This window comes from Apodemus sylvaticus, chromosome 10, assembly GCF_947179515.1.
Source record: "Apodemus sylvaticus chromosome 10, mApoSyl1.1, whole genome shotgun sequence".
Classification (NCBI taxonomy): Eukaryota; Metazoa; Chordata; class Mammalia; order Rodentia; family Muridae; genus Apodemus; species Apodemus sylvaticus.
The window spans coordinates 53,254,710-53,541,044 of record NC_067481.1 but is presented as its reverse complement, the minus strand read 5'-3'; the positions used below and the strand labels follow the sequence as shown (position 1 = coordinate 53,541,044).

Genomic DNA, 286,335 nt, shown 5'->3' with positions numbered 1-286,335 from the left:
AATTTTAAAGTAAATATGAAGTATGGAAATAGTGCTAAAAGCTTGCCAATGCATGGAAAAATTAATTGGCTTATAGTGCTACTTGGTTTAAAAGGAGTATCCTCATTGAGTTAAAGGAATTTTTATTAATTATAATGTGATTAAATTAGATTTAAGACTAGTCCCTGGGCCCCAAGCTAGTTTGTTTGGATCACCATTGGCTACAGTGAATGGATAATTCATAATCATACTGAACTGTGTCACTTCCAGTGAACTGTTCTGCTAAAACCAAGTATCTTACAGATCTTTTTTCCTGAAGTTGGGGATTGGGCAGTAAAAGCATCATGATTAGGGTACTGTTTACAGAATCTGTAACTTGTGGCAAGTGGTAACTGCTGGGACCCACTCAGTTGAGAAACACATTCTAGAGGAAGAGAAACGGAAATGCTAGGCTGAATGAAGTAAACTAATGCTACACTACCAGGTAAGAAGCAGTTCTTTAAATTAAAGGAAGTTTTCTGCATAGTAAAGATCTGGTGTAGGAGGTGACTTCACCGTGAGAGGAAAGGTTGGTCTAGTTTCACACACCTTCCTGTTTGCATTCAGTCTGTGTAGACCTGTTCTCTTGCATGTCTGACCTGGCTTAACTCTAAACTGTAACATAACTTATTCTGTAGCTTTTAATTGGCAGTCACTTGGTCATTTCTAGGCAGGTACCATACTTACCTTTCATAACTCAGATTGGCAGATATGAAAAGATGATGACCTAAAGCCAAGGATAAACTGTATGCAACAGGCCACAATGTTCTTTTTCTTTTAAGGTGCTAGAATTTGCACCTCCTACCCACAAGTAGACACAGATATAGCCAAACTGAGCTCTGGAAGGTATTGGTGCCTGTGAGGAAATGAGCCAGCAGAGGTCACTGCAGCTGTAGCCCTTCAGTTCTGCTCTGAGTAGCCTGCAGCTGCATCTGTGTTGACTACAGAAGGCATGCCCTTAACAAAGTGTTCAAATTAAAAGAGCTGCTGCTGAGTAGAGTGTGGCCTTTTCCTTTGCACCCTAGGGCTCTGGTTCCCTGCAGAGGCAGTTTCGGTACTGCTACTTAAGATGAAGATGGACCTGGAAGTGCGTAGCAGGAGCTTGTGTCCCAGAATTAAAACAAACCAACCAACCCATTAGACTTTAAAGCAAAGTCAAAATTTTGAATAAAAATTTATTCGTTTTATTTGAATAAATAAAATTTATTTAACGAAATGAATAACAAAAAGGAATAACAAAAGAATAACCACACCAAAGTTTATCCAAATGCTTCTTTATAAATTAGACAGTGCTACCTGTTTGTTTTACAGCACGGGGTTGTAAGCCTTCAGTTGTGTTAACTTCAGGTGGTGTCAGAAGTTGACATGATTTCGGATATCATTGATTTGCTTCACCATTTCCCTTATGTGTTCACCCCTGCAAAATCATCAAATGACTCACTTATAAAAATGAATTCAGATGAGCTGTTAGTACTGAGTTGTAAGGACCCCCACCATCCTAGATAGCCCTGGCTGTCCTGGAACTTGCTCTATAGATTAGGCTGGCCTCAAACTAGGCTGCCTTGCTTCCCGAATGCTGGGGTTAAAGGTGTGCGCCACCATGTCCAGTGAGTTCTAAGACTTCAAACTTACTCAAGTGTTGCAATAGACCTAAGAATGGATTTGCTAATACTATTTAACCTGAAAAAGTTTCAGGTGGACAGCAACGGTGTTCTGTGTGGTGTTGGGGATTAAACCCAGGATATCAGCCACTGAGGTTAAAACCACAGCCCCAGGAATATTGCCAACCATAGCTGGGATGATCTTTTGATTATACAACAAAATTATAGGAGAGCCACTACTTTCCATCCCATCATATGCATTTAAGCCTCTGTCTTTTGTGCCCCCATTCCTCAAGCAAATGCCTATACTCAGGATTCTTACCCAGGCAGACAGACAGCTTTTGGTATACTACCAAGGGAAACCTGTCTCACGACATGAGCTGATTGGAAAGCATCAACTTACTCTTCTTTCAGGATGGACTGAATGCACTTTCGCTGGTAGGCACTAAGAGTAATGGTGGGTTTCTGAGGACTCAGCACTTTTTCCATCTTTCGCTGTTGATAATCTTTTTTCATAGTAACCTCAAGTATCAAACAGAACACATATTTTGACTGGTTTACCACACATTGCAAAAATAATCGTAAAAAATACCTATCTTACTGTTCATATTGTTTTTTTTTTTTTTTTTTTTTTTTTTGGATTTGTTTTTTTTTCGAGACAGGGTTTCTCTGTATAGCCCTGGCTGTCCTGGAACTCACTCTGTAGACCAGGCTGGCCTTGAACTCAGAAATTCACCTGCCTCTCCCTCCCAGAGTGCTGGGATTACAGGCGTGTGCCACCACAGCTGTTCACAATTTTTTTTAAATGAATCTCTCCTCCGCCCCCACCCCACGCCCTTTTTTAAAAGATTTATTTTATGTATGAGTACACTGTTGCTGTCTTCAGACACACCAGAAGAGGGCATCAGATCTCATTACAGAAGGTTATGAGACACCATGTAGTTGCTGGGAATTGAACTCAGGACCTCTAAAAGAGCAGTCTTAACTGCTGAGGCATCTTTCCAGCCCTACTGTTCACATTTTATAAAACCATTTCCCAGATTAGCCAGTCTGCACCCATTCTTACCTGTTTGATGGCATTGCCTAGATGTCGAAGTTGATCAGGTATCAGCTGTAACTCTTTCTTCATGTCTCTCTCACTGTCAGAGAGCACTGGGAGCTGAGTATGAAAACTGTGAAGCACTTTTTTCATCCTTAAGAAAAGGAAGGAAATGTGAGTGAAGTGTTAATTATAAGTTTGTAGTTCAAGAATTTGGTGTGAGGAGAAGGGGTTAGGGGATAATATGGTGTTTTATACTTCACAGGGTTGGAGGATCCATTGTAATCTACAGGTGGCCCAAATGGCAGTGCCCAAATACTTGTCACATCATTAACCCTGTGTGGGCAGGGAACTAGATGCTTCATGGCCCCTGACCTGTTCATGATATCTTCTTGTTTTTCTTTGGCTTCCTCATATTTGTCAGCTAAGCGCTCAGCCATTTCCCGGAGACTTTTCCTGAAGAAATGAGAAACTCTTGGGGTCCATATGAGGTGGCACAGCACCCTGAGTGAGAGGCAGTCCACTAGTCCCCATTGTTTTCTCCTCTCCGGTTTTGATGCCTACCTCTCCTCTCGACAGTAATTGAGATCTTCTAGTTGTTTCCTCTTTTGGTCACATAATAATTTGACCCTTCAAAAAGAAGCAGTAGTCAAGTTGTAAGGAAGACCAGGCTTCTATAGACAATTACTGAGCCAACCCCTAGCAAAGACTAGGCTGTCAACATAGGACTCTACCTCCGCTGAATCTCCTCCTTGGCCAGGTCCTGCTTGAGAATGTACTGTTCTCGGAACACCTGGGTGGCTCTGCTGATGAGCTGAAGACATTCCTCGGGAGGGGGAGCCAAATCCTTTTCAGATGATCTTGCAGAACAGTTTCTGCCATTATTCTCGTTAGTCAGGTAAAACAACCAAATAGACAAGTCCTAGACTAGCTAAAGAGATGTGTCAAGTCCCCTACTATTGCACCACAGTAAGGACAGAAAGGACCAAAAGTTATGATAAACACTTGCTAGTAAGCACAAAGCTGTTAAGTTCAATCCCCATTTTAACCAAAAAGCCCATTCTTTAAAATTCATATACCCTAAATCCCATACTTGAGAAATGCTGGGTTGGCGGCACTACGTTGCAGGATTCTTTTAATATGCTTCTCAAAGGAGTCTGGAGTTTCAGCCAGAATGCGCAGTGGAGACTCTGCCACTTCAGCATCTTCTTGGGTACAGAGCAGGGGAGGAGATGCTGGGTGGACTATACTTCTGCAAAAGAAACAAAAGTCAGGTCCACTACGGAGTTATTAGCCATACTTATCCAAAACCTGAGGACCCTAAGAACCTAAAAGACACACTGTTTTTGGAAAATTACAAGAATGTGTGTTCTGTCCTGAAAGGTCTTCTGGGGAAACTCTGATCTTCTTATTTGAATGTTTTGACTCAAAATGCATTTTGGACTTAAACATCTTTTTGAAAAGATCAAGGCAACTCAAACATCCCTTTTCTTGCAAAGGACTAGAGTCAGCACAACACTAACCACTCCTTTTCTCGACATAATTTAGATTTGAGACAAGCTGATGTGCAGCCAGATGACTGCCGAGTACTACATTTGCTTCTACATAATTTGCTTTCTAAAATATCACACTCAAGAGCAAACATTTCCAAAGGCAATTTCCGAGAAAGCTCAAAGGTCTGTGGTCTTTGGCAGCATGTAAGTAACATACTTTGAAGAAACCAATTCATATTTGGAAGAGTTTTGTAAATAACAGTGTTACTGTGTAGACCACTGGTATTTCAGGCAGTTGGCAGAAATATGATTAAAAATTATCCAGATAATTAAGAGTTTTCTCTTTGAAATTGATGCTTTTATTATCCAAATAGTGTAACTGGCTTTTTAAAAAACATTAATATAATGGACTTTAAAAAAAAGTTAATTCCTGGAAGATTTATTTTTACATATTGTAAAAGCATGGCACAGCACACGCATGATAGAGGAGAGTTTTCTCTACATCACATGGGTTCTGACCTTAGGTTGTCAGAGTCAGTGACAAGCACTCTTACCTGCTGAGGTAAAAAGAGAGACATGAAAACACTGGCAAATGTTTTCCTAGTATTTCTTTTGCTTAAAGTTCCTAGAATTTTAATGTCTCTCTTTTTATAAAGCAACATAAAATTTATACTTGTAATATAACTGGTCAATTTTTAAAACGTATGTAAGGATAGTAACTGAATGCAAACACTTGACACTTCTGTCAGTATGTTCTGAATGGACACCAAGATACTGGAGGGTCTCATGTTTGACACCCCAGTCAGTGACTTGGTTTTCATGTCTATTCCTATGTTTATAATGTACAAATACGTTTATTCCAAGGCTGTTGGAAAAGGAAAATATTGATTATAACTCAATACATAAAAATTATACTGTTTCCTCAGAGTTTACATAGTCTGATGTCCCTCTGAGGCTAGCAGAGAGAGGGACCAGGCAGAACCTCACATGCACCAGAGCTATGTGTAACCCATGACTTGTTTAAGCCTTCTTCTATTACACAGAGATCACAGATTCCTTGGGGCTTCTCTAATGTGTCCAGGAGGGCATACAGAAGAATACCCGAGCCTGACATGGAATAGTCAATTAAATCCAATCACAGCAATGTAGTCCAGTGTCTCAATCCTCTGTACTTGGGAGAAAATCTCTAGCTGGGTGCAGGAAATCACAATAGTAATCTCAGATGAGGTAAAGCCTGTTCTAGGCCAGCATGACTGCAGACTGAGATCCTATCTCAGAAACAGGACAGAAAAGCTATGATTCTCAGTTATGAGTAGGCAATACAAGCCAAAAAAATCCCACTGTCTAAAATGCAACTTTTTCAGAGATCAGAACAGAAATACTGACTGAATTCAGAAGCCAAAGCTTACATCACACAGCCTTAAACTAGTTATTAAGGGCATTTCTCTAGCTTTGATTTGACATAAAGAGAGTTATGTTGCAAAAACAGAATGGGACTTACAACAAAGGCCTTATGAGACATTCATAAGTACTGGTGATGCAGATCATTGTGGGACCCAGGATGTCTGGGACGATCCAGAATCCTCTAATTGGAGCTGGCTGCCTGGAGAGAGATAGTCACAGTTAAGTTACAAAGACCAAATGCAACAGAACCAAATGCAACTATATGACTGATCCATGGCCTTTTGGGGGCCTTTGACATCCTGTCAGTGTTAGTAACCACCACAAACATGGTTATTTGGAAACAAAATGTACTTTGATCAGTTTAAACAAAGCTGCCACTTAGTAGCAATCTATAAGCTATTTACCAATTACCTAGGGATACAAAGCTTATATGTCTCTCTCCCCACTAACATATAAGGCCCATCTATCTCAGTGAACCTAGTCCAGTGTTTACAAACTGCTCAGAGACTTAAAGGAACAGGGCTTTGGAATCTTACACACCCAGTGATCCAATACCTGCCACAGGACTTCATCTAGCGTGCACAGCATTGTTTTCTTCCTATTTCTTTCACCAGAGGTGGGGGGAAAACAAGGGTCTCAAATGGGAACTGTCTTCTCCACCAATGTGCTTTATTAACTGGTCTACATGCCTGTTCTACCTGTGCCTAACAACATGTCTGCACCTTGTGCCATCAACTGTATAGTTTCAAAGTGCCCAGTCTGGCTCCCTTGTTTAACAGCAACCATATATGAATGTATAATGTATATACAAGTGCTTGCTTGCACACCTGTGTGTAGGCACAATTTCAGTTTGGTCCCTTAAGTCAGGGTTTCACTAAGCTAGACTGACAACCAGCAAGTCCCAGTTATCTTCCTGTTTATGCTCCTATTAGAGAGGGAGAAACAGGACTTGGCTATACCTAGCTTTTTATATCTGTTTAGAAGTTTGAGCTCAGATCTTAAAGCTTGCTCAGCAAGTGCTGTTACCCACAGACACACCTCCCCATCCCTTTTTTCTTTTTAAAATAAACTTTATCTAAAAAGAAAAAAACCTTGTAAATAAGCATAACACACTAAAATTAACCAAAGTCTGTACTTCTCAATAATCACTGTCTATACAGTTGTCAGTATGTAATCCATATATAAAACTGCATATATAACATGTAACCAGTATAGGTCAGTAACTAAAAAGAAAACCAAGGCTATAGCTCAGCGATAAAATGCCTGCCTAGCAAGGCCCTAGGTTCAATTTTAGTACCTTGAAGAACAAAGGGGAGGAGGCAGCAGCAGCCATAGAAGCCTACATGTCAGTCCTCATAAGGTAAACTACTAGGCCCACCTCATACTGCCCTGTTGCTGCCTTGCTTTCATTGTACATAATTATTCCTGTGTATGGGTGTTTTGCCTGCATGACTGTATACCAAGTGTGTCTGGTGCTGATAGAGGCCAGAAGAAGGCATCAGATTCCCCGTTACTGGAGTTACAGGTGGGTGTGAGCTGTAGTTGGTTGGAAATGAAGCTGGGTCTTCTGCTCTTAACAGTAGAGCCATCTCTCCAGCCAAGTAAGGCTATCATTCCCTGTGCACTTTTTAACCTGGTACACTGTGCTGTCATTCCTCAATCCCTGCAGTACAGTGCCGAGTCTCTACTCCATGGCCTGGCAGTGCTTATCCAGTACTACTTCGTCTTCTTGTCAATAGCTTCTCCTTGGTGTTCATTACACCCCTGCTCTGGGTTCTCCTCCATTCTCTGAACCTTTTTCTCAAGTTTCCTTCCTGGGCTCTGCTGCTCCACTAAATTATGTGTTGTTTGTTTATTTCAAGTCCCTTTTTCTGACTCCAGATCTTTTCCTAGTCAACATGTCAGAAGCACAGCTCTAATGTTAACATTTTTATTATTCCAGACCATTCCAAACTTTAGACCCATACACATAAATGTGTATTAGGCTCTTCTACTTTAAATGTTCTAGAGGGACATCACTATCTTCCCAAATCTGCTCTTCTGCATCCTGTTTTTTTCAAAGGGTACCGTACACATCTGTTCATTTACCCAGACAAGAAACCTGGGAACCATTGTATGCACCTTTCTTTAGTCATCAACAATAACTGAATATCCACTGGGCACTCTTATACTCTGAGTAAGTAGGCACAAAGCCAACAGAGAATCCCAATAAAAAGGTAAGAGACTGCCTTCATTATGCGCACACCCACACATAAGGGGCGGGAGGTAGGGGGGATATGCTACGAAGAAAGCCCAAATTAGTCTGGAGAATTAAGGGATCCTTCTCGGAAGAAGTAATTTAAGACAAGAAAGTAAAAGTTATCTAAGAGATGATGGCAAACTGCAGTTGGGGACACAGGAAAATGGAGTGGCTCTGAAGCACAAGAAAGCTTTAGATAAATACTTGATAACCATGATACTCTTACAAGTAAAGGAAGTCCTTACCTGCATGGCAATGGCTTTGTACAAAGAATGTGCTCCACAAAGCATTTCTGCTCAGCAGTGAGTTCCTGTAAACTATCCTTATCTTCTTCATCTACGAAAGAATGCATTATAGAAATTAATGTACTTAGACAAAGCTTCAAGTTAAAAGTGCTGCCCTGTGTTAATGTACTTAAATTCTTGTCTCAGCCACTGCTCTTCAGAGGATGCCCTTCTCAGACAAAGCCCAGCTGAGCAGTCATTGAGAGGGTGAGCCAGTTTTCTAGGGTGTGGCTCCAGGAGGTGAGCATGTTCTAGTGCTTGGTTCCACATACAAGAGAATACAGGCAGCACAATTTGGACTTAGGCTATTTAAAAAAAAGACATGAAGTTGGGAGGGGGCTTAGGGCTTGAGAATGGATCTGAGAAGAGTTAGGGAGGATGTGTGTGTGAGGGAGTGAATATGATCAAAATATGCCTGTGTGGATGAGTCTCAAAAAATAAATATATTCAAAAAGGAAAACATTTCAGTTTGCCATTCAGCATGGCATGTCAAGTTTGCATAGGTACCCTTTACTATCTTGACAAAATTCCTTTCTAAAACTCGTTTGTTGTTTGCTTGAGTCGTGTGGAGGATCAGAATCAGTCCTACACGGTAGGCAGATGTCCACCACTGAGCAATACTCCAGCTCATTGACTGTTTTTTACATGAAAAGATATTAAATATTCTTAATATTTCATATATGAAAAAGTCATACAGCTTTTCCCTTGCATTCTATTTTTATGTTATCACATTATGGAGCTGGATGCTTAAGCAAGCCTGAATTTCTGGAATAAATACCAGTCTATTTTTTATGTCTATATTTGTCAAACACATTTCACTCTAGTTTGTATATTTTGCTTTGACTTTGGTATCATAGGTTGAGGTAAAAAGTACTGTTTTTTTTTTGGGAGAAACTCATGGAGTAAAGTCACTTGGTCTTGGGTGAGTGGTATCTCCTTCTCACATTCCAGTCAGCTCTGAAGTCTGTCCATTTATTTCATGTAGGCCTTCTAACAACCATGTTCAGTTTTCCTTTACAATTTTAAATTTCTATAGGCTTAACAGTAATCTACCTTTGTTTTCTGACTATAGTAATTTTAGTTTTTCTGTTCTAGTATTTGGTCTGTCTAGCAAAAGATTCATCAGCTCTAATGATGATCTTTCTAAAGAACGTTTGGTTTTACTGATTCTATTGTTTTCTTCTCCAAACTTACTGGGAAATACAGAAACTTAGTAACTCACCTGATCCAAGAAATTTGTGCAGTTTGTGAATCCAAGTCAGCCCCACACTGTGCACACCAGCTGCATGACTACAGTGGTATCTTGAAGGACACTTGGGGTCTGCAAGGGAGAGCATCAAAGGTACAAAGGTAGCAGCTAGGAAACCTGAAGAACTGACCCTAGTCGCTTACAAGCACATGGTGATGGAACCAACTGTCTACAGGATTTTCACAGTTATACACTGTTGTCAGGGACTTGAAAGTTTTTTATCTGAACTCCATTTTCAAATTAAAAACAACAGACATGGGCTGGAGAGGTTAAGAGCACTGACTACTCTTCTAGAGGTCCTAAGTTCAATTCCCAGCAACCACATGATGGCTTATAACAATCTATAATGAGATATGGTGCCCTCTTCTGGCCTGAAGCCATACCTGTAAGTAGAATATTGTATACATAGTAAGTCTTTAAAAAAAAAACAAACTACTATTACCACCAACAGACACAATGTAAATATTATTTTCTTTTTTACTTCTTCTGAGACAGTATCTTAAGAAGCCCTGGCTTGTCTGACTGAGTATGTCAACCAAGTTGGCTTCCAATTCCTAGTGATCTACCTTCCTCTTGGGTGTGCTAGTAGGTCTAAAGTTGTACGCCATCATGTCTGGTCTGAAATGTAATTTTCTAAACATATTTACTGTAAGGTAAAACATTCAAACATTTCATATTTATTTCTAGGTGTTCAAAGTAAAGGTTTAAGAATACACATTGTATTAAGATTCTACAGCTTAGGACTCAGCAGAGAAAGAGGGCCATTATCCCATTGGGGCCCTCTGATGTCTGGCATTGACTTTCTTGGATATAATCCTGTATGGCTAAGGATTTTTGTTTTAATCTCTGAGAATGAGACCTTCTAAAAGACAATCATGAACTAAAAGCTGTATACTGATGACAACTTTACAAAATCATAAACTTGGAATTTTGTTAAATGAAACTAATTACACATTGGGAACAATACCCAGAACAGTCTTATAGAAATCATCATAAGCCGGGCAGTGGTGGCACACACCTTTAATCCCAGCACTTGGGAGGCAGAGGCAGGCGGATTTCTGAGTTCGAGGCCAGCCTGGTCTACAGAGTGAGTTCCAGGACAGTCAGGGCTATACAGAGAAACCCTGTCTCGAAAAACCAAAAAGAAAAAAGAAAAAAAAAAAAAAAAGAAATCATAAATATGGAGCAAAGGTAGAAAACATGATAAAGAACAGAGGTAGAGGAAAGAGGACAGACAGAAACTAAAGGAGATACCAAAGAAACAAGCAAAGCAAGAAAAGGTGGAGCCATGGCCCAAGAAAACATCAGCCAGCAAATCCCTGTCAACCCTGTCTGGCAAAGTTCAAGTTAGGAAAGCTCCCCAATGTGCAAGACTGAATTTAGTATCAGAGGAATGGATATGCCAATGGCTTTGTAAAAAGATAGATATGCAATAGAGAAGTGTCCACGTGGAAGTGGAGATGAACATACGAGAGGGCTGTGTGGGGTGGTGCAAGCCTGTTATGCCAACACCCCATAAAGAAAATGGAAGCCATGAACTGACCTCAGAAAGGATTTACCAATAAACTTACTTAGAAGACATTAAGTCACACCAAAAGTAAAACTTACTGCCTCTACGAGGCAGTTTGGAGAACACAGCCTTGGTTAACAGCTGCCTGGGCAAAGTGGGCCTGGTCTTTGTGGGGAGAACTTTTGACAGTATTTTATGTTGTAGAGCTCTCCATTTGTCTAAAACCAAATCTTGGAATTTCTGTTTCTGCAAAACACGTTTAACTGTTCCAAGTAGAATCTGGTATTGTGAATTTATGAAGGTTGAGGGGGATTTTCTGTTTGAGGTCAGTTCCCACTTGTACATTAGCCAGAACTATTAGATGTTATTACTAAAGTATGTTGCCTTTGTTTACAACAAAACAAAACAACAACAACAACAAAGCTAGGCAGTAGTGGCACATCTCTTTAATCCCAGCACTTTGGAGGCAGAGGCAGGCAGATCTCTGTAAATTCAAGGCCAGCTTGGTCGATAAAGTGAGGTCCAGGACAGCCAGGGCTACACAAAGAAACTCTGCCTTGAAAAACAAAAACAAAATCAAAACAACAACAAAAACAAAAGGGGTAGCCATGAGGCTGGCTACACGGCTCAGCAGGTAAAGTGTAAAGGGACTTGACATGCTAACCTGGCAAGAAGCTCATTCCCTAGAACCCATGTAAAGGTGGAAGAACTGACTGACTCCACAAAGTCCACCTCCACACATGTATTGTGACCTTTTTGGCCCCACACCATGCACCTCCTGTATCACAGTAATATATTTCTAAAGATTAAAAAACTAGAAAATCTATGCTTGCATATATTGACTGGGCATATAACTAGTCAAGTACATGCACTACTACATACGGTACAGGTAATGCAAAAGACATCAGCACAGTGCTCAGTACATAGTCCTATCATGAAACAATAAGCAGTTGCCTTTATGCCTAGAACCTATGTTACTTTAGCCCCAAGTGACTGTGACTACAACTACATACATATTACTATGATCAGCTCTCTCGAATTCCTATTGTTACTTATAATTGCTTATCTCTATGGCTAAGATCTCTTTGAAAGTTATATTTACAGCGTATGCATCCGTGTGTGTGTGTGTGTGTGTGTGTGTGTGTGTGTGTGTGTAAGTACCAGGGCATGCATGTTAAGTTAGAGAACACCTTTCAGAAAGAGACGGCCAGGGCACCTAATCTTCTCAGCCACTTTGCTGTTCTCCCTTTTTTCTTTTTAAGACAGGGTCTCATGTAGCCCATGCTGGCCACAAACTTAGTTGAAAATGGCCTTTAACTTCTGATCCTCCCAAGTGCTGGGATTATAGACATGAGCTACTTCTCTAATTTATGTGGTGCTAGGGATTGAACCCAAAGCCTTGTACATGTTAGGCAAGTACTTACTGTTAGCCATATCTTCAGTACTGAGTTAAGATTTTCTAAAAGGGGCTAGAGAAATGGCTCAGAGGTTGAGCATCAGCTGCTCTTCCACAGGTCCTGGTTCAATTCTCAGCACCTACATGGTGTTTCAAAACCATATGAACTACAGTTCTAAGGGATCTGACACCCTCTTCAGGTCTCCATGTACATGGTGAACAGGCATCTATGCAGGCTAAACACCCATACACATAAATAAAATGGTTAAATCTAATTTTGTTTTTGTTTTTTTTGGATTTGGTTTTTTTTTTGAGACAGGGTTTCTCTGTATAGCCCTGGCTGTCCTGGAACTCACTCTGTAGACCAGGCTGGCCTTGAACTCAGAAATCTGCCTGCCTCTGCCTCCCAGAGTGCTTATAGGCGTGCGCCACCACCGTCTGGCACTAAATCTAATTTTAAAAAAAAGTTTCCTAGAAGATTAAAGTGGACTAGAAATATGGGTTATCAGTTGTACAGGCCCTTAACCCAGGCCAGCTTGGTCTACAAAGTGAGTTCCAGGACAGCCACAGGAAAACCAACAATGACCCAACCAAACAAACCAAAAGATAGCAATAACAATTCATAACCACTTATGTTAAAATTTTCTATTAATAGTCTCTCACTTTTAAAATTTTTATATCATAGTTAATATTGTAAATTGATGTTATATTTTTATTGGGTTATATATATTGGAGTTCTGATAACATTTTTATTTCTTTTTTGTTTTTGTTTTTTTTGAAAGAGGGTGTCTCAGCAGTCCTGGAACTCACTTTGTAGATCAGACTGGCTCAAACTGGATCCATCTGCCTCTGTCTCCTGAGTGCTGGGATTAAAGGTGTGTACCACCAGAGCTTGGATGGAGTTCTGATAACTTTTAAAAGCAGTAATCTACTATAAAACTTTTCAAAGATGTTGGGTCTAGTCGTCATACATGCATGTAATCCCAGCACTTAGGAGGCTACAGTAGGAGGATCTTGATCTCATTTGAAGTCAACTGCACACTAAGACTTCAAAAGACAGAACAAATCAGTAAACACAAGGGCAAGTGTGGTAATGGGAAAGGTAAGTGTAAGTAATCCGAACACTGGCAGATGCAGGCAGGCAGGACTGTGAGTTGCATACCAGCCTGGGCTACACAGTGAGTTCTAGCCCAGCCTGGGTTACACAAGATTTTGGGTCAGCCAAGTCAAGCCAAGCCAAATATAACAAAACACTGTCTATCAAATCATCACTCTGAACAACAATACTGAAAATTTTTATTTGTACAAATTTGATACTTAAGACACAAACCAGCTCATCTACTGTTGTTTAAAAATATTTTTTCAAACCATTTAGGATGTTAAAGTCTCCATGAAAAAACTTAAAAATTGTGATATAACAGAAAAATTATTTCTGAAAAAGGCCAACATTTAAGCCATTTTAAAAGTTTAGTTCAGTAACTGTATTATGCCTTAAGCACAGATAAGAACAAGTCAGAAACGAGTTTCACAAGAAGACGTTACTTTCAATTAGAAGAACCAAGAAAAAAATGTTTGCACTTGAGATTTCCAAAAAGACAAGCTGTGATGGCTACTGTTGGCTGTCAACTTGACTATATCTGATTACCTAAAATTGAGGCAACTTGGTATACTTTCCTGACTGAATTATTTGAAGTGGGAAGATTCACCTTAAATCTGGGCCATACCTTTTTGTGGCAGCCTGTGTAAAGGGAAAGGAAGAGAGAGGTTTCTTTGCTCTCCCTGCTTGCTGTAACTCTTGCTTCTCAGACATGAGAGCCTATTTCTTTGAGATGTACACTGAAGGCCAGCTGAGACATCCAGCTTCATGGACTGAACAGCTACTGGATTTTGGTCTTTCCATTGGGATACAACAATTGTTGGACTACAGTAAGACATGCTAATAAATGTCCTCTTTATGTAGTAAGTGCCATGCCTGTCTGTTTCCTGCCATTATGATAATGGACTAAACCTCTAGAACTTTAAGCAAGCCTGCAATTGGATGGGTTTTTTGTTTGTTTATTTGTTTGTTTTTTGTAAGAGTTGCCTTGGTCATGGTGTCTCTTCACAGCAATACAACAGTAACTAAGACACATGTATATCGTTATATCTTCATAAGGAAACGAAATACTTATATTACTTCACCTCACTGTGTACTCATACATCAAGTTCTCACACTTAATGTTTATATTGCTCAAAACACTAACTAGACATGCTTAGTGACTTGTCTTTGCAGTTTTATTATATAAGGAATATTGCTTTGATATATAATCTGAGATGGCCTTGAATCTTCTGATTTGGCCTTGTATTGAGATTAAAGATATGACCACTATACCAACTTTTGTTAGGATCAGGAAAAAGTCATCAAACACACATGAGTGGCACCAGTGGGTAAAGTGCCCACCATACAGGCCTGATCCTCAGAATCCATGTAAAATGGAAAGAATCAGAAAGCTGTCCTCTGATTCTCAAACTTTACACACACACACACACACACACACACACACACTAATAAATAAAATTAAGAATGCGAGTGAAGTCACAATGAGCTTGTTAAAAGGAGTTTGCCAAGGCAAGACTGTACTGTGTAGTAACTAAAAGTCCAAAAAGAATCCAATTAACTTTTCAAAATTTGAGAGCACAGAAATAAAACCACATGGTAATAAACTACAATGCTAAGTTAGTATAAATACATTGTATATTTAACCTTACCTCTGTGCAGTTTAATTGGACAGGAGAAGTCAGAGGCAAAGGGATCATCCTCTCCAGACGCCAATTTCAGCGCAAGCTCTAACTCAACACATTCAAACACGTACAGAGAAGGGATGAGGTCAGCCCTGGGATCCCAGGACTTTTCTAACTGTTAAAAACACAAAGGGGAAAGAAAGACTGAAATTTTGACCTCTCATGAATTTAAAAATGTACACAAATACAGAAACTAAAAAGATGGGTCAGACAGTTCTTTCAAATGTTTGGTCAGATAGTCCTACCCCATCCTTAAACATCTGTCTCGGGACTGGCGAGATGGCTCAGTGGTTAAGAGCACTGACTGCTCTTCCAAAGGTCCTGAGTTCAAATCCCAGCAACCACATGGTGGCTCACAACCATCTGTAATGAGATCTGATGCCCTCTTCTGGAATCTCTGAAGACAGCTACAGTGTACTTACATATAATAAATAAATAAATCTTAAAAAAACAAAACAAAACAAATCATCTGTCTCCCCTGTTAACCTTAAACAGCAATAACAAAACATCAGAAGCCAGGGGAAAAGCCAGCCTAGTGATCCAAAGATCAAAGCCTTGTTACCATGAACTAGACTATAGAAATCAAGCTGGGTGTGGTGCGTGCCTTTAATAAGCAGGAGGCAGAGGCAGACTGATCTCTGTTGACTTCCAGGCTAGCTTGGTCTATGTAGCAAGTTCCAAAACAGATAGGGCAACATAGAGAGACGCTATCTCAAGAAACCAAAAAGACAATAGAGGCCTAGAATCACCATCAACAGTGGTGTGAATAAATGAACAGGAAATCGGGCACACACCTGTAATCCCAGCACTGAGTGGAAACGTTAAAGAAGGAGGATTTCAGTCACAGACTACCTTGGCCTATAGCAAGGCTAAGGCCAGTCTTAAACACATAGTGAAACACTGTCTCAAAAAGCAAAGGACAGGCATTAGAGAAATGGCTCAGGTTAAGTGCACTGTCTGCTCTTGCAGAACAACCACTTTCAGTTCCCAGCACCCACATGACAACTAACAACCACATGAAATTCCAGTTCCAGCACAGATACCCTTTTTCTGAATATGTATTTTTTTAAGTAAATTAAAAAACAAAAAACAAAAAAACAAAACAAAAAAACCACCTTAAAAGCTTACAACAAGCATGGTCTAACCTTTTATTTATCATGTATCCATATACACAATAACCTACTCATGTATTTTATCTGCAAGTATGTCTGTGTACCACCACTTGCATACCAGGTACCCACAGAGGCCTGAAGAGTGTATTAAGATGTCCTGGTACTGGGATTACAAACAGCTGTGAGTTGTAGGTGTTAGGAATTGAACCTGGGTCTTCTTAGAGAGTGGCCAGTGTTCTTATCCCCTGAGCCCTCTCTCCAGTCCAAGAGCAATCTTCTGTTTAGAGGACTTAACTTACTGGTGCAGGGTATAAACCCTTAATACAAAGGTCAGAAACAAATACAGTTCCATGGACTCTAAATTAGGCAATCTTCTTCTTTCTACTTGGACTCTCAATTATTCTTATATAAAATATATAATTACCAAATATCAGAAGTGCCATGTGTAAGCTAGAATTCCTCATATTAAGCAGTCAAACTGGCTCATGAGCTATACCTGCTATTAAAGATATGAAATATGGCAACACTAGCCTGTCACTTACTGTTTGGTCATCTTCTTCTTCTCCCTCTAGTACAACACAGTGGTACAGCATTCCTGACTCAGTCGCAATTACTAAGATATTGGGAATACAGGGCAAACAGAGTATTGCACAGGCATCGTAACCATAGTTATCTTCAGCTGCAGGATGCATAGGCAGTGGGCCCAACAGCTTCCCAATATTTCCTGGGCTAAAGGAAGAATAAACACATTATCAGGAAAATGCTCACAGAAGGTGACTGTCCCTACTCTTCTTTCCCAATCACATTCCAACAGTGGTGACTCTTGGTCTGAGATCATCTTCCTTGAAAAAACTGCAGTGCCTGAAGAGATTCCAGGTTTTTGTTTTGTTTAGTTTCTTTTCCTTTCAGACAAAGTCCTATATAATCGAGAATGCCTTAAATCCTGATCCCCTGCCATAGCTTCCAGAGCTAGGACTCTAGGAGAATGTTATTATGCCTTCGAGGACACTGTAGATTGTCACACTGTGAAGTTCAGGGGGCATGACTAGCATCTATTGGTAGTGATAAGATGGCGGTTCCACCCCCCAGTTCCAGGGGATCTGATGTCTACTTCTGGCCTCTGCCTGCACTCCATGTGTGTGATAGACATACATATATGTAGGCAAAACACTCATATACATTAAATACAGATCAATCTGAAAAAGAAATAAAGATAAAAAAAGACAAGATCCCATTACACAGTCCAGGCTAGCCTTAAACTCAGGACTGCTGTGTCTGTCTCTGGTGGGATGGAATTACTGGCAGGTACCAGCACATCCAGTCTAGTTCCCATTTTTAGCACTACACTAGTAGTACTTACTCTAGCAAAGATCATCTATGATTTTAGTTGCTGAATCCAAAATTTTAACCTGACCTGCTGTATTATCACTGGCTAACTGTTGCTGACTGATATTACTGTTGTTGCCTGATTTTATTTATTTACTTATTTATTGAGACAGGGTCTCTCTACATAGCCTTGGCTATCCTGCAAGGTTTAACCTAACCTGCTGTGTCATAAGTGGTTAACTGTTGTGGCCTGATTTTATTTATTTATTTATTTATTATTTATTTGTTTGTTTATTTATTTATTAATTCATTCATTCATTTATCAAGACAGGGTCTCTGTACATAGCCTTGGCTATCCTGCAACCCACTCTATAAACCTGTATAGACTAGGCTAGACTCAAACTCACAAGAGATCTGCCTGTCTCTGCCTCCCACTTGCTGGGGTGAACCAGTCCTGCCTAACCCTGTTAATGCTCCTGACAACTGTTTCTTTCAACACCTCCTTCCAGAGTGTTGTCTCACTTTTCTCTCGTTTTCTGGGCTCAATGAATAAACCTGAGACCCACGGCAAAAAACAAAACAAAACAAAAAACCCCAACAACAAAAGCAAAACTCATAACAACAACAACAACACGATGCTAACTACCACCACCACCACCACCACCACCACCACCACCACCACCACCACCATCATCCATCCTTCTGCTCTGCTCAGAAACTGCTCTCCTCTCTAAGAACAGACCTCAGCATCTTCCTTACTGAGGAATGCAACTCCATCATTTTTTATGAACTTCAGTATTTGTCGTTTTTTACCTGAATTCACTGCTCAAGATCAAGATGTGAAGTCAGTGAACCTTGCCCGGCACACACTAGCCTAGGACGCCTTTGTGACCAAAACGGTCTAACTGTTCCTTGATGCTTCTTTCGCTCTGCTTGAGACTTGTTAAGTCCCATACTACAAAACCCCCCTAACTCCTATACTCAAAATAATGTCTGAAATGGCGCCTTCCTTTGAACACTTACTGCATGCGTCCCACTAGGGAGTGAATCCTTATGTCTGTGTGTATACATGCCTGTTCCTCCACAGGGTCACCGTCAGAGTATGTAACTGTGCCCAGCCATGCTGCTTGTTTACACAAGAAAACGCCTTTTCCGTTAACCAGACTTTGTGAGCCAAGTTCAGTCTTATCCTACACTATACAGCTTCCTTAAATAAATAAACAAGTAGATAATCACAGGAAGTGTACCATTTCTCATCTATATCTCAGACACAGAGACACAAGAGAGGTGGATCTTAGTTCAGCAGTGGTGATGCAGATAGCAAGAGTGGCTGTTACTTTTCCTTACCTGTATAACAGGCTGACGTAGGTTAGGAAGGTCTCCCCATTCTCATACAGGATGTACAGTGGATACGCCACTACTTCTCTGTCTTTCTGTTCAAATATATTCTTTGAGACGGTTACCAGTGGCCCAAAGTCAAATGCCACTGCAGTCTCTCCTAGAGATGCTGTATATGCTCTTCTGTAAGTAGAGTTGAAAAAAATATTGTTGAAAACAAAAATTATTATGAATAAACAAATTCTTATAGAAATTCGTGAAAAAATTTAATTTTGAAATAGTTTAAATATGGAGGCACAAACAACACATATATAGAAATATAAGAAATGGAAGAAAACATGAAAACCAGATGAATACAAATTTATTCATTCCACAAACATTTACCACTTACTATGTTCCATGTACTGTTCTAGGTTCATAAAATATAGCAGCAAATTAAAGAAAGGCTCTGCTCTCTTGTGAGGGAAAAAAAAAATACATTCAGAAAATGATTTTTTTTTGTTATTGTTGCTACTTTTGTTTTTAAGATTTATTTATTATATGTAAGTACACTGTAGCTGTCTTTAGACACACCAGAAGAGGGCATCAGATCTCATTATAGATGGTTGTGAGCCACCATGTGGTTGCTGGGATTTGAACTCAGGAGCTTTGGAAGAGCAGTCAGTGCCCTTAACCGCTAAGCCATCTCTCTTTTGGTTTTATTGAGACAAGTCACACACTTTAACACAGACTGACTTAACCTGTAACAATCTTTCTTCCTTGGCCTTCTGAGTGCTGAGATTACAGACCTGTGTCATTTTTCCTGAAACAAAGTGGTGTTAGAGAAAGGAGGGCCAAAGGGTGTTGGTGGGAACATTATTTAAAATAACCCGTGTCTCAGAGGAGCTACGGTGAGAACCTGTCTCAAAAATCAGAGCAGGAACTCAGTGGGGAAAGGTACTTGACTCTAAGACTGATGGTCTGTGTTTCATTTTTGAGATACTCAGGGCAGAACTGGAGAACTGACTCCTTGAAGGAGGCATGAGCACACACATGTATACAACATGAGCTTAAGTACACACACACAATAAATAAACAAACATAAAGAGACAGACAGACCAACTGACAGGAAATAGGCATGAATGCTTACTCTGTGCTTATACAAATGCTAAGCAATCTCCTTTTTTGCTGGTCCTAGTGCTGGAATGATGTTTTTGTACCCTGTGTGAAGATGTGACTCTGTCCTTCCTTGCCTGCCCATGGCACCTTCTGACTGGTTAAATAAAAAGCCTATGGCCTATAGCAAAAGGCAGAATAGTAAGGTGGGACTTCTGGACAGAGAGAAGTCACGTGGACTCAGAAAAAGTCGGACTATGAAACCGAGAGGAGGTAACAAACCAGACACACGGCAGAACTTAGTATTAACGGGTAATTCACTTACAAGCCAGGGGGAAACAAGGAGTCTGGCATAAGGCCTAGGCAGTCATCAATAAATAAATATAAGCCTCTGTGTCATTACTTGGGGGTTGAACCCAGGGCCCAGTGCTTGTTAGGTAGGTACTCTACCTAAATATATCCTATAACTACGTATATTAAGCTATATTCAAGGTTGCTGAAGTTTCTTTTTTTTTTTTTTAAGATTTATTTATGTATATAAACACTGTGGCTCTCTTCAGACACACCAGAAGAGAGAATCAGAACCCATTACAGATGGTTGTGAGCCACCATGTGGTTGCTGGGAATTGAACTCAGGACCTCTGGAAGAGTAGCCAGTGCTCTTAATCCCTGAGTCGTCCCTCCAGGCTCCACTGAGCACTTTCTAATGAATGATTCATTTTACTCTGTGCAATAATCCTAAGAAATCAGCTCTGCCAATTTTTTATACTCATGGGATAGTTACAGAAATGAAGCTTAGTACAACTAAAACCTTTCCGAGATGTTAAAGCAGGCGGGTATAAGGGCTTGATTGGAACCAGTTGGGGTGACTGATACCAGAACAGAGATTCAGAGATTTTTTTTTTTTTTGAGGCAGCATTTCTCTGTGTAACAGAGACCAGCTGTCCTCAGAGATCTGCCTGCCTCTCTCTCCAGAATGCTGGCAACAAAGGCATGCACCACCACCATCACTGTTAAAAGAGGAATTCTTACTATATTTGCTTCTACTGCCTCTTATATACATAACTGTACCTATCAAAAACAAACAAAACCACCTATCACCTAACTAGGTTAGCTCCAGAAACATATTACTGGACAGAAAATGCCCTGACTCAAGAACAATATGACCTCTGGCTAGGACCTGCTCCATTATGGAAATGATGCATTGGAATTGAAGCTGGCGCCCTATTTCTTCACATTGTTTAAGTGAACTTTCAGTGCTGGGACAACCAGGGAATAAACAGTTCCAGGCTACAGCAACCCCTAGCTCCCAGCAGCAGAAGAGATAAATGCATTCAGGGAATTATATCCACAATTCAGGCTCTCAATATCCCCACATTTGAAGATCAAGTAAATATAAGTTTATGGTAAGCGATCATCAATGATGAGAAAAGCAACAGGACTGTAGGACAGGAAGAAGCCAACACAGATTTAACTATATTACCATCATCCTACTGGGACTTCCATGGACTGAAACTATCAAAAACAATAAAGATGCATAAAACACTCAAGAATTATATTTAGAACAAAAACTAAACATGAAGATAACTAAATGAAAATTCCAGAAGTATTGGCACCAGCCTTCATCCTAACCATGGATAGTACATGTGATCATGTGTTGTGCTCATCAGAAGGACTGAGCAGGAGGCCAGAGGATTTGGTTTTGCAGTTCAAAGGATGATTCCATTTCTGGTAAGAGTAAGCCAGGATGTGTAGTAGATAAGAAAAAAAAAAGAAGCCAGACGCACAAGATAATCAGAAAAGTCAAGCATAGAGGTACACACCCTTAATCCCAACACTTGGGGAGCAGAGACAGGTGTATCTCTGTGAGTTTGAGGCTAGCTTGGTCTACATGGTGAGTTTCAGGACAGCCAAAGCTATGTAGAGAGACCTTGTCTCAAAAAAATGAAACAAAACAAAACAAAACAAAACAAAACACCTGTTAATCAGAAGAATTGAGTCTACTCTATCAGAGCCGGGAGTCTGGCAGTGAGCTGTATCCACATGGAGCACACTGGTAAGTCTCCAGCCCAACAATTTGCCATTTTTAGATCTGTTCAAGTTTTATTATGTATTGTTCCTGCCAATCATGCTTTTTTTTTTTTTCTTTTTTTTTTCCGAGACAGGGTTTCTCTGTATAGCCCTGGCTGTCCAGGAACTCACTCTGTAGACCAGGCTGGCCTCGAACTCAGAAATCCGCCTGCCTCTGCCTCCCAGAGTGCTGGGATTACAGGCATCTGTCACCTCTGCCCGGTGCCAAACATGTTTTAATTCTGGTAGTTACTGGTAAAACTGCATTTATAGTCTCTATAAGCTCAGTATTTTGTGATACAAGTAAAAACTTACCCTTTATTGAGTATTAAACTTTCCTCTTCTGCTTCTGAAAGTATAATCACCTTAGTGGGTGTCTGAGGCTCACGGAGAGAGTAAATTCTAGAAAAGAAAAAAAAAGATCTCTTTGAAGCCAGGCAGGGAAATTCACACTAATTCTTCACTTGGGAGGCTGAGGCAAGAGGACCACCCAAGTTACACACACACACACACACACACACACACACACACACACACACAAGCACACACACACACACACACAGAGAGAGAGAGAGAGAGAGAGAGAGAGAGAGAGAGAGAGAGAGAGAGAGAAGACAGTGGAATACAGAGGTCCTCAATGACAAGGGAGTTGGACAGTTAAACAATGTTCCCTAACACACCATCTATGCACAGACACCACATTAATAGAGATCACAAGCAAGGGTGGAACTGGATCAAGGTCAGGTGTCAAACTCATTGCTAACTGGCAAGGTCTCTGCCTCACTTGTCTGCCACCCCTGCTCATCGGGAAGGAGCTAAGAGGAAGAGAGCAGCCCCAGTGCACACACTTTACCAGGCACCTCGGAATGTACTTACTCTACATTACTGTGCTGTACAGTACTTCCTGAAGGAAGATGAAAACTTCAGCTTGCCTCTCCACTCTTCAGTTCCCTGAAGACCCAGTTTTGACCCATGAAAGGGTCATATATATAATTCTGAAAGTATCTTCAGATCAGAGTTCTAAACTAGATACACTATAGTTTTTTTGTTTTGTTTGAGATAGAGTCTCAGTATGTAGCCCAGGCTAGGGGAGAACTCAGCAAAAATCTGCCTGCCTCTATCTTGTGAGTACTGGGATTAAAGGCTTGTACCATCCTGCTGCACTCCAGACAATGTAAGTTTTTTATTTTATTTTGAGACACAGTTTCTCTGTGTAGCCCTGGGTGTCCTGGAACTCTCACAGATCTGCCTGCCTCTACCTCCCAAGTGCTGGGATTAAAGGCATGTGCCATCACTGCCACCCATCAACAACACTAGTTTTAAATAAAAGTAAACCGAAAGCTATGAAATCTGTTTAAGATGTCATTAAGAGTTCAACAATCAGCTGTCAATTATTCAGCAGGAAGAGAAGTATTATTAATGGCTGTAATCCCAGCACTAGGGAGGCAGAGGCAGGTGGATCTCTATAAGGTGAAGGCCAGCCTGGTCTACAGTGAAACACTAACTCAAGGGGAGTAGGGGAAGAGTGGTTTACAATAGGCAAGGAGATAAAACCATCACAATATTCAGTGACTTAATTGTGCTCCCTGAGCACTGATTCAGCGAATAAGCAGTAGGGAACAAAGCCTTTCCATTCAGAGGTATACCTAGGTAAGGAAAAGGTTACCTTATCACATTGTCTGATGTCAACAGCACTATGTGGGGATCCAGCATCTCACTTGGATACCACGCGGCATGCTTCAGAGTCAGAGAGGTAGAACTGGTGAAAAATCTCTCAGCAATCGGGGTGGTGCTAAAATAAAAACAATTTTCAAGAACATTTGTTTGTAGAACTTGGATGAAACACGTTCTAACCTATTTTAATACTTCCTTTCCTTTTTTTAAGACATTCTGAGAACATTCTAAGAACCTATCCAAGAAATCAAAGTGCAAATATTTTCTATACTATAGCAATATATTATACATTTTGGTTTTGCTGCTTCAGACAGTATCTTGTTATATTGCCTAGCCGAGGCTGGCCTTGAACTCACAGTGCTCCTTCTGGCTCACCATCCTGAGGGCTGGGATTGCATTTGTGTATTACCACACCCAGTTTACACAATTACAAATGTTTTGATAGTGCCTCTTGTTTGGTCCTTTTACTAATTAATAAAGTAAGGAAACTATAAGTGCAGATTCTATTATTATTCTAAAAATTAAGAAATAGTGCTCTGAATGCTAGTAAACAATTTAAGTAGACTCTTCTTAAGATACAGAGATAAAGTTAAGTCTAGGTTTCTACCCTATATCCTTTCCAGTAGACTTTTTAGATTCCCACTTTCCTGGATTTACTTTATCTTTTAATATTTGTGTGTGTGTGTGTGCGTGTGCGCGTGCGCGTGTGTGAATAAAAATAACACTGAAAGCTGGGCTAAGTATGCACTTGTGCAGTCCCAGCACTCTCAGCCTGCGAGTCACAGGCTTGCCCCTGTGCCAGGGAAGCAGGGAGGCTGTTAGTTGTCACACTTTGTTACACTAAGTATTGAGACCCACACTTTTTTTTTTAAACTTTGAAGTAGCATAGGCCTTAATGTAGATATGTGTCTTCTTTCTGTGATTAAATACCTGTCTAACCGCTATCTATACCTTTTAGGGCATGAATAGTTCATGGTATATTTATGATGTCATAGAACAAATCGCAATGACCAGAAAATGGCCCAACATATATAAATGATGTCTTGGAAGGCAGATGTTAACCAGTAGACAGTTCCGTTAGTCCACGTTTCGGTTCGTTTACACAGTTCTTAAGCTCCTGAGTGAACCTAACTACAAACTTGCAGCTATTTTTGTAAAAATAAGGGACTAATTAATTAAAAATATTAACACAGTATTCTTCAAAAAATAACAACAGCAGGGGCTGGGAAGGTGGCTTAGTGGTTTTGAGCACCTGCTGCTTTTGCAGAGGATCCAGAATTGGCTCCTAGCAGCTCACAACCATCTACCTCCAGCTCCAGGACACTTGACACTCTTCTTGCAGTCCAGGCACACAAGCATTGCACTTACTAAATGAAGGCAAAACACTCATACACATTTAAAAAAGAATGGACAACATAGTACCACAGGAAACCAGTGCAGGACCACAGGAATGCTCCAATGTTTCAATAGTAGCCCCTAAATACATTCGCAACTTACACAGATGAACAGTAAGTGAAGAAAATACAACTTACCTACAATTCACAGTTGCTTTTCCACCTTCAAATTCAGAATCCTTCCCCCATCTCTGAGGTAATTCTAATGCCATAAGTCCTTTTGTTCCTATAAGTGCTACATGATGTTGTGTTGGACTTAACAAGACTTGATGAATTTCAAACAGGGGTGGATTAATGCAAAGTAATCTCTGAAAGGTAAAGCCATTTAGTAAAAATAGTTAATTCTAATAAAAATATATTTTATAGTTGCTTGAAACCATAATCATGTTTTAATTTTCTAAAGTTATAAAGTAATAGCATTCTGGACATGTACTGATTTTGTCATTAACTGATTATTCCCCAAGAAATTATCTCTAGGTACTTGATAGATGACTTAACCCTTAAAAGCATTTGCTCCTCTTGCAGAGGACCTGAATTTGGTTCCCAGCACCCATATTCTTCTCTCTCTTTCTCTCTCTGTGTCTCTTTCTCAGTCTCTCTCTCTCTCTCTCTTACACACACACACACACACACACACACCTGAAAATAAAACCATGGGGCTGCTCTTCCAGAGGACCTGGGTTCAATTCCCAGCACCCACATGGTGTAACATCTGGCTTCTGTACGTATCAGGCACACAGATGTTATATGCACTCATTTGCAGGAAAATGCATACCCATAAAAATTTAAAACCAAACCAAACAAAACAAAAAAACCCAAAATCTTTTAAAAAATGAGAGAAATTACCCCTGATCTTGCGGCCAGGGAACAAAGGCATGTTTTCTGTAGTTCCATAACACAAGTCTGGGTAATACCATACATAGGTTTCAAACATTCTAAGTGCTCTTTTAAACTTTCCTCTGACATTACCTAGCAGGTACTACTTGTCTTCTCTGTGTTCCTGGCATCAAGCAGACTCTTGATACCTAGTAAATAAATAAACTCAGAAGTATTAAAAGATAACCGTCTTATAAACAGTATTGTAAAGGAGAGCTTCAGGCCAAGTGTATGGTTCACACCTTTATTCCCAGCACTGGAGAAGAAGCAGGTGGCTCTGCTTGCATTCCAGGCCACCCAAGGCTACAAGTAAGGCCTAGATTAGCTTCAAGAGCTTTGCAGCAAGCAGTGCTGCTTCATCTATGTGGACTTAATATAAAAGAGTGATATTTAAGGGGAGTTTCAATAATTTGTCGTAGCATTATATATCCCCAAATATACCCACTCTCACACTGGTACTTCCTATTTCTTTTCTTATAACCATTTTGGATTTCTAATTTCTTTTTGTTCTTAGTAAATAATGATGAGACTGTCAATATATTATTTACCTTAGTATGGAGAATTATGCTAAGCCAAAAATCCTTTTAAATAAGGCTTTCTTTTGACTATAATAGTATTTCTAATTGCTTTGAAGTCTGTAGAACCATGTGTCTTTAAAGGCCTGTTGTAGAGCTGGGCAGTGGCAGCACATGGCTTAATCCTAGCTCTGATCAGGACCCTCCAGATCTCTGTCAGTGAGGTCAGCCTGCTCTACAGAGTGAGTGCCAGAACAATCAGGGCTGTTAATCCTGTCTCAACATACCAGCCTCCCCCGCCCCCATCAAAGCCAGTCAAATATTACAGAGCTCTTGCATGCTCTAGGTTTATGTCACATGTTGGACATAAAAAGTAATTATTACTGCATCAAATGCTATAGAGCAATGAGATTGCTATTAACTGAAACTGAACCCAGCATGCTGGATCCAGGTATCCACCTGGACTCAGCTTAAGATCAGGAGCGTGTGGCCAGTCTGCTAACATAGGATTGTCACATATAGGCACGTTCTCATTCTCTCTCTCTCTCTCTCTCTCTCTCTCTCTCTCTCACACACACACACACACACACACACACAGGCTGGACTGACTTGGATTTGTAATCTCAACACTTAAGAGACTGGGGCAGGAGTTCCTGGCTAGTGATTCGAGACCAGTTTGAAATACATAGTGGGACCATTCTCTAAAAATCAAAAGAAAAGAAACAATTAGCTGAAATAATCTGTGAGTTTCTGATACTTAGTGGAAATTTTACAGTAGGTAGATGTGTAAATGTTGACCTAGCTTCTCAACAGCACCTTGCACCAAATCTAACAAGAACAAGGGCACATTGCAGATCTCATACATTATAGAATGAATGCCACATTTTTGTTTTTCCGTTTACTTGCTTCTCTTTTCTTTTTTTTCTTTCTTTCTTTCCTTCCTTTTTTTTTTTTTAAAATGAGACAGGGTCTAAGTAGTCCTTGAACTATCTAGACCAGGCTGGCCTCAAACTCAAAAAGATCTTCCTGCCTCTGCTACCGGAGTGCTGGGATTAAAGACCTGTGTCACCAGTCCTGGCTTATTTGTCTTTACGAGAGAACAACAAACGAACACTTCAATAAAGCAATGATTGGTCACAGCAAGTCTAGAATACATTCTGACTACATCCACTTACACACACCCTTCATTTGTCAATATCAAGAAGGTTTGAGGACCTAGATCAGCGTTCGAACTCTGGTGCTTCCTCGGGGAAGCTAAAGGTTTGTGTTTGTGTTTAGTTCCCGGCAGGGCAACAAACGAACCAGTTAGAGAGAACCCAAAGGTGCAAAAAGCAGAAACAAAAACAGGACTCTCTTTTTCACGTCAGGCAGGTAATCCGGTCCTTTTAAATCTGTCTTAAAGCTCACAATAAACCAAAAGGTTGGGTCACATCTTTAAACGGGGTGCTTTTGGCCAAACCAGTAAAAACATCTCCGCCAAACTTTTATCCTGCTGATTCCTTCAGAACGCCGATCATTTATCACCTCACGGCCCTCTCTTTTCTCCCAGACACTCAGAACACCAGCACCCTTGAGTGTCTGACAGTGACCGAGACAATAAACCTGGTTCAGAGGAATAAAAATATCAAAGATGTTCCTTTCCACTCGAAGCGGGGCGTTCCCGAAAGACGCCTGCCCAAGTCCGCTACCCCGTCCACGACAAACAGCCGAGAGGGGAAGAGAACCAAAGGGTTGAGTGCTTTCAAGATGGGCTGTCGCACCTGATACTGAGAGAGAGGGGGCTCCACGCCGCCACCGCTGGGGCTTCGAAGGCGAACCACCAAGAAGGCGCTGCCTTCTGCGTCCCACAGGAACAGTTCTCCTCCGAGGCCGAAGACCAGGTTTCTCGTCGGCAAATGCGGCGGCAGAGGCGGACACGAGGGTGAAGTCGAAGCCTCTGGTTTCTCCGCTTCGGCTGGCCTCTGGTTCTTCAGGCCCTCGCGGAGCCGCAAGAACACGACGTGGTTAGGAAGCCAGCTCTGCCACAGCTCCCCGTCGCCCACAGACCCCGCGGCAGCCGCCATCTTCAACTAACAGCCTCTCGATTGAGGGGCGGAGAGAAACTCAGCCCGCTGCTGTGTGTAGCCAATCCGCGGCCAGCACTACACACTACTCCACAGATTCAGCCTATCAGAGAGTAGGAATCTCGAGGGTTGGCCCAATAGGAAAGCATCGCTAGAGGAAAGACCGGGCGGCAGGTTGACGACAAACTGGGCTGGGCGGGGCGGAGCGGAGTCAACCACTTCGCTGGTTTAGGGACGGCTTTGGTGCCGCTGCTGTGTAGGAGCGTTAAGAATGGGAGATGTCCATCCGATTGTCTACCGGACACCTTCCTCTGGGTAAACTCAGAACTTTCTCTAAGATTCACCTCCTTCAGCCCAGGTGGTGTTTACTTCTCAACTGTCACTGCCTCACCTATCCTCGGATTTCCCTAAATCTGTCATTGTGAGGGGATAGAGACAGTTCCAAGAAAGCCCTACGGCCTGAAGTACAGTCTGCGCTAAGAAACTAGAACTTCCAGAATTCTTTGCGCGCGGCTAAGGGGCGGGGATTTAGGCGCCGTCCCTGGTTAAGGGATGAGATGGCAGAGTCCTCGGGGTCTCCGCACCGTTTGTTGTACAAGCAGGTGGGCTCGCCCCCCTGGAAAGAAACGTTCAGGCAGGTGAGTGTGAGGTTTGGGTTGTAATCACTTCCCTAATCTGTCCCAAGGGCCTCTGTCCTCTGCTCGCTTCAGCATTGGTCGTGGAGCAGTTGCCCGGTGTGCCTGGCCAGCGAGGTGGATCTTGAACTCAAGTCTTTTGCTATAGGACGGGGTCCTGGCCGCCGCCCGCTGCCTCCCCGGCTGTTGGCCGGAGTAGGTGTTATTCTATCCCAGGATTCGACTTTGTTTCATATTTTAAGTGCCATGACAGCAGTAGCAACACTCCCACCTAACGTTGGGTTACGGAGGGAAGCACTCCGTATGTATACCTCATGTGAGATAGAAGTTATTTTTGTTCTGAAGAGTCAGAAGAGCATCAGTTGTTGTTAGGAGAGTTATACTTAAGCTCTGGCTTCTTCTAAACTCAAGTAGTTCCTTCTAAGAAGCAGCTTATCTCCCTGTTCAGCAGTCTCTAAAGGGTGGGTGTATTACAGAAGAACAACCCAGAAAAACAATCTTAATGCTGAAAATGTTGTGTATAGTAGTGTTTCTTAACAGTGAATGCTGCTTAAAAAAAAAAAAAAACAGTGAATGCTGACATTTTGAAGGAGAGAGTTCTATTATGGGAGGTGGTTCTGTACAATGTAGAACACTTAGAGGCAGCATCCATGGTCTCACCCTACTATCTGGCACGAGTCGATAACAGTTCTTCAAGCAGCGCTGTGACAACCACTTGGGAACAAAAACTGTTCTGAGTTGGAAAAGGAGAATTGACTCATGAGTACTTAACACTTTCTCAACAGACCTGATGGCTGTGACTTCAGTTCCAAGTGGTCTGTTACCATCTCCTGGCCCTCGTGTGCACCAGCACTGGTGTGATGCACATAAACTTGTAGAGGCACACACATATACACAGAAATCCCCCTACCAGGGTTGTAAAGTACTATTGTATAAGAAGACCATTACTATAGCCTTTTGTACAATTGAAAGAATTTAGAAGCCATATAAATGTCTGAAGTTAGTCTGTGGATACAGTCACTATGTGTCCAACTGCCTTCATTCAAGATAAAATATGAAATATAGGAATCTGTAATTTTACCCATCTGTGTGTAGAGGAGGACTTGAGGATATGAAATTTTGCATCTTGAATTTTCTTATGTTTTTACCAACTAATTCGAGGGTTTTCTTTTTTTAGTGGAATTAACCTTTTTCTTAAACAATATTGCCCTCCCCTACCTACCCAGGGATGTCTCCAGAGAATGAGAAACAGCCGGCACAGGCTCCTGAACAAATACCGCCAGGCTGCAGGTAGCACGCTGGGCACAGCCTCAGACAGACTTCTCGTGCAAGAAGTAATGGAGGAAGAGTGGAATTCTTTGCAGTCTGTAGAGAATGGTCCAGAGGCCTTGCTTCAGGTCAGTCAAGGATCTCTGTAGCTAGAGGACTACTCCATGAAGAGCTTGTGGTGACCTCTTTGGATCTGTTTGTCCAGGCCCTTTCAGTCTACTCACTCCCCAGACCCCAGGCATAGTTCTGACAGTCATTTGGCTCAGGGTTTTCTACTTTATCCGAAATATATTGATGGTTCTGCAATACTAGATGCATGCTAGGCATGATACAACCTTGTAATATAATAACTTAGGAAACTAAAGGGAAAGAAAATTTCATTATTGCTTTTCCCATTGGAAATTTTGACTCACTAAGAACAGGTTAGTGACCCCTCTTTATAAAGGACGTCTGCATTCTGATTCTAGTAGATCAGAGTTTGGAGCTGTGTGTCAGTAGAAAACCCTTTACAGTGTATCAGGAAGGGTTATGGGTTGGCATCAGGGTTTAGGAATTCTATGTTTAGTTTTACTGACTCACAACTTTTACTGTGTTTCTGTGAGCCTTAGTTTTTACATTGACATAAAATAGAGAAGCTAGCACATGCATTTTGAGAATTGTGTAACAAAACATGAAAACCTCTGAAGCCATCAGAGCACTGTATATAATAAGGATTCATTTTCCATAGCATCTGTGTGCCCTACAGTATGCTAACTGGTTAGCTTAACATTACCACAGTTAATGGTTACAGTAGGCCTCTCAGGTCTTATTCCAGCTTTACAAAAGCTAAAACAGTTTTTCAAAGCCCAGCCTTTACCACAGGGTCAGTCTTAGAAGGACATTTACTTAACTGCTGCCTGATTGTCTCCTTTAAATTTGGTACTGTTCTACTTTGATCATTTGTCGTTAGTTTAGCTTGGCCAAATTACCAAACTGTCAGCAAATTCAGCCTGTGGACTAGGCCCATTTTGTCCAGTAAATTGAGGGTCTTTGAGACAGCTTCCAGTTACAAATCCCCATGGGACATGGTGGCCAATTAATACTGCATATGGAATGGGAAAGCACCACTTTCTCTCTGCTCTGTCTGTTTATATCTTGCTCAGGGACTAAACCCAGGCTCTTACATGCTAGGCAAGCACTGCTCCGCTGAGCCACACCCCCCGCCTTCCACTCTCTTGTAGCTGGAATTGCCTTTGGACCTAGCGGTGCTGCAGGACATCGAGCAGGAGCTGTGTGAGGAAGGTAATCCCGGGCATACATAGGCTTTCCTAACTGTGACACCTACCCTAATGCTGGCCGCTGCCTGACTCGGGAGTAGTTTTGCTGTTTTGGGTTGTTTTGGTTTTAGGAATTAAAGTCTGAGCCTTGGCTATGGAGGCAAACACTGAAACTATATCCTAATAAATAGAATTATGAGTTGTTGTTGTTTTTTTTTTTTTTTGAGACAAGGTTTCTCTTTGTAATAGTTCTGGCTGTTCCGGATCTTGTTCTATAGACCAGGCTGGCCTTGAACTCAGAGATCTACCTGTCTTTGCCTCTGCATGCTGGGATTAAAGGAGTGAGCCACCAACTACCTGGCAGAATTCTTATTTCCTCTTCCTGTTCTTCTTTCTGTCTCCATCATCAGTTAAGCATCCAGGAATCTCTGTTGAACTCTTAATTTTTGGGCTGCCTCTTCCCCAACAGTAAGAGATTCTAGGGTTGTAGGTTCTGTGCCAGGAACTACTTATTCTATGATACCATTTCCTCCATTCTGACTACTGTGAAAGACGGGATCAGACAGACTAGAAACTGTATCCTCACAGGTCAGGTAGCTAGTCAGCGGTCGGGTTGGGAAGCAGTTTTAGTTTATCCTGCCTTTTGCTGCTGTTAAGCAGAACACTGTGGCTCAGCTTGTAGACAAGCTACCTGTGACTTGATGGAGGAAGGCGGCTTTCGGGAAGACGCTTGAGCCCTGTAGTTTCAGGCTAGCCAGGGTAGCATAGAGAGACCTGCCTCTTTGGAAAGAAAAGTTTATAGTAAACTTGTCACTTTGCGTACATGGGCTGATCTTTACATATATATATCCATTCTTTATCGATTGCCTGAAATCTTGTGAGCATCTGCTTCTTGAGGTTCCCACAGCCCTGTATGGAGCACAGTTTTGCATCTTATGTCACAGTGACTTAGTTCACTTTTTATCTTGACTTGGTTTCACATTTATCTGTAAAATAGAAATAATAGACCTGCCCCATGGATACAAGACAACCTCGGGCTTTTTGCCTTGCAGAAAAGTCCATCATAAGCGAGTACGAACAGGGCTTACAGTTTGATGAAAGTTGTCTCAACAGCATGCTGGCTGAGTGGGAAGCAAACCCCCTCATCTGTCCCGTGTGCATAAAGTAAGAATTTTAAAAATCTTTTTAGCATTATCAGTTCTCATCCCCTACTCCAAAGTGTGTGTGACGACCCCCCCTGTAGTTTATTGACTGGAAAATAGAGGGAGTCGGGTCTTGTTAATGATCTGGGAATTCTGTTTCTAGGTACAACCTGAGAATAATGAGCAGTGTGGTCACGTGTCCATGTGGGCTGCACATCCCATTTCACGTAAGTGCCACACCGACTCCCCACATACAGACTGCATTAAAGGCCCTCTAGTGGGTGGTTGCAGTCAGCTGTGCACATGTGTAGCAGTTATGTTTCTTGTCACTGACAAGAAAGCCAGCACAGTAACTGGAGAGGGGACAGTCCATCATGGCAGAGAAAACATGGCAGTGACTCCATGGAGATGAAAGCCGGGACTCAGTATCTTGGACAACAGGGAACAATACCTGTTCCTAGTAGCCTGTGTCCACCAGAAAGACCTTATGTGTTTTGCCTGCATATGTCTGTGCATCATGTGTGTGTTTGGAGCCCTGGAGGTAAGAAGAACATGTCCTATCACATAGACCTGGAGTTGCAGGCGGTCGAGAGCTGCCATGTGGGTGCTGTCACCCAGGGTCCTCTGCAGGAGCAGCAAGTGCTCTTAACCACTGAGTCGTCTCTCCAGATGCACTTTTTTGGTTTGAGGCCGAGTCTAGTAGTGGTCAGGCTGAGCTCAGCCGAGCAGCTCAGCTTCTGACCCTCTGACCTCACCTTCCAGGTGCTGGGGTTGTAGGCTGCACCGCTCCATCTGTGCTTTATACTGCGCTGGGAAGGGAGCACAGCGCTTGACTCTTGTCAGGCACTTGACCACCTAAGTGAGCTATATCCCCAGTCCCCAGCAGTTTAAAGCTCCGAAGAATCCAGCTGAGGTAGTGGATTGGTATGAGGAGTCAACTTTTCTTTTTCTTTCTTTCTTTCTTTTTTTTTCTTTTTTTGAGACAGGGTTTCTCTGTGTTGCCCTGGCTGTCCTGGTACTCACTCTGTAGACCAGACTGGCCTCGAACTCAGAAATCCACCTGCCTCTGCTTCCCCAGTGCTGGGATTAAAGACCACTGCCACTACCACTGCCCAGCAGGATCCAGCTTTTCAACCTGTTGGTTATCCAGTATTTAAGGTTAGTTGTGGTTGCATTTTCTTAGTCAACAGACTTGACAGAACAGAAGCTTCGTGCCTGTTTGGAAGAAAATGTGAATGAGCACAGTGCACACTGTCCGCACACCCCTGAATTCTCAGTCACTGGTGGAACGGAAGAGAAGCCCAGTCTTCTGATGAGCTGCCTGGTAAGCCTCCATGGGACCCAGGCAGTTGCTAGAGCCCATCAGCAGTTGGTTCTGTTCTCTTGGTGGCGGCAATGGCTTAGAAACAGGGAATAATGCATTTTTTGAGGCATTTACTTCACAAAAAGTATCAGTTGGGTGTGGTAGTACTTGTCTGTAATCCCAGACAGGGAAGCTGAGGCAGGAAGTCCAGTCTAGCCTACATAGTGAGAACCTGTCTCAGAAACAGATGCTGGGCAGGCAGGATGGCTCAACAGGTGTAGAGCACTTGCTGCCAAGTCTGGGTTCATCCCTTGGATCTTCTGTGGTGGGAGTCGAGAACTGACTCCTGCAAGTTGTCTGTTGTCTTCCACAACATATGGTGTGCTTGTGCATACGCGAACTAGAATTAAAACATAGGAAATGAGTAGCTTCCGTCAAACAGCCTGGTAAGAGGAGGAGGAACAGGCTTAGACCCATGCCCAACATTGGTCTGGGGACTGGAGACTGACTGAACTGCATGCATTTGTTAGGTCAGCAGCAATAGCTGGATCTCTATGCCTCAGGTCATGGTCACAAGTGCCAGATCGCCACCGTGGCACTGCTTTTTTAGATAGACACAGGACCTGAAGCAGGGTTGAGCAACACCAGTTTTGTCTCTCAGTAAACTTGCAGAGGTCTAAGTCTGGCCAAATGGTAACTCAGGTATGAGGGGCAGGACCACACATGAGCCACCGGTCTAAGAAATCTCAAGTCTGCTGTGGGAACCAGTCCTAATATATATGTCATATTAGCGTAGCTCACAGGTCCCAAGCAGGAGCAACTAAGGTGTTGTGGACTGCTGTAATATGCCAGATATGTACTAATAACCTGACCCTACAATTTCATGTAAAGGATACATGAAATTGTCCAGTATTTTTGGGCTTCAACTGTACCTGACTCCATGTTTTTCTTAACACTGCTGGAGCTACCTGTTCATGTCTTTGTTTCTGAGGGCAAGGACACTTTTTCTCCCGCTTGTTTACTTTTTACCTCCACTGTATATTTTCTCTCCAGTGAGTTAGTACATAAGTAGATATGTAACATGTTTTTGTGACTGCACTGAAGCAGGAGAGTTAAAGAGGTGCAGGCCAAATGGCCTCCGCCTCTGCCTTCCTAGAACATACGTGAGACACATGCCTGGAGAGCATGAGGGCCTGAGTGTGGATTCCCAGAACCCTTATAAAAAGCCATATAGGCATGGTGGCCACCTTTAATCCCCGAATTCATAAGGCTAGGGGCAGGGAGATGCTTGAGAAAAGCTGGTTATGGACTAACCAAACAAGGAATTCCAGGTTCAGCTAGAGTCCTTATGTCAATAGAGCAATTAATGGAGACACCTGTCAACCTGAGGCCTGCATACTTACACGCATGCATGCATATGCACATGAAGAGAAGTAAGCACACCAGCCATGCAGAACTTCAAATGTAGCCAATGTTAAAACTGTTTTTGAAATAAAAGTGTCACTAGCTCTCAAAGGCACATCAAGGAAAACAGTTAAGATCCAGTGAGTCTTTCAGAAATAAGGATGAGGCAGAGTATAGGTGTGGATCACTTAAGAGGCCACTGTGAAGCAGACTTAGAATACTTGGTAAATCCAAATCCAAAGAGTCTCACTGTCAGGCTAGACAACTCCCATGCTGTCAGGTTTTGCCTGCTGGTCTCTGAGGGTACTTGGTCTTAGCTTATAAGCTACATTGCTGGTGGCTTCAGTTTGGCAGAACAGGTCCATGAAAGCTGTGGCTTCCTTGATAAAGTATTGCAGTGAATTAACTCATAGTGATGCTACCTGTAGTACACATGCCATGACTGATGTAATTTACACTAACTTGTTTTCTGTTTAATCAGGCTTGTGACACTTGGGCTGTGATCCTCTAGTCATCCTGACCTCACACTTCACTACTGGGCTGAGAACAACTCATTTCCTGAGAGGGCCCCTGCATGCACAAGCCTTTTGTATATAACTAATTTTATATTAAAACTTTTCAAACATCTCTGCGCTTGGTGTTCTGACAGAGGGCAAAAGAAAAGTCTGAACTTTCTTGGAGGAGATAAAGTAAGATTTATTTTCCATCATCATGTTATACAAAAATCTACAAATAATAAATTTGTACAGGAAAAATAGGCCAAAGGAATAGTGAATGGGTGTGTAACAGCAGTAATTTAAACTTGCTTTCCCCTCCCTATATTAGGATGACAGCCATTTCAAAGCATAATTCTGATGCCAAGGTAGCTTTTGTCCACTGGCCAAAGCTTGCCATTTAAATTAAGGCCTTCAGTCTCTGACAGTTCTACTGGCTCTTGACAAAACTTTTGAGGTCCTCAAGAAAGGTGATATATTCCTGGTGCTCCAGGGCTGTGCTCAGCTCCACCAACTCATCTGCAAAAGTGTTGTCTACCCCTCGGTCTGCGAGGAAATCCATCAGGTGGTCATACAAGGCCTGTGGGAAGAGATTTACCAGCTTGAAAAACAACAGAATAAAACCAAAAGTGGTCTGGCAAGGTCTGCTGACCTTCCCACGTGGTCCACCGTATCCATGGAAACCCATTTTCTTTCCCTCCTTCCTCTTCTTGAACTAGGACCCCCTCCAGCTCAGCTGGCACTCACCCAGTCCAGGGAGTCGGTGTTGAGTGTGTAGTTTGTATCCCTCCACTCAGCGTCACCAGTGGCCTGAAAGCTAACTTCCTTGATAGAGAAAATATCACTCTCTGCCTCATCTTCGTGTCCAATCTGAGAGAGAGAGAGCAGAGGTGAGGAAGTGCAAAGAGGCTCTGCAGTTCTAACCCTGTTCCCACCCCGCTCTCACCTGTCTTCCCCCCACTGTCTGATAGATTACCACATCTTTCCTGTGTATGCTACATGAGGTCAGAAGACTCCACCCTACCAACCTCATCCTCAGGATAGTGGCAGTCCAGAACAAGGGTCTTCTTGCCATCAGTCTTTGTAACTTCAACCACAAAATTGGGAGTTGATGTCAGTTCCGGCTGGAGAGACAGGAATACGTCAGCTATGGCAGTGCTGGTAGGCATATGGACCAACGGCCTCGGAGTTCAGAATGCCTGACAGCCACGGCCATTAGGTTATTGTTAGCCATGTTTTAGTCCTAGGCTGTGGACAAGGCACTCAAATCTCCCAACAGAGCACTACACAGTTTACCAATCACATGGATTTAGAATGATATCTGCCGTCAGGCACAGCTATTCAGGGCTGTCTGCTCCCACCCACAGAGCACACGCCTGCAGTACAGACCTGACCTCCTTCCCCTGACTGTTTTGGTGCAGGATCGGAGCCTGGAACTTACGGGCTTTAGCTAAGTGGCCGTCTTAACCAGAAATAGCAGCCACTTCCTTTTACTGTGACCCAAGGGATGGGCCCAGGAAGAAGGTAAGGAGTTGGCTATAGGCTAGGACAGAAGCACAGCAGGGGACTCAGCTCTTCACACACAAGACTGACAGATATCTGCTTAGTCAGACGGCCTGGGTACCCTGTGGCCCTCTCCGTGGGCTATCTAGACCCAGCCACGTGGGCCAGCAACTTAGGGGGAAAAGATCTCAACTGGTCAAATGTTAAAAATCTGTAAGGCTAAGGTGGCAAGATGGCTCACCCAGTCAGTAAGGGTGTTTGCTGCCAAAGCCTGCTGACCTCCGCTCCACCCCGAGACCCACAAGGTGGAAGGATGGAACTGACTTCTACAAGCCCACACATAAGCCCCAAACATACAAATAAACAGAATTTAAAGTCTCTAAGCCCCACTCCCGGCCTTCCTATTTTGGTCACATGACTTGTGTTGCCTATCCACTTGTCATCTTTCACACCGAGAACACTCCAGATGATAGTGTCTGGATACTAAGTACCCACACCCTCCAACACGGGCAGGGGTGCGACAGTCATAGCTCCTTTGCACTAAGAGGACACAGGCCAATAATAAAGCCTTAGCTCTCCAGGGTGCACACTTTAAGAGCATGGTCTGCGTACAACTCTGGCTAAAACTCACTCCCAACTACTGCATTACAAGTCTCAGGGCAGGCATCCTTCACCTCCCCCTAGCGGGAGAAGAATTTTAAAAAGCAAAAATGAAAGTTGTTCTTAGGACAGAGAAATTGGCTGTAGTGTCACTAGCTTACCTCCTGTTCTTCAGCCTTCTGACCTTGTGAGGGCTCCTCCTCGCCATCGAATGTCGGAGGGATGCTGTTGTTAATGTTGAAGGTGACGGTGATCCTAGAAAGGCAAGTAGAAACACACTGAGGTACAGTATTAGCCTAGCGCTAACGCGAGAAGGAGGCCTGCAGCATAAGGCAGCAAAGGCACGCTGAACACTGTCTCCATCCTAGCTGGCCGCACCAGAATTAAACAGAATTTAAAAACAGCCTGGGTGTCTACACCACCACATCCACTAAACACCTTCTGATGCTTTCATACAAAGTGCTACAAGCTAAATGACTGTGGATGTAGCTGCCAGGCTGGTGTCCTGGGGCCTTTGTACCGAAGCTGGTGGAGGTGGATAGCCCTCAGCCCCAGGAAGCCTCACACCTGCTGCAGAGCAGAATCACTTTGCACAATCACAAACTGGGAACTGAAACACCTAGTGGCTTCTCCCGCTTTGGGGGATTCTGGAGCTCAAGCAAGTACCCTGTGTATGCTTGGCGGAAGTTCACAGCTGCACCCTGGCCCTTTTGTGATTGTAAGAATTCTTATGTGATAGCACATGTTCTAAAAACAGATAAAATTCCTTTGCCTCAACTCCTGGAAGCAGAAGTTCTGGACCACATTGATCGAGCAGGGCCAACCAACCCAAGCTGGAGTGTACTGGGTGCTGCTCCCACGGGTCCAACTGGGTGAAAACTTGCTGTGCTGTGGCACCAAAAAATGGCAAGATGAACCAGGAAGCATGTACAACCTGCGGCAGCCCAGACTAAGCTGAGCTCCTCCCCCAACCCCCTTTATATGTTTTGTTTTTTTTGACAGGGTTTCTTCTTCTTCTTTTTTTTTTTTTTGAGACAGGTTTCTCTTTGTAGCCATGGCTGTCCTGGAACTCACTCTGTAGACCAGGCTGGCCTCGAACTCAGAAATCCACCTGCCTCTGTCTCCCAGAGTGCTGGGATTACAGGCGTGCACCACCACTGCCCAGCAAGACAGGGTTTCTTTGTGTAGCCTTGGCTGTTCTGGTAGACCAGGCTAGCTTAAACTCACAGAAATACACCTGCCTCTGCCTCCCAGGGTGTTGGAATTATAGGTGAGCGCACCACTGCTCAGCCTGGCCTTAAACTAATGCCCACGCACATCTGCTGCTAGACTAACAGGCCCCCACTGGATAAACTGCTCTCTTGTACACTGCGCTCCTGAAGCACTGGGGCGGACCTGGGGCCTCACACATGCTAGAGAAGCACTCAAGTCCAAGGAGACTTCTCAAAGGAAGAATGTGTTCTCAACACAGAACAGCACAAGCAAGGGCTTAACGGTCTTAGGGGTGCCAGGTGTGGTGGCACATGCCTATAACCTCAGCACAGGGGTGTCTGACGCAGCTGAGCCAGCCAAGAGTCTACGGCCAGCCTGGGCTCTACAGCAGCAGGGCCGTCTCACAACAGGAACTTGTTTAAGACGGGAGGCTAAGCTTGGCTAAGAACCTTTGTCTGATGGCCTTTCTACACTGTAACTTCTTCCTGTTACTCAGAAGTTACACGCATTTTCAACTACCATAAACACAGTCAGATCAGAGTTCTAAACAAATGAATTTATCAGTACTATTAAACATTAAAAAAAAAAAAGTCCCAGTGCTTAAGTCCAGACTGGGCACAGCCTCCCTCACTGGTAACCCAATGACTGCCTTGCTTGCAGCTCCGACAGGCTTCCCTCATACTCTGGAGCTGCTTCAGGTCTCTTTAATAACCAAGCCATAGAAGTTTGTATTCATTCAGTGAATGCACTCCCTGGAACCTAAGAAAGTAAATGCTTTCTTAAAAGCCATTTTATCAAAGCACTGGGCCGAAGCTCATGCTCTTCTGGGGATGGCCAGGACAAGGTGCCGTGGTCAGCGACTGCTGACTGGAGAAGCCAGCATACAAGCCCTGGGCCAGTACTTACTTTTCTCCAGCAACTTTGCGCAATAATTTAGCCTCTGTGCCGTTCACTTCCAGCTCCCAGTCTCCAGACATCTTGGGCAGGGACTTATGCTTTTGGATCTTCTTTTCTTCCTTAATTTCATCAGTCAAAAACTCAACAAAAGCCTTGTCTCCTAAAAGAAAAGCCAAGATTGTCTCAAAGAGACAGGTGCTTCAACCGATAGACCCGGACTGTGACTAATCTATTCTTATGGCTGTTCTAAGACTCTAGCCCAAATCACGCCTTAAAATGTCCATTTCCCACTCTATAAAAACACCAGGATAAATTTACTGCGCTGAACTGGTATTTCTTATCAGAAGATGGTTATTTCTCATCATGGACTCATTACTATTACTTTCCGTATAAAATAAAAGAATTCCCAGCTATCCTCTTCCGGGTCCCAAATCACCTAACACTTTGAAACCTCGACCCTCAGGGCTTTGCTAAGCTACATTTCTAAGACGCGAGAAGGGGAGCCTGCGGTCACGAGGGTCTATTCCAAGCTGGGTCCCCGCACTCCGACTAGGGTGTGTGAACCCTACCTTCCGTGTGCAGAGCGCCACAGCCGCACGCGCAGGGAACCGGGGGCTGCAGGAGACCAGAGCGCCGAGCGGAGCCGGCTCGTACGCTGAGCAAACCGAAGGGCCGGAGGCATGGCCGGGGCGCGGGCTGCAGTAGATGCCGAAGCGGCGGGACCGGGATGGCGGTTCGGAGGCCCGTGGCGGCGGCGCCCAGGGCGCGGGGCACGCAGCGCAGCAGAGGGAGCATCGCGGGGCGGACACGTGCAGAGGGAAGGACGACCGGGCCAAGACACCGTGTGACCTCGCGCGCCGCCGGAAGCCCCGCCCTCGCCCGGGAAGCGCTTCCCACGCCAGAGGACTGCAGGCACCGGGCGGGATCGCGCCCTCTGCTGGGAGCCGCCAGTGCAGCCGGGGAGGCCTTGACTCTCAGCTGTGTTCTACCTTGGCCATCAAGTCTCCCTTTGCTGCCCACTCTCCCCAATTCACCTGCTTTCCTGAACCCATGCCAAGCTTTGTTACTTTGAGGAATACGTTCAGGTTTCACCCCAACTCACGCAAAAAAAAAAAAAAAAAAAAAAAGAAAAAAACTCAAAGATCACGAAACGATCTTCTGAAACCACCTAGTTCTGGAAAGCTCAGGCTGACCTGCAGGCAGCTGCCGTGGAGCGGACATCCTAGCCTCACATTAGACCCTGAATCCCAAAAACAGGATGAAGGATTTATGTTGGAAGCCTTTGCACCCCCTAACAATTCATGGGCCATCATTTTCCTGGGAGGAGGCTTACATCATCACATTTAGGTTAAGAATCGAGGATAACAGGCTGGAGATATGGCTCAGTGGTTAGGAGCATTGCTGCTCTTGCAGAAGACCTGAGTTCTATTTCCAGCATCCACATGCCTGCTCACAACTATCTAACTCCAGTTCCAGGGCAGCAGACACCCTCTTTTGATTTTCATGAACACCGGCACCACTGTGGTGCAGACATGCAGGCAAAACACTCAATGGTATTTAAAAAAAAAAATCAATCACTCACACACACCCAAAAACAAACAACAAAAACCCTGCTCACTCATTACAGTCCCAGCACCTGGGACGTAGGGGCAAACAGCTAAGTTTAAGGTCAGCCTGGTACACAGCAGGTTCCAGAATAGCCAGGGTTGCACAGAAATACCTTCTCTCAAAAAAACCAAAGTAAATGCTAGCTACCAAGACTTACTGAATGAATGACCATAAGACTAATGCTTAATATTCTAAATAGCATTCTTTAAATAAGGGGAAGGAGGTAAACAAGAGGCCACACAGATCATTATACAAGATTCAGTTTATATGGATTTGATAGTCAAAGGTCAATTTTGAGCATTATATACTAGAACTGTTCTTTTATGTTTGAGACCAAAGAGAATAGAGCACAAGTCCAAATCTGCTTGTTATTTTTCTACACTACAGCAATCAATATAAAATTGTTTCCCCACAGGTACAGTCTAGCTTATGTGCTCATGTGGCATCTTAGATGCGTGGCCACAGTTCAAAACAGATTCTAGTAGCTGGAGTACAAAGGATTCCTGTCATAGTAAATACTTTGCTCTGTTTTGGAATCTTGTTACAAGAGGTGCAAAGGTTCTCACAGGGGACTGGTAATGAAGCCGCTGTCCTGGGTGTCGCATGCCATGGTTACAGGGAAGATAAACACCTGCAGTATGCAGGGCTGTAGTGGAAGTTCATCTGTCTGTTGGAGGCTGTTCTGTCCAGGCTGGAGTCTTCAGGTTGGAGAGAGTTTGCCAACTGGAAAAGTAGCTCAGGTTGTACTGCAGTAAAATCACAAAACATTTCACTTTCTTAAGAAAGCTTGAAGAGTGTGGTCCCTTTGGCTTAAGGTAAGCATTAGCTTCTTGTGGTGATCCATGGAGTCAGAATGGGGCTCCCACCTCATGTAATCCCTGAGCAGCTGTGTTGAATAGTAATTTTTAAAAATTTTTTAATAAAAAACTAAATACTCTATTAAAATTCTTCCACAATGTTAGAGTGATAAATATATTTCTGTACAGAAACATTAGGTATTTAGGAACTGTACCCATCACCCCCTTTTCTGGGAGCCCCAGTCCTCTGCAGCAGTTAAGGTCCTAGGCCTCACTCTGGAGCCAGCCACTGCAAGCTACTCTACCCTTGACCCAGAAAGCAGCTCATTAGTTTACTGTTAGTTTACTAAGGATCAGAAACTGTTCATTGCTGAGGAATATTTGCCTCTTCGTTTTCTTTAGCATAATGTTGTTTTAAAAATACAAAAGTTCCTCCTACCAAGCAAGGCTAAATAAACCTTGCATAAATACAAAAAATACACTTAAAAAGAAAGCACATTCTCGAGAACAGTTCAGAAAGTTGATAATGTGACCATTTTGTCAAAATAGTCACAAGTGCCCAGGCAACCCGAAGCACTGACTAAAAGCTTGATTGTCCATGGCTAGGGTTATAGTAAAGCCCAGACCAGACTCAACACTGCTGTGAACCAATGAGATCCTGGCAATGAAGTGCTAGTCAGGCCTTGCTCTCTGGAAAGAGCTTTTTGGACTCAAAAGGGCTAAAATTCTTCCCCCTATGTTCAAACATTCTCCCTGAAGGTGTGGCCCCCTTCCTTCACTTAGATCCCAGGCCTCGCCCAGGCTGGCCTAGACCTTGCACCCCTCCCATCTCAGCTGGGATTGATTACAGGTATATACTACCAGCCCGGGGAATGTCTGCTCCTAGAGCTAAGATGAATCTTTTCCAATTGGGAAGAGGATATGGAGGCTTCTCTAATTCCCTCTAACAAATGCAAATAATGAAGGTTTGAGACTGGTTAGGAAGTAGCAAAGCTATTTGTCTCCAGATCTCTGCAAAGACAGACCACTGAAAATTAGTAACAAAATAAAAATACTGGCCAGGTGGTGGAGCACACCTTTAATCCCAGCACTTGGGAGGGAAAGGCAGGCTGATCTCTGGGTTTGAGGCCAGTGTGGTCTATAGAGCAAATTTCAGGACAGGCAGGGCTACACAAAGAAACTCTGTCTCAAGTGTTTACCCCTTAAGAAACAAAGAACCCAAACTAAGACTAGGTATAGGAGAAAGGACAAACTGACACTCTGGCTTCTGAGCCATTAAGCCTGTCTCCTTCCTCCTTCCCATCTAGCAGCTCTGACTTGAACAGACACTTGAAATAGGTGTGACTCTTCCCTCATGTGCACACTTTTGTAGGTGCTCAGTCAAAAGTCATGGGGCTTCAGAAGGCCACTGCACTGAAAGGTTGGCTTTCTAGTTTCAGGCAACTTGCTAGTCTCCTGAAAGCATTGTTGGGGAGATGCAACCACAGAGGCACTGGGGACCAACCAAGGAACTCCTTGCTGGTCTCTGCTTGGAGACAGACAAGGCAATGTGCTATACCCAGAGCCATAAGGGGCAGCAGGTCAGCATACACCTTACTCTGGAAGCATCTGTGGGAGTCCATTTTTCCATTTTCTAGTTAAAAGATGTACAGGTAACATTAAAGCAGAAGTGAGGGCTGGGGACCGGCTCAGTGGCAAAGTGCTTTGCATAGCATGCACGGGGCCCAGGGACTCACGGGAGAGGAGTAAGAAGGGGGAGAACACTTCAGCAAATTGGATCTGTAGTCTCCTCTGGCTCCTCTCCCAGTCACAGGAGCTCAAGGGACTGTGCTGAACCTAATTAGTATCACAAAGCACAATGGCGTACAAGTAACTGACTGTCTTATCTTGTACCAGGCAAATCTCTGTGTAACGCTCTGTTTATTTTCTCTAAACTTCATTACTCTGAACTTGTAAGTCTTAGCCCTCTCTGACATATGAGGAAATGGAGGCTCAGAAGTTAATTCAGTCACCCAAAACTGCCTAGTCAAACCCAAAGCCTCAGTTTCTCATGATCTAAGTATGATCATGTCTGCCTGGTTTAGTCTGAGAAGTTTCATCAATACTTTTTTAAGCTCTTGGAGTCTGGAAGTCTGGCTGCAAGCTTCTGAGTCTGTTTGGAAGACAGCTGTGATCTAAGCTCCAGGCCCAGCCATGCTGGCAGCATCTGGGATGGCTCAGCTTCTGGCCGTTCTGAGCTTCCTCCTGAAGTAGTCAGGGGCAGCCTCGTAGAGCCACTCGGCATCCACGACACAGAGGTCACGCATGTAGCATTTGTTGGTGTAGAGCAGTGAAGTGTAGACCACACAGGCAGGCTTGCAGTGGAAGAGGACAGATGACGGGTGGATGGCCACTGGCTGATGTGTGTCCGTGGTGGCATAGCTGCCATCTGTCTGGAGTTCAGCAGTACTCATAAAGAGGCTGTGAGCCAGGCAACGGCGGACACTCTCCATGTCCCCTCGAGATGACACGATTGGCATTGACATCTGTTTTAGAAGACAGAAAAGGCCTCAAACATTAATTCTCCCCAGCACTGCACACTGCAACACCTCACTGCACACTGCACCCAATACAAAGTGAAATTTGAATTGTCATCCAAAGGTGTCACTTCAAATGCCTTAGGCAGCAACTGGGGTAAAGGATGAGGATAGACTGAAATAAAAACAAAACAAACAAAACAAAACAGGAAAAAAATCAGCCTAGGGCAGGTGGGAATGGGAGAGAGGCATCCACATAGGCTCCACACTATGTACAGGTTGGGTGTGCTGAGGAGCAGTCTCCTCTGAGATAAAACCACCCAGCTGGCCCACTGGGTGGATCAAGCTGGGAGCCACTCACCCGCCTCTGACAGGTGACAGGCCCACTGACAGGCTCTGACAGTCCCTCACACACAGCTGCAGCCCTCCCCCAGGCAGTTGACGACTTGGTGGGATTCGAGAGCAAAGACTGAGCCTCCTGAAGATCACTGTGCAGAGGCCCCTCCCCACAACACACTCCAGACAGGATCCCTCGATAGGAAAAGCAGCCATCCTTGGGTGTAGGACTAGGGAGTCTGGAGGGTAGAGGTTGCCTACCCCTCCTCACAACATGCTGCAGACAAACTCCCTAGCTAGAAAAGCAGCAATCGGTGGAGAGCTGCTGGGCCCAGACACTGCAAAGCTGAGTGCAGCCGGCAGAGGCATCTGGACCATCAAAGAGGGGAGCCACTGACAAGTAGACAGTGTCAGCAGACACGGGACACTTGTTCAACACAGGCTGCCACCACCTCAGGAAAGAGACGGGGCAGAGATTCCTTTCCCCTCACCCCACACACACTGGGCAGCCTCCAAGTTTCAAGTACACAGTGAAGTTATTACATACATAAGACCCTGGTTTAAAAAAATGCTTCCCTGCTGTTTTCCAATTGTTCATTTGACCTTTTTTTTTTTTTTTTTTTTTGCTTGTTTGGTTTTTTTTTTTTTGGTTTTTTCGAGACAGGGTTTCTCTGTGTAGCCCTGGCTGTCCTGGTACTCACTCTGTAGACCAGGCTGGCCTTGAACTCAGAAATCTGCCTGCCTCTGCCTCCCAGAGTGCTGGGATTACAGGCATGCACCTCCACCCCCCACCCCCACTCATTTTACCTTTTAGTAGTTCTTCTTTCTCCTCCACCCCTCTCCTTTATTTTTTACAGACAAGGTTTCTTTGTGTAGCCCTGAATAGCCTAGAACTGGCTTGGTAGACCAGGATGGTCTTGAACTCAGAGATCTGCCTGCCTCTGCTTCCCAAATGCTAGGATTAAAGGTATGTACCATTATCACCTGGCAATTTTTTTTTAAAATCAGAAAATAGTTATAAAGTTTCTAAAACTTATACATGAGATCCAGGGTTCCATGCCCAGTACTACCCCACAAAACAATCTAAGTCACTGATACAATGTAAATTATGTAAAAGACAAGCTAATTGCCACAAGCCTTTAATCCCAGCACTTGGGAGGCAGGCAGATTTCTGAGTTCAAGGCCAGCCTGGTCTACAGAGTGAATTCCAGGACAGGGTTATACAGAGAAACCCTCTCTCGAAAAACCAAAAAAAAAAAAAAAAAAAAAAAAAAAAAAAAAAACCAAAAAAAAACCACCACCACCACCGCCAAAAAACAAAAAAAGCATTGCATAGTGGGTTCAATCAACAGTACTAGGGTGGGATGGGAATTGAGAAGGGGGAGGGGAAAAGACCAAACCACCATGGATTTCTATGAAAAAAACCATAACTGTGAGGGAGAGAAAGTAGAATTATGACTAACTTTTATATTCTGTGTATTTAAAGTTTTTCTACAACTAGAATTGTTTTCATACCACTGATGACAACCAAACTTTTCCCTGAAAGGGAGGTACTACCTTTAAGCAGATTTCCCTCAGCTGTGCTCTGACTTCAGCTACTAGCAGCATATTCTTGCTGTTGACAAAATTCTCTTTGCACCAGTCCTGAAAAGAAAAGGAGATATGTTAATCCTCTCATTTCTGTGCAGAGGAAATATGCACATACCCAAACTTGGATGGCACAGCTGAATTCAGAGGGGTCTACAGGTGTCAAAAGGAATATACCTTTATGTTGAAAAATATGAACTAGGAGAAATATGAATTATTTAAACTAAAATAAAACAAAGATTCCTGTCCTAGGGTCATCATGAAAAAGCTATGGGCTGGGATGCATGTACCACCATACCCATAAGGGACACGTACCTCTAGATTATTATTAAAGATCTGTAAGATAAAGACCAGGAAACCAGAGAAAAATGGACAAAACATACAGAAATGCCCAATACATTTACGTAAGGATGCCTGTCTTGTGTGGGATGGAGGCAATGTTGAGAACAATACAAACAGGTCACACAAGTGATTTCAACTATCATCTGGAGAGACAGTAGGGATGGGAATTCTCCCACACTCCGGCAGGGTCTGGCAAATGCATGCATGCTAGCTAGGTGAAGTTGAGCCACAGAGCACAGACCCACAAGTTTATGCTCACTGCCCTGCAGAATAATATTCCCTCTTGAGCACAAGGAGAGCTGAGCAAGAGACACTGTGGTGATGGAAACAGATGCAGCTGAAAGGGCAGACTGGATGCAGGCAAAGACAATGCTGCCTTTCTGTTTGTTTTGAGACAGTCTTACTATGTAATGTAGTCAACCAACCATGTCCCATTGAAAGCATGCCATTAGTGCTGGGTGTGTCCCACATCCCTGTCTGTGGTCTAGCTCTTGGAAGGCTGAAGATTACAAGTCTGAGGTCAACTTGGGTTATATACGTAAGCAAACCATAATTGTGAGGGAGAGAAAGACAAACGGATGGCATCCTGTTGATGGCACACACACACACACACCAAAGGCAGAACAGTTCAGTAAGGAAGGACTCACAACTTTTTACTGCATCTGCACCTTTTTTATTCATTTAAATATAAATTGAGGGCCATCAAGAAATGACTCAGCTGGTAAAGATGCTTGTTGCCAAGTCTGAATACCTGAATGGGTGTGCACACACCTATACACACTTTAACACACACACACACTGCAAACATAAATAAAGGTAAACATAGCAAAATTAACAAATGCTAAAATTGCTAAATGCTAAAACTGTAGGGTACCTGGTTTTTTTCAAAGCACACAAAGGCACAATTACAGATTTATTAGCATAGAGAGAATATACTCCCATTTTCCATTTTAGTATAAAGAACTCAAATGTCTTATCAAAAACAAGTATAAAATCTGAGCAGGTAGGCAAGAAAACATCTTGTATGGCTTGAATATTCGCCAAAGCTTCAGTGAATCCCTACTGCAGAACATTGAGTGGAAATTTAATCCAATTATGATACTTGTGGGCCAGTAAGATGGTTTTGTAAATAAGGTGCTTGCCACCAAGTTTGATGACCCGGGTTCAAGCCATGGAACACACATAGCAGAGAGCAAGACTGGGAATTGCCCCTGACCTCCACACTTAACGCTCCTCCTCCCTCACAGCTTGACTCTCAGCACTTCAGGCAGAGCTCTTGAGTTTGAGGCCAGCTTGGTCTACATAGTGAATTCAGGACAGCCACAGCCAAGCTGGGTGGTAGATCTTTGTGAGTTTGAGGCCAATTTGGTTTACAAAGAAGACAGCCAGGGCTACCCAGAGAAACCCTGTCTCACCAAACCAAGCCGAACCAAACCAAACCAAACCAAACCAACCTCCCTTAAAATAAATAGCTAGGCATAGTAGCACATGCCTTTAATCCTAGCAGTTGATAGGAATAAGCAGGAATACATTGGAAATTCAGCCTATATAGGAAATTCCATGAATTATGTAGTGAGAACCTGTTTCAAAAACAAAACAAATTTGAAAACCTGAGGGGCTGGAGAGACAGGTGCAGAGTTAATTTTGCCCACTTTTTCAGAGGACCAGGCCCAATTTCTAGCACTCATATTGTAGCTTACAACCATCCCTGGGAATCTGACACCTTCTTCCGGCCTCCACAAGAACAGCAAGCATGTGGTGCCTAGATATTCAAAAGGGCAAACACACAGACACAGATACAGACACACACACACACACACACACACACACACACACACAGAGACACAGACACACACCAATTTTAAAATGACATCTGGAAAATGACTAGGTTTAAATAAGGCCAGAAGATAAGGCCCCATGACTGAATCCCCACTGGTCCCTAAAGAGCCCAGACACACAGATACACACACTGCCTTTCTCTTGCTGTGTGATGCTCTGTTCTATCTTGAAGCATCAGATAAGACCTCTAAGTCTTACCAGTCTATAACGTGAGACAAAAGAAATCTCTTTTCTTTATAAAATAGCCTTTCTCAAGTATGTCTTTACAGTAATGAAATATGGGCTGGAGCTGGGTGTAGCAGCACCTGCCTTTAATCACAGTACTGGGGAGGCAGGGGCAGGTGGTTGTCGGTTTATTCAAGGCCAGCCTCCAGGCTAGCCAGGGACACAGAGCCCTTGTACCCTCCCTCCCTTCCAAAAAAAGGGGGTAAGATAGTCTAAGATAGTCTTTAATTACTCAACTAACCTGTCCATAGTTATGAGACACATGCAGAACGAACACCTGAAATAACATTTCTAGCGATGTCCCAGCACTTATACACATCTGTGTGTGTGTGTGTGTGTGTGTGAGAGAGAGAGAGAGAGAGAGAGAGAGAGAGAGAATGAGAAAGAGAGAGAGACAGAGACAGACTTTTTAAGATGATTTGGCCAAAAAAAAGATTACTTGAAAGCACAAGCCTGAGAGCAAGAGGGAACTCACCTTATTCCCACCTATGTTTTTGAAGGTCCGATAGATATTGAGCAGGGTGATGTGATCCCCCTCACTGGATATGAATTTCTTCCGGACACTCTGCACTTCATCTCTCCGGGCAGGAGGGTTGTAAAGGACACTGTCCACAGACAGCAGGGAGACTATGGTCAGAATCTCTTCTGTACAGTGGAATTTGGAGGACAGGAGGATTGTCTGGAAAAGTCAAATTTAAAATGCATGTGTCAAATTTCTTACCTTCTGAACAGCGTTTCTGTACACTCTCTTGCAGCTTCCATTAAAGGAATATGATGGCTTTAAGACCAGAATACTATGTTAATGCCATTCACGTCTTTGTAAAACAGAGATGCCATCCCCACAGGACTCCAAATCTTTGTGGGTAGGCTTGCGACTGATGTCTGAGTCTCATACATGACAATTTACTATTGGGTCAGCACTGCACACAGAGGAGGGGTGACGTGCAGTTTTTGAGAGAGCAAGTAAGGTTCAGAAGCACTGTGCTTAGGCATGTCCTAACCTGAGGTAGAGACAAAGCAATGAGGAGGAGGGGTCATTTACTTTGGCAAATTTGGGCTCTAAAGGAAATGCTGCCATCTTTCTTCCAATTGGAGTCAGGGTAAGCTGGTCATCCTTATGTTCAAGAGCACCTAACAGGTCCAGTTGGGCAATGGCCGCCTCAATGTGATCTACAGAAACAGAGACATAAAAGGGAGCCAGTAGTCCAAAACAGGAAGAAGATGTAGCTCGTTGAGTGTGTCTGGGTGCTGCTGACTCTACAAACACCAGGACCACCCACCACTGTCCTCACACTGTTCTAAGCCGAGTGACACACTAAATAGCAAAAGATGTATAAAGCAGTCCTGGGAGAGCAGTTACACGGGGGTGGGGTAAGGGTAGGGGGTGGCAAATGGCCAGGCAGAGGTCCAGGGGTCTGGCTTCCATGGTGTGGGTAGTATCACACAGATGTTGGCTACGTTACCATTATATTTTATATTTATTATTCCTTTCTAGGAATTTCCAAATGAAAAAAAATGGAGTAGAACAGTGTATCCTATGTGCAGTTTGTGTTCTCAAAGATTTACACATTCCCACATGCACAGACTTTTGTGTAAAAAAGAGCCAGAAAATGTCTCTTTGAAAAAAGAACTGACTTGAGGTTCAGAGTGGGATCCAGGGCACCTATTGACGGTTTACCCTCTTGATTAACAACTGCATTTCCTTAAAGAAGAGGGAAATGGTACAGAGATCAAGATCCAGGTGCAAAAGATTACCAGCGAAGGGCAGGGATCGGTCAAAGCCCAGTGTAATGCAGAGATCTGACCTCTTTGCCCTTTTGTTGGGCTTCAGGGGCGTCCATGGATACCCGATGAGGGTCCCTGCTTCCTGCACAATGGCGCTATAACACGGAACCCACAATGCATGACAAATGAAATCAAATCAGCAAAACAACAGGACCAAATTTTCTGATAAGAACTTCTTTGCACTGTCTGTCTTGCCTGTCTGCCTATCTGCCCGCCTGCCCGCCTGCCTGCCAGTTTACCTGGAGAAGGTTTGGACATGAAGTCAAAGGTGAGCACATTTGGGACTTTCATTGCTAGGAGCTGAAGAATCACACTTGCCAGGTTACACCTGTGAGGGAAGAAATGAGGGTCATTTTCTCCCTGACTCCAGTGTCAAAGCCGCTTCCCCAAAAGCATCAGTGAAAGCTGCAGCCCGACAACAGAGCAGGCGGGGGCGGGGGTGTGGGGGCGGGGGTGTGGGTGGGTGGGCAGGGGTGTGGGTCGGTGGGCAGGGGTGTGGGTAGGTGGGCAGGGGTGGGGGTATGAGGGAGTGGGGGAGAGCAGATGCACGGCAGTGCAGGAGCAACCTGGACCTACCTCTGGATCTCTGGGACCGTCATCTTCTCGAACTTCTCAAACTCATCCTCAGTGTAGAGTCGGTAGCAGATGCCACTGTCCTCTCGCCCAGCCCTGCCCGTGCGCTGCCAGGCCTGGGTCTTTGATACTCTCTGGACGGCTAGGACCTCAAGACCACTGTCTGCAGGGAGAAAGGGCCATGAGTGCCTTGCCTCATCACATAAGCAAACTGCTTCTAGAATGCTGGCAAGAAGAAATGATGCTGAGTACCACTGAGTGTTTCTGCAACACAGAGGTCAGGGAAAACTCAAGGCTAAACAAGAAAGCACAAAGCCAGGTTGCTCGGTCACTTTAAACCTCATGGTGAAATTGAACTCAGCAATGAGCCATGTGTGAAATGTTAAGAAACACATCACAACACCCTCTGCAAGCAAGGGAGCAGGAGAATGGCTTTAGAAGTTTGGGCTTATATCATGGGATGGCCAACTATCCCTGCTGCCTGGCACAGAGGGTTTCTTGGGCATTTTGGTGCTGGAGTTTCTAGCTAAATGAAAAAACTGGTCATATATCAATATGTTTCTATAAGAAAACAGATCATGTGGCATTTATTTCCCTGAAGTAAAAGGTTATTCTCTCTCAAGAACAGGAATATTTTGAACTAGAGACTTATACTTTGTCACCAGGACATGTGTGAAAGTTTACCCCTCCAGTGTTTAGGAGATGCCAATTTACTATTGGGTCGCTATAACTGCAGCAGCCCTAGTTCCTCTGTGGACTAAAGCAAGGTAAGAATCAGAAATGTGTAAATTTGACTTCGAGCCAGTCTGACCCTTGCAGGACACAGTCAGTGCTTCCCCTCTGTGCTTGCCACTCCAGAGTGCCTGTCTCCTTCCTGGGAAACCTCAAAGTCCACAGCAGCCACATTCCAATGGCCCTGCGAGAGTCTGTGACTGGTGCCAGGCTGTCCCTGGGCTTCTCCCACCATTCTCAGCCAGTTTCCCGTAGGCTTTCAGACCTCAGAACAGGCCTGATCTGTTCTCAGGTTCTCTACAACTGAGTTCTTCCTTTTCTTGACTTCCTGCCTCATCAGGTCTTCTTTGTGGTCATGGGTGGGAACTGTTCCTGTCATTCGAATCTCAGCTCCACACAAATGTTTACTTGGGAGGAAATGGTGGGATTACAGTTCTAATCACTGCTCGCTATGTACAGGAGGCATTCACGAGCTCCAGTTTCTCACCAGGGTTATACTTCTTTGCTTTGACCATGCCCGTGTCAACGACATATTTTATCCCTGTAATGGTTATGGAGGTTTCAGCAATGTTGGTTGAAATGATCACTTTGCGATAGCCCTAAAAGGAGGAAGAGAACCAAAAAGCCATATGACACACACACACACGATTCAGAAGTTGAATACATTCTCACCATGTATTTCCACAACTTGCTTATGATCAAGAAAAGGTGATTTCATTGTTAATAGTCATACTAATTTCAGTTCTTATACTTGGTAAAGGACAAAGAGAAAGGGAGGACACTGGTCCTTTAACTGAGGTCCTGAAGGTTAATTTGAGGCGTTAATGAAGTGTACAAGAACAAGCTAAAGATTCAAGGCAAGTACACAGATAGGAGTTGGAATCCTGGCCCTACTGTGTGCCTTAAGCAATCCCCACCTCTCTTCTTGGGGGCCTCAGCGTCCCTCATGGCATTCCAAGAGAATGACAAGTGGTCTGTGTGTCAGCACTGTGTCTGGCACACAACAAATGGTTTATGGGCAATAAGTTTATGCTAGCGCTTGGAGGAGCCACTCCTTCACCTTTCAGCCTCTACACCTTTATGCCTTCCGTCATCAGGACAACTGTTCCCCTCCTCACAGGCCAGCTCTCCGTCAGCTGACCTGGTCTCTGAGTACTCCTCCTTCCACCTTCTCTGGATCATGGTACACATGGACACGTGACGTGATGCCCAGTGATGTGGTGGCACGCTCACCTTTGGGGCCCCTTGAAAGACTCGAAGCTGCTGTGAATAGGGCAGGGAGGCATAGAGAGGAAGGACGAGCATTGACGGGCAGCCGTCTGGGAGGTGCTTGGCAATGTCTCGGCAGGTCTTGCTCATTGCTTCAATCTCCTCCTGACCAGTGAGGAACACCAGGATATCTTGAGAAGAGGGAGCTTCCTAGAGAGAGAACATTCATGATGGTGGTATCTCCAGGGTTTTTATTTTCTGTTTCACTTTTTAATATGAAGATGAAGCAAGACCGACAGTGGTATCTCCCTGGGAAAGATTCTCACCAGCAGTGCCCAGAGCTGCTAATGTGAGAGCCAGCCAACTATGATCGGAAACCATAGGAAGTTTTGAGAGGAACTGTTTTTGTAAGACAATACCATGAAAAAGCCCAATCAGAGGTAAAGGAGTTCTGTATAAAACTACTTTTAGGCTGGTGAGATGGCTCAGGGGGAAAAGAAAAGGCACTTGCTGCCAAGGCTGCTGGCCTGAGCCTGTTCCCAAGACCCATGTGGTGGGGGGACGGACCTGACTCCCTCAGGCTCTTCTCTGACCTCCACACAGGCACTGTGACTTGAGCACCACACCCTACCATACACACAATGAATAAATAAGTGCAAAAAATAATTTTTATTTTCAGTTCACAGCTTACAAATGTGGAACACTTTATAAATTTGCTGTCATTCTTGTGCAGGGGCTGTGCTGATCTTCTCAAATTTTCGTGTACGTGCTGCTGAAGCAAGCACGCAAAAAATAACTTTTAAGAGTTTCGTTCCCTTCCTTTTCTTATGCGTGTAGTGTGTACATGGAGTGTGTGTGCCTGTGCTCATGGGTGGCCAGAAACATAGCAGGTGACTTCCTTCACCTGCTGGCCCAAGAGGGGGGACCTTACTCAGCTGGAAGCTCACTGTGAGCTGGCACCAGGGTAAAGGCACTTGCTGGTCACCTGAACTTGAGCCCAAGGACCCACGTAAAGGTGGAAATAGAAAACTAACTCTATAAAGTTGTTTTTTGATCTCTACAGTGTGCTTTGCCCTTCCTCCAACACATATCATGCACACATGTGCATGTACAGTCCCCCTCCACAATAATTTTTAAAATAAAATTCTAAAAAAATTTTCTTCTAAAGTTGGCTTTTGGCAGTTCGAAGAGGCAGACTGGCTTTTTCTTCTTTTTCAAACATTACCAAGTTGACAGTAAAAATAACTGTTTCCATCCCTTAGAAGAGGAAAAAAAAATCACTGCCCTAAAATGACAAAGACGAGACACAAGTGGGTTCAACTCATTTTTGGAAGGTGGAAGACATGGGGGAGGGGCTCGTTAGGGGAGCTGCTTAGGAGAGAAGTGACAAGAATCGTGGGTGGAGGCTGCGGCTCAGTGTGGAGCACTGTTCTAGCATGAGCACAGGGCACAGCAGCGGGAGGACTTTGGGCAGAGCACCTGCTCCAGCCTCAAACTCAGAGATCTACCTGCCTTTGCTCCCAAGTGCTGGGATTGAAGGCTCAACTGCTGCTTTAAACTGAGATTGGTTTTTTTTTTTTTTGGTTGTTTGTGACAGGGTTTCTCTGTGTAGCCCTGGCTGTCCTGGAACTCACTCTGTAGACCAGGCTGGCCTCGAACTCAGAAATCCGCCTGCCTCTGCCTCCCAAGTGCTGGGATTAAAGGTGTGTGCACCACCACCAGCCAGCTCCAGGGATCCACTGGTCTCCATCCCTCCCTCCCTCCCTCCCAGACAATCACTGAGCTTCCGATGCATGTCGATGCATGTCGACATGTGGCTGTTACGTGAGTGCTAGCGGTCTAAACTGAGATTGTTAAACTAAATGTGTTTTTGAGTTGAGTTCTCCAATAGGCCAGACTGAGCTTGAGCTCCCTAAGTAGGGTAGGATGGCCCTGGACTCTTCTATCAGTGCTGCCAGGCCGTGCTGGGGATCAAACTCAGTGCTTCAAGCCTGATCGGCATCATTTTAGACTGAGCTACATTCCCAGACCAACTGTCTGCTTTCTAAAACTGTGAACTACAAAAGCAATACTAGGTTAAAATACAAAGTGTTTGCCTCTACATATTCTCAGGAAATTAATATACAAATTAAAAATATATATATAAATCAAACTAAAACAAGAGATTAATCATCCACAATCTTTTTTATATACGTATGTTCATGTGTATCATGCATGGAGGCCAAATACCAAATCTTCATCTACCACTCTCCATCTTACTTTTGAGACAGGAGTTCTCACTGAATCTAGAGCTCACAGACTGTCTAGGCCAGCCAGGGAGCCAGCTCCAGGGATCCACTGGTCTCCATCCCTCCCTCCCAGACAATTACTGAGCTTCCGATGCACGTCGACATGTGGCTGTTACGTGAGTGCTAGCGGTCTGAACTCAGGGCCTCACACTTCTCTGGTAAGCCCCTTACCTACTGAATCATTCCCCAACCTTTGATCATTCCCATGTAAATGTCAATTTTTAATAAAATCAAAAGGCATTTTGCAATATCTAAAAGTTTTGAAACACCTCAGGACAACATGTTTGGCAGTAAATATCTGTAAATGCAGCAAACAGGAAACCTAGGCAGGAAGACAACAAGTTGGAGGCTAGCCTGGGTTACATGACAAGACAAAATATACTTGTATAGCATGTAAGTTGCAACATAATCTATACTTCCCCATAGGTTCCGATTTTAAAGAAAGGCACATGAACTACTCTTGGAAGCCATGAGAGCTTTCTGGCTCAGAGGTGGATGGCTGCTGATTAGAGTTGATTTATTTATTAATTTTTTTCAGAGAAATTAAGAAATATCATTTAAAGAGGCAAATGATATAGAAAATGAACTTTTTTAAGGGGTCATTTTATTATGTATTTATTTGTGTGTGTGGCACATGTGTGGAGGTCGGAGGAAAATTGCCTGTTGCATCTTTCTTTTGGCCATGTGGATCCCTGGGGTTGAAATCAGGTCTCAGGCTCAGCACGAAGCACCTTACTTGCTAGACATCTCACTGGCCCTCAAATGAGCCTATTCTTGATACAATTCACAGAGCTGTCAGATTCTGTGGCTTTTCTTTCAGAGGCTACCTATTCTCACTATCAATTGTAAGGGGAAACAGCATTTGCCAGGGATTTTCATCCCTCTCCATACCTGATGGATCTGGAAGACTGAGACAAGAGCTGCATGTAGGTAATCCTGCTGAGGCTGCTTGGTGTAGAAGATCTGGATTGGATGCTGTCGACCCTCAAGGTAGAGGACAGGGGCTCCATTGAAGTACTGAGAAAACAGGTCGACATCCATGGTGGCTGACATCACAATCACCTACAGGAAATGAGGAGGGTGGGAAGCAGGCACTGGACAGCCTGTCTATAAATGCTCAAACAGGGCTGAGGCCCGCTCTGCTCCCACCATGGGGAACTTTCTCCCACGTGCCTGAAGCAGAATTGGCAGGAGATACACCCTGCGAAGAAAGGCCTGGTCCTTAAACACTGCCCACATACTTTGAGAGGCAGTTTCCCTAGCTCCTTTCGCCTCTTCTGTGCAGTCTTCACCACTCCAAAGAGCACATCTGTGTGGATAGTCCGCTCATGGGCCTCATCCAAAATGACACAGCTGTACTTCCGAAGCAAGGAGTCTGAAATTGCTTCACGCAGAAGCATGCCGTCTGTCAGGAACTTGATCCTGGTGTCTTCTGAGGTGACATCTTCAAAACGCACTGTATAGCCAACCTGTGAGAAAATATAACTCCTTTATTCATTAAACATTTACTGAATACCTATTGACTGTATATCCAGAACTGTCCTCAGCAGTGTGGCAAACTGAGACCTATAGCACCCTGGCTCCTCCCTCAGGAGTGTAGTCTATCTGTAGAGAAACAGCAATGAAACATCACCAAGAACTAAAATCCAGGGCAAGCAATATGGAGCAGAAGGTAAAAGCACTGGCCTTGCAGGCCTGACAATCTAAATTCAATCTCCAGAGCCCAGAGAGATGAGAGATCTAACTCCCAAATTGTCCTCTGACCCCCATAGGTGACATGCCCATATATAATACAAATATGAATCTGTCGCCTACATAGCTCCAAGACTCATTCTATATACCTACATATAGTAAAAAAGTTACAAGACTTTTACAGAAATTATATACATAGTTTATGTAAAATTATATAACTTATATAAAATATATGTATATATATAAATAGATACACACATATACATATATACACATACATACATATATATGTAATATAGTTTCTGGACAGACATGATAACTGCATGCCTGTAATCCCAGCACTCTGTAGGCAGAGGCAGGAGGACTGCTATAAGTTCAAGGCCATCCTAGTCTATAGGTCTATATATTAAGTCCCATGCTAGCTGGGTATACAAGTGAGACCCTATCTAAGAAAAAACTCAAAACAAACCAACAAACAAAAAAATGACATTCTTGAAGTCTTAACCAGGTAAGTTAGGGGTAAAGGGTCCAGCTTACTAGCAGGGCACTTGCCTAGCACATGAGAGAACCCGAGTTCAACCTCCAGCACCATGCAATGTTTACATGCACACCTAAATCAGAGTCCAAATCTAACTTACCAAACTTTCCAATATCTATGAAATCAAAGCTAATAGTCAGTGATCTCTTGAAAACTGAGATTTGCCTAAATAACAGTGGCTATTTGTTTATTTATTTACTTAAAAGAAGCAAGCTGCTTGACTGGGTATTGTGGCACACCCCTGCCATCAGGAGGCTAAGGCAGAAGGACTGAGGATTCAGGGTACCAGTTTGTGCTACATATTGGACTTCTGCATCAACAACGTGGGTGGGAAGTGGAGACAGAGAAAGGACTTGTTCAGAAAAATAAAAGGCTGGAGCACAGAGGGTGCTCGTCACTTAAGTAGCACTCATAGTAAGTAACACAGTGAGGTACCAGCTTCCCGAGCTCAGTCCTCTTCTCATCTGAGACTCTGGTGGCAAGAGAGATGGCGGCCACTCGACGGGGCTGGGTCACAGCAATGATGCCCTGGCGGCTAATTCCCCCTTCGTAGAGGTACTGTGGGATCTGAGTTGTCTTCCCAGAGCCAGTTTCCCCTAGGAGAGAAAAGAAACTCTTCTTATTCAAAGGAGACTAAGGGAAACTCACCAAACAAACAGCTCCAAGTCAGGAAAAACAGAACAAAACCACAAAAGAAAATACTGAGTTCCTAAGTCTCAGGCAAATGGGCACCCAGGAGGCCCAATTACAGTTCAAAAACTTTTAGAATGGGCTGGGAATGGAGGTGTGTGCAGTTAATCGAAGCAGACAGAGATTGGTGGATCTTTTTGAGTTCTAGGCCAGCTTGGTCTACACAGTCAGTTCCAGGACAGCCAGGCTACATAATAGACAGACTGTCAAACAAGCAAGCAAACACACTTACAAACAATAAAAACACACTAAACATTTAGGATGTTTATATGGTTTGGCTCAAAATTCCACTTGCAGAAATTTAGTCTAAGAAAACAAAGGTATTTTAATTTAATTTGTCCCATGATGCCAAAAACAAAATGAAAAACAAAGCAACCCCAAACAAAACTGGAAACATACAATAGTAGGTAACTGGTATACTTACAACACAAAGTGAGATATGGCAGTCATATAGCTTAATAAAAAACTGATATGACGAGATGTCCATTCATATATTGCTCGCCCTTTGCTCTGGCTGCTGCTTGCTGCTCTCCTCACACCTTCTGACTGTCTGCCCTCTGTATTATGGGTACAGTACCTATCTGTCCTCACTGATTGGCAAGTTAAAGGATGAGTCAGCCTGCAAGTTCCCACCCCCAGGCTGCACTAGGGCCCCTCCCCTGCGGGATCCTTAGTGCCTAGCACTGATCATTCCAAACAGTACAGAACTACTTAAATGTTTCTGCCCTAATTGCAGAGGCAGAGGTCTCTTCATAGGCTTGAACACTGCCTAGAAGCAAGCACTCAATGAAGGTTGCTTCCCATGTCTGTCTGCTGGAACCCCTAAAAGCACCTGATTAGAAGAACTCAGGAAACTTGCACATCCATTTTTGCTACTTAAGTCCTCCAGGTCCACAAGTCTTGCATTTTCTTCCAGCTCCCAGCCTGCCTCTGACGGCTCAGCTGTCCAGACTCAGCTAAGGATCTCAGACTAAGAATTTGATTATCCTGCATTTTCCTGCTGAATCCTCCACACGACCTCAGATGTAGATCGATGTCTCTCGGGCATTTTCCCCACTCCTATTCCAAGGCAACTGACTATTGCCAAAATAAAATATGCCAGCCATACAAATGCAGGGACAAAATTCACCTGGGCATCAGCTCTACAGTCCATCTTGTTCCTGTTTTTTGCAGCCTATCTTCTGACTCCATCTCCCCAAGAGCCTCCTCAAGGCTCTGGAACTTTATTTTCCTCAGAACTCTTGGATCTTCTCAAATGTGACTTCCCTCTGCTTCTCTGCTATAAGCACTTTTGCCTCCTCTGTGCCAGCCTTTCTCCTGTGCCAGGTGGGCTCTCCGTAACTCCTGATGCCTGGGACCCCCCCCCCCTTAAATTTCCTGACCTTTGATCCATTAGTTCTATCTTCAGTGTCCTCTCTGCTCAGTTCACCAAAATCTGTAAATATTTCCAAGTTCTTCAGCTTCCCTTGGTTGGCCAAAGCAGAAACCTGTTTCCACTGCCTTCATTCTTTCGCCTCCTAATTACTCCTCAGTCCAATGCCAGCTCTGTTCCTAAAGTTCTTTTGAAAAAATTCTTAATAGGAGCTGTAATCAATACTACATATCCAACGTGCATTCCGCCCCGCCCCCTCCTCCCGCCATGTTTACACATATTACTATGGGACTTGACTGGCGCATCTATTCACTCCCTTCCTAGAACCCTGTTCCACCGACTGGCAGGACTCCGCCTCTTTCTCGATTATGACTTTCTTTCAGGAACTCCTATCTTAAACACTGTAGCAAAGCCACTAGAAATCAGTCCCTGTCCTCGAACACTGCCAAGCTCTTCTAGTACACAAGAAGTTGGTTCTCGCCGGGCGGTGGTGGCACACGCCTGTGATCCCAGCACTCTGGGAGGCAGAGGCAGGCGGATTTCTGAGTTCGAGGTCAGCCTGGTCTACAGAGTGAGTTCCAGGACAGTCAGAGCTACACAGAGCAACCCTGTCTCGAAAAAACCAAATCCAAAACAAACAAACCAACAAACAAAAAAAAGTTGGTTCTCGGTAACTGAATTCTTTCAGACAGCCGGTTTCTCCATCGCTGAACAGAATGACAGTCCCCAGGGACCCGCTCCGCAGCTGCTTTCTCAAAAGCCTCGGTGAGGCCCATCCTGCAAAGCTCTCAGTGTCTCCAATACGCTCCCCACACCCCGTCACGGAAGGTGAGTATCCTCAAACTCGCACAGTGCGGTCCACGCCAGCAGGATAGATACCTCTGTCCGCCTCTTTCCAGAGGTCCCGGTTCACACCCGGCACTGAAACCCTTTCAAGTTTGTTGAAGAAACCAACGCAAGAAACCAACGCAAAGAAAGTGAGAAGCACCTAAGAAAAACTGCCCTCGCAGAGCCAGGGATCTAGAGCAAGGAAGGTCCACCAAAGTGGCCACTCACCGATGAGGACCGCGTTGTCCAGGTTTCGGAGCTGAGCCAACAGTTGCCCCCGCGCCCGGAAGATGGGCAGACTCCGGCGCTGCAGCTCCAGGGCCTCACGGTAGGGACTGGCCGAAGGCTGGGCCAGCGGCGGCGTCTGCCTCCGGCCTCCTCCGGCTCCGCCGCCGCCGCCAGCCGTCAACAGCATCACTACTCGCCTCCCGGGAGGGCAGGAGCCCGGCCGGAATCTCTTGGCGGGCGGGAGGCCCGCCTCCTCCGGCATGTCGGGAGGACCGCGGCAGGAGGCAGGGACGCGGGCAGCTCCGCTCAGCAGTAGACAGCAAGCGCGCACCGCCCCTTTCTCGCCACGTGCAGGCGTGTCGGGCGACCACCGATGACCTCACAGCCGCCTCCTGCCTTGAGGAAGGGAACTGCAATTCCCAGCATGCATTGTAGGTTTGTGTAGCGTTTAGCATTTGCATCCTGTGAGAGCAAGGCCGGAGGTGCGACCTTAAAAACGGCCCGCATAACTACATGGAACGATAGCTGTGCGGTTCCATAGGTCTTTGTTGCATAATGACGTTTTCCTCCTAGACTCACTCTCTGGCTACACCAAAGCTATTTCTTTCCAATGAGTGCCCCATCTGGGCCTCCAACAGTAATCATGTGTTAAGGAAGTTACTTATTTCTGTAAATTCAGCGAGGAACACAAACATTTACTCTTTGAAACAATGTAGGTTTTAAGGTACTCACTGATAGTTCCGATTTACAAATGCAGAAAGTGAAATTTTCTGAGATTAAAATCATTCGGATGCTGCAAAGGATTTTGAAAATGTTACTAGTGAGTATCTTAAGTTATGGAAAAGTGAATTCTATGATTCTGATATCATGTAATTTCCTCACAACGTGATAGGCTTAAAGAATACAAGAAGAAAAAAAAATTGAGTGGAACTAGACTTTCCCTTAACTCATATCCGAGTCATTCCTACCAGATTCTCATTCTTTACATAGCTTTTCAGCCCGATTGTACACACTTTCATCAGTGGGAATTATTCACTACTCTCGCAGAAAACTTGTATATAATCAGCTCTTCCTTCCTGTTCCAATTACAAGCTCTTCGATGCTTTGCTAATTCAACACCGAAAGACAGGCACGAAATGAATGGTTAGCGTTGCTTTTTCCTTTTTGGAGGGTGTGGGCATTTTATTTGTGTTTCTGCACTACTTGCATGCAATGCTTACATGGAGGCCAAAGAGGGTGTTGGATTCCTTGGAATTGGAGTTACAGCCAGTTGTGAGCCTCTATGTGAGTTCCTGGAACCCACAGGGGACCTGGGTTAAGTCCTCTTAACTGCTGAGCTTGTTAATTTGCAGGGCCCCCACCTCCCCACCCCTCGCCCTATTGCTTTCTTATACAGAATGTGGCCTCTGGGCTGGAGAGATGGCTCAGGAGTTAAGAGCACTGACTGCTCTTCCAGAGGATCTGAGTTCAATTCCCAGCATCCACATGATGACTCACAACCATCTGTAATGAGATATGCTGCCCACTTCTGTACAGTGTGCTCACAGAATGGGGCCTCCTATACTTCTCATGTGAAAGATATCCATCAAATTTGGTATGTGGACCTGTTTTTTTTTTTTTTTTTTAAGACCCCCAGATGTGGACCTTTCTGTTTGTTGGGGAATCTGGCGTGGCCTGTGGCTTTGGTCCTGTTGAGATGTCTTCAACCCTTTTAAAGAATGTCTGAGCCTCCCATGAAACTTTACTACGCCAGGTTTACCAGGAAATTTGGGTAGAAATGGGGTCAGTGACCCTCATCTTTTATAAAATCACGGAGTTTTGATAAAAGCTTTGAAAGCTCCAGTCCTGCACCTGCTCACTGCCATCATTAATCACTCCGAGACCATTCAAGATGCATCATGTGAGCTAAACTTCAGCTCTGTCAGACAGACGGGAACGTGGACCATCTCTGTGGACTTACCTGAACACCGTTTACAATAGGACTTTAATAAATGTATCTGAGAAGCAAAAAACATCCCCCCAAAAACTTTTTATTTAGCTTCTGACAGTTAACTAGGGGTTACTTAAAAACTGTCCATGTTGGGTGTGTTTAGGATGTATATGAAGACTATATTGGTTTGGGAATGCAGACAGGGTTTGGGGTTAAGAACGCTTACTGCTCTTTGAGAGAACTCAAATTCGTTCCCAACACCCGTATCAGGCAGCTCACAGTGCTTGAAACCCCAGTGCTAGAAGATCCTGTACCTCTATCATCAAGGTAACCCAAACTTTTGGGCACACACCTATATAAAGACACATATAAGTACATGTAATTTTAAATAGTAAAAATAAATCTTACAAAGACGAGTAAGGTGACATGTTTTCCATGTTCCCCCCCCCCCCCTTGTGTTGATTTAGGAAGGCAATCAAACCCCTACATAGAAAACTAACTTATGGACCTTGAGTATATAAAATAATAGGCAGTTGCACATTCCAAGCAACCTAACATGAAGTATTATATTCCTAAATTACAAGAGTCCAAATGGGTCATTCAAGTGAGTAAGTAAAACACCAGTTAAAAAAATACGTTGATTGTGTGTGTGTGTGTATGAGACAGAGAGAGAAGAGAGAGGAAGAGAGAGACAGAGACAGAGAGAGAGAGAAGAGAGAGGGAGAGAGAGACAGAGAGGAGAGGGAGAGACAGAGAGAGAAAGAGAGAGGAGAGAGAGGGAGAGGAGAGGGAGAGAGAGAGAGAAGAGAGAGGGAGAGAGAGGGAGAGAGAGAAGAGAGAGGGGGAGAGAGACACAGAGAGAGAGAGAGAGAGAGAGAGAGAGAGAGAGAGAGAGAGAGAGAGAGAAAGAGAGAAAAGGGGGGGAAGAGGTCAGAGAACAAATTATGGCAGTTGCCTCTCTCTCTGCTATGTGGTGGGCTAGGGACTGAACTCTGGTCTTTAGGCTTGGTGGTGTTATTACCTCTGGAACTATCACCCCGCCCCAACAACCCACTTATCTAAGAGCACCCACTAATCACATGCAACAGTTACCATGCAAGCCATTCTTTTCTTTTTCTGAGAACAAGAATCTTGGTGTTTTTAAAATACTGACTCAGAGATGTTTTAAGGTGAAGGTAAAACGTAACACTTCTGTAAGGAACTCATTCCTGGTAACCCATTTATTCAGCATCCTCAACAATAAAGTAATCAGAGTTGAAAACTTCAGTCTTTCATTACATGTTGCTCACCTATCTTTCAGTGGCAGTCTGACATCTGCTGCCCCTCCAAAAAACCCTCTTCTTCAGTCGCTTTCATATTGACAAGTGAAAGCATTGAAAAGAATATCCCGATTATTCCTCCAAAAAATGATCTGTCAGACACATTGCACTCTTTTCTGAGGTGGTCGTCTGTACAAGTGACTCCCTGGTCTGACCATGACTATACCAGCTCACGGTCACCTTGCATTGCAAGGCCACCAAACCATTGATTGCTCTCAATCATGGTCAGTTTTGTTCCATTCTGTTTTCAGAAATTATATAGAAATATATAAATTTGGTTTTTCAAGACAGGGGTTCTCTGTAGCCCTGGGTGTCCTGGAACTCACTCTGTAGACCATAGACCAGGCTGGTCTTGAACTCAGACATCTGCCTGTCTCTGCCTCCCAAGCGCTGGGATTAAAGGTGTGCACCACCACTGCCCAACTCCAGAAAGACTATTAAACCTCAGCAACCAGGTACAAATTTGGATTCGTACACATTGATTCTTTCATAATTAAAAATACAAGATAATAGTTTGCTGATCAATAAACAAAGTATTTATTCAGCACCCATGTGCCAAGCACAGTGCTAGGCACTGTGGTGGATACAAAAGTTAAGACGTAGTCCCTGCCCTTAAGGAGCTTACATTCTCATGAGGGAAACAAAACTAACATACATGTAGCAGCTAAGAACAGCACAAGACAATATATGATTTGGTATAAGAACTTTAGTATGGATTTGAAGCTTCATAAGGATTTAAAGAAGACAGTGAAATAGACCTCAGTTTTAAGATTTTAGTGTCAGGGTCTTCAAAGACTGAAGAAACTTAAATCGACCTCCCTGCCAGGGAGATGTAGGAGCAAGGTTCAGAGGAAGACACAAAATATGCATTTGATAAGGGCTAAGAGGTGACTGCTGACTTCGGAGTAGGGTGGCTTAAGGAGACAGGCAAGGTTCAAGAGCTTTACTGCAAACTCAAAATCATTAAGTAGCTTAGTCATCCCAAAGAGGATGGACCGGCAGGATCTTAGCTAACACAGACAACTCGCCTGTGAAAGGAAAATATAGCCACAAAATAAAACAGTGGCCAAGGGCATGACAGTTCTAGGAAGCATGTTACCCAACATGCCAATAGCTCCAATGTTTCCTAATTCCCAGAGGACCCTAGAGACAGTGTTATGGTTCCATTTCAAGATCCAGGATGGGGACGCTTGGCCTCGTGCAAGTACAAAAGAAATAGAAAAGACAGGAGGACACCGAATGACAGAAAAAGAAGTGGAAGAAACAAGTAAAAATTCATAGTGAAATAAACACACCAAAGTATATAAAATCTATCTCCATGGAGATGCAATTGGCATGTCCATTCGTTTTTTAAATGAACATATACTGTATTCCTGAAACAACAAAACAAAACGCCCTATGCTTGGGGTGTGCTTTTCGGTTATTTCTGGTACAATCAACCCAGGAAATGGCTCAAACTATACTCATGTAAGCTTAAGTGGTCACAGAATCCCATAATCCAATCTCACTCTTCTGTTGACTCGGTTCACGAAAAGGAAGTATGTTTTGGAAGAATCAGAATCAAGAGGTTTGCTGGGGAAATGAGGACTTTTTCTTGTGTCCCAGTGAGCACAGGGATCCGGTCAAACAACACAGGGCCAGGGACATGCCAAACTACCGAGAGGCCAGTGACGGAAGTCGACATTGTCAGGAGACAGTGCGGCACACAGCACGGCATTCTGCCACTAGGAATTCACATCCTGAACACCAGAAATTGCTTTAGGCTATACAACTAAAACACATTTTCTGTTTTCAATCATTAATGTGTACGGGTACTCACTGTTTAAAATGAATAGCTGGTGAAGATTTTAGAATTAAAAATCGGTCACAATAATGCCATTAATTAGCTAAATCTAAAATTAACTAAGGGAAAATAAATAAAACCTTAAAAAAACATTTCTGGCTTAAAAGCAAACAATAATAAAAATATATTCCCAAAAGCTACTGATAAAGCCTTCTTGAACAAAAACAATAATCAAACTTAAGAATCCCATAAGGCCATACAATCTAAGATTGTCATTAAACTTTAAAGATTTTTAAACAAGACAAAAGCAGTCCCATTGACGCGTGTCCCATAAAATTACAATGGTCTTCAGTTATTTACTAGTGTCATACTCATTCCATTCCTTATATTCCACTTAGTTGTTAAAATGCTTTCCACTTCAAATGTATCTGAAACTTTCCACCTAAGATGTTTACTAGAGCTTACTTAAGCCTATGTCAACATTTGAGAAAAATCTCATCTGAAAAGCAACTCAGCCTAAATAGGATGATCTGATCTGGGGAGTCCTGTGCCTCTTTAATGTTTATAAAAATGATCTTAGATCATCTTTCTGAGTTCTGATAAAGCAGCATGAATGGGAAACTGTTGAGTCAGACAAAATGTACCATCTTTGACAAGTATTCACTGAGCCATCAGTGTGGCTGCTTCCAAAGACCCTGATTTCTACCCGACTGGGAAGGTAAACCAGGCACTTGGCCCTGGAAAGTTTTTGAGCTTTTCTTGAAGTGAATGACAAGAGGAACACATGCCCAACTGCTGCCCATTCGTATTCCTGTGCTTTGACAAAGGGAGGCCATTACTAATCTGGGTATCTCTTCGTAGGGAAACTCCAGCTCAAAGAGATGCCACAGTTGCTTTTTGTTTACAGCTGGCTTCTCTATAGTCAGATTCCTTAGCTACAAGAAATTACCCTCCCTTCTCCCTCCTTCTGTGGTCTAAAGTTGAAGCTTTGTGGTTTTCAGATTGAGAACTATCTGAATGGCAGAAACCAATCTTCCTTCTATGAGGCTAGCACGCTGAACTAGAATTAGTCAGATGTACACAACGGCTGTGTATTTCCAATCTTGAAATGAAATCCAGTTGAAAGCCGTAGAGACATGAGGGCCGGCACGGAAACTGCTGTGCTCAAACATACGCAGGAGAGCAAGAACACATTACCATGATTTAAAAGATCACACGAAAGCTTAAATACAGTGTGAGAGAGATGGAATTCAGTTTTATTTTGTCCTCTCTGTAACTTCCATTACACCACGGCCTTGTCTATCAAAGAAGAGGAGGAGGAAACCCTGCCTTATGCTGCTGAGCTCCAGCGTACGTTAACAACCCATGTACTTGTTAGAGGCAGCAGGCAGGGTATCTGTTTCTCCAGTTTTTGGCTCCAAGAGGTTATACTTTTAGTACCAGCATAGTGAGGAACCCCTGGCAAACTGCTGGAAATGTCTTCTGTGTTAGTCAATGTACCATCCCGTAAAGTGCTTCTGGAGTTAAAAATCTGTCAAGCTGTCAAAACTGTCCACGCTTTTGCAACAAGGGATAAAAGATCCCAATGGACATTTCACTGAGTCTTTCTCAGATGGGTCTCGTAATTGGCACAGCTGCTTTACCCTCCAAGGCGCTGGCCCTCACCCCAGGCGAAGCCTCCCGGCCGCTCTTCAGGTAGTGGGTTGTAATTGGGATCCTCATCTGGCGTATCAAAAATAGTCCTCCTAAAACACAGAGACCATTCAGTGACAGAGCCACCTTATATTGGAAGTACTATAAAGCAGTCCCCAGAGGGCTTCCACAAATAGGTTAGTATTGTCCCTGCCTGCCAACTAAAGAAGTATTAAAGGCTCTATACTTATTTAACATTTACATTAATATTTACCTCTTATACTAATTTTTACTATGGAAGCAATAAATGCTGATGGGGCACCTGGACTGTCAAATTCACAGGCACATAAAAAGAATGGTGGTTGCTGGATGACAGAAATAGGGAGCTACTTAGTGGGCAGAGTTTTAGGATTACAAGATAAAACCTTCTAAGGACAGTGGCCATCGTAGCACATCATAAATGTACATACCACCACTGAACTGTTCATTTAACAACCACTAGGACAGTGAATTCCATGTTGGAGTGTGTGGACTCAAGTTACCAGGACATCCGCCACTCCAGACACAGAAGGAAAAGCAATAATTGATGTTGATGTCTATTAGTAAGGGAGTAATATAATTATGTTAAATATGAACTACAGAGTATATCATGTAGCCACTAAAATTCTCTAGGCCATTTATAATGGAAAAGTAGTTTTTTTTCCTTTTTTTCTTTTTCAAGACAGGGTTTCTCTGTGTAGCCCTGGCTTTCCTGGAACTGGATCTATAAACCAGGCTGGCATCAAACTCAGAAATCTACCTGCCTCTGCCTCCTGAGTTCTGGAATTTTAAGTGTGCACTACCATACCCACCTAGAAAAAGTAATTATTGCACACTAAGAAATGACATTTTAAGAAAATACATAGACGGGGGCTGGAGAGATGGCTCAGCAATGAGGAGTACTTACAACACCTGCAGAGGACCCAGGTTTGGTTTCCAGCACCCACATCAGAGGATTACAAGCACCTGTAAGTCTAGTTTCAGGGGATACATCGTTCTCTGGCCTTTCTAGACATATGCATCCTTGCATACTGTGCACATAAAATGTAGGCATACAGTGTCACAAACACATTTATGAAATAAATCTTTGAAAAATTAAAATTATATAGCTATTAAAAAAGTGTATACAGCCGGGCGGTGGCGGCACACGCCTGTAATCCCAGCACTCTGGGAGGCAGAGGCAGGCGGATTTATGAGTTCGAGGCCAGCCTGGTCTACAGAGTGAGTTCCAGGACAGCCAGGGCTACATACAGAAACCCTGTCTCGACAAAACCAAATCCAAAAAGCCAAAATAAATAAATAAATAAATAAATAAATAAATAAACAAATAAATAAATAAATAAATAAATAAAGTGTATACAATTACCTAGACCCAAGTGGTCAGCTCTAAACACATCTATGTACAAGCAACATTAGATGGACTAAATAGGTAAATAGATTTTCTGTATGTCTGTATAATAATGAAAGAGGTCATGACTTGAAGAGGGAGTGGGGGAGACACAGAATGAGTTGAAGGGGAGAAAGGGGGAAGTAGAGATGATGCCAATACAGTAATCACGTAGGAAATTACCAAGAAAATATCTAGACAGTGAAAGACGCAAGACTGCTTATTGCAAACCCAGCCCAGGGAAACCGCTATGTATAAGTAGAATTACAGAAGATTTATTTCCTTCCTTTTTTTAAAAATGTTTGATGTTGTTGTTATTGTTAATTAAAAAAATTTTTTTCCCTAAGATGGCCTCTTGCTATGGTACCTAGGTTGGCGTCAAACTTTGAATTCATCTGCCTCAGCCTTCAGAGTAGGTGGGGCAAAGGTACTAGCATACCTCATTAGCTCATTCTTTTTCTTTTTAAGATCAATTTTCCATTTTAGTTCTTTTTTTTAAGATTTATTTGTGTATTTTATGTATACGGGTATTTTGTCTGCATGTGTATCTGTACACCAAAAGAGGGCATAAAATCCATGGGACTATAGTTATGGACAGTTGTTAGCAGTCAGTGCGTGCTAGGAACTGAACCTGGGTCTTCTGGAGGGGCAGCTGGTCCTGTAACCACTGAACCACATTCATTCTTTTGCGCTTAACTATTCCACGACAGACAGCTTCTATCAAATCATTTTGTTGCCTCAGTAGAGCTCCTCTTTCATGTAATAGTTCCCAAGAACACAAAATTCTAGAGCAGAATATGGTCTTAAAAATCTAAACTGTAGCTCTAGAAACTGCAGTATAAAAATGAAGAGATGTGTTCTGAGTCACACTGCTTGTTGGTGGATCAGCCAGTGCAGCTTCAGGTCCAAAGCCGCGTCAGTCCTGTTTCCCCGTGTCTCCACCACCGCTTTGCTGGTCAGAACACCATCAGCTTGTCCTCTGGACTGTGCTGCTCACTCTGCTGTTCACGACTCTCTATTTGGACCGCAGCTTTCACAAAACCTGCAGGCGCCCCTCTGGGTCACAAGTCCTAGTGGTCATTCAGGACAGTGACTGCAAAGTCACCCCATGATGTCAAGCGCTCAGTAATCATAACCCTGGTCCAATCTGTTTCTGGCCAATCCAAACGCTCCCCATTGCAGTCATGTTGCTCAATCTGTAAACACTTACTGATATGAACCAGGCACGGAGGGGGCCCAAAATAAATTGAGATCATGGTTTGTCTGCATGAAACATGAGACATGGAGTTAAATACTCACAAAATAGATGGTGTTTTCAGAATTCTTATTCCACCAGGCTGATTGGGAAATATATCTTCTAAGAAAAAATATATGTGCCCAACTGCAATACCTATAATCAACCAGAAATAAAGGATAAAAAAGATTAAAATTTCAAGTTTAAGTTCCCTGTCATCATATACTTTATTTAGGATAATTGTTAAAAAAAAAAAACAATGAGTTAATATCATTCAGATATAATTATTAAACAATCATGTAACAGCTATATATGAAGAATAAACAAAACAAAAATGAAAGACAGTGACAGATTACATTATCAGGTAAAATAGGAGGAAAAGCAGTGATAAGACACTCACCCAAAAGGTCCACTATGATTGAGTTCCCCAGCAACAGGGAAAACCCCATGAGCACCCAGGGTAGAAAGGGCGCCTGGAAGTTTAGAAGACCAAAGAAGTTCATGCGGACATACGGGTTCCTTCGGCTCCACACGTAGACCAGCATTATTGTAAAGGCCTGGCCTAAAAAAACTAAGCTCACAAACAAACCAAAAAGCTAGCAGATGGAATTAAGGAAAATATCAACCTGAAAGCTTACTAGGGAAGGCTAAGCAAAAGAGCAAAGGTTGCCCTTTAGCTAATATCTCAGTTAGAGAAGCTGAGCAGTGACATTTTTAAATCAAAAGAAGAAAAGTCTGAAATTAATTACCCAAGGCATCTGGGCAGAAACTGGCTTGGGCTGAATTATCTGGATTATAGCTACTATACACTAAAATTCTGCTTTTTTAGAAAAATTCCCCAAAATATGTATATGAGTGCTCTGTCTATATGCACATCAAAAGAGAGCATCAGATCACAGATGGTTGTGAGCCACCATGTGGTTGCTGGGAATTGAACCCTGGTTCTCTGGAAGAGCAGGGTGCTTGACCACTGAGCCATCTCTCTGGCCCTGTTTTTGTGATGCTCTTGCCTTTTTGAGAAACATTAATTCCTTCGACAGTAAGTACAGTGAAGCACACTCACCGCCAACACCTCACAGCAGCTGAGGCGGGCAGGCGGGAGCAAAGCCTTCATGGCACTCGGCAGTGCACTGTGTATGTGCACTGCACTCGGCACTGCACATACACAGAACAGATTCTCTTCTTTTTTTAAAAAAAGATTTGTTTATTTTATATATATGAGTATACTGTAGCTATCTTCAGACACATCAGAAGAGGGCTTCAGATCTCATTACGGATGGTTGTGAGCCACCATGTGGTTGCTGCTGGGTTTTGAACTCAGGACCTTCGGAAGAACAGTCAGTGCTCTTACCTGCTGAGCCATCTCACCAGCCCAGATTCTCTTCTTTTTAAAACCATTTGTAGGCTGGAGAGATGGCTCAGTGGTTAGGAGCACTGACTGCTTTTCCAAAGGTCGCCCAGCAACCACATGGTGGCTCACAACCACCTGCAATGGGGTCTGATGCCCTCTTCTGGTGTGTCTGAAGAGAGCAATGATGTACTCATATACATAAAATAAATAAATCATTAAAAAAAAAAGAAATTGTAAAACCATTTGTATTAGTCTTGACAGTGACTTAATACACATCTTCTTACTAACCGAGTTTAAAAGTGAAGTTACTGAGATGTAACTTCACTTTTTCAAGATAACACACCTGGGTTGAATCTTCTTGCCCAGCGGAGCCTCTTGTGCAACCTCTGGGCTTGGAAGCTGTCAAGGGGGCTGTGAAATAAATGGTAGGTCCTGAGGCTGCAATCTGGAGATCTATGTTTGTGTTTGTTCAAAATATCTAGTGAATCACGGGAGACAGATGAAAAGCTTGAGGAACAGATGACAGTCTGTTCTTTAATATTTTCCTGTATGCTATTTGTTGAAGGATACAGTCATTAAAAATCCACCAAAAAGGAACATAAATACAAAGTCTGCTGTCCGACCTCGGAAAGAGCCTTCTTCTAGCATTCGACAATAACGATATCTTAAGTTTCAAGTTAAGAAAATATTAGGCATATACATATAAAGAAGATAAAATGTAACGAACCATTGAAACATACTTAGGCTTTATACAATTTTTAAGTATTTAAGCTGCATTTCTCTAAGAATGTTTGAAGAGTAATCTGGTTTCTCTTTTTTCACATCAAGCATTTTAGGCAATGTCAAAACTAGCACCATATTTTCCAAAGCCTGTCTCGCTGGGATGCTAATTCAAATACTGCATGAACACCGGTCCAGCCGCCCTCACGTCTCTTCAGATTCGGAGTGTTGTCTTTCCCATGCTCAACGGCATGTTAGTTTGCACCATCCTTGGTTTGCTGATTTGGAAGCAACCTGGCAAAGCAGCCTTGGGCGACAGTTCCTTTTCCAGGCTGCGCAGACTAAGTTTCTCTGCTTCCTAGTCAATACAAACTGTAATGAAAAGCTTTTCATTACAAACTTATCAGAATGATATTCTTGGCAGGAAACACAGGAAACCATTTTAGGACAAAGTTCCCGGCACCCCTAAAGGCCTCTGCCCCCTAGCTGAGCAGGAGCACTAGGTATAGGAGGGAGGATGGGCTCAGCACACCCAGCTACCAACTGGCTCTCCAACCACGGCTCTTCCAGTCTTTATTCAAAGCTAAACAGGTCAAGCCAGCCGATATTCTGACATTGTCATTTTTAGCCTTGCAATCAAAATCTCCACTCTCAGAAACCCATTCCAAAACCTGGGAAAATTCTGTTGAGTTACCAATCTTTCGGGCTGCTTTACTACTGTGCCAGCTGCTGCTGATGTTAGTTTACAAATATGCCTACAATAAATCACAACTTCAGGACACTAATATCTTTTAACAGTTGGAACCTCCTTCAAAACATTATGATCTGATTACAAACTACAGGCCCAGAAGCTATAACTAAAAGGTTATAAAAATAAACAAGAGTAATAGTTTCAACTTATAGTATATACTAAGTTTTATATGTATAACATGTTTATATTACATACATACTATATAACCTAAAGTTTTTATGTTGACTCTATGTAATAAAGGATACAGAAAAATCATGTTAAACAAAAAATTGAATCCAACTGGACCAAAAAATAAGAAATTGGTGATTAGCCTCCAGATCTGCAGGGGAGTTGTAGGGGTAGGGGAGAGATCAAGAGAAAGACACATTAAGTAAAATACATGACCAGGAAACATTTCTATACTAAGATCAAAACAATATCTTATGACTCTGAGGCTCCAAAGTCCTAGGTGGGATACATTCAAACAAGGTACCCAATCTGATTCTGGATTTCTTCTGTGCTGCACAAGTTTGGGTGTGTGCACTCATATGCGTATGCATGTGCACGATGCTAATTTGACTATGAAATTTATATGGATGGTAGGACAAAAAACCTCAAAATCATGATTATCTTGTCTTAAACACAACACAAAAATCCACACTATGCCACTGGGTAAAAGCTAGGTTAGTGTGCAGAACAGAGTGCTTTTATATGTGTAGTCACCATAATCTAAATGAGTTTATAGGTACTAAAAATTTCAGTGATTCAGTATGTAAAGCTGCCAAGAAATGTTTTTGTATTAGCTATAGCATACTGGTAGAAAAATTCTAGTATAAACAGCCAGGTTCTGGTTTCAAGTCAACTTCCTTATAAGACAGAATTAATGTTCCTAGAGACAAGGAAAGATGCAGGTCCAGTCTCACCTACTCAACATACAACTACTCAGAAAGCTTTACATAATTTACTATCATAAGAGAGATAGGCAAGCCGGCAAGCCGGTGTGACTAACCGCACTTCATGCATAAGGAATTGCCGGAGGACAAGCAGATGGGTGGAGACTGTGACTGCAAACCTAGAACTCCCAATTCCAACCAGAACACAAGAATTTAACCTTGGATAGGGATGGTTGCTCATGTCTATAATCCTAGCACCAAGGAGGCCAGGCAGGAAGATCACAGAAGAATTGTTAAGTGCAAGAGTTGCCCAGGCTACATAAGAGACCTTGTCTTTAAAAAAAAAAAAGCTCAGTGAGGCACACCAAGAGGCTGAGAGGCAGGAGGACACCAAGAGTCATGCCACCACAGCTATAAGAGAAATAGACAGAAACAAAACAAAGAACCTAACCCTAGGCAGTTAAGCCAAACAGGCCAGAAAGAAGCAATCCTAGCAAAGGCCACAGGCATCCAGACTTGGCAAAGTCAAGGTTATCAGAGGACCGCTACATACACCCTTAAGCCCTTGATCACTGGTAATTTACTTGTGATAATACAGACAGAACTAGTCACTCAAGACAAACTCAGGGCATCTGTGAGGGAGTTTCTAGACTCAGACAGTCAAGGTGGAAAGGATGACACAGGTGAGCACCACTCCATGGGCTGGAGTCTTAGGAAAACGAAATAGGAGGACATGAGGGGAGCACTGCTACTCATAGCTCTTCAGCTGCAATGGGATCAACAGCCTGAAGCTCAGGATGCCACAATTTCCCAACCACAATGGTCGTTACCAACAAACTGTTAGCCCAAACAAACCCTTTCTTTCTTAAGTTGCTCTGTCACGTATTCTGGCACAGCCCAGAGAAAGGGAGCCAGCATTCTATTCACATGCAAACAATCCAGAGTTATAGCATTCTCATGCTAGTGAAGACACTACACAGAAAGAATAAGGTTGAGAGAGGCTCTCACAAGAAATACAACTTATCTGAGGGCACACAAAAGCCAATCTTGAAAGGCAAGCTAGAGTTCACTGGGTACAAGCCAGGGGAAAGCATCAACAAAGCGGAATTACAGCCACTTGAGGTCCTGCCTGCACTTCATCTAGAGTGTGAACGAACACCCTGCCATGAAAACATACTTCTCTTTAGCATTTTAACCACTGGAAAAAGACTTCTTCAAACTGTAGTTTAGAAAGTTTTAGATAATGGTATAAGACTTTTGTTAGTATAAGCTGACTTCTAGAAGACAGATCAATGTTAAAAGTTTTACCAGAACTGAGTTTATGAGCTGGACCATGAGGATTAATTAGCAACAGTGATAGGCCGGGTGGTGGAGGAGCACACCTGTAATCCCAGCACTCTGGGAGGCAGAGGCAGGTGAATTTCTGAGTTCGAGGCCAGCCTGGTCTACAGAGTGAGTTCCAGGACAGTCAGGGCTACACAGAGAAACCCTATCTCGAAAAAAATTAAATCCCCCCCTCCAAAAAAAACCCAAAACAACAGTGATAGATGTGTCTGGTGGTAAAATAAAGCTATCCTCCTGTGAGACTCCCTGAGCAGCTAGCTCAAAAGTTTATTCTCAAATCATATTATTATTGCTGTTGTTGTTGGTTGTTGTTACTGTTGTGTGTTAAGGCAATTCCTTGCTGTGTAGTTCAAGGTGGGCTCAGGTTCCTGACTGCTGGGATTATGGCCACAACTAGTTCTTAACTAGTTGTAGTCAAATATAAAATCTCAACACATCAAAAACACACTAAAAGCTATTTTCTTAAGACAGCGTCTCTCTATATAGCCCAAGCTTATCCAGCACTTGCCATCCTCCTGCTTACCGGCCTGCACCTGGCGCCATCCCTGGCAATTCTAATTTGGTATATGATGAGGAGTTCACAAATGCCTAGCAGCTCTTAAATGATTCTGGAGTTTGTTAGGCTGTGGAATTCCCTCTTTACATCTCAACAAGATTTGTGATCAGAGCTTCCCCTGGGCTATTTTTTGAGACTGTATTGACAGGATTTACTACTTACTAAACGATATGAAAAAAAGATAGTGAAAACATTAATTATAGTTGCTATAGACCACTTACTTGAAAGTGTTTAAAAATTAATTCAGGATTGAAGTATAACTGAAAAGGTGTGATCAATTCCAACTGCTGAAATGGAAAAAGAGCTTCTTGAAACAGATCAAACACAAAACGAAATTTCATCATGAACAACAAAGGATTAGTAGATCTAATAGTTTCTGTCCCTTGAAATAAATTTCTGACTTGCTTGTGACAGCTGGTAAGAGATTCTTTAGAATTTGCACAACTGTTTTGTATCAACACACACTGTAAGTTTTATGTTGCAATATTTGAGGATGCTACAAGGCAAGAGGGTGGAAATATTTTAGAGACAAGCCAATAGCATCTTTTACAAATCTGTGTGCCATGTGGTCACCACCTCAAACAGCTGGGTGAGACAACTTGAAATAAGAGATTTAAGACCCTGCTACTATTAGGACTAAGTACAGATGGTCAGACACTTATATACATAGGCCGCCTTTTGAAAGATGTTTCCAGATCACTCGAGATTTCTATACTCAATATAATAGTCTGTGAACCTAGCGGACCTTACTCCCACTAGTGACCAGGACATTGCTAGACCTCTTAGACACATTTTTGGGTGGGCGGCTCCCGCACTTCTGATTCACTACAGGTCTGGATTTCATCTGTCTGAAACTGACCTGGCCCTTCATGAAGGAGTACACCCTTCTCAGGTTACTGGCTTGGCACCCTTGGGAATATCCCAAACCCTAGAGTCCCTAGAGTCAGCTCCGGATGTCTCCACCCACCCCTAGGACCAGACCCACTGGGCTTCTCCGCGGCCCAAACCCGTTTTCTGAAGACGCAGTCATAGCTAGCCTGGAAAAGGAGAATGTGGCGCCACAGTTGCTCACCACGGCCGCGGTGGTGAGGACGCAGGCGGTAGTGTAGGCGCGGCTGACCGGCGGGATCTGCAGGTACTCCAGCCGGAGGCTCTGGTACGCCATCTTTCCCACCGCGCCTGCCCCCCTTCCCCTTCCGCCAGTATGCCAGGCGGCGGGGCGGACTCAAAGCTGGCCTTCAGCCTACCCAATACTGTCCAATCAGCGCTGCGTACTCGGACAGTCACCAATCGCTGGCGCCTTGGGGCCGCGCACCCACCAATCAAGAGTTGCGCCTCTGCGTCGGCCCATCCTTACTTCTCCGCCTACCAACGCAGAGAGAAAGTACCAGTTCCTTCCGCCAATCCCTGCCGGCCACAGCTAGCTTTCCCTCCTAGTCTCTTTCCTTTTACCAATCGCAGTGCCTCCTTTTGACCCACGGCTAGCCAATCAGGAGTGCGATCCATCCCGCCTTTGCGTTCGTTCGCAGAGGCAGGTCTCAGTCGAGTCTGTGGAGCCGGTGTCGCCGCCTTTTTCCAGCAGCTCTGTATAGTTTGAAGGAAGTGGCGGGAAGCCGGTGTGTGGCGGAATCCATCACTCCCGGGATCGCTTCGGTAAGGGCTGAGTGCGCTCTGAGGAGGAGCGGAAAGGACAGGACCGGAGGACTGGCGTCGGGGCGGCGGAGCGTTCTGTAGGGAATCCCTCGGGTCTGTCCTGGCTGGGCGCGGAGACCTAGAGTTCCCGACATGCATCGCGGCCGCGGGGTGGGACGGGAGGGAGCGGGAGCTGGAGGAAGCGCTTCCCGTTCTTCGGTTTCTGGGCCTTGTCAGTGGTGGTCGTAGGCTCTGAAGTCCATTACATTCGTCGAGACGGTGTGGAACCTCCCGTGCTTATCTCCAGCCGCAGGAACTCTAATCTAGCAGAGAAGAGACGGTAGATGAAATAATAGCACTGAAGGGAAAGCGGAGGCGGTTCTTCAGGGGTGTGTATTCGATCGAACTGGCTCTTGAATCTGCGCCTAATGCGTGCCTACTTGAAGGAAAGAAAATAGAATTAGGTTGGGTTGGAGCAAAGACTGTCCTGGTCGTGGCAGACGTATTCAGTAAGTTATAAAGAAGCATTAAAAATTGTGGGGCAGAAATGTGACTGTCGAGACTGGTAGGACCCAAGTAAAAAGTTGGAGAGAATGGCATTTAGAAGTAAGACTATAAGACGTAGTTGAACCGGCCTGTGTCTCCTAGCCACTTTGAAGGCTGAAGCCAGAGGATTTGTTGCATCCTGAAGTTCTAGGCCAGTGTGGACAACGCTGAGGAGAGTGGGAGCAAACATTGAAGGAGTGAGTTTAGCAACTTGTTGGTAAAACTGCATCTTTATAGCTACTGCCTCATCACAACATTGGTAGTGTCCAACAGAGAAAAGGCAAAATTGGAACTTTTCTCAGAACTGGAAGTTTGGACGTAGGAATTTGGTTATATAATCAATGGTACATCAATCCAGGAATGTCGAGAACTTTGAGGCAAAGTTAGAGTGCAAACGTAAGAGAATTATAGGGTGCAGGTTGTCAGCAGATTGACCCATCTGGGTAATTTGTAACGGATGATTGTCCTACTCGGATAATGAAAATAGAATCTTTTAGGAAAGTCATCTCAATATAAACAACATATGTAAAGGTGGAAGGGGGAAAGTAGTTTCAATGTCCAAACAGCATGTGAAGCCAGATGGCCCTAGTTTCTAAAATACCGTGTGGGGCTGGGGATCTAGTGCTAGAGTGCTTACCTAGTATGTAAAAGGCCCTGGGCAGACTCCTTAGCTATATGCAAATAAAGTAACAAGTCTCCCCAGAAGATAGCATAGGAAGCTCTCCATCATCAGCTGACTTCTTCTGTTATGATTAGAAGGTCAATTAATACCTCTAAGGCTCCTAGCAATTAAAGTGAAAATGAAGAACTGTTTTGAGACCCAGTTTTGAAATACAAAGGATGTTTGTCTTCCTGTACTAGTTATACATATGCAAAACCAATTTTCTAACCCATCAGTTATTGTGTTAGAGTAGTGAGGAATGAATCCGTCTCATTACCAAGCTAGAGTGAAGACACAGACACAAAGTACACATGCTCCACTTAAAAGAATTCAGTCTTGAGTCGCAGAATATTGTGCCTTGATGTGGACTGTCGTCAATCTTATCATTGTGGCTTGCCAGCGAAGCATATCCTTAGCTGCACCTGCAGAATCTTATGCAGTATCAAGGACCAAATCAGAAAAACCTCATTAATCTATTTCGATGTCATAGCCTGACTTTTATCTGGTTCCTCACTATCTTTTTATTTATTTTTTTTAAATGTAGGTATTTTTTTTCTCTCTTTTCTTTGCCTGCATGTAAATATTCACCATGTATGTGCCTGGTTTACTTGGTGGCCAGGAGACATTGGATTCCTTGAGACTGGAGACAGTTGAGAGTCAGCACATGGGTGCTGGGAACTGAACCTGGGTCTTACACAAGAACAGCTGGAGCTCTTAACCACTGAGTCATTTCCCCATCCTCACTATTGTTTGTTTGTTGTTTAATAATTTTATTTTTATATTTTGAAATGTATGTGTATGAATGTTTTGTTTACATGTATGTATATGCACTATGTGTGTGTGCCTGGTCTCCTAAAGAGGTTAGGACAGGACTTTAGATGCCCCTAACTAGAGTTATGGATGGTTATAAGCCACTATGTAGGTGTTGGGAACTGAACCCAGGTCTTCTGCAACAAGTGTTATTAACCTCTAGCCCAATTTCTCACTATCTTAAGACATTTTAAAAATTTATTTTTGTTTTTTGTGTTTTGAATGTTTGCCCACGTGTATGTGTGTCGCACTGTGTACCGTGCCTGAGGTGATCAAAGGAGGGTGTCAGATCCCCTGAAACTGGAATGATGGATAGTAGCTGTAGGAAGAGAGTAGTAGGATTGGAGAGTGCATAGACGTGGGCCCAGGGCACGGAAGAGTAGGGTCAGAGAAGACAGTTGGTTGTGGAGGAGAGAAGATTGAGTGGGGGCCAGAGAAGAGAGGGATTGAGCAGAGACAAGAGGAGACAGTTGGAAGTGACCTGGGCTAGCGGACTGAGAAGAGAAGACAGTGACAGATGATCCAGGGATGCTGAGCTGAGCCAGAGAAGGCACTGTTAGGAGACAGGAGAAGAACTCACAAACAAAATAGCTAAAAAAGAAAAAAAAAAAGAATAAAAGCTACAATTGTGAGGTTTTATGTGGATTCTGGAAACCAAATCTGGGTCCTCTGCAAGAGCAGCAGGTGGACTTAACTGCTGAGCCATCCTTTCAGCTTAGCTCTTCATCGCCTGATGTGTGCTCACAAGTCTGACCAGGTCTCTTGATTATGTGGTTGGTGGGGAAGGATTGTCTTATTTTACACTGTATCAGTGCTCCTGACACTGCAGTTGCAGATGGCACAGGTCTAAGGAGAATGGGTTTACTTCCCATGTACAGTTGACTGTGTGCCACCCTTTCTCTTCTCCGTTTTGGAACAGCACCTTCCTACTAAATTGGCCACAAGTTAGGTAGGGCATGGATGTGGGCCATGGGTGGAGAGGGAGGATAGATGAACCCTTAAAAGAAGTATTTTTTAAATAACATTTCTGATAGTAAGATGCCTGAACCAGCCGGGCAGTGGTGGTGCACACCTTTTAATCCCAGCACTTGGAAGGCAGGGGCAGGTGGATTTCTGAGTTCAAGGCCAGTCTGATCTACAGAGTGAGTTCCAGGACAGCCAGGGCTACACAGAGAAACCTTGTCTCTGGGGAAAAAAAAAGATGTTTGAACCAGGGTCTGGAATATATGTAGTTGATTGATAGGATTTTACCTAACATGTATGATGCCCTAGTTCAGATCCCAGTATTTAAAAAAAAAAAAAAAGTGCTAGAACCCAATGAAGTGTTTGTCACAAAGAGCATGGGCACTTTATCTGGGATATGTGTATATGGTAGAACTGCTATACTACTGTGGTCAGAGTCAGTCAAGCAAATGAGCACAATGATATGAAATGACAAGGACATTAAAATGTAATATGTGTATATGAGGCTGTTTGCAGGGGCTGGAGAGGTGGCTCTATAGTTAAGGGCTCTTTTGCTGCCTTTGCAGAGGACCTGAGTGGGATTCCTAGCACTCATATCTGTTTGTAACTCCAGCTCCAGCAGACCTAACTAACACCTGTTTTTTGTGGGCATCTTCATGTATGTGTACATACACATAAAAAGTGACTTCTAGGTCAACCAAACCTACTTGTCCAAAAACAACAACACAAATTTTAAGAGTATAGTTCTAGCATTCTGCTTCTTGGGAGGCTAAGGTAGAAAAATTGAAAATTTGAGGCTAGCCTATGCAACGTAGTGGTGCTCTGTGTCAACAAAACAAAACCCTAGAGGAACATAATCTATGAGAAATGTTTAGGAAGGAAAACTCTTTCCAGTCCAGAGATAATCTATGAATAACACTACAAAAACAAATTCTATTTATATAGCTGTATTGTTATTACCCCTGTTTTAAAACCAATACATGTATAAATTTTCAAGGGTGGTTGTACCCAGACTTCTCATAAGTTGTCTATACCACTGGCTATATATTTTAAACAGTTAATTCTTTAAAAAGTTTATCTGGTAGTTGATGCAGCTTGTAGATTATATTGAGTGCCCTTATCCGGGAATGCCAAGATTAAGCTCCTGTGTCCATAAGGAAATCGATGGCGTGGTTGTAGATGCTTACACTGGAAAGGAATGCCACTCAGGACCTTAAAACAAGTGAGGGTATAGGCTCGGTCATTTCATTGGATTTTTATCAGATGGTTAGCGTAGAAGACAAGGGAACTGAGGACATTTATAATGAGGTAATTAAAATGGCAGATCATGGGGCCTAAAAGGAAGCGGGGAGGAAGTTAATTGGAAGGACTGGGAGCAAGAAAGCAAAGGTTGGGGGCAGGGGTGGAGGAAGATTGTGGGAGGTGCAATGTGAGTGACAGTTGGACTAGCAGGAGGGGTTGAAGATGTAGCTAAGTCAATAGAGTGCTTACCTGGGCCCTGGGTTCTAAACCTAGCACCACATAAAAAGTTGGGCTTGCTTATGATCTTAGGATCCCAGCATTCTGGTGGTAGAGGTAGAAGGATCAAGAGTTCAAGACCATCTTCAGCTGTATCTCAGGTTTGAGGCCAGCTTCATCCACATGAGACCCTGTTACAAATGAAAGAGTTTGAGGCCAACCCATAGGCTCCACAGCAAGAAATTGTCTTGAGAGGTGGGTATATAGGGGATGGGATGGGGTGGGGAGGGAAGAGCCACAAGTAGATGATTGAAGCTCAGAAGACCAGGCCTCTAGGATGTTGAGGCCGTCTGTTAAACTTTTAAAGTTACCCAGGATAACAGAATTGAGGTTGGGTTTGTGCCTAAGGTTTCAGTTAGAATAATTGAAAGAAATGAATAATGAAGAGGATATAGTTTTCCTATATTTGACTCAGATAGGCAAGGGCTGCTTCTGTCTTTCTGGACAGTTAAGGCTAGAAGAGACTTCAGGTATCTAAGGAGCACTCCTTAGTTTTTAATTTCTTTCTTTGTTTATTTACTTATCAGTAATGAGGTTTGTTACTTTCTGCTGGTGATGATGTCCAAATGAACATTTTTTTTCTTTTTGTACTTGCAGGTTTTCAGAGCTGAGAGTGAAAGTGAAGCAGGATGTCTGTGGATCCGATGGCCTACGAGGCCCAGTTCTTTGGCTTCACACCACAGACTTGTCTGCTGAGGATCTACGTAGCGTTTCAAGACCACCTGTTTGAAGTGATGCAGGCTGTTGAGCAGGTTATCCTAAAGAAGCTGGAGGGCATTCCAGACTGTGAGATTAGCCCTGTCCAGACTCGTAAATGCACAGAGAAGTTTCTTTGCTTCATGAAAGGACGCTTCGATAACCTTTTCAGCAAAATGGAGCAACTGATTTTGCAGTCGATTTTGTGTATTCCCCCAAACATCCTGCTTCCTGAAGACAAGTGTCAGGAGACAAATCCTTTCAGTGAAGAAAAATTCCAGCTTCTCAAACAGGAGATCAAAGAGTTACAGGAGAAATACAAAGTTGAATTATGTACTGAGCAAGCCCTTCTTGCAGAATTAGAGGAGCAAAAAACTGTTAAAGCCAAACTCAGAGAGACTTTGACTTTCTTTGATGAGCTTGAAAACATTGGCAGATATCAAGGAACTAGTAACTTTAGGGAGAGTTTGGTATCCCTGACCCAGAACTGCAGAAAACTCCAGAACATTATAGACAACGTAGAAAAAGAAAGCAAAAAACTGGAAACACAGTAATTTCTCAGTAGTGAAGAGAGAGAGCATATAAATAGGTAGCTTTTCTTTGTTTACTCTCTGTTTAAGGCCTTTGGGGGCCACATTCCCCTCCTTTCCTAGGTTACACAAAGCAAATCAGCAGATCTAAATTGCAGGCTGCAGTTCAGACCTCTAAAACAGCTTGTGTTCGTTTGCTTTTCTCCCTCTGGAACTTAGGTCGACCAACATGTGGGTGTCTCAGGATTTAACATGCCGCACTGGAGAGAAGCAGAAAGAGGAGCTCGAAGAAGGAAAAGGAAATCAAAGGGCAGCAGGGCACAGCAGAGGGGGGTCAGGGATATGGGATGACGTATAGTGCAATATTAAAGGGACATGTCCCATTGATAATGTAAGATTCAAGTCGAGCTTAGAAGGTGTTAGCCTCGCGCCTATGAGATCATTTTAGGCAAAGAAAATAGAAAACCCATGAAGTAGAGCATATTAATTAATTCACACAGCTGGAACAGATATGGCTGGTTTAGGATACACCTGTCATGTTCCATTCTATTTTTTGTAAGACAAGAGCTGGTGAGATGGGTGGGCAGGGAAAAGTACTTGTAGTACAAGCCTGGTGACCTGAGTAGGATTCCTAGAACCTACTTAAAGATGGAAAGAAAGCTTGGCTCCACAAAATTGTCCTCTGACTTCTAAAGGTACACTATAACATGTACTCTGCTGTCCTCCACATCGTGTATGCACACACAGTGTATGTGTGAGTGTGTGCTATTAAAAACTGACTTCTAAGCCGGGCGGTGGTGGCGCACACCTGTAATCCCAGCACTCTGGGAGGCAGAGGCAGGTGGTCGAGGCCAGCCTGGTCTAAAGAGTGAGTTCCAGGACAGCTAGGGCTATACAGAGAAACCCTGTCTCAAAAAAAAAAAAAAAAGAAAAAAACCCAAAAACTGACTTCTAGCTGGGTTTTATGCCATTGATCCCAGTACTCAGGAGGCAGAGGCAGGTGGACCTCTTAGGAGTTTAGCCTGGCTTACATAGAGTTCAGGGCAGCCAGGACTAAAGAGACCCCATCTCACAAAACAAAAACGCAACCTAAATGTGATTAATGATGCTTGTTATATTGGTAAAGCAGACTTTATTCAGGACCCTTAAGTTAGATATTGGAACCATTGCAGCAGAATTTTGTGTTGAGAAAGAGGTTAGATTCTGAATGTAAGAAAAAGAAGTTGGGAATGTGCAGCTAAAGGACAGAATGGGATTTGTTGGGACAAAGTGGGTATCATTGGATGGAAAATTACTAAAAGGGTTGGTGTAAGGGGTTTGAATGTATCCCACAAAATTCATGTTAAAACTCTGACTTCTTAGTGGTACACTGTTGAAGTTTATACTTTGATTAATGCCATTACTGTGGGAACAGGAGTGTTCTTTAGGGAGTAGATTTCCAACAAAAGTATGAGTTCAGGTCCTATCCTACTCTGGCATGATCTCACCATGTAACACCTCTACCATGGAAGAGACAGCAGGAAGGCATTTACCTTAACTTTGGACTCTACCTATAATAAATAATCTCTATATGTGTGATAAATAAATACTTCACTATTTACCTATTACCTTGTTGCTTAATATATGGGAAGAGACTTAATTCAACACTGGCTTTTGTGGGGGCAGTGCTTAAATAATGATGCCATAAGCCAAAGCTACTTCTGCTTTGGTCATGAGCCCTTTGTGATCTCAGTCCTTTTGACTGGCTGAAGGCAATGTGAGAGGATTAAACACTCATCTACAGGGCAAGTGGAACTGTGTCACCAGAGGAAAAACTGGTAAGGTCAAGCAGTAATTGAGAATGGTAGGTGTTTGAATCTCTTCTGGACCAGATTACTGTCCTGGAGTGACTGGAGGACTGGGACAACTGGTTGTGTAGCATAGAAACCTGGAGTTCTCTATGCTGATGTCTAAATGGGTCCTGGAGGGTTTAAGCTAATAAGTTTCCCTTCAAAAGGTATTTAATCTCTGGTCCATCTAGAGTAAGTCATGTGCATCATTTTTCACCATGAATAAATAGTTTGGGAAAGCAAGGACTGTTTCCTCCCTAAGGACCGCCTTTGGGGAGATCCTTCCTCATAATGAGCAGTGCCTAAATTTCCTACAGAAAGCCCCTCCCTCATTCCTGACACCCTGAGCTAAGTCTGATTCCTCCAGCCTTGGACTTATTTCAGGCCCACCCGCCTCGTGATTCCCTGTGTCATCTGGGTGCCCAAGAGTTTGAGAACCGCAGCTTCTCTCTCAGCCCCTACCATTTCCTGCCCAGAGAAACATGGGCCTGGGTCCCACAGGAGCCTGGCATCCCAACAGAGAATGGAATGTAGCCTAGTGCCCCTGTTTCACACTGGTGTAGGTCTGACAGCCCAGCAGTGAAGGGAAACGCAGAACCACAGTCATCATCTTGGCCCAGCCAGTACAGCACTTTTATCAGTAACAGCTTGCACTGGGAACTTGCTAACTGGGATAAGGAAGTAGCAAAAATGCAACTTTTGGCTTTGGTACTTTATATTTCCAGAACAGATTCTTTGCAAGAACAAGAACCTGGTGGTAGTAAGCAGTTATCCCTGGAGTTCAGCAAGAGACCTTAGAGAAAAGCTAACCCTCTCTAACTTTGTTGTTTGGCTTTTTGTTTTGATTTGTTGAGGCAAGGTTTCATGTGATCAGATTGGTCTCTACATCCAAAATGCTGGGTTTACTACACCTGGCTTACTGTTTTTACTTAGATAAAAATCACATTCATTTCCAGTTTAGCACATTGGAAAACTAGTTGAATGGGGATCCCTCAAAGATACATTTGTATTTTAATTTCTGGGACTTAAGTGTTGCCTTAAAGAGTCTCTGTAAATATAATTAAGTATGAAAAGATCATTTTGAATTTTCTTGGGCCCTAATCCAGTGATAATAAATATACCTTCAAATGAAAGATTTAAGATGAAAGACATCTCTTGGAGTGCTACAGCCACAAGGTGGAAGAGGCTGGGCACAGATCCTTAGAGTTTCCAGCAGTGACCCTGTGGACACACTGTAGATTTCTGGTCTTCCACAGCTGTGAGAATACATTTTTGGTGTTCTGGGTCGCTGAGGTTTTTTTTTTTTTTTTTTAATAGCTGTAGATCTAGTGAGATCAGAGTAAGATAACTGATAAGGGTATAAGATACCTGTTAGGAAAGTGAAATCTGAGACCTTTTGTATTGTCTCAGCAAAGTTCTAACATCTCTCTCAAGCATAATATTGTTTCATAGTCAGAAAGGCTTCATGTGTGATGGCTTCTGCACATCACTGACAACTTAGAACACTGGCCCCAAACAACTGGCACTGGGTCAATTTTGATCTGCTGGAAGTAGATATCTGATATTTTACCTGCCTACAGTATAAATAGCACTTCAGTTTTTATTTGAGAAGTTATTTTCATGTTGTCTGTTAAATTGTCCCTTTTGGCCAAAAGTAAATATGTGATCCCAGCTAGGTCAATAAGGATATGGAATTTTGAAAATACATGTTTTTGGTATTAGGGACTGAACCTAGCTAGAGTGTTCACACTAAGCTATACCACTCAACTATACTCCTGCATTCCTGGAATTTGAACAACATAAACCAAAAGGACGGGTATGCTTGATTTTTATTTTATGAGTGTTTTGTCTACATGTGCATGGTGTCCCTGCAGAGGCCAGAAGAGAGTGCTGGATCTGTAGAACTGGAGTTGGGGAAGCCCAAACCCTGTCCTCTAAGAACCATGAGTGCTTTTAGCTGCCAAGTCCTTTCTCCGTCTCACAGGTAATTTTTTTTTTTAATGGTGAAACCCTAAAAGGCTATTATTAGACAAGAAAAGACCTGAGAATTTGGACAAGACAACCTCAAAATTAATATATTGTTGTAGAATCAGTATAGGGAAGCGGTCACCTATGAAATAGTGGAGGGATGCATGGTCACTGTGGGAAAACCTAACAGGAAAGTGGGCCAGACATATGATGATCCTGAGGCAACATGTGGATGATGGGAGAACAGGTTAGAAGATACAGGCCACCCAGCATTGGGAGACAGGTGGGAGGGTCTCAAAAGTTCAAGGCCAGGCTGGTCACAGAGGAATGAGCAACTGTATGGAAAGAAAAGTAATTGAATCTTGGGTATGAGTGGGCTTGATGTATGGTAGGTGGTCGGAGAATGCTAAAGGCTGGAGTACAACAGGAGAGAGAATATTTGTGGGACAGTAGTGCATCCTGAAATAAGGGACAATATAGGTTAGTTTTTGCTGTACTGGGTATGGGACCTAGGGTTCAAAACATTGAACCACACCCCAACTGGGGCTGGATATTTGAGAGTTTAAGTTTTATCTTTGTGTATGCCATATGTTTGCTAGTGCTTGTGAAGGCCAGAAGAGGGTATCAGACCCCTTGGAGCTGGGGTTAACGGGTGATTGGGAGCTGACCAACATAGGTACTAGGAACTTTACTCCAGTCCTCTGGAAGAGCTGCAAGCATTCTTTTGTTATTTCATTGATTGGGTTGGGTTGGGTTGGGGGTCGGGGCAGATGGCTGGGTGTTATTTTCTCTTATATTTCAAGGTAACATCCATTACTGAGGGAAGTCAGGGAAGTCTCAAGCCAGGAATCAGAAACTGAAGCAGAGACCACTGAAAGGTGCTACGTACCCTCTATGACTTGCTCATCCAGCTTTTAAAATTAAAATACAGTTGTAATTTCCCTTTCCTTCCTCTCCCATGTCCCTCTTTTCAAATTCATGGTCCTTTTGTTACATTGTACCATGGTACCGAGTATCTGGCGCAGGCCTGGGGGATTAAAAAACACAGACACAGGTCATTCTGCAAAGAGAATGCCAAAACCTTACTGAGAGACCAGCAATATATATACTAGAGGCCAGGGAAGAGAACAGGAAAAATCAATTATAGTCATAGGTCAGGCACCTGGGAAGTCCATACCACACCAGGCAGGAAGGCAGGAATCAAGCTAAGCCACGGGATGTTTTGCTCTCAAGAAACCTGTGCAAACAGCTCAGCTGGGGGGCATTGAGCCAAGCTCTCTGGTTCCCAACACTTAGATATCTGGAAAGTCTCATGATAACAGAATAATAGCGAATGTTGAGAAGTGGGTAATTTGGTTTGGGGACTAGAGGAAGGAATTTACTGTCAGGATTAGATGATACAGTCATACCTAGGAGGACACCTACTTCACACCCACTGTGAAGTGAGAGACAATAGGGGATGTGTGCTTGGAAGGCATTAGCCCATACACAGGGATTCAGGGCACCTGGGCATTCTTATACTGAGCCATGAGCGATGGCACCATGTGGCAAAGTCAGACTGCTGTTACGGGGTTGTGGGAACAGGAATCTGGACATGGCGGCAGATGCCACAGTGGGGCCTGTATAACTATTTGGTGTGGAGAGATTCTGTACCTAGAAATGCTGTGTAATCAAGTCAGCTTTACAGGGACAGTGGGGGATGTTTTAAAGAAAAGGGAGTGAAACTAGAGCAGAACAGGAAATCTGTCAGGGCCATCATACAGTTGGAAGTTAATGGACAACTGAATACAGATGAGACTGGAAATATGATTTATTTCATCAGACATACTGCAATTATAGACATTTCCAGAGTATAGCAGTATTAAAGTAATGCATTTGGACATCTGACATGAATAAACACTAGGTGGGTGAATAACCTGCAAAAGTGAGCTCTGGTATTCATTTTTTTGAGTCTGAGATGACAAATTTCAGCAGGAACTATGTTACTGACAGTCCTTAGTCCCAGAACCTTCATCTTGGTACCACAGTTCTAGAGGCCTCCATGCTGAAATGAAGTCACCAGAGAATTCTCTAGCACAGTCCTCCTATGGACCGCGGCAAAGGAAAGCCTCCAGTCTTAAGGAATACACGAATTCTAGGCATCCATCTCTGAAGAACTGTGGTCTCCTGTTCCACACAATTCAAAAACCCCGTCTTGAGTGTTGGCTTTCTGGTGGTCAGTTCTGCTTATTACAGGCTGTGGATCCTTCTGGTAGCCACAAAACCTAAAACGGGGAAAAATGCACAGCCCACGTCAGCCCCAACTCGTGAAGGGGCGGAATCATCTTGACAAACGCCACTCACCTCCTCCAGCATCCAGCCATATCAGCTGCTCTCCCAGGTCTGCCAGTTTGGTGCTCTCAGAATCCTGAAGGAAAGAACTAGGCACAACTGGCTCATCCCGGGGTGACGCAGCATCATGAGGCTCCAGCACTCCCCCGAGTCAGGGTGCTGACTCCTTGCCATACCTTCTCAGGGAGGCTGCAGGCTTGGGCCTGGTTCATCCTTTAAACAACAGGGGGTGGGACTCTGCGCTCTACAAACACAACAATGCTGGGCCCTTACGTCACAAAGTGGAAGGATACAGAGACATCTAATTACAAACGGGGTTCAATTCAATCCAGGATTATACTAAATGCACTCAATGTACGGGTGCAAGCAGCATAGCTATTTCATTGCCTGCAGCGACTCTGGACCGTCTGATGAACAGTTAGACAAAGCGACAACAAAGAAAAGAAGCATCGAACGCTAGATGAAGGGGGTGCAGCGCGTCTCCGAAACAAAAGGCTACGTTTCTCTTTCCCCTCCCCCCTTTCCCCCCGACTGTGCGCCCACCCCGTCCGGCCCTGGCCGCTTAGGCAAGCTGCAAATGGATATAGGTGAAGATGCAGGAGGTGATGGAGAAGGCGATGGCCGCGTAGATGAAGATGGAGAGGTGTGGGAAGTGGTCAAGGTAGCAGCCCTCGTCCACCGGAGGCTCTTCTTCCTTGGGCTCTGGACGCACGGCGGCCTTTCGGGACAACCCAGCGCGGGTCCCCGAAGCCCTCCCGCTCCAACGCCGACCAGATTTCCTGCCAGCCGAGGACGCAGACTTAGGTGCACGCGCAGTGTGGCCCTCCTCCTGGGGAGGCTTATCGAACAGGCCCTCGTACTCAGGGTCAGAGTCGAAATACATCTGCTCTGGTCCCCAGGGCTTGCGCGAAAAGGGACCTTTAGCCATGGGCGCAGAGCACGGGCAGATAAGCTGCAGAGATGTAAGAGGCGAAGTCCCTACAGGGTCGCAGTGCAGTGGGCGGTGGCCCGGACTGCAGCAGTATTTCTATGCCCTGGGTGGGTGGGGGTGATAGGGGCGGAGCCAGAAGAGCAGGGGGCCTCTACGGGGTCCGGGGCCTCTCTGCCTGGACCGCACTTTCTCTGGCTCCTCCTTTCCGCCCACAGCCTGTTGCAGAGGTTGGCCAGCCAGTTTCTAGCACCTCGTAAGTCTTGGCGCAGCAAAGTCTATCTCCATGGCAACGAGACTGCCTGCGGTGCGGGGGAGGTGGCGAGAGACGTTGGGATCTCCCTGCTATGTAAAGGGGACTTGGCAGTCTGGAAGCAGAAATGCAGGGGGCAGAGCTCCAAGCTGTGTGGGGAGCTTCCCCAGGGTTTTGCTTCTTTTCTTCAAAGACATAAATAATGTAAGATCTTAAAATTTGATAGACACACAAACACATTTAATGAGATGATGTACAAATGCGCAGTTTTATAACCGAAGGACATTGCATTGTTGCGTGAGAGCCGCGTACATGAAAGTCAGCGAAGAAAGGCTGACAGCCACTTACTCTGATCAGTCCATATAATGCCTTTCCCTCACTCTTTTCTGATTCCTTCCTGGTTCCTTTCTGGCTCCAGCAGAGGTGTATGATTGTGTAATGAATGCATGAAAAAACTGACACAGTCTTGTAGGGAATAAGGGGGGAGGGCGGGGGCGGGAAACTTAGCTATGTGCAAACCCTGGAGACCGATGAAGAAGAGGTTCATGAGTTCCCATCCAGCCTGGATGTACAATGAGGCTCTGACTCAAAAGACAAACCCAAACCAAACAATCTAACAAAAACAACATCACAACAAAACTCTCACAAACCAAGGGTCCAGAAGTAACACAGGCCGTCTTACCTTTGCCTCTCTCCTCTCACTATTACATGTATAGCCTATTTTCACATTCTTCATCTGCTCCCAACCTTGGGTGCATTTCAGGCGTGATTGGAAACAAATCTCAAGGAGCAGTAAGGTGGCTCAGTAGGTTAAAGGCTCTTGCCACCAAGCCCCGAGGACCTGAATTTGACCTGAATCACATGATAGGAGAAAACTGATGCCTACAAATTATCTCCTGAACTTCTCCTATACTCTTTGATGGGCGTGAGTGCATGCTCACATTAAACGTACATGTACACACTGAGTATTTTTTAAAGTGTTGAAAAAAAAAAGTGTCCTTTCAGGGAAAAAAAAATATATTTCAGAAAAAAAATCTATTCCAAAGGAAAAAATAGAAATAAAAAGGAGCCCGTTTCTCACCTTCCTTCCGTCAGACTCTTTGGTACCTTCGGTACTTGATGGGTATCATTACCTCTGTGGTGCCTGAGATTCCAAGGCTGGTTGTTTGTCCCTTGTAGGATTTGGGGAGAGCAATCTCATGATTCATTGGGCCCTCGTTGCGTTGGAGGAATCCATTGGCAAGTCTGTCAGTATCAATAGAACTGGCTCCTGTCAGACAATTTATTCTAGTTCAACTGAACCCAGGATCGAGGCGTTGAAGTCATGTGGCCAGAGTGCTCTGTCTCAATCTCAAAGCATTCAGGACTCCTCGAAGCAGGAGTAAATCCCACCTGATCCCAGGTCTTGGTTATCATTCGGATGTTTGTTGACTAAGTGATAGGGTGAACGGTGACTGGCTGTTGGCAATGAGGCTACATTTTCTGAATTTAGATAAGAACATCCCCTAGGACAAAGAGAACGTGGGATCTTCAGTTATGCTGTTGGATAGAAGGGTGGAGAGTTTTAGAAAACAGTCTGACAGTTTTAAAAAATATGTTAAGCTTATACTTAAAACATAACCCAGGGGGCTGGAGAGATGGCTCAGCAGTTAAGAGCACTGTCTGCTCTTTCAGATGACCCACATTCTATTCCCAGCACCACATGATGGCCTGCATGGGAGTGTAAATCCAGTTCCAGGAAACCCAACACCCTCTTCTGATCTCCATGGGCACCAGGCATGCACACAGGAAACACAGAGACATACATGCAGGAAAAACATCTATATGCATTAAATGTTTTTGAAAGTTAAAAAAAAAGAGATAGGACCCAAGTCTCACCCAGCTGCGTGGCAAGTCACCTGCTGCAGCCTTTCCTTCTCTCTCTCATCCTCACAAGATCACAGATCTTCTTCACCGCTCATCCTTTTGTCCCAGCTGCCAAAATCCAGGAGGCACTCACTCCCTGGCAACAGGCTGGCCAGGAGGGCTAAGGAATCAGGTCAGTACCTCGCCCAGTCTTCATTAGATGCTTCCTCCTTCAGTAAATGGGAACATATACAGAGACCCAGAGGCATGAGAGAGCGCGGGAACACCCTGTCTTAATAGGGATATCTCCGTCGGTCCCTCCCCTCAGGGCTCAGGAAACCCTGTAGAAGAGTAGATGGAAAGATTGCAAGAGTCAGAGAGGATGGAGGTTGCCAAGGAAACACGGCCCTCTAAATACAACAGGAGCCACACACATATGCACTCACGGAGACAGTGGCAGCATGCACAGGGCAGCATGGGTCTGTGCCAGACGGGGTCCCAGCACTGGGAGGAGTGAGAAGTGGACACCTCCCCCAGTCCCTATCACAGACTCTACCTACCATTGATTATTACTCCCAAATGAAAACTCCTATGGAGTCTCACTGGGGAAACAAACCACGCTCTTTTTTTTTTTTTTTTTTCAAGACAGGGTTTCTCTGTATAGCCCTGGCTGTCCTGGAACTCTGTAGACCAGGCTGGCCTCGAAATCAGAAATACGCCAGCCTCTGCCTCCCAAGTGCTGGGATTAAAGCATGGGCCACCACTGCCTGGCTTTTTTTTTTTTTTAATTTCCATTTTATGTTCGTTTGCCCGTATGCATGTCTGTGGGAAGGTGCCAGAAACCCTGGAACTGGAGTTACAGATGGCTATGGTATGCCATGTAGGTGCTGAGAATTCAGGTCCTCTGGAAGCACACAGCCACTTAACCACTCTTAACCACTGAGTTATCTCTCCAGCCCTGAAACAAACCACTCTTTTTTTTTTTTTTTAAAGATTTATTTATTATATGTAAGTACACTGTAGATGTCTTCAGACACACCAGAGGGCATTGGATCTCATTACAGATGGTTGTGAACCACCATGTGGTTGCTGGGAATTGAACTCAGGACTTTCGGAAAAGCAGTCAATGCTCTTAACCGCTGAGCCATCTCTCCAGCCCTGAAACAAACCACTCTTAAGGGCAGACCCCATGCCCAGCTGTAGACGGTCAACCGAAAATGAGGGCTCAAAGCATCTTTGGAGGTCTTTTGTCTCATAATATTTTGTCAAGGCTTCTCTACGCCACCCCCTCATTACAGGTCCTTTGTGTATATATTATGACTTCCAGTTTGTGTTTTTATGATTTCTGTGTGTATGAGCATGTCGGTCATATTCTGGGTTGCTCATTTTTGCTTTATTGTATTATTATTATTTAGATGCCTGTTTTCTAACTAAAAACAGGGTAAGTGTGGATTCAGATGGGAGGAGTGGTGGGGAGGATTTTGGAAGAGTTGGGAGAGGGGAAACCATGGCAGACTATATTGTAAAAAATTATCTATTTCAAAGAGGAAAATAGAAATAAGAAAAGATAGGATCCAGTAATTCCACTCCTAGATTCTAAGAAAAATAACAGCTCTTTATGGAGACTAATGTTTAAACATCTATACCAACACTATTGGTAATAGCCAGAATTGAGACTAATTCAAATGGCCATCAAATGGTGAGTGGATGTGGTTCATCTAAACAACTGGAATATTACCCAGCAGTGTAAAGGAGTGAGTTACTGGTACCTGATGAACTAGGATGGGTCTAAACAGCATGCTAAGCAAAAAAGAAAAGCCAAATGATAGAATAGATATGAAATGTCCAGAAAGGACAGATGTATAGAGGTAGACAAGGGATTTGCTGCCTGTGGCTATGGGAGAAATAAAAATGCTGGCTGTAAACGGGCTCCAGGCAACTTTCTGATAACAGGAATGTGCTTGATGCTCAATTGTGGTATAACCTTATATAGCTTCTTTTCTTTTCTTTTCTTTTCTTTTCTTTTCTTTTCTTTTCTTTCTTTCTGGCTGTCCTGGAACTCACTCTGTAGACCAGGCTGGCCTCGAATTCAGAAATCTGCCTGCCTCTGCCTCCCAGAGTGCTGGGATTATAGGTGTGCGCCCGGCAATATTTTATTTTTAAAAAATCCTTTTTTTTTTTTAGGGCTGGAGAGATGGTTCATCAGTTAAGAGCACCAACTGCTCGTCTAGAGGTCCTGAGTTTAATTCCCACAACCATCTGTAATGGAATCCGATGCTGTGTCTGAAGACAGCAATGGTGTACTCATGTACATAAAAGAAATAAATAGATCTCTAAAAAATCCTTTTACATTTTATGTGTGTGGGTGTTTTGCCTCCGCATATGTCTGTGTACCCTGTGTGTGTAGCCTGAAGAGGCCAGAAGAGGCTGTCAGATTCCCAGAAGCTGGAGTTAGGGATGTTTATGGGACACATTTGGATGCTGAGAATTGGACCTGCTTGCTCTGGAAGAGCAGAGAGTGTTCTTAACTGGTGAGACATCTCTCCAGCTCCTTCTAATTAAAATAAAAAAGGTTTTATTTTACTTGTGTGTGTGTGTGTATGTGTGTGTGTGTGTGTGTATGCATATGTGTGCACATGCATGCAGGTGTCTGTGAATATCAGAAGACAGCATCTTTATTCTTAGATTTATTCTTATTATTTTAGTGTATGTGTAATGTCAGTGTGGAAGTGCTTCACATGTAGGGGTACCCAGGGAGTCCAGCTGAGGGTGCTGGATCCCCTGGATCTGGAGTTACAGGCTTTGAGGTGCTCAGTGTGGGTGCTAGGAATGAAGATCAGTTCTTTGGCAGAGTGACACATGTTCCTAAGCACTGAGCCATCTCTCCAGCCAGAGTCTCACCTTGTAGCTTAGACTGTCCTAGAACTCACTATATAGCCCAGGGAACCATCCAATACATGGGTGACCCTCTTGCCTCAGCCTGTTGCATGCTCACATTACAGATGCGGGCCACCGTATCAGGCTGGAAGAACTCTTCTACATTTTAACACAAACACACTTTCAAAATGGGTGAATGAAGAAATGTGTTATAGCCTGTGGACTGGTAAAGAAGAGCCAGCAGATTTTGAATTCACTAACAGAATTATTGTGGTGATATAATAGATCAGAGAATCATGGCTGGATTATAGAGCCCAGGGTTGATGCTGGCTATGGTGTTATTCAGATGATCTCTTCCCCAAGCAACACATGAAGAGGTAACAGTACCAAAGCCAGTGTGGGAAAATCAACGCCTTTGTTGGTCCTGAGAAAACTTCCATCACTTATGATGGATGCATTTGGGCGAAGTATGACAGTCATAGACTATTTGTGTCTTTTGGTGCAATTGTCTTGTCCCTGGGGGTGGACCCCAAGGCAGGCTCTTTTCAGGAGGATATGTATTTCAGTGCTCTTGATCAGGGCAAGAAATTGGAAGCAAATTCATTTTCAGAATGAGAGGAGCCTAGTTAATACAATGAGGCTGCATTTGAGACTGCGGGCGTGTAGTTCAGCGGCAGGGTGTTTGCCTCGCATGCACAGGGGTTGGGTGTGGGCTGATGCTGCTACCAGAGAGGAGTATCCTGGGGAAGTCTAACAGGTTTTTGTGGTTATCTAAACCAGAATGAAATGGTTTAAGATCATGTGGATTAAAATGATGAGGAAACGTGAAACGCCTTTCCATAGAGGAAGCCTGGGATCGAAAGAGTGAAGATGGTAATTTTCATCTTGTTTGATGGTAAGATCATGTGGTGTCCTCATTCTCAATTTTCCAGGTCTTGTGCGTCATTGTCATGCTGTTTTTTGTATGTGACAAAGGCAATTAGGAGGTGAGAAAAATACAAGCAATAGGCCTAATGGCTGTTGTCAGGAGTAACAATACCATGTGATGTTCTGATCAGAGCCCACACACTTTAAGGTCTAGATGGCCCTATATTGTCTAGCAACCACTTGCTCAACGACAGTTGCTAGGCAACTAGGGACAGGCCTGGACTTCTGAATATCATCCTTAGCATCAATGCTTCTGCCTGCCTCTTCCCATTGGTGTCTTTCCAGCTGTGTCATGCTCTTGTCTGCCCAGTCCCTTTCTTTCATTATCCTACTCCAGGCTCCTGCCTGTCTGTGGCTAACCTACCAATAGCTCCCAATGGATCCCCACCACCGTAGAGCCCACCACCGCACAGTCACAGGATCTATAAATCTCCTTCCCTATGGACTTCTCACGATTGTGGGAAATGACCCTTAGTACTCTGCACGTCTCCCTCCCTCACCGCCATGTCACTCCATCACTACTTTTGTCTAGAGAAGGTTATCTGAGACCTCCACTGACTCCCCCAGTGACTGCTCAGTTCAGGACATGACTGTAATCACACCACTTGGGAAATGGAGGCAGAAGAACCAGAAGTTCAGGATCATATCCAGCTACCCATGCATTCAAGATCAGCCTTGGCTACATATGACCTGGTTTCAAACAACAAAAACAATAACACAAAGAGAGAGAGAAAACAGAAGTTTTCTTGAATTAGCATGAAATGCAGCCATAGAACCCCCTAGACAGGCACAGCAGTGGGTCTCCTCGGTAAGTGGGATCCTTGGTGTGAGCAAATGATTCTGTGCTATGAGTACATGCATTGGCTCCTTGCCCAGAGGTCTCCCTGCGATGTGTCTTCATCACTGGGGCTTAGTTTTTTTTCCTTCGTTTGGGGTAGCAGATAATTATAGAATATGATCATATTTAGGAGAGATTAATGCTCATTTCTTCAGAGAGGGCTAGAGTAGATTTGTTCCCAAGAGTGAACTGTTAAAAGCATTCAGGCCTTGCTGTCACTTTCATCTTCACAGCTGGCCTTTCATATCAACTCCCTCTGTGGTATTGTAACTGGCCTAGCAGAAGCCATCTTCAATAAAAGCAGCGCCTCTAGCCTCCAGAACTATATGCCAAACTAAGGTACCTAGCCTCAGGGATTCTGTTATAGCAACTGAGAAACGGATGGTGTCACCATGGGAAAGCCACTGTGAGTCTCAGGCACTTGGGCAATACGGTCAGTTAATGGGAGGACAAAATCTTCTAGTATAATTAGGCTCTTCCTGGTGATATCAGTCTTCCAGGGAATCTTGGTAGTGCTGTCTTATGCGTGAGTCATCACACACAGTGTTAGTGCTGAGCAAGCTGACTGTAGCACGAGCTGGCCCTGGGATATCCTTGTACATGTGGTTCCAATCCCTCCCACGGAGGTCATGCCCCACTGCAGAACACTCGGAGTCAAAGCTGGACAGAAATGTGATGTACTGCCTCAGATGTGGCAAGTTTCCCATTTTAAAATGTTCAGGAAAGAATTCCCCCTTCTTTCTCTCTCCGCCAGCGGAGCAAGATGTCTAAAGGAAAGTGTCCAAGGGAAAGAAGCTGGCCCCAGCCCCCGCCATCGTCAAGAAACAGGAGGCCAAAAAGGTGGTCAATCCTCTGTTTGAGAAAAGGCCCAAGAACTTAGGCATTGAGCAGGACAGCCAGCCCAAAAGAGACCTAACACGCTTCACCAAATGGCCCCGCTACATCAGGCTGCAGCGGCAAAGAGTCATCCTCTATAAGCTGCTCAAAGCACCTCCTGCCATTAACCAGCTCACCCAGGCCCTGGACAGGCAAACAGCGACACAGCTGCTTAAGCTTGCCCACAAGAACAGGCCGGAGACAAAGCAGGAGAAGCAGCAAAGGCTCCTGGCCCATGCTGAGAAGAAAGCCGCTGGCAAAGGGGACGAACCAACTAAGAGACCACCCGTCCTCTGAGCAGGAGTCAACACAGTCACCACCTTGGTGGAGAACAAGAAGGCTCGGTTGGTGGTGATTGCCCATGATGTAGATCCCGTTGAGCTGGTGGTTTTCCTGCCTGCCCTGGGTTGAAAGATGGGGGTGCCCTACTGCATCAACAAAGGAAAGGCCAGGCTCCGGTGCCTGGCCCCCAGGAAGACATGCACTACTGTTGCCTTCACACAGATTAACTTGGAAGAAATGGGAAGCAGGTGGAAGCTATTAGGACCAATTATTATGACAGATATGATGAGATCTGCTGCCACTGGGGAGGCAACATCCTGGGTCCTAAGTCTGTGGCTTGCATTGCCAAGTTGGAAAAGGCAAAGGCTAAAGAACTCATCTCTAAATTGGGTTAACTGTACACTATGTTTTCTGTACATAAATATAATTACAAAGCCGGGCGGTTGTGACACATGCCTGTAATCCCAGCACTCTGGGAGGCAGAGGCAGGCGGATTTCTGAGTTTGAGGCCAGCCTGGTCTACAGAGTGAGTTCCAGGACAGCCAGGGCTATACAAAGAAACCCTGTCTCAAAAAAACCAAAGCCAAAAAGCCAAAAAGCCAAAAAACCAAACCAACCAACCAACCAAACAAACAAAAAACTAAATAAAAAAGCATGTGAGTGCCTGCCATGTGATTCCAGTTATACAAAATCCTATGTGTAGAATTCTCTGGAGAGGGGTAGCTCATAGACTACTGTGTAAGTTCCTGGGAGTGAGTCGTAATAAGCATCTGGCCCCCTCTGTTGCTTTTCCGTCCCTCACCCTGCTGGCCTTTCATTCAGACTCCCTCCTTCTAACTGGCTTAGCAGAAGCCATTATCAGATAAAGCTATCTAACTAGACTCCAGAACTACATAATAATACTATATAAAAATATAATGAAGCTGATTTAAAAAAAAAAAACCCACCATGAAAGGTGTTTTTCCTGAACATTTTTTAAATTTTGTAATTATATATATATTTGGGATTTTGGTGTTTGTTTGTTTGCTTGTTTTCCGAGACAGGCACCACCACCGCCTGGCACTCACTCACATTCTTTCTAGCCTTTTACATTTAATATTTTCTTTTCAAAAATTTTATGCTTTTAAAAATGATTTATTTTTATTTCATGTGCATTGGTGTTTTGTCTGCATGTTCGTCTGTGTGAGGGTGTTAGCTCTCTTGGAACTTGAGTTATATAGATAGTTATGAGCTGCCATATGGGTGCTGGGAATTGAACCCGAGTCCTCTGGAAGAGCAGCCAGTGTGCTGAGCCACTGAGCCGTCTTCCTAGTCCATTTATGCCAGTTTTCAGTAGTTTATTATTTTCTCCCCAACACTTTTTTTAATATTTTTATTTTCTATATTCATTGTTTATATTCCAAATGGTTTCCCCTTTCCCGGATCCCCCCTCCCCATATGTCCCATAAACCTTCTTCTCTCCATCCCTTCTCCAATCACCTCCCTCCTTTTTCTCTGTCCTTATATTCCCTTCCAATGCTAGATCGATCCTTTCCAGGATCAGGACCCTCCATACTTCTTCATGGGTGTCATTTGTTATGCAATTTGTGCCTTGGGTATTCAGGGCTTCTGGGCTAATTAATATCCACTTATCAGAGATTGCATTCCATGTGTATTCTTTTGTGATTGGATTACCTCACTTAGGATAATATTTTCCAGTTCAAACCATTTGCCTAAAATTTTTGTGAATTCATTGTTTCTAATTGCTGAGTAGTATTCCATTGTGTAAATATACAACATTTTCTGAATCCATTCCTCCTTTGAGGGGCATCTGGGTTCTTTCCAGCTTCTGGCTATTATAAATAAATAAGGCTGCTATGAACATAATGGAGCATGTGTCTTTATTGCATGCCGGGGAATCCTTTGGGTATATGCCCAGGAGAGGTATAGCAGGGTCCTCTGGAAGTCTCATGTCCAGTTTTCTGAGGAACCTACAGACTGATTTCCACAGTGGTTGTACCATCTTACAGCCCCACCAGCAATGGAGGAGTGTTCCTCTTTCTCCACATCCTCGCCAACACCTGCTGTCTCCTGAGTTTTTGACCTTAGCCATTCTGACTGGTGTAAGGTGAAATCTCAGGGTTGTTTTGATCTGCATTTCCCTAATGACTAATGACGCTGAGCACTTCTTAAGGTGCCTCTCGGCCATCCGAATTTCTTCAGGTGAAAATTCTTTGTTAAGATCTGTACCTCATTTTTTAATAGGGTTATTTGGTTCCCTGGGGTCTAACTTCTTGAGTTCTTTGTATATATTGGATATTAGCCCTCTATCAGATGTGGGGTTGGTGAATATCCTTTCCAAATTTGATGGTTGCCATTTTGTCCTTTTAACAGTATCCTTTGCCTTACAGAAACTTTGTAATTTTATGAGGTCCCATTTGTCAATTCTTGATCTTAAAGCATAAGCTATTGGTGATCTATTCAGGAACTATTCCCCTGTGCCCATGTCCTCAAGGGTCTTCCCCAGTTTCTTTTCTATTAGTTTCAGTGTGTCTGGTTTTACATGGAGGTCCTTGATCCACTTGGAGTGAAGTTTAGTACATGGAGATAAGAATGGATCAATTCGAATTCTTCTGTATGCTGACCTCCAATTGATCCAACACCATTTGTTGAAAAGGCTATCTTTTTTCCACTGGATGTTTTTGGCTCCTTTGTCAAAGATCAAGTGACCATAGGTGTGTGGATTCATTTCTGGATCTTCAATTCTATTCCATTGGTCCACTTGTCTGTCACTGTGCCAATACCATGCAGTTTTTAACACTATTGCTCTGTAGTATTGCTTGAAGTCAGGGATACTGATTCCCCCAGAATTTCTTTTGTTGTTGAGAATAGTTTTAGCTATCCTGGGTTTCTTGTTATTCCAGATGAATTTGAGAATTGCTTTTTCTAACTCTGTGAAGAACTGAGTTGGGATTTTGATGGGGATTGCGTTGAATCTGTAGATCGCTTTTGGCAAGATGGCCATTTTAACTATATTAATCCTGCCAATCCACGAGCATGGCAGATTTTTCCATTTTCTGAGGTCTTCTTCAATTTCCTTCTTCAGAGACCTGAAGTTCTTGTCATATAGATCTTTCACTTATCCCCAACACTTTCTAAAATTAATTATTTGGGAATTTCACCCCAATCACACTTGCTTCCCAGTCCATACTCCCACGTTTGTGCCCTCAGAGGTCTATTTTTTTGTTGCTAATTTTAGTGTGGTGTTCTGCCATATGCACACCACCACAATGGTTTTTCTATTTAACTGTTAGCGAGTTTTGGGTTGGTTGTTCCTAGAGTTAAAAAAATGATTTACTTATTTTTATTCCATGTGTATTGGTATTTTGCCTGCATGTACGTCTGTGTGGGGTGTGATTTACAGTTTTGAGCTGCAATGTGGGGTGCTGGGAATTGAACCTGGTTCCTCTGGACCATCTCTCCAGTTGTGTGTGTGTGTGAATGTGTGAGCGTGTTTATGAGTGTGTGTGTGTGTGTTTGTCTATGAGTGACATTAGCTGTTGGGAGGATGTTGATTCTCAGTGACACCCTCACTCTTCCCAACACAAAACCTCACTCTAGGTCTCTCTTTGGGCTGATGCTCCTCTCCTGGACTCCAGTACCTCCTCAGTGACAACCCTGCATTCAGCCTCCTTCAGAGTTAAGGGTGCAGTGGCAGCTTCCTCCTGCAGGTGGCAGGAGCGGGCAAGATCTGAAGGCCCAACTAGTTGCCCCTAACTGAAACTTTGAGCAGACCCTGAGGCTTCCTTTATGCCAATGTGTGTGTGTGGGGGGGACACACCTTTGGGTTCCCCTCCCTTTCCAGGTTCTGTCGAGAAGATCGACAGACCTAGCTAGAACTGCAGGCAGGCTCCAGTTCAGACTTCTAACGCTGAACTTATGTTCATTAACATGCTTTTCCACTAAGATGTGGACGTGTTCGATGCTGTTTATGGAAGACAAGGCCTCATTTTAGTGAATGAGCGTGAATGAGAGTGGCTGAAACGAGTCTGGGCCAGCTAGGGAGCAGGGCGAGGAAGCAGTTGTACTCTTTATGTCTGTCTATGTTTGAAAACATTCACTACTAAGCTTACTTTTCCATTATCAAAGGCACACACCCAGTATCTCAGTCCGGTCCCTGCCCCCCAACCTTGGTAAGGAGGGGGAACATACAGGAGACTGGGGTGGATGCTGCTGTTGTTGGAATCCTTTGTGGGGAGCAGAATGGAGAAGGCTAGCTCACTCACTGGTACAGGTTTCTTTGCCAATCGCCTCAGTAGCTACAGGTCCTGTGCAGCCCCGGAAGCCATCTCTAGTCCCCAGAGACACTATGGGCCTGTATCTGAGAGAGGAAGAGTAAGGTGAGTGGAAGTTTCCTTCTCTGGCATAGGCAGGACAGGGCCACTCTATATTGTCTGGGCATGTCTCCCCAGCCCTCTCCTGCTAGGCTGGAGGCTAGGCTTTTCCCCGAGGCCTGGCTACAGCAGGGAGTCTGACTGCCATCTCTGTTCCTGCTTTGGGGATTTCTTTTCATTGCTCCCCATTCCTTCCTCCTTCCCTCTCTCACCTCCCTCCTTTTCCTCGTTTTCACCGCTTGCCTTCTGAGTGCTGCCCCTGGCATCTGCTTCTATGCCCCTGCCATCTTTTCCCCTACTGGTCCAGAAGTGTCCGTCTTCCCAGCATCTCTCCAGTTGAGAGAAGAACCTCGCTCAAAAGATGGATGAGCCGGGAAATGGAGGTGATTTCCAGGTTTTAGCACCTGACAGTGGGACATGATATAGATTCTGAAGCATGCTCTAGGATAGCACTGAACCCCAATCCTGCGAAAGAAGAAAGCAGAGTACCCCTCCCCTAGATGCTGAGCATGAAGATTTTCTAAGGTCATTGCTCCTTCCAGCAGGGAACCTTCTTTGCCACATCTCAGAGATGGGATAGAAATGATGGCCCTGTTATGATGCTTCAAGTCTGCCCCCTTCACATACCTGACTGTAGTCTGTGCTCCTTGAGTGAGGCTGGGCTATCACTCACTTTTCCTCCATCCAGACCTGAAGTAGAGACTGTCACACATAACCATCCTACATACACAGAGATGTTCTTTTCCTCAAATGTTTGGGAAAACTAGGGCTGTCGATAAGATATCCTTACCTACAGTCTAACTCATCTGAATTTGAACTAAGGCCCCATGGTTCTTTCTCTTGGACATGTTGCTATGATCTCCCTCACTCCCAGATCTACTTAGGCACCCATGTTACAACAGAGATCATCTTGGCCTATAGGACCATGAAAGGCAGCCTGGTTCCTGGTTGAGTTAAGGGTGGAAATCCTGGTGACCCTGAGGGATGGTAGGCGTTTTGCCTGGTTCCAGGACACTAGGCTCCTGACACAAGGCCATAGCCCTCCATAGATTTGTGGCCATTAGTCACATAAGGGCAATGCCTCAAGCCCCTCCACAGGTAGAGGACGTGACCTGTGGTCGTGGTCATGTAGCTTCAAGACAGATCTCCATTTTAATGAGGTACCTAAAGGCCTGGAGGCTTAGCTAATAAACTCTCCTCCCCAGACACTCCTCCCTGAAAAAGGTATTTAACACAAGGCCTGCCATTGAGAAGTGGGGTATGGTTTTTACTCATCTACTTTCCTCCATGACAATAAATGTCTTAAAACCACAGAATGTCTCTTTCCATCGGGATCTGCTGTGGGGAGCAATGAAACAGGACTCCTCCTAAAGAGCTGACCGTTTAATCTCCAACAGAAGGCCTCTCAGCGCTCCCAGCCATGGCCTCCACCAAGCCAAGCTGGAACAAACCAGACTCTACCTCCACCCCCTGGGACCCAGCTGGAGCGCCCCCTTTCCTCTTCAGGCCCAGGCTAGATCCAGCCCGTGGTCCTCCAGTCCAGTCTCTTCCCCGGTTCCCAGCAGCGCCTGGGTGCCCAAGAGCACTATACTATGCCCAGAGGACTGGGCCTATTTACTTTAAAAAACCATCTCTTTCCCACAAAGGGATTTAAGCACATTATTTGATTCTATTCTCACTAATAACAACCAAATGAAGAAAACCAAAACAAATAAGACCAAAGCAACCTACCTCATGCTGGTTGCTATGGTTCCCCAGTTTCTTCCTGTCTTGAATTCTCTCCTGCCATCCCAGGACCATCTCCCCATCCCTGAGCTCTGAACCAGCCTAGGGTCTCATTTTGGGCCACTCCTTACCATAGTCTCTGAATGAGCAAGTTGGGATTCTTTTCCTTCAGAGCCTTCAGCTTCCCCATCACCTGGTCACTCAGAGGGCCCTGGCCCAAGACAAGGGAAGCCACATTCTCCTGGGATACCCTGAGGAACAAGGACTCAGTCACAGTTAGGCTCCCCAGAATTAGGCTCTGAGATAAAGCCAGTGAGGGAACTTATTGGGATGTGTCTTTTGGCCAACACTAGGACAGAGCAGGGAGGGCAGTAGCCATGGAGAGAGGCAGATGTAGCTGTGAAGTCTTGGGCAGATTATAGGCAGATCTGAACTGGAATGAGGCCAGGGGTGTACACCTGCATGTCAGAAGAGGGCATCAGATCCCATTACAGATGGTTGTGAGCCACCATTAGGTTTCTGGGAATCAAACTCAGGACCTCTGGAAGAGCAGCCAATGCTCTTAACCTTTGAGCCATCTCTCCAGTCGAGATGAGATGATTCTTATTGACAGAGAGCATCCTTGCAGCCATCCACATCTCAGTGATGTGTGTGTGTGTGTGTGTGTGTGTGTTAGCTTTGTCACAGAAGGGACTCTGGACAGTTGTTTAAAGAGAACACAGAATGTCTGTGTTTTAGGATTTCACTGCCCCCCCCCCCCCCATGCTGGAGATGGAAGGTGTGTTCTCACACGCATGCTCTCTATTGAGCCCCAACCCAGTCCTGGATTCCATTCTCACAGGCTTCAAGTCACAGAACTGGTTTAGGAAGTGGCCATCTTCCCTGGGCCTCCATGTCCATAACAAGGGGTACTATCACTTCCTGTAAGGCTGCGGTGAAGCAAGGACAAGGCCGGAGGAGAGAGAGAGTCCTGCACTTCAGAGAGGCTGTGCAGTGTCACCGTTCCTAACCCCCTGGGCTGTTCTCCGTGTGGAGGGAGAGGAGCCTTTGGAGCCGAAGCTTGCTCCTATCTCTAGGAGAGAAGGAGGCAATAATGGAGATGTGTCCTGAAGGCAGACCCGTGGCAGAGGCCAGCACTGGACAAGCTTGTCAGCGTGTGGGAGACAGTCATGGGCTGGGCCAATTTCCACAACCAGAGAGGTCAAAATCAGACTCTTCGTTGCCATATCCTACTCTGCCTATTCCTTTAGGTTTGAGAGTTGGAGTGGTGGTCCTGATGGGGAAAGTTGTGGGCTATAGGTTTCCTGAACTCTCTCTGCCAAATGGAAGACCAGGAGGGCTCTGGACACAGGAGTCTAGAGCCTTCTGTGGTTCTCTGAGCCATAGCAGGAGGGCTCTGTCCAGGAGCTGCAGGGGTGTGTTCTTCTAGGCTCATGCTGGGGAGCTAGAAGGGAGAGAGGAAGGGGGAAGCATGGAAGCAGAGAAGGGCAAGGGGAGGGAGGCTTTCCTGGTCTGCATGCCAATCAAGGGCATGGAGATTATTCCATTTTGGCCTCACAAGGCCAACTCAAGGCTCTTTTAAGGTCCTATGTCTGCCCAGGTCTTTGGCTCCCGTTGTCTCAGGCCTTCCCCAACTCTGCCTTTGTTGGGACTGCTGTTCCTAGGTTGGCCTCGGAGAAGCCCTCATGGGTCCTGCAGTACAGTCTCCTCCATCTCAGTGTCACATTCTTGCAATGCTATTGACATCACAGCATTCAGCAGAGTCTGTCAATACAGAGTCATGGGCTGATGGGTGATCTATGCCTGTGTCTTCCCACACAGATTCAGGAGGACAGAGCCCATATGTGTTTATATACTTAGTGTCTGCAGCCAGCAGCTGGCACATAGGGGTCTGATATGAAGGAGCGAATGAGTGAGTGAGTATAGAGCTACTTTGGAGTGAAATGGAATAGATCCTTCACAACCTCACTAATAAATAGGATTCCACTATACCCGGCTGCCCACTAGGTATTATATCTGTGGTTTACATGTGTACATTTCATGTTATTACAATCCACAAGGGATGTATGACATCCCATTAAATAGGTGAGAAAACTGAGTTCAGAGAAGACAGTGACTTGCCTAAGCCATAGACATAGTGGCACAAGCTGGTCAGGAGCCAGACTGACTGCCAGTCTGTCCCCTTTTATTTTCCTTTTTATGTGCCACTCTTGGGTACTCCACTCCACAGACGCCTGACAGAAGGGGCTCCCAGAGTCTGTCTTACCGCAGGAGTCTGAACTCCTGAACAGCACCCCTTGCACAGCAGCCTCGCTCCACGGTCGACCCGGTCATTCAGCTGCACATTGCTCTTCTCAGCTGTGCTAAGCATAGAGGTCAGATCCTGGCAGCAGATGGACGTCATGCCGCCGTGGATGAGGCTGCATGGGGGATGCATCCTGCCATTTCCTGAGAGTTCACTCCTCTGGGTAGTGGGGATTGGGTCTCCCTGTCTGGTATCTGCAAGTCCTCATTAAGGGAAGAGCAGGGCTTCCGTGGCTTGTAGTGACTTTCAAAGTTTTAGTTTTCCTTTTGCACCTAAGTTGCCCCTGAGGATCCAGGCCACCTCTGCCTCTCACTCTCAGTAGGATTCACACCAGTCCTTCTCTCCACCACATCAACTTTTTTATGTGTAACTTATTGAATGTCCAATTTGTATTCCTGACTTTAACTCTAGATACCAGTAAACTAGTAATTTAGTACTGCCACATGGGACCTGAGAAGATGCCCAGGAGGTCATCAAGGTGACAGAGGCCAGGAGACGTCCTTGTCCCACTGGTAGGGGACTGGATCCCACTTGTTTCTTTGAAAACATAGCAGGTTGAGCCTGCCACGTGGTAATTAGCCGTCTCTCACCTTTGCTCTTGATATTGTGCACAGATCAACATTAGGGTATCTTTGTTTCTTTAATTTGCTTTATTGTATTTCATTTTTATTTTTGAACTTAGTTTAATGGGACAGACCCGGATGACCTCTTTAACTTCCTTTTTTTTGGGACTGATTTAGGGACTTTAAAAACAGGGCTAGAGACTTAGGGCTAACAGTTAAGAAGGGCAGATTAGGCTGGGATGGCCAGCTTTCCATGTCAGATGGCCATCTGAGGGGACCTGCAACCCCTTCCTGGTATGGAAAGACAAACATATCATCTATAGTTGGCCTGGCCACCCAGACAAAATCCCCTATATCATCGACAGGCAAGACTTTTTAGACAACCCACCAGACTGGGTGAAAACACTACTCCCTCCAAGACACATCCTTAAAGTAAAAGAAGGCAAGACAGAGAAACCTAAAGAAACTGGCCCTGCTTACTCTGTTTTGCAGGATAGCAGGGATACAGATTTCTTTCTCTCCCCTCTTTCCCCCACCAGAACTGGCCACTGGCTACATATGGCCCATAGCCAGTGCTGCTGGGGGCTGGAGTGATGGCAATACCAGGAGAAATAGAAAGGACAACTGCTCCCTTATTAACCCTCCAAATACCAGGGGTCATGTCCAAAACACCTGATGCCATAGTGTCTCTCCATTTTATGGCCACAGGAACCCCCAGATGACCAGGAGAACCAACTATACAATATTGGCCTTTTTCTACCAGTGCTTAATATAATTGGAAGATGCAGAACCCTACATTTTTGGAGAGGCCAGGGGCCGCTATAGATCTTTTAGATTCAGTAATCTTTACCCACCAACCTACTTGGGATAATTGTCAGCAACTGCAACAGATTCTCTTCACCACAGAAGAAAGAGAAAGAATAATTAATAAGGCTCAGAAATTAGTTCTGGGCAAGAACAGGGCCCCTACTACTAACCAGTTGATTATTGACAGCTCTTCTCCTTTAGCTAGACCCAACTGGGATTACAACATGGCTAAAGGTAAGGAGAGACTCTGGGTCTACTGCCAAACTCTAATGGGGTGGGGGGTGGGGTAGGGGCTCTGGATGGCTTTTTGACACCCCACTAATTTGGTTAAGATAGGAAATGTTAGATAAGAAGATAGGGAGTCCCGGGCAGCCTTTCTAAAGAAAACTGTGACAACCTTCTGGATTTACACCCTGTTAGACCAGAAGTCACCAGAGAACAAGTCAGCGATGATGATTGGCCTTTGCCAATCAAACAGCCACAGACATAATAGAGTAAGTCACAAAGAGTAGATAAGATACAAGAAAAGTCCCTACAAAGATGTTGGGAAGAAAATATTAACCGAGAGTCTCCTGAAGACAAAATAGGCCTGATCCAATGCCAAACAAATCTCAGGATTAGGCTAAAATCTTTCTGGCCACCACAGGCTGATTGAATGTGGAAAAACAATGACAACTCTGACATCTAGTGGACGACATGGGTAACAGACCATCAGTGGCCCCTGGTTCTGGAAAGACTCAGTGTAGGCAAAACCAGAACAGGGAAGTGGGAAGGGGTGGATGGGAGAACAGGGGGAGGGAAGGGGGCTTATGTGACTTTCGGGGAGTGGGGGAGCAGAAAAGGGGAAATAATTTGAAATGTAAATAAAAAATATATCGGGGGGGGGTGGGGGGGGGAAGAACAGATAAGCCCGGACTCCAAAAAACAAACAAACGACAATGTACATATTGTAAAAGATAGGACAGTAGGTTAAAGATTTCCCTAGGAACCCTCCCAGAAAGTCAGAAGGGGGTCAAGCAAAAGTGCTGAAAATAGAACTCAGTGACTAGGGGAGCAGATGATGGGGTTCCAGTCTCCTACCCAAACTTAGGCTAACTATCAAAGTGAAGGGAAGTCTATCAAGTTGAGCCTAAAAAGAGCTCAACATTCTGTCTTCACAGAGACACATGAAAAATTGTCAAACAAAAGGTCATGGGTAAAAGGGGCTACAAGCATGGACCAGTACACACAGATTGCCCCAAAAATGTAGACCTTGGAGCGGGTTGGTTATCCCATTCCTTTTTAATCATGCCTAAATGTCCCTATCCCTTATTAGGAAGACACTTGCTAACCAAAATTGAGTCTCAAATTACTTTTGACCCTGAGGGGATTTCCATTATGGGTAGAGATGGATAGCTAATACAGGTCCTCGTTTTATCTTCAGAAGATAAAAATAGACTACACTAAAGAACTGAGCCAGAGGGCTAGAGAGATGGCTCAGCGGTTAAGAGCACTGACTGCTCTTCCAAAGGTCCTGAGTTCAAATTCCAGCAACCACATGGTGGCTCACAACCATCCGTAATGAAATCTGATGCCTTCTTCTGGGGTGTCTGAAGTCAGCTATGGTGTACTTACATAATAAATAAATAATTTAAAAAAAAGAAAAAAAGGGGGCTGGAGAGATGGCTCAGCAGGTTAAGAGCACTGACTGCTCTACCTGAGGTCCTGAGTTCAATTCCCAGCAACCACATGGTGGCTCACAACCATCTGTAATGGTATCTGACATGTTCTTCTGGTGTGTCTGAAGACAGCTACAGTGTAGAGTATACATAAAATAAATAAAAAAAAAAGAAAGAATTGAGCCCATCTGAGAAGAAATCTCCACATGGCTACAATGCTTGATAGACAAAGGTGTACAGAGATGGTCTGATTCTGGGATGGTCTGGGCCTCAGCCCTATCTGTGGACACCTCAGCCCAAATGAGCAGAGTTGACTACTCTAACAAAGGACCTCAACTTGGACAAAGAAGAGCAGGTTAACATTTATACTGATATTGGCAAAGGGAAAGACTATCAAAAATAAATAATAAATTTTGGCCTTATTATAAGCCATTTGGTTACCCAAAAAGTTGGCAATTATTAATTTCCTGGCCACCAAAGGAAACTCTGGAGGAGGTCAAAGACAATCAAAAGGCAGATGCAGCCACCCTTAACCCTATGCCAACCCTGACCCTTAGATTGCCAAATCCTGGGCCACCCACTGTAGCAGAAAAACATTCTAAGGAGAACATTGCTTACATAAAAAAACAAACTGCCTATGTCTCTTACACCTAAAGATTGGTGGCTTACTAGAGATGGTGAGTTGATCCTGCCTAAATACCTCACTAAGAAATTGCTCCAACATATCCACCAGACTACCCACCTGGGTACAAGGAAAATGGAGGATCTTATTCAACATGTGGACTTGAAGATTATTCATCTAAAATCTTTAGTGGAACAAATTGCCTCCAAATCCCTAACCTACAAACTCACAGATATAGACCATCAAAGAAAGGGGCTCCCAACAAAGAGGAATTGGACCAGGTGCCCATTAAGAAATAGACTTCACTAAGGTAAAACCAGGCAAACATGGTAACTCCTGTTACTCACTTTTGGGACCTGCATTCTTAATAGACCGGTTAACTTTGTCAAAGACCAAGTCAATACTGTACAACTCTTGGTCCTTAAGTCTCAATATCAACTATTAAAATTTAAGACCATAGATACTGAGGTCCTACTTAGGTATAAGAGGAATACCTTAGGTAAAGGGAAATAAAGAGCCCAACTTAAATGAAGATCCAAGCTTAACATTACAGATTCTATTTTACTTTCGGACTCCATTTTATAATTAACACACTCTAAATGAACTCAGCTAATAGAAAAAACCCAATTTGTTCCAAAAACCATGTCACCTTGACAACAATCACAATCATCCTGAGCAAATAGCCACTCTACTACTAGCAACAACCAATCAGCACTTAAGGAAAAAGTACCTAATGTCTTAAAGTAGGTTAATTAAGCTAGCAACCATTGTTATACCAAGCTAAAATCATTACTAGCCAACAAAAGTGCACCAAACAAATGTCAACTAATCATATAACTGCCAAATTGAAAAGTCCCTCACCCTACAAAAGGATAAAAAAGCAAGGCTTGTACCATCTCAAGACCTTCCACACCTTTCACTGTGCTAGAGAGGTTAGAAGGTCCAAAGACTCTACTTTTACATACAAGTTAGACTCCTGATGTCTCTAGTGGTCTATCGAGACCTTAAGATCTAGACATAGCATCTTTGTGGATCATCTTTTCCTGCCTGTTGTGAAACCTGCAGGGAATCACCACAAAACTACACAGTGATAACACTCAGTATCAATGGTCTTAATTCCTCAATAAAAAGACACAGACTAATAGATTGGATTAGAAAACAGAATCCACCTTTCTGCTGCTCCCAAGAAACACATCAACATTACTTTGGCACAAACTAGAATTATCTTGGAGGAGGAACCTCAATTGGGAAAAGGCCTCCATCATATAGATTGTAGGTAAGTCTGCAGAATACTTTTTGATTAATTAATGACTGATGTAGGAGAACCCAGCTTACTGTGGGCAGTGTCACTCCCGGGCTGTGGGTGCTGTGCTGTACAAGAAATCAGGATGAACAAGTCACGAAGAGCAATGCAGTAAACCGTGTTTCTCCGTGTCCTCTGCTTAAGTTCCTGCCTCCAGGTTCCTGACTTAAGTTCCTTTATTGATTTCCCTTCATGATGGACTGTGATGTGCAAATTTAAGCTAAAGTAAATCCTTTCCTCTCCAAGTTGCATTTAGTCTTGGTGCTTCATCACAGCAAAAGAAACCCTTACTGAGACCCATGATAATCTTATAAAATGAGAGTCTCTTTCATTGAGCCATCTTTATGCATGCATATATGTATGTATGTATGTATGTATGCATGTATGTATGTGTGTATGTATGTATGTATATCATCTCTCTCTATATATATATCTCTGTCATCTATCTACATCTATATCATACTCTAATTGATTTATTCTCTTTAACCCATTTTTCCTTCTTTACTCCTTATTTACTTCCTGTTCTCTAATAGTCACTGTGGTAGTATGAATGAAAATGGCCCTCATAGATTCATGTTTGAATGCTTGGTTCATAGGGAGTGGCACTATTAGGAGGTGTGGCCTTGTTGGAGTAGGTGTGGTCTTATTGGAGAAAGTGTGTCACTGTGGGAGCAGGCTTTGAGGTTTTATAAGCTCAAGTCTGGCCAGTGTGACACAGTCTCCTTCTACTGCCTGTGAATCAAGATGTAGAACTCTCGGCTATGTTTTCAGTGCCTGTCTGCCTGCACACTGCTATGATTCCTGCCGTGATGATAATGGACTGAGCTTCTGAAACTGTAAGCCAGCCCCAATGAAATGTTTTCCTTTATAAGAGCTGCCATGGTCATGGTGTTTCTTCACAACAATAAAGTCCTATCTAAGACAGCAACTATATTACTTTTAAATCGTTTTTAAAGGCTTTTTTCTGTTTATTGCTCAGAGTATTCTTAAACTATTTTGAAATCCAGTGATTTGCCTGCTTTGGCCTCTGAAATAATGACCTGATAATCTTCTGCCAGAAAGTCCAGTTAAAATGTAAGTTCTATCATGAAAAAAAAAGCTTGAGAATGGGAAAATAGAAGACTCTTAAAAAAATCCAAAAAATTTCTTTCCTGAGAATTTTTCCCTTTCTGGTCCACTGTGTCAACATTCTCTTCTGTGGTACCTTGTATGTGGTTGACTATTTTAAGTGTTACTCCATATGGTAATTAAAGTAGAAGACTCTCTTTTCTCCCAAGTCATGAGGTCCACAGGGCGGCAACTGTATTTTCTGTTTCGTGATTAGTAGGGCTTATCATAAAGTCAGTGCTTAGTGAATGTTTATGGAATGACACAAGGGGAGACTGAGGCTGAGTGACCACTGATACTGAGTACTGATATTGAGTAACCACTGCAGCACAGAGTTATGGGCCTTGGGAAGGAACATCCACCATGCTGCTAGGACTAGAGGGTTGGCAGGGACTATTTTAGGCTGAGTACTAAGGGACATAGTGGTATCATTGACTCAAGGAAATCAGCTTTGTAGAGAAAGATAAGAACTCTAATACAAATATATCCATATACATTCTGAGGTGATGGGGGAAGACCGGGCTAAGGTCATTGTAATGGGGAGGGGTATTGTGGTGGTTTGGCCCACATAGATTCATGTGGTGAATGCTTAGACATAGGGAGTAGTACTATCAGGAGGTGCAGCCTTTTAAGTGTGGCCTTGTTGGAGGAAATGCACCACTGTGTAGATGGGCTTTGAGGCTTCCTATGCCTAAGGTCTTCCAGTGTGGAATCAGAGCTTCCTCCTAGCTGCCTGTGGAAGACAGTCTCCTTATGGCTGTCCTTAGATCAAGATGCAGAGCTCTCAGTTTCTTCTCTAGCACCATATCTACCTGGCCACTGTTATACTTGTTGCCATGATGATAGTGGATTGACCCTCTGACATGGTAAGCCAGCACCAATGAAATGCTTCGCTTTGGTCATAGTGTCTCCTCACAGCAGTAAGAGCCTTACCAAGACAGATGTTGGTGCCAGGCACTGGGGTATTGCTGGGATAGGTCTGACCATGCTTTTGTTTGGATAAATGTATTTTGGGACTTCAGATAAGTAAAGCAGTGGAATGCTTTAAGTGGGACTTAATGGGCCATACTAATAGGAAAATGGAAGACAGTGGTGCTTAGAGTGATCTGAACTTTGGAAGCCTGGATCAAGAGATTTCAGATAAGACTCTTAGTATGTTGCCTAGAGATCATTTTTGTGATATTTTGCTGAAGTGTGTGGCTGGTTTTTGCCCTTGTCTGAAGAGTCTGCCTGAGGTTAAGGTGAAGAGATTCAGATTAATCTAGACATAAGGAGGTATGCTTGTGTGTCAAATTGACAAGGGATGAATTATGATGGTTATTTCTGGTTGTTGACTTGACTATATCTGGAATGAACTTCAATTTAGAACCTATAAAGATCTTCTGAAGAGGAATTAAAGAAAAGCTTACGTCCAGGAGTAATGGTACACACCTCTAGTCACAGGAAACAGGTAAGCAGATCTCCAAGTTCAAGGCCAACCTGGTACAGAGTAAGTTCCAGGTAAAGAAAAAGCTTAGGTACAGGCATGGTGGCACACACCTTTGATACCAGCACTCAAGAGACAGAGGCATGCAGGTCTCTGAGTTCAATGTCAGCCTAGTCTACAGAGCAAGTTCCAGAACAGCTGATCTTAGACAGTGAAGGAAAGCATTGAAAACAGAAAGCTGGTGAAAATATAATAGAATAAGGGAGGCAGGCTCCAGCACCAGAAAGCCATAGAACTTGGCAGCTTTGGCCATGTGACTCTGACTCTAGAGTCAAGAATAGAAAGAGTTATTGGGACTATTGATGCTGGTTACCTGGAGCTAATAAATTAGCAGTGATTAAGAAAAGACAGCATCACTGAAATGAAATCTTCTGGGAAGTGTTTCCTGAGAGCATAAAGAAGCTGTGTTCTAGAGATACACCTCATGCTGGCAGCCAGGCTTGGTAAAGTGTAAGACTCACCCAGGTAGTACTGGTTTTGAAGGCATGAAGGGTTCATGGAGGGTAGCTAAGGCTTGGCATTGTGAGAGGCTAGGAAAGGCCATTGGTGAAGGTGTAGTCTTAGTGGTGGTTGAAGGCCCAGGACTGAAAGGGTGGTGCAAAGAAGTTGAGGCTTGATACCATGAAGAGAGCCTATGAGAGGCTATTGATGAAAGCGCAGCTCAGTTGCTGTAGAAGACCCTAGCATACTGTAGATGCCATTACCATGGGATGACTATCAAGAATAGAAGCAGCAGTGGAGCAGATTCAGCCAGATTCTACAGGGCTTAATAGGGCAGAGCTGGACAAGTGACCACAGCCCTTTGGGGGAATTTCAGAAGATCCTGTGTGGATCTCAGACATGGAACAGAAACTATGAAGTGGAAGTTTCCTTGGAGATCCCAAGATGTTAGAGATGCCAGAGCCATAGAACACCTGCAGAGGAAATCTGCTAATGGAGTGGATAACAGCCCAAGAGAAAGAAGAGTATTGTTAACAAAGTAGAAAGGAGTTGACATTAGACATGTAGATGCAGAGATTGGAGTTTGCCCAGCTGATTTTCTATCTTGCTTTTGGTCCAATATTCCTTCACGATGATATTTTGGAATGGTAATGTATATCCTGTGGTCAGAAGCTGTTTTCTTTGAATGTGTGTGTGTGTGTGTGTGTGTGTGTGTGTGTGTGTGAGAGAGAGAGAGAGAGAGAGAGCGTGTGTGTGTGTGTGTGTGTGTGTGTGTGTGAGGGGTGGGTGGGTGGAGAGAGAGAGAGAGAGAGAGAGAGAGAGAGAGAGAGAGAGAGAGAGAGAGAGAGAGAGATCTGCTTACAGTCAGAGTCAAGGCAGGTCAGGGTCTGTAGACAGATTTCCTGGCCTGCTGAGGTATGGAACGATAACAGGAGGAGCACTTGAGGCTCAAGGTGAGGGGCTGAATGTGCTATTGACTTTGGTGGAAGGAACAGGGAGTCTTCTGGATGAGAACAGATATCTTATGTGTATACTTCAGCAATTGCTTCTGTTAGCTTGTGGCTTTGTTTCCCATGGTACTGTGTAATACAAAAAGGCTAAGAAAAACAGACTGGAGAATGGCATGGTATTGATCTCCAGCCCTCCAATATCTGTTCCTTGTATCTTCTTTCTGCTTTTCCTACTTTTAATCCTTGCTCTCTCTCAGAGTCTGTTTGACCCTGTGCCAGCAGGTCTGGTACAATCCTGTGATGTTGGAAGTATGTGATCTGCTTTTTGATTTTTATTTTATAGGGAATTACAGTAAAGAAAGTGCATGAAGCTCAGAAGAGAGTTTGAACTCTTCAACCAAAGTTACATCCTTTAGCTCTGGGTATCCCACAATCAATGTAAACTTTGGTTCATAGCACCACCCAGTGTGGAAAAAGCAGAGGTGACTCCAGGCTCACACAGCTGGTTCTGCTTTCATGTATAATCTGTCCTTGTCCTTATCAGGAGCTCCGGTTTTGACAAATACTGTCCATCTTGGGAAGGTTTACTTGTTTCTCTGCAGTCTGATATGTCGAACAGTTAAATTCAGGCTTGCTGCAAAAGTCTACACAGGTCCCAGTCTTCTCTCTCTCTCTCTCTCTCTCTCTCTCTCTCTCTCTCTCTCTGCCATGCTCCTAGCCATGATGGTCAAGAACTCCAACTACAAGCCCCAAATTACAAATGAAGGTGAGGAGAATTCAGAGGTCTGGTCTCATTTACCATTGATACCCAGCCCAGACCAAACATGGCTGCCACACCTTGAGGGAAGCCCCGCTCACTGGTTGGCCAATAGTGGCAAACACAACCACAGACTCGTTGAGCTCCTGACACTAGACCTTATGGATAAGTATAAAAGATTGAGAACTCACATCGTGATGGGGAGTGATAAAGAAATTGTTGACATACTGCTAGGGTTTGATGATTTTGCCACTATGATGTTGGAAGATGCCACAGACTGAAATTACACCAGAAGGAAAAAAGATAGAAAATTAGTTCTGAATTTTCTAAATGGAAAAAATATAACAATACTGGTTTCTGGGGCAGAAAGGCTTGGAGTATGACTGGATTTCCTTGACTTTTGCTAGACTTCTTTCAAATCTTTAATGTTTAGATTATATAAAACAAAGTTTCCATTAAAAGGAAATACTTTGAAGATATACACTCATTTTATGCTAATCATGATTATTTTGGAATAAGATTTTTTTTGATAGACTACAAAAAGATATTTTTGGTTTAAAAAAAAAGTAAAACATTTGAGGTGTCAGGAGTCAAAAGCTTTTGGTTTTTGATTTTGTAATGCTTCTCCTGGAAGACAAAAAAAAAGTTAAATAAAAAATTCTAACATCATAAGGAAAGGACAAGCCTTGGAAACACAGATATGCCCTCACCCTAGACTTCTCCTGCACCTGCCTTGGCAAAGAAACTGGATCATTCTACTCTCTGTTGTGAATAGTGATATCAGGTCACACAGATAAACACATTTTGACAGCTAAGCCATAGCTGGTAACTTGCTTCACAAAATAGTTTCCATTAATGGGCATTTACAGTTAAAAAAAACTTTTTTCCATCAGAGCACTACTTAAGAAGATAGTTGCCATTTTATATTCTTTAATAGGTTTTTCTTATGTAGGACATTTAAAAATTATGAACCATTAATCATCTTAAAGATCAATTTTAAGAAAATTACTGTTGTAATTGAGTTTAATTATCATTAACAAAAAATGTAAACACATCAACAGACTGTTTTTTTATTGTATAAAGTATATTTCTCTCAAATCACTGGCTTATGTTAGATGAATGTGTACTTTAAATCCTCTGTTTATAAGTACTTATTTTATCTCTGAATGCTTTAAAGAATCTCACACTTCCTGCAGTTTCAGGTGTCTCTTGCTGTCACTACATCATGTTTGTATTATGGGAACACCAGCTGTGCAGGCTGCAGATCACAGCCTTAGACACAGAGCCCAGAGGAGGAATAATAACACTTCTTGGAAGAATACTTAATACTGATATATTTTATTCACTAATACTGTTTTTCCTGCAAACGTGCCATTTCTGACTGAAGCACCCAGTTCTGACCGCTGTCCCAGCGGCTTGTCCTCTGGAGGAGCCAAGTGGAGAGCCTCGGCTATGGAGGCTGTCAGTGCAGATTTGCTGTTGGCCACAGAAAGTCTGTTCTGTCAGGGCTTGTGTCTCAGCCCATCCTAGCCAAGTCAGTATGGAGGCATGGGTCAGACAAAGCATTTGGTGACTTTTCATTGCAGGAGACAAGAAAAAGTAAAGTGACCATGTTTATAAAACAATGATTATATAAAATTATTTATAAAAACTGATTTTATAAAAATCAATAATTCATGAAATCACATTTAGTAGACATGAATATATTCCCTTTTTGTAGACGTTAGAAATCTCAGACTAGAAAATTTGTATTTAGTGATATTTCTGCATTTTTACTTATTTACAAATAAGCTCTGTGAGTCTTATCTGCCATACACATTTAAGAATCTTGATTGACAGCTCAGTGTGTTCTATCTGCCACACACATCTAAGAACCTTTATTGATAGCCAAGTGTGTCATATCTGCCCTACACATTAAAGAACCTGACTCGATATGTAATTATCTTATTTGTTTAATTTTAAGTTATTTCTAAATTCCTGATGAAGTCAATATTGCAAAAAGAGAATATGAAACTTGGAATTATCTCTTGTCCACTAAAAATCCTAGATAATTTTTGGATAATAAGTCTGGACCAAACTACCTGCCTGTGACCCAGTAAAGGGAATGATTTAGAACTAGGAAAATACTGTGTTTGGAAAGAGAAACAGGTGCAGAGATGCACACAGCAGAGCTGGCCCACCTGCAGAGTCATGAGGAAAGATGGGAGACACTGGGAAGCTAGCTAACTGCTCTGTCCATGGGTCTGCCAGCGAGGGATGCAGAGTGTGATCCAGAGGTAAAGCCTTGTAGTCGTGAGTCCCACCTTCATAGGGGATGATGTAACCAATGTGAGGCTTGCAAATTCATCACAAGGACAGAAGGCTTGTGCAAATGCAGCTGCCCAAGATTAATTCACAATGTGCACTGAATCTGAGGTGTTTCTGGCAGTGAGTCCCATGTTGTACCCTGTGACTTCCCTACATCTCTGTTTGACCAGATAACATGCATTTTAAAAGCCCTGTTCCTTTCCTATCCATAAGACATTCACTTCCCAGGGAGAACCATCACCTCTTTGCTTCCATTCTCAGGATCTCCATCCTGCTTGTATTGTGGAGGGTCAGGTTGGCTTGAGGCTGGTCACTCTGACCATCAGAGCAGGTTGGACAAGGCCTGGATAGACTTGCTGGCTCCAATGGATGTTTTCTGAGATGCTCACCTCACATGAACACATGGCTGGGGAAGGTTGAAAGGGATCATATGGATCACCAATAAATGCTATGGAAGCACTGCCACAAGAAAGGTAACTCAGATGGCCATTGGTTGCAGATGGAGAAACTGAGGACCAAAGGAAGGCCAGGCAGAGCCAGAACTCTAATGAGAGTGCTCACCCTTCAGCAACTAGGATGTGTGGGTTTAACAGAGACCCCACCTGACTTCTCAAGGAGGTCCATGACCAGGTGAGGATGGGTCTCCTTCAGAGCTTGGTAAAATTGGTCTTTGCAATCCCAGTTCCAGGATCGACTGAGGCTGAAGAGCTTCCTCATCTTGTCTTGATTTGTGGTCTCAGCCCGCACTGCCTCATAGGAATCTTCACTCAGCACCTGACTATGCAGCTTGTCCAACAGAGGGTCCACTGATGTCACTCGGGCCACCAGCTGCTCCCGATGCTGGTCCGTGAAGTGTAGCAAGGAAGGAGCAGCTAAGGGTAAGGATGAGAAAGGCACTGAGCAAAGAAATGCTCCTTGGGGGTCTCTGACTGGCTGTGCACTTCTTGCTCTCTTCCTGTAACTGCTCTTTTCTTCTGCACCCCTGGCTCCCTTCTTTCTCTGGAAGGCCACTGGGAAAATATTTTTACCTTTTTGGGGGCCAGTTATTAGTTTGAAATTTTATCTGACTAGTGGGAAGGGTTCATGGTTGGGCATTAAGTTTAGGAATTGGTGGAGATATTGTTGGCATGGAAAGCAGCAAGAGGCATGAGAGGAATCCCGCTCTAGGAGTTCCTTTCCTACATTCTGGAGAAGTTTTCAAACTGAGGCTCCCTACTTACACTCTGCCCTCCTTTGAAGAATCAGATGATGTATCAGCAGAATACTATTGCCTTATCTGGCCTCTTAGAGTTTTTACTAACCTTTGGGGGCTGGAGCAATCCTGGGCAGTGTGGGTCTGAGGTCCCCTGGAAGAAAGGAGAGATGAAACATCTGTAATGATGTCCATACCAACACTCAGTGCATTCTGGGAAACTCCTATTCATGCCTAGGATACTGAGAACTAACTATAGAAATTCTGATATAATCTGGAATGTGAACAGTTCCTCAGTTATCCATGGCATCTTATTCCCTGAGCCTGTCATCATAGATTGTGAAGACCTGGGAGTAAGCAATAGATACTTCTCCCACATGATCACAGCCTTAAATTTCATCCTCAACTGAATTCCTTGCAGGTTACCAATCAAGACTCTTGCTAGATGACTTAAACTATTTGTCATTTAATTATTGGTTAAAAAAACCTTTTTGTTGTTGTTGTATTTTGTGCAATCACATACAACGAACTTGTGTTCTGTATTTGATGATAGAATTGAGGTGAAACAAGACTGAGCACATGGGAGTAGTGAGTGAATTTCGGGCACAAGTGAAGGAGTTTAATCAACTGCAGCTCATGAATAAGTCTCAAGGGTTTGAGAGGTTCCTTCGTTCACTGTGTTCTGAAGTCAGCCCAAGGACCCAGTCTGTAGTATTCGAAGTCTCATTTGATTAGGGGAATTTGGCTTTGGGAGTTGTACTAGGACTCTACTGTTACTGCACTCAAGACATTTTAGCATATTCAATGTCTATGTTATCTTGAAAATACAGATGAATTAAAATAGCTAATAAATAAATAAGTAAATAGATAGTTAAATAAATATGTAAATCAATCAATCAATCAATCAATCAATCAGTCAGTCAGTCAGTCAGCCAGTTAGTGAAAATGCTGGACAGAAAGCCTAACCATAGGAATGAAACACCTCTGCAACAAAAACTTTAAGACACAATTATGAATAAATTGTGGAAGGCTCTCCAAGATGGAAAGACACCTTCAACATGCTCGTTGTTTGGAAAAATTAATATTGTAAAAATAGCCACCCTATTAAAAGCACTCTACAGACTCAGTGCAGTCCTAGCTAAGATTCCAGGGACATTTTTAATAGATAGTAGGAAAACTTCCTGAAATAAACATGGAACCACAAGAGCTATGGATAGCCATGGTAATCTTGAACAACAGCAGTATAATGGGAAGCATCAGCTCATGTGAGTTCAAACTAATGCTAAAGTCATAGTAATTAAAAGAGCACAGCATGGACACAGACACCCAGGTCAATGGATTAGAATAGAGGGTCAGGAAAAATCCACACAAACATAGCTACTCAGCCTTTGATGAAGAAGTCAAAAATAAACTCTGGGAAAAGACAGCCTGTTCAACAAACGGTACTGGAAAACCTAGATGGCAACATGTGGAATAATTAAACTAGATGTCTGTATCTTACCATCAACATTTCAACACGAAATGTTCAAAGACCTAAATGTAAGATCCAGTCCCAAAACTGGCAGAGGAAAACATAGGGAGTGCATTTGCACTTGGTAGTATAAGTTAGTATTGTCTGAGTGAGACTCTGGTAGCACAGGAAACAAAACCAGTAGTAGATAAATTGAATTTCACGATGCTAAGAATGTCTGTATAGTAAAGGAAACTTAAATGAGCAAAGATTCACGCAAGAAGGAAACAAACTGTTTCCAAGTTAATATCTAGCAGTAGATCAGTAGTAATCAGAATTACTAATTAGTAAACCAAAAACCTGAATTCCAAGGAAATAACCCAGTTATAAGATGGGTCAGAGGAGTAACCAGAGAATTCTCAAAGGAGAAAATACACATGGATAGGAAACACTTTGATATTAGGAAAATTAGGATATTATGGGTCCATCTCAACTTTTGAGAATATTCAGAATCAAGGAACAGGAGAGTGTAGAAGTAGTGAGTTTCAGAATAAAAACTCTGATCTAGGCATGGGATACAGCCATAGGAGTTGTTGGGAATGGAGACTCCAGAGTTCCTCATGACAATACAGTTTCAGAAGGGCGGTGGTGGCGCACGCCTTTAATCCCAGCACTTGGGAGGCAGAGGTAGATGGATCTCTGAGTTTGAGGCCAGCCTGGTCTACAGAGTGAGTTCCAGAACATCCAGGGCTAAACAGAGAAACCCTGTCTTTGATTTTGAGAAATCAAAAAACAAAACAAAAATACCCAAAACAAAAAACCCCAACCAAACAAACGAAAAACCCCAAGGCAATACAGTTTCACATAATTCTTGTTTGTTGACCATCAGAAACAGCAGATAAGACCTATCTTGGATAAGGTAGTATAGAGAACCCAAACATCTTAGAAATGTGATCTTGAGAATTCGAGCTGGAATTGAGTTGGAAGCATCCTTCCTGTTGCTAGGGTTTCATAGTGCGATGCAGGCCGCAGAGGAAGAAAAGGCATCACCCACAATCTAACCCAGATGTGTTCTCTATGATCCTAAAACCAACCTGCCAGGCCAGAGAGTCCCACCACTGCAATATTGGCACAGCCATGATGGGAGCAACCAGTAGCTTCCTTATTACACTTCAGGTCCGCTCCATAAGATAGAATCCACCATGCATACTATACTGCTGGTAAAACAAAGAAACCCTGATCTGAGGATGTCTTAGGGCCTTGGGAGAAGCTTCTACTGCTGCTTAGCTAACTGGACATAGTATTAAAGCCCTTCTGAATATCTGCGCTTATAACCCAGACGGAAGCTACTTTCAGCAGCCATCAGAAAAGCTTCCCTTTTCAGTGGAGAGGTGACTGCAGATACTTATGGCTGTACAGGATGCTGAAAATAAAAGGATGGGTGAGTACTCACCCTGTAATTAAGACATTTATAATACCCCTTCAGGCCCAACTAACATTGTCGAAGGGGAATTAGAAAGATTAGAGCAACATACTATATAGAGAAGGTTTGTGAAATGCTGTCTTGTAAGGATGGCATGGTCATGGCCATCATGAAGTCATAGCATCTGCAACTCCTGTCTCTGTACCCTCACTAACTGGGCCTGCCAGTCAGTCAGCTATTCATGGGAAAGCAGCTCACAGGGACAGTGCCACTTACAGCTAAATTACTGGTAAATAAATTATTTACCAGTAAGTAAATGAGTCAAGGAGGTAAACACCACATCTATATACCTGCTGGTGAGCTCACTGTATTCTATAGAATAGTTCAAAAACCTTGTTCACACAGATGGTCCCAGTTAAACTCTGTGAGATGAAGAAAAAAATTTGAATGTGGCAAAGAGATTCATAGAAAAGAAGCAGCGCTGGCAGGAGTAGGAGGGAGAGAGAAGATGGTTTTTCCCTTTTCTTTTTTCTATTTTTCTTTTTAGGGTGTAGTGACTAGAATGTATCGTGTGCATGTATAAAATTGTTACAATAACATTTATTAATTTAAATTCTGTACGGTATCTCACATTGGCAAAATCCCTTCTCATTACGTGAAGCTGTTATGTGAACTGGAGCCAGATCGTTGGGCACTGCAATCTGTCACTTACAGGGCATTAGGAGTAGAAAGAGAATACAGGATTGAGAAAACGAGGCTTAGGGCATGTGGTGCTCTGCATATGATGTTTTCCCTGAAAAATGATCATGTGTTGAAGGACTGGTCCTGCTGCAGTATTCAAAGGTGACTGTCCTGAGGGTTGTGAGTCTGTGAATGAACCCACACAGCAGTGCTCTCTGAGTACTGAGAATGGAAAGGGATCACATGGGAGTGTACAGTTGGAGGGGGACAGTCACTGCGCATGTCCGGGAGAGAACATGCTGCATGGGCTTTCTCCTCCTCCTCTTCTCACCTCCACTTCCTCCCCTTCTCTCCACTCCTCTCTCTCTCCCTTTCCCTTTCTCTTCTTTGGTGACAGCACATGAACAGCCTTTCTGTCACATGGAAGCTCCCACTTCCCCACTTTCACATCAGGGTCAGAGACAGGTAGCTGAGAATGGATGGGAACTTGGTTCTAAAACCTTGAATAAAAGGAAACCTTTTTTCTTTGTATTTTATCTCATATATTTGCCACCATTGTGAAGAGCTGACTAACACAGTGTCATAGTTTAAACTGTGCTCCTACCACCTTTTATTGGTCTAGAAAACCACATGACTCATATGACAATTTTATGGCAACAAGAAATAATGACAATATACCTTTCCTTAATCATCGTTGTTCTTCAATTCTTAGGGTCTCTGGTATTAAACTAATTTTACCTGGTTTCAGCAAGGCCTCCCATATGAGATTCATGTGCCTCTTGTCTCTGATTTGCAGCTTAATCTCTGAATCCATGTGTCCAACGTAGATCTCAGAGAAGAGCTGGGACTCCCCGGGGCTTCGGTAGCACAGCTCCAGTTCCTGGGGGTGGGGGAGGACAGAGGGAGAGATTGCATGAGAAGCCTATACTCGTGTGAATGAGGACTTTCCACAACCTCATGACTCTTGATCTTGCACAGCACATTAGACACTGACTGTCTTTTGCACTGAGGTGAGTCACAGCCTGTGAACGTGCATCTTTACTCAGAAGGCTGAGGACCCAGCTGGCACCCAGCTGGTTCTTTTCTCATTTTTTCTGACAAAAACTGACAGGATGCACCTTAAGGAAAGGTTTATGTTGTTTAATTTCATGGCGGGGAATGCATCGAAGCTGGGCCTCCATTGTTAGCAGGAAAATCTTGTGGCATAGCTTGTTATATCCCAGAGGATGAGGGATGAGCATGACATGACTATCACATATATGATAGTGATATATCCCACATATGGCTTGCCACATATGGCTTGTTCTTGACAGATTTGATTCCATGAATTCCCCAAATACAACTACTCTCTGGAGACCAACATTTACTGTTTAAGCATTTACAATTGTAGAAGGCATTTCAGATTCAACCATAACAGCCACAGATGAGTGAGAACTCATCCTGAAAAATCCCATTTACAAATCTTCAGCCTGGGCTACTTCTCTCCATGTTTAGCTGGAAACTTCCCTGTGGTATATTGACTCAACTTCCTCAAGTCCCCAGGCCTTATCTGTATTCTTCTTGGGTTCCTTTAACTAATTTCCACCTAGTTTTCATGTATTCTTGCTCATCCCAAATCCTAATTGCTTTCTCCCTAATCCCATTTTTCTACAAAGCCTTGTAACCAGCCCCACAGGTTTTCCAAGCCTGGAATCAGAAACACTTGGCTGCTCACCTTAGGGATAATTTCCACCGTTTCAGAGCCAGACACAACATAGCGGGAACCAACATAAAGAGCATCTACCGGGGGTGGCTTGTTTATTCTCACAAACTGAAATGTCATTTCTTCTTCATCAATGGCCTAGGGAACGTTATAGACAGTGATTTACTTAGATTTTTGGGTTACAACATCTGATCTAAATAAAGTGAGGCAGTTGATCTGTACATTTTGTGGGATAGATAGGGTGATGACACCTCATGAGCTCCCTTCTCCCTTGTGTTCTGACACACTGATATTTGGATTATTGGCCCCACCCATGTTCATTTTGGGAGCAGGGTAACTGCCACAGAAGAAGGGAGTTGCTACAGGTTGTGCATAGATAGAACATTTTTATCCTTATGGTGGGCAGAAAGATGCTATAGAAGCTGTTCGGGGATTAGGAAATTGGCATCAAAGACAGTTGAGTGCAAGAAGAAGGCAGGATTGTATAGGCACACCAGGTTCCCCATATAGAAATGTATCCCAACCCTCAGTTCAGAATCTCTCCAAGGAGTTCAGTAGGTATAACTCAAATTTTCTGTTTTCCCACCATGGCCCCACATTTGTGGTCCTCAGTGTCACCTTCCGAATAGTGCAGTCATTGGGGACCAGGTAAAGGTGAAAGGTGACGTCCTCGAGATAGAGGTGATAGTAGATCAGTGTGATGGAAGTGATGGGGATGAAGTGTCCAACAGCAGGAATCAGTCTCAGAAGAATTCCCACTGGGGAGAAGCTTGGGTTTTCCAGTACTGCATAATGCTGTTCCACCCTGGCTGGCGTTTCTAGGACCATCCCATGTTCTTGAAAGTGGGCAACACGGAACAAGGAGATGTCCACTGTTTCCTCTGTGAGAGAAGAGATTCAAGTGATGTAGATTTAGTATTTCCATCGATCCATGCTGGGATGGGAAACTAGTACCCCATGGTTTAGAATGATTGTGAATTTGTTGAGTGAGAATGGGATGCTCAATTTGTTGGAACTGCTTGGGAAGGAACTATTCCCTTGTTGGAGGAGCTGTGTCACTGGTGGGCTTTGAAGTTTGAAAAGCTCATACCATTATGTTTTCTTTCTCTCCCATCAGAACACAAGCTCTCAGCAGCTGCTGTATGCTCCAATGCCATGTCTGCTTGCTTGCTGCCAAGCTCCTTCCAACTGAGGTCTTTGAATCATCCCCTGAAACTGTAAGCTCCAATAACAATTTTCTTCTGTATCCTGCCTTGATTACAATTTCTATTTAGTTTGTATTTATTTTTTAATGTTTATGAGAAAAACTAAAATTTAAGATCTACTAGTTAACTTCCTGTGACAACACTGCAGAATTATCAACTGTTTTATCACTACTAAATCATGATGCCAGGGAGGGTAAATGTGACTTGCTTCCAGAGGTGACTCATGCAGAATGCCTCTCATTGGGAGAGAGTTTTGACTTTGTCCCTGAATAGCTGTTGCGTGAATATTCACAGTGGAGTGGAGGTTCATGATGGTCTCCACCATGAATGCTATGAAGAATGCAGTCTCAGAGACTACTGACAGAAATGTGACAATCTGCAGGCTCACCAAGGGGCTACCATCACCAACTTCATTGTTTTGGGATTTTGAAGTGTCCACTAAAGTCTTTGTTGTAAGACAGAGTTTTGCTTTTATGAATGAGACCCAGGGTATCTTTCTTTGTCTACTGATGACAAAGCTATATGGATCCATGAAATGATTAATCTTAAATTTGAAAATCTAGAATCACCTTGGATCTAGGCCTGGGGGCGTAATGGAAGATTATCTTGATTGGGGTAATTGATTTGGGAAGATCTATCCCTGGTGAGTAACACCATCCCACGGACTAGGATCCAGGCCTGCATTAAATGGAGAAGGTCACATGGGCACAATCACTCACTGTTCTCTGTTCCCGATCTGGTGATGCAAGTTTACCAGGTGTCAGAGTTCCGGGTTCTTAGACTTCCATGTCATAATGAACTGACTTTACCTTTGAACAGTGAGCAAAATAAATCTATCCTCTCCCGAGTTTCTTTGGTTAGGTGGTTTTGTTTTTTTTTGTTTTTTGTTTTTGGTTTTGGTTTTTTTTTTTTTTTTTTTTTTTGAGTTATAAGTAAAGTAACCTGGACAGAGAGTTGATACCACGAGTTGTATTATTGCTATAAAAAGCCAGATCAAATGGCCTTTGGAACTGTTTTGTGTATAGAATATTGAAGAATTTGATACTTAGGACTGGACATACTGTGATATCCTGAGAGCAGAGCTTATGGTGACATTCTGGTGAATGCAGGAAAGACAAGAATGCTGAGAGAGGCAGTGGAGGTGCTCATGAGGGTCCAGAGAGTAGAAAGGTTTTAAATTTAAAGAAATTTAAATGGAAAGAATCTATTCATGCCACAGTTTGGTCAGGCATATAGATCTATTGTATTAATCTCCTGAATGTGAGTGAAGATGAATTCAGGTATAGGGGACTAATTTGTCAGGAAAAGTTTCTTGACAACCATTCTGAATGATTCTTCAAAATCATCTGTAGTTGTTGGAGAGATCATCATCTCAGAAGGGAAAGATGTATTGTACTGCGGCAATAGGAAAGGTGTCCTGAGGGCGCACTCTCACTCTATAGGCTTCAACTGTAAAGAGTCAAATTTATTTAAAGACAGAAAGCCTTAACTGATGGTTTTTTCTGTTCCAAAAACACTCAAGCAAGTGTTTCCCTATGGTCAGCACATCATACAGCTATTGGTGTGGCCACAGCTCAAAGCTGTCAGCAGAACTTGACAGTATCATCCCTATAGTTTTTTTTCTTTTTTTTAATGCTTGAGAGTTGCTACACTGAGGGGGTTCATTGAGTCAGGATGCACAGCTTCAAAGAGCAGCTGAGGCTGGGTAGTGTGTTTGAGTCAAAGATCCCATGAGGCGGTCCTGAAAGGTCATTTTATGAACCTTTGAAAGGGAAGCTTAGGAGGGAATGTAAATCCTAGGATGTTGGAGATGCCAGAACCACATTTTTTCTGCTAAATAAAGTTTTAGGCAAGGAGTAGAGACATGGTCCAAAAGAGAGGCTATGTGTGCTTCATTTGTAGATCTGGAGAGGTGGAGCTATCCAAGTCCTTTGGAGTCCAGTGAGTGATACCACGAGCTCCATGGCTGGACATGAAGTTGCAGAATTTGTGATGATGGAGTTTGTCTTGCTGTGGTGTGAGCATTTCTTGCTATGCCCTGGTACTTCTATGTTGGAATGTCAGTGTTTATTCTTTGTCATTGAATATTGGAAGCATGTAACTTGTTTTTTATTTCATAGGAGAGCTCATGGTTAAGACATTGCCTTGCATCCCTGTTTAGATGCAGATTTTAAACTCTTTGAGTTATTAAGGTCTAATGGTACCTTTGAAAGCAGATTGTATTTTTCATGATGAGATGAAACTGAAACTTTAGAGACAGAGATTAGATAGTCATGATTTAAAGTGATGTGCTTGGGTATGAAGTTGACAATAGTTAGAACTGTGAAGATGAATGTCACTTGTCAATTTGATGTGGTTCCTACTAATGGGCCCACTCTCATGACTTTGGGGCTAGATTTCCGGACTGCCTTAGGTGGTGAGGGGCAAGAGGGTAGAGGGCATTTCTTCTGCTGCTGGTTCATATTACCTCATTGCAGGTGAGTGGTGAGGCCAGCTCACTGCACTGGCTCATTCATTTCCTCTTGACCACGGCCAGCACTTCTGTGTTGTCCAGGCAAGCTGCAGGGTTGGCTCTCCCGAAAGTGCTGTGGTTAATCAGGGGCTGAGCCAGCTCACCCACTGTGATGACCCTAGGGCTAGTTCTCCCAACTGCTGCAGGTGGTGAGGGGCAAATATGTGTATGCATGTGTGCATGTGTGTTGTGTCAGCCCTACTTCTTACCCCACCTACTCATCATCTTCATACTATGAGCAAACAACTTTTTCTCTGCTGTGAATTGGATTCTACTGGTGTCTTGGCGATCCTATTGTGTTCCTTGAAGCAGGAGAGGAAGTAACCCTCACTAGCTACTTGTACTACTCCCGGTGGTCTTGTTATTACTTTTTTGGGTAGAATCTGGCTGTGTGGGCTAGAATGCTCTTGAATTCTAATTTCTTCTGCCTTAGACCCCAGAGTGCTAGAATTACAGGCTGTAGTGTTGGCCTTCTTTATGTGAGCATTCATTGGGAACCTTTTATTTATCAGACCATTTTCTGAAGGAATCTTTGGAGATCACTGCATTTGGAACACTTTATGAGCTTTCTCTCTTCTTAGAATACTCCTCTTTTGTGTCTCTAGTTCTCATATGGTGATATCATTTTCTCCCTGACTTTAGGAGTGTAATGGCTTACAGTGTTGGTTGACCATGGGTAGCAAATGTTGCTTGTAGTTTCCAAGATTCACTTGCAAAAACCTCTTCAAAACAGTGTCAGGCCTCTCCTTCCTGCCCCAGCCTATGGCTGCTGCAGTAAAATGTCCCACGGGAGCTGTCCAAAATGGCGGCTCCTATTACAATTGTGGCACCAGGATGGTTTAGAATACATGCTGCCCCGAGGAGCTGTCCACTGTAGATACACCTTCTCTCCTGCCTTAACTTGTAGTCTTGGTGAAACTTCAGGATCTGTCCCACAGGAGCTGTGCACTGTGGCAGCACCTCCTCTCCAGCCTCCCCAGAAGCCCTGCAGAGATGGTGGCTCTGCAAAAGGCTGGAGAGATGGCTCAGCAATTAAGAACACTGACTGCTCTTCTGAAGGTCCTGAGTTCAAATCCCAGCAACCACATAGTGGCTCTCAACCATCTGTAATGAGATCTTCTGGTGTGTCTGAAGACAGCTGCAGTGTACTTATTTATAATAATAAATAAAAATCTTTGGGCCTGGGTGAGCAAGGTTAACCAGAGTGAGCGGGGACAACTAGAACAAGCAACCAGAGGAGTGAGCAGAGGTCCTAAATTCAATTCCCAGCAGCCACATAAAGGCTCACAACCATCTGTACAGCTACAGTGTACTCATATACATAAAAATAAAATAAATAGGGGCTGGAGAGATGGCTCAGCGGTTAAGAGCACTGACTGCTCTTCTGAAGGTCCTGAGTTCAAATCCCAGCAACCACATGGTGGCTCACAACAATCTGAAATGAGATCTGATGCCCTCTTCTGGTGTGTCTGAAGATAACTACAGTGTACTTATATATAACAAATAAATCTTTAAAAAAATAAATAAATCTTTAAAAAACAATCAAGCTGCAGTTAGGAAGGACTTCCCACCCTAACCCACAAGTCTGATTATACAGGGAAAAGGAAGTGAAAAAAAGTCACCAATTTCTGAGTAGGAAACCCTACCATTCCATGAGCTTCCTTCCCTCAAGCCCCCACCAATCCCTTAGCATAAAACTTGAACAGGAAAACTCAAAAATCCCTGAGCTCCCCAAGTTCAGGACTTAAAATCCCATCAATACTCAATGTGGAAATCTCTGCCCTAAAAAGATACACCCCTCAGAAATCCAATGTAAACCCTGTCTATAGTCCAATTCCTTGCTGTCCACCCCTGGGAGCAGAGGGCAACCATCTCTCAATTTGTCCCTCCAAGTTTTGGACCCTCCAATAAATGTCTTCATGAGATTTTCTGTCTGGTGTGATTCTCTGGTTGGAAGTAGCCGAGAAGACAAGAAGCAATGAAGAGAAGAGAAGAAGAGAAGAGAAGGAGCAGGAGCTCAGGTTCCTGAGCTCAGCTGGGGAGACCCTCCCTGGGAGCTGCAGTGCCTCTGCCGAGGATGCTTCCTCTCAGAGCTGTGTGGTTCCTGGGACTCCAAGTCCCAGGATGTCCTCCCATCTGAGCAGAAGCAGTACACCTTGAGGGACATAGTTTGTAAAGAGTACTTGATAATCACCAGTTAATCTTGCTACTGAGGGCATCACTCTCTAATTAGCGATGCCTTCTGGAAAACATAAATAAAGTTATAAGCCTGGGATTCATGTTCTTCAGAGAAGATACATCCATCAGACAAGAAGGGATGGCAAACATTTCATTGTCTACCTATGTAAACTGCTCTGTCTCATTAAGGAAACCTTGGAACACTCATTTATCAGCCACTATCCTGCAGTTCCTAAGTGGCCTGTCAAGTCCATCCATTATTCCCACCCTCCTTAAGCTTCCCTTGGTTACCTTGGTTGCCTTTGAGTGACACAAAATGAGGGAGGTAGACTGCAGTCACAGTTCCTTGCTCAGCCTTGATGTCAAACAGAGGTCCAGCCACCATGAGACTCTGTTGCAAGGGAGTCTTCTCCAGGTATTGGCTCCAGGCACAGAATTCAATCTCGATTGTCACTGCCCTTGTCACCACAAAGTGGAGTCCTGTGCTGGGACAGTGGTAGGAACCAGCCTTGGGCAACTGCACTCTGGAAGAGGGAGAGGCAGACTCCAGTTCAAACCAGTACTACTCATCTGATGTGTGCAGACCCAGTGCAGAGCTTGGCACACAGCAGACTTCAGGCAGTTGACTCTGAGTTTTATTCCTCTGCTGTCCTATGTTGATCTCTGATTAGTCATTGAACCTCCCAATCTGTTTCCTCCTCTGTACATAGGGTTAATGACAACACCATCTTAGAGAACTGTGAGTGCTGAGTGATCTAATGCAAACCTCCATGTAACACATATAGGGAGCAGTCAGCTCTTCATGTGATGGTGATGAGGGTGATGAAATAGGTGTGTGTGTGTGTGTGTGTGTGTACGAAGTTTCGGGGATAAACCCAAGATCTTGTGCACACTAGACAAGGGCTCAAATAATCAGATACATCTTCAGTTTTTAGTATTTATATTCTTAAGCATACATTTCCCAAAACTGAGATTCTATCTGATGAAAATAGTGGTAAATCAGCCGGGTGGTGGTGGCACATGCCTTTAATCCCAGCACTTGGGGGGCAGAGGCAGGCAGATTTCTGAGTTCAAGTCCATCTTGGTCTATAGAGTGAGTTCCAGGATAACTGGAGCTACATGAAGAAACCCTGTCTCAAAAAAACAAAACAAAAAAAAACCAAACAAAAAAACAAAACAACAAACAAACAAACAAACAAACAAAAAAAAACAGTGGTAAATCATTGGTCCTGAAAGAATGCTTTACCAAGACCTTCAGGTATTTTCTCAACACTTTCTGTTTGGCAGTTGTTGGGTAGACAGGTGCCAGTTTCTGTGGGAGGAAATGAGAAGTGACAGTTTCTTTAGCTGAGACAATGACTGTGACAGTGTTGGAGGAGCTTAACAGGTTGTGGCAGACACCATGTTGTGTATTTAGTCAGTCATTTTTTTGTGAGACTAGAATTCTAGGACAGGGCTGCTGTACACAATTCTAGGACAGTTGCTGTACAACTATTGTGGGCTTCTTGGCCCACAATAGTTGTTAGTGAAGTAGGAATGCAGAGAGTACAGAGATTTAAGGTGAAGCTAAGGACAGGAGAACCTGAATGTAATGAGGGGAGGAAGCTATGTACACCAGGGACAAAACAACCATCAGAAAGTCCACATTTCAGACAATGAGCAAAGCTGAGCACAGTTTAGATGGAATGAAGGACTTGGGTCAGCACAGGTGATGTGGCAGTGCTGTGCTGGTTGCGGAAGATGAAGTCCTACCTTAATCATGGGGGATGTATAGTGAAATTATTGTGGGTGAAACCATGTGATGTCTTAGCCATATAATACTGTGACAGCTGTACTGTCACAATACTGTGATAGTTTGACAAGGAAAGAGTGAGCATAGTTGAAACAAATTGGAAATGGTTGATGGATCTGAGAAACTGGACAGAAAAGTGCTTGTGGTCTCCTGTTATATAAAGTTTTTGAAAAAAAATTGAAGAAATCCCCTAATTTTATATCAGCCCCAAATTCTTTTTTTTTGTTTTTTTGTTTTTTGTTTTTTGGATTTGTTTTTTTCTGAGACAGGGTTTCTCTGTATAGCCCTGGCTGTCCTGGAACTCACTCTGTAGACCAGGTTGGCCTCAAACTCAGAAATCCACCTGCCTCTGCCTCCCAGAGTGCTGGGATTACAGGCATGTGCCACCACTGCCTGGCTCCAAATTCTTATTTTAGTCCTGGCCTAGTCTCCTGCATTGGCAAAGGGAGGAAAAGTTACAGTAGAGACTGGGTGGGGGGGGGGATTTTAGCTGTGCAGATCCCGAAAGGAAAGTAGACTGGAAAAAGCCAGCCTCTGCCAAGAAGAGCTCACTCACCGGTACAGGTTCCTCTCTATGTCAACCACTTCAGTAGCCACAGGTCCTGTAGGGCCCCAGAAGTCATCATCAGTCCCCAGAGGTTCCATGTGTTTGTCTCCTGGAGAGACAGGAGAGCATGTATGAAAGGTCTTTAATGGTACAAGTTATGAGTACTACTCCTGTAGAAGAGGCCAGGCAGTGCAGTGGTTACTTTGTAATGTACCATGGCTGAACACTTTTCTAGATTGACCAGCCTAGGCCTTATCAGGAAGTGCATCTTCAGTCTGTATCATTAGTCTTTGGGCTACTTGTATATATACACGTGTGTGTGTGTGTGTGTGTATGATTTTGTTTTATTTCTTTACATTATGGTTTTTGAGCATATATCCAACATACCTGCTCCTAAGCTAGCTTCTGTGTTTTTTTTTTCTTCCTAGCACATCTCAGGTGGGTATGCTGGGAACAGAACCCAACTCAAAGGGTGGATGAGCAGGGATACAGAGGTGAGCACTAGGCCATAGCAGATCAGAATGAGACATGGAGCCCTGGTACAGAGCCTGATATGAGCCACAGGCTTGAGAGAGGGGCAGCAGTGTCCTCCAAGGCTGGGGGAGAAGGAAGTAATGCTCCCTCTTGGTTCTAGGTGTGGACGGTCTTGCAAGGGGTGGGGCTCTTGTTTACGGAGATCTTGTACTGTTCCATGTCAGAGACAGGGGGATAGAAATGATGACCATTTCCAGGACATTTATTGCAGATAATGTTTTCTGTATGGGACAGGGAATTTGCACCCATAAAACCTCACCAATATCACTGCTTCAACAAGATCTTCCCAATGACAACACTAGTTGACATGCTAATGTGGATGAGGAAAATCTCATAATGTCCCATGCCAAAATAAAGAGCTATAGGCACTTAACAGATGGTAGGAGAGAGGTCGCAGTTTTCCCCAGGCAAGGTTTACCATATAGGTTTTACAATCCTAAATGGCCACCCTCAAACACGTATACATAAACATCACATTTTATTTATATATACACGTATGTACAGATAAGCGTATATACACATATATTTAACAACAACAATATTAAATAAGAGTCCAGGAATTTGAGAGTTCATGGATGGAACACAGGAGGAGTTGGAGTGAATAGATGGAGGGGCAGGAATAATGTAAATATAGTACTAGCTCTTGTGTATGAAATAAAAAATTCAAACAAGAAAAACAAATGATGTCTTTCCCCTACAGACGCTCTTGCATCCAATACTTACAGGCTCTGGGTTGATCTCTTTACATACCTGACTGCTGTCTCTGCTGCTTCAGTAAGGCTGGGCTATCACTCACTTCTTTATCCATGTTTGTAGAAGGGACCATCATATGTGGCTCCCTAGATATAGAGACATTCTTTCTCTCAGATGCCAGGAAAAGCACAGAAGACCAGGGCTGTGTGCACAATATCCCTGCACAAAACCAACCCATCTGGGTTTTCACTCTGTCTCATGCTTCTTCTTTGAGCCAGAACTGTATGAACTCCCCATCCTCCTGTGCACACATGGTGCAGAACCAGGATAATCTCAACCCCTCCTTTGCTTTTAATGAATGTGTTCCCCAGTGTTCACACATTAGAATGCTAATCCCCAATGCAATGCCACAGTGCTCATAGCATGAAGGGTCAGACAGAATGAGATCACGAGGGCTCTGCCATCATAAAGGGGTCAACACCATCATCACCGAGGTAGAATCCTGTGTCCTGACTGGATTGACACTAAAGCCCGCCTAACTTCTTGCTCTCACCATTCCCTGTTGTGAAATCAGATGGAAGAGCAAGAGGGGCTTTTTGATGCAGAGCCCATGCCCTTGCCCTTCCTTATATGCAGAGCTGCGAGAAAGAATTTCTGTTCTTTATATGTGGTGCCCAGTGTCAGACATTGTGTTATAGCCAGAAAACAAACTAATAATCACTCACTGTGGATGCCAATCACCTAGTCATTACCTTCTAAATCTCCCCTCCTTTCTGTTCTCTACTCTACATTCACAAAGCCTTCATGCTAGTCCTGGGATGGAGTGAGCAGTGTCCTGAGCCACTGCCCCTATCCTCTGACAGGTATCCCTGCTTCTGACATCGTCCCTTTCAGCACATTTTCGGCACAGGAGCTGACCATAAAACATGGGAGGAGATGACACTTCATGACTGAAGCCACGGAATGCCTCTCATTGCCTCTGGGTAGAAACAAAAGTTTCTTGGCATGGTCCACTATTCTTGCTGTTGTCTCTGTCTCCTCCAGAGCCTCCTGTGTCACCCTTTCCTGCTCACTGACTTTTAGAACAGTGACTCTCAAATTAACATGTTCAAATGTCACCTGGATAGCTTGCTAAATCAGAAATCTCTTTGAAGGAAGCTGTCCTACCTCAAAGTCTAAGTCAGCACAAATGGACAGGGGCCTGAGAATCTGCATTTCCGTGGCTCTCTCAGATGATGGTGAGGCAGAGCTGAAGGTCTCCACACGTGGTTTCCTCTCCCTCCAAGGAACTTGCTCTCTCTGCTTCCTTATGCTCTGTGCCTGGTGTTTTCTTCTTGGATCTTCCCAGATTTACCAGCTTTGAGAGGTCACCACAGCTCACCTCAGCTTTGGATGAGGTCAGAGAGACCACCTCTGCACTCACAGAATCTCCAGTTACAGTTATGTGGACAGTTGGGGAGCAAGTGTTCTCTCCTAGCCGGATGGAGGTAATAAATGTTGGGCCATGTCTGCCTCCTTATACTCTGTGCTTGGTGTTTTCTTCTTGGCTCTTCCCAGATTTACCATCTTTGAGAGGTCACCACAGCTTTGGATGAGGTCTGAGAGACCACCACTGCACTCACAGAATCTCTGGGTACAATTATGTGGATAGTTGGGGACCAAGCATTCCCTCTTTCCTGGACTGGGGTAATAAATGTTGGGTCATGTCTGCTTTGTTCATGAATGTGCCCAAATAGTGTTTGATGTACAGTGTTTTTTTCAGGAATGTTTGTTTAATGGATAAATAACCCTCCTACGTCTAGAGGCCCCTCCATTTCACATGCAGCACAGAAGCTAGGAACTCAGGAACAGATGTAATTCATGGTCATGAACTGAAGTGTGCCAAAAATCAGGCTTTAGCACAGTCCCTGGGGGGTGGAAACAAACTTTTTCTTCCCTGAGGCTTCATATTTCATAGTAGAGTGCATATACGGGTATATGCATGTTTGCATGTGTGTGTGTGTGTGTCTGTGTGTGTGTGTCTTGGTGCATGCACGTTCTCTTTTATGTATGTGTCTGTCCGAGCATTAGTGTTTAAACAGTGATACTCAGAGTGTGTTTCATCTTTTAGCATTTCTCTGTCTTTCTTCACTGTGGCTTTACTTTCATTGTTCCAGTAGCCTGGCTTTACTTGTGGCTACTGTCATCACGCTTGCTGTTCCCAGAGGACTCTCCACTAACTCACCTTTTCATATTTTTTTCTGAGGGAAGAGCTTAAGTGGGCATGTTGTATGATCCTATTGTTTTTCTAAAAACAAAACACAACTTCTGTACATACAGACCTTCCTTACTTCAATTGCCATGGTTTCCTGGTTTTCTTCAGGCTCTCTGTGTCTTTCCTACCTCAGGTCCTTTTTCTTTCTTTCTTGGTTTTTTTTTTTTTTTTTTTTTGGAGGCAAGGTTTCTCTGTGTAGCCCTGGCTGTCCTGGAACTCACTCTGTAGACCAGGCTGGCCTCAAAGTCACAAGTCCATCTGCCTCTGCCTCCCAAGTGCTGGCATTAAAGGTATGTGCCACCACTACCCAGCCCCACCTCAGGTCCTATTCCCCATTTCTCAGCTTCTAACCAGCCACATAGGGCCAGGAGTGACCAGAGGGGATTCTTTGTCCCCTTCCCCCTCTTACCGTATGCTGACAATGAACAGCTTTGGATTCTTTGCCTCCAAGGTCCTGAGCTCTGTAGTCACCTGGTCACTGAGAGAGGCCTTGTCCAGCCTGCAAGCACAAGAGGAGGCTGTTTCTTCTGGCATCTACCACAGGATCTTGAGACGTCAGAGTCCAGGATCATGGACTCTGTTGTCTATGGATGGACATTCAGTCTTATCCTTAATAAAAAATCAGGACAAGGGAGGGAGACAGAGAGAACAGCAGCAGGCTGAGAGAAAGGAGATTTGCCAATGAGGCAGTCTCAGTGGGACTTTGTTAGTGTTTAGTGAGATCTGAATACAAGTAAACCTTTGAAACATTCCAGAGCCGAGATGTGGGGCTGGCCGTATACTTGCTTTCCACAGATCAGTCATTGGAAATAGATTGTCCCAGGGAGGGGAACATGGCCATAGATATAGGGACTCTTGTTGGCAAAGGCATCTGTATCTATCAGCATTCCTAAAGGCTGATAGTCATGTTCATATCCCTAAAGGGATTCTGGGCAGCTCTTCAGATGAACACATAGTGCCAGGATACAAGGTCTCATGGGCATTCATCTTGAAGGAAAGAGCCTTGGTTCCATTCTCACCCCCTTCCATTCCTTTAGTGCTAAGGAGGGAAACCTTGTCCTTACATAGAAGCCACTACCAAGGTCCTCTGGTCCATTCGTATGACCTTCAAGTTGCAGGGTTGCTGATGGTGTTAGAGTAGTGCCTGACTTCTCTATGTTTTAGAGTCTTCAGTTCTAAGCATGGATACATCACTCCCACTCTGCCTGCTGGGAGGCACAGACAAGGCAGGAGGGGAAAGGCTCCTCCTGCTCTGAGAGGCTGTGCAATGACACTAAGATGCTTCATGGGGAGGGCGACAGAGCCTTTGAGTTCAAGATTGCTCTGTCTCTAGGAGGAAAGGAGACAGCTCAGAATTCACACGAAACTGAGTTGTGTGGAAGGCAAATGTGCAGCAGAGGCCAGTCCTGGACATTTTCTTCAGTGTGTGAGGAGTAATCACGGCTGAAAATGTGCTGGGCGGAAAGGTGCCAAACAGCTGGGCCTGTTTGAGCTACCAGGGATGTGAAAATAAGAATCCCCACTGCAAAACTGCTCCTTTAGGTTTGGGAGTTGCGGCAGAAGGCCAGACAGAGGGAAGAAGTCTCAGGGCTTGCCTGACTCTTCCTGTTGGCTGGAAGAACCAGCAGGCTCCAGAGCCTCTGCGGTTCTCTGAGCTCATGAAGGGCACTGGTCAGGAACCTCTGGGAAGTGTTCTTTAAGAAACTCACATACATGAAATAAATATTTTTTAAAAGATTTACTTATTTTATTTATATGAGCATACTGCCACTGTCTTTAGACACACCAGAAGAGGGTATCAGATCCCATTACAGATGGTTGTGAGCCACCATGTGGTTACTGGGATTTGAACTCAGAACTTCTAGAAGAGCAGTCAGTACTCTTAACTGCTGAGTCATCTCTCTAGGCCCCAATAAATAAATATTAAAAAAAGAAACTGCCTATGGACGTGTGCTGGGAGACAGGACAGGGAGTCGTTTAGAGACAGGAGGAAGGGCTGTGTGGAGAAGGACACACATCTCCAGGGCTGTAGTTCAAATGCTTTCTTAGTCTGCATGGAACTCTAGGCCAGGAAGAATGGTACAGCTCCAGGTACTGAAAACTATCTTAGGCTTCTGTAGTCAACCCCTGAGACTCTCTGTGGTTCCAGGTCCTATTGGTTCCACAGCCTTCTCCAATTCTGCCTTTGCCTGGACTGCTGGCTTCATGTTTGCTGACAAGGCAGATTTTTCCTTCAGGCCTCAGAGAGCCCTCTTGGGCCATTTAATAAAATTAAGCCACTCACAGAATTATACTCTCATAATATTGTTGACTGAACAGCATTTGGCAGTTTGTCAATACAGAGTCACAGACTGATGGGTGATCAATGTCTGATTTTTTCCATATTACTCAGAGGACAGAGCCATATGTGTTGGTGTTTATTTTGCTAGGGCTTGCACCAATGCTCGGCATACAGAGAAGCTGATATGAATGCATACACATATGAATTAATGAATGAATAAATGATTGAGGCACTCTCCTGGAATAAAGCAAACCCAGGAGTCCCTTACTATGTATATCCATGCTAATGCATGTGATTCCACCATGCCCAGCTACTTTACCTAGTATTACCTAGTATTATCTTTGTTTTTACACACACACACACACACACACACACACACACACACACACACACACAGAGATGTGTATATATATTGTATGTCATTTCGTAGGTAATATGTAATATACAATTTATGTCCATGGGATGGGTATCACATTCCACTTAAACCATGAGGACACTGAGTTTTTGAGAAGACAGTGACTTGCCCAATCACAGGGTATAAGTAGCATAGCTGGTCAGGAGCCAGACTGACTATGAATTATCTATCCATTTTCTTTTCTATGGTTTGCCATCTGGGAACTCTCCTATGTCCCTTCCCCTCTTTTCATTCAGAAAGGAATTGCAGGGCTTGCTTACCACAGGATGAGGAGGTTGCAGGCACGATTCCTGAGCCCCTCACACAGCACCATCACACCATCGTCACCCAGGTCATTCAGCTGCAGGTTTAGCTCAGTCAGGCTGGAGCGGGCACTGAGCACTGAGGCCAAGAGTGAGCAGTATGTGGATGTGAGGCCACAGTCAACAAGCCTGTGAGGGAGATGTTCACCGTCAGCTTCTCTGGGGCTCATTGCTTTTGAAAATTTCTCTCATGTCTCCACTTGTGAGCCTTGGCATGGTGAGCTGCTAGTGGTTAGTTCTCTGCACCTGAACTTCAGGAGCAATGGATATAGGTCAGGACCAATGTTCTGCTGCCATTGGCCATGGCAGAGCTCTGTAGGCCCAGGATAGTTCACTGGTACCTTTCAAGAGTCATATGACATGAAATTCTCCAGACATAGGATAGAGCATGATCTCCCCTTTTCCTCTGTATCCTTCACTTCTGCTCTAGCCATGTCCTCAGGACATGCTCCACTGAAGCCCTCATGAGACCAGTGTCATCATTAACTAGTGGGGTTCCTTGATGATCCCCAAGAACAGAATCCCATTTGTTTATCACAAGAAGTTTGGCATGTGTCATAGGTGTGGTAAAGGGAGTTCAGCGAATACTTGATAAATATTAAGCCTCACCCTAGAGTCATCCTTTGCCTTTAGTCTCCTCCCATCCACCCCTACTTCAGGGGAGAACCCAGGTTAGGCTCACCACAAGGTCATCAGTTGGCAGTTAGGATGTCTAAGGGTTGTACAGAGACTTTGTACTGCAGAGTAGCTCAGTAGATTTCCACTTAGGTCTAGATTCACCAGGTTTCTTGTGAATTTAAGATTGGAGAAGAAAATGTTCCAATTGGTATTAGTGATCGGGGTCCGTTTATATCTGAGGGGAGAGAGAGGTAGTAGAGAGATGTGCCTTATGTGTACATAGTCTGTACACAGTTCCACATAGTAGATTGGGTTTCTATATGCCTGAGCTCCAGGCACCTGTATGCCATCCCTAGAATAATTTTTTTTAAAAAAAGAGTTATATATATTTTTTACTTTGTGTATATGATACTTGCCTGCTTGTCTGTGCCCTATATGAATGTAAGAGCTGGCAGAGGCTAGAAGCTGGGCCTGGTATTTTCTGGAACTTTCAGTTAAGGTAAGTTAAGGATGTGGATACAATGTTGGTGCTTGGATCCACATCTTTTGGAAGAATAGCAAGTGTTTTCTTGATGACCCATTCTTCAGCTCTCAGAGGATGGCAGTTTTGATGCATGGTTAGTATTTACACTGAATGAACATGGAAGTCCAGAATATATTATTTAAAAATCATGAGGTGCCGTTATGAGCCACACACAGAGAAATTGCTCACCTTGCCATCTTTGATGCCTTAATTTTCTGAGCTGGTCCTTTCTCTTGTTTTCCTTGTGTGAAATGGACTTCTGTTTTTTCCAGCCTTTTCTGGCTGACTTTTCCTCTCAACTTTTCTATCTTCCTAGCAGCTGACGACTTCCATTTTCCCATGGTATCACCCCATAATCCTAATGGCACTGTCCTGTTCAAGTAGGCTGGTATTCCTGGTTTCTCCTGTCATATCTTGCCTCCATCTCTACATACTCAGATTTCTTCTGAATCTTCACATCAGACCTCTTCTACTTGAAACATCTGTATCAAGCCCTTCAAAAGTAAGTTTAATAACCATAGACTTAGAAACAACCTAAGATAGCCAAGAATAGGAACATGATCCATTTCATCATGTTATTCTCTGTAGGCATTATTCTCTGTAGCCTATTCAGAATGATACTGTTCCAGACATTTAGTTCCAGGAGAAGACAGCCTTGATTCATTAAGAAAACATGAATATAAAACAATAGGTAAAGTGTGACTCAGTTTTCCCATAGGCAAGTATACAGAGAATAGACTAAAGTGTATAACACAATTTTTCTTTCTGCTGTGGATCAAAGCCAGGGTCTCAAGCTTGCTAGATGTGGTGTTTTGAATGAGATGTCATCCTGAGTTATGGGCATTTAAGTGGTTTGTTCAATTCATGGTACTCTTTGGGGAGGCTTAGGAGGGGTGGTTTTGTCGTAGCAAGTACGTGATTGGGGATAGACTTTAAGATTCCAAAGCCTTGCCCCTGTATGTCCCTGTGCTTCATTTTTCCAGCACACCACTCTGCTTGTATTCACAGAAGCCTGCAGGCACCAGGGGCAACCAAGCCCTGCAAAATCACCAGCTTGCCAAATCCCCTAAAGCATATCCAAGAATGTTAACCTTCACCCTGTTCCCTGTGCCCCATTTCAGGCCCACCACTCTGCATCTATTTTCAGAAGCTTGCAGGCAGCATAGATAACCTACTCCAAGCCCTTGCCTGTCAAGGTCCCTTAAAATATACCTAACACCCTTGAACTATATCCACCCCCTGGATTCCATTTCATGGCCCATAATTCTTCCTGTCTTCCCAAAGGCCCTTGTGTTACCAGGGATCTTGGACACTGGTACTATGGATCTCAGATGCAAGGTGAGTGAGTACCTGAAACCCTAGATGCTATGCAGGCCACAAATACTCCAGGGGAGACACCATACTGGGGCTGAAGAGTCACTAGTCACCAGAACCCCAGGCCACTCAGGTTGAAGACAAGAGGAAACATAAACCAAGGGAAAAATTGATCCAAAAATATCCATCCAACAATGATAAAGTCAGAAATCAGCACCTAAGGCTATATTAATAACAAAAGTCAGAAGGGTAATGGCCAGTATAAGAAAACAGTCAACAAGAGTTGGGGCAATTTTGTTGCAGGAAACAATAAAAAAACAAACCTGCATGTTCCCATGCTTGAGCCAGCAACTCTTTGCCCCGGTGGGGCCCGTCATGCACTGGCAGCCAACCTGTTTTTATCTTGTGGAGACTCTCTGGCCCAGAGCTCCCAAAACATCTCCACCCAGGTCACTATGTTCCCACTGCAGGTTGCTATATGCCAACCCCGTGCTTCAAATCTCCCATGGCCTTTGTGGTACACTCAGGTAAACCCACGCTTTGCTGCTGTATCTTTTTCTCTTGAACCCAGATGAGCTGCTGTGTGAAGGGAAACACAACACAAACTTAGTTCAGAAATGACAGAAACTCAATCATTGGGTGCAGCAACTAAAATCCTAATTTTTTAAGCCATCTTAAATTTAAATCCTCTGGTGGTGAGTCCTAATGCATCCACCATTGAAACCAGGAGACACTTGTAACTACATCTTGTCCTCATGCTATCCCCATCCAAAAAGGGCCTAACTCACCCCTGCTTCCTCTTTTCCTCTCCCCAACCCAGAAGTCCCGCCTACTTGCCCTGTGATCGGCTCCTTTATTCATTAGGGGATTGGTTCATAAGAAGTCACCTGAGTATGACTCACTCCTTGTCCTCAGCCCCTCCCAGGAGAGCAGAGTTAGCATCAAAATACAAATAGCACCAGACCCATCCACAACACAATATGACCCCACCAGAGCTCAGCTATCCAACTACATCAAGTCCTGAATACCCTAACATAGTTGAAGCACAAGACAATGACTTTGAATCCAATCTTATGAAGATGATAGGATCCCTTAAAGAGGAAGTGAATAAATCTGTTAAAGAAATATGGAAATTGCAAGCAAACAAGGAAAGAAAATGAATAAGAAATGAAAATGGAAATAGAAGCAATAAAGAAAACACAAACTGAATGAATCCTGGAGATGGAAAAAAAAAAACTAGGTAAGAGAACAGAAAGCATAACATGTAAGCACCACCAACAGAATACAAGACATAGAAGAGAGACTTCCAGAAGTAGAATATACCAAAAAAATGACACATCGATAAAAAAGTTAAATGAACAATATTTCTGACACAAAACATACAGGAAATTTGGGATGCTATGAAAAGACCAAAGCAGAATAATAGGAGTAGAAGAAGAAGATTCCCATCTCAAATGCCCAGAAATAATTTTCACCAAAGTCATAGAAGAATAATTTTCTTTTTTTAAAGATTTATTTATTTATTATATGTAAGTACATTGTAGCGTCTTTAGATATACCAGAAGATGGAGTCAGATCTTGTTACAGATGGTTGTGAGCCACCATATGGTTGCTGGGATTTGAACTCAGGACCTTCGGCAGAGCAGTCAGTGCTCTTAACCACTGAGCCATCTCTTCAGTCTTGAAGAATAATTTTCTAACCTAAAGAAAAAAATGCCTGTACACATAGAAGAAGCTTATGGAACACTAAATAGATTAGAGCAAAAGAGAAAACCCTCCTGCCACATAATAATCAAAACAGTAAATATACAGAACAAAGAAAGAATATTAAAAGCTGCAAGAGAAAAAGCCATGTAACATATGACGGCAGAAGGATCTATTATAATAAATCAAACTTCTCAACAGAGAGTGTAAAAACCAGAAGAACTTGGGCAGATGTCTTGCAGAGTCTAAGGGACTAGAATGCCAGCCCAGACTACTAAACTGAGTCAAAATTTCAATTATCGTTAGTGGAGAAAACAGGACATTCCACAACAAAACCAAATTTACACACTATCTATTCACAAATCCAGCCCTACAGAAGATAGTTGAAGAAAAACTATAACTTAAGGAGGTTAACTACACCCAAGAAAAAACAAGTAATAAATAATTTCACACCAGCAAAACCACGACAATGGAAACAGACATATATACACACCACACACACACACACACACACACACACACACACACACACACCCATCACCAACAACAAAATAAAAGGAATTAAAAACCACTAGTCTTTAAAATCTCTCCACATCAATAGACTCAATTTCTCAATGAAAAGATACACACACACACACACACACACACACACACACTATCAGAATGGATGTGAAAACATGATCCATCATTACACTGCATGAAAGAAACACACTTCAAGATCATTATCTTAGATTTAAGGACTGGAACAAGATTTCCAAGCAAACGGACCCAAGAAGAAATAGCCTTGTAGTAGCCATTCTAATAAAATAGACTTCTAACCAAAATTAATAAAAAAGACAGAAAAAAAAAATAAAAAAAGACAGAGAAGGACACTTCACACTCATCAAAAAAATCCACCAAGATGACATCTCAATTATAAATATCTACCCCTCAAATCCAAGGGCACCCTCATTTATAAAGGAAACATTGCTAAAGCCTAAATCACATATTAAACTCCACATGTTAATAGTGAAAGTCGTCAACACCAATGGACAAGTTATCCAAATAAATATTAAACAGAGTAACAATGGAACTGAGAGATGTTTCGACTCAAATGGGCCTAACATAAAAAAATTCTCCACAACACGCAACACCTCACTGAGTCTTCTAAATTGACCATATTCTTGGTCACAAAGTCGTAAGTCTCAACAGATATAAGAAAAGCAAAATGACCCTCTGAATCATATCTGCCTAGCATGGATTAACCAAACAACAGAAAACTTACAAATTCATGGAAATACTCAATATCTACTCGAAGACTGGGTCAAGGAAAAAATACAGAAATTAAAGACTTTCTAGAATTCAATGAAAATGAAGGCATAACATATCCAAACTCAGGGGACACAATAAACACAGTGGTAAGAGAAAGCTCATAGCACTAAATGTCTTCATTAAGAAATTAGTGAGATCTCATACTAGTGACTTAACAGCACAGCTGAAAGTCCTAGAACAAAAAGAAGCAAACACACCCAAGAGTAGTAGATGGCAGGAAATAATCAAACTCAGGCCTGAAATCAATAAAAGTAAAAACAAAGTGGATGATATAAAGAATCAATGAAACTAAGGGTTGGTTCTTTGAGAAAATTAACAAGATACACAAACCCAACCAAATAAAAGGCAGAAAGAATATCCAAATTAACAAAATCAGAAATGAAAAGGGAGATATAACAACAGACACTGAAGAAATTCAAAGAATCCTTTGCTCTTACTTCAAAAACCTGTACTCTACAAATGTGGAAAATCTAAACTAAATGGGCTATTTCTTTGATTGATAACACTTACCAATACTAAATCAAGATCAGGTAAACAATCTGTATAAACGAACATTTCCTAAGAAAATAAGAGCAGTCATTACAAGTCTCTGAACCAAACCAAACCAAAGTAAACAAAATCCCCCCAGGGTCAAATAGTTCACTGTTGAATTCTTCCAGACTTTCAGCGAAGATCTAATACCAATACTCCTTAAATTATTCCACAAATAGAAACAGAAGAAACACTGCCAAATTAATTTTTTATGAGGCTACAGGCATTCTGATACCTAAATCAGACAAAGATTCTACCAAGAATATTATTTCAGTCCAGTCTCCCTTATGAATAGTGAAGGAAAAATACTCAATAAAATATTTGCAAACCAAGAACACATCAAAAACATTATCCACCATGATCAAGCAGGCTTCATCCCAGGCATATATGGAAATTCAACAATGTAATGTATAAACAAGCTGAAAAAAACCCATGGTTATTTCATTAGATACCAAAAAATTATTTAAAAAAAATTCAACACAGCTTCATATTAAAAGTCTTGGGAGAGATCAGGGATACAAGGTACATACACAAGATACAGCAAGCCAATAGCCAACATCAAACCAAATGGAGAGAAACTTAAAGCAAGTCCACCAAAATCAGGAACATGACAAGGCTATCTACTCTCTCTATAGTTATTCAGTATAGAACTTGACATTTTAGCTACAGTGATGATACAAGCAAAGGGGAACAAATGGAAAAGGAAGAAATAAAACTATTGCTATTTGCAGATGATATGGTAGTATAGATATGTCACCATAAAAGTTCTACCAGAGAACTCATACAGCTGATAAACACCTTCAGCAAGTGACTGGATACAAAATTAACTAAAATAAAACCCAGTAGTTCTCCTATATAAAACAACAAATGGGCTAAGAAAGAAATTATGAAACAACACCTTTCACAATAGCCATAAATAATATAAAATATCCTGAAGTAATTCTAACCAAGCAAATGAAAGACCTGTTTGATAAGCACTTTAAATTTTTGAAGAAAGAAATTGAAGAAGACATCAGAAGATGTAAAAATCTCCTGTGCTCATGGATTGGTAGGATTGTAAAAATGGCCACACTACCAAAAGCAATCTGTAGATTAATGAAACTCCCATCAAAATACGAATACAATTCTTTTAGACACTCAAAGAACAATACTCAAATTCATAGCAAAAAACCAAAAACCCAGGATAGCTAAAACAATCCTGTACAAATGTAAAAAACCAACCAACCAACAAACAAAATTGCCGTATCACCCTCCCTGATTTCAAGCTGTACTACAGAGCAATAGTAATAAAAACTACATGGTACTGGCATGAAAACAGACAGACAATTCAATAATTGGAATCGAATCAAGGAACCAGAGATAAGTCCAGACACTTATACATGCTTGAGTTTTGACAAAGAAGCTAAAATTAGACAATGGAATAAAAAGCATCTTCAACAAATGTTGCTGGTCTAACTGGATGTCTCCATGTAGAAGAATGCAAGAAGAGTCATTGTATTACCCTGCACATATCTTAAGTCCAAGTGAGCAAAAAAATCTCAATATAAAATCATATACACTAAATCCAATAGAAGAAAAAACAGAAAGTATCTTTGAACACATTGATACAAAAGACTACTTCCTGAACTGAACACCAAGAGTTGAAGGCACAAATATCAACAATAAATACGACCTCATGAAACTGCAAAACTTTTGTAAGGTAAAGGACTCTGTTAAAGGGACAAATGGCAGCCTTTGGAATGGGAAAGATTTTCACCAGCTCTACATCTGACAGATGGCTGATATCCAAATGTAGAAAGAACTTCAGAAACCATGAGGGGCAATGTTATGAGAGAAAGCCCACCACAACACTATTAAATGATATTCTGCTATACTTGCAGACAGTCGCCTAGCATTATGGTCATTGGAGAGGCTTCATCCAGCAGGTGATGGAAACAGATGCGGACACCCATAGCCAAACCTTAGGTCCATCTTGGGAAATCTTGTGGAAGAAGGGAATGAGGGAATGAAGGAGCAGGAGAGGTCAAGAAATGTACAGAATCAACTAACCTGGGTCAATCCAGTCTCACAGTGTCTGAACTGGAGATCATACATGGGATGGATCTAGTCCCCCTACACATATGTAACAAATGTGCAGCTTGTTCTCCATGTGGGATCCCTAGCCACAGGAGCTGGAGCTGTCTCTGACTCTGCTGTCTGCTTTTGATTCCATTTCCTATAACTGGGCTGCCTTATCTAGCTTCAATAGAAGATGCACCTGCAACTTGAAATGCCAAGGTGGGTTGATGATCATGGGAGGCCTCCTCTTCTCTGAACTTAAAGGGCAAGGGATGGGGAGGTGAGGTGAAAGGGTGGAACTATAGTGCTAGGGAAGTTTAGAGATCCCTCCAAAAAATAGATAGGAGCCAATTTGATGCAACTCAGAGCAGGGTCTTTATTTTATTCGAGCAAACTTGGGCCCCTCAGCTCACCACCAACGGGCAGGATGGTTTTGGTGGAGAGAGGAGTCCCGAATGTCTATCAGGGCAAGGCTTTATAGTAAGCAACAAGAAGGGAGTACGTGTGCAAGCATCTAATTAGAAAGCTCCTGTGGCCTTCAATGTAATTGGCTGGTTCTGGGAATCATATCATAAACTTAATTTTTGTTGTCCTCTGCATTGGTGGTCGTTAGGCAGTGAGTGGGCTCGTAACCTGGGGGATGCAGGTTTGTTGGGGCAATAACCTGGAGACACTGGTCTTGTTGGGGGTGTAACCTGGAGACAGGAGCTAGGCCCAGATTTTGTTGGGAGGCAACTTGGAAACTAATGCTAGGTACCAGCCTGTTAGTTTACCTGAGTTCAAATTTAGGTCAGGTTCTCTAAAATGGAGTCTGAATTTAAAAGATTTGGCTTCTCAGAACTGGAAAGAAAGGAGGGGGAAGCTACAATTGGGATGTAAATCAATCAGTCAATTAATGAATAAAATGGAGTACAGATTTAAACAGAGAATTCTTGACAGAGGCATCTCTAAAGGCTATGAAGCACTTAAAGAAATATTCACCATCCTTAGTCATCAGGGAAATGCAAATCAAAGAAACTCTGAGATTCCATCTTACACCTGTGAGAATGGCTAAGATAAAAATTTCAAGGAACAGTTTATGCTGGTGAGAATGTGGAACAAGGGAAACACTCTTCCATTGCTGGTGGGGGTGCACACTTGTACAACCATTTTGAAAATCAATTTGTCAGTTTCTCAGAAAATTGGGAATAGACATCTAGACACAGCTTTATCACTCCTGGACATATATCTAAAAGTAGCTCCATCATACCACAAAGGCACTTGTTCAACTGTGTTTATAACAGCTTTATTTATAAATAAATAAACTCCCAGGTTACAAGCCTACTCACTGCCTAACAACCACCAATGCAGAGGACAACAAAAATTAAGTTTATGATATGATTCTCAGAACCAGCCAATTACGTTGAAGGCCACAGAAGCTGGAAGCAATCTAGATGTCCCTTAATTGAGGAATGGATAAAGAAAATATGGTACACTCACACTCTGGACTTAACTATTAAAAACAATAGTATCATGAAATTTGCAAGCAAATGGATGGAACTAGAAAAAGATCATCTTGAGTGAGATAACACAGATCCAGAAATACAAACATGTTAGCTACACATTGAGGCATAAACACAGCCAAAAAACCTCAGACCCACAATTTGTCCTGTGTACAAGAAAGACGGAGCAGATTTTGAGGGAAGGCCAATCAATGGCTGGCCCAACTTGAGACCTATGCCGTGAGAGGGAGCTCACCCCTGACACTATTAATGATATTCTTTTATACTTGAGCTCAGGAGCCTAGCCAATGGTCCTCTGAAAGGCTTCTCTCAGCAATTGATGAAAACTGATGCAGAGACATACAGCCAAACATTGCATGGAGCTTGGGGAATCCTGAGGAAAGGGAGAGGAAGAACTGATAGAGCCAGAGGCGTCAAAAGACACCACAAGAAACAACAACAACAACAACAACAGCAACAACAACAACAAAATGCCTTACAGACTCAACTAACCTGGGCTCGTGGGGGCTTATAGAGACTGTACTGCCGACAGAGAGTGCATGTGACTGATCTGAACCCTCTGCACATATGTAACATTTGTACATCCGAGTCTTCATGAGAGGCTCTTAAAGTGGGATCTCGTAAAGTGGGTTTTCTTAAAATATATTGTCTGCTTTGGAGCCCTTTCACCTAACTGGCCTGCCTCGTCTAGCCTCAATAGAAGAAGATGGACTTACTACAACTTGATATGCCAAGGCTAGTTGATATCTATGGGGGGCCTCCCATTTTATGAGAAGTGGATGATGGGTGAATGTGGAAGAGAAAAGGTGAAAGGGAGGGAGTGGGAGGAGAGGATTGAGGGGAAGCCATGATTCAGATATAAAGCAAATATCCAATTAATAATAAAAATAAAAATATTTCAAAACCTTGAGCCATTCCCAGGACATAGTTTCTGCCTCCTGCTTGTGGTATAAGACATGAGCTTTCAGCTGCTACTCCAGCCATGCTCTCCCCGTGCCATGATGGACCCTGATATCTCCTCGAACCATGAGCCCAAATCAACTCTTCTATAAGTTGCATTGCTCATGGTGTTTTATCAGAGCAAAGGAAAAATTATCCAACATAATAAGCAGTCTTTCTACTAATAAGTTCCATCCTTAGCTCACAATATTTTGAGACAGCATCACACTATGTAGCCCAGGTTGGACTGGGACTTTTGGCCTTGCCTCTGCTTTCTGAATTTTAGATGACAGGTGTGCACAGTCAAGCTCAGTTTCTCCAATTCTTAACGCTGTACTCTATGAGAAATGGAGTTCTGGTTCATACTAACTTTTTTTTTTGTTTTGATAATTGATATATACTCACTTTTCTACAAGCATTTATTGGTCAATCCTAATAATATAAAATAACCATTGACACCTTCCTACATGTATGCAACATGGTTTGAACACATGTGCTCTTTGCCCTACTTCCCCCTTCTCCTCACCCCTCCTGTTCTCTCACAGTCATTCCATTACTTTCAAGTCATTTGGTTTTCACACGAGCTTTTTCTTTCCTGTTAAAACTGGTGTCAAAGTCCTGAAATCAAGGAGTCTTTCCACTTTAGCCTTCTGAATGATAGAATTTCAGGCTTATGCCAGCAATTCCAGTTCAGATTATTAGGAGAAAAAGTTTCAACACATGAAAACAGTAGACTTTAAATAAAAATGTTACTATGATACTTTGTATATGCTTGGGCCAGGGAATGGCACTATTAGGAGGTGTAGCCTTGTTGGAGTAAGTGTGTCATTGTGGCTGTGGGCTTCAGACTCTCATTCTAGCTGCTGGGAAGTCAGTATTCTACCAGCAGTCTTCAGATGATGATGTTGAACTCTCAGCTCCACATGCACCATGCCTTCCTGGATGCTGCCATGCTCTTGCCTTGATGATAATGGACTGAACCTCTGAACCTATAAGCCAGCCCCAATTAAATGTTGTCTGTATAAGAGTTGCCTTGGTCATGGTGTCTGTTCACAGCAGTAAAACCTTAACTCAGACAATTACTTACCTCAAGAACCTCTCCACTTAAGTAAACACTCCCTTCCCTGATACCCGGTATGGGCTTGGTCATGGTAAGAATCACTTCTTATGTAATTAGAGTAGTTGGCTGTTTTCTTACACAGTTTCTCTGGTCCTTGGACAGCAATTGTATTTCTCCTCTTGTGATTGATTGGTAGGTCATTGTATAAATAATTACTAAATGAATATTTGTGGGGCACATCATGTAGAGGTAGGTGAGACACATACTGATACTAAGTAACCACTACTGCACAGGGGTAGCAAACTGTGGAAGAAGTCTACCTTGCTGCTGGGACTGGCGGAAATTTAGGGAGCTTTTCAGGTGAGTGCCAGGGCCAGGCTGCCTTCACTGACATATATAGATATTATCTGGGCAGTGAAAACATAGGGACTCTAATATGTATGCATTCTGAGGTGATGGGAAAAGAGTTCAGGGCCAAGGTTACTTTCATGGAGATAGGGGATGGTGCCTGCAGGAATGAGCTGTTTCTCAGAGAGAAATCTTGTTAAGAGCAAGGATCAGTAACTGTGGCCATTGGAACCCCAAGAAGGATGAAGATGATTTGAATCAGAGAAACTGGGTGTTTCTCACTGAAGCATAGGTAGAGACAAGTTCATAGTCCCATCCCATGATCAAGAACACTGAAATGGATAGAGAAATGTTCAGAACATGTGTGTTCATGGGATCCACAGGGAATCTGGAGAGAGGGCTATTTCTGAATACTCACAGAACCATACTTGGGGCAGTCAGTGCATATCCTTGTTGTCTTCCCATATTCACCCGAAGACTCCTTACATGAGAGCAGAACCTAATGCAGAAAGTAACTACCATGAGATCCATGTCTGTCTGTATCACGAGGTGATTCATGTTTGTCTGTAACACTGTGTGTGCCTTATCATCTGGGCCAGGCACTATTGTTCCTTGAAAATTATGCATCACGTGTGTCAGGAGCTCCTTTTCCTGATTTTCATACAGACAGTAGAGCAAACCCAGACAAGGTGGTTGATGGGGTTGGGTTTTTGCTAGGATGTGCCATAGCAGCTTCAACTTTGTCTTCCTAGAAAAGTTGGAGTAAAAGTACTTTTTCACTTTTTTCCATCCCTTTTTACTCAAAAGGCCAAACAAAAAGCGCATAGTGGGTGCCTCAAATAGGTTTTGTTTTCCATAATGTTCTATCAGTGTTTCCACAATTCTTTCATTGTCCTTATTACCATGTCTTTCCTCACTATCCTCCAAAATGTAGGATATGGCTGCAAAGAACTCCTGGAGATACAAATGGACAAAGCTGTAGCTCAAAGAGCTGGGCTTCTTTTGAAGGACACCAATCTTCAGGAAAGTGTCAATGGCATCCTCTGCTAACCCTTGCTTACAGAGGTCTCTTTTACTGAACAGGGTACTTCTTTGGCAGATCCCCTCAGCAGCCAGTTTGCAGAGGGCTCTGAGTTGGGTCTTCAGGTGCTGACCTGAAATTGTTTGGGAAATGTATTTCAGGAAGAGTGTTGTGGTGGTCTGTGAGGTCAATGAAAGGTCTCTCCTTTGCACTGCCTTCCTTTTCAGGCAGGTGCAGACCAGCCAGCACACCCAGGGAACCTCACAGAGGGTCAAGAGCACTGGGTTAGATTTAACAAATCTAAAAGCAGTAACTGCATCTGTTGTATTTGCAAAATATTGGTGGAAGTAGTTCTCACGTTCAAACTCAGTAAAACCTAGGACTTCCACCCAACATGGCTGCTCCAAGGAAGGAATGAGCTTCTGTAGATCTGTGGTCCGAGCTGTGAGCAGGAAGGAGGCCCCAGGAAGAATAGATTTCCCTAGTAAACTGCCCAGCAGTGTGTTCACAGGCTGTGTTTGACTCCAGTCAAGACATAGCTCTGGATTCTGCTTCTCCAAGACCCATGCTGGCTCATCTATGCCATCCAAGATGAAGAGCAGCTTCTCAGGGTGAGACAAGATCTGCTTGATGCGAGCCGTGGGTATTTCTTGGCCTTGTGCTATGAGCTCAGTCAGACTCAGCTGCTTGTGCTGGGCCAACTCTCTGCAGCTGAAGAAGAAGACACACCAGAAGCGATACCCGTAGAGCTCACCTTTGGTCCAGGCTCTCTTCACCTGCCTGGCCAGTGTTGACTTCCCAATACCAGCAGCCCCCTCTATTATGACCAACTGAGGCTTTTTCTGTATATCTAAGTTTGGTCCAAATAAGTCTTGGATCTCAATAACATGTCCTCCTTCTTCTGGTACACATGGATGCCAGCTTTTCCTGTCCAAGTTCTCTGAGCCTCTTGGGCACAATTTTTGGAAGAGTAGTAGCCTTGTGAAATTTTGGAACAAATTCTCCTCTTTCAATGACTGTACAGAGTAAAGAGCCTCTTCTACTTCCTTCATAGATAATTCTAGAAATGTTTCTAAGTGGAAGAGAAAGTTTGAGCAGAAGTGTATATATTAGTGTTGGGTCATCATTCAATCAATCCCTCCTCCCTTCCTTTTCTCTTTCCTTCCCTCCTACCCTCCTTAACCCATATATTCCTTGATTCCTTTTTATTGATCCTTTATCATCTGGATGCATTTAGGCATATAGGCTGTGGGCATTGGAATATTCTGAACAGTATAGTGCAGGAAATGTGAATTTAGAGTAGAAGATTCTACTTCAAGTGATCATGTGACTAATAGTAGTGCTGTCTGACTTTCATTCATGCTTCAGACATTGATCGACTTCTTACCCTGTGCCAGACCTGCTCTTGAGGCTGAGAGTAAAGTGTGACTTCACAGACATAATTCTGTCTTCATTCAGCCAATGAGATGATGCAGTAGCTCCACTGAGCTCTGCTTTCCCATCTGTACTTTGGTAGCTCTGGTCTCTCCCTGTAGGAGACCGTGGAGTAGTGTAGGAGATTACAGACAGTGGAGTAGATGTCTGCTCCTGAGAGATCCTATTGGATCTACCATTGCAATCCTGAAGTTCTGAGATTGTGGGTCTGACAGGAAGGTCTAGGAATGCCATAGAGTTCACGTTTCAGGACATAGTCTTGGTCCCCTCTCCCCGATCTTGGGTGTATTTTGTACTGGATTCCAGATAACTTTGGTAACAACAATCCTTGCTTCTGGCTACTGTTTGGATCTTTTTGCACCCTCTGAAACCGAGGTTGAAACTCAGTGGCCAGTGTAGGAGTAAGGGATACTCAGGAGTAAGGGATGCAGGTCTAGTGTGGGTGTTTGGCGTCATGGTGACAGGCCCCTTAATAACTGAGCAATATTTTTCTTCTTGGAATAGGCAAGATGTTGTGGGAAGAGATACCTTTCCTTTCCTGCAGGCACCTGTCCATCTTTGTATGCCCTTTTTGATGCTGAGTAGTCAAAGAGCTCAGTTTTAGACATCCAGCTCCCAGAACTATAATTAGCATGCATGTTTGAAAAAAAATCACTGACCGTGTTTCTGTAGCTCTATAATTTATCACTTAGAAGACACAGACAAGAGAATCAGGAGGTCAGGCTTAGCTTTTCCATATGGGGAATTTGAAACCATCCTAGGCTACCAATCTATCAATCTATCAATCAATCAGTCAGTCAATCAGTAACTCAATCAACCAACCAAAAACAAGGATAAAAAAGGTGGAAGGTGGAAGAAAATAATCATGGGAAGGAGAGGGAGTGAGGAATCTTGGTGGGAGAGGAAAGAGGGAGGGGAATGGGGAACAGGATCAGGTATGTAGGGGGTAGAGGAGAGAATCCCAGAGGACCAGGACAATGGCTGGAATAAGAAGCTTTGGAAGGTGGGAGGTTGGGGGACCCTTTAGAAAGTACCAGAGACCCAGGAGGTGAGGGACTCTTCAGATTCAATGGGGGTAACTTTAGCCAAAATGTCCAACATTGGGGAGAAAGAATTGAAGAGTCCACCTCCAATAGATAGACAGGACCTCAGATGGAGGGACTGGGTTACTTATCCACAGTCAAAATTCCTGGCCCAGAATTGTTCTTGCCTAAAAGAACAGCAGGGACAAAAATGGAGAAGAGACAGAAGGAAAGGTGGTCCAATGACCAGCCCAGCCTGGGATCCATCTCATGGTGGGGCAACAGGGCCTAACACTGTTACTGATGCTTTGGTGTGTTTACAGACAGGAGCCTGGCAGGGCTGTCCTCTGAGAGGCCCTACCAGCAGCTGACTGAGACAGAGGTAGATACTTATATCCAACCATTGGACTGATGTTGGGGACCCCTATGGTTGAATTAGGGGAAGGATTGGAAAAGCTAAAGGGAAGGGCGACCCCATAGGAAGAGGAGCAGTCTCAACTAACTCAGACCCCAGGGAGCTCCCAGAGACTGAGCCACAACCCAGGAGCATAAATAGGCTGCTCTGAGGTCCCTGGCACATATATAGCTGAAGTTGGCCTGGTCTGAACTCAGTGGGAGAAGATTTGCTTAATCCTCAAGAGACTTGAGGCCCCAGGGAAGAGGGAGGTCTGGTGGGGCAGCACTCTCTTGCAGGCAATGGGGAGGAGGAATGGGATGAGGAACTGTGGGAGGGGGAATGGGGGGGGGACAATGACTGGAATGTATATAAATACAATAATTTTAAGCAACTTGGCCAGTCTTTGCTTTCTGCATGCAATGGAAACCAAACTCAGATATTTGTTCTCCATTTAACCTACTCCACAGTTTACCACTGTGCACTCTGTAGAACTTCACCTGTCCTGCCCTACTCGTGCTTTCTCCAACCAGCACATCTGAGGATTCATCCTCCAGATTGTGACCAGAACACAAATCTCATCTCAGCACCTTCACTGGAAGGAACTCAAGACAAGACAGACAGGAGGATGACCTACGGACTAGAATCCAAGTTCATTCCTCAACACTGGCCAGTTACCCAAGGTACAAGGCAGCTGCTTGTACTGCTATGGGCAAGGTGTGGAAGAAAATTTGGTGAGAGCACTGAGTGTACGTGATGGTTTGTATATGCTCATCCTAGGGAGTGGCACTATTAGAAGGTGTGGCCTTGTTGGAGGAAGTGTGTTACTGTGGGGGTGGGCTTGGAAATCTTCCTCCTAGCTGTTTGAGGATGCCCAGTCTGTCCCTGGCTTCCTTCAGATGAAGATGTAGAACCATCAGGTCCTCCTGAACCATGCCTGTCTGGATGCTGCCATGCTTCCGCCTTGATGACAATGGACTGATCCTCTGAACCTGTAAGCCAGCCCCAATTAAATGTCATTTATAAGACTTGCCTTGGTCATGGTGTCTGTTCATAGTAGTAACGCCCTAACTAAGACAGTGTAGTAGCATCAGTTCACACAATTAGCACTTGAGGGCCTGGCTTTAGGTGGCAACTTGCCCCTGAAATTAGAAACTGTAGATTTGTTCTTGTTGTTTTCTGTAGGAGGACTTCTAACATCTCCTGAATGCATCAAGGTTGGCACTCATGTCTGTGGTCAAGGTCTGCCTGGCTCAGAACATGTCTCTTCAAAGGGCCAAGATGGGGTCCAGAAACACTTTCTCCAAGACCTTCCAGCTGAAATGTATCTGTCATTATGCAAACACCTAAATTCTCTTAAATTCCATTACACTTAAAAAGCATGTGGGGGAAGCAAGATGGCTCAGCTGTTAAAGAACTTGCAGCCAAAGCATGTGCACTAGAATTTGTATCCCAAGACTTCATTTACATGCTGAGTTTGCATTGTGGTCCCCTGTAATTTCAGTCCCAGAAAGTTGAGACAGGGGCTTCCCCAGGGTAAGATGGCTAGCCAGCCTTGCTACTTCTGGGTGTAGATGATGGCATGTTCTGCCTCCAAGAATAAGAAAGCAACTGAGGAAGATTCCTGACATCAATTTAGTGCACTCATATGTACGTGCACAGTGTGATTTCCTAACTTAGATATGCCCTCACACAAGCAAACGCACATATATACACACACCACACATACACAAACACGAAGAAGAAGAAGAAGAAGAAGAAGAAGAAGAAGAAGAAGAAGAAGAAGAAGAAGAAGAAGAAGAAGAGCCAATAATATCTCATATAAAGTGGATGGAAGTGGAAAATATTCTATTTGCCTCTAGAGACAAATGACACAAATTTTCTGTCATATATGTATTCTAGTTTTACATATTCTGATTTGAGTGTTTAATTTGTTTTTTCAAATGTTTTGTTAAGTTCTGGAAAGTTTTCTACTTACACAAGACATTTACATAATTCCCACCTTTTTCTAGTCCTGAGTTCTTTCTTTCCATTTCAAATTTACCACCTTTTTTCTTTAATGTTTGTCTTGTTTTGAGTTCCTTCCAATGAAGATGCTGAGATGAGGTTAGGGTTCTGGTCACAATCTGGAGGATGAACCCTAGATGTACTGGTTAGAGGAGGTAGGAACACAGCAGCAAAGTGCACAGTGGCATTCTGTGGAGCATGTTAAACCAAGAACAAACGTCTGAGTTTGGTTTCATTGCCAGGACAGAAAACAGAGACAGGGTAATACATACCACACACATTCTGATGAGTTCCATTAGTGCAGATAGAGTAGAACACTTCTCATAAGAAAATTTGGTTCACCAGCTGTCCCTCAATGGAGGAATGGATACAGAAAATGTGGTATATTTACACAAAGGAATACTACTCAGTAATTAAAAACAATGAATTCATGAAATTTTTAGGCAAATGGTTGGAACTGGAAAATATCATCCTAAGTGAGGTAACCCAATCACAAAAGAATACACATGGAATGCAGTCACTGATAAGTGGATATTAATTAGCCCAGAAGCTCTGAATACTCAAGACACAATTAACATATCAAATGATTTCCAAAAAGAAGGAAGGAGAGGTCCCTGGTACTGGAAAGTCTTGATCCAGCAATGTAGGGGAGTACCAGGACAGAGAAATGGAAGGGGGTGTGATTGGGGAATGGGCAGAGGGGAGAGGGCTTATGGGACTTATGGGGAAGGGGGAACTGGAAGAGGGGAAAGCATTTGGAATGTAAACAAAGAATATAGAAAATAAAAAAAAAAGAAAAAAAAAGAAAATTGGATTCAAAGTTGAAGGGGGCATGGGAATTGTGTGACAAAAGAGAGGTGTAGGTGGAGATAGATTAACTCAGATTAAAAATGTATGAAAGTTCCTATGGAAATAAACTAGTTTGACCTTAATCAGAAATATAACTTAAATAAATGTAGGCTATTGAGCAATGAGCTTCCAGTCCTCAGAAGGCATGATTTACTAAATTCAAATCCCAGTGCCAAGCATGAAGTACCTGCCAAACTGTTACTGGTCGTGGAGGAAACAGAGACTCCAAACCCAAAGAAGTCTGTTATCATTGTTCTTCATAGTCTAAAAGGGCTAGAGTTAGGCCCTGTTGCTGAAGACACCACATATGTTTTGTTACAGGAGTTAAAGGAATCAACACAAAGTAATTGGAACAGTCACGCCATTTCGTATATGCTGGCTAGGTTTCACAGTACTAGGACATGGTATAAGTCCACTTGTGGAGAGAAGCCATCAATAGAATTCATCCCTGGCATGGAGCCTGAATGCTCTAATACTGACCTGGTAGGGAAGTCATGCTCACTAGTGCAATAGTTGCATGAAGATTATAGAGTAACTAACTGTTTTATGATTACTATTGAGGACTTTCTGATTAGATTTGAATTCCACAGGAGGGAGTTCATACCTGGTACTGTAAACATGTTCTAAAATTCATGGTGCAGGAGATCATGGGTCCTAGGAGAGGACCTATTACTATTGTTTTGCTAAATGGACATATTGTTAAGCTGACTTCTGATTATATTTATACTCGCAGACTAACCTCAACCTTGTCTAAATATGCTTCTTCGTGCAGTGCAGTGGTCATCAATTTACCTAGAGACTCAGAGTCAAAATTCTGATTTAATATATTTTGAGTACTTGGTCCTAACTGGGATATCTAAGGGAGTTTACTGAGGCTCTGGAAACACTTCAAGTGAGTTGGCAGAATGAATGAAAGAGGGAGAGCACAGAAAGGAGTGTGGGGAGATGTGCTTTTCTGAACATTATATGACCCTTGTACTCATGAATTCAATACCGATACAGTTGCTTGTGCAAGATGTGCACAAGTGTAAGCCAACATGATCAGTCAATATTCTGCCAGGCAGCACTGACTGGGCTGAGAGGTTTAAATAAAACAACAATGAGTAGCAGACAAATAAACAGCAATGAAAGCATCAACAAGACAAAAAGGGGAGAGGATATGAGAAATGGGAGGGCGTGTACTGGAGGGTGTTCTGGGGAGAGTTGGAAGTGGATATGATCAAACTACAGTGTATAAAGTATGACATTTTCAAACAAAACAACTTTATTCTAGACCCGCAGAACCAGACACAGAACCCCTCCTCTGTGGTTACTGCAACAGTATCTGTCAATGATCCTGATCCCCTTCTATTTTTTTAAATTTTTAAAATTTTTTTTATTTACATTTCAAATGATCTCCACTTTTCTGGCCCCCACTCCCCCCCCGAAAGTCCCATAAGCCCCCTTTCCTCCCCCTGTTCTCCCACCCACCCCTTCCCACTTCCCTGTTCTGGTTTTGCCTTATACTGCTACACTGAGTCTTTCCAGAACCAGGGGCCACTCCTCTGTTCTTCTTGTGCTGATTATGTTTTGGGTATTCCAGTTTTCCAGGCTAATATCCATTTATTAGTGAGTGCATACCATGACTGATCTTTTGAGACTGGGTTACCTCACTTAGTATGATGTTCTCCAGCTCCATTCATTTGTCTAAGAATTTCATGAATTCATTGTTTCTAATGGCTGAATAGCCTGATCCCCTTCTGACTCTCTCTCTACATGGGACACACCTGATTACACTTTATCTCATCCAGGTGTCGTGAAAACAAATAATCTACCTGAACTCTCTGTCATCGCCAACCACCATACCTTAAGCATCCAATCCTGATAGTTCTGCAGTTGCTTCAGAGGGATTATGACCTCTTGGTTCTTCTTTCATTGGCACTCACTAGATCATGGCACTCTACTCTAGCCAGCCATATGGCACAGACACACAAATTTTATTTTATTTTTTTATATTTGGCTTTTTTTCTTTTTCTTTTTCTCCGAGACAGGGTTTCTCCGTATAGCCCTGGCTGTCCTGGAACTCACTCTGTAGACCAGGCTGGCCTCCAACTCAAAAATCTGCCTGTTTCTGCCTCCCAAGTGCTGGGATTAAAGGTGTGCGCCACCACTGCCACCGGGCGAGACCCAAATTTTAAACTACACATTCTTTTTGTGCTCCCCGACACAGCCATCAGATATCTCTGGTTAATGCGTGGCTGTGTGCATCACATCTCTCCTGCAGGCTCACCCTGTGCTGGGGCTCAGACTGATGAGTCTGCCTGCTCCTGCCATGATTGCACCCTCTCCAAGCACCAGACCCACCCCAGATCCTACAAGCAGGATTCCAGACCAGGATGGAGAGGTCCATCTGCACTCTTCTTAACCCCAGATTCAGGCTGAGTAATACATCCTATATGTCAGCACAACTTGGTATGTCTATATCAGACAACAACAACAACAACAACAACAACAACAACAACAACAACAGAATAAAACCCATATCCCAGGTCTCATTGAGGTAACAAGAAGAAAAGTCAAGACATTTGCTGCTTCCCAATCCACTAGTTCATAGAAACATTCTCCAGTGAGAATTACCAAGACAAACCAGGACACTGAACTTAGTGGCAATCATAGACCTCAAATTGTTAGGGAATTTCAAGAAGTCAGAGACTAAAAGCTTAATGAACTTTAAGAGAATGAACTCAGGGAGAACAGATGCTTGAGTTATATGCAAGAGAACAAGAACACAATGCCAAATGAAACAACAATGATTTAAAAAACTTTGATTTGAAAACTGAATTCAAATGAGATAGAAATATCAAAAGAAACTCAACTAAAATGAAGATCAAATTGAAAAATTCAAGAACACAATTACAAAATTCAAAGAAAGTCTTATAAGTAGCAGGCATCAAGTAGAAGATAGAATATAAAGCATAGGAATTAGACTACATAAGTAAAAAACAATTGGTAAAACCCAAGAGGAATATGTAGGAAGTATGCAGACATCTGGAAATGATAAATCTTCTATTTATAGGTAACAGCAAATGGGGGAGGAGACTCCCAGGTTAATGCACAGACCAGATCTTCAATAAGATCATAGAAATCAGGAAAGACCAACTTATATAGATACAAGAAGTACACAGAATACCAAATAGAAAGGACCAGAAAAGAAACTTACTGTGACAGACAGTTACAACATTAAATATACAGAGCATATAGAGGTTACTAAAAGCTAGAAGAGAAAAAAAGCCATGGCATAGAAATCACATCTGAAGGCAAAGTCATCAGACTGATATCAAGCCAGAGAGAGGAAGACAGGGGAATTAATTGGTTTCCTAGTATTGATGGGTATGGAGCCTGCACTATTCATTTTTTGCAACCAGGCAAGGCTTCCAGTTGTGGGACTGGAAAACCATTCTAGCCACAAAACCTTTGACCTACAAGCTGTCCTGCCGGCAAGGTGTGCTTATGGGTGTGGCCAATGAATGACTGTTCTAACCTGAGGCCCTAGCCACAAGAGGGAGCCCATGTCTACAGGGCCTGGATGGCCAGGAACTGGAAGCTTGATGGTCCGGAGACCTAGGGTAGAACCAAACATGACTGAACATCAATGAAATGCCAACGATATGATTCCTAACGATATTCTGCTGTACTCAGAGATTGGTGCCAAGCTCCATCACCATAGCCTAGCTCCTCCTGAAGCTGATGGGAGGAGACACACAGGGAAACAGCACATGGTGCTTGGGCAACCCCTCAGAAAAGGGAGAGGAAGGGTGATAGGAGCTAGAGGGGTTAAGGACAACAGAACAACATAGCTCAGGGAACACAATCAACTAAGCAGGGCTCATAGGGGCAGTCATGGGGCCTGCATGGGTTTGTGCTAGATCCTTTGCATACATGCTGTTGTTATTTAGCTGGTGTTTTTCTGAGAGTTCTTACAGTGTGTGTGTGGGTTGTCTCCAACTCTTTTGGCTGCTCTTTCTACTGGGCTGCCTTGCCTAGCCTTGATATGGGGGTTTGTGCTTCGTCTCATTGCATTTTGTTATGCTGTGTTTAGTTGATATTCCTAGGAAGCTTATTACTTTTTGAAGGGAAATTGAGGAGGCGTGGATTGTGGGTGGGGAGGATGGGGAAGTGTAGAGAGGATTGGGACTAGTAGAGGCTGGGTAGGCTGTGGACAGAATGTATTGTATGGGAGAAGAAAAATAGAAAAGAATTAGTTCCGTTAATTGATAAATGTGTTTTTATGAAAATGTTTGTGAATCATGACAGTGAAGGCAAAGCTACAGTTCTTCAGTTGTGAACTATACCTCCCTAAGCCTTGCTCCTCTTGTCCCCAAGGTGGGACAATAGTATTCTCTCTCTCAAGGTTAGCTGTGAGATTCAAGTGTGAGTGTGATGTAAATGAAACCTTGGCATACAGAAACTCCTGATGACCCCTTGGCCACTTGAGTGATGAGGAACCCTGTGGTAATGGAGTCTCTTGTTTGCCAGTTCCTTGTTCAGAAAGCCAGGCTAAGTTCCTATGGTGGAGGACACTATCCTTAATTCCCAGAACCTCTTGGGAGCAGTAGTGAGGCCCCAACAGTGAGACTCCAGGGTAGGAAATGTAGGGTGCTGTCCAAGGCTCTCCTGTTCTAGGGCTCTTGCTGTGCACTTTGCCCATGTCTTTGTGTCACCTAAAGGAGCTCATCTCACTTGAGCAGTGAATTTAAACTTTCAGTCAGAGGTCAACTTGTCCCTTCTTGATTGCTAGTGATGGGTTAGACTGAGGTTTCCAGTCCTCGGTCCCCCCTCTGATGTTGGAATATTGGGTGAGTTGTTCTGGAAACTCATGGAAGCTCATGGCCTGGTGGGTTGGGGCTGGAAAAGCTTGGTGAAGGAGTGCATAGGCTCTCTCAGTGAGAAAGAACATAGAGGAAGCATCTAGTTACAGAACTCCCACAGGGCTTCTGACACTCACACTTGGAAGTCTTACAATGATATTGTGAGATGGTGTGAGGGTTAGCATTGCCAATGTCACAGGATCTGGAAGTACCCAGCACAAATACCAGTGGGAAGGTTTGTGAGGGATAGGTTAGACTAACTGAGGAAAGTCCACCCAATTTGTAGGTGTCACGATTCCTAGTGCTAGAATTCTGGATTGAATGAAAAGGTCTGTGACCAACTGTGTCAATCCTTGTTGCTCTGGCCTTTGTACCCTGATGGACCATTCTTGATCTGTGAACCTTTCCTGTATAAACTGCTTGCATCATAATAACATGACAACCCATTAGTACTCCTGGGTAATAACTTTAATAGATCTTACTGTGTAGTTCAGCTTGGCTGAGAACTGGTTCTTTCAGCTCAAGGTGGCGTGGGAAGAATGGACTTTGAAGGAAAGATAAGAGTTGGGTGTTGGCCGGACTTTCACACAGCAGCAGCAGATTGGGGAGGAGAAAGTCACTCCTTAGGCACTGATTGTTCTAGATTCCAGACCTATGTCTGTCTCTATGTGATTTGAGCTTGAATAAGTTAATCTCTCTGTAATCCTTGTTCCATAGAGAGACAACTACTTTGATCCTTGAGAAGAGGAGGAGGCAAGGGCATGGTCTGTGTAAATGCAAAGGAATTAAGGGAACTCAGAAGAAACAGACTGAAGCTGAGGCAGGAGTATACCCTCTTCTCAGGTCCATCTCAGTAGACAAGACCTTCTTGGAGCTTGAGGAACTCCCTGACCCTCAGGACCTTCAGTTCCCACTCAGATTCTGAGCAGTGAATTTAAACTTTCAGCCAGAGGTCATCTTTGTGCCAGCTGGGCTAGGCTCACTTCTCTCCCACAAGGGTTCCAGTTTCCCCACCTGTAAATGCAACCTCAGCACTGCAGAGTCCGAGGATCATTTCTAGCCTGTGACTCTTAGCATTCCACTATGCTGTTCTGGCCTTGCACTAGAGTTCCTTGTCCCTGTTCCCCATACAGGCGGAGGTCATGTGGGAGGAGCCACATATGTGTGACTCAAAGTCCCGTCCATAGTTCTCAGGCTAGTTAACCCTTTCTTCTGTACCCAGAATTGTTAGATTTCAATTATTTTTTCCTTTAAGAACTGAAAATGTCTCCCAGACTCATGGTCTGAGCTCAGTAGTTTCAAGGAGCTGTGTAGGGTAGGGAGCTGTGTGTTGAGGGTCTTTTTCTTTACTTTCTTTTCTTTCCTTCCTTCCTTCCTTCCTTCCTTCCTTCCTTCCTTCCTTCCTTCCTTCCTTCCTTCCTTCCTTCCTTTCTTTCTTTCTTTCTTTCTTTCTTTCTTTCTTTCTTTCTTTCTTTCTTTCTTTCTTTCTTTCTTTCTTTCTTTCTTTCTTTCTTTCTCTCTCTCTTCTTTCTTTCTCTTCTTTCTTTCTTCTTTCTTTCTTTCTTTCTTTCTTTCTTTCTTTCTTTCTTTCTTTCTTTCTTTCTTTCTTTCTTTCTTTCTTTCTTTCTTTCTTTCTTTCTTTCTTTCTTTCTTTCTTTCTTTCTTTCTTTCTTCTGTGGGTCTGAGTAAAGAGGGAAGAATGTCCAATGGGAAGGAGACAGCAGTTTTGTGTTGGTCAGAGAGGTAGGAGGAAGGAGGCAGGGAGAACTGTTGGGGTCCTTCACGATTACCCTCATGGTCACATGAGGCATTCACCAGGTGCTGCTAGGAAACAATCCTGCTCTGGGACCATGAGGGTCACATACCTCTCCTGGGTCTCCTCTGCTCCTCTGGGTGGGTCTCTATTTCTTCCTAAGCCTCATCTCTCACAAGTGGGTGTATCTCTGAGTTTTTGTCCCACAGGGTGGCAAAGTAGAATAACAGCAGCCATAGCATGGGCTTGTACTTAGAATTAGTGTGTATTAATTGACTATCAGACTGTTTAATTTTTGGCATGGATTATCACTCAACTGCTACAGCCTAAGGAGACAGTTCTTCATCTTCCCATTTCCCAGATGAATGCATTGAGGAGGAGTGGAGTGTGCCTCTGCCAGCTCCAATATCTGGATTTGTACATCTTGTCACTAACTGCTCTTTTCAAGAGCTGACTTGAACCCTATGCCAACCTTCTCAGAGACCCTCTGCCTGCTTGACTCTCCCCACTCCAGTTTGAGGGTGCTCCTTCCAGGGGTCTTTGAGCACCACATGGGAACCCGAGCAGGCACTTGGTGTTCTCTAGAGTTCAGTGAGGGGCTTCTCAAACCCTTCTTCTTTCAGCCTCTCCTGGGGCCTGTGAACTCTTTTGACATGAGGCTAATCTGCCCATGGAAACCTTGGCAGGAGGACTCAGTAAGAGGTCACAGAGTGATGGGTTGGGATTCTTGGTGTACTTACCTAGCAAAGAGTCCCTCTTTGGCCTGGGTCTGTGCCTCATCTGCTTCACCTCAGTATGTTTCTGCATTACGAATTTAGTGTACAGGACCTCTGGATCATCATACTGAGCCACCTTTGTGTCACTTTTCTGCTTGGACTGAGATTTTCCCATGGTGATGGAGCCCTTGGATACCACTTCTCTGATACTTGTGTTCTTATTGCTTCAAGACTCTCTTCTGTAGTCCCAAGCTGGAGGCCAGTGGCTTCTTGTCTCTTCCAGACATTTCTGCTCTGGGAATGGGTATTTGATCAGAAATGATAGAGGAGACCTGGTAATAAAAGGAAACAGACAAACCTGTATGGGATCAGATGGGTCTTTGATCAGAACAAACTGAAAGTCACAAGTGTCTCCTGGGGAGTGGGTTCTGTGTGTCCAGGTGCAGGGGACTTGGGCTTCATAGGGCAGAAGAGGGAACTCTGAGACAGGAGTGTTCAACAGTGGACGTGTTCTTTAATGTTTCACAGCTGAGTGATGGTAGCAGATGTTCAAGCTACTGTGGTGGCTTTCCTGAAGGCAGGTGTACTTAACGGTATACTGAGTTGGGGTTTCTTAGCTTGTCTAAGGTTCTTCTTTTAGGTCAGTGAGGTTATTAACTCACTTTAAGGACAGATAAAAAGAATCAGGGGTGTTTTCTCTTACTGATAGTTTGCTGTGGGAGGAGGATGATGGAGGTCGGGCTCAGTCCTGTGCCTAGGGGTGAAGGGTTTTGTACATAGTGGGTAATCTTCATGTGCTGCAAAGATTTCAAACTTGATCTGCTCTGCTGGATCAGTCATGTGATTGCTGCTGTTTACTTCTGGAAAGACCTTTGAAAATAGGTGTTAGACAGGAGGCTGTGAAATGTGTAATGAAATGGAGGATACGGGCCCAGTAGACCCCTAGCCAGGGCAGCTGTTGTCCTCATGTGGACTGAGTAATAACAGTCAGTGATTGGATTTGGGAGGACCTTGTGTATAACTTTTAAAGGATGGAGTAAAAATAATGTCTGAGGATAAGGAGAAATGGAGAGGTCAAGGGAAGGATCAGAGTCAGAGGGAATCAAAAGCCCATCCTTAGGAAGACATTATTCACTAGATTGTTTGGTCTGGTTCTTTGTTAAATCTTTGGGTGCTGTTAACCCCTCGGGTTTGCTGGGTTTGTTGGTGCATAGCATTATTGCTTCTGAAGTGAGGCACTAGTCCCCACAGTAGCAGTAGGCAGGAGATCTAGCTCTCTTTGGAGAACCACAACAGGAAAGACTCTGCTAAGTCTAGGCAGGGAAATTGATGGAGAGGGAGGAGTGGGAAGGTGGGCATCTTGAGAGTGAGAGTGGGGAAATGTAGAAGTAAGAAGAGGGAGGGATGCAAGCCAGAGCATGATGGTTGGGAGGATTAGAGGATGTGAATCAAGGGATGAGGGGTTAGGGATAGAAAAGGGGGTGCTGGGGTACCAAGGACAGGAGAATGGGATGGCAGGAACACAGGGATGGAGGATGCATGATGGACCATGCAGGACACTCACTATCCCATGTCCTTGTCCTCTTCTTTTTCTAATGTCCCACTCTAAGAAGGCCAATACTTCAGCCATTATTGTGACCAAGGATAAGGTGGGAAGATACAGGACAGAGGGGGAGTAAAGGCTCAGTCTAAATTCAGGGTAGCTGCTTTGGAGGAATCTTTAGGAGTCTTCTGTCCCTGGGTGCCACGCAAGGGGAACAATACAGAGCCAACTAACAATTTTTTGGAAAGCACATTACCCAGAGAAAGCCAAAGACCCACATATATGCAGGGGTCAGACTGACACAGACTTCTTAGGGGCCCTCATGAAAGAACAAAGGAACATTAGTTCAGTGTCCTTGTCCAGGAGTGGACTTGGTAAGGCCAGTCAGACACAGAAGCCTTTGCCTCAGAGGAGTCAAGCTTATAATATAGGGGGACCCACTCTGGGCTATGGTTATTAATCCGAAGGCAACTCTGTTGAGGATTCCTGTGTTTTCTTCCCTCACTTTGTCTAGCTTAGCTGTCTGGTGACTTTGGCTATCCCACACCACCCCCTGTAAATAGCATATATGATATGTAATGTATATAATTCAGCCCTTGTCCTCCCTCTGAATATCTCATCATTCAGGATATTTATTCCTGAAAATTCAGGGCAGACAGGAGGGTGCAGGATAGGCTATGACAGGAGCAGGCACATGAACCAGACAAGTGAATGCACCAGTCTATTACCCATCAGAGCTGTAGGCTCTCTAAGCAGAGGCTGGGGCCCTGGGCCCTGGTTTTGGGATGAGGTACCCATGTCTGTCACATATTCCTTAGTTGGGTGAGGCCAGCCCTTATCTTCCCACAACTAAGTGGCTTTGTGGTTGGGTCCCTCTACTTACCCTACTCTTCCACGGGGTCCACTGGAGGATGTGTCCTTGAACAAGGCTCCTTAGGTAGGAAACGGTTCTTCAAAAGTGAAAGAGACGCTGGCCCATTTTCAGGAAGGCAGACATCAGAGAGCTGCAGATGAACTTCCTCTAAACACTGGGCGTGGAAGTTGAACATTACTCAGTTTGTTTCCTGTTAGGTCTCTGCAGATGCCTGGGCTGGAGGAGTCAGGCTGAGCGGGCATCCAGGTTTGCAGAAGCCCTGCCTCCCTGACCGCAGGATTCTCAGCTCAGTTCCCTCCTCCATTAATGTGGGATCCGAGGTTTGCCAACAGGTCCCAGGTCAGCAATAGGTCCTGGATCTCCCCAGATTTGTGCTCTTGATATCTTTGCTTCCTGTCTTTCCCTGTAGTCTGCCCAGTAACACGCTGTTCATTTCAGTAAATGCCTCTTAGGCCACAAACCATGTGTATTATTATTATTATTATTTTTCTTTTGACTATTGAAGTCTCCTAAATGTCACATTCAGGATTTGATTCTCACCAGCACTGTATTCTTTCTCTGTAGGTGTGTGCTGTGTGTGTGCATGTTCATGTGCAAGTGGACTCACATGTGTTCACATGCGTGTGGCCTAGCTTAGGGATGTGGCTAGTCTTACTAGGCAGCTGGCCTGGAGCACTTCCTGTTTCACCTTTCTGAAATGTGGGATTACGAGGCTGTAACCATGGCCCGCAGGCCTTTGTGAGGATGCTGGGATCAGAACACAAGTCCTCAGCTTTCAGAGCAAGTGCTTTATCCACTGAGTCATCTCCCAGGCCGTGACACCATCTTATCAACACTTGTGCTATCTGACTCCTCATTGTGGCCAAGGATGCTGGTCCAGCCAGGCCCCTGCATCTCTCCGCAGCATCCCCACTCTCCCTGCTGGCACTTTTGTCTATTCTCAGTCTTGAAGCCACAGTCACACACCTAATAGTGAATTAATTTACATATCTTCCCCACTTATATCTTTCAATCCTCCCTGTCTTGTTCTAAATGACAAACAGGCTCCTTCCAGTTTTTCACAGGGCCATACACGACCTGCTCACCTCACCCTGCCCACTTTCTGGTGATGCGTCCTACTGCAAGCTTCTCACCTCCTCTGCCATGGGCTTGCTGCTCTACCTTCCTATTCCTTGACCACACCAGGACCGTGCTCACCTCAGGACCTTTGCACTGGCTTCATCATTCTTGAGATGAGTTCCCACATCTCTGAAGCTTGTTGTTTACTTTCTGAAGTGCCACTGTATTGAATTCTGTTGCTGCAAGCAGCTATTGTGAACTAGGTCCTGGAAGAGAAGCTGAGGGATGTATGGGGAAACGGGGAAAAGAGAAATGAGTTAGGACGACATATTGCCTATCAAGACTCAAACTTTAATGAATGTTAGTTAATATAGCTTGGAAGGACCCCTCCTCCCGGGCTGTGAGGTGAAGTCTGAGAACTTGCTGGCTCCATTCTCAGCGGTCGCCTGCTGAGATCAGAGCACTTCAAGTCTAGCAGATCCGGAATGCTTCTAGGTGAGGTTGCCATGACTTCCAGGTGAGAGCAGAGAGCGGTATTGTTCTATAAAGAACAAAGGCCAGGAATTTCACAGGCTGAGAACTGATGATTAGAGCAGATCTGGAAAGTCCAGCTCAAATGCTGGAGGGGGGAAGGGACAAATTTCCCCTTTTTAAATAAATTTTTTAAAAGAACCAGTGGATAAATATATCCGTCTAAAGACGTTGGGCATTAATCAGTGAGGGGTAAACAGAGACCCGAATCCTCTTAAATGTTATATGATGTCTTTTGCAGAGGAGGGGTAATGAGCATCCTTATTATTTAAGGACCGCCCTTCGACATCAACCCCTATGCAATAGGTATGTTTCCAGGGAACTCAGAGACAGAGCATTTCCTTTCCCTTGCGGTGTCTCCCCATGCACCTCATACTGATGCCCATGCATCTGGAGGTGGGGAGGGACACCACTGCCCTTCCAGCGTTACCCTGCTTTATTCTCCTGCTGAATCTTGTTACCCTGCCAACACCACAAACTGGTTTTCTTTCTATCATGTCCACCTGCAAAGAGAATGGGAGCTCTTGACCAACAGCATTTGACCTTAGTGTGGGGATTGTTAAGACTCCTATGACCAAGTTACTGACCCACAGTATCAGCACAAGAAATGCTTACAAAGATGTGGTCATTTTTTTTGATGTGGTCATTTTTTAATGTTAACATTTATTTATTACATATTATGAATTATGTCTTCATGTGAGTGTGTCTGTGTCATACATGTGAATGTGTGTTAGATGTGTGTATGTGTTCATGAGTATGCGCATACCTTGGTGTACTTGGACAAATCATAAGACAACATTCAGAACTCAGTTCCCTTTCCACCACGTGGAACCCTGTGATTGAAGCCACGGCATCAGGTTTGTTGCAGGTGCCTGGTGTGTGGATGTTATTATATTATGTTTAAATTTTATTGGTTGAGAATTTCACCTCATGCAACCCAATCCCACTCTCTTGCCCTCAGGGCAGGTTCACTGGAGCCTATGCCATCAGGGCCAGCTCCACCCTGATGCCCTGCACGGATCTCTCTCCCGAGTGCTGCAGTAGAAAAAGGGCTGGGCTGTCTCTTCTGCTCTCACACCCGTGGAGGAAGATCACAGCAACCCTGGCGTTCAGGTCTAGCTCTACCCTGCTGCCCAGGTGAGGTGCAGGACCTGCTCTCCCAAGTGTTGCAGCAGGTGAGGGATTAGGCCAGTTCTCCTACTCTCCAGAGCCTGGGGCCAGCTCTCCCTCCTGCCCTGTGAGGAGACAAGAGCAGAGCCTACCCTTCTCTGCTCACACCCTCAGGCAGAATTAGCCTGCAAGGCCCACATCCAGGGCAAGCTCTACTGTGCTGTGCAGGCCAGGTGCAGGGTCCACCCTACCAAGTGCTGCAGCAGGTACAGGCAAGACCAGCTCTCAGGCTCTCATGACCACAGGGCCAGTTCTCTTGATGGTTATAAGGGTAAGGGTAGGGAAGTGAGTCTCTCCTTCCCTCAAGCTGAGGTAAGACAGGCAGTTCTTGGCCACCTCACTCCCTCAGGGCCACCTCATCCCTCAGGGCTACCTCACTCCCTCAGGGCCACCTCACTCCCTCAGGGCCAGCTCCCTGCACTCCCATCAGGAGTGGCAGCTGTATCATGCTCCCATCTCTCCAGCTCTCATGAATCCAGGGCTATGTTTCCTGTCTGCTTCAGGTGGTGAGGGGAGAGTTGGGGGGGGAAGGGGACTATCTCTCCCTCATCCATGCCACCCTAGGGGGGACAGTGGCAGGGCCAACTTTTCCATACTCTGCTGAGTACTCCAGCTGCCTAGGGGCACATTCAGGTCTCCTGCTCTGATGCCCTCCAGGACCTGTTCTTCCATGATGCCCAGGAGAAGGGTGGGACCAATTCTTCACAGCCCTCAGACATCAATGTATCCCTGGTAGGTAGACCAGATCAGAGATTTCTGCGTGGCTCTTAGTGGCGGTTGATTCCTGCTCCTGAAGGACAATCGATCCAGATGTGCCCCAGAGGCAGCACAGGACAGAGCCCCACCATGCTCCTAGGGAGCATCACTGGCTACTCACTTCAGGCTGTCCCTCACTACCCTCGAGTCTCCAGTTCTGCCTGTCTTCATTGTGTCCACATCCTTCTGTTTCTCTTTCTCTTACATTTCTCCACCACATACTTGCTCCTCTAAGTGGCACGAGGGATTTGAGTGTCTGGCGTGGTCTCAGGAGAGGGAGTCCATGCCCGTGCTTTGTGGCTTTGGACAGCGATCGTCGCTGGCATGGTCTGCTTCCTATGCTGCCCGCAGGCCTGCACAGTGCAGACTGGTGGTCATCTCAGGCTAACTCACTGTCCACATCCTATGACATTAGACTGGTGGTTGTCCAGGGCTCACTCTTGTCACCGCCTGGGCTAACTCCCAACCTTGGGAGTCCACCTGACTTGTGGTTGTCTTGGGCTTGCTTTGTTCAGGGAGTGTAAGGCCACTAATTATTCAGATGTCCATAGGTCACAACACTGAGCCTGGACATAGGCTCTCTCAACCCTGCCACCTACTGATGCACACGTGACACAGCAGCCACACATGCAACACCTCTAGGGACAGGTGTTGTGGGAATCTTGTCTGGACAACATGATTGACACAGAATGGCAGTGTCCGCTGTGGGTGGTGCCGTCCCTGAGCAGGTGCTCCTGTGGTGGGTAAGAAAGCAGGCTGAGCAAGCCCTGGAGAGAAAGCCCGTGAGAAGCACTCCTCCATGGGTTCACGGACTATATAGACAGCTAAGCCACAGCTGTTAATTTGACATGAAACAGTTTTTATCAGAGGGTATATACAGTTAAAAACAATACCAACAACAAACACAAAAATCAAAATACACAGACCTTTCCTCAGCAGACTGCCATCTAAGCAGGTAGTTGCCATTTAACATCTTTATAACGAAGGCTTCCCTTTATATAGGACATTTAAATGTATACCCTCAATCATCTTAATGTCCAATTTTAACAAATTAACTGTTATAATTGTGTTTAATTATCATTAACATAAAATGTAAACATGTCAGTACACTTCTTTCATTATATAAAGTGTATTTTTCAAATTATTGGTTTATGTCAGATGAATGTACATTTTAAAGTTTGCATTTCTAAATACTTACTGTCCCTTTGAACTTGTTGAAGGACCTGACACCTCCTATGCCAGGTGTCTCTTGCTGTACCACATCATGTACAGGCTGCAGATTACATCCTTCAACCCAGAGCCCGGAGAAGGAATAATAACAGTTTGTGGAAGAACACTCAATACTGAGATACTCTATTCACTAATACTGTTTCCCTGTAAACGTGCCATTTCTGACTGACGCACCCGGTCCTGACTGCTGTCCAGGCGTCTTGTCCTCTGGAGGAACCAAGTAGAGAGCCTTGGCTCTGGAGGCTGTCAGTGCAGATTTGCTGTGGCCACAGAAAGTCTCTTCTGTCAGGACTTGTGTCTCAGCCTATCCTAGCCAAATCAGTATGGAGGCATGGATTAGACAGAGCACTCAGTGACCTTGCATTGCAGTAAGGAGACAGAGAAAGTGATGGGAACTTATTTTAACACACCACTATTTCATGAAATCAAATATATTTCCTTTTTATAAGTTTTAAGATGCTTACAGTATAAAACGCATATTAACTATTGATATAACATTTTAACTTCTTTACAAATAAGCTCAGTGTGTCCTGTCACACACATTTAAGAACTTTGATTGACAGCCCAGTGTTTCATATCTGTCATACACATTTAAGATCTGTGATTTATAGCCCAATGTGTCCTATCTGTCAAAAACATTTAAGAATCTTGGCTTTATCTGTCATTGACTTATTTATTTAGTTTAAGATATTTCTAAATTACTGATGATGTCAGTATCACAGAAAGGAGATCAAAACTTGGAAATATCCAATAAAATCCTGGAGGATTTTGGGTAAGATGTCTGGACTGAAGCTGCACGCTTGTGATCTAGCAAGAGCAGGAGTTAGAATGAGAACATTCTGCATTTCAAAAGAGAGAGAGAGAGAAGCAGGCACAGAGATCCACAGAGTCATGAAGAAAGATGGGGACACTGAGAAGTTGGCTAACTGCTCTGTCCATGGGCCTGGCAGGGAGGGATGCAGAGTGTGATCCAGAGGGAAAAGCCTTGTAGTCGTGAGTCACACCTTCATATGGAATGATGTGACCAAATGTGAGGCTTGCAAATTCATCACAAGGACAGAAGGCTTGTGCATAGGTAACTGCCCAAGATAAATTCACAATGTGCACTGAATCTGAGGTGTTTCTGGTGGCAAGTCCCATGTTGCATCCTGTGACTTCCCTACATCTCTGTTTGACCAGATAACATGCATTTTAAAAGCCTCGTTCCTTTCCTATTCATGAGACATTCACTTTTCAGGGGGAACTCTCATCTCTTTGCTTCCATTCTCAGGATCCCCATCCTGCTTGTATTATAGAGGGTCAGTTTGGCTTGAGGCTGGCCACTCTGACCATCACAGCAGGCTGGACAAGATGTGAATAGACTTATTGGCACCACTGGATGTTTCTTGAGATATTCAACTCACACGACCATCTGGCTGAGGAATCCAAGGAGGAACATTTGGATCCCCAAGAGGTGTTCTGGAAACAGTGCTATCAGAAAAGGACACTCACATGGCCACTGGTTACAGATGGAGAAACTAAGGCCCTAAGGAAGTTAAGGTAGATCAGGACTCTAGGGAGAGTGCTCAGTGATGTCAGGATCCCGAAGAGACCCCGCCCGACTTTTCAAGGAGGTCCATGATGAGGTGAGGATGGGTCTCCTTCAGAGCTTGGTAGAATTGGTCTTTGCAGGCTTGACTCCAGGACCGGCTGAGGCTGAAGAGCTTCCTCATCTTGTCTTGGTTTGTGGTCTCAGCCCGTACTGCCTCATAGGAATCTTCACTCAGCACCTGACTATGCAGCTTGTCCAAGAGAGGGTCCACTGATGTCACTCGGGCCACCAGCTGCTCCCGATGCTCGTCCATGAAGTGTAGCAAGGAAGGAGCATTTAAGGGTGAAGATGAGGAAGGCACTGAGCAAAGAAATGCTCCTTGGGGGTCTCTGACTGGCTGCCCACTTCTTGCTCTCTTCCTGTAACTGCTCTTTTCTTCTGCACTCCTGGCTCTCCTTCTTCCTATTGAAGCACAGTAGAAAAACAGCATTAACTTCTTGAGGGCAGGTATCAGTATGACACTCTGTGTACTGGCTAGTTTCATGTGTCAACTTGACACAGGCTGGAGTTATCACAGAGAAAGGAATTTCAGTTGGGGAAGTGCCTCCATGAAATCCAGCTGTGGGGCATTTTCTCAATTAGTGATCAAGTGGTGAGGGCCCCTTGTGGGTGGTTCCACCTTTGGGCTGGTGCCCTTGGGTTCTATAAGAAAGCAGGCTAAGCAAGCCAGGGGAAGCAAGCCAGTAAGAAACATCCCTCCATGGCCTCTGTATCAGCTCCTGACCTGCTTGAGTTCCAGTCCTGACTTCCTTTTTGTGATGAACTGCAACGTGGAAGGGTAAGCTCAATAAACCCTTTCCTCCCCAACTTGCTTCTTGGTCATGATGTTTGTGCAGGAATAGAAACCCTGACTAAGACACTCTGCATAACTAGAAGGGGAGGTTCATGGTAAGGTATTCAGTTTGGGACTAAGTAGAGTTATTGTCACCATGGGAAGCAGCAGATAGCCTGAGAGGAGCACTACCCTGGGTATGAGCCTCTCCTACATTCTGGTGAGGTTTGCAAACTCAGACTCCTTCATTACTCTCAGTTTTTCTCTCAAGGAGATCAGATGATGTATCAGCAGAATACTATTGGCTTCTCTGGCCTCTTAGAGATTTTACTAACCTTTGGGGGCTGGAGCAATCCTGGGCAGTGTGGGTCTGAGGTCTCCTGGAAGAAAGAAGAGATGAAGCATCTGTAATGATCTTCATACCAACACTCAGTGCATTCTATGGAACTATTATCCATGCCTGAAATTTTGAGAATGAATTACAGACATTCTGATATAATCTGGAAGGTCAACAATTCCTCAGTTACTCAGGGCATCCTAGCCTATCATGATAGCAATAATAGACTTAAAAATGAGTAATAGACACTTCTCACAGATGATCTTAGACTCAATTTGATTCGAAACTGAATTCTTTGCAGACAGTAATCAAGTCCCTTGCTAGATAGCTTAAATCATTTAGGTCAAAAAGATATTTTTGTCCTCGTTTGATTTTGTACACTCACATACAACAAACTTGTGTTCTGGATTTGATGGAGGAATCAAGGTGAAGGAAGACTGAGCACGGGAATGGCAAATGAGTTTCATCCACAATTGAAGGAGATGAATAAATTGCAGGTCATGAGTAACCCTCAAGCGTGTGAGAGGTCCCGACATCCACTGTGCTATATCAGTTTAGGGAAGTCAGTTTAAGGATCCTGTTTGTATTATTGGGAAATCCTGGTTCCATTGGTATGATGCAAGGATGATATGGGTTACAACCCATGCTAGGTGGACTATCTTGGTGCATCCTGATAAACTGGAGCATCTAATGAAGAAAATGACAGAGTGGCCATAAATGTTAAAACCAAGAGGTAACAATGGGGATACAACTGGGCTATGAGTATAATCTTTCAATACCTGAATACTCACTCTCCCATATGGAAAGGAATACATCTTAATGAGTGCTAAAGGACAGAATTAAGAAAAAAATATGTGGAGGCTGGGTATGGTGGCATACACCTTTAACCCCAGGGCTTTGGAGGTTGAGGCAAGTAGGTCTCTATGAGTTCAAGGCCTGGGCTTGTTACATAAAGAAACATTGTCTGGAACGACCCATCCATGCCCAGAAGGAAACAACATGTTGTAATGTGAAGCTTTTACACCTCTTAAAACCAGAAAACTAGAAATGGGACTTGGACTTGGGTCTGGAATAAAGAACAGTAGCAGATTGGTAAAATGTAGGTTGACTAGGAACCTATTATTTAGTAAGTATAACAACCAAAACAGCATACAAGGCTTGAGATGGAGATACTGGAAGTAATGAATTTCAAAACAAAACCCAGTTCCAAATGTGGAACGCCTCCTTAGGAGTTTGTGAGCAGGGAAGTTCTGGAGGTCCCTAGGACAGTACAGGCTCATGCCATTCTGACTAGTTTCCCAGATGAACTAGTAGATAAGGCATTATTGAAAACACCAAACCTCTTAGACATGTGGTATAGAGAATTCAAGCTGGAGGTGAGTTAGAATCTTTCTTCCTGTTGCTAAGCCCTCAGGCTGCTGAGGAAGAAAAGGCATCAACATCAGTCTGACCCAGCTGTGATCTCTGTGATCATAAACCAACCTGCCAAGGTGGTGCCTCTGCCGCACAGTGGCACAAACACGATGAGAAGAGCCATCGGCTCGTGATTCCCACTCCATAAGATAGACTCCACACTTAGCAAAACCAATCTTGTAAAACAAATAAACCAACCCAGGTCTGTAGAAATCTTAGACTCTTGAGAGAAGCTACTATTGCTCCTTAGCCTATTGGACATCTTACTAATGCCCTTCTAAATATCTATATTTATGCCATAGACAAAAATCTACTTTCAGCCTCCATCAGAGAGGTCTCTCTTTGGTGTGAATGTAGGTGACTGCACATACTTATGGTTGTATAGGATGCTGAGAAAAAGTATGGGTGAATCCTCATCTCTGTAAAGAAGTCATTTATATCTCCCCTTAAGGCTTAAGTAAGATTGTGGAAGGAGAATTAGAGAGAATACAGCAACATACGGTATGGAGAAGGCTCGTGAAGTGCTGTCTTACAAGCAGAGTATTTCCACGGCTATCAGGAACTCATAACACCCACAGCTCCTGTCTCTGGACCCTCACTAGTTGGGCCTGTCCATCAATCAGGTATCCATGGGGGAGCAGCCCTCAGGGACAGTGCACTTACTTCTAAACTATTGGAAAATTATAAGTTATGATGAATTGGGAAGTAATTATTCCATCTGTACGCCTGCTGGTGAGATCACTATGTTCTTCAGGATAGTACAAACCCTTGGTCACTCAGATTGTCTAAATTAAACTCTGGGAGACAAAGACAAACCTTTTGAATGTGTCAAAGAGATTTATAGAAAAGAAGCAGAGCTGGCAGGAGTAGGCGGGAGAGAAGAGAGGACTTCTCCTTCTTTTTTTTTTTTTTATTTAACTTTTTTAAGGTAGAGTGACCAGAATGCATTGTATGTATGTATAAAATTGATATAATAATTTATTAATACAAATTATATATGGATTTCATACCAAGTGTCTCACATTGGCAAAATCACTGTAAATCTGAGTTGTTATATGAACTGGAGCCAGATCTTTCTGTTCCTCAATATGTCTCTTCTAGGGCAGTGGGGGGCTGGAGAGATGGCTCAGCGGTTAAGAGCATGGACTGCTCTTCCAGAGGTACTGAGTTCAATTCCCAGCAACCACATGGTGGCTCACAGTCATCTGTAATGGGATCCGATGCTCTCTTCTGGTGTGTCTGAAGACAGCTACTGTGTACTCATATACACAAAATAAATAAATCAATCTTCTAGGGCAGTGGGAGCAGAACCGAGAATACAGGATTGAGAAAACAGGCTTAGGGTGGGTGGTGCTTTGCATATGATGTGTTCCCTGAAAAATGATCATGTGTTGAAGGACTGGTCCTGCTGCAGTATTCAAAGGTGACTGTCCTGAGGGCTGTGAGTCTGTGAATGAACCCACACACCAGTGCTCTCCTCATGGAGTGAGTACTGAGAATGGAGAGGGAATCACATAAGAGTGTGCAGTTGGAGGAGGACAGTCACTGCGCATGTCTGGGACAGAATGTAGTGCATGGACTTTGTCTCCTTCTCCTCCTCCTCTTCTCACCTCCACTTCCTCTTCTTCTCCTGACTTCCTCTCTCTCTCTCCTTTTTCTACCTTTCCCTCTCTCCCCCTCTCTCTCCTTTGGTGATAGCACACCACCAGTCTTCTCTCTCATATGGAAGCTCCCCCTTCCATGATATCCTGCTTCACAAATGGCTCAAAGAGATGAAGGCAGCTGACCATGGACTGAAACCTGGTTCTAAGGCCTTGGATCAAAGGAATCCTTTCTTCTTTTAAAGTCTTTTTTCTCACATATTTGTCACCATTGTAAAGAGCTGACATAGTTTAAACTGTGCTCCTACCCCTTTTATTGTTCTAGAAAAGCACACGACTGATCTTACTATTTTGTGGCACCAAGAAATAATGACAATACACCTCTCTTAATCATTGTCTTTCTTCAATTCTTAGGGTCTCTGGTCTTAAACTAATTTTACCTGGTTTCAGCAAGGCCTCCCATATGAGATTCATGTGCCTCTTGTCTCTGAGTTGCAGCTTAATCTCTGAATCCATGTGTCCAACGCAGATCTCAGAGAAGAGCTGGGATTCCCCAGGACTTCGGTAGCACAGCTCCAGTTCCTAGAGAGAGAGAGAGAGAGAGAGAGAGAGAGAGAGAGAGAGAGAGAGAGAGAGAGGCACACAGAGAAAGGCAGAGAGAGACAGAGAGGGGGAGGAGAAAGGGAGAGACAGTGTGAGGAGCCTCTACTCATGTGAATGAAGGCTTTCCATAACATCATAACCTCTTGATCTTGCACAGCACATCAGACACTGACTATCTTTTGCACTGAGGTGACCCCCAGCCTTCGCATATGCACATTTATTGGAAAGGCTGAGGACCCAGCTGGCACCCAGCATGCTGGTTCTTTTCTTATTATTCTGACAACACCTGACAGGATGCACCTTAAGGAAAGGTTTATGTTGTTTAGTTCCATGGCGGGGAATGCATCGAAGCTGGGGCTCCATTGTTAGTGGGAAACCTTGTGGCATGGCTTGTTATATCCCAGAGGATCAGGGAAGATCAGGCTGAGGTAGGAGCAGGGCATGGCTATCAGCCTAGAAACCTTCCACATATGACTTTCTCTGACAGCCAGGCATCACAGATTTGATTCCATGAATTCCCTAAATACTACCACTGTCTGGAAAACAACATTTAATGTTTAAACATTTACAGATGTAGGAGACATTTCAGATTCAAACACAACAGCCAGAAATGAGTGAGAGCGCATTCTGAAAGCCCTGCTTACAAATCCTCAGCCTGGGCTGCTTCTCTCCTTGCTTTTGCAGAATCCTCTCTGCCAGACTGAATCTAATTCCTCCAGTCCCCATGTCTCCTCTGCATTCTGGTTGGGTTCCTTAAATTAATTTTCACCTAAATTTGAAGTACTCTTATTTATCCCATTGCTTTCCCTCCAATCTCAGTTTTCTACAAAGCCTTGTAACCAGCCCCACAGGCTTCCCAAGCCTGGCATCAGAAACACCTGGATGCTCACCTTAGGGATAATTTCCACCGTTTTGGTGCCAGACACAATATAGCGGGAACCAACATAAAGAGCATCTACTGGTGGTGGCTTGTTTATGCGCACAAATTGAAACTTCATTTCTTCATCATCAATGGCCTAGGGAACATTACAGACAGTGATTTATCTAGATTTCTGGGTAAAACAGATGATCTGAATAAAGTGAGGTGTTGTGATCAGTACATTTTGTGGGATAGGGTGATGGCATCTCATGAGCTCCCTTCTACCTTGTGTTCTGTCACACTGATATTTGGATTATTAGCCCCACCCATGTTCATTTTGGGAGCAGGGTAACTGCCACAGAAGAAGGGAGTTGCTACAGGTTGTGCATAGAGCATTTTTATCCTTATGGTGGGCAGAAAGATGCTATAGAAGCTGTTTGGGGATTAGTAAATTGGCATCAAAGACAGTTGAGTGAGACTCTGATGTGCGGGTAGGGAGCAAGAAGAAGGCAAGATTGTATAGGCACACCAGGTTCCCCATGTAGAAATGTATCCCAACCCTCAGTTCAGAATCTCTCCAAGGGGCTCACTAGGTATAACTCAAATTTTCTGTTTTCCCACCATGGCCCTACATTTGTGGTCCTCAGTGTCACCTTCCGAATAGTGCAGTCATTGGGGACCAGGTAAAGGTGAAAGGTGACGTCCTCGAGATAGAGGTGATAGTAGATCAGTGTGATGGAGGTGATGGGGATGAAGTGTCCAACAGCAGGAATCAGTCTCAGTAGAACTCCCATTGGGGAGAAGCTTGGGTTTTCCAGTACTGCATAATGCTGTTCCACCCTGGCTGGCATTTCTAGGACCATCCCATGTTCTTGAAAGTGGGCAACACGGAACAAGGAGGTGTCCACTGTTTCCTCTGTGAGAGAAGAGATTCAAGTGATGTAGATTTAGTATTTCCATCGGTCCATGCTGGGCTGGGAAACTAGTGCCCCATGGTTTAGAATGATTGTGAATTTGTTGAGTGAGAAAGGGATGCTCAATTTGTTGGAACTGCTTGGGAAGAATTAGGAGACATTCCCTTGTTGGAGGAGCTGTGTCACTGGTGGGCTTTGAAGTTTGAAAAGCTCATACCATTATTAGTTTTCTTTCTCTCCCATCAGAATATAATCTACTGCTGTAAGCTCCAGTGCCATGCCTGCCTGCTTGCTGCCAAGCTCCTTCCCATGGAGGTCTTTGAATCATCCCCTTGAAACTGTAAGCTACAATAATTTTTTTCTGTATCTTGCCTTGATTGTGATTTCTGTTTAATCCTGTATTCATTTTTTAATGTTTATGAGAAAATCTGACTAAAATTTAAGATTTACTAATTAACTTCTGGTGACAACACTGCAAAATTATCAACTGTTTTCTCACTACAAATTCATGGTGCCACGGAGAGTCAGTGTGACTTGCTTCCAATGGTGACTCATGCAGACTGCCTCTCATTGGGAGACAGCTTTGACCTGATCCTGGATAGCTGTTGCATGAATATTCACAGTGGAGTGGAGGTTCATGATGGTCTCCACCATGAATGCTCTAAAGAATACAGTCTCAGAGGCTACTGCCAGAAAGGTGACAACCCTCAGGCTCACCAAGGTACTGCCATCACCAACTTCATTGTTTTGGGATTTTTGAAGTGTCCACTAAAGTTTTTGTGTTAGGACAGTTTTCCTCTTATGAATGAGACCCAGAATACCTTTGTCCACTGACAACAAAGATATATGGATCCATGTAATGGTTAATCTTAAATATGAACTTAATGAAATCAAGTATAATCTTGGATCTAGGCCTGTGGGCATAATAGAAGGAGATTATCTTGATTGGGGTGATTGATTTGGGAAGATCTATCGCAGGTGGGTATCACCATCCCTCGGACTAGGATCCAGGCCTGTATGGAGAAGGTCACATGGGCACAATCACTCACTGTTCTCTGTTCCCGATCTGGTGATGCAAGTTTACCAGGTGTCAGACTTGCAGTTCTTAGTCTTCCATGTCATGATGAACTGACTTTACCCTTGAACTGTAAGGCAAAATGAATCTATTCTCTCCTGAGTTTCTTTGGTCAGTTTTTTTTTTGAGTCACAAGTAAAGTAACCGGACAGAGAGTTGGTACCAAGAGTTGTGTTGTTGCTATACAAAAGCCAGAGCAAATGGTTCTTAGGCCTTTTGAACTGTTTTATGTATAGAATATTGAAGAATTTGATACTTAGGACTTGAAATACTGGGTTTTCTTGAGAGCTGAGCTTATGGTGACATTCTGGTGAATGCAGGAAAGACAAGAATGCTGAGAGAGGCAGTGGAGGTACTCATGAGGGTCCAGAGAGTAGAAAGGTTTTTATTGGGAAAATTTAAATGGAAAGAATCTTTTCATGCTACAGTTAGGTAAAAAATATAGGTTTATTGTATTAATGTCATGAATGTGAGTGAAGATGAATATAGGTATAGGGGACTAATTTGTCAGGAGAAGTTTCTTGACAAAAAGACCATTCCGAATGATTCTTCAAAATCATCTGCAATTGTTAAAGAGATCATCATCACAGAAGGGAAAGCTGTATTGTACTGTGGCAATAGGAAAGGTGTCTTGAGGGCACACTCACTCTATAGACTTCATCTTGTAAAGAGTCAAATTCATTTAAGTGCAGAAAGCCTTAACTGATGGTTTCCTCTGTACCAAAAACATTCAAGTGCTCCCTACAGTCAGCACATTATACAGCTTTCGGTGTGGCCACAGGTCAAAACTATCAGTAGCTCTTGATAGCATCATCCCTATAGATTTTTCATGCTTGAAAGATGCTATATTGAGGGGGCTCATTGAGCCAGGTTGCACAGCCTTAGAGAGCAGCTGAGGCCAGGCAGTGTGTCTGAGTCAAAAGATCCCACGACAAGGTCCTGGAAGGTCATTCTCGAACCTTTGAAAGTGAAGCGTAAGAGAGAATGTAAATCATAGGATGTTGGAGAAGCCAGAACCACATTTTTCTGCTAAATAAAGTCTTAGGCAGGAGTAGAATCATGGCTTAACAGAGAGGCTATGTGTGCTTCATTTGTAGAACTGGAGAGGTGGAGCTATCTAAGTCCTTTGGAGTCCTGTGCTTGATACCATGAGCCATGATATCATGAGCTCCATGGCTGGACAAGAAGCTGCAGAAATTGCGATGATGGAGTTTGTCTTGCTCTGGTCTGAGCATTCCTTGCTATGCCCTGATTCTTCCATGCTGGAATGTCAGTTTTTATTCTCTGCCATTGTATGCTGAAAGTATGTAACTTGTTTTTTTATTTCATAGGAGCTCATTGTTAAGACATTGCCTTGTATCTCTGTTTAGATGCATAGTTTTAAACTCTATATTTTTAAGGTCTAATGAGACCTTAAAGAAGAAAGTATTTTTCTTTCTAAAGACTGTATTTTTCATGATGAGATGAAACTGAAACTTTAGAGACAAAGATTAGGTAGTCATGATTTAAAGTGATGTACTTGGGCATAAGTTGACAATGGTTAGAACTATGAAGATGAGTGTCACTTGTCAATTTGACGTGGTCCCTGCTAATGGGCCTATACCTATGACCCTGGGGTTAGATTTCTGGATTGCCTCAGGTAGTGAGGGCCAAGAGGGCAGAGGGCTTCTCTTCTGCTGCTGATCTGCGCTACCTCATAACAGATGAATGATGGGTCAGCTTTTTGCTCACCCACTCCCCCAAGATCAGGGCCAACACTAGTGTTGAGCCAAGGGAAGTTGCCAGGCTGGCTCTCCCAAGTGTTGTGGCTAGTGATGGGCAGAGCCACCTTGCCCAGTGGCTTACAGTCTTGGTTGGCCCTGAGTACCAATTGACACTAGGGCTAGTTCCTCCAACTGCTACAGGTGGTTAGGGGCATATGTGATCATGTATATGCATGTGTGTGTGTGTGTGTGTGTGTGTGTGTGTGTAGTGTCACCTCTACATCCCCACCACCTGCTACTCATCATCTTCATGCTATGAACAGACACCTTTCTTTGCTGTGAGTTGGATCCTTCTGGTGTCTATGGTGATCCTATAGTTGTGCTCCTTGAATCAGGAGAGGAATTAAACCTCTCCAGCTACTTGTACTACTCCTGGTTTTCTTGTTATTGTTGCGTTTTTTTTTTGGTAGAGTCTGGTTGTGTGGTCTAGAATTCTAATTTCTTCTTCCTCATCCTCTAGAGTGCTGGCATTACAGATTATAGTAATGTCTTTTTAAATGAGATCATTCATTGGGAACCTTGTATTTATCAGATCATTTTCTGAAGGAATCTTTGGAGATCACTGTGATTGAATCATTTTATGTGCCGTCTCTATTCTTAGAATATTCTTGCTTTGTGGCTCTAGTTCTCAAATGGAATGTGGTGACATCAGTTTCTCCCTGCCTGAAGGAGTGTAATGGCTTACAGTGTTGGTTGACCCTGAGTAACAAATATTCCTTATAGTTTCCAAGATTCACCTTGCAAAAACCTCTTCAAAGCAGTGGCAGACCCCTCCTTCCTGCCCCAGTCTATGGCTGCTGCAATTAAAATGTCCCAAAGAAGCCGAACAAAATGGCAGTTCCTGTCACAATTGTGGCACCATGATACCTTAGAGTAGATGCTGCCCTGAGGAACTGTCCACCGTAGCTACTCTTCTCCTGCCTAAATTTACAGACTTGGTGAAAATCCACTGCAGGATCTGTCCCACAGGAGCTGTCCACAGTGGTAGTGCCTCCTCTCCAGCCTCCCCAGAAGCCCCACAGAGATGGTGCCTCAACAAAAGCCGGCTGCATCCGGGAAGGAATTTCCACCCTAACCCACAAGCCCAATGCAGGGAAAAGGAAGTGAAAAATAAAAGCCACCAATTCCAGAGCAGAAAAACCCACCAGTCCCTGAGCTTCCTTCCCACAAACCCCCTCCAATCTCTGAGCATGAAACTAGACCAATGCCTGAACAGGAAAACCCACATGTTTTTGAGCTCCCCAAGCCCAGGACTTGAAATTCCATCAATCCTCAATCTGGAAATCTCTATTCTAAAAAGTTTCACCCCCTCAGAAATCCTATGTAAGCCCTGTCCATAGTCCAATAGTCCCTCTCCTGGGAGCAGAGGGTAGCCTTCCCTGGATTTGTCTTTCTCCAGATTTTGGGCTCTCCAATAAATGTCTTTCATGGGAGTTTCTGCCTGGTGTGACTCTCTGGTCGGAAGAAGCCAGGAAGACAAGAAGCAATGAAGAGAAGAAAAGAAGAAGTGAAGACGTGAAGAGAAGGAGCAGGGCTGAGGCTCCTGAGCTCTTCAGCTCATCTGGGGAGACCCTCCCCTAGGAGCTGCAGTGCCTCTGCAGAGGATGCTTCCTCTCAGAGCTGTGTGGTTCCTGGGCTCTCATGTCTCAGGATGACCTTCCATTGGGATACCCTCTCCCCTCAGAGTTGAATGATTATCAGTATTCCAAGTCTCAGGATACCTTTCCATCTGAGCAGAAACAGTACACCTTGAGTGACATAGTTTGTAAAGGATACTTGATAATCACCAGTTAATATTACTACTGAGGATGTCACTGTCTAATTAGGTATTCCTTCTGGTAAAACAGAAGTAAAGTCATAATTCTGGGAGACATGTGTCAAAGAAGATACATCAGACAAAAAGGGATGACAAAACATCTCATTGTCCATCTCTGTAAGCTGCTCTGTGTCATTAAGGAAACCTTGAAACTATCAGTCACTATCCTGCAGTTCCTATGTGGCCTGTCAAGTCCATCCCTTATTCCCACCCTCCTCCTTAAGCTTCCCATGGTTACCTTGGTTACCTTGGAGTGACACAAAATGAGGGAGGTAGACTGTAGTCACAGCTCCTTGCTCAGCCTTGATGTCAAACAGAGGTCCAGCCACCATGAGACTCTGTTGAAAGGGAGTCTTCTCCAGGTATTGGCTCCAGGCACAGAATTCAATCTCGATTGTCACTGCTCTTGTCACCACAAAGTGGAGTCCTGTGCTGGGACAGTGGTAGGAACCAGCCACGGGCAACTGCACTCTGGAGGAGGGAGAGGCAGACTCCAGTTCAAAACAGTACTACTCATCTGATGTGTGCAGACCCAGTGCAGAGCTTGGCACACAGCAGACTTCAGGCAGCTGGCTCCGAGTTTGTTCCTCTGTTGTCTATTTGGATCCCTGATTAGCCATTGAACCTCCTAATTTGTTTCCTCATCTGTACATAGGGTTAATGACAACACCATCTTAGAGAACTGTGAGTGCTGAGTGATCTAATGCAAACCTCCATGTAACACATAGAGGGAGCAGTCAGCTCTTCCTGTGATAGTGATGATGATGATGACGATGATGATGATGATGGTGATGATAATGGTGATGGTGATTGTCTAATAGGAGTGTTTGTGTGTGTGTGTGTGTGTGTGTGTGTGTGTATAGGCACATACATGTGAATGTTATGTTTTTAGGATAAACCTAAGATCTTGTCCACAGTAGACAAGGGCTCAAACAATCAGGTACGTCTTCAGTTTTTAATGTTTATATTCTTTTAAAAAAAGATTTATTCATTATGTATATATGAGTACACTGTAGTTGTCTTCAGACACACCAGAAGAGGTCATCAGATCTCATTACAGATTGCTATGAACCACCATGTAGTTGCTGGGACGTGAACTCAAGACCTCAGAAAGAGCAGCCAGTACTTTTAACCACTGAGCCATCTCTCCAGCCTGTGTTTATATTCTTAAAGTATATATTTCCCAATAGTGGAAGTCTATCTGATGATAATAGTGGTAAATTTTTGACCCCAAACAACACTTTACCACGATCTTCAGGCATTTTCTCAATGCTTTCTGTTTGGCAACTGTTGGGTAGACAAATGCCAGTTTCTGTCGGAGGAAGTGAAAAGTGACAGTTTCTCTGGTGGAGACAGTGACTGTGACAGTATTGGATGAAGGTAGCAGGTCATGGAAGACACCATGGTTGTCTAGTTAGTCATTATTCATGAGACTGTACTTCTTGGCTGCTGTACACCTGGTCATGTTCTCAGCTTCAGGGGGTTCTTGGCCCACAATAGTTGTGAAGCAGGAATGCAGAGAGCACAGTGATTTAAGGTGAATCTAAGGATAGGATAACCTGAATGTGATGAGGGGAAGGATGCTATGTACACCAGGAATAAAATCATCACCAGAAAGTCCACTTTTCAGATAATGACCAAAGCTACACAGGCTGTTTAGATGGAATGAAGGACTCGGGTCAGCACAGGTGATGTGGTAAGAGCGTGCTGGTTGTGGAAGATGAAGTCCTACCTTACTCATGGGGGATGAATAGTGAAATTATTGTAGGTTATAGCATATGGTGTCTTGTCCATATAATATTATGACAGCTGTACTGTCACAATACTGTGACAGTATTGACAAAGAAAGAATGAGCATAGTTGAAAGAAATTGGAAGTTGTTGATGGATCTGAGGAACTGGACAGGGAAGTGCTTGTGGCCTCCTGTTTTATAAATATTTAAAAAATTTTTTGAAAAAGCCCCCTATTTTTATAACATGCCAAACTTCTTATTCTAGCCCTGGCTTAGCCTCCTTCACTGTCAAGAGAAAGACACTGCAGAGATAAGCAGATACTATCTGTGGGGATCCCTTACGGAAAGTGGACTGGGGAAAGCCAGCCTTTGCCAGGCAGAGCTCACTCACCGGTACAGGTTCCTCTCTATGTCAACCACCTCAGTAGCCACAGGTCCTGTAGGGCCCCAGAAGTCATCATCAGTCCCCAGAAGTTCCATGTGTTTGTCTCCTGGAGAGACAGGAGAGCGTGGATGAAAGGTCTTTAATGGTACAAGTTCCACACCTGTAGAAGAGGCCAGGTAGTGCAGTGGTCACTCTGTAATGTACCATGGCTGAACACTTTTCTAGATTGACCCACCTAGGCCTTATCAGGAAGTGCATCTTCAGTCTACTTCACTGGTCCCTGGGTTACCTGCATATATATATGTATATACTTGTGTATGTGTGTGTTTGTATGTGTGTGTATGTGTGTGTATTTATGGCATTTTGTTTTATTTTCTTTACATTTTACTTTTTAAGCCTCTATCCCACACATACATGCTCCTAAGCCAGCTTTTGTGTTTTCTTCTCCTTAGCATATCTCAAGTGGGTATGTTGAGAAAAGAACATAACTCAAAAGGTGGATGAGCAGGGATACAGAGGTGAGCACTAGGCCATAGCAGATCAGAATGAGACATGGAGCCCTGGTACAGAGCCTGATACAAGCCACAGGCTTGAGAGAGGAGCAGCAGTGTCCTCCAAGGCTGGGGGAGAAGGAAGTAATGCTCCCTCTCGGTTCTAGGTGTGGAAGGTCTTGCAAGGGGTGAGGCTCTTGTTTATGGAGATCTTGTACTGTTCCATGTCAGAGACAGGGGGATAGAAATGATGACCATTTCCAGGATATTTGTTGTAGATAATGTTTTTGTATGGAACAGGGAATTTGCATCCATAAAACCTCACCAATATCACTGCTTCAACAAGATCTTCCCAATGACAACACCAGTTGACATGCTAATGTGGATGAGGGAAATCTCATAATGTCCCATGCCAAAATAAAGAGCTATAGGCACTTAACAGCTGGTAGGAGAGAGGTCGCAGTTTTCCCCAGGCAAGGGTTACCACATAGGTTTTACAATCCTAAATGACCACCCTCAAACATATATACATAAATGGACTCATCATGTTTTATTTATATATGTATGTACAGATAAGGGTATATATATACATATTTAACAAAAATATTACTAAAGAAGAGGTCAGGAATTTGAGAGTTCGTGGATGGAACACAGGAGGAGTTGGAGTGAATAGATGGAGGGGCAGGAATAATGTAAATATAGTACTAGCTCTTGTGTATGAAATAAAAAATTCAAACAAGAAAAAGAAATGATGTCTTTCCCCTACAGACGCTCTTGCATCCAATACTTACAGGCTCTGGGTTGATCTCTTTACATACCTGACTGCTGTCTCTGCTGCTTCAGTAAGGCTGGGTTATCACTCACTTCTTTATCCATGTTTGTAGAAGGGACCATCATATGTGGCTCCCTAGATATAGAGACATTCTTTCTCTCAGATGCCAGGAAAAGCACAGAAGACCAGGGCTGTGTGCACAATATCCCTGCACAAAACCAACCCATCTGGGTTTTCACTCTGTCTCATGCTTCTTCTTTGAGCCAGAACTGTATGAACTCCCCATCCTCCTGTGCACACATGGTGCAGAACCAGGATAATCTCAACCCCTCCTTTGCTTTTAATGAATGTGTTCCCCAGTGTTCACACATTAGAATGCTAATCCCCAATGCAATGCCACAGTGCTCATAGGATGAAGGGTCAGACAGAATGAGATCACGAGGGCTCTGCCATCATAAAGGGGTCAACACCATCATCACCGAGGTAGAATCCTGTGTCCTGACTGGATTGACACTAAAGCCCACCTAACTTCTTGCTCTCACCATTCCCTGTTGTGAAATCAGATGGAAGAGCAAGAAGGGCTTCTTGATGCAGAGCCCATGCCCTTGCCCTTCCTTATATGCAGAGTTTCAAGAAAGAATCTCTGTTCTTTATATGTGGTGCCCAGTGTCAGACATTATGTTATAGCCACAGAAAACAAACTAATAATCACTCAGTGTGAATGCCAATCATCTAGTCATTACCTTCTAAATCTCCCCTCCTTTCTGTTCTCTACTCTACATTCACAAAGCCTCCATGCTAGTCCTGGGATGGAGTGAGCAGTGTCCTGAGCCACTGCCCCTATCCTCTGACAGGTATCCCTGCTTCTGACATCATCCCTTCCAGCACATTTTCGGCACAGGAGTTGACCATAAAACATGGGAGGAGATGACACTTCATGACTGAAGCCACGGAATGCCTCTCATTGCCTCTGGGCAGAAGTAGAAGTTTCTTGGCATGCTTCACTATTCTTACACTGGCCTCTGTCCACTCCAAGGCCTTCTATATCACCCTTTCCTGATCATTGTCCTCTAGACCAGTGACTTTCAAGTTAATATGTTCAAATGTCACCTGGGTAGCCTGCTAAATCAGAAATCTCATTGAAGGAAGCTGTCCTACCCAAAATTCTGAGTCAGCAGAGATGGAGTGAGGCCTGAGACTCTGCACTCCTGTGGCTCTCTCAGTTGATGGGGAAGCCGAGCTGAAGGTCTCCACATGTGGTTTCCTCTCGTCCAAGGAGCTGCTCTCTCTGCTTCCTTATGCTCTGTTCCTGGTGTTTTCTACTTCATGGCTCTGCCCAGATTTCCCATCCTTGAGACGTCACCACAGCTCATCTCAGCTTTGCATGAAGTCATAAAGGCCACCATTGCACTCACAGAATCCCCGGGTACAATTATGTGAACAGTGGGGGACCAAGCATTCCCTCTTTGATGGACTGAGGTAATAAATGTTGGGCCATGTCTGCCTTGTTCATGATTGTGCCCTCAGATGCCCAAATAGTGTTTGATGCACAGTGTTTCTGCAGGAATGTTTGTTCAACGAATGGATGACTCTCTCAGGTCTAGAGGGCCCTCCATTTTACATGCAGCACAGAAGCTAGGAACTTAGGAACAGATGTAATTCATGGTCTTGAACTGAAATCTGTCAAAAATCAGGCTGTAGCACAGTCCCTGGAGGTTAAAATGGACTTTTCCTTTCCTGAGGCTTCATATTCCATAGCAGTGTGCGTGTGCATGTATGTGTATGCTAGTATGTGTGTACATTAGTGTGTGTGTGCATTTATGCATGTGAGTTGGAGCATGCACATTCCCTTTTGTGTATGTGTGTCTGAGCATTAGAGTTTAAACAGTGATACACAGAGTGTGTTTTGTGCTCTGTTTCTCTATGTCTTTCTTCATTGTGGTTTTACTTTCATTGTTCCAGTGGTCTGGCTTTACCTGTGACTACTGTCATCATACTTGCTTTTCCCAGGGATTCTCCACTAACTCACCCTTTCATAATTATTCTCTGATGGAAAAGCTTAAGTAGGCATATTATATGAATATATTTTTCTTAAAAAATCATACAACCTCCATACATACAGACCCCTTCCTTCCTTCAATCACTGTGGTTTCCTGGTTTCTTCTAGGCTCTCTGTGTCTTTCCCACCCCAGGACACCTTTTCCACCTCTCAGCTTCGAACCAGCCACATAGGGCCAGGACTGACCAGAGGGGATTCTTTCTCCCCCACTCCCCTTACCATATGCTGTAGATGTGCAGCTTTGGATTCTCTGCCTTCAGGGCCCTGAGCTCTGTAATCACCTGGTCACTGAGAGAGGACAGGTCCAACCTACAAGAACAAGAGGAGGCTGTTTCTTCTGGAATCCACCACAGGATCTTGAGACATCAGAGTTCAGAATCCTGGACTCTGTTGTCCTTGGATGGAGCCAGTGAGAAGGCTCATTCAGTCTTATCTTTTGTAAAAAATCAGAACAAGAGAGAGAGAGAGAGAGAGAGAGAGAGAGAGAGAGAGAGAGAGAGAGAGAGAGAGAGACAGGCTGAGAGGAAGATGTATCCATGAGGCAGTTTCAGTAGGACTTAGTCAATGCTTAGAGAGATCTGAATACAAGAGAGGACCTTTGAAACATTTCAGAGCTGAAATGAGGGGCTGGCCCTCCTTTCCACAGGTCAGTCACTGGAAATAGAAATAGATTGTTGCAGGGAGGGGACCATGGCCATAGATAAGGGGACTCTTGTTGGCAAAGTGCACATCTGTAGCTATCAGCATTCCTAAATACTGATAGTCATGTCCATATTCCCAGGGGGGATTCTGGTCAGCTCTTCAAGGTGAGCACCTAGTGCTGGGATGCAAGGCTTCATGGACATTCACCTTGAAGGAAAGAGCCTGGGTTCCATTCTCACCTACCCCCTCCATCTCTTTAGTGCTAAGAAAGAAAAGCTTATCCTTACATAGAAGGCACTACCAAGATCCTCTGGTTCATTCGTATGACCCTAAAGTTGCAGGGTTGTTGATGGTGTTAGAGTATTGCCTGACTTCTCTGGGTTTCAGAGTCCTTAATTCCTAAGCATGGATATATCACTCCTACTCTTTCTTATGTGAGACACAGACAAGTCAGGAGGGAAAAGGCTCCTCCTCTCTAAGAGGCTGTATAATGCCACCAAGCTGTTTTATGGGGAGGGTGATAGCGCCTTCAAGTTCAAGATTGGTCTGTCTTTAGGAGGGAAGGAGACAGCTAAGAATTCACATATAACTGAGTTGTCTGTAAGGCAGATCAGCAGTAGAGGCCAGTCCTGCACATGTTTTTCAGTGTGTGAGGAACATTCATGGCCAAAAATATCCTGGGGGGAACAAATATGTTAACCATATGGGCCTATTTCAGCTACCAGAGGTATAGAAATAAGAATTCTCACTGAAAAACTGCTCCTAAATTTTGAGAGTTGCAGCAGAAGACCAGAAAGAGGTAAATTACAAGCTATAGGCTTGCCTGACTCTTCCTGTTGGCTGAAAGGACCAGCAGACTCTGGGTACATGGGTCTATAGCATCTGTGGTTCTCTGAGCTCATGAAGGATACTGGCAAGCAACCCCTGGGAACTGTTCCCCTAGAATCTGCCTGTGGACTTGTGCTGGGGAAGTGGATGGACTGGAGAGAGAGAGAGAACAGCTTAGAGACATCATGAAGGGCTGTGTGGAGAAGGAGATATGTCTCCCGGGCTGTAATTTGGAGGCTTTCTTAGTTCACATGGAACTGTAGGCCAGGAGGAATGGTACAGCTCCAGGTACTGGAAACTATATCAGGCTTCTGTTGTCAATCCCTGTGACACTCTCTGATTCCAGTTCATATCTGTTCTAGAGCCTCCCCCAACTCTGCATTTGCCTGGTCTTCTGGTCTCATGTTGGCTGAACCAAGACCTATTTCTCCTTCAAGCTTCATAGGAACTTTTGGGCCATTCATTAAATTATGCCCCTCACAGAATTACATTCTCATAATATTGCTGAGTGAACAGAATTTAGCAGTGTGTCAATATAGAGTCACAGGCTAATGATGGGTGATCAGTGTCTGTCTCTTTCCACATAACTGACATCTCCATGTGTGTTTCTGTTTATTTTCCTAGGGCCTGCACCAATTCTTGGCATACAGAGAACTTGAAATGAATGCAAACATACATGAAATAGTGAATAAATAAATGATTGAGGCACTCTCATTGAGTAAAGCAAACCTGGGGGTCTCTTATTATATATAGCCATGGTAATGCATGTGATTCCAACATGCTCAGCTACTTACCCAGTATTATTTTTTTAAATGTATACTTTATGTAATTTCATATATAATTTGTAATATACAATACATGTCCATGAGATGTGTACTGCATTCCATTTAATCCATGTGGACATTGAGTTTTTGAGAAGATAGTACCTTGCCCAGTTGCAGGGTGTAAGTGGCATAGCTGGTCAGGATCCATGCTGACTATGAATTTTCTATCCCTTTTCTTTTCTATGTTTTGTTATCTGGGAACTCAACTATGTCCCTTTCCCTCTTTGTGTTCGGAAAGGAATTGCAGGGCTTGCTTACCGTAGGATTTTGAGGTTGCAGGCTCTATTCCTGAGCCCCTCACACAGCACTATCACACCATCGTCACCCAGGTCATTCAGCTGCAGGTTTAGCTCAGTCAGGCTGGAGCGGGCACTGAGCACTGAGGCCAGGAGTGAGCAGTATCTGGATGTGAGGCCACAGTCAACAAGCCTGTGAGGGAGATGTTCACTGTCAACTTCTCTAGGGCTCATTGCTTTTGAAAATTTCTCTCATGTCTCTCTTTGTGATTCTTGGCATGCTGAGCTGCCAGTGGTTAGTTCTCTGTTGTGCCTTTTCTGGTCTAGGAAGAGAATTCCAAGCTCTCCACAGCTGAGCTGCAGGAGCAATGGGTATAGTTCACGAGTGATGCTTTGCTACCATTGGCCATGACAGAGCTCAGTAGGCCTAGGACCTCTCACTGCTATATTTCAAGAGCCATGTGACATGAAATTCACCAGACATAGATAGAGCATAATCTCATTTGTCAAGTGAAATCTTAGTTAAGATAAAGTCCATAAAACAGAAGTCTGATTATGAGAGGGTAGGAGGAAAGGGGGAGATGCCATTCCTCAGACCTGGAGTTTTCTCCCCTCAGGCTTCCCTTTGACTCTGTATTCTTCACTTTTGCATAATCATGTCCTAAGGAAGTTCTGAAGCCCTCATGAGCCCAGTGTTATCAGTAGATAGTGACATTCCTTGATGATCCCCAAGAACAGAATCCTACTCATTTGTCTTTAGAGGTCTACTATGTGGTAAAGGGAGTTCAGTGACTATTTGATAAATACTAAGCCCGCCCTAGACATCCTTTGCCTTTAGTCTCCTCTGATCTGTCCATGGTTTACATGTGAACCCAGTCCAGACTCACCACAAGGCCTTTAGTTGGAAGACAGGGTGTCTCAGGGCCTTACAAAGACTGTGTACTACAGAGTAGCTCAGTGGATTTCCACTGATGTCCAGTTCCTCCAGGTTTCTGGTGAGTTTAAGTTTACAGAAGAAAATCTTCCAACTGGCATCCGTGATTGGGGTCCACCTGCACCTGAAGGTTAGAGAGGTAGCAGAAGCATGTGACTTGTGTGTGTATGGTCAGTGCACAGCCCCATATAGCAGATTGGGTTTCTGTCTATCTCAGTCCCAGATACCAGTATGCCATCCCCAGAGTTCACTAGCCTTCTATGTGTTCTTTTGCTCCAAATTCTGGATCCTCTCCTCTGTGTGTTTCCTCATTTATGTCCTTTAGGATAGCATGCTGTGTGCTCATTTTGTGTGTCTATTACTGACTCAGTCTAGGTTTCCCAAAGGTAATGAACAAATGGATTACGTCTTGGCTTTGTAATACGTCTTGGCTTTGTAATCTACAGTGCTCAGCTCATGGCCTGGCACGAAGTTGGATCTTAGAAATCCAGATGGGCTTCTTCTCTTTGATGTGAATTCACCTGCTTTTCTTTGGAATAGATTTCCATTATGGACAGTTCAAAAGAAGAGAGCTCAGGATTGCCAATTGGGAAAGACTCCATTATGGTATGATAAGTGTTATCACATACTATACTACAGCTGTGTTGGTTCACAGGGTTCTTGAATCCTTCCAAGTATAGAGGACCATAGGGAGAGGAGGGAGAAGGGAGAGTGGACACACACACACACACACACACACACATACAAAGACAGAGAGAGACAGTGAGAGACAGAGAGTCAGAGATAGAGAAAGAGACAGAGAGGCAGAGAGATAGAAACACAGGGATAGACAAGGAAAAAGAGACAGAAAGACACATAGAGATAGAGGTATAGATGAAGAGAGACAGAAATAGGTACAGAGACCAACAGAGAGACAAAGAGAGATAGAAATAGGGGGAGAGACAAAGAGAAAGAGACAGAAAGATAGTCAGTCAGACAGACTGTCACACATACACACATACACACACAAAATACACATACCTATACCTACACACACACACACACATACACACATACACACACACACACACACACACACAGAGAGAGAGAGAGAGAGAGAGAGAGAGAGAGAGAGAGAGAGAGAGAGAGAGAAGAGAGAGACCAGCCCACAACGGTAGTGTGTGCATTCCTTTATTCTTTAATGCCAGAAACAAAATGTACTTGGCATGGGAATGGTGAATTCTAGGCTAGACTAAGCTACAAACACCAAGAGGCTGGGAGCAGCTCTATTCGTGGTCTGTGCAACACTGGATCTCCAACACTACAACCAAAACAAAACAACTCAAAAAATTCCTACTTTCCAAAACAGAGATTAAAAATAGGCAACTTTGACTGAAAAAAAAAATAGGATCCTATCCCATTTTACAACCCCAAAGAAATGTTAGGGAAATCAAATTCTAAACGTCAAAGAATGATGTTTTAAAAAAGATTTACCTATTTGTTTTACTTTATGTGTATGGTTTTTATGCCTGCTTTTCTGTGCCTAAATGGATGTAGGAACTAGTGGAGGCTAGAGGCTGGTCCTAGGATCATCTGGGACTGTAGTCAAAGGCGGTGTTAGCCACCGGGTGTGGGTACTTGCAATGACTTCACTCTTCTGAATGAGCAGCCAGTGCTCTTATTGTCTGAACCACTCCCACAACCCTCAATGGATAGTAGTTTTGATGCATGGTCAGTATTTACACGAGATGAACCTGGAAGTTCAGACTGCATTATTTAAAAAGCTTGAAGTGCCATTATGAGACACACAGGGAGAAATTGCTCACCCTGCAATCTTTCATGCCTTAATGTCTTCAACTGTTTTTCTCCCCTTGCCTTTGACGTTGGCCAATTCTGCCTTGGAACTGTTTCCCTTGTGTGCAATGACCTCTTGTTTATATTGCTGCCTTGTCTGGCTGAATTTTTCTTTCAATTTTATTTTCTCACTAGCAGCTGAAACATTTTGCTTTCTGATGGGGTTGTTCCCAGAGTCCTAAGGGCAGTGTGCTTTTCAAGCAAACTGGTGTTCCTGGTTCCTCTTTCCATATCTGGTTTCTGGCTTTGTACATCCTCAGAATTCTTCTGAAGTTCCATATAAGTCTTCTACTCACAACATCTGTCTAAAGCCCTTCAAGGCTTTGTATAACCATAGATAATTAGAAACAACCTAAAATGGCCAAGAATAGGAAAATGATCCAACAGGCCATGTTATTCTGTGTAGGTATTTTATAAGGCTATTCAGAATAATACTGTACTAGACATTTAGTTCCAGGAGAAAACAGCCTTGATTCACTAAGAAAACAAATGTAAATATAAGATAAAAGATAAACTGACGTGGGGATCAGCACAGGGAGTGATTCCCCTCTGCTATCTTTTCTGCCCTACAGAGCAGAAAGGCAGCACCAGGTACTGAGATATCCCGAGTTTAAGATCTCTGGGGGCGCAAACTGCCAGGGGTCTGTCTGCGCCCAGGACCTGGGCAGATAGGCAGTTCGTCTGTGTGCCAGCCTGTCGTGAGGCCTGTGCCCAATGTGGATCAGCACAGGGATTGACTCTCCACCACCATCTTTGCTCCATGACAGAGCAGACAGGGAGCACCAGGTTCACTGAGGCAACCTAAGTATAACATTGCTTGGGGCAAGACACAGCAGGGCTCCAATAGCACACAAGAGGAGGGTAGCACACCAGCAGTCTGTGCCAGGGGAAACCCAGTCATCCAATGATGTGGAAATAGCCTTACAGGCTCACAGGAGGTTGAAGCACCAGCCAGTGACAACAAGACCAACTAACACCAGTGAGAATTAGATGGCAAAAGGCAAACCTAGGAATGTTACTAATAGAAATCAAGGCAATCTGGCAGCATCTGAACCCAATTCTCCAACAACAGCAAGTCCTGGATACCCAAACACACCAGAAAAACAAGATTTGGATTAAAATCTCTGGTCATGATGCTGTTAGAGGAACACCTGAAGGACATAAATAAATCTCTTAAAGAAATTCAGGAGAAAGCTGATCGAAAGTTAGAAGCCCTTACAAGGGAAACACAAAAAATCATTTAAAGAAATTCAGGAGAATATGGGTCAAAAGATAGAAGCCAATAAGGAGAAATGCAAAAAATCACTTAAAGAAATACAGGAGAACTTTGGTCAACAGGCAGAAGCCATGAAAGAGGAAACACAAAGATCTTTTAAAGAATTACAGGAAAACACAAACAAGCAAATGAAGGAGCTGAGCAAAACCATCCAGGATCTAAAAACAGAAGTAGAAACAACCAAGAAATCACCAAGAGAGACAGCACTGGAGATAGAAAACCTTGGGAAGAAATCAGGGGCCATAGATGCAAATACCAACAACAGAATACAAGAGATAGAAGAAAGAATCTCAGATGACGAAGATACCATAGAAACCATGGACTCAACAGTCAAAGATAATGCAAAATGTAAAAAGCTTGTAACCCACAACATCCAGGAAATCCAGGACACAATGAGCAGTCCAAACCTAAGGATTATAGGCATAGACGAGAGTGAAGAGTTACAACTTAAAGGGCCAGCAAATATCTTCAATAAAATTATCGAAGAAAACTTCCCTAACCTAAAGAGAGAGATGCCCATGAACATACAAGAAGCCTACAGAACGCCAAACAGACTGGACCAGAATAGAAATAACTCCCATCACATAATAATCAAACCCCCACATGTACTAAACAAAGAAAGAATATTAAAGGCAGTAAGAGAAAAAGGCCAAATAACATATAAAGGAAGACCTATCAGAATTACACCAGACTTCTCACCAGAGACCATGAAAGCTAGATGATCCTGGGCAGATCTCATGTAGACTCTAAGAGAACACAAATGTCAGCCAAGACTACTATACCCAGAAAAACTCTCAATAACTATAGATGGAGAAACCAAGATATTCCATGACAAAACCAAATTTACCCAATATCTTTCCACAAACCCAGAACTACAAAGGATAATAGGGGGAAAACACCAATACAAGGAGGGAAACTATACCCTGGAAAAAGCAAGATAAGTAACCTTCTTTTATCAAACTCAAAAGAAGATAACCACTCAAATATAAAATTAACATAAAAAATGACAGGAAGCAATAATCACTCTTCCTTAATATCTCTTAACATCAATGGACTCAATTCCCCAATAAAAAGACATAGACTAAAAGACTGGAGATGTAAACAGGATCCTACATTTTGCTGCATACAGGAAACACACCTCAGTGTCAAAGACAAAAACTACCTTAGAGTAAAAGGCTGGAAGACAATTCTACAAGCAAGTGGTCTCAGGAAACAAGCTGGAATAGCCATTCTAATATCAGATAAAATTGACTTTCAACCTAAAGTCATCAAAAGAGACACAGAAGGACTCTTCTTGCTGGTCAAAGGAAAAATACAGCAAGAAACATCTATGTTCTGAACATCTATGCTCCAAATGCAAGGGCAACCTCATTCATAAAAGAAACTTTACTAAAGCTCAAAGCACACATTGCATCTAACACAATAATTGTGGGAGACTTCAACACCCCACTCCCCTCAATGGACCGATCAGGAATACAGAAACTAAACAGGGACACAGTGAAACTAATTGAAGCTTTGGACCAACTGGATTTAACATTTATATATATATATGTGTATATATATATATATATATATATATATACACATATATATATATACATATATATATATAAAACATTCATCCCAAAGCAAAAGAATATACCTTTTTCTCAGCACGTCATGGTACCTTCTCCAAAATCGATCATATAATTGGTCACAGGATAGACCTCAACAAATATAAGAATATCGAAATAATCCCATGCCTCCTATCAAATCACTATGGAGTAAAGTGGTCTTCAATAGCAACAAAAACAACAGAAAGCCCACATACCCATGGAAACTGAACAATATTCTACTCAATGATACCTTGGTCAAGGAAGAAATAAAGAAAGAAATCAAAGACTTTTTAGAATTTAATGAAAATGAAGGCACAACATACTCAAATCTATGGGACACAATGAAAGCAGTGCTAAGAGGAAAACTCATAGCCCTGGGTGCTGCCAAAAAGAAAATGGAGAGACCATCACTAGAAGCTTAATGGCACAACTGAAAGCCCTGGAATAAAAAGAAGCTAATTCACCCAGGAGGAGAAGAAGACAGGAAATCATCAAACTCAGGGCTGAAATCAATCAAATAGAAACAAAGAGAACCATACAAAGAATCAACAAAACCAGGAGCTGGTTCTTTGAAAAAATCAACAAGCTAGATAAACCCTTAGCTAGACTAACCAAAGGGCACAGAGACAGTATCCAAATTAACAAAATTAGAAATGAAAAGGGAGATATAACAATACAAACTGAAAAAATTCAAAAATTATCAGATCCTACTGCAAAAACCTATAGTCAACACAACTAGAGAATCTGGAGGAAATTGACAATTTGTTAGACAGATGCCAAATACCAAAATTAAATCAGGGTCAAATAGATCATCTAAACAGTCCCCTAACCCCTAAATGAACCCACACACCTATGGTCACTTGATAATGGACAAAGGAGCTAAAAACATCCAGTGGAAAAAAGATAGCCTTTTCAACAAATGGTGTTGGTTCAATTGGAGGTCAGCATGCAGAAGAATGTGAATTGATCCATTCTTATCTCCTTGTACTAAGCTCAACTACAAGGGCCTCCACATAAAACCTGACACACTGAAGCTAATAGAAAAGAAACTGGGGAAGACCCTTGAGGACATGGGCACAGGGGAAAAGTTCCTGAACAGAAGACCAATAGCTTATGCTCTAAGATCAAGAATTGACAAATGGGACCTCATAAAATTGTAGTTTCTGTAAGGCAAAAGACACTGTCAAAAGGACAAAACCAACAAATTAGGAAAGGATCTTCACCAACCCTAAATCCGACAGAGGGCTAATATCCAATATATACAAAGAACTCAAGAAGTTAGACCCCAGAGAACCAAATAACCCTATCAAAAATGGGGTACAGGGCTAAACAAAGAATTTTCACCTGAAGAACTTCAGATGGCTGAGAAGCACCTTAAGAAATGTTCAACATCATTAATCATTAGGGAAATGCAAATAAAAACAACCCTGAGATTTCACCTCATACCAGTCAGAATGGCTATGGTTAAAAACTCAGGAGACAGCAGGTGTTGACGAGGATGTGGAGAAAGAGGAACACTCTTCCACTGCTGGTGGGATTGCAAGATGGTACAACCACTTTGGAAATCAGTCTGACTGTTCCTCAAAAAACTGGACATGGCACTTCCAGAGGACCCTGCTATACCTCTCCTGGGCATATACCCAGAGGATTCTCTGGCATACAATAAGGACACATGCTCCACTTTGTTCATAGCAGCCTTATTTATGATAGCCAGAAGCTGGAAAGAACCCAGATGTCCCTCAATGGAGGAATGGATACAGAAAATGTGGTGTATTTACACAATGGAATAATACTCAGCAATTAAAAACAATGAATTCATGAAGTTTTTAGGCAAATGGTTGGAACTGGAAAACATCATCCTAAGTGAGGTAACCCAATCACAAAAGAATATGCATGGAATGCAATCACTGATAAGTGGGTATTAATTAGCCCCGAAGCTCTGAATTCTCAAGACACAATTAACATCTCAAATGATACCCAAGAAGAAAGAAAGAGAGGGCCCTGGTTCTGAAAAGAGTTGATCTAGCTTTGTAGGGGAGTACCAGGACAGGGAAATGGAAGGGGTGATTTGGAAATGGGCAGAGGGAAGAGGGCTTATGAGACTGATGGGAAGGGGGGAACCAGGAAAGGGGAAAGCATTCGGAATGTAAACAAAGAATATAGAAAAAAAAAAGATAAACTGATTCAGTTTTCCCATAGGCAAGTACACAGAGAATAGATTAAAGAGTAAAGGGTATGACACAATTTTGCCTTTCTGCTGAGGATCCAAGCCAGCATCTTGTTCTGGCTAGATGTAGTGTTTTGAATGATGTCACCCTGAGTTATGGACATTTGAATGGTTTCTTCAAGTCATGGTCCTCTTAGGGGAGGCTTAGGAAGTGTGGTCTTTGTGGCAGCAAGTATGCCATTGGGGATAGGCTTTTAGATTTCAAAGCCTTGACTCTGTCCCAGCATTTCATTTTCTGGTACAACTCAGCCTTCATTCCCAGATGCCGGCTGACTTCTGGTCCAGTCAGATAAAATCCAGCACTCCCCCATCCCCCCCTGTCAGCAAAATCCCCCTAAAGCACACCCAACAGTGTTAAACTTCACCCTGTCATCTGCACTCCATTTTCAGGCCTACAGCTCTGCCTGCATTCTCAGAAGACTGAAGGCACCAGGGACAAGGAGGTAAGACCCCATTTCAATCCCTTGCCTGCCAAGCCTCCTTAAAACATACCCTACATGCTTAAATTTCAGTCCATTCCAGACTGTTTTTCTGGACCACAACTCTGTCTGTTTTCCCATAGGCCACTGTGATACTAAGGATCCCAGGTCACACTGGTACTAGATACCCCCGAGTAAAGGTTAACACACAAAACCCCAGAGGCTGCACAGTGCACAAAAACTCCTGGAGAGTCATCCCATTGGATCTGAATCCTCACTAGTCACCAGAACTCCAGACCACTCAGGCCAGAAGACAGAAAGGAAACAGAAACCAAGGGAAAAATAATATAAAACTCCCACCCAATAAAGATAAACTCAGAAATTAGCAGCTAGGCCTATACTAACAACAAAACTCAGAAAGCTAAAGGACATAATCAACAAGAGCTAGAGAAATGTCACCAGCAGAGCCTATCTATCTTACTACATTAAGTCCTGGATACCCTAACATAGTTGAAATACAAGAACATGACCTTTAATCCAATATTATGAAGATGATAGAGGCCTTTAAAGAGGGAATTTATAAATCTTTTAAAAATACAGGAAAATACAATCAAACAGATGAAGAAAATGAGTAAAACTGTTCAAGACCTAAAAATGGAAGTAGAACCAATAAAGAAAACACAAAGCAAGGCAATTCTAGAGATGAAAAACCTAGGTAAGAGATCAGAAGTTACAGATGCAAGCACCACCAACAGAATACAAGAGCTAGAAGAGGGACTCTCAGGTGTAGAAGATACTATAGAAATGGATACATCAGTGCACTCACTGATAAGCGGATATTAGCCCAGAAGCACGGACTACCCAAGAAGCAATTCACATATCAAATGATGCCCAAGAAGAAGGAAGGAGAGGCCCCTGGTCTTGAAAAGGCTCAATGCAGCAGTGTAGGGGAATACTAGTACAGGGAGGCGGGAAGGGGTTGATTGGGGAACAGGGGGAGGGAAGAGGGCTTATGGGACTTTCAGAGAGGGGGGATCCAGGAAAGGGGAAATCATTTGAAATGTAAATAAAGAATATATCTGAGATATCCACCCAGCAGCAACGTGGAGGTGGCAGCCTGCACAACTGAGACTGGCCCTGCAGATTGGAGGACCCTGACCCAGAGACCTCCGGCAGGAGCCTTCCAGTTTCTGCTTCTGGTCCGGGAACATCCTCTGCCGCAGCACACCATCTCCAAGTGGCTCAGGAAGCCACCTCTATGCCCAGCTGCGTGGAGGAGACAGTCAGCACAACCTGCATCCAGAGTTGATGGGGGCCAGAGAGCTATATACCCAATTACAACTAAAAGAGAGTGCGTCTCGGCCGCCATCTTTGCTCCTGTGACTGTGAAACAGATTGGTAGGTAGGGATCACCAGAGTAGAGGATTGCTTGGGACACACTCCACCAGGACTCCACCTGCACTGAGGAACTCGGTAGCACCCTAGGAATTTGTGCCAGGGGAAAACAGGTCACCCAGGGTTGTTGAGATAGGCATGCAGGCACACAGGAGCGGCAAGCACTAGCCAATGACAGCAGGACCAACTAACACCAGAGATAACCAGATGGCAAAAGGCAAACGTAGTAATGTTGCTAACAGTAATCAAGGCAATATGGCATCATTCAAACCCAATTCACACACAACAGCAAGTCCTGGATACCCCAACACACCAGGAAAGCAAGATTTGTATTTAAAATCACAGGCCATAATGCTGATGGAGAGCTTCATGGAGGGCTTCAAGAAGGACATAAATAACTCCCTTAAAGAAATACAGGAGAACACAAGTAAACAGGGAGAAGCCCTTGAAGAACTAAGGGAAAACACAACAAGATAGGTGAAGGAATTAAACAAAGCCACCCAGGATCTAAAGAAGGTAGTAGAAACAATAATGAAATCACAAAGGGAAACAACTCAGGACATAGAAAACCTAGGAAAGAAGTCAGGAGTCATGGATCCAAGCATCAACAACAGAATACAAGAGATAGAAGAGAGAATCTCAGATGCAGAAGACACCATAGAAAGCATTGATACAACAGTTAAAATGAAAAATGCAAAACGTTCCTGACCCAAAACATCCAGGAAATACAGGACAAAACGAGAAGACCAAACCTAAGGATTATAGGTATAGAAGAGAGTGAAGATTTCCAATTTAAAGGGCCAGTAAATGACTTCAATAAAATTATAGAAGAAAACTTCCCTAACTTAAAGAAAGAGATGCCCATGAACATAAAAGAAGCTACAGAACTCCAAATAGATTTGACCAGGAAAGAAATTCCTCCCATCACATAATAATTACAACACCAAATACACTAAACAAAGAAAGAATATTAAAAGCAGTGAGGGAAAAAGATCAAGTAACATATAAAGGTAGACCAGTCTATCAGAATTACACCAGACTTTTCACCAGAGACTATGAAAGCCAGAAAAGCCTGGGCTAATGTCATGCAGACTCTAAGGGAAGAGAAATGCCAACCCAGACTGCTATAGCCAGCAAATCTCTCAATTACCATAGATGGAGAAACCAAGGTATTTTATAAAAAAAAATTTACACAGTATCTTTCCACAAATCCAGCCCTTCAAAGGATAATGAATGGAAAACACCAACAAAAGGAGGGAAACTACACACTAGAAAAAGTAAGAAATTAATCTTCTTTCAACAAACCCATAAGAAGATAACCACACAAACATAAAAATTACATCAAAAAATAGCAGGAAGCAACAATCACTATTCCTTAATATCTGTCAACATCAATGGACCCAATTCCCCAATAAAAAGATATAGACTAACAGACTGGATACGTAAACAGGACCCAACATTTTGCTGCATACAGGAAATGCATCTCAGTGTCAAAGATAAACACTACCTCAGAGAAAAGGGCTGGAAAGGTCCTAAGAAAACAGGTGGAGTAGCCATTCTAATATCCAATACAATAGACTTTCAACCAAAAGTCATCAAAAAAGACACAGAAGAACACTTTATAATCATCAAAGGAAAAATCTAGCAAGAAGAACTCTCAATTCTGAACATCTATGCCCCAAATACAAGGACACCCTCATTCGTAAAGGAAACTTTACTAAAGCTTAAAGCACACATTGCACCTCACACAATAATTGTGGGTGACTTCAACACCTTACTCTCCTCGATGGGCAGATCATGGAAACACAAACTAAACAGAGACCCAGTGAAACTAACAGAAGTTTTGGACCACATGGATTTAATAGATATCTATAGAACATTTCATCCTAAATCAAAAGATTATACCTTCTTCTCAGCACCTAATGGTATCTTCTCCAAAACTGACCATATAATTGGCCACAAAACAGAATTCAACAGATATAAGAAGATTGAACTAATCCCATCCCTCCAATCAGATCACTATGGAGTAAGAGTAGTATTCAATAGCAACAAAAACAGAAAGCCCACATACGCTTGGAAACTGAACAATACTCTACTCAATGATACCTTGGTCAAGGAAGAAATAAGGAAAGAAATCAAAACCTTTTTAGAATTTAATGAAAATGAAAGCACAGCATGCCCAAATTTATGGGATACAATGAAAGCAGTGCTAAGAGGAAAACTCATAGCTTTGAGTGCCTACAAAAAGAAGCTGGAGACAGCATACATTAGCAGCTTAACAGCACACCTGAAATCTAATACACCCAAGAGGAGTAGAAGGCTGGAAATCATCAGGGCTGAAACAAAAGCCTATACTCAACACAACTGGAAAATCTGGATGAAATGGACAATTTCCTAGACAGATACCAACTACCAAAGTTTAATCAGGATCAGATAGACCATCTAAACAGTCCTATAACCCCTAATGAAATAGAAGTGGTCATTGACAGATTCCCAACCAAAAAAAGCACAGGATGAGATGGTTTTAGTGCACAATTCTATCAGACCTTCAAAGGAGACCTAATACCAATAGACTTCAAACTTCCATTAAATAGAAACAGAAGGAATATTACCCAACTCATTCTATGAAGCCAAAATTTCACTGATACCAAAACCACACAAATATCCAACAAAAAAAGAGAACGTTAGACCAATTTCCATTATGAATGCAAAAATACTCAATAAAATTCTTGCCCACCGAATCCAAGAACACATCAAAAACGATCATTCATCACGATCAAGTAGGCTTCATCTCAAGGATGCAAGGATGGTTCAATATGTGGAAATCTGCCAACATAATCCACTACACAAACAAACTCAAAGAAAAAAAAAACACATGATCATTTCATTAGATGCTGAAAAAGCATTTGACCGAATCCAGCATCCTTTCATGTTAAAGGTCTTGGAAAGAACAGGAATTCAAGGCCTAAATATAGTAAAAGCAATATACAGCAAACCAGTAGCCAACATCAAACTAAAGTGAGAGAAATTTGAAGCAATCCCACTAAAATCAGGGACTAGACAAGGCTGCCATCTCTCTCCATATTTATTCAATATAGTACTTGAAGTTCTAGCTAGAGCAATTAGAAAACACAAGGAGGTCAAAGGGATACAAATTGGAAAGGAAGAAGTCAAACTCTCACTGTTGGCAGATGATATGAGAGTCTACTTAAGTGACCCAAAAACTCCACCAGAGAACTCCTACAGCTGGTGAACAATTTCAGCAAAGTGGCTGGATAAAAAATTAACTCAAGAAAATCAGTAGCCTTCCTATACTCAAAGGATAATCAGGCTGAGAAAGAAATTAGGGAAATGACACCATTCACAATAACCACAAACAATATAAAGTATCTTGGTGTGACTCTAACCAAACAAGTGAAAGATCTGTATGACAGGAATTTCAAGTCTTTGAAGAAAGAAATCCAACGAGACCTCAGAATATGGAAAAATCTTTCATGCTCTTGGATTAGCAGGATTAATATAGTAAAAATGGCCATCCTACCAAAAGCAATATACAGATTCAATGCAATCCCCATCAAAATCCCAACTCAATTCTTCAGAGTTAGAAAGAGCAATTGTCAAATTTATCTGGAATAACAAAAAACCAAGGACAGCTAAAACTATCCTCAGTAGTAAAAGAACTTCTGGGGGAATCAGTATCCCTGACCTTAAGCAGTACTACAGAGCAATAGTGTTAAAAACTGCATGGTATTGGTACAGTGACAGGCAAGTAGATCAATGGAATAGGACTGAAGACCCAGAAATGAACCCACACACCTATGGTCACTTGATCTTTGTCAAAGGAGCTACAACCATCCAGTGGAAAAGAGCATTTTCAACAAATGGTCCTGGTTCAACTGGAGGTCAGCATGTAGAAGAATTCAAATTGATCCATTCTTGTCTCCTTGTACTAAGCTCAAGTTCAAGTGGATCAAAGACCTCCACATAAAACCAAACACACTGAAACTAATAGAAAAGAAACTGGGGAAGACCCCTGAAGACATGGGCACAGGGGAAAATTTCCTAAACAAAATACCAATAGCTTATGCTCTAAAGTCAAGAATTGACAAATGGGACCTCATAAAATTACTGAGTTTCTGTAAGGCAAAGGACACCACCAAAAGGACAAATAGACAACCAACAAATTGGGAAAAGATCTTTACCAACCCTACATCCGACAGAGGGCTTATATCCAAGATATACAAAGAACTCAAGAAGGTAGACTCCAGAGAGTCAAATAACCCCATTAAAAATGTGGTACAAAGCTAAACAAAGAGTTTTCACCTGAGGAATATCGAATGGCTGAGAAGCACCTAAAGAAATGTTCAACATCCTTAGTCATCAGGGAAATGCAAATCAAAACAACCCTGAGATTTCACCTCACACCAGTCAGAATGATTAAGATCAAAAACTCAGGAGAAAACAGGTGCTAGCGAGGTTATGGAGAAAGAGAAACACTACTCCACTGCTGGTGGGGTTGCAAGCTTGTACTCTAGAAATCAATCTGGCAGTTACTCAGAAAACTGGGAATGATACTTCCAGAGGATCCTGCTATACCACTCCTGGGCATATACCCAGAGGATTCCCCAGCATGTAATAAGGATACATGCTCCATTATGTTCATAGGAGCCTTATTTATAATAGCCAGAATCTGGAAAGAACCCAGATGTCCCTCAAAGGAGAAATGGATACAGAAAATGTGGTATAGATACACAACGGAGTACTATTCAGCCATTAAAAACAACGAATTCATGAAATTTTTAGACAAATGGATGGAACTGGAGAATATCATCCTAAATGAGGTAACCCAATCACAAAAGAACACTCATGGCATGCACTCACAAATAAGTGGATATTAGCTTAGAAGCTTGGAATGCCCAAGACACAATTCACATATCAAATAAAGCCCAAGTAGAAGGAATGAGAGGCCTCTGGCCCTGGAAAGGCTCAGTGCAGCAGTTTAGGGAAATACCAGGATAGGGAAGCGGGAAGGGGTGGATTGGGGAACAGGGGGAGGGAATAGGGCTTATGGGACTTTTGGGGAGGGGGAATCCAGGAAAGGGGAAATCATTTGAAATGTAAATAAAGTATATATTGAATAAAAAAAGAAAAATTTCAAGACCACACTAGTCACAATCTGGACTACTCCAGAAGATTCCTAGAGAACTGCTGGTCCACAATCTATGTTAAAATAAATCCCCTACATTCTAATACCAGTGAAGGAATGTTGAAACAGCAGGTAGGAAAAAGAAAAGACTATATCTAATTAAAAAAAATGAAGAGAGAATCTCAGGTATAGAAGATACTATAGAAATTGATACATCAGTCAAAGAAAATGTTACAATAAAAATTTTCTGATTCAAAACATCCAGGAAATTTGTTATGCTATGAAAAGATCAAACCTAAGAATAATAGTGAAATGCCAAGCCTTTTAAGTTCAGACTTCATTTTAGAGAGCCTGACCTAAGTTTGAATTTAGGTAAATTAACAGGCTGGTACCTAGTATTAGTTTTCAAGTTGCTCCCCCCCCCCCAAAAAAAAACCCCTGAGTCTAGATTCAGTCTCTAGGATAATCCCCAATACCAGCATTTCCTGGTTACATCCTCAACAAGACCAGTGTCTGCAGGTTAATCCTCCAACAATTTAGCACCCCCAGGTTATAAGCCCACCCCCTACCTAACGGCCACCAATGCGGAGGGGAGCAGAAATTAAGTTTATGATATGACTCCCAGCACCAACCAATTATGTTAAAGGCCACAGTAACTTTCCAATTAGATACTTGCACATGTACTGTCTGTGTGTTGCTAACTATAAAGTCTTGGTTTGATAGACATTCGGGGCTTCCCACCACCAAAACTGTCCTGTGTGACAGTGGTGCACTGGGGGGTCCCGAGATACCTTGAATAGAATAAAGACCCTGCTATGAGTTGCATCATATTGGCTCCCATCTGTGTTTTGAAGCATCAATAGCATTACCCTGTCCTGACAATAGGAATAGAAGGAGAAGATTCCTTACTCTCTAGCTCAGATTATTAGGAAACAAAGTTTCAAAATGTAAAAACAGAAGACTTAAATAAAACATTGCTACCCCTGAGAATCTCTCCACTTAAGTAAACACTCCCTTCCCTGTTACCTGGCATGTGCCTGATCATTGCAAGAGTTACTACACTCTATAAAATTAGAGTAGTTGGCTGTCTTCTCTCACAGTGTCTGTGGTCCTTGGACAGAAATTATATTCTCTTATGATTGATTGTTAGGAGCTTGTATAAAATAAGTACTTAATGAATATTTATGGTATGACTCATGAGGTGGGAAGAAAACACATACTGATACTATAAGGTAGCCAGACTGCACAGTGGTAGCAAACCCTGGAAGAAGTCTACCTTGCTGCTGGAATTGGCAGAAAGTTAGGGAGCCTTTCAGGTGAGTGCCAGGGCCAGGCTGCCTTCATTGACACAGATATCCTCTGGGCAGTGAAACCATAGGGACTCTCAAACATATGCATGTGTTGGTGATGGGCAAAGATCTCAGGGCCAAAGTTACTGTTATAGGGGTGAGGGATGGTGCCTGAGGGAATGAGCTGTTTCTCAGAGAGAAAGCATGTTAAGAGCAAGGATCAGTAACTGTGGCCATTGCAAATTGGTGAGGTGTAGAAGATAATTTGAATCAGAGAAGCTGCGTGCTCCTCACTGAGGCATAGGGAGAGACAAGTTCATATTCCCATCCTATGATCAAGCAGACAGGGGTGAATAGAGAAAGCTTGTCAGATTCAGCAGTTAGATGTTGCTGATGACCTGTACTCTGCTGCCCTGGAACCAGCTAAGAGAGCTGCTGGTGTTCAGAACACGTGCATTCATGGGATCCACAGAGAAGCTGGGGAGTAGGCTGTGTGTCCATACTCACAGAACCATCCTGTGGGCTGTCAACTCATGTCCCTGCTGCCTTTTCCTATTCAGCTGAAGACTCCTCACATGACAGCAGAACTTAATGCAGAAAGTGACCACCATGAGCTCCATGTCTGTCTGTACCACCAGGTGATTCATATTTGACTGGGACACTGTGGCTTCCATGGAGTTTGGGTCAGGCACTGTTAAGTGAAAATTATGCATCACCTGTGTCAGGAGCTGCTCTTCCTGACTCTCATATAGACAGTGGAGCAAACCCAGATGGTGTAGTTGATAGGGTGGGTCCCCTATGATGCTCCATAGAAGCTCCAATGTTGTCTTACAAGACAGCTCTCGGGCAAAGGCTTCTCTCTTTCTCTGTTTATTCAAAAGACCAAATAGAAAGCGCACAGTGGGTGCCTCACATAGTGTATGTCTCCCATACACTTCTTTCAGTGTTTTCAAAATTCTAATGTTTTCCTTATCACCATGACTTTTCTTCCCATTCTCCAAGAGGTAACAGATTGCAGCAAAGAACTCCTGGAGACACAAGTGGGCAAAGCTGTAGCTCAGAGAGCTGGGCTGCTTTTGAAGGACACCGATCTTCAGGAAAGTGTCAATGGCATTCTTTGTTAACCTTTGCTTACAGAGGTCGCTTTCACTGAACAGGGCCTTTCTTTGGCAGATCCCCTCAGCAGCCAGTGAGCAAAGGGCTTTGAGATGGGTCCTCATGAGCTGACTGGGAATTGTCAGGGAAAGGTATTTCAGGCAGAGGGCTGTGGTGGTCTGTGAGGTTAGTGAGAGGTTTCTACCCTGCTCCATCTGCATTTTCAGGCAAGTGCAGACCAGCCAGCACACCCAGGGAACCTCACACAGGGTCAGGAGCACTGGCTTTGACTGAACCAAACTAAAAGCTCTAATTGCATCTCTTTCTGCAAAATATTTGTAGAAGTATTCCTTCCGTTTAAATTCAGAGAAGCCCAGGACTTTCACCCGACGTGGCTGACCCAAGGAAGGAATAATCTTCTGTAGAGCTGTGTCCCGAGCTGTGAGCAGGAAGGAGGCCACAGGAAGAATGGATTTCCCAAGCAAACTGCCCAGCAGTGTGTGCACAGGCTGGGTTTGACTCCAGTGCAGACATAGCTCAGGATTCTGGTCCATCAAGACCCATGCTGGCTCATCTATGCCATCCAGGATGAAGAGCAGCTTCTCAGGGTGAGACAGGATCTGACTGATGGGAGCAGTGGGCACTTCCTGGCCTTGTGCTATGAGCTCAGCCAGACTCAGCTGTTTGTGCTGGGCCAACTCTCTGCAGCTGAAGAAGAAGACATGCTCAAAGCGATCCCTGTAGAGCTGGCCTTCCTTCCAGGCTCTCCTCACCTGCCTGGCCAGTGTTGACTTCCCAATCCCAGCAGCCCCCTCTATTATGACTAATTGAGGCTCTTTCTGAGTACCTATGTTTGGGCCAAATAAGTCTTGGATCTCAATCATATGTCCTTCTTCCTCTGGTCCACATGGATGCTGGCTTTTTCTGACCAAGTTCTCTGAGTCTCTTTGGCACAATTTTTCAAAGAGTAGTAGGCTTGTGAAGTTTTGGAACAAATTCTCCCTTTTAAATGACTGTGTGTGGTAAAAAGTCTCTTCTACTTGCTTTATATATACTTCTGGAATGGCCCCTGAATTAAAAAGAGAAAGATTAAGAGAAATGTTCATATTAGGGTTGTCTGTTCATTCAATCTTTCCTTTCCTTCCTTCCTTTTTTCTTTCCTTCCTTTGTTCCTTCCCTCCTACATTCCTTCCATTCTACCTTCCTTCCTTCTTACCTTTCTTTGATCCTTCACCATCTGGATTGAGTTAGGCATCTGTATAAGTTGTACAGCATACAGGCTATGGGCACTGATATATTCTGAACAGTGTAGTATAGAAAATGTGAGTTTTAGAGTAGAAGATTCTAGTTCAAGTGTTCATGTGACTACTAATACTGTGTAACATCCATTCATGCTTCAGATATTTATCAGTTTCTTACTCCATGCAAGTCTTGCTCTTGAGTCTGAGATTAAAAGGTGAGTTCACAGGTATATATATATATATATATATATATATATATATATATATATATATATATATATATATATCTGTCCTCAGTCAGCCTATCAATTTGATCTATTAGCTTCACTGAGCTCAGCTTTCTCATCTATAATTTGGGAGCTGTGGTCTCTCCTTGTTGGAGGTCAAAGAATAGTTGGGGAGATTACAGACAGTAGAGTGGATGTCTGTTCCTGGTAGATCCTAGTGGACCCACCATTCCAGACCTGGCAACATCTTTCTGCAATCAGAGTCCTGAGAATGTGGATCTGACAGGAAGATCTAGGAATGCCATAGAGTTAATGTTTCTGGACATAGACCTGGTCCCCTGTTGTGGATAGCCCTGGGCTTGTATTTTGATTCTAATTCCAGTCCTCAGAGGGGCTGCAGATGAGGAGTTGCCTTGTGAATCTTCCCCACACCTTAACTTTTCAAATAAAGGCTTGAGCCTTTGATTGGGCAGGAGGAAGTGGGAGTAGATGAGAGTCGAGGGGAGGATGGACAGGATAAACTGGAGGGGAAGGAGCTATTGGGGAGAAACAGAGAGGCATCTGAAGGAGAGAAGCTAGCTCGTGGCCTGGAGAAACCACAAGTTACATGGGATAATATAGATGGAATAGAGTAGTGTAGTGGGAGGTTGCCCAATCTAGGCTTTTAGCTTGTTTTATTAACTGATTGAGTTGACTGAACTTTCTTTTACGGGGGAACTGGGTTGGAAGCAAAGTAGCAACAGTCCCCTGTCCCTAGGCCTAGCAATCTTGGGTGTATACAAATATCTCTGGTAAGAACAAGCCTTGTTTGTGGCTAGTGTTTGAATGTTTTTTGTCCCTTCTGAAGCTCATGCTAAATTTTATTTGTCAGCATACAAGTAAGGGATACAGGTCTAGTGTGAGTGTTTGTAGCCATGGGGGCAGGCCCCTTAATAACTGGCCAATACTTATCTTCTATGAATGGGCAAACTGTTGTGGGAAAAGATACTCTTCCTTTCCTGTAGGTACCTGTTTGCTTTTATACTTTGTTTTTGAGGCTAAGTAGTCATAGTTTTCAGTCTTAGACTTTCAGTCACCAAAACTATAATTAATATGCAAGTTTTTTTTTTTTCAAAAAAGAACAATCACTGAGCATGGTGGTGTAGTTCTGTGTTTTGTCACATAGAAGACAGACCCAGGAGAATCAGGAGCTCAGGTCCAGCTTTTTCCATATGGGGAATTTGAAATCAACTTATAACCAGCTACTTTGTTGAAGTTGTTTATCAGCTGTAGGAGTTCTCTGGTGGAGTTTTTTGGGTCACTTAAGGAGACTATCATATCATCTGCAAATAGTGATAGTTTGACTTCTTCCTTTCCAATTTGTATCCCTTTGACCTCCTTATGTTGTCTAAGTGCTCTACCTAGAACTTCAAGTACTATATTGAAAAGATATGGAGAGAGAGGGCAGCCTTGTCTAGTCCCTGATTTTAATGGGATGGCCTCAAGTTTCTCTTCTTTTACTTTGATGTTGGCTACCTGTTTGCTGCATATTGCTTTTACTATGTTTAGGTATGGACCTTGAATTCCTGTTCTTTCCAGGACTTTTAGCATAAAAGGATGCTGAATTTTGTCAAATGCTTTTTCAGTACCTAATGAAATGATCGCGTGGTTCTTTTCTTTCAGTTTGTTTATGTAGTGGATTGCATTGATGGATTTCCTTATATTGAACCATCCCTGCATCCCTGGGATGACGCCTAGTTGATCATGGTGGATGATCATTTTGATGTGTTCTTGGATTTGGTTGGCAAGAATTTTATTGAGTATTTTTGCATTGATATTCATAAGGAAAATTGGCCTGAAGTTTTCTTTCATTGTTGGACCTTTGTGTGCTTTTGGTATCAGCATAATTGTGGCTTTGTAGAATGAGTTGGGTAGTGTTCTTTCTGTTTCTATTTTGTGGTATAGTTTGAAGAGTATTGGTGTTAGGTCGTCTTTGAAGTTCTCATACAAGTCTGCACTAAAGCCATCTGGTCCCCTGCTGTTTTTGGTTGGGAGACTTTCTATGACCCCTTTTATTTCTTCGGGTGTTATGGGACTGTTTAGTTGATCTATTTGATCCTGATTTAATTTTGGTGTTTGGTATCTGTCTAGGAAACTGTCCATTTCCTTCAGATAATCTCCTTCAGATTCTTCAGTTGTGTTGCGTATAGGCTTTTGTAGTAGGATCTGATGATTTTTTGAATTTCCTCAGTTTCTGTTGTTATATCTCCCTTTTCATTTCTAATTTTTTTTAATTTGTATACTGTCTCTGTGCCCTTTGGTTAGTCTGGCTAAGGGTTTATCTATCTTGTTGATTTTCTCAAAGAACCAGCTTCTGGTTTTGTTGATTCTTTGTATGGTTCTCTTTGTTTCTACTTGTTTGATCTCAGCCCTGAGTTTGATGATTTCCTGCCTTCTACTCCTCCTGGGTGAATTAACTTCTTTTGTTCCAGGGCTTTCAGGTGTGTGGTTAAATTGCTAGTGTATGCTTTCTCTATTTTCTTTTTGGAGTCACTCAGGGCTATGACTTTCCTGCTTTCATTGTGTCCCATAAATTTGGGTATGTTGTGCCTTCATTTTCATTAAATTCTAAAAAGTCTTTGGTTTCTTTCCTTATTTCTTCCTTGACCAAGGTATCATTGAGTAGATCATTGTTTAGTTTCCATGTATATGTGGGCTTTCTTTTGCTTTTGTTGCTATTGAAGACCAGCCTTACTCCATAGTGATCTGATAGGAGGCATGGGATTAGTTGGATCTTTTTATATTTGTTGAGGACTGTTTTGTGACCAGTTATATGATCAATTTTGGAGAAGGTACCATGAGGTACTGAGAAGAAAGTAGATTCTTTTGATTTAGGATGAAATGTTCTATAGATATCTATTAAATCCATTCGGTTCAAAATTTCTGTTAGTTTCACTGTGTCTCTGTTTAGTTTGTGTTTCCCTGATCTGTTAATCCACGAGGCCTCATGCCAAATCATATTTGGCAAATGAATGTAACTCACTATGTAGAATTTGGAAAATTAAAATATATACATTTTGTATTGATACTTGTTCCGCATTCCTTTTTCCTTCTCTGCATATGGGAGAGGCCTCTAGAAATGTAATTGATCATTGTTTACAAGCCTTTAATACTATGGGATTACCTAAATTCATTAAGACAGATAATACTGGCAACAACTTTATATCATTTTGTAAAGAATTCAGTATTGAACATAAAACTGGAATTCCTTATAACCAAATGGGTCAAGGAATTGTTGAGTGTGCTTATTGCACTCTGAAAAATTGGTTTTTATACCTTCTAAGATCACCAAAAGCACATTTTGCTTTTGTCTTATTTGTTTTTTGCTTTTTCTCAAACTGATGCTAAAGGTCAGTCTGTAGTGTATTGCCACTGGCATCCAGTCACTTTTAATTCTTATGCCATAGTTAAATGGTGGGACCCTTTTACTAATGCATGGAATAGTCTAGACCCTGTTTTAATATGGGGAAGAGGTTCTGTTTGTGTTTTTGTTTGTTTGTTTGTTTGTTTTTGTTTTTTGGTTTTTGTTTGTTTGTTTGTTTGTTTTTTGTTTTTTGTTTTTTTACAAAAAGAAGACACAGCCTGATGGCTGCTAGAAAGATTGGTTCATCAAGTGGACACAGATCCTGGATCTTCTAGTAAATATGATTCTAATCACTAAGAATGGCTAAAAAAAAAAAACATTATCAGCTTGCTTATCTGGCACTTACCTGGAAAAAAAAAACAGTCTCTCTGTTGATTCTCAAAACTACTTCCCCCATACTTGGAAGTCAGGCTTTGTGTTTGATAGTTAGTAATTTGCAACTGAATTGCATACCTTGGGACTTCTGCAGACAAGTTAATCCTGTTTTGCTTCTAACTTCTGCCCTTGTATTTTAAGCAGGCTGGTTGTTTGCACCCAGGCTCACCTGGCTCAGTGACTCACCATGACAATTTCCCTGAGTGCATATATTTAGGTCCATGTGGCTTTGGTCTGATATTGTGAAAAAGGTATGCTATGAAGGCCTGCAAGCCAGAGACAAGTAAATGAAATTCTATGACCTTTTGTCAACCTAAGACAGGAACTTGTGCCTATAGGCCATGTTTATTTATAATAAATGCTAAAGGCCGTGTTTGTGTAAATAAATACAAACAAGCTGCACATGAGTTTCCCAAGACGGGTAAGAAAAAGAGTGTAGAATTCTGACCTAAGACAGATGGGTACACCAGCCAACATAATTCCCAGACAGGATTATGGAGCATAAGAAAATATTTTGCCCCAGTCCAGTCAATTTTTAATAAAGCAAAAGTGAGGCATTATGCCTTCTCCTCCCAGCCCTTGAGCAGGAATTCCAGAACTGTGGTAGCCATCATCCCCCCCCCCCCCCCCACACCTAGGGCTGAACACTTGGACCAAGGTGAAGTTCATTGTTCTTCCAGATTTACAATTTTCTGAATTAAGCAGGTGACCCACCCAGCTGCCTGAGCAGTGGAGGGAAGCCCACTAAGCAGTCAGAATAGTTCTCCTGAACAGGGGCCTCACCTTAAACTGTAAATTCTGAGTCCTCCATTAAACCTTGGGACCTTGATCAGTAACTGTTGTCTTGGTCTCATTCGTCTCTCTCTGCCTTCCCATACATCCCCAGTTTTCCTACCAGGTAGCGGGTTCAATATAACTGAGGGCCACTCCACAGGTAGAGGATGTAAGCTGTGGCCTCAAGATAGATCTTGAAAATGTTATTGAGGTACCTAAAGGCCTGGAGGGCTTAGACAATTAAGCTTTCCTTCTCAGACAGTCCTCCCTGCAAAAGGTACTTAACCTCAGGTCCACCCTAAGAAGTGGGGTACAGTTTTACTCAACCACTTTCCACCATGACAATAAATGTCTTAAAACCATCAGGGTCCACTGTGGTGAGCAATGGAGAAGGCTTTTGCATAAAGAGTCGCCATCTAATCTCCTGTAGAATGCATCTCTGTGTGTCCAGCCATGACCACCAAGCCAAGCCAAACCTGCTGATGAGCCAAGGACTATCCTTGTGGACCCAGCCACAGCTCCTGCCTTTCCTCTTCAGTCCCTGGCTAGATCCAACCCACAGGCTCCCATTCTGTTCATTTGTAGCTCCCAGCAGTGCCTGTGAGTTCAAGAGCCTGAGAACCACACAGCCATGGCCTCCTTGCAGCCCTGGGACCCCTGAACCAGCTCCTGCTGTACCTGCACCCCAGACTGCATTCCCTCACCCCTGGAGTGGTGTCCTGTGGTTTCCCCATAGCCTGGCATCTGCCCAGTCACAGTGTATGGTAAGCACAGTCAAAACTCTCTGTGCCCTTCCTTCTTTAGCAGCTGAGTTCTGTGGCAGAGTAGACAGGGAACCATTAACCTACATATTATCACTCAAGTGCTACAGCTTAAAGAGACAACAGTTCATCTTTCCCTTTCTCAGATGGATACATTGAGAAAGGTTGGAGCTCTAAAGTGTGGACTTGTAACATTGGTGTCACTAATTGTTCTTCTCAAGAGCTGGCCTGAACCCTATGCTAACCTTCTCAGAGACCTCTGCATGCGTGACTCTCCCCACTACAGCTTCAGGGTGCTCCTTCCAGGGGGCTTTGGGTACCACATGGGAACCTGATCATGTACTTCTGTAGAACAGAGTGTTCTCTAGAGTTCAATTAGGGGATTCTGAAAGCCTTCCCATTCCAGAGTCTCCTGGGACCTGTGAACTTCTTTGAGAGGAGTCTGGGCTGCCCATGGAAATATTGTCAGGAGGGCTCAGTGGTAATGAAGGGTCATAGAGTGATGGGTTGGGGTTATTCATGTACTTACCTAGCATCTTGTGCTTATCTGGCTTGGGTCTGTGCTTCACCAGATTTACTGCCATATGTTTATTTATTTTGAAGGTGTAGCACAAGTCCTGTTGACCCTCATGCTGAACCACCTTTGTCTTACTTTCCTGCGTGCATTGATATTCTTCTATGGTGATAGAGCCATCAGATAGAAGATAACCTTCTTCTTTGAGAAGTTTGTGCTCTGATTGCTTCAAGGCGTACTTCTGTTGTTGCACACTGGAGATCAGCGGAGTTTTATCTCTGCCAGACATTTCTGCTCTGGGAATGGGTGTTTGATCAGAAATGATAGAGGAGACCTGGTGATAAAAGAAAACAGAAAAACCCCTACAGGGTCAGATTGTCTTTGATCAGAACAAATGAAAGACACAAGTCTCTCCTGGGGAGAGGGTACTATGTGTCCAGGTGCAGGGACTTGGGCTTCATAGGGCAGAAGAGGGAACTCTGGGACAGGAGTGTTCAACAGTGGACGTGCTCTTTAACATTTCACAACTAAATGATGCTGGCGGATGTCCTAGCTGCTCTGTTGGCTTTCCTGAAGGCAGTTGTGCTGAACCTTAGACTGAGGTTCCTTAGCTTGTCTAAGGTTCTTCTTTTAGATCATTAAGGTTATTTTTCTCACCCCAAGGACTGATGAAAGGCATGGAGAGTTGTTATCTTACTGATTATTTTCTATGAGAGGATGATGATGGAGTTTTGGCTCTGTTCTGTGCCTAGGGGCTAAGGGGGGTGGTGGTGTATGTTGTGGATGTACTGCCTGTGCAAGAAGAGATTTTTAACTTGATCTGCCCTGCTGGATAGATCATGTGATTGCTGCTCTTTACTTCTGGAGAAACCTTTGCAAACAGCTGGGCACATCTGTGAACTATACAGTGAGATGGAGCAGAGGGGACTCAGTAGGCCCCTAGCCAGGGCAGCCATTTGCCTAATGTGAATTGAGTAATAGCAGTGATTTAATCCAGAAGTGTAGTGAGCCACCCTTTGTTCTTCTCTGTTACAAGATGGCGCTGGCCACATGCTGCTCAAGATAGCTTTAACCTTAAATTATTAGTTTTAAACTTACCTTTTATTACCCTCTTTATATTTTTTAAATCATGTCCATAACTTATGAGTCAATACCCTATAGTCAAGGCATGTAAAACATTTATACCTTTAAGACCAATTAGAAATAAGGATGAAGCGATTACACAAATCTCATTAATTTAAACCAAGTACATATATATTTTTCTAGCTATAATTTCAGGGGAATAAAGCACCTTGAACCCAACCATCACCATGGTAGAAATTTTTTTCCAGGAGAATTAACCATTAAGTTTGAAGCTGTTGGCCTCTTAAAAGTAGCTTTTTTCTCCAGCTATGTTTAACTCATAGTTAAGAATGTGAAGCACCTTTAATCATCTTCTTCTGTGTAAATTGCAGACTGGCAGGATTGCCAGTAGATCACGCCTTTTTTACCATTTTATTTTCTCCTTTTAACACATAACATAAACACAACAATCATTCAGCCACTCAAACAATAGACAACATGAATTGACACACATATAGACAAGTTTGGTGCACCAAAGATACACAACAGACAGAAATGGAACTTGATGTCCCAAAAGGATCTCAAATACCTTAACCAGAACTAAGAATATCTCCATAAGGATTCAGAGAGAAAATAGGACGTCTCCCATTTTCTTCTGTTTCTTGGAGAGTTTTGAAATTATATTTTAACCATTATTATTATTATCACTATATTATTATTATTAGTAGTATCATTATTATTACACTATTTGATACTATGTCCTGTACATGGAAAAACTGCTTTTCAGAAACCTGCTTTTTCTCTTGTTTAAGAGTTAGCTTCTTATCTTCTTTTTTCTTCTGGGAGTTCTGCCAGAAAAGGAAGGAAAGAAATAGAGGCAACCCTTGATAGTTATTGTATAGTGTCTTGCTTTTTTAACCCATATTAAGTTTATAAAAAGAGAGAAAGGTTTAAAAAATGTGAGACACGGTATCTTGGCCATGGCCAAGTAGAGAGGTAGGAGGGGGAGGAGAGCCCAGGAATTTCTTTGTCCAGTCCAGTTTTAACTGCCTCTGACTTAAAATTCCCACGGTTCTCAACTGAGGAGTTCGCTCTTAGCTGATTACTATGCAAATCCTCTTTTCTTTTGTTCCACCGGAACTCTTCCGGCTCTGTTTACTTTGCAGGGCGGAGCTAACTAACTACCTTCTCCTCTGTCCGTTTATCCTACAGACGGGAGACCAGTGGCCTGTATTACTGATTAATTTTTTATTTTATAATATAAGACTTGTCCCAAATACCGGGAACTTCATAGCTCTTAATACCAAGGGCTGTACCTCCCTTATTCTGGGTATTTTTAACTCGTCCCAAACACCGGGAACTTCTTAGCCTCTTAATACCGAGACTGTACCTCCCTTATTCTGGGAATTTTTAACTTGTCCCAAACACCGGGAATTTCTTAACCTCTTAATACCAAGACTGTGCCTCCCTTATTCCGGGAATTTTTTTAACTCATCCCAAATACCGGGAACTTCTTAGCCTCTTAATACCGAGACTGTACCTCCCTTATTCTGGGAACTTTTAATTTAATTAACCCCCAACTCCTGGGTACTCACCAGCGCGCTCAACCCTGACCATTAAAGGTTCTGAAGACTCCAAACAGTACGGGCCACCAATTATGTCACGTCCACCTTCGCCAGCAAAGATTACGCGACACAAGGAGTTTCTTCCTTATAATGGTTTATTCGGGGAAACCTTGACTTGAACTTATTTCTTCTATTGGCGCCCTGGGCCCTCTCCCAGCCTGACCTTAAGTACCCTAGCTAGCCTCATTTGCCCAGGGAGATAACCAGCCGTATTCTCATAGGTGAACTCAGTGAGTTCTTCATTAGCATGTAAGTGAGATAAGGAATGCAGCACACTGCTCATGTGTTCCAGTGATTTACTACCAGGGAGCAGCATGTGGCCAGCGCCATCTTGTAACAGAGAAGAACAAAGGGTGGCTCACTATACAGAAGCCTTTGTGTAACCATTTTAAAGGCTGGAGTAAAAATGATATATGAGGATGAAAAGAAATGGAGAGATCAAGGGAAGAAACTGAGTCAGAGGGAACCAAAAGCCCATCCTTAGGAAGGCATTATTCATTAGATTTTTTTGTCTGGTTCTTCATTAAATCTTTGGGTGCTGTTAACCCCTTGGGTTTGCTTGGTTTGTTGGTGCATAGCATTATCGTTTCTGAAATAACATTAATCCCCACAGTAGCAGTGTGCAGGAGATCTAACTCTCTTTGATTTTGGAGAACCACATCAGGGAAGAATTTGCTCAGTCTAGGCAGAGAAATTGATGGAGAGGGAGGAGTGGGAAGGTGGGAATTTGAAGACTGAGAGTAGGGAAATGTAGAAGTAAGAAGATAGAGGGATGCAGTGTCAGAGCATGATGGTTGGATTAGAGGATGTGAATGAAAGGATGAAGGTTGGGGATAGAAAGTGGATGCTGGGGTACCATGGACAGGGGATGGGAGGACAGGAACACAGGGATGGAGGATGCATGATGGACCATGCAGGGCACTTACTGTCCCATGTCCTTGTCCTATTCTTTTTCTAATGTTCCACTCTAAGGAGATCAATACTTCAGCCATTATTGTGACCAAGGATAAGGTGGGAAGATACAGGACAGAGGGGGAGTAAAGGCTTAGTCTAAGTTCAGGATAGCTGCTTTGGAGGAATCTTTAGAAGTCTTCTGTCCCTGGGTGCAACACAAGGCGAACAATACTGAGCCAACTAACAATTTTTTTGGAAGGCACATTACCCAGAGAAAGCCAAAGAGCCACGCGTATGCAGGGTCAGACTGATATAGACTTCTTAGGGGTCCTGATGAAAGGACAAAAGGAACATTAGTTCAGTGGCAAGGCCAGTCTGACACTGAAGCCTTTGCCTCAGAGGAGTCAAGCTTATAATATATGGGTTCCTACTTTTCCCCATGGGCTGTGATTATCAATCCTAAGGCAACTCTCTTGAGGTTTCCTGTGTTTTCTTCACTAACTTTGTCTAACTTTGCCCTCTGGGGACCTTGGTTCTCCCACACCACCCCTGTAAATAGCATATATGATCCTTAATGTTTATATCTCATTCCTGGTCTCCCTCTGAATACCTCATTATTCAGCATAGTTATTCCTGCAGATTCAGGGCAGACAGGAGGGTGCAGAATAGGCTATGACAGGAGCAGGCACATGAACCAGACAGGTGAATCCAGCAGCCTATCACCCATCAGAGATGGCCTGCTGACAAGCAGAGGCTGGGTCCCAGGGCCCTGGGCCCTGGTTTTTGGGATGAGGTACCCATGTCTGTCACATATTCCTTACTTGGGTGAGGCTAGCCCTTATCTTCCCACATCTAAGTGGCTTTGTGGTTGGGTCCCTCTACTTACCCTACTCTTCCACGGGGCCCACTGGAGTTTGTGTTCTTGGACAAGGCTCCTCAGGTAGGAAACTGTTCTTCAAAAGTGAAAGAGATGCTGGGCTATTTTCAGAAAGGCATCAGGAAGGCAGGCATCAGAAAACATGCGCAGATGGACTTCCTCTAAACACTGGCTATGGAAATTGAACATGATTCATCTTGTTTCCTGTTTTCTCTCTGCAGATGCCTGAACTGGAGGAGTCAGGCTGAGAGCTTCATCTGGGTTTGGAGAGGCCCTGCCTCCCTGACCCCAGGACTCATGTCTCAGCTCAGTTCCCTCCTCCATTAATGTGGTACCTGAGATTTGCCAACAGGTCCCAGGTCAGCAATAGCTCCTGGATCCCCCAAGATTTATGTTCTGGATGTCTTTGCTTCCTCTCCTTCCCTGTAGCCTGCCCAACCACAGGCTGTTCATTTCAGTAAATGCCTTATAGGCCACAAACCCTGTGTATTTTTTCTTTTGGACTATTGAAGTCTCCTAAATGTCACATTCAGGGTTTGAATCTCACCAACACTGTATTTTTCTCTGTAGGTGTGTGCTGTGTGTGTGCCTGTTCATGTGCAAGTGGACTCACATGTGTTCACATGTGTGTGACTTGCTAGCTTAGGGATGTGGCTAGTACAGCTAGGCAGCTAACCTGGAATACTTCCTGTTTCACCTTTCTGAAATGTGGGATAAAGAGACTGTAACCATGGCCTGCAGGCCTTTGTGAGGATGCTGGGATCAGAACACAAGTCCTCAGCTTGCAGAGCAAGTGCTTTATCCACTGAGTCATCTCCCAGGCCGTGACACCATCTTATCAACACTTGTGCTATCTGACTCCTCATTGTGGCAGAGGATGCTGGTCCAGCCAGGCCCCTGCATCTCTCCGCAGCATCCTCACTCTCCCTGCTGGCTCTTTTGTCTATTCTCAGTCTTGAAGCCAGAGTCACACACCTAAGAATGAATAAGTTTAAATCACTTGTCTTCCCCACTTATATCTTTCAGTCCTGTCTTGTTCTAAGTGACAAACAGGTTCCTTCCAGTTTTTCACAGGGCCATACACGACCTGCTCACCTCACCCTGCCCACTTTCTGGTGATGCGTCCTACTGCAAGCTTTTCACCTCCTCTGCCACGGGCTTGCTGCTCTACCTTCCTATTTCTTGACCACACCAGGAACGAGCTCACCTCAGGACCTTTGCTCTGGTTTCGCTATTGCTATGAGTTCCCACATCTCTGAAGCTTGTTGTCTACTTTCTGAAGTGCCACTTCCCTTCCAGCGTTACCTTGCTTTATTCTCCTGCTGAATCTTGTTACCATGCCAACACCACAAACTGGTTTTCTTTCTATTATGTCCACCTGCAACGAGAATGGGAGCTCTTGGCCAACAGCATTTGGCCTTAGTGTGGGGATTGTTAAGACTCCTATGACCAAGTTAGTGCCTGACCCACAGTATCAGCACAAGAGATGCTTACAAAGATGTGGTCATTTTTTTTGATGTGGTCATTTTTTAATATTAACATTTATTTATTATGTGTTCATGTGAGTGTGTCTGTGTCATACTTGTGTATGTGTGTTATATGTGTGTATGTGTTCATGAGTATGCTCATACCTTGGTGTACATGTACAAATCATAAGACAACATTCAGAACTCAGTTCTCTTTCCACCACGTGGAACCCTGTGATTGAAGCCACGACATCAGGTTTGTTGCAGGTGCCTGGTGTGTAGATGTTATTATATTATTTTTACATTTTATTGGTTGAGAATTTCACCTCATGCAACCCAATCCCACTCTCTTGCCCTCAGGGCAGGTTCACTGGAGCCTATGCCATCAGGGCCAGCTCCACCCTGATGCCCTGCACGGATCTCTCTCCCGAGTGCTGCAGTAGAAAAAGGGCTGGGCTGTCTCTTCTGCTCTCACACCCGTGGAGGAAGATCACGGAACCCTGGTGTTCAGGTCTAGCTCTACCCTGCTGCCCAGGTGAGGTGCAGGACCTGCTCTCCCAAGTGTTGCAGCAGGTGAGGGACTGGGCCGGTTCTCTCCGCAGCCTGGGGCCAGCTCTCCCTCCTGCCCTGTGAGGAGACAAGAGCAGAGCCTATCCTTCTCTGCTCACACCCTCAGGCGGAGTTAGCCTGCAAGGCCCACATCCAGGGCCAGCTCTACTGTGCTGTGCAGGCCAGGTGCAGGGTCCACCCTACCAAGTGCTGCAGCAGGTACAGGCAAGACCAGCTCTCAGGCTCTCATGACCACAGGGCCAGCTCTCTTGATGGTTATAAGGTAAGGGGTAGGGAAGTGAATCTTTCCTTCCCTCAAGCTGAGGTAAGACAGGCAGTTCTTGGCCACCTCACTCCCTCAGGGCCACCTCACTCCCTCAGGGCCAGCTCCCCTGCACTCCCATCAGGAGTGGCAGCTGTATCATGCTCCCATCTCTCCAGCTCTCATGAATCCAGGGCTATGTTTCCTGTCTGCTTCAGGTGGTGAGGGGAGAGTTGGGGGGGGGGAAGGGGACTATCTCTCCCTCATCCATGTCACCCTAGGGGGACAGTGGCAGGGCCAACTTTTCCATACTCTGCTGAGTACTCCAGCTGCCTAGGGGCAGACTCAGCTCTCCTGCTCTGATGCCCTCCAGGACCTGTTTTTCCATGATGCCCAGGAGAAGGGTGGGACCAATTCTTCACAGCCCTCAGACATCAATGTATCCCTGGTAGGTAGACCAGATCAGAGATTTCTGCGTGGCTCTTAGTGGCGGTTGATTCCTGCTCCTGAAGGACAATCGATCCAGATGTGCCCCAGAGGCAGCACAGGACAGAGCCCCACCATGCTCCTAGGGAGCATCACTGGCTACTCACTTCAGGCTGTCCCTCACTACCCAGTTCTGCCTGTCTTCATTGTGTCCACATCCTTCTGTTTCTCTTTCTCTTACATTTCTCCACCACATACTTGCTCCTCTAAGTGGCACGAGGGATTTGAGTGTCTGGTGTGGTCTCAGGAGAGGAGTCCATGCTTGTGCTTTGTGGTTCCGGACAGCGATCGTCACTGGCATGGTCTGCTTCCCATGCTGCCCGCAGGCCTGCACAGTGCAGACTGGTGGTCATCTCAGGCTAACTCACTGTCCACATCCTATGACATTAGACTGGTGGTTGTCCAGGGCTCACTCTTATCACCGCCTGGGCTAACTCCCAACCTTGGGAGTCCACCTGACTTGTGGTTGTCTTGGGCTTGCTTTGTTCAGGGAGTGTAAGGCCACTAATTATTCAGATGTCCATAGGTCACAACACTGAGCCTGGACATAGGCTCTCTCAACCCTGCCACCTACTGATGCACACATGACACAGCAGCCACACATGCAACACCTCTAGGGACAGGTGTTGTGGGAATCTTGTCTGGACAACATGATTGACACAGAATGGCAGTGTCCGCTGTGGGTAGTGCCGTCCCTGAGCAGGTGCTCCTGTGGTGGGTAAGAAAGCAGGCTGAGCAAGCCCTGGAGAGAAAGCCCGTGAGAAGCACTTCTCCATGGGTTCACGGACTATATAGACAGCTAAGCCACAGCTGTTAATTTGACATGAAACAGTTTTTATCAGAGGGTATTTACAGTTAAAAACAACAATAACAACAACAAACACAAAAATCAAAACACACAGACCTTTCCTCAGCAGACTGCCATCTAAGCAGGTAGTTTCCATTTAACATCTTTATAACGAAGGCTTCCCTTTATGTAGGACATTTAAATGTGTACCCTCAATCATCTTAATGTCCAATTTTAACAAATTAACTGTTATAATTGTGTTTAATTATCATTAACACAAAATGTAAACATGTTAGTACACTTCTTTCATTATATAAAGTGTATTTTTCAAATTATTGGTTTATGTCAGATGAATGTGCATTTTAAAGCTTGCATTTCTAAATACTTACTGTCCCTTTGAACTTGTTGAAGGACCTGACACCTCCTGTGTCAGGTGTCTCTTGTTGCCACCACATCATGTACAGGCTGCAGATTACATCCTTCAACCCAGAGCCCGGAGAAGGAATAATAACAGTTTGTGGAAGAACACTCAATACTGAGATACTCTATTCACTAATACTGTTTCCCTGCAAACGTGCCATTTCTGACTGACGCACCCGGTCCTGACCGCTGTCCAGGCATCTTGTTCTCTGGAGGAACCAAGCCTTGGCTCTGGAGGCTGTCAGTGCAGATTTGCTGTTGGCTACAGAAAGTCTGTTCTGTCAGGACTTGTGTCTCAGCCCATCCTAGCCAAATCAGTATGGAGGCATGGGTCAGACAGAGCATTTGGTGACCTTGTACAGAGAAAAAGGAGGGAGGTGATTGGAGAATGGGTGGAGAGAAGAAGGTTTATGGGACATATGGGGAGGGGGGATCTGGGAAAAGGGAAATCATTTGGAATGTAAACAAAGGATATATAAAATAAAAATAATTAAAAAAAGAAGACAGAGAAAGAGATGGGAACTCATAATACATCATTAATTCATGAAATCAAATAAATTTCTTTTATAAGTTTTAAGATGCTCAGTGTATAAAATTTGCATTAACTGTTGATATAATATTATTATTTATTTACAAATAAGTTCAGTGTGGATAAATCTGTCACACACATTTAATGACCTTGATTGGCTGCCCAGTGTATCATATCTGTCATACACTTAAGAACCATGATTGACACCCCAGTGAGTCCTGTTATAAGAGTTTAAGAATGTTGGCTTTATCTGTCACTGACTTTTTGTAGTTTAAGATATTTCTAAATTCCTGATGAAGTTAGAATTACAGAAAGGAAGTTCAAAACTTGTTAATATCTAATAAAATGCCAGAGAATTCTGGGTAAGACTCTGGGCTGAAGCTACCTGCCTGTGACCTAGCAAGCCAGGATTTAGAATGAGAAATCACTGTATTCCAAGAGAGAGAGAATCAGGCACAGAGATGCACACAGCAGAGCTAGTGCATCTGCAGAGTCAAGATGAAAGATGGGGACACTGAGAAGTTGGCTAACTGCTCTGTCCATGGGCCTGTCAGGGAGGGATGCAGAGCATGATCCAGAGGGAAAGCCTTGTAGCCGTGAGTCACACCTTCATATGGGATGATGTGACCAAATGTGAGGCTTGCAAATTCATCACCAGGACAGAAGGCTTGTGCACATGCAACTGCCTAAGAATAACTCAAAATGTGCTCTGAATCTGATGTGTTTCTGGCAGTGACTCCCATGTTGTACCCTGTGACTTCCCTCCATCCCTGTTTGATCAGACAACATGAGTTTTAAAAGCCCCCTTCCTTCCCTAGTCATAAGACATTCACTTCCCAGGGAGAACTATTATTTTTTGCTTCCATTCTCAGGATCCCCATCTTGATTGTATCATTGTGGGTCATGTTGGCTCGAGGCTGGCCACTCTGATCATCAGAGAAGGCTGGACAAGGCCTGAATAGACTTCCTAGCTTCACTGTTTTTGTTTTTTGTTTTTTGTTTTTTTCTGAGATGCTCAGCTCACATGACCATCTGGCTAGGAATCTGGCTTGGAGAACAACTGGATCCCCAAGAGGTGTCCTGGAAATAGTGCCATCAGAAAGGAAACTTACATGCCCACTGCTTACAGATGGAGAAACTAAGGACCAAAGGAAGTTAAGGTAGATCAGGAGTCTAGGGAGAGTGCTCAGTGATATCAGGATCCCAAAGAGACCCCGCCTGACTTTTCAAAGAGGTCCATGACGAGGTGAGGATGGGTCTCCTTCAGAGCTTGGTAGAATTGGTCTTTGCAGGCTTGACTCCAGGACCGGCTGAGGCTGAAGAGCTTCCTCATCTTGTCTTGGTTTGTGGTCTCAGCCCGCACTGCCTCATAGGAATCTTCACTTAGCACCAGACCATGCAGCTTGTCCAAGAGAGGGTCCACTGATGTCACTCGGGCCACCAGCTGCTCCCGATGCTGGTCCATGAAGTGTAGCAAGGAAGGAGCATCTAAGGGTAAGGATGAGAAAGGCACTGAGCAAAGAAATGCTCCTTGGGGGTCTCTGACTGGCTGCCCACTTCTTGCTCTCTTCCTGTAACTGCTCTTTTCTTCTGCACCCCTGGCTCCCTTCCTTCTTCCTCTTGAAGGCCAGTAGAAAAAGAGCATTAACTTCTTGAGGCCAGGTATCAGTGTGACACTGCATAACCAAGAGGAAAGGTTCTTATGGGGTATTCAGTTTGTCACTGAGTAGAGGTATTGTCACCATGGTAAGCAGCAAGGGGCATGAGCGGAACTCTACCCTGGGTACAAGCCTATCTTACATTATTGTGAGGTTTGCAAACTGAGGCTCCCTCATTACTCTCTGTCCTTCTCTCAAGGATCAGATGACCTATCAGCAGAATACTATCGACTTCTCTAGCCTCTACAAGTTTTTACTAACCTTTGGGGACTGAAGGAATCCTGGGCAGAGCAAGTCTGAGGTCCCCTGGAAGAAAGGAGAGATGAAGCATCTGTAATGATGTCCATAACAACACTCAATGCATTCTGGGAAACTCCTACCCATGCTCGAGATTTTGAGAATGAACTACAGATATTTTGATATAATCTGGAAGGTCAACAGTTAGTCAGTTATCCAGGGCATCTCAGGTCTAGCCTATCATCATAGCGAGAACAGATATGAAATTGAGCAACAGACACTCTTCTATATGATTGGAGACTCGATTTTTATCCTCAAGTGAATTCCTTGTGGACAACAATCAAGTCCCTTGATAAGTGGCTTAAGTCATTATGGTAAAAAAAGGTATTTTTGTCTTTGTTTGATTTTGTATACTCACAAAAAACTTGTGTTCTAGATTTGATGGTAAGATTAAGGTGAAGCAAAACTGTGCAGAGAGGAATAGTGAATGAATATATCCACAAGTGAAGGAGATTAATAAATTCACCTCACGAATAAGCCTCAAGATTTTGAGAGGTCCCATTATTCACTGTGCTCTAACAGTTTAGAGTAGTCAGCGGAAGGATACTATTTGTAGTATTGGGAATCCCTGCTTTCATTGGCATGAAGGAATGATGATATGGGTTAAAATCCATGGTAGGTGGACCTTCTTGGTGCATTCTGAGCTGCAGATAAACTGGACCATCTAATGAAGAAAGTTATAGTGACCATGAATTTTAAAGCCAAGATGGGAGGGTACAACTGGGCAATGATTATAATCTTTCAATATCTGAATACTCTCCCATATGGAAAGCAATATATCTTACTGATTCCCAAAGACAGAATTAAGAAAAGAAATGTGGATGCTGGGCATGTTGGCACAGATCTTTAATCCCAGAACTTTGGAGGTTGAGACAAGCAGATCTCTTTGAGTTCAAGGCCTGGGCTCGTTGTCTGGAACGACCCACGCACACCCAGAAGGAAAAAACACACTGTTATGTGAAGCTTCTAAACGTCTTGAAACCAGAAAACTAGATGTGGGATTTGGCCTTGATGATAGAACAAAGGACAGTAGCAGATTGGCAAAATGTAGGTAGATTAGGAACCTATTATTTGTTAACTATAAAAAAAATAACACTATATAAGGCTTGAGATGGAGATCCTAGTATTAATGGGTTTCCAAACAAAAACCTAGTCCCAAGTGTGAGATATATCCTTAGGAGTTTCTGGGCGAGGAAGTCCTGTAGATCCCCAAGACAATACAGACACATGTTATTCTGACGTTATCCCCAGAAACCTAGTAGATAAGGCATTATTGTTCAATACTCCAGACCTCTTAGACACGCAGTATAGAAAATTCTGGCTGGAGGTGAGTTGGAATCTTTCTTCCTGTTGCTAATCCCTCAGGCTGCTGAGGAAAAAAAGGCATCAACATCAGTCTGACCCAGCTGGGTTCTCTATGATCATAAACCAACCTGCCAAGGTGGTGCCTCTGCCGCACAGTGTCACAAACATGATGGGAGCAGTCACTAGCTCTATGATTCCCATCCCATAAGATAGATTCCATCCCCAGCAGTATACATCTTGTAAAACAAATAAAACAACCCAGGTCTCTAGAAATCTTAGACCCTTGAGAGAAGTTATTATTGCTGCTCAACTAAATGGACATAGTTAATGCCATTCTAAGTTTCTATAACTATAACACAGACAAAGGCTACTTTCAGCCTCCATCGGAAAAGCCTCTCTTGAGTGTGAATGGAGGTGACTGAGGTGCTTATTGCTACATAGGATGCTGAAAATAAAATATGAGTGAGTACTCATCCCTGCATGTAAGTCAGTTGCATCACCCCATTAAGGCTTAAGTACATTGTGGAAGATTTAGAGAGAAGACATGAACATCCTGTATGGAGAAGGCTTGTGAAGTGCTGTCTTTCATGAAGGATATTTCCATGGTCATGTACAGCTCCTGTCTCTGGACCCTCACTAGTTGGGCCTGTCCACGAATCAGCTGTCCATTCAGGAGCAGCTTTCAGGGACAGTGCACTTATTGCTAAACTTCTGCCAAATAAGAAATTATTTGATTTGTAGAGGTACGTCTTCCATCTGTACACCTGCTGGTGAGATCACTATGTTCTTCAGGATAGTACAAACCCTTGGTCACACAGATGGTCCAGATTAAGCTCTGTGAGATGAAGAAAACCTTTTGAAAGTGGCCAAGAGATTCATAGAAAAGAAGCAGAGCTGGCAGGAGTAGGAGGAAGAGAAAAGAGGACTTTTCTTTCTTTTGTTGTTTTATTATTTTAAGATAGGATGACCAGAACTCATTGTATGTATAAAATTGATAAAATAGTTTATTAATACAAATTATATATTTATTTAACAGCAAGCATTTCATGTTGGCAAAATCCCTTCACTTTATAGCTGAGCTGTTATGTGAACTGGCCAGGCCTTTGTGCACCCCAATCAGTTACTTCCAGGGCAGAGGGAGCAAAAGGAGAATACAGATTGAGAAAATGGTGCTTAGGGTTTGTGCTGCTTTGCATATGGTGTGTTCTGTAAAAAAATGACCATGTGTTTGAAGGATTGGTCCTGCAGCAGTATTCAAAGGTGACTGTCCAGAGTGCTGTGAGCCTGTGACTGAAGCCACACACCAATGTTCTCTTTATGGTGTGAGTACTGAGAATGGGAAGGGAATCACATAAGAGTGTGCAGTTGGGGGACGACAGTCACTGCGCATGTCCGGAAGAGAATGTAGTGCATGGACTTTCTCTCCTCTTCTTCTCACCTCCACTTCCTCTTCTTCTTTCCACTCCCTACCTCTCTCCCTTTCTCTCCTTTTTCTCTCTCTCCTTTGGTGATAGCACACCATCAGCCTTCTCTCTCACATGGAAGCTCCCTTCCATGATATCCTGTTTCACATCAGGCTCAGAGAGGTGGAGGCAGCTGACCATGCATGGGAACTTGGTTCTAAGACCTTAAATCAAAGGGAACCTTTCTTCTTTTAAAGTCTTTTTTCTCATATATTTGTCACAATTGTGTCATAGTTTAAACTGTGCTCTACCACCTTTTATTGATCTAAAAAAGCACACGGCTGATCTTACTATTTTGTGTCACCAAGAAATAATGACAATATACCTCTCCTTAATCATAGTCTTTCTTCAATTTTTAGGGTCTCTGGTCTTAAACTAATTTTACCTGGTTTCAGCAAGGCCTCCCATATGAGATTCATGTGCCTCTTGTCTCTGATTTGCAGCTTAATCTCTGACTCCATTTGTTCAACATAGATCTCAGAGAAGAGCTGGGACTCCCCGGGGCTTCGGTAGCACAGCTCCAGTTCCTAGAGAGAGAGAGAGGCAGAGACAGAGAGACAGAAACAGACAGAGACAGAGAGAGAGACAGAGAGACAGAGACACACAGAGAAAGGCAGAAAGAGAGGGGGAAGGAGAGAGGGAGAGATTGTGTGAGAAGCCTCTATTCATGTGAATAAGAACTTTCCACCACCTCATAACCTCTTGATCTTGCACAGCACATTAGACACTGACTATATTTTGCACAGAGGCGACTCAAAACCTTTGAATATGCATCTTTACTAGGAAGGCTGAGGACCCAGCTGGCACCCAGCATGCTGTTTCTTTTTTCATTATTCTGACAAAACCTGACAGGATGCACCTTAAAGAAAGGTTTGTGTTGTTTTCTAGTTTCATGGCAGGGAATGCATTGAAGCTGGGGCTCCATTGTTAGTGGGAAACCTTGTGTCATGGCCTGTTATATCCCAGAGGATCAGGGATGAGCAGGCTGAGGGGGAAGCAGGGCATGGCCATCAACCTCGAGGCTTGCCACATATGGCTTGTGCCTGACAGCCAGGCCTCAGAGATTTGATTCCATGAATTCCCCAAATACAATGACTGCTTGGAGACCAACATTTACTGTTTAAGCATTTACAATTGTAGAAGGCATTTCAATTCAACCGTAACAGCCACAGGTGAGTGAGAGCTCATTCTGAAAGCCCTGCTTACAAATCCTCAGCCTGGGCTTCTTCTCTCCATGTTTAGCCAGAACTTTCTCTGTGGCATATTGAATCATATTCCTCCAGTCCCCAGGTCTACTCTGCATTCTTGCTGGGCTCCTTTAACTAATTTCCACCTAGCTTTCATGTATTCTTGCTCATCCCAAATCCTAATTGCTTTCTTCCCAATCCTATTTTTCTACAAAGCCTTGTAACCAGCCCCACAGGTTTCCCAAGCCTGACATCAGAAACCTGGATGCTCACCTTTGGGATAATTTCCAGCTTTTTGGAGCCAGACACAATATAGCGGGAACCAACATAAAGAGCATCTACTGGGGGTGGCTTGTTTATGCGCACAAACTGAAACTTCATTTCTTCATCATCAATAGCCTAGGGAACATTACAGACAGTGATTTGTCTAGATTTTTGTGCTACATACCTGATCTGAATAAAGTGAGATGGCTGATTATTACATTTTGTAGGATAGGGTGATGACATCTCATGAGCTCCCTTCTACCTTGTGTTCTGACACACTGATATTTGGATTATTGACTCTGTTCATGTTTGTTTTGGGAATAGGGTAACTGACACAGGAGAAGGAAGTTGCTACAGGTTGGGAATAGAGCATTTTCATCCTTCTGGTTGATGGAAAGAAGCTATAGAGTCTGTTTGGGGATTAGTAAATTGGCATCAAAGACAGTTGAATGAGACTCTGGTGTGTGGATAGGGAGCAAGAAGGCAGAATCATATAGGCAATCCAGCTTCCCCTTATAGAAATGTATCCCAACTTTCAGTTCACAATCTCTCCAAAGGGCTCACTAGCTATAACTCAAATTTTCTGTTTGCCCACCATGATCCCACATTTGTGGTCCTCAGTGTCACCTTCCGAATAGTGCAGTCATTGGGGACCAGGTAAAGGTGAAAGGTGACGTCCTCGAGATAGAGGTGATAGTAGATCAGCGTGATGGAGGTGATGGGGATGAAGTGTCCGACAGCAGGAATCAGTCTCAGAAGAATTCCCATTGGGGAGAAGCTTGGGTTTTCCAGTACTGCATAATGCTGTTCCACCCTGGCTGGCGTTTCTAGGACCATCCCATGTTCTTGAAAGTGGGCAACACGGAACAAGGAGATGTCCACTGTTTCCTCTGTGAGAGAAGAGATTCAAGAGATGTAGATTTAGTATTTCCATTGATCCATGCTGGGCTGGGAAGCTAGTACCCAATGATTTAGAATGATTGTGGTGGTTCGAATGAGGATGGCCTGCTCTATTTGTTGGAAGTGCTTGGGAAGGATTAGGAGTCACTCCCTGTTGAAGAAGCTATGTCACTGGTAGGCTTTGAGATATAAAAATCTCATACCACTATCTGTTTTCTTCCTCTCCCATCAGAATGTAAGTTTTCAGCGACTGCTGTAAGCTCCAGCGCCATGCCTGTCTGCTTGCTGCCAAGCTCCTTCCCATGGAGGTCTTTGAATCATCCCCTGAAACTGTAATCTCCAATAAAAATTTTCTTCTGTAGCCTGCCTTGATCATGATTTCTATTTAGTTTGTATTAATTTTTGATGTTTATGAGAAAACTGAGTAAAATGTAAGATTTCCTAATTAACTTTCAGTGGCAGCAGCTCAGAACTATCAACTGTTTTCTCACTACTAAATCATGATGCCAGGGAGAATAAATGTGACTTACTTCCAGGGGTGACACATGCAGACTGCTTCTCATTGGGAGACAGCTTTGACTTTGTCCATGAATAGCTGCTGTGTGAATATTCACAGTGGAGTGGAGGTTCATTATGGTCTCTACCATGAATGCTACAAAGAATGCAGTCTCAGAGACTACTGCCAGGAACGTGACAACCTGCAGGCTCACCAAAGTGCTGCCATTACCAACCTCATTGTTTTGGGATTTTGCAGTGTCTACCAAAGTCTTTGTTGCAGGACAGAGTTTTGCTTTATAAATGAGACCCAGGGTACCTTTGCCCACTGACAACAAAGATGTATAAATCCATGGAATGGTTAATTTTAAATGTGAACTTAATGAAATCTAGTATCATGTTGGATTGAGGCTTGGGAGCATAAAAGAAGGAGATTATCTTGATTCAGGTAATTGATATTGGAAGATTGCACCCAAGTGGGTAACATCATTCCATGGCCTAGGATCCAATACTATGTTAAATGGAGAAGGTCACATGAGCACAAGCATTCACTATTTTTTGCTCCCTATTTGTTGGTGCATGTTTACCAGGTGTCCCGCCTCCATGTTGTCATGGTGTCATGATGAACTGACTTTACCTTTGAGCAGTGAGGTAAAATAGACCTATTTTCTCCTGAGTTTCTTTGGTCAGGTATTTCCTTTTTGAATCAAGTATAAAGTAACCTGGACAGAGAGTTGATACTAGGAGTTGGGTTGTTGCTATACAAAAGTCAGATCTTCGGAACTGTTTTGTGGATTGAATATTGACGAATTTGATACTTAGGGTTGGAAATACTCTACCATCCTGAGAGCAGAGCTTATGGTGACTTTCTGGTGAATCAGGAAAGACGATTATGCTGACAGAGGCTGAGGAGGCCAGTTCACGAGGTTACAGAGAGTAGACAGGTTTTTATTGGGAAATTTAAATGGAAAGAATCTATTTATGCTACATTTTGTTCAAGAATATAGATTTATTGTGTTAACATCCTGAATGTGAGTGAAGCAGAATTTAAATATAGGGGTCTAATTTGGTGTGAGAAGGTTTTTGACAAAAACATTCTGAATGATTCTTCAGAATCATCTGTAGTTGTCAAAGAGATCATCATCACAGAAGGGAAAGCTGTATTGTATTGCAGCAACAGGAAACATGTCTTGAGGTCAAATCTCACTCTATGGATTTCATCTTGTGAAGAGTCAAATTCATTTAAAGACAGAAAGCCTTAACTGATGGTTTTCTCTGTTCCAAAAACACTCAAGCAAGTGTTTCCCTATGGTCAGCACATCATGCAGCTATTGGTGTGGCCACATCTCAAAGCTGTCAGTAGCTCTTGACCGTGTCATCCCTATAGTTTTTTATACTTGAGAGATGCAACACTGAGGGGCTTCATTGAGTCAGGATGCACAGCTTCAGATAGCAGCTGAGGCCAAGCAGTGTGTCTGAGTCAAAGACCCTGCAAGGAGATCCTGACAGGTCATCCTATGAACCTTTGAAAAGGAAGCCTAAGTGGCAATGGAAATCCTAGGATATAGAAAGCTCAAATCACTATTTTTACTGTTGAAGAGCATTTTAGGAAGAGTAGAGGGGTGGCCTGAGACAGACATACAGAGAGAGAGAGAGAGAGAGAGAGAGAGGGAGGCTGTTTGCTTCATGTGTTGAACTGGTTGAACTGGAGGGGTGGAGGCACATAAGTGTTTGGAGTTCAGTGAATGACATTATGAGCTCCATAGCTGAACACAGAAGTGCAGAATTTCGTGTTTATGATGGCATTTTGTCTTGCTGTGGTCTGAGCATTCCTTGGTATTCCCTGATTCTTCTATGTTGTAATCCCAGTGTTTATCCTGTGCCATTGTATATTGGAAGTGTGTAACTTGTTTTGTATGTCACAGGAGCTGATAGTTAAGATATTACCTTCAGTCTCTGTTTAGAGGTAGACTTTTAAACTCTTGCAATTATTAAGGTCTAATGAGACTTTTGAAACCAGATTGCGTTTTTCACGATGAGATGAAACTGAAACTTAAGAGACAGGAAGTGGAAAATAACAACTTAAATTGATATTCTTGGGTGGGAAGTTGACAATGTTTAGAACTGTGAAGATGAATATGACTTGTCAACTTGATATGATCTCTGCTAATGGGCCTGTACCCATGACCCTGGGGTCAACTTTCTAGACCTTCTCTGCTGGTGAGGTTTGAGAGGGCAGAGGGCATCTCCCTACTGCCTGCCCATGCCACTTCACTGCAGATGCCTATCCGTTCTGCTTCTCCTTGCTCTGTACTCAGGAATGGCTCATCAATCCCCTTGACCAGGGCTGGCACTACTGTGATTCCCAGGCAAAGTGCAGGGCAGGCTCTCCTGAATGATGCAGCCAGTGAGGGGCAGGGCATCTCACCCACTCTCATGATCCCAGGGCCAGTTCTCCCTACTGCTGCAGGTGGGAGGGGCATGTTTGTTTGAGGTTCACTTCACCCCTACATCCCTATCACCTGCTACTCACCAACTTCATTGCCATGAACCAATACCTTCTTCCTTTGCTGAGAGTTGGATTCTACTGGTATCTATGGTGAGCCTATTGCAACCCCCTTGAAACAGGAGAGGAAGTAAGCCTCACCAGCCTCTTGTACAACACCTGGTTTTCTTCTTGTTGTGGCTGCTTTTTTCAGAGTCTAGGTGTATAGTCTAGGATGATCCTGAATTCTAATTTCTTTTGCCTCAGCCTCCAGAGTGCTAGGATCACAGGATATAGTAATGGCTTCTTTTATGAGATCCTGCACTGGAAATTTTGTATTTTTATATATCGTTTTATTATTATTATTAATTTTACTTATTCATTTTGCATCCTGCTCACTGTCCCCCTCCAAGTCACCCCCTCCCACAATCCTTCCACCATCCTCTTCTCCTCTGAGTGGGTGGGACCTCTCTGGGTTTTCCTCCACTTTGGCCCTTCAAGTCTCTGTGAGGCTAGGTACTTCCTCTCTCACCGAGGCTAGACAAGGCAGCCCAACTAGAAGAACATATCCCACACACTGAGAACAGTCTTTCGGAATGTAAATCCTAGGATGTTAGAGAAGCCAGAACCACTTTTTTCTGCTAAATAAAGTTCTAGGCAGGAGTAGAGTTATGGCCTTACAGAGAGGCTATGTGTGCTTCATTTGTAGAACTGGAGAGGTCGAGCTATCTATGTACTTCATTGTCCAGTGAATGATACCATGAGCTCCATGGTTGGACATGAAGTTGCAGACTTTGTGATGATGGAGTTTGTCTTGCTGTGGTCTGAGCATTCCTCACTATGCCCTGATTCTTCCATGCTGGAATGTCAGTGTTTATTCTGTGCCATTGTATGCTGGAAGTATGTAACTTGTTTTTAATTTCATAGGAGTTCATGGTTAAGACATTGTTTTCCATTTCTGTTTAAAGGCAGACTTTTAAACTCTTGGAATTATTAAGGTCTAATGGGGCCTTTGAAACCAGATTGTATTTTTCATGATGAGAAGAAGCTGAAATTTTAGAGACAGAGATTAGATAGTCATGATTTAAAGTGATGTTCTTGGGTATGAAGTTGACAATGGTTAGAACTGTGAAGATTAATGTCACTTGTCAACTTGATGTGGTCGCTGCTAATAGGCCTGTACCCATGACCCTGGGGTTAGATTTCTGGACTGCCTCAAGTGGTGAGGGGCAAGAAGGCAGAGGGAACCTCTTCTTTTGCTGGCCCATGCTACTTGAATGCAGATGGGTGGGGAAGCTAGCTCTCTCTTTTTTTTTTCTTTTTTTTTATTCGATATAATTTATTTACATTTCAAATGATTTCCCCTTTTCTAGCCCCCCCACTCCCCGAAAGTCCCGCAAGCCCCCTTCTCTTCCCCTGTCCTCCCACCCACCCCTTCCCACTTCCCTGTTCTGGTTTTGCTGAATACTGTTTCACTGAGTCTTTCCAGAACCAGGGGCCACTCCTCCTTTCTTCTTGTACCTCATTTGATGTGTGGATGCTAGCTCTCTCTTAATGTGTGCTCATGACTGATACACCCACTCCCCCATGATCAGGGCCAGCACTACTGTGCTGCCCAGGCAAGCTGCAGGGCTGGCTCTCCCAAGTGCTATGGTTAGTTAGGGGCTGAGCCAGCACTGTGATGATCCCAGGAACCTTGTATTTTTCAGATCATTTTCTGAAGGAATCTTTGGAGATCACTGTGGTTGGAACACTTTATGAGCTTTCTGTTTTCTTAGAACACTCCTCTTTTGTGGCTCTAGTTGCCATTCAAATGGAATGTGGTGACATCATTTTCTCCCTGTCTGTAGGAGTGTAAACCTGTAGTGTTAGTTTACCCTGGGTAGCAAATGTTCCTTGTTGTTTCCTAGATTCACTTTGGAAAAAACTTCCTCAAAGTAGTGGCAAGCCCCTCCTTCCTGCCCCAGGCCATGGCTGCCGCAGTAAAATGTCCCACAGGAGTTATCCAAAATGGTGTCTCCTTTTGAAATGGCTGCACCACAATAACTCAAGAGTTTGTGCTGCCCTGAGGAGCTGTCCTCTGTTGCTACACCTCTCCTGCCTTTGTCTACAGCCTTACCAGAACTCCACTGCAGGATCTGTCCCACAGGAGCTGTCCACAGTTGCAGCATCTCCTCTCTAGCCTCCCCAGAAGTCATACAGAGATGGTGCCTCAGAAAAAGCTGGTTGTAGCCTGAAAGGACTTCCCACCCTAATCCATAATCCCAATTCAGGGAAAAGGAGGTGAAAAAGAAAGGCCACTACAGGAAAACCCACCAATCACCGAACTTCCTTCCTACAAAACCCCACTAACCCCTGAGCATAAAACTCCACCAGTCCCTGAACAGGAAAATGCACATATCCTTGAGCCCCCCAATCTCAGGACTTGAAATCTCATCAATCTCCAATCCGCAAATATCTGCCTTAAAAGCTCCATCACCTCAGAAATCCCATTTAAGCTCTGTCCATAGTCTAATTCCTTGCTGTCCACTCCTGAGAGCAGAGGGCAGCCATCCCTGGATTTTTCCCTCCAAACATTGAACCCTCCAATAAATGTCTTTCATGGGATTTTCTGTCTGATGTGACCCCCTGGTTGGAGGAAGCAATGAAGACGAGAAACAAAGAGAAGAAGCAGGGCTGAGGCTCCTGAGCTCCTGAGCTCAGCTGGGGAGACCCTCCCTGGGAGCTGCAATGCCTCTGCTGAGGATGCTTCCTCTCAGAGCTGTGTGGTTCTTGAGCCCCCATGTCTCAGGATGACCTTCCATTGGGATACCTTCTCCCCTCAGAGTTGAATAGTTCCTGGGCTTCCAAGTTCTAGGATCGCCTTCCATCTGAGCAGAAACAGTACACCTTGACATAGTTATTAAAGAGTACTTGATAATCACCTGTTAATATTGCTACTGAGACTTCCAGTCTGTCTGGGCTGATGCCCTGAGCAGACTTTGGGTGCAATCTAAGCAACCAGTCCCACAACACCCATAGGAAGCTCCACTCCTAAGTGCATTTACCAGCCCAGGATCCCAGGATCCAAGGAGCTTGATCATACCAGGATCTCAGGGATCCAGGGGCAGCTTGACTCCCAGGATCTCAGGCATACCCAGGATCTCAGGATCACAGGATCACAGAATCACTGGATCATAAAGATAGCATGACTCTGAAGAATTCTGACACAACCAGGATAAGAGGAAGGACAGGATCTAGTCAGATATAGCAAGGCCAGGTAACACTTGAGATAACCAGATGGTGGGATGCAAGCGTAAGAACATAAGCAACAGAAACCAAAGTCACTTGGCATCATCAGAACCCAATTCTTCCACCATAGCAAGTCCTGGATACACATTCACACCAGAAAATCAAGATTCAGATCTAAAGCCACTTCTTATGATGATGATGGAGGACTTTAAGAAGGACCTAAATAATTCCCTTAAAGAAATACAGGAGATCACAGGTAAACAGCTGGGAGCCCTTAAAGAGGAAACACAAAAATTCCTTAAAGAATTACAGGAAAACACAATCAAACAGGTGAAGGAAATGAACAAAACCATTCAGGATCTAGAAATGGAACTAGAAACAATAGAGAAATCACAAAGTGAGACAACTCTGGAGCTAGAAAACTTAGGAAAGAGTTCAGGAGTCATAGATGCAAGTATCACCAACAGAATACAAAAGATAGAAGAGAGAATCTCAGGTGCAGAAGATACCATAGAAAACATTGACATAACAGTCAAAGAAAACACAAAAAGCAAAAAGCTCTTAACCCCAAATATCCATGAAATTCGGGAGACAATGAGAAGACGAAACCTAAGGATTATAGGTATAGAAAAGAGTGAAGATTCCCAACTTAAAGGACCAGTAAATGTCTTCGACAAAATTATAGAAGAAAACTTCCCTAACTGAAAGAGACGCTCATGAACATACAAGAAGCCTACAGAACTCCAAATAGACTGAACCAAAAAAGAAATTCCTCCTCTCACATAATAATTAAAACACCAAATGTACTAAACAAAGAAATAATATTAAAAGAAATAAGGAAAAATGTTCAAGTAACATATAAAGGCAGGCCTATCAGAATTACACCAGACTTTTCACCAGAGACTATGAAAGCTAGAAGATTTGGGGCAGATGTCATACAGACCCTAAGAGAACACAAATGCCAGTCCAGGCTGCTATATCCAGCAAAACTCTCAATTACCATAGACAGAAACCAGGATATTCCATGACAAACCCAAGTTTACACAATGTCTTTCCACAAATCCAGCTCTACAAAGGATAATAGATAGAAAACACCAACACAAGAAGGGAAACTAAACCCGAGAAAAGCAAGAAAGTAATCTTTCAACAAACATACACAAACATAATTCTACTTCTAACAACAAAAATAACAGGAAGTAATCACTTTTCCTTAGTATCTCTTAATATGAAAATTAATATTACCAACATATCCTAATTGATTGAAATTCAAAAATATGAGAAATTAGAAATTTGTTGGCTGTCACCCAGTGGTCTCTCTAATTTGGTATTTGGAGAAATAGGTTCAATATTGTACAATTTTATATACACTTTCTGCTTGTTTGTAGGTGACAGTGTCTTGCTGTGTACCACATAATGGTCTTGAAAACATGCTTCTATCTCAGCCTCTCTATTAGTATTATTTGATGTTTATTTGATGTTTTCACACTATACTATGGTTTTCAGAATTTCAAAATTATTTTGAATATTTCAAAATTATTTTGAATATTTCAAAATTATTTATACAGCCAAAAGAAACATAGACAATTAATTTGGGAGGTGGCTTATCACAGAATCACAAAGAGTGAGACTGAATGTTTTTCTTGATATTTATAATTATTGTATCAATTTTGAAGAATAGGTCCTTATAAGTTACTCTTTTTCTGAGATGAATGCTTTTCAAAATCATCACAGCCAGTGAACCAGAATCTTACCCTCACCTAATGTCTGTGCCACCCTCCAAGCAGAACCATTGTTCATTGAAACAGTTGATGAATTACTCCATGGATAGACCATCTCAAATAATTTCTTAATGAATGTAACCTGTTCCCTGTGGGCTGAGAATGATGACAATCACTCAAGTCAAATGTCTTTAACCATAGCAGGAAATCTGTATCCAAATAACTGTGCCTACAATTCATTCCTTGGCACAGCAGAACTGTCAACTCTTTTTTTTTTAATGTGCTTTTAATTAATAGGGAGTAAGTGAATTACAGGGTAAGACTAGAATAAGGCAAAGCCTCATGATCTAATTATATACAAATAAGTATATAAGAAGAAGAAAACAACAAAACATGTGCAGAGTGACAAATGTCTAGCTATAGAGGAGGGTTCTTCCTTCGGAGGTCAATATTCACTTGAGCTAGAACTGTCAACTCTTAGCTAACTGAAGTACAGCCTTATTACAATGAACTCCAGTGTCTAAAAATTTTTCTTATTTTAGGTTTCTACCACAGTAAGAGTCAAGATTGTAAGCTCTACTAAATCAACAAACAAAAAGACTTTCTCTTTTTATGTTCATTTAATAACATGTCCATTATTTTCACAATTAGTATAATAGTATATTGAATATGATAAAAATTAAAATTAAAATTAAAAAATATTGCTACTGAGGACATCACTTTCTAATTAGGAATTCCTTCTGGTAAAACAGAAATAAAGTCATGAGCTGGGAGACATGTGCTTCAAAAAAGATACATCAGAAAAGAAGGGATGACAAAACATATTGTCTACCTCTGTAAACTGTTCTGCCTTGTTAAGGAAACCTTGAAACACTTCTTTATCACCCATCATCCAGAATACCTACATGGCCTGTTATGTTCCCCCATTATTACCACTCTCCTCCTTAAGCTTCCCTTGGTTACCTTGGTTGCCTTTGAGTGACACAAAATGAGGGAGGTAGACTGCAGTCACAGCTCCTTGCTCAGCCTTGATGTCAAACAGAGGTCCAGCCAACATGTGACTGTGTTGCAAGGGAGTCTTGTCCAGGTATTGGCTCCAGGCACAGAATTCAATTTCAATTGTCACTGCCTTTGTCACCACAAAGTGAAGTCCAGTGCTGGGACAGTGATAGGAACCAGCCACGGGTAATTGCACTCTGGAAGAGGGAGAGGCAGTTAACACCAGTACTAGTCATCTGATGTGTGCAGAGCTTGGGACACAGCAGACTTCAGGCAGCTGGATGAGTTTTGTTCCTCTGCTGTCTATGTGGATCCCTGATTAGTCATTTATCCTCCTAATCTGTTTCCTCATCTGTACATAGGGCTAGTGACAACACCATCTTAGAGAACTGTGAATACTGAGTGATCTAATGTAAACCTACATGTAATACATATAGGGAGCAGTCAGCTCTTCATGTGATGATGATGAGGGTGAGGAGTAGGTTGTTACATGTGCATGTGTGCATGCATGTGTGTGTTGAGTTCTATGTATCAAACTAGGCATTTGCACACTAGACAAAATGTCTACCAATGATGTATGTTTTCACTTCTTAGTGTTTATATTCTTAAAGTGTATATATATATTTCTCAATAATGAGAGTCTATCTGATGATAATAGTGGTAAATTGTTGGTCCCCCAAACAATGCTTTACCAAGATCTTCAGTTATTTTCTCAGGGATGTCTGTTTGGCAACTATTGGGTAGAGAAGTGTCAGTTTCAGTGGGAAGAAATGAAAAGTGACACTTTCTTTAGCTGAGACAGTGACTGTGACAGTGTTGGAGGAACTTAACAGGTTGTGGCAGACACCATGGTTGTCATGTTAGTCAGTCAATATTCATGAGACTATAATTCTTGGTGGACAGTGCTGTGGTATATGTCATCATGCTCTCAGTTTAAGGGGGTCCTTGGTACATGCTGATTGTTAGTTAAGCAGGAGTGCACTAGGTACAGAGATTTAAGGTGAATCTAAGAACAGGAAACGACAACATAATGAGGGGAGTGATGCTATGTACATCACGATTAAAATAATCAGCAGAAAGATCACATTTCAGATAATGAGCAAAACTGAACACAGAATATTTAGGTGAAATGACAGACTCAGTTCAGCACAGTTGAACTGTTAGTGGTGTGCTGGTTGTGGAAGACTAGATCCTATCTTAATCATGGGGGATGCCTCGTGAAATTATTGTGGGTGAAATCATATGGTGTCTCTTATAATACTGTGATGGCTGTACAATACTTACAATACTTACTGTAACAATCTGACAATACTGTGACAGTGTTGACACAGAAAGAATGAGCATAGTTGAAACAAATTGGAAGTACTTGATGGATCTGAGGAGCTGGACAGGGAAGTACTTGTGGTCTCTTATAAATGTTTGAAAATTTTTGAAGAAGACCCATATTTTTATAACAGCTTCAAATTTTTGTTATAGCCCTGTCCTACCTTTGTGCATTGATAAAGAAAGGATAAGCCAAAGCAGAGACTAGGGGTGAGTTCTATCTGTGGGGATCCCTTATGGGAAGTGGACTGTGGAAAGCTAACCTTTGCCAGGCAGAGCTCACTCACCGGTACACGTTCCTCTTTCTGTCAACAGCCGCAGTAGCCACAGGTCCTGTAGGGCCCCAGAAGTCATCATCAGTCCCCAGAGGTTCCACGTGTTTGTCTTCTGGAGAGACAAGAGGAGGGCATGGATGAAAGGTGGTTAATTGTACAAGTATAAGCACCATTCCTGTAGAAGAGTCCAGGCAGTGCACCGGTTACTCTGTGCTGTCCAACTCATCTCCCCTGACTCCCCAATAATGTTTCATGGCTGAACTCTTTTCTAGGTTGACCATCTTTGGCCTTATCAGGAAGTACATCAGCAGTCTGTATCACTGATTCTTGGACTACCTGCATACGCACATGCTTGTGAGCACTTATGTGTGTGTTATTGTGTTTTATTTTCTTTACATTGTGCTTGTATTTTTGAGCATCTATCCCACATACCTGCTGCTAAGCCAGCTTCTGTGTTTTCTTTCTTCCTAGCATGTCTTAGGTGGGTATGGTGAGAATAGAATATAACTCAAAAGATGGATGAGCAGGGATAGAGGTAAGTTCTAGGACACAGTAAATCAGAATGAGACATGGAGCCCTGGTACAGAGCCTGATACAAGCTGCAGACTTGAGAGAGGAGCAGCAGTGTCCTCCAAGGCTGGGGGAGAAGCAAGTAATGCTCCCTCTGGGTTCTAGGTGTGGAAGGTCTTGCAAGGGGTGGGGCTATTTTGTGTTTATGATGAGGTTGTGATGTTCTGTGTCAGAGACAGGGGCATAGAAATGATGACCACTTCCAGGACATTTATTACAGATAATGCTTTCTGTATCGGACAGGGAATTTGCATCCATAAAACCTCACCAATATCACTGCTTCAACAAGATCTTCCCAATGACAACCCTAGTTGACATGCTAATGTGGATGAGGGAAATCTCATAATGTCCCATGCCAAAATAAAGAGCTATAGGCATTTAACAGCTGGTAGGAGAATGGCATCAGTCTTCTCCAGGCAAGGGTAACTACACAGACTATCTAATCCTGTGTGGCCACCCTTGAGCATGTATACACCACCAACAGTAAATGGACTCACTACAATATACATGTGTGTGTGTGTGTGTGTGTGTGTGTGTGTGTATGTGTGTGTGTAAACAAACATATTACTAACAACAATATTAAAGAAGAGTTCAGGAAATTGAGTTTGTAGATGGATCACAGGAGGAGCTGGAGTGATTACATGGAGTGGCACAAATGATGTTAATACAATACTTGTGTACAAAATATGAAAAAGTTCAAAATGGGAAAAATGATGACTTCCTCCTACAAATGCTCTTGCAGCCTATACTCACATGCTGTGGGTCTGATCGCTTCACATACCCGAGTGTTGCTGCTGCTGCTTGAATGAGGCCAGGCTATCTTCTCCATCCGTGTTCTCAGTGGGGCCCATCATGTGTGGTATCCTACACATAGACATATTCTTTCCCTCAGATGCCAGGAAAAGCTAGGGCTGTCCCCTGGTATCCCCACATAAAATCCAACTTATCTGGGTTTTAATTCTCTTCCAGGCTTCTTCTGTGAGCCACAACTGTATGAAGCCTCGATCCACCTGTGCATCAATGGTTTCAGAGCTGGGATAAACTCAACCCCTCCTTTGCTTTATATGAATGTGTTCCCCAGTGCTCACACATGAGAATGTTAATCCCCAACGCAATGCCACAGTGCCCATAGGATGAAGGGTCAGACACAATGAGATCACGAGGGCTCTGTTTTCATGAAGGGGTCAACACCATCATCACCGAGGCAGAATCCTGTGTCCTGACTGGATTGACACTAAAGCCCGCCTAACTTCTTGCTCTCACTATTCCCTGTTGTGAAATCAAATGGAAAAGCAAGAAGGGCTTCTTGATGCAGAGTCCATGCCCTTGCCCTTCCTTATATGTAGAACTGCGAGAAAGAATCTCTGTTCCTTATATGTGGTGCCCAGTGTCAGACATTGTGTTATAGCCACAGAAAACAAACTAATAATCCCTTGCTTTGAATGTTAACCACCTAGACAATACTTTCTAAGTCTCCCTGCTTTCTGTTCTCTACTCTGTACCTAGAAATCCTACATCCTAGTCCTAGGATGGAGTGAGCAGTGTCCTGAGCCCACATCCTTTGGCAGGTATCCTGCTCCTGATGTGGTCCCTTTCAGCACATTTTCGGCACAATAGCTGACCATAAAACATGGGAGGAGATGACACTTCATGACTGAGGCAATGAAATGCCTCTCATTGCCTCTGGGTAGAAACAAAAGTTTCTTGGCATGGTCCGCTATTCTTGCTGTTGTCTCTGTCTCCTCCAGAGCCTCCCGTGTCACCCTTTCCTGCTCACTGACTTTTAGAACAGTGACTCTCAAGTTAACATGTTCAAATGTCACCTGGATAGCTAGCTAAATCAGAAATCTCTTTGAAGGAAGCTGTCCTACCTCAAAGTCTAAGTCAGCACAAATGGACAGGAGCCTGAGAATCTGCATTTCTGTGGCTCTCTCAGATGATGGTGAGGCAGAGCTGAAGGTCTCCACATGTGGTTTCCTCTCCCTCCAAGAAACTTGCTATCTCTGCTTCCTTATGCTCTGTGCCTGGTGTTTTCTTCTTGGCTCTTCCCAGATTTACCAGCTTTGAGAGGTCACCACAGCTCACCTCAGCTTTGGATGAGGTCAGAGAGACCACCTCTGCACTCACAGAATCTGGTTACAATTATGTGGACAGTTAGGGAGCAAGTGTTCTCTCCTAGCTGGATTGAGGTAATAAATGTTGGGCCATGTCTGCCTTATTCACAGATCTGCCCTTAGTTGCTCAAAATAGTGTATGAGGCACAGGGTTTCTGTAAGTCCCTTCATTCAGTGAATGGATGACCAAATGGATGACCATCCAATATCTAGAGGTCCCTCAATTTCACACTTGGCACAGAAGCTAGGAACTTGAGAACTGATGGAATTCATGGTCCCAAATATCAGGCTTTAGCACAGTTCCTGGGTTTGGAAATAGACTTTTCCTCCCCCGAGGCTTCATATTCTATAGTAGTGTGTGTGTGTGTGTGTGTGTGTGTGTGTATGTGTGTTGAAGCATGCACATTCTCTTTTGTGCCTGTGTCTAAGCATTAGAGTTGAAATAATGACACACAAAGTGTGTTTTGCTTTCTAAGTGTTTTTCTGTTTTTCTTCACTGTGGTTTCTGCTTTCATTGTTCCAGTGGTCTGGCTTTACTTGGTGGCTACTGTCATCACATTTGCTGTTCCCAGAGGACTTTCCACTAACTCACCCTTTCATAAATTTTATATAAGAGCTTAAGTAGGCATATTGTATGGTTCTATTTTTCTTAAAAAAATCATATGACCTCCCTATATACAGAACCCTTCTTTCTTCAGTTGCTGTGGTTTCTTGGCTTCTTCCAGGCTCTCTGTATCTTTCCCACCTTAGGACCCTTTCCCCACCTCCCAGCTTTGAACCAGCCACATAGGGCCAGGATTGACCAGTCTTTCTACTCCTGCCACACCCCCTTACCATGTGCTGGTGATGGACATCAGTGGATTCTTTGCCTCCAGGGCCCTGAGCTCTGTAATCACCTGGTCACTGAGAGAGGCCTGATCCAGCCTGCAAGCAAAATAGGGAGCTGTTTCTTCTGGGATCCACCACAGGATCTTGAGAAGTAAGAGTCCAGGATTGATCTTGGACTGGTATTTATGGATGGAGCCAGTGAGGAGGCTCATTCAGTCTTTTCTTTGATCAAAAATTTGGACAAAGAAGGAGAGAGAGAGAGATAGAGAGAGATAGATAGAGAGAGAGGGGGGGGCTGAGAGGAAGGAGGTGTGTCTATTAGGCAGTCTCAGTGGGACTTGGTTCAGGGAGCTCTGAATACAAGAAGTAGGCCTTTGGAACATTTCAGAGCTGAAATGAGGGTCTGTCCCTTTATACCTCATCTCCGCAGATCAGTCATTGGAAATAGATTGTCCCAGAGACGGGAACATGACCATAGATATGGGGACTACTCTTGTTGGTAAAGGGCACATCTGTAGCTATCAGCATTCCTAAAGGTCGATAGTCATCTCCATATCCTCAAAAGGATTCTGGGAAGCTCTGCAAGTTGAACACATATGTCAGAATGCAAGGTTTCATGGGCATTCACCTTGAAGGAAGAGCCTTGGTTCCATTCTCACCCCCTTCCATTCCTTTAGTGCTAAGGAAGGAAACTTTGTCATTACACAGAAGCCACTACCAAGGTCCTCTGGTCCATTCTTATGACCCTCAAGTTGCAGGGTTGCTGATGGTGTTAGAGTAGCGCCTGACTTCTCTATGTTTCAGAGTCCTCAGTTCTAAGCATGGATCCATCACTCCCACTCTGCCTGCTGGGAGGCACAGACAAGGCAGGAGGGGAAAGGCTCCTCCTGCTCTGAGAGGCTGTGCAATGACACCATCCTGCTTCATGAGATGCTCTCCCTATGAAGGAGTCCTTGAGGTCAGAGAAGGAGTCAGCTTAGAGTGCCCATGTAACTGACTTGTCTGCCAGGCAGACTTGGAGCAGAGGCCAGTCCTGGGCCAGCTCTTCAATGTGTGAGGAACAGTCACGACTTAAAATGTGCCAAGCATCCGGGGCTATTTCAGATACCAGAGGGAAGGAAATAAATTGGGCTTCATTGCCCAACTGCTCATTTAGGTCTGAGAGTTGCAGCAGAAGGCCAGACAGAGGGAAGACTCAGGGCACAGGGCTGCTAGACTTTTCCCATTGGCTGGAAGAACTAGCAGGCTCTGGGTACAGGGATTTGTAGCATCTGTGGTTCTCTGAGCTCATGAAGGCACTAGCCAGAAACCTGGGAAGTGTTCCTCTAGAAACTGCCTGTGACGTGTGCTGGGTTGGTGGAGGGACCAGGGAGGGAACAGTTTAGATACAGCATGAAGGGCTGTGTGAAGAAGGACACATGTCTCCAGGGCTGTAGTTCAGAGGTTTTCTTAATTTGCATGGAATTCTAGGCCAGCAGGAATGGTACAGCTCCAGATACAGATATCTATTTCAGGCTTCTGTAGTCAATCCCTGTGACCCTCTGTGGTTCCTGCCTCCACTTTTTCCAGAGCCTTCCCCTACTCTGACTTTCCCTCAGCTGCTGGCCTACTGTTGGCTGACAAAGGCCAATTTCTCCTTCAGGTCTCAGAAAGTCCTCTTGGGTCATTCAGTAAAATTATGCCTCTCACAGAATCATACTCTCAAATATTGTTGAGTGAACAGCATTCAACTGTTTATCAATACAGAGTAACAGGCTGGTGAGTGATCAGTATCTGTCCCTTTCCACATAACTCAGAAGACTGAGCCACATGTGTTTGTGTTTGTTTTCCTAGGTCCTGCACCAATGCTTGGCACACAGAGAACCTAATAGGAATGTATGCATTAATGAAGCAATGAATGAATAAATGATGGAGACACTGTCCTGGAAGAAGGCAAGTCTGAGAGTCCCTTACTATATATAGCTATGCTCATGCATATAATTCTACCATGCCAAGCTACTTACCTAGTATTATCTTTTTTTATATATGTATACTGTATGCCACTTCATATGTACTATGTAATACATATTACATGTCTATTAGACAGGTATCACATTTCATTTAATCCATGAGGCCACTGAGTTTTCAAGAGGACAGTGACTTGCCCAATCACAAGGTGTAAGTGGCAGAGCTGGTCAGGAGCCAGGTTGACTGAATTATCTATTCCTTTTCTTTTCTATGTTTTGTCATCTGGGAATTCTCCTATGACCCTCCCTCTCCTTATACCCAGAAAGGAATTGCAGGGCTTGCTTACCGAAGGATGCGGAGGTTGCAGGCATGTTTCCTAAGCCGCTCACACAACACCATCACACCATCATCACCCAGGTCATTCAGCTGCAGGTCTAGTTCAGTCAGGCTGGAGCGGGCACTGAGCACTGAGGCCAGGAGTGAGCAGTATCTGGATGTGAGGCCACAGTTAACAAGCCTGCATAGGAGATGTTCACTGTCAGCTTCTCTGGGGCTTGTTGCTTTTAAAAATGTATTTCAGTTCTTTCTTTGTGATTCTTGGCATGCTGAGCTGCCAGTGGTTAGCTCTCTGTTGTGCCTTTTCTGCTCTAGGGAGATAATTGCAAGCTCTCCACAGCTGAGCTGTGGGAGCAACGGATATAGGTCAGGATCAATGCTCAGCTGCCATTGGCCATGGCAGAGTTCCATAGGCTTAGGACCTCTGACTGCTATATTTCAAGAGTCATGTGATATGAAATTCACCATAACTGGAAGAGGGCATGATGCCATTCATTAAGTGTGATCTTAATAAAGGTAAAGTCTATAGTAACAGAGTAGAATTCTGATTAGGCGGGCAGAGGGCAGGAGGAAAGGGGGAGATGCCATTCCTTGGACCTGGAGCTTTCTCCCCTCAGGCTTCCCTTTGCCTCTATTTTTCACTTCTGTTTTAGCCATGTCCTCAGGAAATGTGCTCCACTGAAACCCTTATGAGCCCAGGGTTGTCATTAGCTAGTGGGATTTCTTGATGAATGCAGTCTCTCATGATCCCTCCCCAAACAGAATTCAATTTGTTTACTTTAACACATCTGGCATGTGTCAGAAAGTTCACTGGCATGAGTTCAGTGAATATTTGATAAATACCAAGCCTCATCCTAGACATCCCTTGCCTCTAATCTCCTCCCACCCACCCCTGCTTCAGGGGAGAGCCTAGGCCAGACTCACCACAAGGTCTTCAGTTGGCAGCCAGGCTCTTCCAGAGTCATACAAAGACTGCGTACTGCAGAGTAGCTCAATGGATTTCCACTTAGGTCCAGCTCCTCCAGGTTTCTTGTGAATTCAAGATTGGAGAAGAAAATCTTCCAACTGGCATCTGTGATTGGGGTCCATCTGTACCTGAGGGGAGAGAGAGGTAGCAGAGGGGTGTGATTTGTGTGTGCATGGTGCGTGCTCAGCCCTACATAGCAGATTGGGTTTCTATCTACATGAGCTCCAGGCATTGGTTTCTATCCCCAGAATTCACTACCCTTATACATGTTCCTTTGCTACAAAGTGTGGATTCTCTTCTCTGGGTGGTTCCTCATCTGTGTCCTTTAGGATAGCATGCTGTGTGCTCCTTTTTTGGATATGTTTCTGACTTAGTTCCAAGGGTGTGAACAAATGACTTACATCTTTTCTTTGTAATATATAGTACTCAGCTCGTGGCCCGACACTAAGTGGGACCTTGGAAATTCAGATGGGCTTCTTCTCTTTGATGTGAATGCACCTGCTTTCCTTCCTTTGTAACAGATTTCTGGAGTCATGAAGGAAAGGAGAAAGGTGTATAGGAAGAGAGTTCAGGAGAGGCCGTTGGGAAGGACTGTGATAGTATGGTAAGCATGATCACACTTACTATACCACAACTGTGTTGATTCACATGGTCCTTGTATCCTTCCAAGAACAGAAGGCCAGTGGGAAGGACACACACACACACACACACACACACACACACACACACAGACAGACAGACAGATACACAGAGAGAGACAGACAGAGAGAGAAAGAGAGAGAGAGAGACAGAGACAGAGACAGAGAGAGAGAGAGATCATCCCACAATGGTAGTGCATTCCTTTATTCTTTACTGCCAGTAACAAAGTTTACTAGGCATAGGAATGGTGAACTGTAGGCTTAAAACACCCAGAGGCTGGGAGCAACTCCATGTCTGGTCTGTGCAACATTGTATCCCCAGAACTACAAACCAAACAAAATAACAATGCACAAAAACCCCACCCCCCATAACACAGATTCAGGGTAGGCAACTTTGATTGAAAAAAACACAGGTTCCATCCCCCACAATTTTATACCATCAAAGAAATGTTATGGAAACCAAATACTAAACTTCAAAGAATAATGCTTTAAAAATGTTTATCGTTTTTGTACTTTATGTATATGATTTTATGCCTGCTTGTCTGTGCCCTATATGAATGTAGGAGCCAGCAGAGGCTAGAAGCTGGGCACGGGAACTGAGCTAAAGGTGGCATTAGCCATAGGGTATGGGTGCTGGGAATGATTTTACATTTCTGAATGAGCAGCCCGTGCTCTTACTGTCTGAACCACTCCCCCAGCCCACAAAGGATAGCAGTTTTGATGCATGGTCAGTATTAACCTGGAAATTCAGACTGCATTATTTAAAAAGCACAAGACATTATGAGGCACACAGGGAGAAATTGCTCACCCTGCAATCTTTGATGCCTTAATTTCCTCAGCTTTTTTTTCCTCCTTGTCATTGGTGTTGGCCAATTCTGCCTTGGAACTGTTTCCCTTGTGTTCAATGGCCTCTTGTTCATCTCCCTACCTTGTCTGGATGATTTTTTCTTTCATCATTATTTTCTCACTAGCAGCTGAAGCCTTTCACTTTCGGATGGAATTGTCCTCAGAATCCTAAGGGTAGTGTGCTTTTCAAGCAAGCTGGTGTTCCTGGTTCCTCTTTCCTTATCTGGCCTCTGGCTTTGTACATCCTCAGAATACTTCTGAAGCTCCATATATGTCTTCTATTCACACTATGTGTCTAAAGCCCTTCAAGACTTTGTATAACCATAGATACTTAGAAACAAACTAAAATGGCCAAGAATAGGAAAGTGCTTTAATTGGCCAAGTTATTCTGTGAAGGTATTTTCATAAGGTTATTGAGAATGATATTGTACAAGACATTTAGTTCTAGGAGAAGGTAGCCTTGATTAATTAAGAAATCAAATGTGAATATAAAATGACAGATTAAGTGTGACCCAGTTTCCCCATAGGCAAGTATGCAGAGAATAGATTAAAGACTATAACACAATTTTGCCTTTCTGCTGTGGATCAAAGTTAGGGTCTTATGTTTGCTACATGTGTTTTGAGAGATGTCACCAAGAAGCATAGACATTTGAATGGTTTGTTCAAGTCATGATGCTCTTAGGGGAGGCTTAGGAGGTGTGGTCTTTGTGGCAGAAAGTATGTCACTGGGGACAGGCTTTCAGATTTCAAAGACTTGACTCTGTCCCAGCATTTCATTTTCTGTTTAACAACTCTGCCTGCATTCCCAGATGCCTGAAGGCCTCAAGTTCAGTCAGATAAAACCCAGCACTTCCCCATCCCCCCAAATGCTCTGTCAGCAAAATCTCCCTAAAGTACACCCAACAGTGTTAGACTCCACTCTGCCATCTGCACTACATTTTCAGGCCCACAACTCTGCCTGCATTCTCAGAAGCCTGTGGGCACCAAGGATAAGGAGGTAAGACCCCATTTCAAGCCCTTGCCTGCCAAGCCTCCTTAAAACACACCCTACATGCTTAAACTTCACTCTATACCAGACTCTATGATGTTTCTGGCCCACAACTCTGCCTGTTTTCCCATAGGCCATTGTGACACAAAGAACCCCAAGCCACACTAGAACTAGGAATCCCAGAGGCAAGGTTGGCATAAAAAATCCACAAAGGCCATACAGGGCACAAAAACTCCTGAAGACTCACCCTATTAGACCTGAATCCTTGCTAGTCACCAGAACTCCAGACCACTCAGGCCAGAAGACAGAGATAAACAGAGCCTCAGGGAAAAATAATACAAAAATACCCACCCAGTAAAGATAAACTCAGAAATCAGCACCTAAGCCTATACTAATGATAAAACACAGAGGGCTAAAGGCCAGTTTAAGAACACAATCAACAAGAGACAGAAAAATATGTCACCAACACAGCCAATCGATCCTACTACAGCAAGTCCTGGATACTCTAAAACAGTAGAAGCACAAGAAAATGACCTTTAATTCAATCTTAGGAAGATGATAGAGGCCTATAAAGAGGAAGTTTATAAATCTCTTAAAAATATAGGAAAATGCAATCAAATGGGTGAAGAAAATGAGCAAAACTGTTCAAGACTTGAAAATGGAAATAGAGCCAATAAAGAAAACACAAACTGAGACAATTCTGGAGATGGAAAACCTAGCTAAGAGAACAGAAGCCACTGATGCAAATGAGAGCAACAGAATATAAGAGATGGAGAGAATCTCAGGTGTGTAGAAGATACTACAGAAGAAATTGATACATCAGTCAAAGAAAATGTTACAATAAAAAGTTTCTGACACAAAACATCCAGGAAATTTGGGATACTATGAAAAGACCAAAGCTAAGAATTATAGGAATACAAGAATGAGAAGATTATTAGCTCATATTGTTCAGATGACTAGGAGACAAAGTTTCAACATGTAAAAACAGAAAACTTAAATAAAACATTGCTACCCCTGAGAATCTTTCCACTTAAGTAAACACTCCCTTCCCTGATACCAGGCATGTGCCTGATCATTGCAAGAATCACTCCCTCTAAAATTAGAGTAGTTGGCTGTCTTCTCTTCCAGGTTTGGTTGTCCTTGGACAGCAATTGTGTTCTCCTCTTGTGATTGATTGTTAGGGACTTAATAAGTACTTAATGAATATTTACAAAGTGAATCATGTAGTGGGAAGGAAACACATACTGATACTAAATAAGCTATACTGCATAGTGGTAGCAAACCCTGGAAGAAGTGTACCTTGCTACTGGGATTGGCAGAAAGTTAGGGAGCCTCTCAGATGAGAGCCAGGGCCAGGCTGCCTTCACTGACACACACACAGATATCCTCTGGGCAGTGAAACCATAGGGCCTCTCAAACATATGCATTCTAAGGCGATGGGGAAAGATTTCAGGGCCAAGGTTACTGTCATGGGGATAGGGGATGGTGCCTGAAGGAATGAGATATTTCTTAGAGAGAAAGCATGTTAAGAGCAAGGATCAGTAACTGTGGCCATTGCAATCCTGTGAAGGGTGAAGTTGATTTGAATCAGAGAAGCTGGGTGCTCCTCACCGAGGCATAGGGAGAGAGAAGTTCATAGCCCCCTCTCATGATTGAGTACACAGAGGTGAATAGAGAAAGGTGGTCAGATTCAGCAGTTAGATGTTGCTGATGACCTGTACTCTGCTGCCATGGAACCAGCTAAGAGTGGGGCTGGTGTTCAGAACATGTGGACTCATGGGATCCACAGAGAATCTGCAAAGTGGGTTGTATGTCCATACTCACAGAACCATCCTGTGGGCCGTCAACTCATGTCCCTGCTGCCTTTTCCTATTCAGCTGAAGACTCCTCACATGACAGCAGAACTTAATGCAGAAAGTGACCACCATGAGCTCCATGTCTGTCTGTACCACCAGGTGATTCATATTTGACTGGGACACTGTGGCTTCCATGGAGTTTGGGCCAGGCACTGTTAAGTGAAAATTATGCATCACCTGTGTCAGGAGCTGCTCTTCCTGACTCTCATACAGACAGTGGAGCAAACCCAGATGGTGTAGTTGATAGGGTGGGTCCCCTATGATGCTCCATAGCAGCTTCAATGTTGTCTTCCAAGGCAGCTTGCAGGCAAAGATTGTTTCCATTTCTCTTATTCCCTGTTCATTCAAAAGACCAAATAGAAAGTGCACAGTGGGTGCCTCACACAGGGTATGTCTCCCATATACTTCTACCAGCGTTTCCACAATTCTGTTGATTTTCATATTACCATGTCTTTCTTTACTACCCTCCAAGATGTAGGACATGGCTGCAAAGAACTCCTGGAGACACAAGTGGGCAAAGCTGTAGCTCAGAGAGATGGGCTGCTTTTGAAGGACACCGATCTCCACGAAGGTGTCAATGGCAACGTTTGCTAACTTTTGCTTACGTAGGTCTCTTTTACTGAATAGAGTCCTTCTTTGGCAGATCCCCTCAGCAGCCAGTGAGCAAAGGGCTCTGAGCTGGGTCCCCAGGTGCTGACCTGGGATTATCAAGGAAATGTATTTCAGGCAAAGATCTGTGGTGGTCTGTGAGGTCAGTGAGAGGACTTCATTATCATCCTCATCCATCTGTTTTTCCAGGCATGTGCAGACCAACCAGCACACCCAGGGAACCTCACACAGGGTCAGGAGCACTGGGTTTGACTGAACCAAACTAAAAGCTATAAGTGCATCATCTTCTTCTGCAAAGTATTTGTAGAAATAGTCCTTCCGTTCACACTCAGAGAACCCTAGTACTTCCACCTGAAGTGACTGCTCCAAAGAAGGAATAAGCTTCCGTAGAGCTGTTGTCCGAGCTGTGAGCAGGAAGGAAGCCTCAGGAAGGATGGATTTCCCCAGCAAACTGCCCAGCAGTGTGTGCACAGGCTGTTTTGGACTCCAGTGCAGACATAGCTCAGGATTCTGTTCCACCAAGACCCATGCTGGCTCATCTATGCCATCCAGGATGATGAGCAGCTTCTCAGGGTGAGACAGGATCTGACTGATGGAAGCTGTGGGCACTTCCTGGCCTTGTTCTATGAACTCATCCAGACTCAGCTGCTTGCACTGGGCCAACTCTCTGCAGCTGAAGAAGATGACATGCTCGAAGCGATCCCTGTAGAGCTGGCCTTCCTTCCAGGCTCTCCTCACCTGTCTGGCGAGTGTTGACTTCCCAATCCCAGGAGCCCCCTCTATTATGACTAATTGAGGCTCTTCCTGAGTACCTATGTTTGGGCCAAATAAGTCTTGGATCTCAATCACATGTCCTCCTTCCTCTGGTACACATGGATGCCAACTTTTCCTGACCAGGTTTTCTGAGCCTCTTGGGCACATTTTTTGTAGGAGTAGTAGCTTTGTGACATTTTGGAACAAATACTTTTCTTTAATGGACTTTTCTTGCTTCTCATATATTTCTCGAATGACCTCTGAATAATAGAGAGTAAGATTAAGCAGAAATGTTCATATTAGAGTTGTCTATTCATTCAATCTTTCCTTTCCTTTCCTTTCCTTTCCTTTCCTTTCCTTTCCTTTCCTTTCCTTTCCTTTCCTTTCCTTTCCTTTCCTTTCCTTTCCTTCCCTTCCCTTCCCTTCCCTTCCCTTCCTTCCTTTTTCTTTCTTTCATTCCTTTGTTCCTTCTCTCCTACCTTCCTTCCATTTTACCTTCTTTCATTCTTACCTTTCTTTGATCCTTCAATATCTGGATCATTAGGCATCTGTGTAAGATGTACAGCATACTAAGGCTATGGACATTGATTTTCTTAGCAGCGTAGTGCTGCAGAAAATGTGAGTTTTAGAGTAGAAGATTCTGATTCAAGTGTTCATGTGACTTATAATGCTGTGTGTCATCCATTAGTGCTTTAGATATTTATCAATTTCCTACCCTGTATAAAACTTGCTCTTGAGACTGAGAGTAAAGGGTGAGTTCACAGGTATAACTCTGTCCTCAGTCAGCCTATCAATTGATCTACTAGCTTCACTGAGCTCAGGTTTCCCATCTATAATTTGGGGGCTGTGGTCTCTTCCTCTTGGAGGTCACAGAATAGTTGGGGGAGATTACAGACAGTGGAGTTGAAGTCTACTCCTGACAGATCCTAGTCCTGACAACATCCTTCTGCAAGTCCTGATACTGTGGGTCTGATGAGAAGATCTAGGAATGCCATAGAGTTCATGTTTCAGGACACAGACCTGGTCCCCAGGCCTGGCAATTTTGGGTGTGTTTTATACTGTCTTATAGATATCTTTGGTAAGAACAAGCCTAATTTGTGACAATTGTTTAAATGTCCTTTGTCCCTTCTGAAACTCATGCTGAATTTCAGTTGCCAACACACAAGTAAGGGATAGAGGTCTAGTGTGAGAGTTCGGAGTCATGGGGCCAGGCCCCTTAATAACTGACCAATACTTATCTTCTAGGAATGGGCAAGCTGTTGTGGAAACCCTTTCTTTCCTGTAGGTATATGTTTGCTTTAATACTCCTTTTTTGGGACTGAGTAGTCATAGCTTTCAATCTTAGACTTACAGCCTTCAGAATTATAATTAATGTGCAGGCTTTTTAAAAAATCACTGGGCATGGTTGTATAGTTCTGTGGTTTGTTACTCAGAAGACAGAGTCAGGAGAATCAGGAGCTCAGGGCTAGCTTTTCCATATGGGGAATGTGAAATCATTTTATGCTGCAATCAGTCAATCAACCAACCAATCAGTTTGTGCCAAACTCTGCACTTAGCCAGGCTCCTACCGCACTTCATTTTCCTCTAAACAGTACATCTATAGAGTCATGTCTCCAGTTTGGACCCAAACACAAATCTCATCTCACCATTTTATTTCAAAGGAGCTCAAGACAAGACAGACAGTAGGACACCCCATGGACTAGAATTCAAGTTCATTATTTAAAACATGCTAGTTGTTCAAAGTACAAGGCTGTACTGCCATGGATAAGGTATTGGAGATAATTTGGTAAGAGCACTGAGGGTAGCATTAATTCACACAAGTAGCCCTTGAGGGTGGGCTTCAGGGGCTAACTTGTTTCTGAAATCAGGATCTATAGATCTAGATTGAGGTTTCCTGTCCTCAGTCTCCCCCACTGATGTTGAAAGGTTGGGTAAGTTGTCCTGGAAACTCATGGACTGGTGGTCTGGGACTGGAAAAGCTTGGTGAAGGACTGCATAGGCTCTCCCAGTGAGAAAGGACAGAGAGGAAGCATCCAGTTACAGAACTCCCACAGGGCTTCTGACACTCATACTCTCAACTCTTACAATGATCCTGTGAAATGATGTCAGGGATAGCATTGTCAGTGTCACAGGATCTAGAAGCACCCAGCACAAATGTCAGTGGGAAGTTTTGTGAGGGATATGATAGGTTAATTGAGGTAGGTCCACCTGATTGTAGGTGTCACCATTACTAGTGCTGGAGTCCTGGACTGAAAGAAAAAGATACAACAGCAGTGTTCATCTGTTTCGGTTTCCAATCTATAAATACTCATGAGCAGCTGTGTCAATCATTGTTGCTCTGGCCTTTGTACCCTGATGGACTATTCTTGATCTGTGAGCCTTTCCTTTATAAACTGCTCCTGTCACAATACTATGACAAGCTACTGAAAAGCCACTAATAATCTTGGGTAATAACTTTTTTCTTTTTTTTAAATTTACTTTACATCACAATTACTGTTTCCCCTCCCCTACTTCCACAGTGTCTTCCTCCCCCTTTGTTAATAATTTTTTTATAGGCTTTCACTATGTATCTCAGGTTACCCTTGAACTCAAGCTCTTCCACCTTCATGTGGGGTGGGAAGAATGGGTGTTGAAGGTAAGATAAGGTCAGAAGGACTTTCACAGAGCAGCAGCCTGTGGAGGAGGAGAAAGTCACTCCTTAGGCCCTGATTGTTCTAGATCCCAGTCCTATGTCTGTCTCTATGAGCTGTGAACTTGAATAAGTTAACCTCTTTCTCCACTTTGTGCACTGGAAAGAAGTGCAAATGAATTAAGGGAACTCAGTATTAATAACTAGCTGAAGATTATGCAGGAGCATACCTTCTTCCCTGGTCCATCTTAACAGACAAGAACTTCTTAGAGCTTCAGGACCTCCCTGACCCTCTGTATCTTCAGTGCACACTCAGATTCTGAGCTGAGCTCTGGGTGCCAGTTGGGCTAGGCTCACTGCTGTAGGCTGGGTTGTAGTTTCCCCATCTGTCAATGCAACTACAGCACTGCAGAGCCCCGGGAATCATTTCTAGCTTGTGACTCTTAGCACTCCATCATGCTGCTCTGCTCTTAAAAATATGTTTAGGGTTTCAGGTCCCCATACAAGTGGAGGTGCTCATTTGAGGAGCCACATTTATGTCACTGGAAGTCCCATCCAAAGCTCTCAGCTTAGCTTACCTTTTCTTATACATTCAGACCTTTCAGATTCCAATTCCTCACGTTCCCTCTTTGACAGACGATAGTGTCTCCGTGACTTATGATGAGAGGTCTGCCCTTTTCCATAGATGTGATGACTAAGGCAAACATCATCGGATATTCTTGGCCATCTGAAAAGTCCTATGGGAAGGAGGCATTGGTTGTGTGTTGATCAGAGAGGCAGCAGTAGGAGGCAGGGAGAATTGCTGGGGTCCTTCATGCTTACCCTCATATCCTTCTCCATGGTTACATGGGACAACAAGGCTTCATACATGCTGCTGAGCAACAGTCCTGCTCCAGGACAATAAAATCTAAACACTTCTGGTTCTACTCTAGTCCTCTGTGTGAGTCTCTATTCCTCTCTAAGCCTCAGCTCCCTCATGTGTGGCTCTGAGCTTCTTTCCCACAGGGTTGCAAACCACCACCACAGCAGCAGCAATTGCATGGGTTTGTCCTTTAATTATTGAACATTTATTAACTATTTGAACCTGTTTAATATTTCACATGGATTATAACTTTACTTACATAGCCCAGGGAGACATTTTTTTTTTTTACCTTCCAATTTCCCAGATATATACATTGAGTCTGCCTCTACCCAGCTCCAAAGTCTGGGCTTGTAACACTGGTATTACTAATTATTCTTTTCAATAACTGGCCTCAAGACCCTTTGACAATCTTCTTAGAGTCTTTCTGCAAGCTCTACTCTCTCCGCTACAGTTTCAGGGTGCTCTTTCCATTGGGCTATAAGTACCACATGGGAGTCTGAGCATGCCCACTACTGTACAGCAGAGTGCTCTCTTGAGTTCAATTAGGGACTCCTAAAAGCCTTCTTGTTCCAGTCTCTCCTGGAACCTGTGAACTCTTCTGACATGAGGCTAGCCTGCCCACGGAAACCTTGTCAGGAGGGCTCAGTGGTGATGAAGGGATCACAGAGTGATGGGTTGGGGTTCTTGGTGTACTTACTTAGGAAAGACCGTTGGGCTCTGTGCTTCAACAGATCCTTCTCCATCTGATCTTTTGTTTCGAAAGTGAGGTCCACATCCTGTAGACCTCCATACCAAGCCACCTTTTTGTTACTCTTCTGCTTGGACTGAGATTCTCCCATAGTGATAGGGTCCTCAGATACTGCTTCTCTGAGAAGTTTGTGCTCTTACTGCATTAAGACTCTCTTCTGTTGTTCAAAGTGGGAGGCCAGTGACATCTTGTCTCTGTCAGACATTTCTGCTCTGGAAATGTATGTTTGATCAGAATGGATAGGGGAGACCTAGTAACAAATGAAAGCAGACCAGTAGATCCTGAACTATTCAGATTAGATTCTATTCCCAGACTCATCTTCCTGACACTGAGTCCTCTGGGGCACCCCTAGCTGCCTGAGTGTCTCTCCCTAGTGGACCTCCATCTCTCACACATCTCTGTGCCCACTTTCATCAGACTTGCTGATTGGGAACCATACAGTCCAAGGATACCCATCAGATGCCTGACACACCAGGACCATCAAGGTTAGTCCTCTTCCCAATACCTGCTACAAAAGGAACATCCAGGAGCTAAAGCCATCCATGTGGTAAAGGCCCTTGAAAGAACACTGCCAACAAAAGCCAAGGCAATATGTCACCTTCAGAGCACAGCTTCTATGGCAAACCCTGGATATTCTAACACCAGCAAGCACAAGAAAATGACCTTAAAGCCAATCCTAGAAAGATGATCGAGGTCTTTAGAGAGGAAATGAATAAACACCTTAAAGAAATACAAGGAAAGACAATTAAACAGGTAGAGTTATTTAAAGAGGAAGCGAATAAATACCTTAAAGAAATAGAAGAAAATACACTTAAGCAAATGAAGGAAAGAAACAAAACTATTCAAGATCTGAAAATGGAAATAGAAACAATAAAGAAAGTACAAATTGAGGAAATCTGGGAAATGGAAAACCTAGGGAACAGAACAGAAACAACAGATAAAGTAGCACCGACAGAATATAAGAGATGGAATAGAGAATCTTAAGGTAGTACAAGAGGTACTAGCTAGAGCAATTAGACAACATAAGGAGGCCAAAGAGATACAAATTGGAAAGGAAGAGTCAAACTCATTATTTGCAGATGATATGATAGTATACTTAAATGACCTAAAAAACTCCACCAGAGAACTCCTACAGCTGATAAACAACTTCAGCAAAGTGGCTGGATATAAAATCAACTCAAGCAAATCAGTAGCCTTCTTATACTCAAAGGATAAGCAGACTGAGAAAGAAATTAGGGAAATGACACCCTTCACAATAGCCACAAACAATATAAAGCATCTTGGTGTGACTCTAACCAAACAAGTGAAAGATCTGTATGACAAGAACTTCAGGTCTCTGAAGAAGGAAATTGAAGAAGACCTCAGAAAATGGAAAAATCTTCCATGCTGGTGGATTGGCAGGATTAATATAGTTAAAATGACCATCTTGCCAAAAGCAATTCAATACAATTCATTCAGTGCAATCCCCATCAAAATCCCAACTCAGTTCTTCATAGAGTTAGAAGAGTAATTCTCAAATTCATCTGGGATAACAAAAAACCCAGGATAGCTAAAACTATTCTCAACAGTAAAAGAACTTCTGGGGGAATCAGTATCCTGGACCTCAAGCAGTACTACAGACCAATAGTGTTAAAAAACGCATGGTATTGGTACAGTGACAGGCAAGTAGATCAATGGAATAGGATTGAAGACCCAGAAATGAACCCACACACCTATGGTCACTTGATCTTCGACAAAGGAGTGGAAAACATCCAGTGGAAAAAAGATAGTCTTTTCAACAAATGGTGCTGGTTCAATTGGAGGTCAGTATGCAGAAGAATGTGAATTGATCCATTCTTATCTCCTTGAACTAAGCCAAAGTCCAAGTGGATCAAGGACCTCCACATAAAACCAGACACACTGAAACTAATAGAAAAGAAACTGGGGAAGACCCTTGACATGGGCACAGGAAGGAAAGTTTCTGAATAGAACACCAATAGCTTATGCTTTAAGATCAAGAATTGACAAATGGGACCTCATAAAATTACAAAGTTTCTGTAAGGCAAAGGACACCATCAAAAGGACAAAACGGCAACCAACAAATTGAGAAAAGATCTTCACCAACCCTACATCTGATAGAGGTCTAAGAACTCAAGAAGTTAGACCCCAGAAAAGCAAATAACCCTATTAAAAATGAGGTACAGAGCTAAACAAAGAATTTTCATCTGAAGAACTTCGAATGGCTGAGAAGCACCTTAAAAAATGTTCAACATCATTAGTCATTAGGGAAATGCATATCAAAACAACCATGAGATTTCACCTCACACCAGTCAGAATGGCTAAGATTAAAAACTCAGGAGACAGCAGGTATTGGCCAGGATGTGGAGAAAGGGGAACACTCCTCCACTGCTGGTGGGATTGCAAGCTGGTACAACCACTCTGGAAATCAGTCTGGTGGTTCCTCAGAAAACTGGGCATAACACTTCTGGAGGACCCTGCAATACCACTTCTGGGCATATACCCAGAGGATTTCCCAGCATGCAATAAGGACACATGCTCCACTATGTTCATAGCAGCCCTATTTATAATAGTCAGAAGCTGGAAAGAACCCAGATGTCCCTCAGTGGAGGAATGGATACAGAAAATGTGGTATATTTACACAATGGAATACTCCTCAGCAATTAAAAACAATGAATTCATGAAATTCATAGGCAAATGGTTGGAACTGGAAAATATCATACTAAGTGAGGTAACCCATTCACAAAAGAAGACACATGGAATGCAGTCACTGCTAAGTGTATATTTGCCCAGAAGCTCAGAATACCCGAAACACAACCGACATATCAAATCATTCCCAAGAAGAAGGAAGGAGAGGGCCCGGGTCCTGGAAAGGCTTGATGCAGCATTGTAGGGGATTGCCAGGACAGAGGAGTGGGAAGGGGTTGATTGGGGAACTGGCTGAGGGAAGAGGACTTATGGGACTTGGGGGGGGGAACCAAGAAAGGGAAAATCATTTGGAATGTAAACAAAGAATATTGAAAATAAAAAGAAAAAGAAAAAGAAAAAGAAAAAAAGAAAAAATGTAGAGGATACAATAAAAGAAATTGATACATAAGTGAAAGAAAATGTCAAATCTAAAAGAAGTACTGGCCCAAAACATCCAGGAAATTTGGAATACCATGAATCAAGGAAGATATTAGAAGACGGCATGATCTCCCTTGCTCGTGGATTGATACAATTAACATAGTGAAAACGTTCATCTTAACAAAAGCAATGTACAGATTTAATGCAATCCGTATCAAAATTCCAACACAATTCTTTATAGACCTTGACAGAGCAATTCTAAACATCATATGGGAAAACAAACAAAAAAACCCAGGGATAGCTAAAACAATCTGGAGCAATGAATAAACTTCTGAAATTATCATCCCTGACTTCAAGCTGTACTAAAGAGCAACATTAGTAAAAAAACGCATATTTGTATAGTAGCAGAAGAGGTTGACCAATGGAATAGAATCAAAGACCCAGAAATAAACCACACACCTAGGGACACTTGATTTTTTGACTAAGAAGCCAAAATCACATAACAGAAAAGAGAAAGCATTTTCAACAAATGGTGCTGGTCCAACTGGGTGTTTGCATGTAGAGCGAGTGCAAATAGATCTATATCTGTCCTGCTGCACAAAACTCAAGTTCAAGTGGATCAAAGACCTCAACATAAAACCAAATACTTTAAATCTAAAAAAACAGAAAGTTGGGAATAGCCTTGAACTCATTTGTACACGAGACAACTTCCTGAAAAGAACATCAATGGCTCAGGATCTGAGATCAACAATTTATAAATGGGACCTCATAAAACTGCAAAACTTCTGTAAGGCAAAGGATACTGTCAATAGTATAAAATGTAAGCCTACAGATTGGGAATGGATCTTCACCAACCATACATCTGACAGAGGGCTAATACCCAAAATTTATAAAGAAGTCAAGAAGTTAGACTCTAGCAACCCAAATAACTAAATTAAAAATGGGGTAGCTAGTTAAACAGAATTCCTAACAAAAGAATCTAAAACAACTGAGAAGCAATTAAAGAAATGTTCAAACTCCTTAATCATCAGAGAAATGCAAATCAAAACAACTCTTAGGTTACATCTTACACCCACAAAAATGGCTAAGATCAAAAACTAAGAAGCCAAAATCTTAGAAGCTAAGAGACAGCATGTGCTGGTGAGGATGTAGAGCAAGGGGAACACTCCTCAATTGCTGGTGGGAGAGCAAACTTGTACAACCACTTTGGAAACCAATTTGGTGGTTTCTCTGAAACCTGGGACTAGTTCTACCTCAAGACCCAGCTATACCATTCCTGGGCATATACTCAAAAGATGTTCCACTTATTACAGGGACACTTGCTCAAGTATGCTTACAGCAGCTTTATTCATAAAAACCAGAAACTGGAAACAACCTGGATGTCCCTCATCTGAAGAATGGATAAATAAAATGTGGTACATCTACTCAATGGAATACAATTCAGCTATTAAAAACAAAGACATTCTGAATTTTACAGGTAAATGGATGGAACTTGGGAATATCATTCTGAGTGAGGTAACCCAGACCCCCAAAAGATCAGCATGCATGTATTCATCGATAAGTGAATATGAGTCATAAAGTACAGGATTCCCATGCTACACTCCATAGACCCAAAGAAACTAAGCAAGAAGGAAGGTAAAGCAAGGATTCTTGAATCTCACTTATGAGGGGGAATAAAACAGTCATAAGAAGCAGATAGAAGGAGGAAACTGTGTTGGGAGAAGTTATGGGGGATTCAGGATTAGGTGTGGGGAAGGACAGGACAGAAGGCCTGCTGCTATGAAAATGGATGGGAATCTGCAACTAGTTGGGGTGGGAGAGTGGACCTGGCATAGGGGAGGGGCCTAAGAATGAATGGGGGTGATCTTAGCTGTGATTTACAACATTGGGGATATGAAACCTGAAGAGACCACCTCCTATAGCTAGGCAGGAACCCTAGTGGAACAATAGGGACACCAACCCACCCACAACATTTTCAACCCAAAATTTATCCTGTCTACAAGAAATGAAGGGACAGGGGATGGAACAGAGACTGAGGGAATAGTCAACCAATAACTGGCCCAACTAGAGACCCACGTCGTGTTCAAGCACCAGTCCTTGACACTGTCAATGGTACTATGTTTTGCTTGCAGGCAGAAGTCTAACATGGCTCCACCTTGCAGCTGACTCAGATGGATGAAGAGACCCACAGTCAAACAGTGGATGTAGCTTTTGGGCTCTTATGGAAGAGTTGGGGAAAGGATGGAGGGTCCCAAAACAGAAAGGAACTCTACAGGAAGACCAACAACAACTAACTTGAACCCTTGGGCCTCTCAGGATCTGAACCACCACCAAAGAGCATACATGGGCTGGACCTATCTGATCTACTGCACTTATGTAGCAGATGTGCAACTTGGTCTTCATGTGGGTTCAGAACAGGGGCTATCCCAAAAGCTGTTGCTTATTTGTGGAATATGTTCTTCTAACTGGGCTGCCTTGTTTGGCCTCAGGGGTAGAGGATGCATCTAGCCCCACAGAGACTTGATGTACCAGGGTGGAGGGATACCCAGGAGGTCTCCACCCTCTCAGAAAAGAAGAGAAGAAGGAATGGGAAAGGTATTGTGAGAAGGGGTGACCAGGAGGGGGCACAGCGATCAGGATTTAGATTTAATTAAAAATGAAAAAAGAAAGGAGAACAACCTCTCCAGGGTCAGATCTCCTTTGATCAGAACAATTGAAAGACACAAGTCTCTCCTGGGGAGTGGGCACTATGTGTCTAGGTGCAGGGGCTTGGACTTCATAGGGCAGAAAAGGAAACTCTGGGACAAGAGTTTTTAACTGTAGTCATGTTCTTTAACATTTCACAGCTGAATGATGCCAGCAAATGTTCTAGCTACTGTGTTGGTTTTCCTGAAGGCAGCTCTCCTTGAGTTATATTGAGTTGGGTTTCTTAGCTTGTCTAAGGTTCTTTTAGGTATTTAAAGTTGTTTATCTCATCTTAAGGACAGATGAAAGAAGGTGTGTGTGTGTGTGTGTGTGTGTGTGTTCTCTAATTGGTTGTTTCCTATGGGAGGGGGGTGATGGAGGTGGGGCTTGGTCCTGTGCTTAGGGTTTAAGGGATGTGTATGCTGTGGATGGACTTCATGTGCTAGAAAGAGAGTTTTAACTTTATTTGATCTGCTGGATCAGTCATTTGAGTGCCTGCTATTTACTCTGGAGAAACCTTTGAAAACAGTAATTAGACAGGAGGAGGCTATAACGTATATAATGAGATGGAGCAGAGTGGACCCAGTAGGTCCCTACCCATTGTACCCATTCATTGTCCTAATGCGGACCGAGTAATGGCAGTGATTGCATCCAGGAGGACCTCGTGTATAACTTTTAAAGGATGAGGTAAAAATGATGTCTGAGGATAAGGAGAAATGGAGAGGTCAAGGGAAGGATCGGAGTCAGAGGGAACCAAAAGCCTATCCTTAGGAAGACACTATTCACTAGATTTTTTTTTTTTGGTCTGATCCTTCATTACATCTTTGAGTGCTGTTAAACCCTTGGGTTTGTTGTGTTTGTTGGTGCATAGCATGATTGCTCCTGAAGTAAGGCACTAGTCTCCACAGTAGCAGTGTGCAGGAGATCTAACTCTCTTTAACTTTGGGGAACCACAGCATGGAAGACTTGGCTCAGCCTAGACAGAGAAATTGATGGAGAGGGAGGAGTGGGAAGGTAGGTATCTTGAGAGTGAGAGTGGGGAAATGTAGAAGAAAGAAGAGGGAGGGATGCAGGTCAGAGCATGATGGTTGGGAGGATTAGAGGATGTGAATCAAGGGATGAGGGGCTAGGAATGGAAAAGGGGGTGCTTGGGTACCAAGGACAGGATGGGAGGACAGGAACACAGATATGGGGGGTGCATGATGGAACATGTAGGACACTCACTATCCCATGTCCTTGTTCTATTCCTTTTCTAAAGTCTCACTCTAAGGAGATCAATAATTCAGCGATTACTGTGACTGAGGGTGAGGTTGGGAGATGCAGACAGGGACTCAAGAGCTCAGTCTAAGTTCAGGCTGGCCTCTTTGAAGTCTTCTGTCCCTGAGCATCACAAAGGGGAGCAATACTAAGCCAACTAGTCTGGAAGTCAAATTTCCCAACGAAAACCAAAGAGCTACATATATGCAGGGGGCGGACTGACTTAAGATTTCTTTTTCTTTCTTTTTTAATTGGTTATTTTATTTATTTCCATTTCAAATATTAGTTCCCTTTCCTGGTTTTCCCTCCACAACCCCCTGTTCTACCCTCCCTGCTTCTATGTGGGTGCTCCCTCCCCCACTCCTGCCTCACCACTCTAGCATTCCTCTATGCTGGGGCGTCAGGCTTCCATAGGAACAAGGGCCTCCCCTCTCATTGATGACCCAAGATTTCTTAGAGGCCCTGATGAAAAGATAAAAGGAACATTAGTTCTATATCCTTGTCCTGGAGTGGAGTTGGCAAGGTTAGTCTGACATTGGAGCTTAGTGCCTTAGAGCAATCAAGGATGCAGTTTCTGGGGACTCAACTCATCTTCCTGGGATGTGGTTATCAGTGCAAAGGCAATTGCCTTGAGGTGTCCTGTCAGGAGCCATAATGGGACAAACTAATAACTAGCAGGTGATCTTCTTGAGATAGCCTGCTTTAGATTATTATATAATCCACTCTTATTTGGCAAGGTTAACTCATGTTACTATCTCTTTTATAAACTTGTTAACTACAGGAAATCTACTCAGATCTACCACTCATGGACCAAATAGGCTCCATCCAGAAAAGCACATTTGCCCAAAGTTCCCACTTGCTACCTATTCCAAAGGGTGGGATTCCTTTGGGTTTCAAATGTTTCAAAATCTTAAGAAATTTTTTCTTTCTCCCAAATGTACTTAATCTTATTTTCTACCTATAATCATGTGTTACAACATCTTATCAAGTCCGGGTGCTTACTATACCCAGGAAAGCTTCAGAGAAGCAACCTTTAGATGCTCCAATCTCCTCTCAGACACAGACAGCTTCTACTGGATATGTTCATTCTGACCTATCCTCAGATGTCTCTACAGACCTTGAACAGCAAGGAAACAGACAACATCCCCAATTCCCATTCCTCTATGCTCCCCCAAATGTCATCCCAATGTCAGTATAAAGCAGCCATTCACCTTCACCATTGCCTCTTTCTAATTTTTCTTTTTTAACTAAACTAAATGGGGGAATGTTGGTACTCTGTGTGGACTCCACCCCCCTTCCCAGTTACCTGGCAACAGCCAGGTAGGCCTGGCCCACTATAAGAGGGTCTGCTTGGCCCCTCTCTCTTGCCTCTTGACTCTCTTGCTTTCTTGTTTTCTCTTGCCCTTTTGGGCTCATCTCTTTTCCCTTCTCTCTCTCGCCATGTGGTCATGGTCAGCCTCTACTTCTTTACTCTTTCCTTCTCTCTGCCTTTCTTTGACTCTACTACTCTCTTAACTCCTTTCCCCATGCCCCGAATAAACTCTATTCTATTATATACCTTCTTGTGTGTGGTCCCTCAGGGGAGAAGGAATGCCTCAGCATGGTCCCGCTGAGGCACCCTCTCCTCCAGCCACCTCACCACATACCCCATAGAACATATTATTACACCTATTTCTCTTTTTATGGTCACAACAATAAGTTTATGTAAGACCTGCTTGTCCCAGCTGCTGCCTTTGTCTTCTTCTCATTCCTGGTCCTCCCTCTCAATACCTTGCCATTTAGCAGTCTATTCCTGAAGGTTCAGGGCAGACAGGAGGGTTCAGGATAGGCTGTGACAGAAGCAGGCACATGAACCATACAGGTGAATCCAGCAGTCTATCAATCACCAGAACTGGCCTACAGATTCTCTTAAGCTGAGGCTGGGGCCCTGTGTCCTGGTTCTTAGGACAAGGCCTCATGTCTGCCACAATACACTATAGTGTAGTCAGGCAAGCCCTTATCTTCTCACAACCAAAAGGTTTGGTAGACTCTGGGTCCCACTACTCACCCTGCTCTTCAGGCCCACTGATGTGTTTGTCCTTGGCCGAGGCTCTTCAGCTAAGAAACACGGTCTTCAAAAGTGAAAGAGACTCTGCTTCCTCCCCAGGAAACCACACATTAAAGAGTCTGCGCAGATGCACTGTTCAGCGTGTTTCCTGTTAAAGTCTCTGCAGATGCCTGGACTGGAGGAACCAGGCCCTAGAGCTTCAACCAGGTTTGCAAAGCCCCACCTGTCTGACTGCAGGACTCATGTCTCAGCTCAGTTCACTTCTCCATTAATGTGGGACCCAAGGTTTGCCAACAGGACCCAGGTCAGCAATAGCTCTCGGACCTCTGCAGATTTGTGTTTGGATCTCTGTGCTTCCTTTTCCTCTCTGTAGCCTGCCTAGCCACAGACTCTTCATTTCTTTAAATGCTTCTTAGGCCCCAATCCCCAGGTCTTTTCTCACTCCTGGGCTCTCCTAAATGTCAAATCTGATACTTGATTCCCACTACCATCACCGTTTTTTTCTGTACTTAGGTGATGTGTGTGTGTGTGTTCATGTGCACATGGACTCACATGCTTGTGTTTGTGTGTGACCTGAGAGCTCATGGATTTGGAAAGACTAGTTATCCAGACACCTAGGATCACTCCCAGTTTCATCCTCCTGAGGTCTGGGATTACGAGACTGTACCCATCTCCCTAGCTCTGACACAATCTTTTAAAATAAATCTGTTACTTGAAATAACCACCTCTCTTCTACTTTGCAATCCGCCCTGTCTTGCACTATGTGAAACATAGGTCCTTCTAGCAGGTCACTAGTCTCTACATGACTTGATGTGCTCCATCCAACTCTGCCCTCTTCCTGGCATTTAATACCACCTCATGCTCCTCACTCTCTCTTCAATAGGTTACCTTTCTATTCTTTGAACACAGCAGGAATGTGCTCACCTCAGGACCTTTGCACTGGCTTCACTATTCTCTGGCAATGATTTCCTACTGGTCAGAAGTGTGTTATCTGCTCTCTGAAGTAGCATTGCCCTTTCAGAGTTACCGTCCTTTATTCTTCTGCTTCTCTCTTGTTACCACACAACATCACACACTGTCTACCTGCAAAGGGAATGGAAGCTCTTGGGGGGCAGGACTTAGAGTGCTTTGTTGATTGTTATGTCCCTTGTCCCCAAGATAGTGCCTGACTCACAATAACAGCACAAGAGGTGCTCACAGTCTCTGAGAGGTGTTTTTTTAATATTAACATTTATTTATTTATTTATTTATGTATTTATTTATTGTGTGTGGCATATATGTGTATGTATAGTACATATGTGTGCTGTGTTTTTACATGTGTGGTGTATATGTGTATGGTGTGTATGTATATATGTGTGTGTTTGGTGTATATGTGCATGTATCTGTGTGGTGTGTGTATTTTTGTGGTGTTTGTATGAGTAGTGTATATTTGTGTATTTGTATGTGATATGTGTGAGTACACATGTGTATGTATGTGTGTGTATGTATATGTATATGTGTACATGCCATTGACCATATGAACAAGTCATAGGATAATATTCAGGAGTAAGTTGTTGCCTTCCACTATGTGTCAACCTGGGATCTAAATTAGGACATCAGGTTTGATGGCAGGCACCTGTGTTTTGAATATCTTCCTGAGAAAACATGACTGATATTGGAAGGACATTCCAGTTGTGCATGGTGTTACTCAAGGTGGTCCTGGGGTCTATGGAAGCAGGCTGAACAAGCCCCGGAGAGCAAGTCAGTGAGCAGCACCCCTCCATGGCCTCAGTGTGTGGCCCTTGATCCTGCCCTGTCTCCTCATCAAAGACAGGAAGCTGCTCAGTGAAGCCAACCTTTTCCTCCGCAAGCTGCTTGTGGTCCGTCATGTATTTCTCAAGGCAACAGAGAGCAAAGGAAGACACATCTTGTGTCTTAACAAGTTTCCCTCCAAGAAAATTTCAGCTCTACATTAGTGACTTTGCCTACAGGGTCATTTGCTGGAGCACTGAGAGATTTTTTTACTCTATCCTTAATTTTATATTTTCTTTAATTTTTTTCTTATACAATATATTTTGAACATTCGAACAACTACAACACCCAACAACAATGAATATGTATTGTGTCTCCATATCCTCAATAGCATTTGCCATTTTGTTCATTTTATAAATCGCCATTCAGTCTATGGTGAGATTCTGTGGTGGTTTGCATTAGAATGGCCCCCATAAACTCATACATTTGAATTCTTCATCCCTTGTTGGTGCAACTGTTTGGAAAGGATTAGGAGTAGTTTGTTAAAGGTAGTGTGCCACTGAGGGCAAAAGCCCAGCCAATCCCAGTGCCCTTGTCTCTATTTCTGCTTGTGGACCAGGATGTGAGCTCTCAGCACCGTGCCTGTCTGCTGCCATGCTCCTATCTGTGGTGAGCAAAACTCCAACCATGAGCCTCAGATTACAGCCTTTTAATTTCATATGCTCCCATTTGTCAGTTTGCCTCATTTCCCTGATGAGTAGTGTCCCCTTCAGAAAGGCCTCCCCTGTGCTGCTCTAGGAAGTGCTCCTCATTTTCCCTCAGGCATTTTCAGGGTTCAGGTCTGTGTTAAAGTGCTTGGTGCATTTGGAGCTGAGTGCCCTGCAGGGTGAGACATTCTTCCTCATGTCCAGTTTGCGTGGCACCACTTGGTAACAAGGTTTTTCTTGGTGATTGACTCGTTTGCGGCCAATGGGTGTTTATTGCTTGCCATTTTACTTTAGACTGAACCCCTTATTTTATCATCTACAACATTTCAGCCCAAAACATTCTTATTCATTAGAATGCCTTAAGCTAAGTATATTTGATAAGATAGCCAAAACACACACACACACACACACACACACACACACACACACACACACATGATTTCAAATTGTGTTATAGGATAAAAACACTGCCAGGAAAGGTGATTAATTTACCATAAACATCATGGTTAGATTTATAAATCTTAGTCTGTTTGAGGTTTGGATCCAGAAGACTGAAAATCACACACATGCTATATGCACTTTGTAGAATCATTTCTAACTTCTCTTAGGTTGTTTCAACTGAGGCCACAAATGAACCAAAAAATAAAATTAAAGACCTTGAATTTAAATAATATGATATTTTAAGTTAGCCCCTGACAACATATCTTTTTATACTTAGTTTGAATCTATATCTAGTGTGTACTCTCATTTGTGAATGCTCAAATATTTGTTGACTAACTGTTGTGTGACTTTTCTGGGGAGATGTAAAATTAGCATCTGCCCCTAACTTCTGACCTTTCAACAGCATGAAGAATGACTAATTAAGCTCATCTTCTTTTTATTGTTTCTTTATTAGATATTTTCTTTATTTATATTTCAAATGTTATCCCCTTTCCTGGTTTCCCCTCTGAAAATCCCCTATTCCATCCTCCCTCCCCCTGCCTCACCAACCCACCCACTCTCCCTTCCCTGTCTTGGCATTCCCCTAAACTGGGGCATTGAGCCTTCTCAGGACCAAGGGCCTCTCCTCCCTTTGATGTCCAACAAGGCCATCCTCTGCTACATATGTAGCTGGAGCCATGGGTCCCTCCATGTGCACTCTTTAGTTGGTGGTTTAGTCCCTGGGAGCTCTGAGGGTACTGGTTGGTTTGTATTGTTGTTCTTCCTATGGGGCTGCAAACCCCTTCAGCTCTTTCAGTCCTTTCTCTAACTCCTCCACTGGGGACCCAGTGCTCAGTCCAATGGTTGGCTGCGAGCATCCACCTCTGTATTTGCCAAGCTCTGGCAGACCCTCTCAGGAGACAGCTATATCAGGCTCCTGTCAGCAAGCACTTCTTGGCATGCACAATAGTGTCTGGGTTTGGAGTCTGTGTGCGGGATGGATCCACAGGTGGGGCAGTCTCTGGATGGCCTTTCCTTCTGTCTCTGTTCTACATTTTGTCTCTGTATTTCCCCTGGTAAAGGTACTTCCCCTTCAAGGAAAAATCAAAGCATCTACACTTTGGTCTTCCTTTTTCTTGAGCTTCAGGTGTTTGGAGAGATGGCTCAGAGGTTAAGAGTATCAGTTCCTCTTCTGGAGGTCCTGAGCTCAATTGCAAATTGGTAACTCACCAAGTTATTCATCCTTCGGCTCTGTGTGTCCCAGAACGGATGTAAACCTCAGTTCATAGTGCCACCTAATGTGAGAGCAGCAGAAGTGACTCCAGGCTCACTCTGCTAGTTTTTTTTTTTTTTTTTTTGATTTTTTTTTTATTCGATATAATTTATTTACATTTCAAATGATTTCCCCTTTTCTAGCCCCCCCACTCCCCGAAAGTCCCGCAAACCCCCTTCTCTTCCCCTGTCCTCCCACCCACCCCTTCCCACTTCCCCGTTCTGGTTTTGCTGAATACTGCTTCACTGAGTCTTTCCAGAACCAGGGGCCACTCCTCCTTTCTTCTTGTACCTCATTTGATGTGTGGATTATGTTTTGGGTATTCCAGTTTTCTAGGTTAATATCCACTTATTAGTGAGTGCATACCATGATTCACCTTTTGAGTCTGGGTTACCTCACTTAGTATGATATTCTCTAGCTCCATCCATTTGCCTAAGAATTTCATAAATTCATTGTTTCTAATGGCTGAATAGTACTCCATTGTGTAGATATACCACATTTTTTGCATCCACTCTTCTGTTGAGGGATACCTGGGTTCTTTCCAGCATCTGGCAATTACAAATAGGGCTGCTATGAACATAGTAGAACATGTATCCTTATTACATGGTGGGGAGTCTTCTGGGTATATGCCCAGGAGTGGTATAGCAGGATCTTCTGGAAGTAAGGTACCCAGTTTTCGGAGGAACCGCCAGACTGATTTCCAGAGTGGTTGTACCAATTTGCAACCCCACCAGCAGTGGAGGAGTGTTCCTCTTTCTCCACACCCTCTCCAACACCTGCTGTCTCCTGAATTTTTAATCTTAGCCATTCTGACTGGTGTAAGATGAAATCTTAGGGTTGTTTTGATTTGCATTTCCCTAATGACTAATGAAGTTGAGCATTTTTTAAGATGCTTCTCCGCCATCCGAAGTTCTTCAGGTGAGAATTCTTTGTTTAACTCTGTACCCCATTTTTTAATAGGGTTGTTTGGTTTTCTGGAGTCTAACTTCTTGAGTTCTTTATATATATTGGATATTAGCCCTCTATCTGATGTAGGATTGGTGAAGATCTTTTCCCAATTTGTTGGTTGCCGATTTGTCCTCTTGATGGTGTCCTTTGCCTTACAGAAACTTTGTAATTTTATGAGGTCCCATTTGTCAATTCTTGCTCTTAGAGCATACGCTATTGGTGTTCTGTTCAGAAACTTTCTCCCTGTACCGATGTCCTCAAGGGTCTTCCCCAATTTCTTTTCTATTAGCTTCAGAGTGTCTGGCTTTATGTGGAGGTCCTTGATCCATTTGGATTTGAGCTTAGTATAAGGAGACAAGGATGGATCAATTCGCATTCTTCTGCATGCTGACCTCCAGTTGAACCAGCACCATTTGTTGAAAAGGCTATCTTTTTTCCATTGGATGTTTTCAGCCTCTTTGTCGAGGATCAAGTGGCCATATGTGTGTGGGTTCATTTCTGGATCTTCAATCCTGTTCCATTGATCCTCCTGCCTGTCACTGTACCAATACCATGCAGTTTTTAACACTATTGCTCTGTAGTATTGCTTGAGGTCAGGGATACTGATTCCCCCAGATTTTCTTTTGTTGCTGAGAATAGTTTTAGCTATCCTGGGTTTTTTGTTGTTCCAGATGAATTTGAGAATTGCTCTTTCTAACTATGTGAAGAATTGAGTTGGGATTTTGATGGGTATTGCATTGAATCTGTATAGTGCTTTAGGCAAAATGGCCATTTTAACTATATTGATTCTACCGATCCATGAGCATGGGAGGTTTTCCCATTTTTGAGGTCTTCTTCCATTTCCTTCTTCAGAGTCTTGAAGTTCTTGTCATACAGATCTTTCACATGTTTGGTAAGAGTCACCCCAAGATACTTTATACTGTTTGTGGCTATTGTGAAGGGGGTCATTTCCCTAATTTCTTTCTCAGCCTGCTTATCCTTTGAGTATAGGAAGGCCACTGATTTGCTTGAGTTGATTTTATAACCTGCCACTTTGCTGAAGTTGTTTATCAGCTGTAGGAGCTCTCTAGTGGAGTTCTTTGGGTCACTTAGGTAGACGATCATGTCGTCTGCAAATAATGATAGTTTGACTTCTTCCTTTCCAATTTGTATCCCTTTGACCTCCTTATGTTGTCGAATTGCCCGAGCTAGTACCTCAAGTACAATATTGAAAAGATAAGGAGAAAGGGGGCAGCCTTGTCTGGTCCCTGATTTCAGTGGGATTGCTTCAAGTTTCTCTCCATTTAGTTTGATGCTGGCTACCGGTTTGCTGTATATCTGCTAGTTAATGGTCACAGATTTTACACAGAAGTCACAACAGAGGAAGAATGTAAATTCAGATCAGACTTTATTAAATGGAAATAATATAATAGTACTTGTCCTTCTAGGAGAAGGGCATAAGGTATGACTGGATTTCCTTGACTTTTACTAGATTCTGGCTTATTTCAAGTATTTAATGTTTTCATTACATAAAAGAAAGTTTCCTTTAAAGTGAAATACTCTGTAAATATAAACCCATTTTAATGCTAGTCATGATTATTTTATAAGAAGAGGCTTAACATTTTATTTTTAAATTAAAAAAGTATTTATTCACTTTATATCCTGATTGCATTTCCCCTCCCTTCTCTCCTCCTAGTCCCACACTTGCAAATTACTCCCCCACCCCCTCCAGTTTTCCTCAGAGATGGGAAGTCCCCCTGAAATGCCAGCCCACCCTGGTACATCCATTTGCATCAGGCCTAAGCCCATCCTTTTCACTGAGGCCCAGTCATGCAGTCCAGTTAGGAGAAAGGGATCCAGAAGCAGGCAAGAGAGTCAGAGACAGAATCCTCTCCAATTGTTTGTGGACCCACATGAAGAACAAGTTGCATATCTGTTACAAATGTGTAGGGGACCTACATCCCGCTACTGCATGCTTCTTGGTTGGTAGTTCTGTCTCTGTGAGTCCACATGGTCCTAGGTGAATTGATTCTGTGGGTCTTCTTCTTCTTCTTCTTCTTCTTCTTCTTCTTCTTCTTCTTCTTCTTCTTCTTCTTCTTCTTCTTCTTCTTCTTCTTCTTCTTCTTAAATAATTTTTTATTTTCAATATTCTTTGTTTACATTCCAAATGATTTTCCCTTTCCCAGTCCCCCCCTCACCATAAGTTCCCTAAGCCCTCTTCCCTCCGCCCATTATCCTATCAACCCCCTCCTACTTCTCTATCCTGGTATTCCCCTACAATGCTGGAACAAGCATTTTCAGGACCTGGGACCTCTCTTTCCTCCTCCTTGGGAGTCATTTGATATGCGAATTGTGTGTCTTGGATATTCACAGTTTCTGAGCTAATATCCACTTATCAGTGACTGTATTCCAAGTGTGTTCTTTTGTGATTGGGTTACCTCACTTAGGATGATATTTTCCAGATCCAACCATTTGCCTAAGAATTTCATGAATTCATTGCTTTTAATTGCTGAGTAGTATTCCATTGTGTAAATATACCACATTTTCTGTATCCATTCCTCCATTGAGGGACATTTGGGTTCTTTCCAGCTTCTGGCTATTATAAATAGGACTGCTATGAACATAGTGGAGCATATGTCCTTATTGCATGCTGGGGAATCCTTTGGGTATATTCCCAGAAGTGGTATTGCAGGGTCCTCCAGAAGTGTTATGCCCAGTTTTCTGAGGAACTGCTAGACTGATTTTCAGAGTGGTTGTACCAACTTGCATTCCCACCAGCAGTGGAGGAGTGTTCCTCTTTCTCCACATCCTCATCAACACCTACTGTCTCCTGAGATTTTAATCTTAGCCATTTTGACGGGTGTAAGGTAAAATCTCAGGGTTGTTTTGATTTGCATTTCCCTAATGAGTAATGGTGTTGAATATTTTTTAAGGTGCTTCTCAGCCATTCGAAGTTCTTCAGATGAAAATTCTTTGTTTAGTTCTATACCCCATTTTTAATAGGGTTATTTGGCTCTCTGGAGTCTAACTTCTTGAGTTCTTTGTATATCTTGGATATTAGCTCTCTGTCAGATGTAGGGTTGGTGAAAATCCTTTCCCAATTTGTTGGTTGCTGTGTTGTCCGCTTGGTCATATCCTTTGCCTTACAAAAACTTTGTAATTTTATGAGGTCCCATTTGTCAATTCTTGATCTTAGAGCATAAGCTATTGGTGTTCTATTCAGGAACTTTTCCCCTGTGCCCATGTCCTCAAGGGTCTTCCTCAGTTTCTTTTCTATTAGTTTCAGTGTGTCTGGTTTTATGTGGAAGTCTTTGATCCACTGGGAGTTGAACTTAGCACAAGGAGATAAAAATGGATCAATTCATATTCTTCTGCAAGCTGACCTCCAGTTGAGCCAGCACCATTTGTTGAAAAGGCTATCTTTTTTCCACTGGATGGTTTCAGCTCCTTTGTCAAAGACCAAGTGGCCATAGGTATGTGAGTTCATTTCTGGGTCTTCAATCCTATTCCATTGATCTACCTGCCTGTCACTGTACCAGTACCATGTAGTTTTTAACACTATTGCTCTGTAGTACTGCTTGAGGTCCAGGATACTGATTCCCTCAGAAGTTCTTTTACTATTGAGCATAGTTTTAGCTATCCTGGGTTTTTTTTTGTTATTCCAGATGAATTTGAGAATTGCTGTTTCTAACTCTATGAAGAATTGAGTTGGAATTTTGATGGGGATTGCATTGAATCTGTAGATTGCTTTTGGTAAGATGGCCATTTTTACTATATTAATCCTGTCAATCCATGAGCATGAAAGATTTTTCCCTTTTCTGTGGTTTTCTTCCATTTCCTTCTTCAGAGACCTGAAGTTCTTCTCATACAGATCTTTCACTTGTTTGGTTAGAGTCACACCAAGATACTTTATATTGTTTGTGGCTATTCTGAAGGGTGTCATTTCCCTAATTTCTTTCTCAGCCTGCTTATTCTTTGCATATAGGAAGGCTACTGATTTGCTTGAGTTGATTTTATAACCAGCCACTTTGCTGAAGTTGTTAGCTGTAGGAGTTCTCTGGTGGAGGTTTTTGGGTCGCTTAAGTATACTATCATATCATCTGCAAATAGTGATAGTTTGACTTCTTCCTTTCCGATTTGTATCCCTTTGACCTCCTTATGTTGTCTAATTGCTCTAGCTAGAACTTCAAGTACTATGTTAAAAAGGAGTGGGCAGCCTTGCCTAGTCCCTGATTTTAGTGGGATTGCTTCAAGTTTCTCTCCATTGAGTTTGATGTTGGCTACTGGTTTGCTGTATATTGCTTTTACTATGTTTAGGTATGGGCCTTGAATCCCTGTTCTTTCCAAGACTTTTAGCATGAAAGGATACTGAATTTTGTCAAATACTTTTTCAGCATCTAATGAAATGAACATGTGTTTTTTTCTTTGAGTTTGTTTATGTATTGGATCGCGTTGATGGATTTCCTTATATTGAACCATCCCTGCATCCCTGGGATGAAGCCTACTTGATCATGGTGAATAATCATTTTGATGTGTTTTTGCATTTGATTGGCAAGAATTTTATTGAGTATTTTTGTGTCGATATTCATAAGGGATATTGGCCTGTAGTTCTCCTTCTTTGTCGGATCTTTGTGTGGTTTTGGTATCAGCATTATTGTGGCTTCATAGAACCAGTTGGGTAGCATTCCTTCCGTTTCTATTTTCTGGAATAATTTGAGGAGTATTGGTGTTAGGTCTTCTTTGAAGGTCTGATAAAATTCTGCACTAAAACCATCTGGTCCTCTGCTTTTTTTGGTTGGGAGACTTTCTATGACCCCTTTTATTTCTTTTGGGGTTATGGGACTGTTTAGTTGATCTATTTGATCCTGATTTAATTTTGGTATTTGGTATCTGTCTAGGAAATTGTTCATTTCCTCCAAATTTTCCAGTTGTGTTGCATATAGACTTTTGTAGTAGGATCTGCTGATTTTTTGAATTTCCTCCGTTTTTGTTGTTATATCTCCCCTTTCATTTCTAATTTTGTTAATTTGGATACCGTCTCTGTACCTTTTGGTTAGTCTGGCTAAGGGTTTGTCTATCTTGTTGATTTTCTCAAAAAAAAAAAAAAAAAAAAAACCCAGCTCCTGGTTTTGTTTATTCTTTGTATGGTTCTCTTTGTTTCTACGTGATGATTTTAGCTCTGAATTTGATGATTTCCTGTCTTCTACTCCTCCTGAGTGAATTAGCTTCTTTTTGTTCCAGGGCTTTCAGGTGTGCCGTTATGCTGCTAGTGTATGCTCTCTCCAGTTTCTTTTTGGAGGCACTCAGGGCTATGAGTTTTCCTCTTAGCACTGCTTTCATTGTGTTCCATAAAATTGGGTATGTTGTGCCTTCATTTTCATTAAATTCTAAAAAAGTTTTAATTTCTTTCCTTATTTCTTCCTTGACCAAGGTATCATTAAATAGAGCAATGTTCAGCCTCCATGTGTATATGGGCTTTCTGTTGTTTTTGTTGCTATTGAAGACCACTCTTATTCCATAGTGATCTGATAGGAGGCGTGGGATTATTTTGATCTTAAATTTGTTGAGGTCTGTTTTGTGACCAATTATATGGTCAGTTTTGGAGAAGGTAGCATGAGGTGCTAAGAAAAAGGTATATTCTTTTGCTTCAGGATGAAATGTATATATATATGTTAAATCCAATTGGTCCAATGCTTCAACTAGTTTCACTGTGTCCCTGTTTAGTTTCTGCTTTCTTGATCTATCCACTGAGGAGAGTGGAGTGTTGAAGTCGCCCACAATTATTGTGTTAGGCACAATGTGTGCTTTCAGCTTTAGTAAAGTTTCTTTTATGAATGAAGGAGCCCTTGCATTTGGAGCATAGATGTTCAGAATAGAGAATTCTTGGTGGATTTTTCCTTTGACCAGTAAGAAGTGTCCTTCCATGTCTCTTTTGAAGACTTTAGGTTGGAAGTCAATTTTATCTGATATTAGAATGGCTACTCCGGCTTGTTTCCTAAGATCATTTGCTTGTAAAATTGTTTTCCAGCCTTTTACTCTGAGGTAGTGTTTGTCTTTGGCCCTGAGGTATGCTTCCTATAAGCAGCAAAATGTAGGGTCCTGTTTGTGTATCCAGTCTGTTAGTCTATGTCTTTTTATTGGGGAATTGAGTCCATTGATGTTAAGAGATATTAAGGAGTAGTGATTATTACTTCCTGTTATTTTTGATGTTATTTTTATATTTGAGTGGTTATCTTCTTTTGGGCTTGATGAAAGAAGTTTACTATCTTGCTTTTTCTGGGGTGTAGTTTTCCTCCTTGTATTGGTGTTTTCCTCCTATTATCCTTTGTAGGGCTGGGTTTGTGGAAAGATATTGTCTAAATTTGGTTTTATCATGGAATATCTTGGTTTCTCTATCTATGGTGATTGAGAGTTTTGCTGGGTATAGTAGTCTTGGCTGGCATTTGTTTTCTCTTAGAGTCTGCATGAGATCAGCCCAGGATCTTCTAAATTCTAGCTTTCATGGTCTGTGGTGAGAAGTCTGGTGTAATTCTAATTGGTCTTCCTTTATATGTTACTTGGCCTTTTTCTCTTACTGCTCTTAATATTCTTTGTTTGTTTTGTACATTTGGGGTTTTGATAATTATGTGACAGGAGGTATTTCTGTTATGGTTCAGTCTGTTTGGAGTTCTGTAGGCTTCTTATATATTCATGGGCAACTCTCTATTTAAGTTAGGGAAGTTTTCTTCCATAATTTTGTTGAAGATATTTGCTGGCCCTTTAAGTTGTAAATCTTCATTTTCATCTATACCTATAATCCTTAGGTTTGGTCTTCTAATTGTGTCCTGGATTTCCTGGATGTTTTGGGTTACAAGCTTTTTGCTTTTTTGCATTTTATTTCACTGTTGAGTCAATGGTTTCTATGGTATCTTCCGCTTCTGAGATTCTTTCTTCTATTTCTTGTATTCTGTTGTTGATACTTGCGTCTATGGCTCCTGATTTCTTCCCAAGGTTTTCTATCTCCAAGGTTGTCTCCCTTTGTGATTTCTTAGTTGTTTCTACTTCTGATTTTAGATCCTGGATGGTTTTTCTCAGTTCCTTCACTTGTTTGTATTTTCTTGTATTTTTTTTAAAATATATTTTTGTGTTTTCTCTTTCACGACTTCTGTCTGTTGACTCAATTTCTCCTGCATTTCTTTAAGTGATTTTTGTGCTTCCTCTTTATTGGCTTCTATCTGTTGACCCCTATTATCCTGAATTTCTTTAAGTGATTTTTTGTGTTTCCATTGTAAGGGCCTCTAACTTATTCATGTTTCCCTGTATTTCTTTAAGAGTTTTATTTATGTCCTATTTGTGCTCCTCTAACAGTATCATGACCAGTGATTTTAAATCCAAATCTTGTTTTTCTGGTGTGTTGGGGTATTCAGGACTTGCTGTTGTTGGGGAATTGGGTTCAGATGATGCCATATTGCCTTGATTTCTGTTAGTAACGTTCCTGCATTTGCCTTTTGCCATCTGGTTATTTCTGATGTTAGTTGTTTAGTGACAGCAGTCACTGGCTGGTACTTGAACCTCCTGTGGGCCCGTAAGGCTATTTCCACACCATTGGATGACTGGGATTCCCCTGGCACAGATTGCTGATGTGCTGCTCTACTCTTTGGTGTCGTTGAAGCCCTAGTGTGTCCTGCTCCAAGCAATGCTATACTCGGGTTGTCTCTGTGTACCTGGTGTTCCCTGTCTGGTCCGCCTTGTAGTAAAGATGGTGGACGCCGTGCGGACCCCCTCCAAGAGCTGATCACTCTGTAGGGCCAACAGCCCAGGATAGGGCTTGTTGCTGGGTTTCAAATGCTCTGCTGATGCTGGTTCTCGAATGCCCCCCATTCTACCAGATACCCTGCTCCTGTCTGTTCTTGAGTGAGTTTCAGGGAGTAGGATCTTCCCTGTGTCAGACTGTTACAGGTCTACCATATCTGATGGAAAGGGGCAGTGGTGATTAACCTGCTCCTGCTGGTTCTCTAGAGAGTATTAGGTAGTGGGATCTTCCCCATGTCATATGTGGCACAGGTCTCTAGCTGAGCTGGCTGCTTGGTCCCAGGAGCCAAGATGGTGGCGACCTTGGACCACAGGGCTCCATCTAACCTCGGGACTCCCTGCAGTTCAGACGTTCCCCTGGCTGAGCTGGCTGAGCTGCCAGAGCCAAGATGGTGGATACCTTGGACCGTAGGGATCCATCTAACCACAGGACTCCCTGCAGGTCAGGAGCTTCCCTGGATGAGCTGCCGACTCAGGATGGTGTCTGCCAACTTTGGACCATGGGGCTCCTCTAACTGCGAGACCTTCTGCAGGTCAGGCTCTTCCCTGGTTGAGCAGCTGAAGCCAAGATGGTGGCTGGTGACCTCGGAATGTGGGGCTAGTCTAACTGTGGGGCCCCTCTGCAGGTCAGACACTCCCCGCAGGATGTGTTTCTAGGCAGCTGTAGATCTACCCAACTCCCTGGTGTGGAAGGAACCCAGGCAGGCTGTGTCCTGGACAATCCTTCACTCTGGTGCCCTCTGCGTACCTGGTCGAGCTGCCTGTGCAAGATGGTGGCTGGTGACCTCGGACCTTGCAGCTTGTCAAACTGCGGGACCCTCTGCAGGTCAGGCACCTCCCTCCCTGGCTGAGCAGCTGGAACCAAGATGGTGGCTGTCGACCTTGGACCGTGGGGCTTGTTTAACTCTCTGTAGGTGTTCTTGAGGTGTCCTTGACCCCTCCAGATTGCTCATTTCTATCCCTCACTCTTCAAGACTCCCCAAGCACCCTGTGATGTTGTTTGTGGGTCTCTTATCTTTTTCCATCCACTGCTGGATGAAGACTCTCAGGAAGTATAGAAAAGAATCATTAATTGTGTCAGGGATTGTCCTTCTTACAAGGAATGTGTCTCAAGTTGGGCCAGTCATTGTTTGGACATTCCTTCAATCTCTGCTCCATCTTTATCCCTGAATTAAAAATAAATAAGTATAGACTAAAACAATAAGGATGTTTTTATTTTTGAAAAGAAGCAAAACACTGGAGGTGTCAAGAGCAAAAAGGGTTTGGCTTTTAATATTCTAGTGTTTCATGGAAGACACCAAATACTTTAACATTCTAAGATTTTAAGGAAGGACCAGGCTGGAAAACACAGCTATGTCCACCCCAGACTACTCCACCATGCTCCAGCAAAGAAGCAGGACCATTCTGCTTTTTGATGTGACTTTTTGTATCAGGTCACACAGATAAACACATTATATGGACAGCTAAGCCACAACTGGTAACTTGACATAAAACAGTCTTTATCAATGGATAGTTACACTTATAAACAACAATAACAACAACAAACACACAATCACACACACAAATCTTTTTCCCAGCAGACTGCTATGGAAGCAGAGAGTTTCCATCTAACATCTTATAACATAGGTTTATGTAGGATATTTAAAAATGAACTCCCAATCATCTTCACGTTCAATTTTAAGAAATTATCTGTTATAATTGGGTTCAATTATCATTAACACAAAATGTAAAAATGTCAGTACACTTCTTTCATCATAAAATTGTATTTCTTTCAAATTATTGGTTTATGTTAGATGAATGTGTATTTTAAAGTCTCCATTTCTAAATACTTATTGTCCCTTTGAACTTATATTTTTATTAGATATATTCTTTATTTACATTTCAAGTGAGTTTCCATTTCCTGGACCCCCCCAAAGTCCCTTAAGCCCTCTTTCCTCCCCCTGTTCCCCAATCCACCCCTCCCCACTTCCCTGTCCTGCTATTCCCCAACACTGCTGCACTGAGATTTTCTAGGACCGGGGGCCACTCCTTCCTTCTTCTTGGGCACCATTTGATATGTGCATTGTGTCTTGGGTATTCCAAGCTTCTAGGCTAATATCCATTTATCAGTGAGTGCATACCATGAGTCTTCTTTTGAGACTGGGTTCCCTCACTTAGGATGATGTTCTCTAGTTCCATCCATTTGTCTAAGAATTTCATGAATTCATTGTTTCTAATGGCTGAATAGTACTCCATTGTGTATATATACCACATTTTCTGTATTCATTCCTCTGTTGAGGGACATCTGGGTTTTTTCCAGCTTCTGGCTATTATAAATAGGGCTGCTATGAATATAGTGGAGCATGTATCCTTATTACATGCTGGGGAATCCTCTGGGTATATGCCCAGGAGTGGTATAGGAGGGTCCTCTGGAAGTATTATTCTTTTTTAACTTATTAAAGGACCTGACACTTTCTGCAGTTTCAGGTGTCTCTTGCTGGCATCACATCATGTGTTTGTATTAAAGGGGCACCAGCTGTGCAGGCTGCAGATCACAGCCTTAGACACAGAGATCAGAGAAGTAATAATAACATTTCTTGGAAGAAAACTTAATACTGATATATTTTATTCACTAATACTGTTTTTCCTGCAAATATGTCATTTCTGACTGAAGCACCCAGTCCTGACCATTGTCCAGGCATCTTA

The 286,335-nt window shown here is 43.3% G+C and overlaps 10 protein-coding genes, 2 non-coding genes and 2 pseudogenes across 22 annotated transcripts; 3 read left to right on the top strand and 11 right to left on the bottom strand.

The window, feature by feature from the left end:
* Positions 1 to 1,179: 1,179 nt before the first annotated feature.
* On the bottom strand, positions 1,180 to 28,503 carry Nup88 (nucleoporin 88). Of its 2 annotated transcripts, none has more exons than XM_052196656.1 (17): positions 28,175 to 28,503; positions 25,162 to 25,331; positions 23,622 to 23,747; positions 22,271 to 22,357; positions 18,800 to 18,973; positions 16,669 to 16,855; positions 14,982 to 15,129; positions 9,301 to 9,399; positions 8,040 to 8,130; positions 5,653 to 5,754; positions 3,752 to 3,910; positions 3,393 to 3,533; positions 3,223 to 3,288; positions 3,034 to 3,114; positions 2,686 to 2,812; positions 2,023 to 2,141; positions 1,180 to 1,435 (listed from the first exon to the last, which is right to left on the bottom strand). In XM_052196656.1, exons 1-17 carry the CDS (start codon positions 28,475 to 28,477, stop codon positions 1,372 to 1,374), a joined length of 2,244 nt encoding a protein of 747 aa, XP_052052616.1. In that variant the 5' UTR covers positions 28,478 to 28,503; the 3' UTR covers positions 1,180 to 1,371. The 2 variants fall into 2 exon arrangements, with proteins under 2 accessions (XP_052052616.1, XP_052052617.1); XM_052196657.1 differs by having other exon boundaries at positions 3,393 to 3,518.
* Positions 28,504 to 28,798: 295 nt separating this feature from the next.
* Rpain (RPA interacting protein) lies at positions 28,799 to 36,113 on the top strand. Of its 2 annotated transcripts, XM_052196662.1 has the most exons (7): positions 28,799 to 29,115; positions 30,339 to 30,509; positions 31,602 to 31,662; positions 32,690 to 32,801; positions 32,943 to 33,006; positions 33,963 to 34,103; positions 35,968 to 36,113. In XM_052196662.1, the coding sequence occupies exons 1-7, from the start codon at positions 29,035 to 29,037 to the stop codon at positions 35,995 to 35,997; spliced, it is 660 nt and encodes a 219-aa protein (XP_052052622.1). In that variant the 5' UTR covers positions 28,799 to 29,034; the 3' UTR covers positions 35,998 to 36,113. The 2 variants fall into 2 exon arrangements, with proteins under 2 accessions (XP_052052622.1, XP_052052623.1); XM_052196663.1 differs by lacking the exons at positions 32,690 to 32,801; positions 33,963 to 34,103; positions 35,968 to 36,113.
* A 44-nt stretch (positions 36,114 to 36,157) lies between these two features.
* C1qbp (complement C1q binding protein) lies at positions 36,158 to 41,050 on the bottom strand. The gene is made up of 6 exons (XM_052196659.1): positions 40,762 to 41,050; positions 40,202 to 40,352; positions 38,245 to 38,338; positions 37,009 to 37,104; positions 36,728 to 36,850; positions 36,158 to 36,560 (listed from the first exon to the last, which is right to left on the bottom strand). The coding sequence occupies exons 1-6, from the start codon at positions 40,985 to 40,987 to the stop codon at positions 36,411 to 36,413; spliced, it is 840 nt and encodes a 279-aa protein (XP_052052619.1). The 5' UTR covers positions 40,988 to 41,050; the 3' UTR covers positions 36,158 to 36,410.
* A 994-nt stretch (positions 41,051 to 42,044) lies between these two features.
* Positions 42,045 to 61,732, bottom strand: Dhx33 (DEAH-box helicase 33). The gene is made up of 12 exons (XM_052196658.1): positions 61,378 to 61,732; positions 58,695 to 58,855; positions 57,271 to 57,498; positions 56,921 to 57,091; positions 53,766 to 53,951; positions 53,020 to 53,131; positions 51,804 to 51,963; positions 51,467 to 51,555; positions 50,485 to 50,612; positions 49,918 to 50,121; positions 47,007 to 47,093; positions 42,045 to 45,122 (listed from the first exon to the last, which is right to left on the bottom strand). Exons 1-12 carry the CDS (start codon positions 61,637 to 61,639, stop codon positions 44,814 to 44,816), a joined length of 2,097 nt encoding a protein of 698 aa, XP_052052618.1. The 5' UTR covers positions 61,640 to 61,732; the 3' UTR covers positions 42,045 to 44,813.
* LOC127695646 (uncharacterized) lies at positions 54,431 to 54,526 on the bottom strand (annotated as a pseudogene).
* A 5,905-nt stretch (positions 61,733 to 67,637) lies between the features above and the next one.
* Derl2 (derlin 2) lies at positions 67,638 to 77,545 on the bottom strand. The gene is made up of 7 exons (XM_052196660.1): positions 77,368 to 77,545; positions 76,517 to 76,582; positions 73,769 to 73,842; positions 72,623 to 72,716; positions 71,102 to 71,297; positions 70,767 to 70,857; positions 67,638 to 68,154 (listed from the first exon to the last, which is right to left on the bottom strand). The coding sequence occupies exons 1-7, from the start codon at positions 77,458 to 77,460 to the stop codon at positions 68,049 to 68,051; spliced, it is 720 nt and encodes a 239-aa protein (XP_052052620.1). The 5' UTR covers positions 77,461 to 77,545; the 3' UTR covers positions 67,638 to 68,048.
* A 306-nt stretch (positions 77,546 to 77,851) lies between these two features.
* On the top strand, positions 77,852 to 84,595 carry Mis12 (MIS12 kinetochore complex component). Of its 4 annotated transcripts, none has more exons than XM_052196665.1 (3): positions 77,869 to 77,948; positions 82,459 to 82,620; positions 83,023 to 84,595. In XM_052196665.1, the coding sequence occupies exon 3, from the start codon at positions 83,055 to 83,057 to the stop codon at positions 83,673 to 83,675; it is 621 nt and encodes a 206-aa protein (XP_052052625.1). In that variant the 5' UTR covers positions 77,869 to 77,948; positions 82,459 to 82,620; positions 83,023 to 83,054; the 3' UTR covers positions 83,676 to 84,595. The 4 variants fall into 4 exon arrangements, with proteins under 4 accessions (XP_052052624.1, XP_052052625.1, XP_052052626.1 ...); XM_052196666.1 differs by lacking the exon at positions 77,869 to 77,948 and adding an exon at positions 78,114 to 78,316; XM_052196664.1 differs by lacking the exon at positions 82,459 to 82,620 and having other exon boundaries at positions 77,852 to 77,948.
* A 4,645-nt stretch (positions 84,596 to 89,240) lies between these two features.
* On the bottom strand, positions 89,241 to 90,937 carry LOC127694903 (uncharacterized). The gene is made up of 2 exons (XM_052196668.1): positions 89,792 to 90,937; positions 89,241 to 89,712 (listed from the first exon to the last, which is right to left on the bottom strand). Exon 1 carries the CDS (start codon positions 90,705 to 90,707, stop codon positions 90,342 to 90,344), a length of 366 nt encoding a protein of 121 aa, XP_052052628.1. The 5' UTR covers positions 90,708 to 90,937; the 3' UTR covers positions 89,241 to 89,712; positions 89,792 to 90,341.
* Positions 90,706 to 99,141, top strand: LOC127694399 (60S ribosomal protein L7a-like; annotated as a pseudogene).
* Positions 99,142 to 104,040: 4,899 nt separating this feature from the next.
* On the bottom strand, positions 104,041 to 222,985 carry LOC127694894 (NACHT, LRR and PYD domains-containing protein 1a-like). 5 transcript variants are annotated; one of them, XM_052196649.1, is made up of 15 exons: positions 222,969 to 222,985; positions 166,146 to 166,453; positions 152,497 to 154,171; positions 140,853 to 141,023; positions 140,129 to 140,299; positions 137,582 to 137,671; positions 134,976 to 135,064; positions 133,701 to 133,800; positions 131,644 to 131,876; positions 126,076 to 126,338; positions 125,470 to 125,595; positions 124,494 to 124,635; positions 120,311 to 120,355; positions 119,612 to 119,881; positions 104,041 to 104,954 (listed from the first exon to the last, which is right to left on the bottom strand). In XM_052196649.1, exons 2-15 carry the CDS (start codon positions 166,294 to 166,296, stop codon positions 104,905 to 104,907), a joined length of 3,576 nt encoding a protein of 1,191 aa, XP_052052609.1. In that variant the 5' UTR covers positions 166,297 to 166,453; positions 222,969 to 222,985; the 3' UTR covers positions 104,041 to 104,904. The 5 variants fall into 5 exon arrangements, with proteins under 5 accessions (XP_052052609.1, XP_052052608.1, XP_052052611.1 ...); XM_052196648.1 differs by lacking the exon at positions 222,969 to 222,985 and adding an exon at positions 168,548 to 168,674; XM_052196651.1 differs by lacking the exon at positions 222,969 to 222,985 and adding an exon at positions 168,548 to 168,674 and having other exon boundaries at positions 166,146 to 166,415.
* Positions 172,572 to 172,703, bottom strand: LOC127695710 (small nucleolar RNA SNORA17). Its single transcript, XR_007980076.1, has one exon. It is a non-coding gene; the product is annotated as a small nucleolar RNA SNORA17 (small nucleolar RNA).
* Positions 172,915 to 223,069, bottom strand: LOC127694892 (NACHT, LRR and PYD domains-containing protein 1a-like). Its single transcript, XM_052196645.1, has 14 exons — positions 222,969 to 223,069; positions 218,517 to 218,835; positions 210,619 to 212,275; positions 194,885 to 195,055; positions 194,020 to 194,190; positions 191,687 to 191,776; positions 189,455 to 189,543; positions 188,152 to 188,251; positions 186,267 to 186,499; positions 181,114 to 181,376; positions 180,492 to 180,617; positions 179,439 to 179,580; positions 175,983 to 176,027; positions 172,915 to 175,277 (listed from the first exon to the last, which is right to left on the bottom strand). Exons 2-14 carry the CDS (start codon positions 218,788 to 218,790, stop codon positions 174,859 to 174,861), a joined length of 3,780 nt encoding a protein of 1,259 aa, XP_052052605.1. The 5' UTR covers positions 218,791 to 218,835; positions 222,969 to 223,069; the 3' UTR covers positions 172,915 to 174,858.
* Positions 223,070 to 226,214: 3,145 nt separating this feature from the next.
* Positions 226,215 to 226,346, bottom strand: LOC127695711 (small nucleolar RNA SNORA17). Its single transcript, XR_007980077.1, has one exon. It is a non-coding gene; the product is annotated as a small nucleolar RNA SNORA17 (small nucleolar RNA).
* A 2,091-nt stretch (positions 226,347 to 228,437) lies between these two features.
* On the bottom strand, positions 228,438 to 270,891 carry LOC127694893 (NACHT, LRR and PYD domains-containing protein 1a-like). 2 transcript variants are annotated; one of them, XM_052196646.1, is made up of 15 exons: positions 270,802 to 270,891; positions 261,699 to 261,961; positions 260,718 to 260,876; positions 256,117 to 257,770; positions 251,778 to 251,948; positions 250,864 to 251,034; positions 248,577 to 248,666; positions 246,410 to 246,492; positions 245,071 to 245,170; positions 243,425 to 243,657; positions 234,260 to 234,522; positions 233,642 to 233,767; positions 232,567 to 232,708; positions 229,378 to 229,422; positions 228,438 to 228,946 (listed from the first exon to the last, which is right to left on the bottom strand). In XM_052196646.1, the coding sequence occupies exons 2-15, from the start codon at positions 261,838 to 261,840 to the stop codon at positions 228,654 to 228,656; spliced, it is 3,672 nt and encodes a 1,223-aa protein (XP_052052606.1). In that variant the 5' UTR covers positions 261,841 to 261,961; positions 270,802 to 270,891; the 3' UTR covers positions 228,438 to 228,653. The 2 variants fall into 2 exon arrangements, with proteins under 2 accessions (XP_052052606.1, XP_052052607.1); XM_052196647.1 differs by lacking the exons at positions 228,438 to 228,946; positions 229,378 to 229,422; positions 232,567 to 232,708 and having other exon boundaries at positions 233,655 to 233,767; positions 234,228 to 234,522.
* Positions 270,892 to 286,335: the final 15,444 nt, after the last annotated feature.

Bases quoted from the DNA above. Each gene is read 5' to 3' on its own strand.
- Nup88 (XM_052196656.1), bottom strand. From the start codon at position 28,477: ATGGCGGCTGCCGCGGGGTCTGTGGGCGACGGGGAGCTGTGGCAGAGC. The intron at 23,748-25,161 runs GTAAGTTGTATT...TTTTTATTTTAG, and splicing joins AAAGCAACTGTGAATTGTAG to CACCACCCCGATTGCTGAGA. The intron at 5,755-8,039 runs GTAAGGACTTCC...ATCTCTCTCCAG, and splicing joins ACAAAGCCATTGCCATGCAG to GCAGCCAGCTCCAATTAGAG.
- Rpain (XM_052196662.1), top strand. From the start codon at position 29,035: ATGGCAGAGTCCTCGGGGTCTCCGCACCGTTTGTTGTACAAGCAGGTG. The intron at 30,510-31,601 runs GTCAGTCAAGGA...ACTCTCTTGTAG, and splicing joins GTCCAGAGGCCTTGCTTCAG to CTGGAATTGCCTTTGGACCT. The intron at 31,663-32,689 runs GTAATCCCGGGC...TTTGCCTTGCAG, and splicing joins GCAGGAGCTGTGTGAGGAAG to AAAAGTCCATCATAAGCGAG.
- C1qbp (XM_052196659.1), bottom strand. From the start codon at position 40,987: ATGCTCCCTCTGCTGCGCTGCGTGCCCCGCGCCCTGGGCGCCGCCGCC. The intron at 37,105-38,244 runs GTAAGCTAGTGA...CTGTCTCTCCAG, and splicing joins AGAAGGCTGAAGAACAGGAG to CCGGAACTGACATCAACTCC. The intron at 36,851-37,008 runs GTTGGTAGGGTG...TCTCTCTCTCAG, and splicing joins GCCACTATCCTGAGGATGAG to ATTGGACACGAAGATGAGGC.
- Dhx33 (XM_052196658.1), bottom strand. From the start codon at position 61,639: ATGCCGGAGGAGGCGGGCCTCCCGCCCGCCAAGAGATTCCGGCCGGGC. The intron at 53,132-53,765 runs GTGAGCGTGCCA...TCCTCCTTTTAG, and splicing joins TCTTTCAAGGGGCCCCAAAG to GGCTATCGCAAAGTGATCAT. The intron at 50,122-50,484 runs GTAAATGACCCC...TGACTTTTCCAG, and splicing joins TAGAGCCCAAATTTGCCAAA to ACAATCCTCCTGTCCTCCAA.
- Derl2 (XM_052196660.1), bottom strand. From the start codon at position 77,460: ATGGCGTACCAGAGCCTCCGGCTGGAGTACCTGCAGATCCCGCCGGTC. The intron at 76,583-77,367 runs GTGAGCAACTGT...TTTCCATTTCAG, and splicing joins TCCTCACCACCGCGGCCGTG to CAGTTGGAATTGATCACACC. The intron at 70,858-71,101 runs GTGAGTGTCTTA...GGTTGATTATAG, and splicing joins AATCATAGTGGACCTTTTGG to GTATTGCAGTTGGGCACATA.
- Mis12 (XM_052196664.1), top strand. From the start codon at position 83,055: ATGTCTGTGGATCCGATGGCCTACGAGGCCCAGTTCTTTGGCTTCACA.
- LOC127694903 (XM_052196668.1), bottom strand. From the start codon at position 90,707: ATGGCTAAAGGTCCCTTTTCGCGCAAGCCCTGGGGACCAGAGCAGATG.
- LOC127694894 (XM_052196649.1), bottom strand. From the start codon at position 166,296: ATGGGAAAATCTCAGTCCAAGCAGAAAAGTGACACAAAGGTGGCTCAG. The intron at 131,877-133,700 runs GTGAGTGAGCTC...TCCCTCTTCCAG, and splicing joins ATAGAGAGGAACCTGTACCG to AGTGCAGTTGCCCAAGGCTG. The intron at 124,636-125,469 runs GTGAGCAGCCAA...CCCCACCCCCAG, and splicing joins CGGTGGAAATTATCCCTAAG to GAACTGGAGCTGTGCTACCG.
- LOC127694892 (XM_052196645.1), bottom strand. From the start codon at position 218,790: ATGTCTGGCAGAGATAAAACTCCGCTGATCTCCAGTGTGCAACAACAG. The intron at 212,276-218,516 runs GTAAGTACATGA...TTTTTAATTCAG, and splicing joins AGATAAGCACAAGATGCTAG to GGGCCATTCCAGAAGTATAT. The intron at 194,191-194,884 runs GTGAGTCTGGAC...TCTCCCTCACAG, and splicing joins TTCCAACTAAAGGCCTTGTG to GCTTGTTGACTGTGGCCTCA.
- LOC127694893 (XM_052196646.1), bottom strand. From the start codon at position 261,840: ATGGGAGAATCTCAGTCCAAGCAGAAGAGTAACAAAAAGGTGGCTTGG. The intron at 251,035-251,777 runs GTGAGTCTGGCC...TCTCCTATGCAG, and splicing joins TGCCAACTGAAGACCTTGTG to GCTTGTTAACTGTGGCCTCA. The intron at 233,768-234,259 runs GTGACACTGAGG...AATGTTCCCTAG, and splicing joins ATGACTGCACTATTCGGAAG to GCTATTGATGATGAAGAAAT.